The 288358-nt window shown below is 34.4% G+C and overlaps 1 protein-coding gene across 1 annotated transcript; it reads left to right on the forward strand.

Annotated features, from left to right (window-relative positions):
* Positions 1-4531: 4531 nt before the first annotated feature.
* Kctd8 (potassium channel tetramerization domain containing 8) lies at positions 4532-239562 on the forward strand. Its single transcript, XM_026386734.2, has 2 exons — positions 4532-5492; positions 239102-239562. Exons 1-2 carry the CDS (start codon positions 4532-4534, stop codon positions 239560-239562), a joined length of 1422 nt encoding a protein of 473 aa, XP_026242519.1.
* Positions 239563-288358: the final 48796 nt, after the last annotated feature.

Below are 288358 nucleotides of genomic sequence, written 5' to 3' on the forward strand. Positions count from 1 at the left end.
TGGTTTATGTGTTCGATTAAACATCACTGATTGAAAATTGTAGTCTCTGAAATTGGAAAGAATCTCAGTCTTTTTACTTAGAATTACACGAGAGTCTTGGGAATTCTTTATATATATACATATACATATATGTGTGTGTGTGTGTGTGTGTATATATATATATATATACATATATATGTATATATATATGCTTTAAATAAGAAATGTGTATTTCTTTAATAAGAAAAACAAATACTACATAGTTTACTGAAAATTAGAAGTATAGCTGGACTTTGATACAAGCACCCTAAAAAGGGTAATTAAATCACAAGCAAAAGTTTAAAAAATGAACAAAGTTTAAAAACAAAAATCAGAGAAAGGGTAAATTTGATCAATGAAATCATATCAGTATCTAGGATGATAATGTACAACAAAATAGTGTCCACAATGAATATAGAAAGGGAAGGACAGAGTGGTATGAAAACATTCATATTGGTAGATCTGTATTCCCATAGGCCTTGGGGTGAGACATTTAGAAAGAAGGTAGGTGGAGCTACTATAATTAGTTTACTGCTTCTGGATCCCAAATGCATCCCATTGGGATATATCTTCCAATTTATTCCTTAAAAAATGGTTTTAAACAGATGTAATAACTTAAAATAAACTCCATCAAATTTGGATGACCCTGTTACCAGAAGCGTCATCAAAGTAAGGAGCATGTGGTCATTTCCACTCTGCTCAGGAGGAAACTGAGATTCAAAGAGATTAAGTAACTTGCTAAAATCATAAAGCCAGTAAGAGAAAAAGATTTTTAACACAGTTCTATCTGACTCAAAATCCCACTGTTACATTTTGTGTTTTTCCTTTCCTATCAAGGAAGACACAGTTCCTGCCTTTAAATAATTCTGACTAATGAAGAAATATTCAATTTGTTATTTTAAGTTACAAAGGGTTATGCGTTATAATCTGGACCCAATATATTCTTTATGTTTGTTTGCTGTGCTTTTTGAGACAGTTTTGGTTGTGTTCTTTTAAAATGTGCTTGGAATGGGTTCTAATGTAGCTTATAGTCAGAGAAATTTGATGCTTTGCCTTTGCACAGCAAAATCTTCAAGGACCCATACTTGTGATCAAGTAGGTCTTAAGAACGTTAATGGTGTCTGTGGTTTGGAGCAAATTGATTCTGATTGTGGTGTTTGGTGTAGATTGCTTAGTGCACCAAATAGATTGCTCCAATCATGTCTATCTCTTTTTGCTTTCCTTTCTTTTTTAGGTCTGGGTTTATTTGATAAGATTTTGTTCTCACTTGTCTTGATTTTAATTGTGAAGGCAAATTTTACCTTTTCAATCTCAATGTCAGGACACAGGTGATGTACTGACATCTATTCACGGTATGAACACATTTCTAAGCAGTAAGCATTCAACAAGTAAATGGTTGCTACTTCTTAGGTATAAGGCACCATTCTGAGGAAAGAAAAGTGCATCCAGCTTCAAGCCATACTTACAATCTGGTGGGAGATAATTCAGTATGATAAACTTTGTTCATATATAAGCACAGGGTTCTGTGGGAGCAACTTAGGGGGTTCTTCTGCTTTAGATAAAAAAAATGCAAAGATTTCCAGAGGAAGTGATATTTAAACTGTAAGGAAGAGGTAAGCAGTGGACAGAGACCAGGGAACCAGTGGGGAACCAGTGGAAGAAGAGAAGAATTCCTAGCACATAGGTCAGGTAAAGGCATTTTGGACCTGCAATTTATTGGGTTTGGAATTTGGCTGAAAGGTATAGATGTGAGAGGGTGCCAGAGAGTAAGAGGAGTAGCCAAAACAGAAGAGATTAAGGAGAAAACTCAATCAAAGTTGAAGGGATAATTTTGAAAAGCAACATTTCACACAATGTAATGCATTTTGAATCTTAAGATGATTCATTTAGAGCATAAATTTTAGAGGCCACTATAAGCATATTCTATGTAATTGGACCTGCAATTTTTAAAATAGAAATGATAATTTCAGTCTGATAATATTGGACTCTTCATATTCATATATATATGTATTCATATTTATTATATATCTACTTCATTACAATTCTATGGCCTGTACCATACGTATCATTAGGGACATTTACATCATGATAAATGGGCTTCATTAGTAGTGCTTTGAGGCATTATTATTTATTCATCTTTGAAGGTTATAAAGCTTATATTAATTCATTTTTCTAGGAACTATTATTTTAAATCCAAAAAAATGTTTTCCTATTCTTCAAGTGAGATAGAAAATGATCTGTTTTTCCTATTATTTCAATGCTCAATTTTAGCTTTTAAATAAAGAAGGCCTAATCAATTCTACTTTTCTTTTTTAGTTTTCGGTGGACACAACATCTTTTTTTTTTTTAAAGAGTGAGACGGGGGGGGGGAGAGAGAGAGAGAGAGAATTTTAATATTTATTTTCCATTTCTCGGCAGACACAACATCTTTGTTGGTATGTGGTGCTGAGGATGGAACCCGGGCCGCACGCATGCGAGGCGAGCGCGCTACCGCTTGAGCCACATCCCCAGCCCGGACACAACGTCTTTATTTTATTTTTATGTGGTGCTGAGGATGGAACCCAGTGCCCCTCGAATGCCAGACGAGTGGGCTACTGCTTGAGCCACATCTCCAGCCTTTCAATTCTACTTCTTAATTTGATCAGTAAATTTATAAATTTGGGGTAAGGTAGTGGTTTGAGTAAGAGGATTGCATGAACGTGCATAGTGCAAACCCGATTTTATTTCAATCTCAGTTGTTTGGCAAATATATGTGTTCTTTCATTAGTCTGTTAGGCTCTTTCTGCCTCAGGTAATCAAACTTCAAATTTGGTATAGCATTTTCTGTGGACATGGCTTATACGGATTAATTAATTAAATATAGTTTGCAATGCTCCAAAAAATAAAATATTATTCATTTGTGAAAAATTAAAGTTAAAATTGCATCTCAAATCTCTTTCTTTCTTTTGTGAATTTAAAGAGGAAGAATTATATAGGACTTAAAAATATTAAAATCTGGACACAATTCTAACTCTTAATGGAGAGTTCATCTACTATATTTTTATAATACTTTTGGAAACGAATTACACAGTGTCACAACATGCTCTATTCACCTTTGTACTTTTATAAGCCAATGATTCCTTATGTTTCTGGACACAAAACCAATCACATATGATACTGACTTTTCTGTATGTACCTTTGCTATGTTCAAATAAAAATTAAGATGGGCTCAAATTCATTTGTGACAAATTGAGCTTAGAAAGCTACCATTATCTTGCTCTGTGACACTGAAAACAAAACAAAGAGATTAATGAAGAAACTGATCAGGATTAGAAACAAGAAACCAATAGAATAAGTTTGCTCTTTGGCCCAATCCCACTGTCCATAAACATTTGTTAAGCATCTTTCATGAATTGAATGTCATAAAGATGATAGAAGGAAAATTACATTATTACGTATAGTCCTTCACTGTTTGGGAAATTGAATCAGATTCTGAATTTCAAATCCTTAACTAGATATAAAGCATGAAGTTAAATATTAGATTATGAAATGTGACTGTAGTAGAGGTAACAGGCAGTTCGCTCTTCCTTTTTTTAAAAAAAGTATTATAAAGCAACTGTGAGAGATTAAACTGTCCCTCGCCTATAGTCTTTTTGCAGTTGTAAACATCTGTAGTAATTTCAGATTGTGTGCCTGGCGTCTGTGTTATAATCAAAACCTAATCTCTCTTCCCTGCTTCTTAAGGAGACTCTAGGAAACTAGTTTTACTGGGCTAACATGGAGGAGGAAGACAAGGAAGGGTGGATGGGAAAGAGAAAGGAACCGAGAGAAAATAAGGCAGGGACAGATGGAAAGAAGGAATTAAATGAATGAAAGAGAGATGTCCCTTTTCTGGGTTTGTTTTTGGTGGCTCCCTGCCCGCTTTTCCCGTTTGGCTGCCCAGTAGCATCTCCTGCAGGCTCGGCCCTCAGCCCCGCCCCCTAGCGTCGGAGTCCGGTAGCCAGCGGCTGGAGCCTATCTCTTTAAATGACAGCTGTGGCTGGGGTCCCAGTACTGGGCTTGACGTCAGTGCCGCCTCCTGGGCTGCAAGGAGTAGTTAGCGCCGCCGTCCGCGCTCGGGGCTCGCGGCGCGCTTGCAAGCTGCTGGGGCGGCGAGTTTTCTTTGCTCCGGCCCCTCCTCCTGCCCTCCCCGCGGAGAGCGAGCCGCAGCCCCAGAGCCTCTCGCAAGTCTCCCTCACACTTCCCCGCCGTCTCCCCAAAGGAGCGGTTGCTCCTCTTCGCGCCTCCTCCACCGCCGCTCCCGCGGAGCTACTCTCCCGCGCATCGCTTCCCCGATGGAGCTCGGGCGCCGCCGACGCCGCCGCTGCCCCGAGCCCTGAGCCCCGCCACCCGCCGGGAGGAACGCACCGACCCGAGGGTGCAGGGCGCCCAGGCGCACGCAGAGGGCAGGGGGCTGCGAGGCGTGCGGGGCACGGGCTCTGGGAACCACAAAGTGCTGCTCTCTCAGGTCACCTGGCCGCCGGTGGGGGGGACCATGGCTCTGAAGGACACCGGTAGCAGCAGCAGCACCATCCTGCCAATTAGCGAGATGGTCTCCTCGTCCAGCTCACCCGGCGCTTCGGCAGCCGCCGCCCCGGGGCCCTGCGCACCCTCGCCCTTCCCCGAGGTGGTGGAGCTGAACGTGGGCGGCCAGGTCTATGTGACCAAGCACTCCACGCTGCTCAGCGTCCCAGACAGCACTTTGGCCAGTATGTTCTCGCCTTCTAGTCCCCGGGGCGGCGCCCGGCGCCGGGGCGAGCTGCCCAGGGACAGCCGGGCGCGCTTCTTCATCGACCGGGACGGCTTTCTGTTCAGGTACGTGCTGGATTATTTGCGGGACAAGCAGCTGGCGCTGCCCGAGCACTTCCCGGAGAAGGAGCGGCTTCTGCGCGAAGCCGAGTACTTCCAGCTCACCGACCTGGTCAAGCTGCTGTCGCCCAAGGTCACTAAGCAGAACTCGCTCAACGATGAGGGTTGCCAGAGCGACCTGGAGGACAACGTTTCTCAGGGCAGCAGCGATGCGCTGCTGTTGCGAGGGGCCTCAGCCGCCGCGCCCTCGGGCCCAGGAGCGCACGGCGGCGGTAGCGGCGGCGCCGCGCTGGACAAGCGCTCGGGCTTCCTCACACTGGGCTACCGCGGCTCCTACACCACCGTGCGCGACAACCAGGCAGATGCCAAATTCCGGCGTGTGGCACGCATCATGGTGTGCGGGCGTATAGCTTTGGCCAAGGAGGTCTTTGGGGACACGCTCAACGAAAGCCGCGACCCCGATCGGCAGCCTGAGAAGTACACGTCCCGCTTCTACCTCAAGTTTACCTACTTGGAGCAGGCTTTCGATCGCCTGTCCGAGGCCGGCTTCCACATGGTGGCATGTAACTCCTCAGGCACCGCCGCCTTCGTCAACCAATACCGCGATGACAAGATCTGGAGCAGCTACACTGAGTACATCTTCTTCCGTAAGTTCGCGACCTTCCTAATTTATCCGCAGCTCCCTGACCGTGGCAGGTTCTAGCTCAGTTGTAACCCTGTAAGGGTGTCCCCTGCAGAAGTGCCCCAGGAGGGAGCTGGTTAAATAGTGCAAGCAGGTCTTCTTGCAAGCCTCCCTTATGAAGGGAGGACAGTTTACTCTTTCCCTCCTTTCCGATCTCTCTTTCTAGATTAACGTTTTCGCGAATTCAGTAGCACCCAGTCCCTACTTAAGGAAGTCCTCTTCCATAACTTTATTGATCTTGCCCTCTTGCCCCGCCTAGCTTTTGGGTTGTCCTAGACTGAGGACAGTGGAGAGGAGACAGGAATACATGCTGCGCTCACAGGCCTTCCTCCTGTCTGCTTCCGTGGGACTCTTGGCGGGGAGTGGGGGGTCAATTTGTGTGTCTGTAAGTGATGGTCTTCCAGGCGGCGTAATGGCATCTAGGCATTGCTGTACTTCGCCCAGAGTATCTCTCTCCTAGGTGTGGGCCAGCGCAGCGGCGCCAACCGCGGGCGGTTTCGGTAGGGGGCAACCAAGTGATGAATGTGCCTCTAGGATTCCTCAGGGGCCTGGGCGTGGTAGCGGTTGGTGGCAAAGCTTATACTGACCAATGGAAACCCACAATTACCCGAGGCAGTTAGCACCTCAAGTGCAACTCCCCCGTTTTGGACTGGCGAGGGTGAGGGCAATTTTCAGGGTTGGAGATTAGAAAGGGAACATGCCCCTGTGTGTGTGTGTGTGTGTGTGTGTGTGTGTGTGAGAGAGAGAGAGAGAGAGAGAGAGAGAGAGAGAGAGAGAGAGAGAGAGAGAGAGAGAGAGATATGAATGGGGGGGGGGAGAGGGAGATAGATTATGTTTCTTTTTTGCATCCCTTGGGTGCTAAATGGGGTTGAATGCACTTTCCCCAAGTGAACATTGCATGGGTTTTCTGAAATACGAGAAATAGGAACAGGATTTCAGAAAGTATTTGACACATTTCATCCATCCATCTATCTATCTATCTATCTATCTATCTATCTATCTATCTATCTATCTATCATCTATCTTTAGCTATCCATTTAGTAGTGCATTTCTGGTGGGGGCTCAGTGGAGTTCAAGGACTGTTTGTGGGTAGAGTGGGAAGTGTGGCCCCCATAATTCTCAGTGACAGGTGTAAAGTTAGAATGGCAACAACTTGAGGAAAATTTGGATAAATGAAAAGTTAGCTGAGATGGTTTTGCCACTATTTACAAACATTTTTACTTTGGCATGTCACCAAAGAAACTTGCTTGTAGTGTTAGAAAAAGTAGCATTGAAAACTCACAAGGAACATAGATCTGCTTTGTTTATGTTTATTTAGTTTACTAATTCACTCACTATTGGGGAACTGTACAATTTTGTACACTTTGTTTTGATTTGAAAAGTAGAAGAGACTTCTCCTTGAACAAATGCAAGGTTGATTAGAAGGTGGTCATTGTCTGTATATTTTGGTAACCTTGGAGGTAGGAGACAGACACAGCACATTAGCTCTAGAGTTAAATTGTCTTTTAAAATAGTGCTGGATTTCCTGAGGAAACCATGCCAAAGAAGCAAATGAAGTGTCTACTGAAGTGGTAGATCAGAACCCAATTGTCTTGACTATATCAAAGTATTATTTGTTACACAGGAGCAAGATTAATGGTCAGAAAAGCCACATGAAGGAAAGTAGTATTTTTAGAGTCATATAAAATTGGCATCTCTTCAGTATATATTAAATAAAACATTTTAGCATATTTTATTTATCTTTATCAATGAACTTTTTTTAGGTTTTAAATATGTAAAAAATTTCATCAAAGAACTATTTTCAAGCATTTCAGAAGGTGGTGTGAAATGAAATTTTGCCTTTCTTGTGATTAGCGATTTTTGTTAAAATAGATAGATGCATGAGTGTTTTACAGAGTTAAGTTTCTTAAGATTTCTTAAAGATTTTGGTAATCTTTCATAATTTCAGTGAACCCCCTCCCCCCCCCCCAGAAAATTATGGACTTGAGAATGTTCATTACGTTGATCATGAATAGATAATACAGTTGGCCTATAAATTAGGAAAACTTAACTAATAAGATAAATTGATATTTAAAATTCAGGATCTTTAAAAAATCTGGAGCTAGGATTATTACATAAAATAAAATATTCAATATATTGGATGACCTTATATATCTATGAATAACCACTTGCAGAGTACTCACTTTCCTTTTGAGCTCTGAAATTGATTCATAACAGTCCCAGAAATATTAGGAAGCAACCCAGAACTTTTTTTAGGGTTATTCTAACTTTAGGTTGAATTATACAATCCCAGATTAAATATTGTCTCTTGAAGATGCAATTCAGCTATGACTCAATTAAATATAGCTCTCATTTTAAATTTGAATGTAAAATTTATCTTGAGTACTAATATATATATATTTATACATATGTACATGTATATAATATTTTATATAGCTTCCATTATATTGCCACAGATTATACTGAATGGAATTTCTTTTAATATTTATCATGAGAGTATAATTATTGGATGACCTTATATATCTATTTGTGTTTTAGTTGCATAAAAGAATCTTAATGTTTTTATTTTCCCCTTGATACATATTTTTCAAAAATACTTATTTGTTGTATAAAATGTATTTATTTAGTGCATAATACATTATGGAGTTACAAGTTACAAGTGAACTTAGTGGATTATGCTACTCTAAAAATAATAGAATTATAGTTATGCACTTTAATATCAATTTTAGCATTCTGCATCACTCCTGAGTTTCTACAATAGAAGGAAAGAGATTGGCAAATGGTTCAGTAATCCCAGCCATTGCTACTTGCAAATGTGTGATCTTGGTTAACTAACTTACTTGTTTTGTATTTTAGTTCCCTCACATGTATAATGGGACTTATTATAGTACCAATTTTATAAGATTTGAGAAAACAAGAAAAGTGTCTGACCCATATTCAAAGTTGAGCAATGTTAGCTATTCTATCGCAAGTAAAATTCTATAAACCTTATCATTCTTGCCAACATTAAACTTTCATTTTTGGTTTATTCAAAGCATAGTTAATTAAAGTTATTTGTAAAGTTAATCAGAAAGTTTTTTCTCAATTAAATAATAGAGTGCTAAACTTCGAGGAGTTTGAAACAACTAATTAAGTAGCTAACTTCTACCCTGGAACTTGAATTTTTCAGACCAAGTGACCTAGACTTGCCAATCATCCTCCTGTTGGTTTTTCTGGATCACCTCCCAACAGAACACATTTCTGATTCAGAGCCAAGAAGTGTTTTAGCCCTTCCCACTAGAACTTGAAACTTTGACAATATTTTCTGAGAAATACCAAGCTGGATTCACATTTTAAGTGCTTGTATTTAAGTCATTGGGATCTAATGCTCAAGGTTATATACAGCCTATTAAACATTAAATTCCAGGTTTATTTGGCTACATGGACACCTTCATTTATTTTCACTCTTCACTCATTATTTATCAAGTTTTTTTCTAGTATACTACAGCATGTACTAGTATGATAAAATTATTCCTCTATTAGTGAAGATGGATTGCCCTTTTCTTGGGCAAAACAGAGTGGTTTATTGTGCTGTTTTGGAGGGGATGTCTGGTAAGTGTAGTTGTGGCTGTTTTAATTAATAAGAGATAATAAAGATAAAAAGTTATTTTTTACAGTATTGCATAGACAGTATATAGTTATATACTTAAAATGTGATATGTAGCTCACTCATAATTAAATCCAGCATTATGTATTTCTTTGATTTTTCATATTTAGTAATTTTACAGTAAAGGAAGTGCTGATATATTCATGTTCTCTTTTTACTAGTAGTTTATATGTTGAACTCCAAATGTTTGTTGAGCAAAAATACATGTATTCAAGTACCCAATTCCACAGGAGGCTGTGGTATGACACTGGATGCTCTACAGGGCCTTTGAACTTGAATGTCTTATATAGTACTCTCTCTACACATATCTTCTTCTGTAGCTTTTTGTGCTACCCTGATGCAACTTTGTGTGATTAGATAGAATGGCTTTATTTCTAGGATTACAGTCACTCCACCAAGTAAGGTAAGCACTCTCTAAATTGTCAGTGGGATGGAGGAGATCCAGCTGCTGATCTGAATATAGGTTCCCTGTCCCTTGACATACTTCTTATTCTTAGTTTCTGTTAACCACATAAACTTTGTCTTTTAATTGTTTTTTCTTCAGTGCTGGGGATGGAATCCAGTCCCTCACAGATGCTAGTCAAATTCACTACCCTTGAGCTGCAACTCTAGCCCCTGTAAAAGTTTCTAATTACCATAACAATTTAGTGGTGTTTTGTGATTTCAAAAATACAAATATATAAAGTATTTTGTGTCGAATTCATTCATTTATAAATTTACTTATAAATTCATTTATAAATTTGCTTCCTGATGCATTGACTTTTTAGTGTATCCCCTGGTATCCCAGCATTATAATGCTGAGTGAACCCTGGCTGTCCGATCCTTCTTCATGGTGCTTCAGCACTTCTCTATATTTTCACTATTCAGCAGTTATAGATCCTTTATTGATTGTCCTACACATGTAACCACCTGTTTTCATGTTGACCTTCATGCTAGTTTTCTCCCTGAGAGTTTGTGTTACGTCTCAATTTTGTATTATCTGTGGCCAAGTGAAAGAGCTAACATGAATTTACTGACAGTGTTTTCCAACTGAAAAGGTGGATTGAGGAATGAGCTACAGGTGTTCAAGAGTACATTGAGACAGTTGTTTGAGACTTAGTTTCACTTCAGTTTAAAGAACACTTATTAAATAATTTTACCAGGCTATAGAACCTGTAACATGCAACTGTGGACAAGACAGAGACTTTATATTTAAGATAATCACTTTGAGCTTTATGTAATTGTAAATTATATTATAGAGGGGTTATTAGGGGTTATATTATAGAAGGGTTATTAGGGGTTATTTAGTATATTAGCAAGAGGCAGGAGCAATTACATGAGTTGTTACACATCGATATAAATAATGAAAAGAAAATGTTAACTATGAGACAATTAAAAGCCTCTTATAAGCTAAATTGTTAGAAATTGTAAGCATACACTTTTCTTGATATTTAAATTATAGTGGAAGGTATGGTATAAAGGATCAAAATTTAATAGATTGATTTGTTTAGTGGATGCAAGATTTGGATAAATTCTCAGTGCCCCAGTTTCTCCTCTATCATGTTGAGTAATTACTTTTTAAAAAATAATAGAGTATGGAATGATGGTTGCCTCCAGATGTGATCAGGCCCTATTTTGGTATAAATTCAGGAAGGTTTAGGAAGTATCTGTCTATACCGATAGATAATTATTTGCAGGTCAGTTATATCTACATTGCAATTTTAACTCAGTTTTTAAAAGACATATTAAAATACACTTAATAGGTATTACTGTTTAATGATCAACATAACACTATCAGTTTTACCTATATTCATTAACCTTGTGTCAGGGTAGTTAATAAACATAAACTTTGCTGGCCATAACAGCACATTATTTCATGCTATCTAACAGGATGTTTATTAGTTTGATTATTCACTAGTTAAATCTAGTGCAGTGTTTGGTCAGCTTTTACCTTATAATGTTTTTTCCACCATATTGTAACCATTCCCATAAAACTCCATATAGGGGAAAAAAACCCAAGTTAAATATAACAGAAGAATGTATGAAAAATATATGTAATGTTTATTGTGCATTACCAGAATAGAGATTTAACCCAATCAGTTATGTTATTTTCATTTCTCTCACCGGTTATAGTAACAAAAACCCTGACAAGTGATTTCTAATGTATTACTCTTTCTCATCATTTTGCATAATAGTATGTATTTTATAATATCTGCTAAAAGTAGAATAGAGAGATTAGTATTGCCTAACTCTGTTGGTTCTAAGAAGCAAATTCTTAAACACTCTAAATGGTTTAGTTTAATGCTATTCAGTCATGTTCCTTGAAAACTTCAGGCTATAGCTTTGAGATCTTGGGAAAATAATTAAATCTTCCTGAAGGGAAAGTGAGGGAAACAACAGTATTCACCTTATAGATTTGTTATGAAGATTAAATGAAGTAATCCATATAAAACACAGAACCGTATCAGGCACAAATTAAGTGCTCAATAAGTATTAGTAACTGCCAATATTAATTTAAGGGTCCCCAAATACAAAGGTAATCCCTTTCTCTATATTATTAATAATCAGTAACATATTCCTTTTTCTTTTTGAGGAAATTGAGACCAACACTTGTACAAAATTGCGTCAGAAAAGTCTCATTATCATTAGTGAGTTTTTACTTTTTTAAGTTATAGACTTGTTAAATATAACATTAATTGTTACATACTATGAAAAAAAACCCCACCTTTATTCTAATTGGTTTTTTATTATTTAGGGGGAAAATGTACCTTTCCAGATACAGTGCTAGTAATGGTCAATTTGGGCATAATTAATAAGACTACTAGTATTCAATGAAAATTGGCCCAGACCATGGGATATATTCAATCTCTTACTCATATTCCTTATTTATATTTCAGATGGGAGCTTCTAACTCTGATTTTCAGCAGTTTTATGCAAGAGAACAAATTGTCATGGAGCCACGTGAGCTCAAACATTGCTTAGAGTTTGGGCATTTGGCCAAAATTTCAGACTATATTTTAGATTCAAATGCATATCTTTACAAATTTAGGAAAACTGTTAGCTGTCAACTCAATCAGCTTCTATTGAAACTGTTCTTTGAATGTGTTTCTAGTTGCTCAAAGTCCAGGTATTTGAAGAAAGCCGGGAAATGCTGGCAGCTGTTGAGAGGTAATTCTCTAATATTCTGACCTCTTTTCTTCTGGTTGGTGAAGGCTGCATCTAGCATGCCTCTGTGCAGGTGGTGGATAAGAATTCATGCATATAATTCCAAAATGACTTCCAATTTTCTTTTGATGAAAAAAGTTGCTAACGTGGCAGCTTTTTAGTGAATGGTGAGTGGAAGAAGGCATGGTGGGTATGAAATATTGGTATCATCTGTATGGTGGTTTTCGGGATAGGTCCTTCTAATATTGATCCTAATTTAGGAGTGAAATTTTTTGACAGTTGAAATCCTTGGGTTATATTCTTAACCTTCATGGGTACTTAGATTTATCTTATTTTGTGCTGCTTTATTTTTCTGCACTTCAACTCTTCACATAGAAAAGGGTAGAAATTGATCTTCTTTTCCATCATACCTTCATGGAACACCATAAATAATATGTGTTAAGTAATTTATGCTGAATGAAAGTGGAATGTTTTTTCTTGTTTTCCTGTGTCACACTGTCATTTCTTAAAAGGAATGTGTTGAGTATATTACTTTTAACAAAACACTTGTTAAATGGGAAACTTTTTCATGCACTATGTCATTCAATGGCTTTTTAAAAAATTGGAAATACTAAACTATTAAACTGAGAGAAGTTCAAACAAATTTTAAGCTATTGAATCATATCTCTTATTTAGTCTGCTTATATTTATCCATGCATCCATCAACTGAATTATATGCCTGTAGCCTGTTAACTGCTGAAAGTGTGGTAGTAAAGAATAGTGAACTTATTTCCTGCCTTTCATCACCAGGGTCAAGAAATACAGATTTGCAGCCTGTGTGCCCTGCTTGATTTTATATTTAATGTTAGGTGAATGGCACACTGAGCACATGTGCCTTTCATAAACTGAGAGGCTCTGTGTAGTCCCTGCTCATGGCCAAACATTGACTATATCTCTTACCCACTTCTGACCACAAGAGCTTGTGTGTGTGTGTGTGTGTGTGTGTGTGTGTGTGTGTGTTGGGGGGATGGTATGTGTGTGTGTACAGGTATACAAAAATCAGCCTGTCTTGGGAGAGTATCAATATGACTGTGTAGTCACTATTTACAATTTAAAACATTTGAGCAATAGTTGAATAATGACCAATTTATGTTTAAAAACCAGGTACTTCTTGATGTTGATCTTTTGTAAAAATTACTACTTAGAGAAAAATGTAGTCTTTTGAAAGTGACAGTCTTTCTGGTCTGTGTTACACCTGACTTATTTTCTGAGAAAGTTTATCATTTACAGAAATAGAATTCAAGAGTCCGATTTTTGTCATAATTCTTATAGATATTCCATATTCCTGAAGAATAAATTCTTAAGTCAAGTTAAAATGAAGACTTTCATAGTTATCTGTGGCAAGTATCTGATAGTTAAGTTTAAGTTAGAATTTGATATAGTTTTGAGGTATCCTTTCCATTTCAGTCAAGGGGCCTGTAAAGGGTTGATTTAGCAAGCTACATAGACAGTGGTTTAAAGATATGTATTTTCCATATAATAAAAGAAAAGGACCTGTTGACAATTGGTAATATGAAATCAAGCACATATATGCTTGACAGCCTAATGCTGAAGTTGCTATAGTTTAGTACAGGATAATTCCTTTTCTTCTGCTAGACTGATATGTTTCTAAGCATTTTAATAACCATTATGATATTTCAGTTTTTACTTTTTGTACTAACATGTTTGGATCATAAAATAAGCTTAGTTTTTTCAAGATGACTGTTTTATAGCTACTACTATCAAACCATTTGATACTTAGCATTCTTACCGCAGAGTTTAGTAATAATACCCAGTCTTTGATAAACCTAAAAGGAGGAGGGAGATATTTACCCCACAGTTTTAGCAGAATCATCAGACTCTAGGGACCAATGGCAATGTTTTTTTTCATTATATTGTATGTAGTATGTTATGGGTTAAATTGCACTTTCCCCCAAAGACATGGTGAAGCCCTAACCGTAAGCTTTGTACCTCGGAATGTGGCCTTACTTGGAAATGGCATCTTTACTGAGGTAATCAATTAAAATGAGGTCGTTAGAATGGGCTCTAATCCAAAATACTGGTAGACTTACATGAAGGGGAAATTTGAACATAGAGTTAGCCGTTCACATACACAAGAGGAATGCCTACATGTATGTGAGAAAATGAGGGCAGAAGTAGAATAAATGATTTTACATGACAAGCAATGGCAGAACCTGCCAACAAACCACCAAAAGCTAGGATAGAAACTTGGAACAGATTTTCCCTGGTGGCACTGAGGAGGAACCAACCCATTAATACTTCAGTATGAGACTTCAGCAATCAGAACTGTGAGATAGTAAATTTCTGTTGTTTAAGCCACTGACTTTGGGATGCTTTGTTCCAGCAGGTCTGGCAAACTACTATGGCACTTTCAAATCTACCTTATAAAAAATCTGGAAAAATCTGAAAAGTCAATGGTTTTCAAATTCTGTTTTTTTCTGAAGTTAGTTAGAGACAACAAACTCCAGTTCAGCTAATGCATGCTGGAAAGAATTTATTAAGTGTAATAGCTTAGTGCAGACTGGCTGGGAGGGTAGAGCTTCCAGGAATGAATCCCAACCATATCACAGAGTAGGGCTGCTAAGGGAGATGCTTCTTCATAAGGATTTGGGCGGTCAGGAACTTGCCAGGCAGCTTCCAGGGGTTAGTCACACCACCTGGGCTATGACGCATGTCTCGTCAAAACACCATCCTTAGCACACTTTCTTCCTTCTCTTTTGCCTAGACTCACAGGAGTGTCTAGTTGTGGAATATGAGTCACATGTGGAAAGCAAGCCACAGGAGAGTCTAGGAAATATAGTTTAAGGAAAGAAAAAAAAACACCAATAACTCCTCCTTGTGTGTTTTCATAGTTGGTCTGGGTAATCTTATTATTTTATTAATTATTATTTTTAAAGTTTATGTGATTTTCACCACTTCATCCTCTATAGCCATTCTGATGGTTTAACATGAAGCCTTGTATTTATATGTGTGCTGGAAAAATGTGCATTCTGTTTTGTCTTGCATATATTTTTAGTTTGTATATACATTATCTCTCCTATTAAGCATTTACTTTTTTAGATCTCTTCATTTTTTGTATTTCATGTAAACTAAGTGATTGTTCCTAATGGCTGCTTTTTACTTCCCAGCGTGTATTTTATCTAACTCAGATTGCCTTCAATCTGATTATGACTAAGTCCACTGAGACCTGTGTGAAAATTTCCTGAAATATACATCTGGGATGGGAATTGTTGGGCCTCTGTATATATGTTATTTGACATGTATGTCATTTGACTAAATACTGTCAGATTGTTTAGCAAAGGAGTATATCGGTCTACACATCTAGAAACAGCGGAAAATAGGTGAAATTGTAATTGTTGCGAAAATAGGTGAAATTTCACTTGTACTTTAATTTTTATTTTTCTGATTTCTACTGATAGAAATGTAGTTTTTAGTTCTCTAATCTCTGTAAATCACAAGAATCACAAGGTTTTTTTTTGGAAATAATTTGCGTGAGCTGGTCAGAGGGATCCACTATAGTCTATGTTTTTCACCACATTCTGCCCCTTTTGAAATTTCAATCACAGCCACAGCATCATGGACACAAACTTTATGCAAATTATTATTTCCTAAAGTTGCCCTACAAGGGATTCCATGTCTCATCAGCCTGCCTCCATTGTTGGTCCGTATGTGTTACTACATTGTACCAATTTTGAATATGATTCCTTGTGGCATGGTCATTTTTGATTGTTAGTTGCCACCAGTGAGTTCAATAAAAATTATCAAATAAGAGCAGAATGATTTCAATGAAAGTTTTCGATCTGATAATAGGAGAGTGGGAAACACAGTGGCCATGGGTCTGTAGCAGATCTTTGCTGTGAAGGCATAACAAACAGTCCTTCAACTGGCCATAGAATAAATTCCCTGTTAAATCTTTCTCGTGGTGCTTGATTCATCCCTTGAGTAAGACTCTTTTGTATTATCCTTTGCGGTCTTTTCCTTTACCTTCTGAGAGATTCTCTCCTGTTAATTGTCCTCGGAGGCCACCTCTGAGGCCCCAGTGGCTGCCTACCCTCCTGGCTGCCTCGCAGATTTCACAGATCACTTCCTATCTTTGTAGGTCGGGGTTTGTGAATTGCTCTCAGGGTTAAATAGCCTAAGCTTTTCATAGCCAGCCTTACAGTTTATTTGGCAAAATAATTCTCTCAAAAATCATTGCGTGAAAGTGAGAAATTATATCCCATCTATGCATGACATATTAAAATATATAAGTGCAAAAAAAAAAAAAATCATTGCGCACTTCTGGTCAGTTTCATGAGCAAATTAACCAGGATCTTGTGTTAGTAAAGTTTAGGATTAACGAGTATTTTATAGCCTCTGCAAATCACTTATTTCTCCCTCTCTTAATCTAATGGTTTAGGAGGAAGTTTCCAGCTTTGTCAGCAGGGTAGTGGCCTTTGCATGAAAGGGCACCAGACCTGTGTCCTGTTAAAAGGCAGCAGTTTTGTAGTCACTACTTAGATTTTCGGTTGCCTTTTTTTTTTTTTTTTAATGTAACTGAAAACATAATGAAAATAGACACAATGGTTAAAAAAATAATCAACTCCCACATGCTCATCTCCTAAATTCAACAATTATCAAAACTATACTTCATTTCTCTCTTGTTTTTTTTCCTAAAGAATTTTGAAGCAAACAGAAAATATTATGATATGGTTGCCCCTACATACTTCAATATCTAAAAATAAAAATGGATATTTTCTTGCATAAGCATTATTTTGTTTTCAATCCTAGCAAGATAAATCATAATTTCATGGAAATACCTGATGCATAGTTTATAATCTTAAATGCAAGATTATCTCAAAAATATATTATACATATTTCAAAATTCAGGAATAGAGATTTTATTTTTGTGTCTCATTTTTTTCTCAATATAGGATAGTTTTTCCTCTTGTTCTTTGTTTCTCTGTTTTTCTCCACCCCTGACTCCCACCATCCGGCTTTACAGGTAATGATGTCAATTTGTTTTGCTGACCAGATAAGGTTCTTGCAAAAGACCTAATTAATGGCCTATGTTATGGATATGGTTGTTTGCTTTCTTGTGATATCATATAAATTGTTTTTTTCCTGTCCCTATATTTTCTATAACTTGACCTTGACTAGATTCAACTTCTCTCCTCCTTTTTTTTTGTAAGACTATTTATAGGTGATTCTATGTATTCTGTTTTGCAGACAGAGAATGGTTGTCCTGTTTTTAATGACACTTAGGTTGATTAGTAGATGTCAGTCTGATCCCTCCAGTGTAAGTTTGCCTAATAGTTTTATCATTAAATACAGTTTCTTGATTCAAATATTATTTTAGGGCCTGCAAGATTGTAGTTTTCTATTTTTATCATATTTTCCAAATTACTGGTTGGAATTTTTGTAGTGAAGAACTTTCTCTGAAGAACTACTTAAAATATGCTCAACGTAGGAGAGGCAGGGCAAATGCACAAGTCTTTCTTATTGATTTTCAGTTTTCATAGTAGGAGGGCAAACTGATCAGAGCCAGAACTTGATGACAATAGAATCAGAAAATTTTATTTTACAGGATGTAGCTGCTTCATGCTGATATTCATCAAGCCCATCCTCTCTGTGCCTCATTTGCATTTGGGAAAAACGTCTAAAGAGATCATTTTTATTAAAATATCTACAACTGTATTCTTATTTGTACATGTCACTTCTCTGTGAAGAAAATATTATCTAACTCCTCTTATGATATTTCTTTGTATAGAATATGTATATAGTGAACAGGAGACTAGTAATTTTAATTGTATTATATTAAACATTTCTTATTTGTGAATTGTCAATGAAATGAAAGTATAGAAAATAGGGTCTCATTTTGGTTAATGAAAAACACCTGAAAAATATTTATATTGTGGTTGTATATATTTTTAAAGCAGATATACAGAGTCAAGAATAAATGAATATCTGTTAAATTGTTAGATGACTACAGTTATAGTTATGCTTTAGTGCATAAAAATTCAGGCAAGGGTTAAAGAAAATCAGAAGATGTTGATTCCTTTTGCTTCTGCCACTTTCTAGTTATTGATCTGGTGAAAATCACCTTGGGGTTATTTCCCTATCTCCCATTGGAAAAGGATTTAAGCATAAAAATGATGACATTTGTCAAGTTTGTTTAGCATCTCAGTTAAATTGTGCTATAAAATTGAATCAGTAGTAAAATAAATTAATTGCTTTGAGGTAAAATATGAGGAGGGTTGTGGCTAAGGAAGTACATCCTACGTCCTGATATAGGAAAGATGCAAGTGGAAGGTTCTACCCTAGCAACTTGCCAGTGAACAGCTTTCACTTAGCTTTTTTTCTAATTTTTTTTTTTTTTAGTTGTAGGTGGACACAATACCTTTATTTTATTTATTTGCTTTTATTCGGTGCTAGGAAATAAACCCAGTGTCTCACACATTCCAGGCAAGCCTTCTGGTTATAGCACTGAGCTACAACCCCAGCCCCTCACTTAGCTTTTGAATATAAAGTTAAGTCAGTGAATTGGGCGGTAGAGGAAAATTACAGACAATGTAATGCCTGTATGTTGTAATAATCCCCCAAAGTTCATGATGACAGCAATTATTACATGACTTTAAACTCCCCAGAGGAATTCACTATTAAACTTGAAGCAAATGTTTTGGTCAGTCAAGTTAAGGAAGGTTATTTCATTTTAGATCTAGTCTCCTTTTTTTTTAAAAAAATATTTTTTTTAAGTTGTAGATGGACCCAATACCTTTATTTAATTTATTTATTTTTATGTGGTACTGAGGATTGAACCCAGTGCCTCACACATGCTGGACAAGTGCTCTATCACTAAGCCAGAACCCCAGCCTCAGATCTGGTCTCTTTTTGCACCGGCATGAAGTGTTAAATTGTGTCTAACATTCAGTACTATTTCTTGGATGAAGTTGTGAAGAATGGTATATACTAGGCAGGCATTTTAAATGAAATTAAAACTGGTGATTTCTCCAGTAAGGGTGATTTTTAAAATTAGATTTACTTTCCATGCTCAGTAAAGCCTCACACTGTGTTTGGCACCAAATTGTCACTTGGAAAATGATTTTTGGTTTATTTAGGAAAACTGCATGATGGGTAAGTAGAGACATCTTATGTCCAGGTTTAAGGAGGAGGGCTCTGGAGTAACAAGGATGCATATACCCCATATTCCTCTTTAGTTAATAACTGAGTTGACTTTGGGTAAATCATTTATCTTTTAAAAAATCATGGTTTCCTCTTTTGTAGAATTCTTGGAATAATAGTATATATTTCAAAAGGTTGTCTGAGTATTCAGTAATGTCATGCATAAAAAGCCTTATTTACTGAAGTAACTATTTTACTTATTATTTATAAAGAACAATGGGGGATAAGATAAAGAGGAGGATGTAATTGCTTGAACTGAATGAAGAGTTCAGGAAGGCATTAGAGAAAAAAGACATTGCAAATTATTGATGGAACTGTGGACATTCACGTGACAGGAATTGATAACTTTGCTAGTCATACAAACATAGTCTGTTCAAGGAATAGTTTGATTTGGGTGAATATCAAGGAACATTTTGAGGTACAGAAATTAGAAATATAGGCAGACGACACTAGACGTCAGGTAAAGGATTATAAATCATGAATTGATTTGACAAAAATGTGCATTTGGAAAAAACAACTGTGGAAGCAGAGGGACATACAAAATTGGGGAAACTAAATTGGTTTGGTTAGCTGATGGCTATTGGAAAGGTTCAAGGTAGAGTTGAGCCAGTGCACAGCAGTGGCAATGGGAAGCAAAGGATGAATTCTTGCGCTAGAAAGGTGGTATAATCAAGTGAATTGGGAGTAAGGAATTATAGCAGCTGGCAGCTGGCCTGTAATTCATTAATTCACTTTATTAATGGATGTCTTACAAGAAAGAAAAGAAAATGGAGGACATGGTCAAATCTCCATATCAACTTGCTGTCCCAATAAAAGAGAAATGATATTTCTAGTAAGGAGAGACCTTATCTTGTGAAGTTCTTTACCAGATGGCCCTAATTAAAGGGTGACTTACAGTAAATAAGTCACATTCTATGAAGAATTTCTATCTGGTGGATTCCATATATGCCAGTCAGACATTAGCAGTATCAGAAGAGTGGTTGGTTGTGAAAGCCACAGAAGAAAAACATTTAGCATAAATAAGTGTATATTCAAAAGTGGAAATGGTTCAGGGAACTGGTTGCAGATTCAGACTGAAAACATCAATTAGATTTACCAATTAGAAGCTTATTTGTAACTTCAGAGATAATTAAAGAAAATTATAAATTAGTAGTGGTAGCAAAGTGCATAACTGGGAGGTGGTCTCTGGTGTGGATTCAGAAGCAGAGAGGGTGGATAATTGGATTGATCTCACTTGTGGATTCTTAATGTGGATGTTATGAACAGATCAGAGGTAGTTAAGGATACCAATGAGAGTGGTTGATGTGATCAGTTGCTTTCTCTTGGATGAGTGAAGAAATCAATAAAGCGGTGATAGTCTAAGGTACTTGTAGCAATGTCATTTGGGATCTTAGTTAAAATCCAGTATTCCTTACTGAAATGAAGTTTTGGGAATATTCTTTCAGAACCTTTCTGGATTAATATTTAAGAAGCCTAATATAAGTAAGTGGGTTATAAGAAAAATTATGGTCTTTTCATAATATTAAGTAAAAGAAAGGACAGAGATCTGTATATTTAGAATGTTTTTAATTATATTAACAAATAGCTGGTAAATGTACATGCATTGTAAAGACTGGATGGATAGTTTCATCTCTCCTTCGAGTGCCCTGTCTACTGGTCTAAATTGTCATAAAACAAATAATAATAATCTAAATATATACAGACCACTAGTTTCAGGATAATGGATATTTTAATAACTTTTTCTTTCTTTTTTAAAATTTCTTTCCTTCTTTCTTTTTTGTGGTGCTGGGGATCAAGTCCAGGGTCTCAAGTTTACTAGGCAAGCACTCTGCCATTGAACCACAATCCATCCCTAACTTTGATTCTTTTTTTTTAGCAAATATTTAAATTGCAGCTTATATTTCTTTTGTAATTAAAAATTAATTACAATATTTAAAACTGGATAGTAAATGATATATAGATTCATATATAGAACTATAGAAATAGAGATAAAAAATACACACTTCAAGAAAATGTTTAATAGGATAGAAGGGAGAAAGAACATGAAATAATTTTAACTAAAATTAGATCTAGAGGGAAAACTATTTCAAAGAAATACATTGTATTAGCTTTCCATCAGTGTTACAAAATACCTGAGGTAACTAACTTATGAAGAGAAAATTTTATTTTGGTTCATGGTTCCGGTAGTTTTAGTACAAGATCTATTGACCTCCTTTGCTTTGAACGTCTGTTGAGGGTAGCACATGGTAGGAGCATGTGGTGCAGGAAACTTGCATATGATACCAGCCAGATATGCAAAGAGGAAGAGAAATTTTCAAAAAATCCCTTCAAGATCATGTCTCCTGTGACCTAATGAAGTCCCACAGGGCTGTACCTCTTAAAGATTCCATCCCAGTCCAATCATGTCACCTTGAGGACCAAACCTTTAACACGTGAGTCTTTGGGGGACATTCAACATCTAAACTATTGCAATGGAACTAAAGCAGACATTTGTAAAAAAAACCAAATGCCATGTATGTCATCATTTTGCCTAGGGCAGCCCTTGTTCTAAATAACCCAGAGACTGAAAATGCTTAATTTTGTCTGACTTTTTTTTTTTTTAAATCAACTTTTGAAAGTGTCATAAAACAAATAATAATAATCTAAATAGATACAGACCACTTTGTGGAATCACTACAGAGATGTGTAGGAAGTATAGGTCTGAAAAATCTGTGGCCATGAGTCCTATGGTGTTAAGAAAATCCCTGAGATTATTTTAGAGGAATGGCGGATATATGCTGTAAGATTTCTGGGCACCTAGGAATATATCTGTCAAAAGCTCAAAAGCTATCCTGAAAACAAATTGAGTGCAGGAAGCCAGAATATTCTTTGAAAACCGTACACAAAGTCATTTTTTGTTGTTTTTGATGAATTGTCCAAGCCATTGGAACATGTTGAGTTCATAGATGTTTATCAAGTAATCATCAGGCCAGAATCTTTAAAGAGGAATTTCAAAATATGTATATCATAGGCATCATCCTTTCCTTCAGGTAATTTACAATGTAGGTGAAGAGACAAAATAAATGAGGTTTTAATTCTGAAAAAAGATACCAAGGAGAGAGAAGATGGGATGAAAGTGATTAGCATTCATCTCTCCTTTGAGTGCCCTGCCTACTGGTCTACCCAGTCCCACTAGAAATCTGCATGTTGATATGTAAGTGGCATACCTGCTTACTGTGTCCAAGATAAGCTCCAAATTCACAATCTCCTTTCTTTTCTCCTACCCATTCTGTTTTAGTAATGGCCATTTTATGCCTTCTAATATACAAGCCAGAAAGTTAGTAACCTACCTTAACACATTTCTTTATTATTATGTGTTGGAGTTAAAAGGAATTTTAGGTATATTCTAGTTTAGGAGTATTGAATCTGAGATCCAGATTGGGCAAAGTTATGTGTACAATCTGCACATTTTTAGAAGACAATGAGGTCCTTAGTGTTCATAAACTCTTAAAGGGTTCTGTAATCCAAATATCATTGACAACACTACTCATTATCTGGATTAATTTCCCACCTTACCTGTTATTGACCTTGGGGGGGGGGTTCTTGTGCTCTTTATCAAAAGGAGAGAAAAGCACATCTGAGACAGGACCAAGATTCTTCCCACATTTGAGCACAAGGCAGCATGCAGGAGACAGAAATCCCAGACAGACTCAGAACAAAGGACAAAAAGTGTTTAGCTTTTACATCACCTGTAGGACGGGCAGGGACCCAATCTCTTGATGTCATCACAGGCAGAGGGAGTTTTCGTTGCCCCGTTGCTCTTCTTCATCATGCCTCTTAAAGGGATGCATTTCTCATTACATCTGAAGTCTCTACCTTGGGGTGTGATTTTTACTGTGCTAGTAAAGTAAATGTAATTATAGATTACTTTAGTGATTATTCTCTGCATGCATTTGCTTCCTGCCACCTGGAATCCACCCCTTGTCATCTGGGAACAACCCTAATATTATTTTCAGAACAGGACAGACCATTGTCCTTCCTCAGTGGTTTTGACTTTAATGACCTTTCTTGTCTGGCTCTGGCTTCTTGGTATTTCTGCTGACCATGTCTCAGAACTGAGTTGGCTTCCCAACCCCCCATCTCCAGGGATCTTAATTCCATAGCCTTGAAGACTGCTCCACTTTTTAACTTTTAATTTTCTGGTGGGTCTGTTAATAACAGAGATCAGGCCCAGCTTGGCTTCTCAGATGAATGGAGAAACTAAAACCCACAGAAGATAAGTGGTTTTGCCAAGGTTGGATCTCTGCAGAGAACAAGTAGGCTCTGGAAGACTCTTTACTCTCTAAGACATTTAATGATAAAAATCAAATTATTTCCTGTAGAGACCATCATTTATTATCATAAATGAAAGTGTGTTGGTGGTCATGAAAGTCCTAAGGTGTTGTTCTTGCTGTGCCCAAGCACTGGAAAATTCTGTGACAATTTATCCTAAATTTAAAGAAGTTATGCTTACATACTAACATTTTAAGTGCTTTTTCTGATCAAATTTTATATTTATAAAATTTTTGATAGAATGAACTTATTTTTAACTTGTTTTTGCAAATTAATTACCATTATGTTTCATGTTTCTTTTTAACTTGTTTTTGCAAATTAATTACCATTATGTTTCATCTTATTTCGGATTTATGAATCCATTTCCTAGTCCAATACACTACTATCAAAAACAAGGACATGTTGTATAAGATATTTATTTTATTATCTTAATAGTTTTATTTTTCATGTTAATGTCTTTTAACTATCCATAGTAATCTTGTATGCAGTGTTCAAAGATAGGAATCCTGTTTTATTTATTTATTATTTTACTAAATAATGTTGTCCTTTTCTCCTTAATTTATGCCTACTTATTATAGTGATTTGGGAAATTATCTTACTCCTATATTAAGTTCTCTTTTCTGCTTTGAAGAATCTATTTCATTTGTTTAGTTTTTGTTAATGCCATACATCTTTTAATGTTGTGGATTTGTATGTTCCTTCTCAAAATTGATTTCTACTTTGTTGAGTTTTTCATTATTATGAAAGATATTGTACTTCTGATTACATCCTCTAGCTGGCTATTTGGTTATCTCTAATGTAGAAAATGTTCATGATTTTTATAAATTGATCTTATATATGATCAAACTGTTTCCTGAGTTTTAACAATTTGTCTGTTAAGACTATTGTTTTTTTTTCTATTGAAGATCATTATATTATTTACTTGACTGATTTATTCCTTCTTTTCCAATATTTGTACTTCTGTTTCTTTTACTTTTTAAAATAGCACTTTCCAGGCTTCATAGCACTATCCAAAACATGTTGAATGATGCAATTCTTGGGTCTTTTATAATTATGTAATTCTTTTGAAATTTAATGCATAATTTTGGATGAATGTCCATCATGATTTTATTGTAAAGATAATGTGCCTAAAGTTTTCCACTCAATAATGATATTTAAGCATAGTATTTACTTTAGGGAATTAGTCTTTTTTTTTTTTTTAGTTGTTGATGGACCTTTGTCTTATTCATTTATTATATGTGGTGCTGAGAATCAATCTCAGTGCCTTACACAGGCAAGTGCTTTACCATTGAGCCACAGCCACAGCCCTAAGCATGTAGTCTTTAATTATCACAAAGTTTAGGGCATTACTTTGTATTGCTAGTTTTCTAGGGATGGATTTCTCTTTTTAATAACATTTAAGTTTTAAGATATATTCAATCTGCTTTCCTACATCTCTTGAAATAATTGTATGTTTTGTCTTTGTTAGTCTATTGATATGGGGAATTCGTGCTTTTTATTTTTTTGTACTAAGGTAGTCTTGCAATTCCGAAAAAATTCTACTTAATCATATAGAATTTTTCTTTAATATAGTATTACATTTTGCTGAAATTTTGTCTTGGAATTTGCATATATATCCATAATCCAATGAGTCTATAATTTTCTTTTTGTACTCCCTCTATCTAATTTTGGAATTAAGATACACTACTTTCATAGTATGGGCAACTTGTTACTGGTTTTTACTTGAAAGGTAAAAATTATCTGTTCTTTGACAGAATGCATCTAAAAATCAGCAGATTTAGCAGAGCCAGGGAATTCTGGGGAGGAAAAGACTGTCTTTTACATTTCTTTAATACTCATAAATCTGTTCAAGTTTTCTATTTCCTTTCATACCTGTTATATGTTTTCTGTTTTTTTTTCAGCTATATATCTTTTGTCTCAGTGCTAAACTAGGTAGCACATATGTACTCATAGCCATTTTAATCTCTTTTTATGTCTATGTTTACTTCTCTCTCATTTATGGGCTTTTTTATATATATATATGCATAGCCTTTCTTCCCCCTTTACCGCCCTCTTTTTATCTCTCTGTGTTTTCTTTCTTACTCTCAGTTTTGCTCACTTCTTTGAGGTTAATGAGCAAACTCTGGTTTTTGGTTGCAGTCTCTTCATCTATTAATCTCTTTGAGGTTTTAAATTTTGGGGTTTTTATTGATGGGTTTGTTCTCTATTGATTTTTTTTTAGTATCTATTATTTTTTCTCCTTATTTTGCTAGGTTTGCTCGTTTGCTCCTTTCTGGCTCACTAATTTTAATGATTGGCTCATTTTGTCAAGCACTTTTTTTCTTAATAAATTTACTTAAAATGAATTTCCTTTTAAATGGTATCCTTTGACCAAGTTCTCCCCATCCCACAGCCATCATCTCAGTTATATAGGAGGAATAAGATTCAAGTGATCACTTATACACTAAAGTGACTATAGTCAATGATGGTTTTGAAAAATATAGAGAATACACATTATGTTCTCTTACCACAAAAATGATAACTGGTATCATTTAGTTAAAATGTTTGTGAATAAGGCAGATTAGAACATTCCACATTGTACATACACATCAGAACATCATGTTGTACATGATAAAATAATATATGGTATTTTAGAAAGCACTCATGCATTTTAGTATGTATTGCTCAGATTCAATTCTCTTAAGATTTCTCTTTTACTTTTTAGTATGTTATTGAGTAGACTTGCTTGTTTCTTAAACTTTGTTTGTTTTGAGTTGCTCTTTTACTTTTATTGCTTTCAGCTAGATAACTTTGATGTAGTTATGCTGTTATTGCTAAGTATGATCTGGAAAATGATATGGAGAATAACCCTTCCACAATATATCCAGGAAAGGCAATCGCAGGATTGCTCCCTTGGTTATCCTGTGATGGAGCACTGGGCCATTCTCTGCCACAGGATCTTATCTCACAGCACAGTTTTCTCATAGTTTTCATAATGATAGACATATCTGGTTCCTTAGATCTATGGTTTTCTCTATCTTTTGTCCTAAGGATGAATTATTGGGGAATAAACAGCAACTTGTGCAAGTTTTTCACCTTGTCAGGAACAAACAGAAATTACCTAGTATTTTCTATTCAGTGATTCTTTGAACATTCATCAAGTATTGCTTGAGCAATGATGATGTCCAGAATAGTTCTAGATTTTAGGATTAGTTGTAGAAAGATATACACTAAACCCCTGTTTTTATTTGTAAAAAAAATATTTTGTTTCTAACTCAAAAGGAAACATCTCCTTATCTTTATTAAATGCAAAGCAAGCTGATTTGTTAGACCTGGTTTAAATGTCAGCATAGTGTGTTAGAGCTTTTTGTCACTGTGATGAAATACCAGTCAGAAACAGCTGAAAGGAGGAAAAGTTTGTTTGGGCTCTTGGTTTCAGTCCCATGATTGGCTCATTCTAAGCCAGAAATATCAAGGTGGAAAGGAATGGAAGTGTAAAGCCAGGATGGAGAGAGAGGGAGAGAGAGAAGGAGAGGGAGAGAGAGGAAGGAGAGAGAGAGAGAGAGAGAGAGAGAGAGAGAGAGAGAGAGAGAGTGAAAGGGTACCAAGGGTAAGAGATATGAATGTGCCTTAGTATCTGTTTTCTCCAACTAGGCCCCACCTCCTAGTTTCCACTACCTCCCCATAACCTATTCAGCTCTGACTTCTTCAGTGACTTAATCCATTAATTAGGTCAGACCCAGTTACTTCCCCAAAGTCCTACCTTTGAACTTTGTTTCTTTGGTGACCTAGCCTTCAACATCTGAGCCTTTATGAGACATTCCAGATCCAAATAACAAAACAGTTATATGATACGCAGTTTGAAGAGAGAGGGAAGATTGGCTGACTGTGGTGTATTCTTAATTCTTAGTTGTCTTTGTCCTTTCAGATTCAGAAAGAGCAAAAATAGTAAATCACATTTAATTGTGGGAATGATCTGTAGCAAATAAATACTTCCTTCCTTCCACATATCAGAATGTGTAGATTCCCTGGGTGTTTTAGTTTTCTTGGGTTGTCGTCACAAATCACCACAGAATGGGTGACCTTAAACACATAAATTAATTTTGTTACAAATCTGGATGTTAGAAGTCTGAGATGAAGCTATTACCAGGTTGGTTTCCTCTTGGGCCTCTCTTCATGGCTTATGGACACTGTCTTCTGTTGTCTTCATATAGGTTTCCCTTTGTGTATTCTGTCCAAATCTCTACTTACAAGAACACCAGCCATATAGGATTACAGCCTGCCCTAATCACCTCGTTTAACGTCAATTACTTTCTTAAAAAGACCCTATTTCCAAGAAGAGTCACATTATGAGGTACTGATAGCAAGACTTCAACATATAAATTTTTGGGGTAGCGCGCACAATTCGGTCTATAATTCAACTTGTAAGCACAGTGTATTCATTAATGTTAGTATAACAAATGTTCCCAGTAGATAGTCTCTATGATTGGATTAGCAGAAGTGCATGCCATTTCCACGTTTGGAGATGAGTTTTGGGGGTATTTAAAACCATGGGACTAGGTGTTTAGCTTTTCAGAGATAAAATCTGAAACAATTGCTAAGCTTAACATTTTGTGGACAAACTTGATTTATGGAGGGAAAAACCTCACGTATTAAACTGGGTAAGATTTCTTTTGATAGGCAACTGGAAAACAGCATTTAGCTGTTTTTAAGTCTATGAAGAATGTTTTCATTCTTTTGAACTAATTTCTGTCTATAAGTATAGATGTGAATTATTTGATTGACAGAGAAGTGTAAAGAGAATGGCTATTTTCGTTTTATGCGTGTGGAGGTTCATCTAACTACATAGAAAAGCAGGATACTGTAGTGGAAAGAGCCTTGAGAGTATTGGCCTGTGAACAAGAACATTTGCGGAAAACATGCCTGCTGTATGGAGTCAGTAAAGCTAAATTACCAGGCTGTGCTCATGACTGGAAATATTGGGGGAGATGGCAGTAAACCCAGGATAGTCTTTTTTTAAATCCATAGGTAAGTCTTTATTAAAGGCTGACTAACCCAGATTGGTTAACAATGTCTCATTGAACTTGAAAAGCAGATGCCAGTCTTCCTTTAAAATCCATCTAGAACCCATTTGGCTGGGCTACTTGACACTACTTCATTAAGTATAAATTCAAAATGAAATTATGATATCATTTAAATATTGTTCTATCAACACTTGAAGATATGTATATCACATCAAGTCATAATCATAATTCAGAGTTCTCATTAAATACCTGTTCAAAAAATTGAACTTCTCAGAGTGTAACTTCATATAATGGAGGATATTTCATTGATTAGAACATTCTTTTATGTTTTAAGCAGCTCACTTCTGTTCATAGGTAAGTGCTATTCAGAATTCTTATGTTTTTATCACTACATTTTCAAGTAAACGATTTAATGGTACATTTGTTACTTATTTTCTTTCCCCTGCCAAATTTTTACTCTCCATTTGTCTTTAGGATTCTGGGTTCACCTTTAAAGGGAGATGAAGTTCATTGTCTCTTGTGGGCCATTGTCAAGGACTTCTTCCTGCTTAAATGAACAGTGGAATTGGGTCACTTTTTATTAAGCAGACAGACTTAGTAGACATTTTCTGGAATCACAGCTGTGTCAGTTAATGAACTGCACAGACGCTCTTGTTTCACTGACATCTTGACAGTTCATAAAATAATTAACAGCATAACAGTTTTACTAACAGACTATTTTGCATTCAGAATCTTGTCATTACTTCAAAAATTTCCAGAGAGGAAAAGTGTGGAATCTGTTCCCTGTAATGGCTATTAAAGAGACAAATAACGGGGTCAACTTTTAGGTCAGGCTTTCTCAGCCTCCTTGACATTTGGATGCAGTAATTCTTTGCAGCAGGTGGATTAACTCAGGTAGGATGTTTATCTGCATCCTGGGCCTCTACTCAACAGGTGCCAGTAGCACATACTTTCCCCTCTGCAGTTGTAACAATGTACAATGTCTGGAGACTGCCAAATGCATCCTGGGGGACAAAATTTCCCTGGCTGAGAACTGCTTAGATGAGTGTTCCAATGTATCCTGGAAACTGAAGCAGTCAGATTTGTGATTGGTAAAGAGTTTGGGGAAGATCAGTCTCTTTCCTATACAGTAGCAAAAACATCACCAATGACAGCCACCACTTCACTGACGCTCTAAGGCTGAGGAGATGGAAAGTAATATTTGCTTGATATAATCCAACTAGCAGACACTATTGTAGAAATTTTGTGCTATTTTGTTTAATCCTATTAGTCCTATGAAGAGATAGAAGATTGGCATTCTCATTTTACTGCCATGGGAATTGAGGCCAGGATAATTAAGCCAAACATCTGATAGGTGGTATGGTTGGGATTCAGCTAGTGAGTCCTCTTTCCAAGTTCATATACTTTCCATCCTATTCTACTGTACCCTTAAAACACTTTTACCTTCTGAAAATCTTATTATTTCTATCAATGATGTCAAAGCATTGAAAGTTAAATTTTGTTTTTATTTTAATTTTTTGTGATATGTATATGTTGATAAAATCATCAGCCCTTCTTCAAATTTAATAGTTTGTTTTAAAATGTTTGTAAACAGTTAGAGGACAACCTTCAGGAAGGGGTTTCACAAGTTCCTTGCCTTTCTGTTGGAAATTTATTAGTTGGGTTTTATCCTTATGACCAACATGCCTGACCAGAATATCTTAGTAGAGGACAATTTTATTTTGGGTTTATGGTTTTAGAGGTTAAGTGCATAGATGGATGACTACATTACTCTGGACCTGAGATGATACAGAACATCATGGCAGGAAGACAGGGAGAAGACTGTGCTCAGCTCGTGGTACCTGGGAAGGAAGGGGGTGGAAGAGAAGCCAGGGGACAAGATATAATATGTCAGGCTATGACCCCATGACCTCCTTCCTCCAGTGACACCCCACCTGCCTCTACAGTTACTATCCAGTTTTAGACTCATTTAAAATTAGTAATCCACCAAGTGGCATAATCCACTGATTGTGTTACAGCTCTTGTAATCTAATCATATCTCATCTGAACATCCCTCCATTAACACAGCAGCTTTTGAGGGACAATTTACATCCAAACCATAATAAAATTCATTGCCTACCTTTCTTTGATTGTTTTATTTTCCTCTCTCCTGAAAAGCAGTTTATGTTTGTCTGTGGATGAGAGTCATGTTAGTTACTGAAGACGGTTTATACTGTTTTCTTTAAAACTATTTTATTTCAGTACTGTTAGAGCTTCATCTTCTGACTCTTATTTAGTTTTTATGAGAGTCTTATGATCCTTTTCTTCATGTGCCTGTGCACCTCTTTAATAGTACTATCTGAAATACTTTATTAGGAACCATCAGCATATTAGTCAAGGAAAACTTTTGCAGGGTGTTCCTAATCTTTTCTTTGAACATCTGTATTCCTGGAGGAGAAACCTGGAAGAAGATGTAAACTCCCCCTGTGTTTTCAGCTACCAGAGGTATCACCCCATCTTGCCAGGATACACTCAGTTTCCAAAGATTTACCAAACACCTAGCTTTGGGGCGACCCACTGTGGCTTGTTGTTGTTGTTGTTGTTGTGTGTGTGTGTGTGTGATTTAACCTCTATTGGAACACATCTATGCTCATTGTTTTAACCTATTATCTATGTCTGTGTTTGACAGAGTTGAGTACTTGTGACTAAGTGTATAGGTATGGGTTCCAAATCAGAAAATACCTTTTTTCTAAATGTCACCCAATGAAAGAAGAAATTTGCTCATCCTTGTCCTGTTTTTACCAGTGTTCAGATGTATCTCCACCAGTTCAGTTACTGCTCACCTCTTGTCTTTTGTAAGAGTCTGTTTCCTTAGATTTTGAGCCAATTGATTTCCCTGTGTCTTTCACACTCAAGTTGTCAATCTTGTCTACCTTGTTTTCTTTAAAATTGTCATATTTTCTATTTTCACAATGATACTTCAGAGTCTCCATTCTCTTCCTTCACATTTAAATTTTTTTTCTTAGAGTCTATAAAAGAATACAAGTAATTTATCTGAAAAACTTTTCTATAATCTGTTGTTTTTGTAAAAAAAAAAAAAACCAGAACAAAAAACAGTTCAGTGCCTTTTTTCTAAGACTCATTAGTTTGTTTCTCCAACTCCGATTTTTCTGAACCTTCTTGTGTCTTTCTGCCTTTTTTCTCTGCCCTGCTGCATTTTGATTCTGCCTCCAGAAGTATTCTCTCATGAAGGGGTACTATTCAAGAAGATAGTTTGGGAGGTCTTTTTCTAGAAGTTACCAGCATTAAACCGTTCCATCTCCTTCAGCTCTCCCTTCAGGACCCTTGTACTTCTGCTTTGTTAGGATGGGAAACACCCCTGATATCAGTTGCTATTCTTTAATTAGCTCCCAGGACTTTTCAGTGAGCACCTATTGGATTCTTGGGGATTCTTGTGTTCTCAGGTGTTCAGTTGCTCTAATCATTTCCACATATTGATGTTACCAACCCAGTCTTAAAAAGTTGCTAGTGATAATAACTCACCCATATATACTTTGGGTCTTAGTACAATATCTTGCAACCTAGTTTTGATAAATGTTCCTGGATTTTTAGTTTTGCCACCTAGAGTTTCTAAATGTTTTTATTTGGAGATTTGGAAGATTTGAAATTATCGCCATCTTCCCAGAGTTCCTGATTCAACATTTTGATGAGTTAAGTGTATTAGGTATTCTGTGTTGTAATTTTTGAGAAGAAGAATAATAAAACAATTTGAATTTCATTAAATGAAGGCTTATTTGAATTCTAGGAAAGGTATTTGTCATATGAACAACTATGGATAGAAATAGACAGTATTAAAATTATGGTAATGATAACTATTTTTTTTTTCAGTTCTTGGTTGTTATATGTGGGGCAAAGTACTTTGTATGCCTCCTTAATTATCTCTAAGAGACATATAGCATTTGTTTTTACAGTTTTACAGATGAGGCTGAAATGTGAAGGGCATTTTGATTTGGTTGAGGTAAAACAACTACTAATTGGGGGAATTGAAATTCTAACAAAGGCTTGTGTGACTCAAAAGCCATGTCCATCCACAATGTATACTTGCCATTGTTTAGCCAGACCTGTTTTTATACCATTATCTATTCTCCAGTTCCTTTCTCACTGATGTTATCTCCTCTCCAGAGTTTCTAAAAATAACCTCCTTATAGTTTCCAAGCTTCCTGCATACCTTTGACCATTGATCTGACACCTTGATTAATCATAGATTACAAAACAAAAATGTGAAGACCTCTGTAACAAGTTCTAATTGGTCATAAGGATACTCCTAGGGCCAATATTACAATTCGCATTTAATTGACATAGGGAAACATCGAAACTATTCCACCACTGGCTCTTGCCTATCTCTGGACTCACTGCTAATTACTGCCCATTGCAAATGCTTGGTTCTGGCCACATACCTCTATACCCTTTTCATGGTGCTGCCCTTTAATTTCACCCATGTCTCTGCCCAAGTTGCCATTGCCTCTTGTGATATCTTCCTTCCATTGATATCCTTTAAAGCCAAATGTCTAGGTTTCTTCATCTGTGGCTTTCCAATTCCTCCAAAATCTGAGTTGTGATTTGTAGGTTTTAACTATCCTCAAATTCAATTTGTTATATTTTTCAGGGTTTTTAGGTGAGTTGTCTTTGTACCTGTCTGCTCTGCTAGACTCTGGGCTTACTAAAGAGCAGCACAATATCTTACTCATCTTTCTAATCCAGATCTTCCACAGAACCTGGCACATAGTATTTCATTAAATCAGTTTTGTTTGATGAGCCTATTTATTATTATCAATGAGATGACTCTACTGGTTATGACTTGTCTGAGTTTCATGAAAAACAAAGACTGAATAGCTGTATACTAATTTTGTATTTCTATCATTATCTAATAACATATATTCAAAATTATGCTTTAATAAGCATGAATAAACAGGCAGACAGCATTTTGTTTACCTATATTTTCAGAAAAATTAACCTTTTATCTTTCATGGCAGTTCCCTGAGAATTATCTGAGCATGAATAATATTTCTTCATGTAGTTCATCTTGCCCAGCAAAATTAAATATTTTTAATTAACATTTGTAATCAGCTTTTCCTATTCTTGGGTTTAGTGGTTTATATTCATTTAAGCAAATTGAATTTAAAAGAGAAATTAAACACTGCATTTATAAAGCCAAATTTAGATGGATTTTCTTCTTTATCCAGCCTTACATTCTTTAACAACGACAGCAACTTTGGTTCCTATCATTCATTTAATTTTTTCACCAACTTAACAAATCAGACATATATTTAAAGTTAATGAGTGTCATCTCTAGATGGGTTTAGAGTTTGCTCAAATCAGAGATGATGATCCACTCTGGGTAAGACTTTACTTTGATTGTTTTAAATCACAATGAAAGGACATCAAAGGCAGAATAGACAAAATGAAATTATTGTTCATTACTTTTTATTAAATGTGATCCTACACAATATTCAGAAGTTAACTGAACTATCTCTGGTCTTCTGACTAAAGACCTCATGTCATGGTTGTCCCAATGTCTTTGGACTCCAAGTTGGTAGTTATAGACATAATGACTGGTACTGACAAATGAAAGTGTTTTTCCTGGCAAGTAAGTATTTTCTAAGGATTCCTATTTCAAGTGGGAAGGTTTTTGCCACTTTCCTCTAAGACCAGAAGTTATAGGCCTTTAGACTATAGTAAAACACACTTTTTTTTTTCTTTAGCCTTGTTTGAGACACAGAGGAAGAAATTCGTGTCTATTTTAAAATAGAAAAACAGGCACAAAGATAATTTCTAAAAAGCAGGCTTTTCCCAGGAAACATGAGAACAGTCTATGTTGTCCTTCCTTACTTTGATTTCTAATCTTTCGTTTTGAAAAGTGGCACATAGATCTCGGGAAGCCTGTTTAGGACAACAGTTATAGTAGATATAGCTGACCAGGTTCTTGCTGGAGAGACTTGTTTCTGGTCCATGTTAGTGTCTTTTTCAGGCCCCATAGAAGAGATTTTTCTCAAGGATACACCATAGAAAGGTAATATAAGCCCTAGTCATGCATCCTTTCTTCCTTCATTTGTAATCTAACAGGAAAGCCTATTACCAGGAATTATAAAATGTGGCACATTCTCTTGGACCAGTAAGTTTTTAGAAAACATAGTATTATTATTTTATCTTAAAGTCCTTCTCAAAGATAATGTTTTCACAAAACACAACTGTAGTGCTCTCCTAGTGAGTAATAGCCTGAGGGCTATGATTTAGACATAATTAAAAAATATTTCAATACAAATTTAATAATGTTTTATAGTAGTTAACTATTTCAGATCCATTGAATGCATATTACATATACAGTAGATGTTGAACATAAACAGGCACAAAATAATTTCTCAAAAGCAGGCTTTTCCCAGGAAACATGAGAACAGTCTATGTTGTCCTTCCTTTCTTTGATTTCTACTCTTTCGCTTTGAAAAATGGCACATAGATCTTGGGGAAGCTTGAACATCTATTGTGTAAGAAAATGATGATGAATTTTTTTTTTGCAATTGACAAACTCATAGTTCATTGAGAAATATGATTCTTCAAATGGCTGTATTCTAAACTGTAAGTGATGATCTACAAGTGACTGCACTTCTAAGAGTCTTTTTCCCTGTATGATGCTGTTTTTTCTTTCCCACTTCTTTATACATATGCATGGGTGCAGATTACTAGTATCTGTGATATTGCATAGGGAAGCAATTTTGCCTTTCTTTGGGCTCAGTAATTTCAAGAACAGTGGGTGTTTTTTTTTCATTAGTGTAGTAGAGTTATGCAAAATATTGTAGTTTATTTTGACATAATCATACATGCATGGTATATAATTTGCTTCACTTTAGTCCCCAGTATTTCTCTTTTCCTTTCCTTCCTCCCTTCCCACATTTCCCTTCCTCTCTACTGGTATTCTTACTATTCATTCATAGTTTTTTTTTTTTTTTAGAAAAGAGAGAGAGAAGAGAGAGAGTTTTTAATATTTTTATTTTTCAGTTTTTTGGTGGACACAACATCTTTATTTTTATATGGTGCTGAGGATCAAACCCAGCACCCCATGCATGCCAGGTGAGTGCATTACCACTTGAGCCACATCCCCAGCCCTTCATTCATAGTTTTTGATCAGTTTTATTTCACAGTTACTCCCTTTTCTCATTCCTCTCCCCTCCTTCTCCATCCCTTTTCTCTACTCCACTGATCTCCCTTCCATTTTCACTAGATTCCCTCTGGCCCACATGGGGGAAAATGTACCCTCACATATTGTTGGTGGTACTGAAAATTACTATGACCACTTTGAAAAGCAGAATAGAAATTCCTTAAAAGACTAGAAATGGAACCACCATTATGATCCAGATACCCCATGTCTTGGTATTTATTCCTAAAGAAGTAAAATCAGCATATTGTAGTGATACAGGCACATCAGTGTTTATAGCAGAACAATTCACAACAGCCAAGTTATGGAACCAACCCAGGTGCGCAAGATGATTGGATAAAGAAAATATGGTATATATACACAATGGATTTGCCCCACCACAAAAAAGAATGAAATTATGGCATTTCTGAGTAAATTAATGATACTAGAGGACATCACACTAAGTGAAATAAACTAGACTAAGAAAGTCAGGAGTTGAATGTTTTCTTCCATATGCAGAAGCTAGATCAAAATAAGAAAAAATAGGCATAAATTTTAATATCTTTCCTTTTTAATTTTTGTGGGAGACATAAGTTAGAAATATAGGAAAAACAAAGATACCATTCAAGAATTTCAAAACCCTGGGCTGGATGTGGCTCAAGGGGTAGTGCGCTCACCTGGCATGCATGCGGCCCGGGTTCCATCCTCAGCACCACATACAATACAAACAAAGATATTGTGTCTGCCGAAAAATAAAAAATAAATAAATAAATATTAAAAAATATTCTCTCTCTCTCTCTCTCTCTCTTTCTTTTTAAAAAAAAGAATTTCAAAACCCTACCTTCTTAGGCTATTTGCATAGGGATAAGAAGCACTTGAATCCCCAGCAACGTGGTGGTATTGCTGTGATTACAGTTCAGAGCATGGGACTTTGAAGTCATGTAGACAAGGATTCAAATTTTGGCTCCATAATAACTGTGTGACCTTGGACAAATTACTCAACCTCTCTAAGCATATTTCCTCACTTGTGCAATGATGCAGAAATTATTTTGAAGATTAAAACAGATTATAAGTTCATCGTATAGTCTACGAGATAGAGCAAACCCTTGAAATGTATTTATTATCTTGACTACAAGTATGCCCCTGAAGTAGTTTAAAAACATTTCAAATATTCTACAACATAAGTTTAATATAGTACTATTCAGGTGTATCAATTAAAAACATGTCAGCCTAAAAGAGTGAGGTAAAAGTGTTACAAAGGTAACATGGCAGGACATTCAAACTTCAGAAAGAGCAGCCATGAATCTAATCCTCAGCCTTGAGGGGCCAGGTCAGTTTTGTTAGGGTATATCCTTTGAATAGGATTGGGAGGGCTAGAATACACTTATTACTTTGTAGTGAAGAGAATGCCATTCTTAGAGACAGAATACAATTCAAGTTCAGAGCACTTTCTCCCTATTTTACATCCTGGAAGTCAGTGTGGTCATTGGAAGTGTCCATGAGGAAGACAGGAACGGATCAAGGGGAGCAACATTGATTTGTGGAATATTTTAACAGCTTTTTCTTAAAGACCTAATGGGTCTCCTGACTGAGAAGAATATACCTTTCTCATAATGAAAATAATCAGAAGAATCAGAGAAAGAGTCTCTTTCCTTGGTCAGTGCTGAATGAAATCCTTTAAACTATTTGCTCTTTGGTGTTCTTTTTTAAGACTCTACAAAGCTCACTGGACTTGTTTCTTATTGCTATTATAAGCAAATTACTACAAATTTTGTGGTTTCAAACAATGTGAATTTGTTGTCTTAACATTCTAGAGATCAGTAGTCTGAAAGGGGCCTTAGAGCCAAAATCCAGTTGTCTTCAAAACTGTATTCTTTCTTGAGGCTCAAGGAGACCATCTTTCTCCTTGATAGCTTCTGTAGTTTGGCCATGTTCCTTGCCCCTGGGACCCCTTCTGTCTTCAAAACACCAGTGTGTCATTTTCAACTCACTTAATCAATCTCTTTTTCCGATTCTCTTCTCTTTCACTTATTAGGGCTATTGGCATTACAGTGGGCCCTTCTAGGTAATTATTCTCTGTCTCAAGATCTTTAATTTAGTCATATCCATAAAATTTCATTTGTACAAGTCATAGGATCCAGGCATTATGGCTTGGACATTCAGGGGCCATTATTCTGCCTACCACAACCAACTATGTAGTCTTTCTTTGCTTGTGGCAATACTGTTCACGACATAATGGAATTTTTCACACGTACGTACCACACTTTCCAAATTGCTTTCTAAGCACTGATTTTTGAGAAGTGTCATCCTTTAGGCAGGGTTCAGTATATGTACATCAGCTTATCTTTTACATGTTATATTTAGTAGTATGACTCTTAGAGACTGTGTTGAAGTTCAAGCAAACCTCTTGCCCATCATAGATCATAGGGATATAGGTCATATGTTGTAGAGATTTCTATCTAGAGGACTGGGGATTTCTTTTCCAAAATTTACCTTTTAATGTTCCAAGTTTCAGTTACCTAGGAAATTTAATTTCATGGACCTACCCATTCTTTAAGGTTTACTAACTTAGTTAGATATTATTGTAGCATATTTAGAAATTTCTTATATCTTAACAAATTCTATAATCCATTTTTTCATTTAGACGTATTCATGCTTCTTATCGTCAATTTAGGTAAATTATTCAGTGAATTTTTCTTCTGAGGATTTTTACATATTGGTACCATATTTGATGTGGTATAATAGTTTCTTTTAATATTGAATTTATTGTATTAAACAGCAAAATATAAGGACAGAGTAAGCACATTTTGTCTGTGGATGAATTCCAGATAGCATATAAATAATATTTCATTGCCAATATCCATTAATCGAACAAGCCCTGAATTAACAAATAAATTACAAAGGCAAGGATTCATGACCATGAAAGGGTGATGAAGAAAGGGTTCAGAGAAAAGAAAGAAGTCCATTTTGTGTTTTTTATTTTCGTGCAGCCTTTCAAATAATTAAAATTATTATTAGGAAATGCCAGGAAAATAGCTTCATCATATTGAATAATTTAACTAATTGACAGTATGTCTAGAAAAATGATAGCATCAATTTGAAATTTCATTTTAAGTGTCATTGTACTCAGTAATTTATTTTTTACTACATTATTTTTGGAGGCTGTTCTGTCCAATTAAGTAATTTAAAAGTTTTTAATTCTCCCAAATCAATGCTTCAAACACAGTTTGGAGATCTAAGTGTGGTGGCATTAAATCTTAAAAATTCCATTATGTAATAAATAGTATTACATTCCAAAGAAAGACTATCGATGTAGGTGATTGGAGTAGGCACAATAGTGGCCTCTGAAATCTGTCCAGCCTATAATCCCTGACACCTGTGTCTTGGATAAAAAGGATTTTACAGATGTGTTTGAATTAAGTATCTTGAGATAGGGGATAATCTTGCATTATCCAGGAGGGCCCAATGAAATCACAGCAGTCCTTATGAGTGATCAGTCTACCAAGTTTTATTATAAATAAATAGTATTCTAGAAATCCCTTTAATAAAAGGTGTTTTAGTCAGGCTTTCTCCCTCTCTCTCTCTCTCTCTCTCTCTCTCTCTCTCTCTCTCTCTCTCTCTCTTTTTTTGCTGTGACCCCAAAACCTTATAAGAACAATTTAAAGAGGAAAAGTTTAGTTTGAGGATTGGGGTTTCAGTGGCCTCAGTCCACAGATGGTCAGCTCCATTGCTCTGGGCCCAAGGTGAGTCTGGACATCTTGGCAGAAGAGTGTGGTGGAAAAAAGCAGGTCAGGACATGACAGCCAGGAAGAAGAGACTCCCTTCCCACAGACAGAATCTATACCAGAAAGCATGACCCCCAATGACCAACCTCCCCCAGCCGCACCCTACCTTTCTACAGTTTCTACCCAGTTAATCTCTATGGGAGGATTAATTCACTGATTAAATTAAGACTCTCATAACCCAGTCACTTCATCTCTAAGCATTCTTGCATTGTGTCACACATGAGCTTTTGAGGGATATATCTAAACCATAACAGAAGGGTAATTTTCAAAGATGTGTGGCTTTGCTTTAGAAGTTGTATTAACTCTTCTGGGCCTTTATGCAAATGGTAGCATCTCATGGATAGGAATATTTTCCCCATGTTTGAGAGGCTGTATTCAAGCTGGTTAAACTATATTCTAATTACCTATTCTTTCTTTGCTAGCATAATACTTCTACAATTCCTTTGGAGTTCTCTATGATAACTCAAAGAGTGAATGAATGATTTTTGTCTGGAGAGAGAATGGCAGCAGAAAGTAGCTAGTGCAGTGATCTTTCTTGATTAATTCCTGTGTGCCATTATCTATTATTCATCATGGTAATTCTTTAAGGCGAAGTTGGTAGCCTCATTATTCAGCTGAGAAAATTGGGTTTCAGAAATTTATTAATAATCATTTACTCTGGATTATTTCATTTTTTAAAATGCAAATAAGATCTCAATCGATCACATGAATATCACTCCTCAAGTCGTTTTTTTCCCCAAATTGTTGATCCTTTCCAGTTATTACACAGTGATTTTACTCTAAGATTTTAGATTTTATCCCAGCTTCAAGTACCAAAATTTTATATCCTCCTAATCCTCGGTATTGGTTTTCTACGGCTGCCGTCACGCAGTACTACAAAACAGAGTGGCTTAAAACAACAACAAAAAATTATTACTTCACACTTCTGGAGTGTAGAAGTCTAAAATGTAGGTGTCAAAAAGGCTGTGCTTCCACTGAAAGGCTGAGCAGAATCCCTGCTTGCCTCTTAGGTTCTGCTGGTGGCTGTCAGACGTTGGCATTCCTCTCTTGCAGCTGAAGCACTCCAAGGTCTGTTGTGATATGGTATTTCCCTTTCTTACTCCTTTCCTTATAAAGACACCAATAATGTAAGGATAAGGGCCCACTGCACTCTAATTTGATTTCATCTTAATTAATTACATTTAGAGTGACCAGTGACCTCATATCCAAATGAGCTAGCATTCGTAGGCCCTGAGAATAAGCATCTCAAGATATCTTTTCTGAGAGACACAATTCCGCTCATAACACCAGGTATAACACATTTGAAAAAGCATAAGGTCGTTTTTACAAATTGTATGTTTTGGCATTTTGCTGTCAGCTTTATGTTGAAGGATGATACTACTTAGGATTATATGAAAAAAAGCATTACACTTTTTGAAAGTGTTTCTCGAAGTGTCTTCTAAGAATACTTGATGTTTAAAAGAAAAATGGAGTGTGCTATCAAATCATTGTGGACATATTGAGTTATTCTACCTTCTGATGTACCTTCCTGGAGACCTAGTGCTTCAGAGTATTATTAATGTTTCTAAGAAGTTCTGTGTTAATTTTTTTTTAGCCTAACTCAAAGTCTCCAAAGTGTGTTTGATATTGGTAACTGTTTATCAAAGGATACTTGCTGTTTTATAGAACTATCTTGGGAAATGCCAAATGAGGCTCTAACAACATTCATGCAGCTATTCTCTTTCATTAAGAACTTGGGGGAAATTAGTTAACATTTTTCAATGCTTAAATTTTCTCAAGTGTAAAATGAAAATAATAGTTATAGTTATGTTGTTAAAGTGATTGAAACTATTAAATTGATAATTCAAGCAGAATATGACTCATCATTTGACCATAGAAAGAGCTTGATGCATATTTATTATCATTGTGCTTAGTATTATAATCTATTGATATTTGTCACTAACCATTAGGCTCCATCAAAGAAGAGGCCCTACTTGTTAACTTGAATATAATTTCTAGAAAATTTATGGATTAAAGAGTTGATATAGATCATTCTCAAAGTATTTAACTTATTGGTTTTTTTTTTACAGTCTTGTCTCAGCAAATATAAAAACAGGTTTATATCAGAATTAGGGCAATATCCATAATAAGAGAGGGAATTGTGCCATACATTTTAGAAATAGTTTTGTGGAGAAGAGTTAAAATTAAGAAGGTTCCTGATTATGGGTTCCAGCCATTTCATTGTGCCATTAATCAAGCAATGACCCCAGAGCAGTTGAAATGTGTAAATCAACAAAATGGGTATAAAAGACTCAGAATGCTATAGCTTTGCTTATGATTAATATAGACTTTTTATGCTTTACATTCTTTTTATTTTTAATTGTTCTTTATAGTTATGTCTGACAGTAGAATCTATTTTGATATACTTATACAAGCATGGGTCTTATGGATGTACACTATGTTGAGATTCACTGTGGGGTATTCATACATGTACATAGGAAAGTTATGTCAGATTCATTCCACTGTCTTTCTAAATTCTTATCCCTCCTCTCTTCCCTTTATTCCTCTTTATCTAATCCACTGAACTTCTATTTTCCTTCTCTCTTTTGTTGTGGATTAGCCTCCACATATCAAAGAAAACATTCAACATCTGTTTTTCGTGATTGGCCTATTTCATTTAGCATGACAGTCTCCAGTCCCATCTATTCACCAGTAAATGTCATAAAGTCATTCTTCTTTATGGCTGAGTAATATTCCATTGTGTACATATGTCAAAATTTCTTTATTCATTCATCTATTGATCGGCATATAGCTTGGTTCCCTAGCTTAGCTATTGTGAATTGTGATGCTGTGAACATTGATGTGGCTGTGTCAGTGTAGTATGCTGATTTTAACACCTTTGGATATACACCAAGGAGTGGGATAACTGGGTCAAACGGAGTTTCCATTCTGAGTTTTCTGAGGAATTTTCATACTGCTTTACCCCACAAAATTTCTGAGTGTACTCTTTTCCCCTCATCCTTGCCAATATTTTTGTCACTTTTATTCTTGATAGTTGCTATTCTGCCTGGAGTGAGATAAAATCTCAGTGTAGTTTTAACTTGCATTTCTCTAATTGCAAGAGATGTTGAACATTTTTTTAATATATATGTGGACCATTCATATATCTCCTTTTGAGAAATTTCTGGTTGTGGACATATTGATTGGGTTAATTGTTCTTTTGGTGTTAAGCTTTTGGAGTTCTTTATATATCCTGGAAATTAACATGTTATCAGAGGTGTGGGTGGCAAAGATTTTCTCCTATTTTGTAGGCTTTGTCTTCATGCTCTTGATTGTTTCTTTTGCTGTAAAGAAGCTTTTTAGTTTCATACCATCCCATGTTTTTCATCCCCATTAAAAGTTTTTTTTTCTTTTTTGTTATATGTGACAGCAGAGTCTATTTTGACATCTTAGACATACATTGAGTGTATTTTATTCTAATTAGGATTCCAGTATTGTGGTTGTACATGATGTGCAGTTTCACTGTGGTGTATTCATATATGAACATAGGAAAGTTGTGTTGAATTCATTCCACTGTCTTCTTATTCCTGTCCACCTCCCTTCCCTCCATTCCCCTTTGTCTACTCCACTGAACTTCTTCCCCTCCCCTTTTCCTGTGTTACAATGCCATATTTAATATAGATTGCTAAGAATATTTTTTATGTGTGGTTGAAATAACTGGCTCAGTGACCAGGATTGAACTTGTCCTTCACACTGGATAGATGATAGCTCTGGGATTTGACCTTAGAGTTGCCTGACAACTTAGAGTATATGTTCCTCATTCTACTATTCCACTTTAGTTGGTAAAATTTTACTGTAGTTTGTCCTTAAAAATTACTATTTTTATTTTAGCCAAGGGAGGTCCTGAGATATTACTTCGTCATTATTCATTAGTCCCTGACAGCTCTTTTTTTCCCATCACTTTCTCATAATTTTATCTAAAGGGGGTTACCCTGACCCCCACTGTGTCTCTTATGGTTAGAACTGGTCTTCCTGCCCATTCCATGATGCAGATTGTCTTCCCACCAACACTTTATCTGCATGGCAGGCCTGTCTTGAACAAGCCATAGATTATGCTAGGAATTTATTTTTGAATGTTTAAAAATGTCCTTCTCACATTTTTCAACCATTTTACCTAGAAAACTCCTAATACTAAAAGATATGGTGAGAAGTTATGCATTCAAATCTTGGCCAATTCCAATATCTTCCCACTTATTTTTCAACTGTTAGATATATTAAACTCTAGTTACGGGTATGTCATTTAAAAGGATTATTATTATTTGTTTCCATTGATAAATAATTCTAGTTAAAATTGTTAAAAAGTTCATAAGATGTATGGGCAACAATAAAATGCTGTAGAGATTTCCTTTCTGTTTAATAAATACTTAGGGATCATATATGAGTCAAAGTCATAATTTTAAAAACTTTATGATATTTAAAAGTATGGACTTAATATTTAATTGACTGGTATATTAAATCATTCATCCATTTAGTTTTTTTTTTTTACATGCATTGTTTCATTTAATCTTCCATTGGCCACTGGATGAGTTTGTTACCTCAGTATTGCAAAGAATGAAGCCAAGGTTAACTTGTCCTTTATGGTGGATTAGAAGGTAGCACTGGGCTTTGATCCCAAAGTTGAATGACAACTCAGGGTACATGTTCCCCACTCTACTTTTCCTCTTCTGATAAGAATTCAGCAGTCAGAAACAAAGTAGGAAGGCATTCTGTGTGGGGCATGCAGTGAGGGATAGAAAATGAGCAAATGAAAGATCTCAAGTTGTTTGCAGAACTCAAAGGGACCATTCTGATTGTAATGACAGGGCTTAATAGGAGAGGAGTTTAGGAGTCTGTTTTATCCTTGTAATGGACTGGAAAGCTCAGGGTTGTTTCTATAGGTGATAGATTATTGAAGGATTTGATCCAGGGTAATGGAATGTCATGATGAATGTGGTAAAATAGAAAAAAAAAAGTAATGTCATGACTGTATTAGTTTAAGTGAAAAGTAGACTTCGAAGCACACACATACACACACACACAAAATGAATTAAAAGTTTATTATCGTAATGGAGAGGTGTAGGATGGGAACCTAGATTATGTCAATAAAATGGGCAATTTTGAAATCAGTTTCTTTAGAATTTGGTTTGAAATAAAAGAGCTGAGTGCTGCTGAGGGTGCTGCTGCTGCAATGTGTTTTAAATAACTGGGAGAATATTGATTAAAGTAAGGAAAATGTAAAGCAGTAGGTTTTTGCACAAGAAAGTATTAGTACTAAATGTACTTTAGAGAATTGTGAGGTGATAGTTGAACAAATAAACTGAATATATTTAGTGGGCTGTTAGTTGGAACTGAACCCAAGTATTGGCTGATAATTAGAGAGAAAAGTTATATAGTCACCTATAGGCATTTAACATCCAAGATTTTGTGTTCTCATATTTATTTAGTTATGTTTTATTCAAATATTTAAATACCCAACTTGAGCTCTTAAAATTAACTTGAGAACAGAAACATTTGTAAATACAATATGTAAATTTGAAGATAAAAAAAATGTGACAAGAAGCACAGATGGGATCTTCTTCATTGGAATTATGAATACATATTTTTCTAAAAATTTTACTTCAACTTTTTTTCCTTTTTTTTTTTTTGGTCAAGGCTTTTATTTGCATAGGATTTTATGCTCTGAAATCTTTTTCTTAAGACTCGGTATCTTATAAACCATGTTCGACTTAAGGAAAAGCAGAGTCATATTTTTTAATACATAAAATTATGCATTGAGGATGATGGTCTGATCTATATTATTTTTTAATTTTTTTTTTAGTTGTAGATGGACACAATATCTTCATTTATTGATTTTTACCCAGTGCCTCACACTTGCTAGGCAAGCGCTCTCTACCACTGAGCCACAAGCCCAGCCCCCTGGGCTGTATTTCACCCAAAGCCATCCATTGTGTACTCTGGATGCCACAGGGACTTCCACATACTTGTTGCTGTTCTATTCCAAGCTCAGTACTGATACTCAATGTATGTTCACTCTTTTGCTTTTGAATGCTGTGTCAGAGTGGGAAGAGGAAGAGTCTCCAAGGTAGTTTAAAGTAAGCAAAATATATAAATCTAAAGCAAACATAATATATATGTTTTATTCTATTAGTGTTAACTTTACAAAGAAATGAACAATGTAGTTGTTGATCTTGCAGTTAGGCTTTCAAAATATGTCAGTCTTCTAGCATGGTCACCCATGGTCCACTGCCCACTCTGCCCACTAAATATATTCAGTTTACTTGTCCAACTATCACCTCACAGTTCTACTTTTGTTCAATTTCCTAAAACCAAAAATTGGTGAAAGGATGATTCAGTGTCTAAAGAAATGTTTGAGGATGCCCTAAACTTGTTGGGCTTGTTCTCTGAGAAAACAGGGGGGTCAAGACCTTCTCAAACCAATCATGGTAGAAGGATGACTGACCACAAAATTAACAGGGACTACTGTTAAGATACTTAGCAATTGTTATCTTGGAAATTATGGCATTTGTAGGCAAATGAATAGAGTTGGAGAATATCATGCTAAGTGAAGTAAGCCAGTCCCCCCAAAAACAAAGGCTGAATGTTTTCTCTGATTAGTGGATGCTGATCCGTAACTGGGAGGGGGCAAAGGGGAGGGAGCATGGGGCAGGAAAGATGGTGGAATGAGACAGACATCATTACCCTAGGTACATATATGATTTCATGAATGGTGCAACTCTGCATCGTGTATAACCAAAGAATTGAAATGTTGTGCTCTGTTTGTGTACAATGAATTGAAATGCATTCGGAACTAAGTAGAACAAACAAACAAAAAAACAAACAAAAAATCAAAAAAGAGTAGTGAGCGCCTTTTTTTCTTGTTAGGTAGAACTTTTTGAGGGGAGTTCCAGAGAGGAACAGAAGAAAATTAGAGGAGAGACACCAACTATGGCCTTGTTTTCCTCTATTCTTTTCTGATTCTAAAGACTCAGCAGATCAAATCTTTGACCCTTAGTAAGAGACCATTTTGCTAGTGGATTTTTTTTAACCTAAAACCATGTGTGGTGTTATGAATTCATTTTCTATTGTTGTTTTGATTTGAAGGAAGTCTTGTGTGTTTGATCATAAATATTAGATCACAGAAGGTAGAAATCTAGATCTCTATTAAGAAGCCTCGAGAGTTTTAAATTTAGTAATATGAAATTGCACTTTATCTACTTTGAACTGTAAATTTCTTTAAGTTTTTCAAAGTAACTTTCCCTAAGAAACCCAGAATATTTTGCTTCACACATTGCTGAGTGAAGGTGAACTGTGATTATTATGAAACAAGAAAAGCATTTAGCACCTGAACGTCTGACCTAAATTCTTCTCAACATTTCAGGGAACATTCAAAGTGAGATTGCTTGACAAGCTTCATTACTTTTATGTGACTTCAAACATGAAGTTAAATGTAAAATGATAGAATCCTGAATGAATGTAAGTTAGGCGGTTTCTTGAAATGCAAAACATGAGGATTTTAGAAATTGAAAACCCAGCTTCTCTCATTATCCCCCTGGCTATCTGACAAATAGGCCAGCTCTTTTGATTATTCCATTTATTTCCCCTTCTGTTTTCTATCTCCTTAGTTCTGTGTGAAACGTGGATCATACCCAAAGTCAAGCTTATGTTCCAGGAAAGTTTTTATATAGGGTTTATACAGGTTTAGTGTCTCATTGAATAATGATGTATAGACTTTCATATAAAAATACAAAATATCATACTTTGTCCTCTTGGCAAGGTCAGCCTCATGTAGAGATTATTGATGTCACTAGACAAAATTTTCCTCATTGGTATTTTCAAAACTTCCTACATCTGACCTTTATGTACATAGAAACAAGACATGAAAAAAAAAATAAGAATATAAACAGGAATATAGTGTCTAGACTTTAAGTACAGTTGAATATCAGAAATGAAAATATAAACATTTTTCCCCCCTTGGGCTCCTAGGAAATAGTTTCAATATGTGGCATCTCAGAGATAATTTTTTCTTTTCAAAATGCTGATATCTTGTATTGGAATTGAGTCTACATATTTTTTTCAATGTCAATAAAATGATTTCAAATTTAAAGATGGGTCATTTGAACTCTAATATTATGTTAAGACATTCAATCTAAAGCTTGGATTTTCTTTTTTTTCCACCACTTTTTTTCTTTTCTTTTTTCCTTTGGTGCTAAGGATTGAATTCATGGCTTTGCATATAGTAAGCAAAGATTTTTGTTTCTTACAAAATCTACCACAACATCAGGGGCTCTGACAGAAGAGCTCTTGAAAGAAGAATACAAAGTACATTATGAAATACAAAATAAGATACAAAAGTGAATATTTCATATGAGAAAATAAAAGGCAAGAAATTGCTCATTTAAAAAAAAATTAAAGTGTCAGAAATACCACAAAATTCACAAAAGCCGTCTACAGTGTTTTTAAAATTTATTAATGGCCGTACACATCCTTGTTACCTTTTTTGACTACAATTTGGGCTGTGTGTCTTTGTGCCTTTTATGGTCTGAATTGTGAATTGTGTTCCTTTAAGCCCTCATCTCTTGCACCTCAGCATCTGAAATTTTGGAGACAGAGTCTTTAAAGAGATAATAAAATTTGAAAAGTTCTTTAGGTCAGGACCTAATCTAATATGACTGGATTTTTATAAAAAAGGAGAGATTAGGACATATAAGGGGACTCCTGGGATGTGTCCTTCCAGAGGAATGACCGTGTGAGGGCAGACAAAATGGTCAACTGCAAGGTAAAGAGAGGAGCCTCAGAAGACATCAAACCTCCTGACACCTCAGTTCAGAACTGCCAGCCTCCCGTACTTGAGGAGAATAAATTTCTATTGTTTAAGTCCCTCAATCTTTGTAGTTGCTGTTGTTTTACATCATAGCTCTAAAAAGCCAATACAATGCCTCTGCCTTCTACTTATTAAAATGATTTTATATTATTTTCTATAGGAAAAAAAATAGATAACTTAGCCTGTTTTCCTGATAATGGGTTGAAGTATACCTTTATTATGGGGATTCACAAATGTGACTTTACATACATATACGTTGACTTTGCTCTTCCTAGGGCTTTGTGACCATTAAAGGGATTCCGATAAGTTCTTTTTTTGTTTAACTCCCACCCCCAAGTCATATATTTGTGATTGTTCATGCTGCATTGTTGAATATATTCTTGACAATGTGTATCTTCAGGTTTGACAAAATTCTCGTTTTCAGTGTTACACTGAATGTTTGATAAATGGAAGCATTTCCCACAGATTTGCGTCTAGCTCCACTCATTTCCATTCTTGCTTTCCTTCACTGGCCACCTGCTTTTAGTCCTGGGTGTCAAAAGGCATGTTTAAATCATGTCTTTGTATGACAAGGCTAAGATGGTCAGTGGACAGTAGGAATATTCTTGGAAGCCCTTTTTGCACTGGGATGGCTAACCTAAAGGTAGTTATTTAACTTCATTTTCATATGTCCCACTAAAGGTACTTCTAATTCAGCTTCCCCTTAGCCATATTTCTGAAGTGCTCAGACTACTACAGTGCCAGCAGGCAAGAAGTCAGTGTAGAAAAAGACAGCAATTATCATCAATTTTAGTTATAATAGATTTTGCAAATTTTATTAAATATAAGTGTAAATACATTTCTAGGGCTCCTCTTGGGACCTAGGAGGTAGATTTGAAGCTTCATCTTTATTAACTTCAGATAAGTCAGCTTCTAAGACTGGAGAGTTTTGCCTAAATTCACATAGAAGTTAATGGGATAATTTTCCTAGACCTCTTTCTCTAAATATTATTAATGGCATAATAGACCTCTTTCTCTATGTGGCTTTCTTTGTATTATATTTAGAGCATTGGGTTAATGCACTTTTATTCCTTTATTTAAATGCAATATGACAATTTATATCAATTAATGATTAAATATTGATATTCTATTAGAGACACTAATGCAAGACAAAGTAGAGTCTTTGAACATTTGCATTAAAAGATGATTTTTTTACATTGCTTTGTTGAGCTCAGGTCTGGGCTTAAAGAGAAAATAAATATTTGAAAGGCTTAAATTCAGAGATACTAAAATGAAAAAATCAAATAACAGCATGACTAGCATCTAACGTGCTAAGAATGTAACTCCCTGAATTGTCCCTTATTCTAAGGGAATCATTATTGGACTACCTTATGCTTTACCATATATTGTAGTTTGTGGAAATTTATGGCCCTTTATATAAATTTATTTTGGTAGAGCTATGTTGTTCTTGGCAATATAAAAAATTGAACTCATTTAATCAATATCATAATAATGTTGCATTTTCTGGATGGACTAGTAAACACATTTTGAGGTTTAGAGAGATGAAGGAATGAGAATGAGAGGAGAAGACAGAATAAGAAGGTAATTGCTGTAACTTATTTAAGATCTAGTATGTCCTCTGTCCTGTGTTAAATAGCCTACATATATCAACTCCTTTAATTTTAGAGGCATCTATAATATAAGGAGTATGTTCATCTCCATTTATAGATGAGGAGACCAAGACCTAGAGAGGTAAAGAGACTTGTATGAAAACAACCTCCTTAATATCTTTCTAACATCAAAGCCCATGTACTTAAACATTGACTTACACTGTCCTTTGTCTTTGACAATGTGACAGCTAAAAGAAGATGCATGACAGGGAAGTACTTTTTGAAACAAGCTATAATGAAAACTCCAGTCATTCCAGAGAGTTCTAAAGAATTCAGGGTTTCTGATATGCTGATTAGAGGAAAAGTACTGAAAGGAGGACTTGTAAACTCTTGCTTGAAAGGCCTCAGCACCATAAACCATAGCAGTATAGGTTCCCAAAGCCTTTACTTATCATACCAAACTGTATCTTAAGAAACTCAAGATCAAAAAAAAAAGTTATGAAATTTATCCAGTGAACTAAGATAAACTAGCCACATAGTGAATTCCCAGGAGATTGATTAAGCTTGCAGAATTGAAGGTGCTAAAAAAACTGCTTTTGATGTTTTTTTTTTTTTTTTTTTCCTCTCTCCAGTCTGGGCATGGTAACAGCATGCTAGAAAAGATAGAAACTAAGAGACAGCAATATCATAGTTTCGTCCTTACATCAGTGGATGAAATTCTGCACTTCAAAAGATTTTTAAATGTCTAATGTCTGATTCAAATATGCAACAGTTGCTATTGGGTAGGCTACACAGACCATTATTTTCAAATTTTACTTTTTTATTTTTTTTAGGTGCTGGGGATCAAACCCAGGGCCTCTTGCATGGTAGGCAAGTGTTCTATCACTGAGCCACATCCCCAGCCCTTATTTTTAAATTTGAAGAAACTTTAGAGAAACTTCTTATCAGAAATTAGCTATGAGAAAATTTAGCTTGTTTTCTTCTAGTAATAAAATAAATCAGTTTAATTAAATAAGTAAGCAGTGATGTCAGTTATACAATTGGAAAACGTATTATGACTAAGAATCTGAGTTAATGGTAGATTACCTGTTTTCTAACTAGTGTCAAGTTCTCTTTTTATCACAGAAGAAATTTTGACTTAAAGAATGATACAGGGAGGGATATTCAAAGTTGTTTCAGAAAATATGATGAGGGTTGGCTTATCTGGAAAGAAACACATTGTATTCTACTTTAGTCTTTTAGAGCGAATGTTCAGCAGAAGATTTAACCCTTTTTCAGTTAGTGAGAGATGAAAGTATTCCCTCTGAGTTTGAGCCTTCTGTTGTGTATTCCTGGTACCCAACCTTTGCCTCTTACTGTAACTTGACTGTTTTTGTTCATCTTGTGAAGGAGACTGTGTTAACAGACCATATTCTCCCTATTTTACTTTGTAATCAAGTCTTTGAGCCACTTGATCACTGATGTTTTATTAGATGCACTTTGTCCTGTTTGGAGACATTTTTTTTTCCCCTAGTTCTTTAAAGATGACCACCAATATCTTCATTGAAACTTGAAAGTTTCCTTGAAAGTTTGATCAAGTAACTCCCCTACCTTTAAAATAGATGTCGTCCACTTCTGCCTGCTCTAGGATCAATCTTACTTACTCCCTCAGCCATTCCTTGTTCTCCTAGCTCTTTCATCTCTGCATTTCAAGTAAAATTTCCACATCTCAGCAATTTTTAAAAAAATCATTTTCAGCCAAGTGGTCTCTCTGCTGTTATTTCTGTTGCCCCCTTCACTTCTAAGTCCAGTTGTTTGAATTCACTGACCAATTATTTTTAGACCTCTACAGTTTGACTTCTGCCTTTTCACTACTTTATTGAAACCCTTCTCACCTAATGGACAAATGGAATGACTTCTTCTTCTATTTATTGAATGCACAAAGACCTTCTTAGAGGGTTTATCATCAGATCTCTTCTCTCATTTGTTTGTTGACCTAAAATATTAAATCCAGCCTTCTTACCATGGACTCCAGGGCTCTGCATTATTTGTTCTTGGCCTACATTTAGACCTGGACTCATACTTTTCTTCAGAATCAACATGCTGCTGTCAACCTGGATTTTTTTTGTGTTCCAAGAACCACATGAACTCTTTCTTCCATAAATGGAGTGCTCAGCAAATGTTCTTTATCCCACATGGGGCACACTGTACCTGGCTTTCACATGCTTGGCTCATTCTGCAGAATTCAGTTTAAATGACCATCCTGTGTGGAATAGGTCTGCTCTCTTACACTCCAGAGAAATTTACCTAGATGACTAGCTGACTTCTAGAGTCTGTTCTGAACCTTAATTTTGTGAGAGCTCTTAATGGTATGAAATGATGTAATTGAAAGGCTGCTATAATGGCCACCAAGTGAAATACCTTCTATTATCCTCTTCATCAGCTCTGTGTTCCTGAAAGCTGGAATATAGCCAATGCACAGTGAGTACTTAATGAATAAATTAGTTGTTGCTATGTGACTTAGGACAAGTGGCTTTTCTTTGTACTTCATCTTTAGTGTTTTTGGTTCAGTTTTGCTGCTTTTATTTCCGGTGAGAAATCACATAGAGAATTGAATACTTTGGAACCAAAGGTGGCTAAGATTAACAGCGACCCATCAGCTGATTTAGACAACTGGATATCATTTTCTTGCATCCATGATTTAATGGACTGAAACAGTTGCCTTTTAAACTTATTTCCAAGTAACTTTTAGTCAATAGGAAAAAAGGTTAAAAATTTGAATTCTTTAAAGGCACAGAGTTAATAAATTCCAGTTATTTACTTGACATGTGTCATTTTAAAGATTTTCTCATGACTCCTTTATAAAATAAAATACATTTTATGACTTCTTTATAAAACAAAATACATTTCTGACTTTCATTCTCTGAGCCTAAGAATAAATATTTCAATTCTCTGTCAATAATTTTTTTCCCTATGAGAATATGTCTGTGAAATGAGTCCTTTGCATCAAAAAAGAATACCTGTAGCCAGAAGGAAATTGGGGGTCTTTTTTCAAAATGTAGCTTTAATTGTACTTTTTTATGGTGCAACTGCTTTGTAATCACAAAAAATTAGTTGCATTAACTGCATAGTTAGGTACTATAATTTTATTGAAAAGAATTGTTTAAAAATCTTTGTGATGTTTTCTCTGATATTATATACATTTGCCAATATACTAACAACAATAAGTCCCAACTTCTTTATACTCAAGAATGATTTGTAAGAAAAAGGAACAAGATCATTAGGTAAAAAAAGAATAGTTAATATTTTAAAAAGTATTTAAAGAATGTATTTTAGAAAACCACCTTGGTGGCAAGCACTATGGTGGGATCATGTACATCCTCTTTCTTCTCCATTGTCCAATCGCTGCTTTTTCCTGCAGTGTGTGGAAATGGAAACATTCCCGTTCCTGCCTTTCTTGGTGCTAGAGTTTAAGAGCTCACAGCTCTGACTGCTAGAAATAGGAAGAAATTGACTAGGAGTATGCTCAGGAAAGGTTTTGCTTTGTCATTGAAAGTGGAAAGCTAGGGGATGATGCTGTCTCTTCTTCTCTCCTGGAGTACGACTGTCCTGTCTGAAGGCTGAGCAGGTATCTCGAGAACATGGAGGACCTTCATGAAGCAAAAGCCTAAATGTTCACAGCACTATGGCCTGCTATTGTTGAGTCACTGGGCCAAAGCCTGTATGAAAACCTAAATGCTATTTTTGATGTGAGAACATGCTTGTCATCCTTAGGAAGTTCTTCCATTATTTTCAGGTGAATTCATTTTTCTTCACTGAATAAAACAAAAAGGTCATTGTTATTGTTGTAGTTTTTGAGCGTTTGATCTAGTTTAGAGTTGTAATCAAAAGTCTCTAGAGGCAGTGCTTCCTCCATCTTATACCACACATGTAACAGCAGACAGATGTGGAGGTCAAATTATCTAGTCTGGGCTCAACGAGAAGCCAAAACCTGATCTTGAAGAGCCAAATTTAAAACAGAGATAATGGTGACTATTTCATGCCATTTTGTGACGGTAAATTTGGTGCAAAACATTGGCCTTCTTTTGGAATGCTTTCAAAAAGACCAAAGGAGCACTTCCTTCCTCCCTCGTTCCCTTCCTTCTCCCTCCTTCCCTTCCTTCCTTCATTTTCTTCGTTTCTCTCTCCCTGTCTCTTTCTTTCCTTCCCTTCTCTATGGGCATAGTAAGTTCATGCTTTACTACTGAGGTATATACTTAAAGTCTCTACACTTTCTTGAGGCCCACTGTGATTGCTCCTTGGGGTCATGGAATTTGCTAGCTCAAAGAAGACATACGAACAAATCCTACTTTTGTGAATTGTGAACTTGGGCTAGTTGCTTAATCTTTTTGACTAATTTCTTTGTCTATATAGAAGGATGTAGTAGCACTTGCCATGGAGGTGGTGCATATGAAAACTTCTAGTCCTTGCCATGTTATGGGGTAATAAGTAGATGCTATTTTCCTTTTGAATTTGTTTGAGTTTGCTACTCAAAATTATTTCTGTAAGGAATATATCATATTTTGGACCAAATTTGACTTTTGGTACTCTCTAATGACTGAAGAAAAAGTAAACTTCTAACAGCTATGCCTAGTAGATTGGTTGGAAAATATTATCTTTTCTTGAACTCTACACTGCAATTGACCAAAATTATACTACAGAAATTGTCAAATTTGAAGTAATTATATATACAGAGATATATAAACTTAATGCTGCTATATTAAATATCACTTTAATATTATTAATTAATAAGATGCTTGAGATTTTGATTATTGCCATTCAAAAATCTCATTGTGAGTGCATGAAAGTTTTTTTAGAAAAAAGGTCATTTGAATTTTATGACTGGAGTTTTAAAATTAAGTTTAAGATTTATAATGTTAGGAAAGCATAATATTTATAATGTTAATTAGACCTCTTTTTCATGTATTGTTTCAGTGTGACCTTCAAAACAGCTGCTGTTTTGAAAACATATTACATTTACCAAAATTATTGATATAATTTTAATACCCTGATATCTTTGTTTCATCACTTATTTTTAGCCTCACTGGTGCATGAATAGCTGTAATGTATAGTAGAATTTTTTTTCACATTATTTTTTAAAGAAAGAATTATTTTCAAGATGAATCTATATTGTTCTTTTAACCTTCTTTATAGCTTTTGGAAAATGGAATAACCTTTTGTTTTCTCTTTTACCGAAATCTGATCCTATTCTTAAAAATATCTCATTCACCTACTGCCACAGAACTGTGTTTACTACAATAAATGGTTAAATATGGGAGGAGTACAACTCTGCCTTATTGTCACAATATCGTGTCTTTCCTGTATTTTGTGGTGTGACTATTTCCAGCAGGAATTGGGATTCAAGTGTCAGCACTTTTCCTGTCTTAGTGGTGATCAGTATTCTTGCTTTGTAGGCCGGGAAGGAAATGCTTCTTTGTCCATATCTGTTCTGACAATTTGATATATTTAGGTTTATTGCATGAATACCATTTGGTGGTATTTTGGGCATTTAGTAAAAATAGATGTTTTTCAGCTGTACAGAGCTATAGTTTATAATAAAATATATATTTCGGTGTTCAAGGCAGAAATTATGATGAGGCTAGACTGATCTTTGCATGTAAACCAATCTCACCATTTTTATATGTCTCGTCTCCTCATTTAACCTGCAAGACAAGTTGTTTCCTTCTTTTGGGATTATCTCACTTGACTGTTCTTAGTGCTGAGAGTTTTTCATCATGAATGTGATCAAAAAACACTTATGAAACATCTTCTTAAGGGTACTTTATATGAGTGAATCAGATTAATGGGGCCTCTAACCTTTGGATGCTCATGAATATTGGCAGGAGCAACCAAGGTGATTTGAAGCCATTCAAACCTTCTTCAAGCACACCTCAAACATTTAATTGAAGTTTGACTTTGATGTTGTGGTTAACTGACTCAGCGATAGTTAAAACTATGCAAATGAGAACTATAATTCTAAGCCACAAACTCAAATTGTGTCTTATTAATTGTTCTAAAAAATGTGATCAACAATCAGGTCATTTAATATTTTTAATGCCTTATTTTGCATCAGGCCATATATATCACCGTGTAACACTCAAGACACAAGAGGGTGATATTGTATGCTGGCTCAGAGGATTGCTTCTATCATTTCCAGCAAGGCTTCATTTCCTTTCTCAGACACCAAAAGAAGGAAGAGGTTTATTTAAAGCTTTTCGTACAGTAAAAATCTGTAGGCCCAGTTCTATGTTAATGAAATGAGCATAAGTCTAAATAACATGATCTATGCAGGTAGAGGGAACACAAAAAGGGACATAGGACTAAGTTTGTTCTCTGCAAAAGTTTCTGATATTTTCACAATGAGCAAGACACAAGTCTTCTATTTAGGAATGTATTAAGGTTTGGGATAGGCCTTGAAATTTGGATCAAACCTCATGTTTGGTTTTAGCTTCAGGCTTCTGTTTCAGAGGACTGACTTCCTGAACAGTAACTTTTATTTCTGACAACTCAAGTTGAATGGGCTCAAGAGCACTGTTATCATATCTATTCAGTGTCACAGTAACACAAACAAAAAAATGTCTTTGGTGCTGATTCTGAATATTTGAGTATTCATTTTTATTATTTAAAACATTTTAATTGCAATAATACACATAAGGAATTGACCAGGTTAACGCTATTGTAAGTGTGCAGTTACTTCAGTAGTGTTGAGTACATTCATGTTGTTGCACAACCAATTCCCCAACCCCTTTCATCTTGCAAAGTTTAAACATTAAGCAGCTTTCCTACCTTTTATTCCCCATGCATCTTATCCCCTGACAACCATCATTCTACTTTCTGTCCCTAGAAATTCAACTACTCTAGGTACTTGATGTAAGAAGACTCATATAGTATTTGTACCTTTGTAAAATTATAGATCAGATATATTCTTATTTCATTCAGAATAAAGTCTTTAAGTGTCATTTATCATGTAGCAGGAATCAGAGGGTTTTTCCTTTCTTAGGCTGGGTAACCCATTCTATTTGTTTGGTTTATTCATATGCACATGGACACTTGGTTTCTTCCACCTTTTTGCTACTGTGAATATGGCTATTAAAAACTTGGGTATAAAAATATCTCTTAGACATCCTTCTTTTAATTCACTTGGGTTTGTACCCAGAAGTGGAATTGCTGGATCATAGGTATTGTATTTCAGTTTTCTGCGGAAGTGTCAGTTTGTTTTCTATAGTCATTGCACCATTTACATTTCCACCCACAAGTCACAAGGGTTCCAGTGTCTCCACATCCCTCAAAAGTCACCTTTACTTTCTGTTCTTTTTCTTTTTAATAATAAGTATTCTAATTGGTGTGACGTGATATCTCATTGTTTTTTTAATATATGACAATAGTGGAATGCATCACACTCATGATTACCCATATACAGCACAATTTTTCGTAACTCTGTATATAAAGTATGTTCACGCCAAATTCTGCCATTATACACGTACTCTTATTTTTTTGCATTCCAATTCTTAATACACATATATACCACAGTTTTTCATATCTCTGTATATAGGGTTTGTTGACACCAAATTCAAACTTCATACATGTATTTTGTACAATGATGACCATCACATTCCCCCATCCTTGCTATTCCCCTTCCCCCACCCTTTCCCTCCCTCCCCTCTTCCCTATCTAGAAGTAATCTTCTTCCCATGCTCTTCCTCATTGTGTTTTTAATTTGCATTTTCCTTCCTGATTTTGAGAATCTTTTCTTGTGCTTACTAGTTATTCAGATTATTTTCTTTAGATAAATATCTATTCAGTTCTTTGTCCAATATTTAATTAGAATATTATTATTGCTGTTGTCATGTTAATTTGTAGGAATTCTTTTATGCATTCTCAATATTAACTCTTTATCAGATATATGATTTGAAAATATTTCTCCCATTCTGTGGATTATATCTTTGTATGCACAGAAGTTTTTATTTTGATATAATCTAATTTACCTTTTGTGTGTGTGTGTGTGTGTGTGTGTGTGTGTGTGTGTTTGATACCATATTTAGAAAAGTCATTGTTAAATTCAATTTCATGAAGCTTTTCCCATTTTGTAAGTATCTTAAAGTTTTAACTCTTACATTCAGTTCTTCAATCAATTTGGAGTTCATTTTTGTGTGTAATGTAAATTAAATGTCCAGATTCATTCTTTCACATGTGCGTTTGCAGATCTCCCAACACAATTTGTTGAAAGGACTCTTTTCCCCCTTCAATAGTTTTGGCTTCCTTCAAAAATTGTTTCATTATTTATGTGGTGGTTTATTTTTAGTTTCTCTATTCTATTTTCTTGTTCCATTTACCTGTCTTTATGCCAATATTTCATCATTTTCTTTTACCTGTAATGTTGTAATAAATTTTGAAATTGGAAAGTGTTCTTTTTAAAATTTTTTTTGGCTATTCAGAGTCCCATGGGATTACAAATAAATTTAAGGCTGATTTTTTTGTATTTCTGAAGAAAAATGGCAATGAGATTTTGATAGTGATTGCCTTCAATCTTTGGATCCCTGTGGATAGCATTCACAGCTCAACAATAGTAAGTTTCCCAGTCCATGAATGTCAGAAGGTCTTTCCATATATTTGTATCCTCTTTCCTTTCTTTCAACAACGTTCGTAGTTTGTAGTGTGCAACAACTTTGCTTTCCTAGATAAATTTATGTTTACATACTCTATTCTTTCTGATAGTATTAAAAGGGAATTACTCTCTTAATTTACTTCTTAGATCATTAATTTTTAGTGTATGAAGATGCAATTGATTTTTGTTTGTAAATTTGCTGAACTCATTTATTAGTTCTGAAAGGTCTTTATTTTAGATGAATGTGTATTTTAGAAATAGGTAAATATTTTACATTTAACAGAATAAAAAATCTCATGAGATATTAAAATTGAAGTATAAGTATAGATTAGTTCGAGGTAAAATGCTATAGTGATGATTTTATATATACATGGAGTATAACATTCTAATTAAGATCCCATTCTTGTGGTATGGAGTTTCACTTGTGATGTATTCACATACGAAACAGGAAAGTTATGTACAATTCATTCCACAAATTTTTTTCCTATGTATAATGTGTCAAAATACACTCTACTGTCATGTATATCCCCAAACAAACAAAAAATTAAAAAAAAATTTAAATGCTACAGTGATGAATAGTTGTAAATGCTCCCAATTTTAGTAACAAAAATAACAGAGTTCTAAATAAATAAATTTGGAAATGTGCTGAAATGTAATGGTTCTGATAAGAATGATTCCATTAACTAGGCTCAGGAAGATATTATATTATTTTTGAACTTACAGGTATTTATAAAATGTTATTAATAAAAAGCAGAATAATAGTACATGGCTTCATAATTCTATTTTTTAAAAATTAAATTTTTTAAAAAATTAAGACTTTCACTTTGAAAGTCTTCACTTTTTACAAGAAAGAATGAAAAAGAATATTGACTTTTACCTTCAATATTTTACAAGAGAAAAATCTCCAAAATCATGTAAGATATATGATGAATTATTTTCAAAACAGACGTGATAGGTATGCGTTTCAGTCAGCTTTCTGTTGTTGTTGTTGTTGTTGCTGTGACCAAAATACCTGATAAGAACAATTTCAATGAGAAAAGTTTATTTGGGGGAAAGTTTATTTCTCACAGTTTGAGAAATGAGTTCATAGAAGGCTGGCTTTATCTGTCGGGGCTCTCGGTGAGGTAGCACATCATGGTATAAGAATGTAGCAGAGGAAAGTTGTGAACATAGCACCAAGAAGCAGAAAGAAACTCCACTTGCCAGATACTTAGTATATACTCCAAAGGTACACATCTAGCCACACCCTACCTGCCTTTGGTTACCACTCAGTTATTCCCTATCAAGGAATTAATTTATAGATTAGGTTTAGGCTCTCATAACCCAATCATTTCACCTGTAAACCTTCTTGCATTGTCTCAAACATGAGATTTTGGGGGATACCACATATCTAAATTATAACAATATATGAAATTTATAAAAGATTATCATGATAGAGCAAATTGAGATATGCTTTAAAAATCTTGTTTATTCATTGCAAAGTTAGCATCTGTTTAGGATTGAAGGTGTAAAAACGACATTCTTGTATTATATTGGTACCTTTAAAACTTCAACATCAATTTTTTTTTAAAGAGAGAGAGAGAGAGAGAGAGAGAGAGAGAGAGAGAGAGAGAGAGAGAGAAAGAGAATTTTAATATTTATTTTTAAGTTTTCGGCGGACACATCTTTGTTGGTATGTGGTGCTGAGAATCGAACCAGGGCCACACACATGCCAGGCGAGCGCACTACCGCTTGAGCCACATTCCCAGCCCCAACATCAAAATTTTTAACAATCAAATTTTATTAACAAAATTTCATGATAAGGTCTCAGATTTATTTTTGTGTTCCATAGGTTCATTGCATAATTAAAATGTTCACTTGGGTCTAACCTTGGCCATATTGATTTTATCATGTGCTCAGTCAGCATTTGGTCAAAATATATTATTGATTTAGCTTGACCTTCTGTGGATAGGTGTGATTAAATGAGTTTCACGAAAGAATAAAACCTAGAATAGCTTAATTTGATAATGAGGTTGGAAACCATTTAAAAAATGATGATGTTATAGGACAGTTGTGTATATGCATGTAAAGTGTCCCATGATAAAACATAAAAAGGAAAATAAATTTTATTTCCTCTATGGTTTGTCTAGGTCTGATTCAGAGCTCACAATTATTGATGAATTGTACATTCAAGTGCAACAGTTCAGGAAGCAAAGCAAACAGACTTATATCTCTAATTATGCAGATATATGGTTCTGTGTATATTCTATATGTGAGGAAATATGTATCTATGTCATTCACTGTCAACATACAACAGAAATATGAAATATCATAATAGGTTTTATTTAATTGAAAAGGAAACATCTCGCTGTATCAGGGAGATTGTATAATGAACTAATACAAATTTGACTTTAGTAGTTATTTAAAAATGTATATTAGTTCTGTATAATTGCTAGATTATCCTAGTGTGTGTGGTGGTCACACAGTAGAATTGATTTAAATAAAAATTTCAGTAATTGAAAATTAATATAATGTTACCTGGCAACAATATATAATTCTATTATCTAGCTTAATACAGTGTTTCAATCAAATTTAAAAAGTTTGTGTGCTTTGCAGTTTGCCATCTCATAGAAGATATTTTATAATGAAATATGAGGATCATAGAATTTTGATATTTAACTAGTTTATCCAATTGTGAAGTCCAGTCATCCTTTCCTCCCTCTCATTCATGTATGCATGTATGGGTAAGCATGCGCAGACACACATGCACGCCTACAACTGCAAATCACTGCCTGCAGTTTCTGCCTGGATATGGAAGATAGAATTGTGATAAGAGCTCTCTAGGAAGGTAGAGTAAGGAGCGATTTATTTGTCTGATGTTTGGGCTTAATAAAAGCTTGTTAGAAAGAGAAAGAGGAAGGAAAGAATATAGATTATGGCACAAGCAAACCTGCAGATCCTTGAGGTAGCAAATATGCATCTCTTCCATGGATGGCCTTCTGATCATGTGACTTCCTTCAGTGAAACTTTATTATCTATAGAAAATAATAATAATAATAATAATAATAATAATAATAATACCCAGAAGACATCAAGAGCAAAATTCTCTGTGACTTTCTTCCCCTTTCCTCCTATAATAGGACCACCCTTAGCCTTTAGCAGGAGAAACTTGTGCCCTGGGTACCACTTTTGACTGGACCCTTTATTGTCTATATTTTTTGCTTACATGGAAATAATGTAATGTTTAATTCTCCAAACTTGAGGTCTCTAACCTAAAATAAATGCAGGCAAATGAATGTGATAATATGGCTAAGTTTTAAGGAAAATGTTGTTTTTTCCTAAAATACTCTGATTTTAATAGGATTCCACAATATTTAGTGGGACAGATTTTGTTTGGATATAGACCTTGTCTAAGAGGTCTAGGCATATGCTTGTTTAGATCGTAGGATGCCAGGCAGCAAATTGCTGATTTGATGTGCTAAATGGTATGTTCTTTGCTAGAAAGAAGGCACTATTTCATTCTCTCATAACTTATGTTTGGAGAATATTTCTGTCCTCCAGGAGTCTGCTTCATTTAACCTGAGCTTATGTAATAAGCTATTATTTTTTTTAAATTCCTTTTAGCATTTTCTGCTTTGGCTATTCTTTCTTCTCCACTCTTGAACACTTGTCATAGGAAGTTATAGAAAATATTTAAGATGACCAATTAATATAAGCAACCTACCAGATCTCCTTAGTGGAAATTTGAAAAAGAAAAAGAAATTGCACCCAATGCTTTTCTGGTAAAAACGATGTCTATCATGTTATATTTTTCCCAATAATGTTAAATTTGGAGATAACTGTATTATTGATAAGTACATAAAATATCCACTTATAGAATAAGGAGTAAATTTACACATATTTTTATATAAAGAATAAATGTATACACATATTTTCTTTAAAATGAATAAGGTTAATTTTATATAGCTAAAAGTTAAAGAAATGAGAAACGGAATGTTTTGAGAAAATACAAATTATGTCATAATGTTTCAATATCTGATTTATCTATAACTTATCCTGTGATTGTAACTTGGCAATCTCTATTTGTTTAAAAAATAAAATATTAATCATAACAATGGTATCCATTTACTGTTAGGTACTCTATGATGCCCATGACTATTTTACTTTATTTTTTAGCTTTACTTTTTAAAAAACTTTTTACTTTATTTTTTAGCTTTACTTTTTCTACATAATCAAACAAACAAACAAACAAAAAAACAGCTGCCATTAAATGCCCACCCTTCTCTTCACTTTTCTTGGCCTTCAGGCTCTCTGAGACTCTGTAAGTACTGATACACTGGGTCATTTCAGCTTTCACTATACTCACCACCTGTGTCTTGGAATATAAAGAACATTCACATTTATCTTGGTTGTCTTATCTCATATATTTTAAGCAAGTATACTTTTAAAGTAATTTACTGATAAATATGAAAACCTCTTTGGTCAAAATTACTATTATCATCATAATTAACATAAGGTAGTACAAAAAATATGACCTTTGAAATGGCATCAATCAGACTTCATGTCCAATCCTAAAGGAGCCGTTTTTAAATTTTTGTTATTTGTTCTTTTTAGTTAGACATGACAGTAGAATCTATTGTGATATATTGATACACTCATGGAATCTATCTTATTCTAATTAGGATCCCAGTCTTGTGAATATACATGATGTTGAGACTCTCCATGGTGTATTCACATATGCACATAGGAAAGTTATGGCAGATTCAGTTTACTCTTTCCTATTCCTAGCTCCTCTCCCTTCCCTTCATTCCCCTTTGTCTAATCCACTGAACGTCTATTCCTGCTCCACTCCCCATGTTGTGGGATAGCATTCATCTAGCCCAGAGAACATTCAACCTTGCTTATTAACTTTAGGAAATGCCAGTTAATTTCATTAGGCTTCTGTTTCTTCGGTTTTGAAAGGAGTCGAGAGATATTTAACTCATTCATTTACTGGAAAGAAAAAGTAAAAAAAAAAAAAAAGATGTAAAGAGCCTCTGTTAGAGAATCTGGCACATATTAACTGCCCAATTATTAATTACATTTCTTGCTCTTGATTTATCTGTGACCTCCTCTGCAGTCGGCCTGCATGCCTCCCCTTTCCAGTTTGACTGTCCTATCCTCTCTCTGATCACTTCTCTCTCAATTTTTCACTGATCTACACTGTAATTTTGGGCCCCTCTGTGTACAGTGAAAACCTACCATCTGGAAGATCCTAGTTATCCTAGATGAAGGAATGGTGAGCACCTTCCCTGATGACTGGTTTTGAAGGTTGCCCAAACTCAGTGGAGAATATTGGGATCTTCACTTCCCTTGCTTAGGTATCTATCTCAACTACTCTATGGTCTTTCTAAAGAATAATACTTGGGGATAAATAAGCTCAGACTTCTTTAAGCCTGACTTTTCAATGTAATGGATGAGGGATAGGAAAAATAACAAAGTCTAATCTAAAGTTTTATAATGACTTGGGAGTATTGACTGGAAGTCTGAAATGAAAGGAAGAGGAAAATCAGGGAGAAGGAAAAGGAAGTAGGGGCTGGAGAAAATGGAGGAAGTAGGGGAAGCAGGGGAATTAGGAAGAATGAGGTGGGAAGAAAAATTGGGTAAATGATTTTCTTCATTCATTGAGTCAGCACACATTCGTTATCTGTTAAGTGCCAGGAATCGTGTACGTCCTAAGCCATATCCACTGAAGATTAAATAATAAATTTAAATGGCCAAACCCATATAGTATTTATTATAGCTCTAGAATAATGCTTTAAAATATTACGTTTAATTTTTATAACAATCAATCAAGGTAGGTATTCTTTTTTTGGAGGGAGTGGGTTACCAGGAATAGAAATATGGGCCACATAACCACTGAGACAAATCCCAGCCCATTTTATTTTTGGTGGTTGGAATCATAGGCATGTACCATTGCGTCCAGCTCAGGGTAGGTATTCTTATGGTTTCCATTTTACAAATGAAGACACTGAGGAATAAACAGGTTAAATACATAGGGTCAGAGCCGTTGAGTGACAGATTGGAAATTTAATCCTAACAGCTTGGCTCTGATGCCCTTAGTCTTAATCACTACTATGTACTGACTCTTTTTAAGGGTTTTATGGTCCAGGGTCATTGTGAAGGAGGTGGGTAATTGTTAGGCATTTGTTAGGATGAACAGCACAGGAAGCTAAGGGAACAAACAGAAAGGACTCCCCAGGTTCCATGGTGAGGAAGGAAACCAGAGATGGTGAATTTATGTCTACTGTGGTGAAGCGGAGTCAGCCAGGTGTGGGAAGGAGGCAAGGTGTTCACTGGAGGGTGAGCTGTTAGTACTGGTAAAGGTTTTGCATTTGTATTTACTTGTGGTATTTGCAACAGATGAGATTCTATCTTATTGGATGCAAAAGTAACCTTCCATGTTTTACATGAGCTGTTAAAACCGACTACATAGATTTCCAAAACCATTGATTCAGCTGGGATTTTATTATAGTTGTGCTGCAATGAAAGATAATGCAAAGTTATTTCTCTGCACCAAGGATGCAACTTGTAATCATGCCCCAGGTTTTTAAAGGAATTGAAGCAGTGTCTCTGATAGCTGAACTGATTTTCAGAAGCATAAATTTAGACGCAAATATGTGCTTGGAAAGCATCCTAATGTCAGCTTTAAGAACTTTCCTTTGCTGAAAGAGTGAAGAATTTTTATTAACTAGGAACTCACAGGATTTTGAAGTCAGTTTGTGAGTAAAGTGACTAAGGGAAAAACTGCCCCAGGATTTGTTACCATGAAATGAATAATCCTTCACATTCTTTTCTCTCTCATTTTAAGGCCAATTACTGTTCTAATAATTTAAATCTTCTCTCCTATCACCTCATCCATAAAGCTGCCTGGATGGATCCTCCTTGCCCTCAGGTAGATCCTGCTACCTTTCTCCACATTTGCACCCACACCTCGGTACAGCCTAAGCATCCTCCGTGCATCTGCCTTGTTATTCTATAGTTTCTAGTACAACCGTGTGTCTTTTTCTGGATTGTGTGCCCATGGACAGTAGGAACAGTATTATATTCTAACTAATAGACTGCATGGCACAGTAGGCTTATTAAAAGACATATTTCACCAAGACATTTTCTAGTGTGAATAAAGCTATTTCAATTAGAAAAAGCAAATAACACTGCTCCAAAGAAGAACAAAAGTTGTAACACACATACACACACACATGTGTACACTCATACCATTTCATAGTCAGGACTGGCCTCAGATGGGGAATCAGCAGAATACTAACTGTAAGCCTAATGTAAATTATCTGGAGTAGAAATGGACAGAATCCCACTGGAAAACAAGGCTAAATCAGAGAATTTTTAAACTGTCCAAAAAAATTAATTAAAATGAAACAGGGAGGAAAAAAATCTTTTGGATGTCTAGCAGGTGAGATGTATTCATTTCATTTTATTTTCCTAAGAACGTTGAGTTATAGATTCTGCCACCTGTATAACAATATAGAGACTAAGGTACAACATAGTTATAACTCACAGTAATAGTAACTACAGAGAACCGCTCCTGATAACTTGGAATTTATTTTCAAATATATTTTACGTGTATGTTTTAGGATTGGGATCATAGAAGATATAGGTTTGCATTCTGCTTTCTTTGTTTTTGTTTTTTGGAAGGGGACACAATTTCCAATGCTCTCAGTATCCTTTGAAAATATACTTTGGGGGCTGGGGATATGGCTCAAGCGGTAGTGCGCTCACCTGGCATGTGTGGGGCGCTGGGTTTGATCCTCAGCACCACATAAAAATAAAATAAAGATGTTGTGTCCTCCAAAAACTAAAAAATAAATACTAAAAAAATTCACACACTCTCTCTCTTAAAAAAAAAAGAAAATATACTTTTAATGATTACCTATATTCCATTCACTTGTCAATCCTTTCATTCACCAAATCCTTGTGTGCCAAAAGGTATACTCAACCTCAGAAATTGAACAAACAGATAAAGTCCCTGCTATTAGGTAAATTGCTTCAAAGATAGAGCTGATGTGTCTGTGTTACTTATTGGATGTATCAACTTGATAGGCATAAGTAATGTCTGATAGTTAGATAAACAGTGTCTTCAGGTATGCATTAGGAAGGTGTTTTGAATGAAATCAGCATATGGAAAGGTAAAATGAACAGTAGAGGTCATCTTCACCAACCTGAGAAGGTTTCATCCAATCCATTCAGAAACTGAATAAAACAAAATGCCATAGGAAGGGTAGATACACTCTGTGATTGATATGTGACCTTCATCTTCTTGTGCTCATGACATTGGCATTACTGTTTCTTGAGCTGTTAGATTCATATCTGAACTTAAACTGTTGGCCTCCAATTCTCAGACTTTTGGACTGAAAGGTCCCCAACTTGCAGATAGCAGTTCACAGGACTTCTTGGCCTTCATATCATGTGAGCCAATTTCTCATAACAAATCTCTTTCTGTATCTCTCCATAAATCCTATTGAGTCTGTTTCTATGGAGAATCCTGAAGATACAGTGACCAGCGCTGTTAAGTGGCCAACTTTGTATTCATTTCCACCTCCTCTTTTGCCACTTCCCAGAACTACACCTGGAGAAAGCATACTTCCTTTGTACATTATTCCAGAAAGGGTTGGTCATACAATTCAGTTGTGGCCTATGGGATTTAAGTAGAAGCCTGCTGCTGGATTTCTGTGAAGTTTTTGCTCTTTTAAGAAAAGAGATTGATATACTGAGATTCTTGATTATTGTACCCTTATTTCTATTTTGTGTTTATCATCTTTCGATTATGAGAATATAAACACTATTCTAAGGATGTCAGAGCATAAATAAAGAAAAATGCCATGATCCTGGGGCATCACTGAACACTGGAAGTAGAGCAAGCCACTATTTATCAGTTAACTTATCATTGGTGAAATGGACTCTCACTTGCTAAAACTTTCATTGGTCAGATATCCTGTTATTTATAAGTATACACAGTCCTTATGCTACATATTATTTAGCCAACATACTATTTCAATGTCTTTAGGATGCTTTTTTTTCAATTTGTAAATTATGATATAATGAATAATTTCATGTGTAAAATTTTGAGCCCATTTTAATTCTGATGGGATAAATTTCATATATAATTGCTGAATCTAAGGGTATAACTTCTGATGTACTTTGGCTATAGTGCCACCTCAAAAGTTTGAAATATTTTATACTCCTAAATACATGACAGTGTTCTTTTCAAATAGCTGGTACCTCTTAGCTGCATTTTAAACATAGTATTCCTTTAATGATAATGAAGGTAGATTTGAGTTCATAACCTCATCTGCTCTCTATGAGAAAGCAGGATTAAAAGAAATGATGGAGCACTAATGGACACCCAAATACCTTTTTTTAAAAGAATCATTCCCTTGTGTGAATTTTGCAGGTAAAAAGAGAACTTATCCTTGGTATCTGGCAGGAAGAGGAAAAACTACAATGTCAGGAAACATTTATTCTCAATCATCTTGAATTTTCTTCATCACTCTGAAATATCTGAGTATTTTCAAACTCAGAATATGTCAATAATTTGTATAAATTCCAGTAATATTCCAACCAATAGGTTTGATTCTGTTTATTTAAAAGAAAAAAAACCCTGCAAGTTCTCAAAAAAGAAATGCCAGTGAAAGCAATTGTTTTTATCTATTATTATAATTTCTTATTCCTTTTATGAAAAACGTGATTATCAACTAAGTTCAGTGAAACTCAAAAGACCTCACTTAAGTGCTCAGCAATTTGTACACTCCTTCACACAAAAATGTGTGACTCCAGTCAGTAGGTTTGAACGGATTTTTTCTGTAGAATATATTCTCATCTGGTTTGGAACTATGGATCATATATTGAACTAGCAATTGTGCTCAGTGCTCCTAGATAGAGGCCTGAAAACACTATTTTGGAAATTGTTTTGTAGAACTCTAAACACAACCTAATTAGAAGCATAGACATAAACTTGAAGCAGTTCAAATTAATGACTGAAGACTGTGATAGGGAAATTAACCCATTTCCTACAGTGTAGAGTCCTTTTATGATAGCATTTACTATAACATTTTCCCCTTCAGCAGAGACAGGTCTTATTATTCCAGGTCTCTCATATGCTGGTGGGCATTCAGTTCCTACTTGAATGGAGCTGCTGGTGCATAAAACCTGGATCACCAGGTTGCATAAAACTTTGCAAAAGACGGCAAGAAAAACTGAAAAGTGTCTACACCCATGAATTACTGAAGTCCAATCAAATGTAAAACCAAGTTAGAAGCATCCCAGTACAGATGCTGAAGTGAGTCAGAAGGCAAGGTTTCTAGAAAGTGTCTCTTCTCAAGGGTTATGAAAACTTTAACACTTCCTCAAAATATCACCATCACCCTTTTAATTTAATTATAATCTGAGTTGAGGTTGCTTTTCTCTGAGGCAAGGGCTTTTGAAGATACCAGGGGACAAAGACAAATCTAACAGCATTTATCATTTGTTGTCGGTAGTTTACATAACAGCTTTTCTCCTCAAAAACCTCTCCCATTCTGGGTGCCAAAATCCATATTTATCTTTCTACTGCTGTCTAATTCCAACAGTCAGGGGATCCGTGGCTTAGCTCCCCACCCCGCCCTCGCATTTAGAGGGGTTCTTCATGCACTCAGACACAGTCCTACACTTAATCTCACCAAAAAGTATTAGTGTCACTGAGGTGCTGCAGTAATTGGCTGAATTCCTGAGTAGGCTCCTGTGGAATCTGATTTGCCTTTAAGGAAGATATAAACCAGACACTGAAGAATCTGTTCAGGAAGCTTTCTCTGATGCTGTGGAAATCCTGACTTTTATCTTTAATCTCACTGGCTGGACCTGACTGCATATATCAGAGGTCTTCAGCTCAACACCATCAATGATAGTACAGCTGAAAGATTTATTTATTTTTTTCCTGAAGACAAAGATTTTTTTCTTACCTCCTCCTCTTCCTCCTTCTTCTCCTCCTCTCTCTCCCCTTCCTTCCCCTCCTCTTCCCTCTCCCCTTACATCCCCTCCCCTTGCCTCCCCTCCCCCACCCACTCTCCCTTCCCTCCCTCTTTCTCTCTCTTTTTCTTTCTTCTTCTTCCTTCTTTGTCCCTACCATAGTCTAAGATAGCAACTTGCACTGATAGCTTTACAAATTATATCAAATCATGAATATCTGGAAGGGCGATGGTTTCTGTGGTGACATTTGCTATAGTTTATAATACCATAGCTGGAAAGATATGCGCAACAGCATCTGCCTAGATTATCAAGCTGACAGTCAGAAAAGAGAGATGCCTCACTGTAGTTTTCTCAAAAGGTTTTAACTAATGATATATTTAGTTAATGGAGTATAGAATGGTATTAATTCTCATTTCCAGTATTCTGGGGCCAATAAAAAAGTTGAATACTGAGAGAAATTACCTCTTGCTCTCATTTTACTGACATTTCATGTACTTCCTCATTGTCAGTGACTGTCTATCCATATATGGTTCCCTGTACATACACTATACAGTGTAAGCATCAGAGCCTCATATGCTAAACTGAATCCAGTAATGGAAGATGAACCTCAAATAATTCTGCTAGCTTTGGGATTGATTGTTTAGTTCATTGACTGATTCGTGTATTCCATTCAATGAATGATTTATGGAGTTCTTTCTGTGTTTCAGGCTGTGTGCTGGCAGTGCATCAGTAAGCAAAAATAGACTTGATCTCCATACTCCTGGAAATTGTTGTGAAGTAGAGGAGACAGATATTAATCCACTTTCTCATAAATTGCATAAGAGCAACAGAAGAAGAAATGATGCTATATGACTGTATAATGGGAAAATTCACCTAGTCAAAAAGGTCAGAGAGGGCTCTCTTGAGGACTTCATGCTTCAGCTAGTAAATAGGGGTTAACTAGGAGAAAAGAAAGAAGAAGAAGGACAAGTTATGCAAAGGTCCTGTGGCAGTAGGGATCCTAGCAAGTAGGAGGGACTGAAGGAAGACTTATTTAGCTGAATTATAGGGAAAAATTCTTTCATTGTGAGGCTGGAGAAAGTAGCTAACAGGCTCCCATGAAAGGTCTTAATGTATTTTGTCTTTATTATAAGAGCAATGGGAACTTTTAAAGTTTTTTAGTAGGTGATTCAGGGAGAGGACTAGAATACATACAACATGATAAAATTCCTCTTATAAAGAGACTACTCAGGCTGTGAGAATAGAAAAAATTGGTGGGAGAATAGTGTACACCTGCCATCTGCTTCCTAGGATTATACAAATGACAGAGGGTAAGTAAAAGGAAGACTAGACGGCTTAATGAAGTCTCTGGAAGTTGGTGAGAATGTCTGTGATTCCAAATCCTCTACAAGGAACGAGGGGTGCAACACTGATTACAATGCTGGTGGTGCTTTGATGAGCTACATCTTCTTTGCTTCCCTCCTTGTTTTGATGATGTTCCCAAGGTCTATGGTTTTAAGAAGATATAAAAATAAAGGCAAAGACACCTTCTCAGCCTTCTCTTTGCACACAAACATATATAAATGTATACATACAGACAGCTTACATATAATTTGATGTAAATCATGTTATAAATATAATTTTATAGTGAACTTAGTATGTAAGTAAGGTATTTCCCTGTCAAAAAGAGATATAGCAGATCCACACTAATCACTGCATAGTAATATATAGTTAAGGAGAAGCACAATTATTTAATAGTTTCCTCTTTGATGGGCATGTATGCTACTTCTAAGTTGCACCAATTATTTAAGATTGGAAGAAATATTCTTCCACATTTTTTTTTGGTTCTTTTCTGATTATCTCATTAAGATAAATTTCAAGATAAGATTACTGGGTCACTTTGTATACACATTTACATTTTCAACATATTTTTAAATTCTCTGCTCTCCAAGAGTTTGAAACAATTTAATCTTTATCTGTTTGGAAATTATGGCCATTATCCCATATCTTTGCTAAGGCTGGATAGATTCCTTTTATTAAGATTAGTAATTTTTTTGTCTTTCTTTTATGTTAAGGGGTACATTTTTGCTGTTTTCATTTGCTTTTTTTTTCAACTTGTTGTTATTGCTTCTAACATTTCTGTATCACATTTTTGGTTCATTAATTCTAAAATGGTCAATGATTCTGAACTTATTTTTGTAATTAATATAATATCCGTTCTTTGTGCACTTTGAGGTCATCTTTTATATTTATCAAAATAAGAATTTTGATGGAATCATATGCAATTAACATTATAAAGATATTTATATATTTATATTATATTATATATAATACATTCTGCAAAGTTATATTTTTTTAAGATTAAATATTTCACAACTTTTTATTTCAAAAAAATTCATAGACTATTTTTTAAAAAAGTTTTAGGTTTAAAGAAATACTGTGCAGAAAATACAGAGAGATCCCACATAGCCACCACCATCCTGGTATAGTGTTTCTTCTTATTAATATCTTTAATGTATTAACATCTTGCATTAGTGTGATAAATTTATCTATTTATTTATTCATTTGTATCTTGGATACAAGTCTTTTTTATAACATATATGTTTGCAGTTATTTTTCTTCTAGTCTGTGGCTTGTCTTTTCATTCTCTTAACATCTTTTGCAAAGCGGAAGTTGCTAATATTAATGAGGTCTGACACGAGTTTTCTTTCATGGATAGTGCTTTTAGTTTTATATCTAAAAAGCCACTGTCAAATCAAAGGTCATCTAAACTTTCTCCTATCTTTTTGTAACTTTATGATTCTGTGTTTTACATTTAGATTAATAATCCACTTAGTTGATTTATTTTTCTAAGTGGAAAATCTTTGTCTGATTAATGCTTTAGTATGTGAATATCTAGTTATATAAGCACCATGGATGTTTCTTATTCATGAGCAAGGCCTTCAACCATTTCTCTGTTATGGATACAGAGACATAAATGTGGCAATGCATTTAGATATAGATAAGAATGTTTAGCCATTTCTTTCTTTTTTATTATTGGTCGTTCAAAACATTACATAGTTCTTAATACATCATATTTCACAGTTTGATTCAGACTTCAAACTATACTACAGAGCAATAGTAACAAAAACAGCATGGTACTGGTACCAAAACAGGTGGGTGGACCAATGGTACAGAATAGAGGATACAGTAACCAATCCACAAAACTACAACTATCTTATATTTGATAAAGGGGCTAAAAGCATGCAATGGCGGAAGGATAGCATCTTCAACAAATGGTGCTGGGAAAACTGGAAATCCATTTGCATCAAAATGAATCTGAATCCCTATCTCTCACCATCCACAAAAGTTAACTCAAAATGGATCAAGGAGCTTGATATTAAATCAGAGACACGGCATCTGATAGAAGAAAAAGTTGGTTATGATCTACATACTGTGGGATCAGGCTCCAAATTCCTCAATAGGACACCCATAGCGCAAGAGTTAACAACTAGAATCAACAAATGGGACTTACTCAAACTAAAAAGTTTTTTCTCAGCAAAAGAAACAATAAGAGAGATAAACAGGGAGCCTACATCCTGGGAACAAATCTTTACTCCGCACACTTCAGATAGAGCCCTAATAACCAGAATATACAAAGAACTCAAAAAATTAGACAATAAGATAACAAATAACCCAATCAATAAATGGGCCAAGGACCTGAACAGACACTTCTCAGAGGAGGACATACAATCAATCAATAAGTACATGAAAAAATGCTCACCATCACTAGCAGTCAGAGAAATGCAAATCAAAACTACCCTAAGATACCATCTCACTCCAGTAAGATTGGCAGCCATTAGGAAGTCAGACAACAATAAGTGCTGGAGAGGATGCGGGGAAAAGGGCACTCTTGTTCATTGCTGGTGGGACTGCAAATTTGTGCAGCCAATTTGGAAAGCAGTATGGAGATTTCTTGGAAAGCTGGGAATGGATCCACCATTTGACCCAGCTGTTTAGCCATTTCTGAGTTCTCTGCTTGAAAGCCATTAAAGTGGCTTCTATTTAACTAAATGTTTTTAACTCAGGGTGAGATCACAGGCAGCAACACTTCCTTCAAGCTCAATTTTAATAGAATCAGTGTGTTGTTTTGAACACACAAAGGACAATTCATGAATTGGTGTGAAATTATAAGTGTGCCTTGAGGAGAAATTCTGTTTTCTTACATCTCCCTCTGTGCCTTGGTCCTTCCTAAAGCCTCTTGTTTTACTTGAGGCTGTGATCTCTGTTGGCTGGCGCTGTACTTCATTCACTGTTTGATGCTGGAGGGAGAAAATTTTCAGGTAGATGCCCCAGCTCCTGATCCTTGACTTAAGAGACCAGCTCTAGTCCTAGTATTACAATTTACAGGGGTACTTCAAAGTCACTCTTTAAAAATGTCCCCCTTTGACTTTAGAATAAATAACTTGGAAGTATTTCTCTTAAATTGTAAGCTTTGATATGACTTACAATGGAATAAAAAAGACATAGGAGTTTCAGTTCCTTTTAATGCTTCTCTTCTAATAGTTCTGTGACTTGATACCATGGTGACAAGCATCAAGGAAATAGTGAGAATTAATGATGCTTTCAGATGACTTGAAAAAGGAATGTATTTTTAATCCTCCAGCTTCTTGTTTAAATTACCATCTTGCTTGTGAACTTCTTTTTGGCATAAATGAACTGAAAATATCAATTTCAAGAATCATTTTAATCAATATAACAATATGCTCTAATTTTACTGTGTTATTTTAACCTGAATTATATAAAAATACATAAAGCAGATGGATTATAACACATTTGGTATTTAGAGAATTTTGCTTATAATTATTGAGCTAAATCTTAGTTTTTAAATATCCACAACTTAAAAAGTTTTGATCTTGAGTTGGTTAAAGTTTTATAAGGTTTGCTTTTTAAATTGATTTTTAATACAGAAGGAATTAGCCACCTGTATTCTCTTTATAATGTAGTAAAGATACTGTGTAGATTCGTTGACACTGTTTGAAAGATTTCTTTTCCATTATGTTCCTAGTGTAATCACCCTTGCTCTCCATTTCATCTCCATGATTGTTTTTACAATATCATCATCTTGTCCCCATGATAGCCTTTTCCTGAATGCACTGCACTCCCCTCCACACTATCATGTGATCTTACAGAAAAACTGCACAATTCATATCATTGCATTAGATGTTCTGTATTGTGTTGGACAAAGAATATGGGTTTGGCACAAGCAATACTTATTACCTGAGGATTTTGAGTATTCTTTAATCCTTCTAGGATTTAATGTCTTTAAGTATGAAGGAAAGTATTATTGGCAAACTAATGTGAGTTGAAGTTCTGATTAAATGAAAATATTTATTATCTTAGTGCATATCAATGTTTAAACAATAAGGATCAAAATTGTTATCTTTGCATCAAAAATCAACCAAAAATATGGGCTCAGAAAACCTCTCAACATTGACATTGTTTTATCCACATGTGAACAGTGCTTTAGTCAAAGTCCATTCTGAATCTCTCACCCTATCCTTGTCATCTGTTTCTCTCTTCCTTTATTTTATTTTATTTTTTTGGTACCGGGGATTGGGATTGAGCTCAGGGTTGCTTATCCACTGAGCCACATCCTCAGCCTTTTAAAATATTTTATTTAGAGACAGAATCTTGCTAAGTTGCTTAGAGATTTACTACTCTGCTGAGGCTGGCTTTGAACTCATGATCCTACTGCCTCAGTTCCTGAGCCGCTGGGACTTGGCATCTGTTTCTGTACCTCCACCTCTATTTATAATTTCTGCAGCCTAGAATGTTTTCCTCTATCTTCCCATTTATTGAAATGCTACCAATTCTTTAAAGCCAACTAACATGACATTCCTAAATTGCTGATCTAAAATAGCCAGTCTAAAGTGACCTTTGTCTTTCTGAAATTTGTATGGCACAGAGATTTTTTACTTTGTTATGGCATTTACCTAACTGCTTTGAATTGGAGTTAAGTGTGTGAAAATCTTTTCTAGGAGACTACAAGTAGCGAGCCCGGGGCTATAGTCAAGCATGCTTATTGCCCTTAGAACTTAACCTGACACAGAGAAAATTTTCAGTAACCATCTAGTGAATTGACATGTCATTTATCTTTTTAATATTCAAAATGATCCTATTGTTTCAGGAGTCTCTCTCATAGAATAAGGCTTTTCCTCATTAGATTAAAAATTGGCAAAATTTTGGTATAATTTTTTTCTGGTATTGGCTCAAGGGGACTTATTATACCATTTTAACAATGTAAAGTACATTCACTTTGAGCGTTTTAAAATTATAATTTTCTAGAAAGTTAGCTTAAATTGGCTAACAGGAGAAATGTTCTCTACTGTATCAGGGTTTGACAGCTCTGCTTCTTTCTAGAAAGAATCTGAGGCATTGATAGTTATTACTTCATATTTTTTAAATATCTAGTTTATTTCTGACCCACATTTAGCACATAAACTTCCATCGTATTAATGAATGTATGTCCTTTTGTTGATAAGAATGTGTTGAACAATACCTGAAATAATGCATAATATCTCATTACTTATTAGAACTAGGAAAGAATTTTTAATCTGTCTAGTGCATTTTCTATATTTTCCGGCAAGTTTTACCTAAACCATTTCTGACAGAAAGACAACTCTTCTTATTTATCCCAAAGGAAGATGATTTCATAATCTCTCTTATAAAATAAGGATCTTCACCAGTGAGCTTGGTAGATGAATCCTAGAGCTATTGTAGTGACAGATGAATGATATCTGTGAAATACTTGGAATGCTAAGATCAAGGAGGAGACTTCTCACCTCGCTTGAAGTTACCCGTAGGAGAGCAGAAGACATCTGTGAAGGCTTTTAATGATGATCTCAATAAAATTCTGCTCTGAGACAGAGAATGAAAAGATGATAATGAATTTTGATGGAAAAGGAGAGGAAAAGAAAAGTGTTGAGCAAATTGACGAAGAAATGTTGAGAATTAAATGCGAAGTAGTTATGTAGAAAGAAACATACCTGGATGTAAATGAAATATGTAAGGTGCAGAGGGTCTGAAACAGATGGCTCCTCTAGATCCTGTTTTGATTATTTAGTATCTATCTGAAGTTTAAGAAACTATTAGCTGCCCATTTACACTGACTTGCTAATAGAAAAAGTTAAAAACCCTTCAAATCTTAAATGTTTATGGTTACTTTCCTAAAATGATACTACAAATATTACTTCATTTTTTTCACTTTATTTGTTAGCAAGTGAATTAAATGTAGGGATTATCTTTCCCTCTGTTCTCTCCTGGTATTCGGAAGAACAATGAACTCATTCAATCAAGAAAATACTTGGTCTACTTCTCCAGACTTCAGTAGATATAAAGATAATTAACATCCTCAATTAATATAGTTTCCCTTTTCCTTTGGGCAGCTTGAATTCTATTTTTCTTTGTCTGTATCTAAGTTTTCTTTAGGAGTTATGAAAATGTCCATGGAAGATAACTATATCACCCTGAAGGCACAGATGGAAAGAAAACCATATGCAGTAATGTGTGAAGTAGCACAGAGAGAGAAGAGCTTTTCACAATTTATTTTATCTTTTATTTGAGCCAGGAATAAATAAAGCAAATAAAAATGTTGTTGTTTGTCAGATAATTTCAATGGTAGGAGCAAAACAGTGGATAATCTACCCTTTCATTATGTTTCATTTATAATTTATATACTCTCTATATTCTCTTTTATGAATAAAATATTTCATTAAAATGTAAAGAAAAAGAAAAACATTGGAGTGTTGTATAACTGTTAACTTTCATCTAATGAAAAACTGACTGAATTATTGCTAAGCCCTTATGCTTTAGTCTTAAGAAGTGTTTATATGTGTCTCTATGTGTTGTATCCCTATGTAATAATCTGCCTGTGTTTTAATGCTGTCAAAATAATACATTATCTTTTATTTTTAAAAGTCTAGAGTGTATACATATTGCATGTGTGTGTGTTTTAAAACACATAAAAATAGAGTGAAATTATAATTTTGTTAAGCTGTGTTGTCTCAGAAATAGGTAGGGAATGACTACATGCATATTTTTAAGAGTACATCTCTTATCTGATCTTATCATCAATGTTGAATTTAATCAGAGTGGTCTCTGATGCTAAAAATTTTCTATAAACCTGAAGAAAATGTAACTGTCCTACATGGATCTGATATATGCTCTATGTGAGTTAGAGCTCACAAGCAGGAAGATCAATAGAAGAGGGTTAAATAGCTAATGAAATAAACAATATTTACCTAAAATAAGTATCTTTGTTGGGTGTTTTGAATCATATAGTACTTCAATACAAGAGGACATGCATATTAAAAGGAGTTTAGGTATAGATATTGGAACAACAGGGTATGTTGTTCCCTTCTCTATTTTTAAGGTATGCCTAAGTGTAGTCTATAAATAACTGATGGCTTACATGATCAATAAGTTTTATAAACAAAATATCATGTCCATAATTTACCATGTTCCTATGGCAAAAATTATCCTATTATCAGTTTTAATAAAATAATCAACAAGCTCTTAAATTATACTAGTTGATGTTTTTAGGAAAAGACAGTTAGGAGAACTTTAATGCACCAGGGCACAGTTAACACTGTGCACCAACAGCCAGGAGAGGAAATAGATCTTTGCCAGCTCTCCAAAGTCCCCAGTTTCTTTCTCAATCACCATCTGTTCCTCAGCCTCTTAAGGTAATGGTTCATGTTGGTTTTATTGTTACTAATTTATTGTTGTTAATTCCCTTGCTTTGCTTTTTAGTTTATACTCTGAAGTGCTCATCCCTAAACATGTTTATTTCACTATTTTTGAGAAACAGGAAGATATAGTATGCATCCATCTCTGCCTGGCCTCTTTCTCCCAACAGAATATTGTAATATGTGCTGAGTTATGTGTAGCTATACTTTGTTCATTTTCATTGCTTTGTGGTATTAATTCTATGGACATTTCATGATTTTTAAATGCATTTTACAGTTTCTGAGTATGTACAATGTTTCTGGTTTTTACCTTCAGATCTATTGGGTGTATACTTAGGTGGGGAATGCAGTATATGTATCTTCAGCTTTTAATAGATGGTGCCAAACAATTTTACAAAGTGGTTATAGTATCAGTTGCGTGATGTTTTCCCATTGCTTCATCTCCTTGATAACTTTGGTACTTTTCAGGTTTTTAGGACTTTAGCCACTCTGATTGGTGTATTGTGGTATCTTAGAGTAGTTTTAATGTGAATATCTAACTCACGAGGTTGAAGTCTTTTTTGGTCCTGTGTTAAGTGTCTATTTAAGATCTTTTGCCATATATTTCTGTCATGCTTTTTGTTTCCTCTCTATTGATCTGGGTGACCAATGCACACATATGCACATACTCACACACAGAGTATGAAAGCTTTGTGTTAATTGGTTCTGTGTATTTTAGTGGCTTACCTTTTCACTCATTCGATGCTATCTTCTATGAACACAAATTCTCAATTTTTGTTTTTGTTTACTGTCTAATTTGTAAATCCTTCTCTTCATGGTTAGTGCTTATTATGTCCTATTTAGGCAAGGTTTTCCTGCCCTTTTTCATAAGAGTACTTCCATAAACTATATTCTTGAACTTTTAATATCTTGTCTTTTACATTTTAGCTCTAAAAATTTATATGGAATTGATTTTTATGTATCATGATAGATTTCAAGTCTCATTTTTTTGCATGTGGGTATTAAATTGTCTTTGAATTGTTTATTGAAAGAGATTGTCCTTCCCCAAATGCATGAAGGACTAACTTGGTTAAAAATCAGTTGTCCTGATATACATGCATCGGGAAATGGATTTTTCATTTTGTCATATCTGTTCACTCGTCTGTCCTTGGGCCATTGCCACATTGTCTTAAAATTTTATTTTATAACTCCTGATATCCCATAGAGCATGTCTTCCTGCTTTGTTTTTGCTTAGTACAGTTTTGGCTATTCTTGGCTCTTGGCTGTTCACACTTTTATATCACCTTATCAAGTTACACATACATACACAGAGCTGTATTTTTACTTGGATTTCATTCAATCCCTGGAGCAATTTGAGGTAAATCAAAGCCTGAAAATTTTAAAACTTCTAGTCCAAGAACATGATATTTAGTGTTTTTTTGGGGGGGGCTGGGGTTTTTCTTAATTTATCGCAATAATTTTTTTTCCTCCCTGTAGCAAGATCTTGTATACCTTTTATAAATTTTTAATCTTCGTGCTTGATTGGTTTTCTTGCTGTTGTATATGACACATTTTGAAAAATAAAATTGATTTTTCAATTTCATGCTTGTAAGTCTTTCCAAAAATATTTTATATCGGGGTTAGTAATTCTTACTGTGTATCTAAATTCAGTACTCTAACTACATGTTTTGATGTTATCCCCTGTTAATCTATGGATTTTGTTTGCCAGATACTGAAACTGATTTTGGCTAACACTTGCAAAGGAAAAATTTACAAGGAGAATATATGGGAACTCAGAGATAGAGCTTCTGGGGTTTCTGGGGACTGTTTTGAAAACAATTTGGAATTATGGCAGCCCCAAAGCACTGAGTAGCATGAACTCAAGCTTGATAGCAACTGCCTCTGTGAGTCTTATGCTGGTTCAGCTTTCTCATCTGTACATCATTTCCTCACTTGGAGTATTCACAGCAGAGAGCATTTAATTATCCAGACTTAGATTACTTCCTGACTCTTCCTTGGTAAAGAAAGGGAAAATTTGGTCTTTTTTTTTTTTCACTGAAAATCAAGCCCTAAGAATTGGTAGGGAAAAAATATGGCACACATATTTATTGTGTATGTAGGGTGGAGGAGAGTGGTGATCTCCTTTTTTGAGAGGGATCCCACCAAAGAGGGTTGTGTTCACTGTTTGTCCTGGATGGGCTATGGAGGACTGTTCTTGATGATGTTAGGGGACAATGAAACCACAAGGTCTGGCAGGCCTTGTGAAAAAGTGATCTTCCCACCAATAGTACACAGAGATGAGTGTGATTCTTCAAGAGTGGAAGTTTTTAAGAGGAGGAGCTGGATGCTGGAGAAAAAAACCCCAACAATTTATCACCTCTACTTTAGAGGAAGATGACAGATGGCAGCTTGGTTCCCATCTAGTAGTTTAGTTTGAAATACTTGGCTCACTGTCAGCACTGTTATAGGGTTTCTGGATTCAACATATTCTTACCTCAAAAATAAGTATTTACACATTTATATGCCATTGTTATCCCTTATCAATTAAATATATCAATACATGATAATTTATAAGAGAAAGCTTTCATGAAGTAGAAGATTATAAAATTAGGAATTCAAGTCTTTGTATAATTATTTAAAATATTTTTCCATAAAAATCAATATTATTGCCGGGTGTGGTGGCACATGTCTGTAATTCCTAATCCCAGCAGCTCCGCAGGCTGAGTCAGGAGGATTTCGAGTTCAAAGCCAGCCTCAGCAAAGGTGAGGTGCTTTGCAACTCAGTGAGACCCTGTCTGTAAATAAAATACAAAATAGGGCTGGGGGTGTAACTTAGTGGTCAAGTGCCCCTAAGTTCAATTCCCAGTACCAAAAACAAAACAAAACAAAACAAACAAACAAAAAATAAAATCACTATTATTTAGTGAAGTAAGAGTAAACTACCCTATAACTTAACTTCTTCAGGAGTTAAAATGAGGTAAAAATGTTTATATTTTACAGAGCAATAAAATATAGGATTGGTATATTACCCCTTCCATCGTCTCAGGATGGCTCTGATTCCAACTTGTTTTAGTTAGCTTTTTTACTGCTGTGACTGAAGGACCCAAGAAGAACAATTCCAGAGGAGGAAAAGTTTATTTGAGGTCTCACAGTTTCAGAGGTCTTATCCATAGAAGGCCGGCTCCATTCCTTTGGGCTCAAGTGAGGCAGAACCTCAGGGCGGAAGAGTGTGGCTGAGGGAAGCAGCTCACACGTTGATCAGGAAGCAGAGAAAGAGAGACTCTGCTCTTCAGATACAAAATATATCCCCCACAGCCACACCCCCAATGAACCACTTCCTCCAGCTACATCCCACCTGCCTCCAGTTACCACTCAATTAATCCCATCAGGAATCAATTCACTGATTAAGGCCATGACCCAGTCATTTCTCCTCCAAACCTTCTTCATTATCTCACATGTGAGCTTGGGGTATACCTCACATCCAAAGCAAAACAAAACTGTACCACACAAAAAGGAGTAATTTTCTTGCAGGTGCATCCAGTTGCATTCGGCTTATGGAGATAAATTACATTTGAAATAATATTTGTATATGGGCAGGATTCAACTTCACAGTGCCATAGTGGTCTACTGCACTTCAAAGAGACTTCAGAAATCTTTGTTCAATTTCCATCTAAAGAAGTATCTAACAAAGGAATTTGGCCTAGATATTACTGGATTCTAATAGCCCAATATCTATTTGAAAGCTTTCTGGGAAGAGCAACAGTATTCTTTGTGACAACCTTCTCTACTATGGGAAATGCTAAAATCACTTTCTAAATCAATTATTTTTTCTTTAAGAGCCATGAGTCTGCTAAGTAAGCTGCTTTTATTTCTTGATTGTGAATTTTTTCCCTTCTAAAAACAATATATATTCCTTAAAAAAATCATGCAGGAAGTAGAGAATTGTATGAAACAAAAAGTGCAAGCTTACAAATTTCTTATACTTCTAAAGTAATTCTTCCTTTATTGTTTCCAAACACTTGTCTAAGTTCAACCTTTGAGAGCAAGGCAATGTATGTCTACTTTTTCTCCATGTGAGAATTTTGCTGGTGTTCAAAAACAACTCCTATGCCTTCATTGAGTCTGGGTGTGCATTTTCCCCTTTCCCACTGTGCCTTATATTTTAGGTTGTTAAAATAAATGTTTTATGTACAAATGAGACTTATTAAAAGAGAAAGTGGAATTAACATGTAAACATTTTGTATAATTTTTGCAAAATTTGATTTGATACTCTTGAGCTATGATTTAGCTATAATTTCATTTTTACATGAAACCATAATAGGAATGACTGTCAGTAGAATATAGCTGCATGAATGGCTTCTTTTTATTCTTAATTTATATATTTTTAAGTATGGCACTTGGGATTGAACCCAGGGTCTTATGCATTATGCATTCTAGGCAAGTGCTCAAGCACTGAGCCACATCCAGCCCTTTTTATTTTACTTTAAGACATATTCTTGTTACATTGCCCGTGCGGGCATGAACTTAGGATCCTCAGCCTCCTGAGTAGCGGATGCTACAGGTGTGTGCCATCATGTGCAGCATGTGCAGCACAAAATGACCATTTTTTTGAGATATTGATTCAATAGAAAGGAACATTGCTTTGACATTATTTTATCATACAGGTTTCTATTGTAAAACGTTTTCATTTAATGGAACTGTCAAAAGTCTTCTTTTCATAAAATGTACACCAAAGGAAGAATTCTTTTGATTTATAATATAACTGCATTGAAAGATTCTCAAAATGCTTAAGTCAGTACATGCATCACTTTCTTAATGAATACAAGTGTGGTTTCAGGGTCACATGTGTATATGCTTGTTCTGATGTTCCGAATTAATAACAAATATTAGCAAACTCTTCTAAGTAAGGCAGTTTTTTAATGATGTCTTTTTTCTGTATTTTTATCAGAGAATTAAAATTATATATAATGGTGGGACTCATTGTTACATATTAACATATATACACAATAAGACAATATAATTTGCTCAATATCATTCCCCAGTATTTCTTTTTCCCTCTCCTCTTCCCTGCTGCTTTGTTCCTGTCATCTATTCTACTGATATCCCTTAGATTTTTGTTACTTAAGTATTAACACAGTGATAGAATAAAGAACAAAACTGATTTGAGCCCATGGTTGTACCATTAATATGTATTTTTTAATGTTCATCTGACCTGTGTAATCTACAAGACTATAACTATTTAGCATTGTTTTCCTAAATTTTAATGCAAATTAATATCAGTAGATCTATCATTTTAAAAAAACTTGATTGCTTATTAATCTATAGTTTAACTCTAGAAATTACTCACTTCTTTTTTAAGGTACTTTATTATTTGTGATTACGAATAATGTTGCAAAATATTTCTTTACAATAGTATATGGTTGTGTCCATAGTAGATAGTTGAACTTGGTTCAGAATGTGATTTAGAATTTCAAAATTTAGCCAGGCTGGGTGATACATGCCTGTAATCCCAGCAGCTCTGGAGGCTGAGATAGAAGGATTGCGAATTCAGAGCCAACCTCAGCAAAATCGATGTGCTGATCAACTCAGTGAGAACCTGTCTCTAAATAAAATACAGAATAGGGCTGGGAATGTGACTCAGTGGTTAAGTGCCCCTGAGTTCAATCCCAAGTATCCCCCCCAAAAATAAAATTTATTTCTAATGACATCGTGAAATGTCTTTTTTGTACCATGTTTGTTTTGACTGAATAGTTTCCTCATTATCTCCAACAATGAATATCACTTTTTAAAAATTTTTGAATAGTCAAAAAGAGACAACTCATTTTAATTTTCTTTGTTAATGAGGGTATATTTGTGCCCTTTTGAACGTCTTTTTGTGGGAATGTTTGTTGCATATTTTTATTTGATTTATTTACTTTTTATTATTGATTTACTATGATCCTTTTAAAATTATGGTTCTTTTGCCTTGTCTGTTATTTATGATGCAAATATCCCATTCTAGTATGGTATTCTTTGTCTTGAACTTGTTCATGGAGATTTTTTTTCTTTTTTACCAAACACCTTTTCCTATTTCTAATCTGGTACTCTGATAGCTTATAAATGTACAATATAGTTTGGAAGCAGGCATTCCTATGACTAAATTAGATACTATTAATTTCTTTCTCTCTTGTTGATGATATTTATTTTTCTGGATGCAAAAAAAGAAAATAGCAATATAATAAGCTCTAATATGTATTATAGAGGACTTTCTCTGTGTCAGGTGGTTTCCTGAAATCTTTCCATGAACTGCTTCATTTCATCTACAAAATCCAGTGAGGTGTGTTATCTCCAGTTTGGTAGAGTACAAAGATTAAGAAAGTTGCTAGAGGCCACTCATCCAGTAGGTGGTAAACTGGAAATTTTTGAACCGTTTTGAACCTGTTTGATAAACAATAATTTGTTACTTATTAATAAAAATAACTTGAGAAACCTTGAGCAGTGATATTCAAATATCTCTGTTTCTTGCACTCTATAATATTCTGTGGGAAATATAATAGAAATGGAAATGCTTCTTTCCTTTACATGAAATGCAGAACTAAGTAAGCCGTATAGTATTTTGAGAAAACAAAGAAAAGTAAACCAGTAGGTCAAAAATCATGAAAAAAATGTGTGCTTCAGGACTTAAAATATCTTGGTGATAAAATTCATACACTATATAGGTAGAAGGCTTTGATTCTGAAAGTTTTCCTTATTTCCCTGTGAAACATCAAAAAAAAAAACTGTTGAATAAAAGGGGAACTTTGGAGCAAGAGAGAACACAGTAGTATTTCAGATTGGGAAAGAAAGCTCAAGCAAGAAAAAAAAATGTAAAGCAATTCAGTAGAACACAACATTGCACTAGATATCATTTGAAACAATCTCTATATTTTACCAAAGGAGAAAATGAAATTCATAAAGGAAAATTATGTGCAAATTTTACTTGGCTATGATTTGAGACTCTAACTGCAGTTACTAGCTCCAAAATCAGAATCTGTTTTTCTGCTATGTGGCTTTTATACTATATGCTTGATTGAAATAATTTTTAAACTGCTAATTAAGCAGTGACCCTACTGTGACATTTTAAGAAGTATGTTTATGCTGATATTAAATTACAAGAAGCATATTGCTTCTAGAGGGTGAAGCATCCTGACTTTGTTAAGTCCTTCCTCTATAGATTCGGCAGAAGTTTCCAACTCAGTTTCACCTTCTATATTTAGATGCTTTAATGGCATTCAAGGTCACCATAAGAAATATTTCTAGCAGCACCTCTTTCCCCTAACATGTTGTTTTCCATTTCACTGTGAGTAGAGCAAACAAACAAAACAGAAGATATCCAGAGTTTTTAATTAAAGAATATTTATATGTTCAGAGAGGATCTTAATTGTCATGCTGGATATAATTATTAGATAACTTTCTTGCTTCCTTTTATTTTGATGATAACTTAGGGGAGTATTTATTCAAAGTTAAGGTACAATGTATAAAATAAAATTTCTACATATGTGTGCTCACACAGAGAGAGAGAAAAAAAGAGGGAGGGATGGAGGGAGGGGGAGAGAGAGAAAGAGAAGAGAGAGAACTTGAAGTTTTTTTCTTAAGTTTTAGATAGATTTTAGAATGGTGACAATGCATTTAATATTGTCACTCAAGTAATCAGAATTAATGATTCCTTAAGCAAAGTTCCTCATAGACTTTAGCTTAGTGTCTTCTTGTCAGTCTTGGAGGCAAGTCTTCTGCCATTAAATAGTGGAGTTAATTGGCCCCTGCACATTATGAACGAGTTCTTTTTAATTTATTTTGGTACCAGGTATTTAACCCAGGAATGCCTAATCACGGAGCAACACCCCCAGCTTCTTTTTTTTATTTAAATTTTTTTTAAAAAATTTTGATTCAGGGCTCACTAAGTTGCTTAGGGCATTAAATGGCTAAGACTGGCTTTGAACTTGCAATCTCCTGCCTTAGTTTCCTGAGCTACTGGGATTATAGACAGTGCACCACCAGGCATAGCCATTCTGAAGTATTCTTGTGATAGAATACAGAAATACCTTTGATTTGATTTCTTTTAATATTGAGAGTCATTGTATTTCTCTGTCCTAGTAGTTTGGTAATAACACAGGAGAATGGAGAGAGAAGAGGAGAGACCATGGGTGAGGGCAGAGCACAGTCTCTGGGGTCAGATGGCCTGCATTCCACCTCTCTGCCCCCTGTGCTGCCATTGTCAAGTTATTTAACCTCTTTTTTCTAATTTTTTAAAGAGTAACATGATGGCACTATAAGGGATGAAATAGGATTTATGTAATGTAAATGTTGACTAGTTTTGTATCTTTGAAGGGATATTTTGCTTTAAATGCTTTTCTTTGAAATAAATGTCTTTAAAATGGAGTTATTTAAGAAAGAGCATGACCTCTTGCAAAGAGGATCATCTACAAAAGTACTGTCTTTTATAATCTTATAGAATGTTAAAGTTTTCAATAATATTGTTCTTAGCATGGAATCATTTCAGTCTTACAGCCATCTCATGTCATAGGCCTGATGGTCATTAATTTCCTCACATATATGAATCCTTTTATTCCAAGTTATAAAAAGAGCAAATATCTCCAATAAAAATGGAAAATGGAACATATAATGGTAGTGCACTGTTCTTTTCACTTGATGAGGGTACCTGGTAAGAGACAGAGATCTAAGGCTATGTTAACAGGTCTGTAGATGGTATCAATTGTTCTGTTATGTTCGTTAACTCATAATGCTTAGTCTTTGTATTTTTATTTTGCAATGAAAAAAGAAATCTAAAAAGAGATGTCAGTCATTCTCAACTCACAGCAAACTGCTTGGAATATTTAGGAGCTTACTAACTTTTTGGTAAAGCAGATTAAAGATCAAACTTGAGAGAAAAGCAGTGGAAAGAAGGACTTGAAAAGACACACTCAAGCTGTAGTCAAATTCTGAAAATTAGCAAAGACTCAGAGTAAGCCAGGGGTTAAATCAGAAGAATGTATATTACCCAGGTATGGTAGCCAGAGCCAGGATGGGAAGAAATTATGTACGGAATGTCGGATTTCAGGGTTGAGTGTGTTTATTTATGCAATCAGATTCTACATTTAGATTGTGATTCTTTTGCAAGTGATATTTTTTGATAATACTTATACTCATATTTTGTATTTTCTTAAACATTACCAATAAAATATATTGGTTATTGTCTGTCCTCTTTTAATGGGTTTTAAAAATGATCATACTTAAATGTGTCAATAATTTTGTTCATTCATTAAAATTTTACATAACTACTACCATATGGTATGCTAAGATGAATAAATTACATTTTTAGTTTGATATTGATATTAGCAAATAGAGAAGAACTGTGTTAATTTCTCAATTGATCATGTGATTCCCTTAATACGTGGACCAAAAAATTTTCACAAAACACTGTGGACTAAATAATTTTCACTAAAACAATAGATGGTGACTTATTCTGTTTGATACTCTATGCAGAAGTCATGTTCTGACAATCCTGTCTAACCAGAAAATAACTCAGAAATTAATGAGAACAATTTCTTAATGACAATCATGTTGAAAAATTCATATAAAAGTATTGTAAGGCAAAAAAAAAAATAAGAGGGCTCATGTATAATGGCATATTTGGCATGAACATACATTATATACAGAGTTATGAAAATTGTGCTGTGAATGGATAATTATGAATGTAATGCATTCCACTATTGCCATGTATGTAAGAAATAAATAAAAAAAATGTAATGAGATCTGAACTATCCATAACAGCAGAGGATTTTTTAAAAAAATAGATGTAAAATTAGGTTGAATAATTTAGTAGTTTAGTGAAGATCATAAAATATTAACAGCATTAGTCAGAATTCCTAAAACCTAAAACACTGTATTTTGCTTGCTAATTAAAAGGAACCAACTTGCTCAGCTGTCTTCATTTGTCTCACCAAATTCTGAAGGAATGACCTTATCTGCATAGTTTAGTAATCAAAACTTTTAAAGAATATTACAAGAAATGGACATTGGAATATTATTCAGCCTCAAAGAAGAAGGAAATTATGGAATTTCATGTAAATGGGTGGAGCTGGAGAATATTAGGCTAAGTGAAATAAGCCAAATCCTAAAACTAAAGGCTGAATGTTTTCTCTGATAAGCAGATGCTAATCCATAATGGAGGGTTGGAGAATGAAGGAATTTTGGATTGCGCAGAGGGGATTGAGGGGAGGAGGAAGGTGTGGAATAGAAAGAACAGTGGAATGAGGCAGATATTATTACCTTATGTACATGTATGATTACACTCTCAGTGTGACTCTACAACATGTTCAGCCAAAGGAAGGAGAAGTTGTGCTCCATTTGTGTACGATGTGTCAAAATGCATTCTACTGTCATGTATAACTAATTAGAATAAATTTTAAAAATATTAAAAAAAGAGATGGATAAATTATATTTTGGTGTTTCCTTTTTAAAAACAGAGGTAAACATGGCACTATATACTATTGTTTTTGTCCTCTGTAATAATTAGTAATTTTTAAACTAATGCTTTGTTGAAGAAAGGGGTAAACTTTATGTGAAAACAGTTTTCATCTTATCTATCATTTATCAAATTCTTCTAGATTCACTCAAGCATTCATAAGATTTTGTTTGATTTTTCAGTTTTAATACAATATGTAACAAAGTGTTGAGACTATGATAGCCGTTTTATTATTTATTGCCTACTTTGTAATTCTTCAGCTGCTGTCAATTTTTCAACTATCATCAGCTTTTTATAAATAATAACATTTCATGGATATTATTTATTACTTTTTCTGCCATCCAGAACAGAAACACATATTGGCTGTATCAGGCCTACTGTTTGCAAGTTCTTTGCTAAATGTGTCATGAAGTCTTCTTTTATGGAGTTTGTGATATAGATCTTATATTGTTAAAAAGGGCTAAGTAAAACAATATAGCATAGTGCTTATGAGTAATCAAAAAATGATACTAGGATAATTGGATTGCCCATATGAATAAAAAGAAATGAACCAGTCCTTACTTTACACTTCAGGTAAAACTTAATTCCAAATGGATCATAGACGTAAATTTAATACTAAAAGTTTAAATCTCTAAAACAGGTTGGAAAAAAAATTAATGTCATTGGATTTGGCAAAGATTTCTTATAGAATATGAAAATTTTAAAGTATAAGGGAAATGTTGACAAATTTGACTTCATCACAGTCATAAACTTTTACTTTTTTCCTTTTCTCTTTCCTTTTGTTGATTAACTGAATGCCATTCCATTTATTTCCATCATTTCTGTAATAATTGCACCTATTGTGGATATTATTGTGGTTTATGGTCTACAATATACATATACATTTTCATAACTACTTTCAAATAAAGAACACAAATGTGAAATACAAGCCACAATCTTTGAGGAAATATTTATAAAACATCTATCAGACCAGAAATTTTACCAAAATATGTAAAGGGATTACAATTAAATTAAAAAAAATTAAATTGAGCACCAGGCATCAAAAGATTTATACATGTATAAATACATACATGTATTTATATATCCACCTGTATATGCAAATATTATCCATATATTTCAGTATACACACATACATTTATATATGTTTTAAATGCACATGCATGTATATGTTATACATAAATTAGTTATTATGGAAATGAAAACTAAAACCATAATGAAATACTACTACTTATCTACTAGTTTACCCATTGGGATGGCTAAAGTTATCAGGATTAATCATAAAGCATGCAGAAGAATAAAGAACAGCTTTAAATCATACAGTGCTCCCAGCTATATAAAATGATATAACCTCTCAGAACACATATAGTTTTTGTCTTTTAAAGTAAGTATAACCTGATATGCAAATCTAGCATTCATTTCTAGATATTTTCCCAAGAAAAATGAAAGTCTCTGTCCACATAAAGACATGTACACAAATGCTGATAGAAACTTTATTTGTTAGAAATGAGAAACAACCCAAAATTACATTAACTGACAGATGAATGAATAAATTTTATCTATGTATATATTATAGTCAATCACATATATATGTGTGAAATATTGTCAAAATAATGATGAACTATTGATAAACATGACATAGATAAAATCTCAAAATATTTATTTTAACTTCTTTACATTTCTAGAAAATTAAAACTTATTTTTAATGACATATAACATATTTGCATTTTCTAGAGAAAAGTTAAAAAGAAATAGATTTATAAAAGAGTCAAGGAAACTTTTAGTGATGTTGGCTTCATTCATTATCTGATATTGGTGATATCAAAGATGTTAAAATAAGTGGATACAGTAAAAACAGACCAAAAAAGTTGCAAAAAAATTTAAAAAAGCAAATAGAAAAGTACATACATACAGGTTTAATTATAAAGAAAACTGTAGTCCCTCTATTATGATCAAATAATGTTTAATTTCACCATGAAATTAACAGGGATTGATAATTAGGAACTTATTAGCATGTTAAGAGGCACAGTTATTGAGAATAAACAACAATACTTGATGTTTATTCACCTCCCAACAGTGGTTTAAATTGCAGAAAGTAAATTGATACAACTGAGTGGACAAAAAAAGAAAAATCCAAAATATTGATTGTAAATTTCAATATCCCTCTGGCAATAATTTTTAAAACAATTAGATATAAAATTATCAAAACAATTAGATATAAACTCAGGATAATTTTAAAAGATGATCAAGTTATGAAGCAACTTGATTTAATTGACATTTATTGATCAAGAGTTCCATTTAACAGAATCAAACTCCACCCAATAAAAGCATAATGCACTCAAGAGCATATGTATGGTTCACCAAAAGAGAACATATGTTGAATCATAAAGCAAGTCTTACTGGAATTAAAAATATTGGTAGCAAATGACATACAGGATGTGAGTACAGTAGAATTAAATCAAAACAACAGAAAATTGCTTGCATAATCCCTAAATGTTGGGAAATCAAACTATATAATTTAAAATGACCAATTTGTAAAAAGGAGAGATAAATGAAATAACAAAACATCTGAGCTAAATGAATGTTAATGCAAACTTTGTGGAATCAGAAAAACATTTAATATTGAAAGTTTATGGCAAAAAAGGAAGAATATCTAAAATCAATGATACAAGCTTCCCTTTCAGATCTTAGGAAGAAAAAGCAATTTTTTTTTCATTGAATTTTTTTTTTTATTGTTGGTTGTTCAAAACCTTACATAGTTCTTGATGTATCATATTTCACACTTTGATTCCAGTGGGTTATGAACTCCCATTTTAAACTAAGAAAAGCTGAAATATAAAGATAGCATAAAAATAAAATTAAAAATAGAAAAAAATCCATGTAATGAAGCAACTTTATGAAAACTTCCCATAATTTATTTACCTCTAGTTAATCATGGAAAAGGAAGATATATTATTGGTATTAGAAAGGAAAGAAAGAGGGGACTTTACTTAATAACTTCCAGATACTAAAAAAATAAGAAGTAAAAATAATAAGTAATTTTATGTGAATACATTTAACTATTTATTTATTTATTTTTGTTTTTGTTACCAGGGGATTGAATGCAGGGGCTCTTAACCACTGAACCATACCCCCAGACATTATTATTTTTTATTTTATTTTATTTTTTTATTTTCAGACAGGGTCTTACTAAGTTGCTTAGGGCCTTGCCAAGTTGCTGAGGCTGGCCTGGAACTTGCCATCCTCCTGCCTCACCCTCAGCAGTCACTTGGATAGGGGTGCACCACCAAGCCCAGATTAAATTTTAACAATGTAGATAAAAGGATTATATGTTTTAAAAACACAATTTAACATTTTACACTCCAAGAAGAAATAGAAAACCTGAAGCTACTTACATATTAATTTAAATGAATTTTCGCATATAAATTTTGACAAGTTGGAAAACAATCTGTCTGTCCTTTATGATATTAAACTTATACTTTACATGACAGATTTATCCAAGAGAAGTGAATACATGTGGGCATACACATATTTACATATGAATGTTCCTAGGAGAATATTGCAAAGTTGGAAACATTCCTGTGTTAGTCAGTTTTCCATTACCATAATAAATATCTGAGATATTCACCTTAAAGGAGAAAAGGTTTATTTTGACTCAGAGTTTCACAGGTTATAGTTAACTTAAAATTATTTTTTTTAGTTGTAGATAGACACAATTCCTTTATTTTATTTATTTTTATGTGGTGCTGAGGATTGAACCCAGTGCTTCACACATGCTAGGCAAATGCTCTACCACTGAGCCACAGTCCCAGCCCCAATTCACTTTTGCTTGGGCCCATTGCATCTGGGCCTGTAGAGAGATGGCACATCATGACTGAGATGCACATGGAAGAGCAAGCTGCTCACCTCGTAGTGGCAGGGAAACAAAGAAATAGGAAGAGGGGGTATTGGGGTATTCCAAAATTCCCCTCAGAAGCATGGCCCAATAATCAGAATACCTCACACTAGGCCCCATCTCATACAGTTTCTACCTCCTCTCAGGAACACCTTTGGCTGGGGATGAAGCATTTACAACATAGGCTTTTGGGGTAACCTTACCCAAAACATAGCAATTTCAAATGTCCATAAGAAGGAGACATTAATTTTGGCATATTTGTATAGCAGAATATTATTTAATAATTAAAAGTGAGATGATGATACAACGCAACACAAAGTAGACACCAGTGATTTTTAACCTTATAATTCCATTTATATGAAATTATAAACGATACAACATTTCTAGTTCTGGCAGCTCAGTAATTGTCTGAGATCAGAAGTATAGAGATTGTATGTGACATAAAGAAATTTTTGAGTTTTGGACTATTTTCTAATATGGCAGTGGTTTCTAAGGTATGATGTTTGTAAATGCTTATTGAATCGTGCACACTTAAAATTTTATAATGCACCTTTTTTTTTTTTTTAAAGACACGTCTAAACCAGTGTAAGCAAGACTTGGTAAAAGTAGTTGGTATTGTAGAGAGAGAAAGAAAAGGAGATAATGGCTTATAAAATTCTAATATGGTTAGAGTGAGTACCTACTTTTGGAGTGGAAGACAGGTGTTACCCAATAATTACTAAAAATAATGTATACCTTTCCATGCATTCTACTCACCTTGAGATACAGATGGAGAGTAGAAAAGAAGGGGGAGGGTTGAGAAAAATATTAAAACATTCATTTTTTTTTACACTATGCCTGCATAGGCAACGTCAATTAGACATTTTTTTTAATGGTTGTTCGCAACATTACAAAGCTCTAGACATATCATATTTCATACATTAGAATCAAGTGGGTTATGAACTCCCATTTTTACCCCAAATACAGATTGCAGAATCACATCGGTTACACATCCACATTTTTACATACTGCCGTATTAGTGACTGTTACCTTTCCTATCCTGCTACCTTTCCTATCCTCTACTAATGGAGTTCAAGTGTTGACTAATTTGGAACTATAAGTGTTTAAAAAATAATCCATGGCCATTTTCACCTCAGTTGAATAGCTACCCTCTTTACACAGCAGTGTGCTAGGCAGGGAGTTAATATCAAGTTAGTAAAGTCCTTTAATCTCTTTGTCCTATTGTAATATATTGATAGTTTTATTGTATTTTTTGGATTGTGATATTATTAAAATAATAGAATGTTATTTCTTACAACTCCCTCCTCCCTGCAAAGGAAAAAAAATGCATGGGACCTCAGTGTATAAAATTAATGAAAGCAGGCATGGGGGAGAGGGAGGTGAGCCAAAAGCCCTTTAACTCAAAGTTTCACTCACTTCAGAAATCTCCATGGAGATCCAGGGACCTCGTGGTTTAAAATTTAAAATCAATGGCAAAGATAATTCGGTAGCAACATGTATAATTTTTTTTGAAGAAACAACCTAAATGAGATAGAAATCTAACTTGGTTTTAATACCAACTCAATGGGTTTGTTTAGCACCTTTGATGTATAAAAAATTCTTTTAATGATTAAACACTGAACTGATTTGAGTCCTGTGGTGAAAAGGTCAGGTCATCTAACCAATCATGTTATCATCAGAGCATCATTTATTCATGCATTCTGAGACTGTTTTCGAACAGCCAGGAGCTGCTTAAAGTGCTGAAGATAAGACAAAACCCATATGCTTTTTAAGGGTGCATTCTAAACAGAAGATAAAAAAAATATAAACCAATTCAAAATCAATACATAAATAATGTCAGATAATTGTTTTATGTGAGAAAAATGCAGAGTAAGGAAATAATAAATGAGGAGAAATTCTTTTATAGATGGTGATCAGGGAGCTGAGACTCTATCTTTGGAAAGGAATCTGAATGAAATGGAAATATTGAGCAAATCCAAGTTTATCCTAAAAGTATTCCAGGCAGCCAGCACTGAATTCATTGCTGATTGGATAAGGTGTTTAGATACTTGGAACAGAAGTCTGATTGAAGTGGATAGGAGTACAGGAGGAGGAATCAGAACAAGAGTAGGTACTGACAGCTCTTTCAAGGACTGAGGCTGAATTGGGGCAGAAAAATCAATATTTGTTAAATAAATGATGGAAATGATGATCTAGCTTCCCAGATTCATTTTGGGAATTCAATGCCATTTTACATTGATGGCATATCATAGATTAATGATTATAAAATGCTGCTTTTCCAAACAATGAAAACTTTTTAATTCATTTTGCCAAGTATGTGTTCTGCGGAATTGTTACACATAAACAAGATAGTCTTAGAGTGTCACTAAATAATCTGTTGAAGTTGTAAACGCACATATCTCCAGGTGATGTTATGCTGTAATATTATTTCTAGGGTCTGCTACTGCAAATGCTGTTCTAGAGGCTCTAATATTTATATTTATACACAAATAAATACACACATTGACCTTGGCCTCATGATTCACTTATTCCAAGAATAAAGGAAAACAAAAGGGTACAGAAATACAAAGAGCACATGGTATTCGATGGTTATTCTCCCAAATTGGTTTTGGTCTCAATTTTAGTTCTTGTGTAAATCGTGGAACATTGGCTTGGGGTTGAGCAGAAGGGGCTGGGCTCAGGACTTCAGATGATAGGTAGGATTTCAATAGCTGAGAAAGTTTTAGGAAATTGGTATGATATGGAGAAGGAATTTTTAAAAGTGACAGAATTAGAGTCTAGGCAGGGAATTATGAGACATATTCAAGACATGGAAAATTATCTGATTGGATGCATGCACAGCAGAAAGAATAGTAAAGACGAATTAAAATGTATTAAGTGGTTTTTGATCCCTAAAATTGTCTCAGCCAACTTTTTAAGAATCTGTCTCAGATATTATTTTAGTAATGAGGAATTTAAGGTGAAAAAAGGTATATACTTATTAAGTAGAGTATAAATGCAATATTACAAAGCATTTCTTTCTCTACCTCTGAAATACCTTTTCTACTGGACTTTACTGTACCTTAGGTAAACCCAGAATGATTGGGCCCAGATTTTGGTGAGCATTGGGTGCTGGCTTAAAGACTTCAAATTTGTTAAATAATAAATATTTAAGAGTCATATTAAACAATATTGACAGTTTTTTAAATAGGCATTGGTACAGAATTGTGCTTTGCATGATAAATTTGGTGACTGAGTCTAGAAATGATTGGTGTGGAGTAATCAGGATAGAGGATACTAAGACTGAGTCAGATACAATCATGTGGGTGGAAGGTCAAGGGGAGGACAGTTGTACAAATGTGCTGCTCAGCTTTTCCTTCCAGGAGGAGCATGCTGCTCAGCTGTAAGCCTTGAAGTTGGTGGACGAGGTCCAGCTGTTAGTACTTCCAGAATCCTTCAGGATATTTGAACCGAAGCCATGGTCTTTCTTTGGAAGCTTTTTCTACCTATGACATAATGTGTTAGGAGTGCTCTGTAACAGCTATCTCAATGTCTCAGACAAGACTTTTTCTGATCATTATTGTGGTCTTAGTGGCTCCCTGCTACATCGTGTTGCCCTCACCTATGTTCCTATCCTTACACATTTTTCATTCTGTGTCACCTTAAAGGCCTTCCCAGAACTTCGAGATCTTTCCTCCTCCTCTTCCTCCTCCTACTTCTTTTTACAAAGGTGTTTCCTCTTTTATTAAAAAAGAAAAATAAAAGGCAGGGAGGAAGCCTTAGCGGTTGTCTTACATGAATGGAATTCCATGCACAAATATCCATCCTTCCCCTTTCATATACACCTTTTTTTAAGTGTTATGGAAAATTTATGTTCTTTTTTTCTTTTTATTGGTTCTTTTTAGTTATACATGACAGTAGAATATGTTTTGATAAAATTATACAAGCATGTAATATATCTTATTCTAATTAGAACCCCATTGTTTTGGATGTACATGATGGTGGGATTCACTTAGGTACTTTCATATATGTACATAGGAAAATTATGTCAGATTTATTCTGCTGACTTCCCAATTTCTAACTACCTTCCCTTGCCATTATTCTCCTTTGTCTAATCTACTCAACTTCTCTCACCACCGTCCCTCCCCAAACCCTTTATTGTGGTTTTGCTTCCACATATCAGTGAAAATATCTGACCTTGTTTTTTTGGGGATTGGCTTATTCCACTTAGTTTGATAGTCTCCAGATCTATCCATTAACCAGCAAATACCATAAAGTCATTTTATATGGCTGAATAATATCCCATTGTATGTATATACCACAATTTCTTTATCCGTTTATCTGTTGAAGGACATGTAGATTGGCTCTATAGCTTAGCTATTGTGAATTCTGCTGATAATAAACATTGATTTGGTTGCATCAATGTAGTATGCTGATTTTTAATCATTTGGATATATACCAAGGAGTGGGAAAACTGCTTTAAATGGAGGTACAGTTCCTAGTTTTTTAAGGAACCTCCATACTGCTTTCCAGAGTGGTGTGCCAATTTGCAGTCCCACCAACAATGCATGAACAGACCCTTTCCCCCACATCCTTACCAACATCCATTGTTAATGTATTCTTGATAGTTGCCATTCTGACTAGAGTGAGATGAAATTGTAGTACAGTTTTAATTTGCATTTCACTAATTGATAGAGAAGTTGAACATTTTTCAAGGATTTGTTGACCATTCATTTTTCTTCTTTTGAGATGGGTCTGTTCATTTCCTTTGCCCATTTATTGAATGGGTTAATTGGGATCTTTCTGTTGTTAAGCTTTTTGAGTTCTTCATATAGCCTGAAATTAATACCCCATCTATGGTACAGGTGGCAAATACATTTCTCACATTCTGTAGGCTCTCTCTTCATGCTCTTGGTTATTTTGTGTTTGATATCATCACATTTATTGATTTTTTATTTTATTTCTTGTGCTTTAAGAGTCTTGTTAAGGAAATTAATTCCTGAGCCAATATGTGGAAATGTTGGGTCTACATTTTTTGTCTAGTAGATGCAGGGTTTTTGGTCTAATTTCTAGGTCTTTCATCCACTTAGAGTGGTTTCTTGTGCAGGGTGGGAGATAGGGATTAATTTTCATTCTATTATATATGGATTTCCAGTTTGGTTGAAGAAGCTATCTTTTATCCAGCATGTTTTTTGGTGTCTTTGTCTAGTATTAGGTAACCATATTTAAGTGAGTTTGTTTTTGTTTTCTATTCTGCTCCATTGGTCTTGCCTGTTTTGCTGCCAATATCATGCTGTTTTTGTTACAATAGCTCTGTAGTATAATTTAAGGTCTGGTATTGTGATGTCTGCTTTGTTTTTCTTGCTAAGGATTGCTTTGGCTATTCTGGGCCTCTTATTTTTACAATGAGTTTCATGATAGCTTTTATTAATTCTGTGAAGAACATTTAAATTTTGATGGGATTTGCATTGAATCTGTATAGCGCTTTTGATACTATGGCCATTTTGAAAATATTAATTTTGCTTATCCAAGATTGCAGGAGATCTTTCCATCTTCTAAGGTTGTCTTCAATTTCTTTCTTTAGTGTTCTGCAGTTTTCATTGCACAGTTCCTTCTTCTTTTTTTTTTTTTTTTTTTACTCTGTCTGTTATTATGTCCCACAAACTTCATATACTCTCAGTTCTTTCTCAGACATGTTTGTCCTTAGTTTATTAAAGAATGAAAATTGAAAAGTGAAGACATGCTAGTGCTACAGCTAGGTGATGGTGATGATGATGATAATGATGGATAGATAGACTTTAACATCACTTAAACTGTTCTGTAATCTCAGGTAGAAACATAAATTATAAATGTACTATTTTAAGAAATGACAGTGTGTTCAAAAAGGTGGAATTAAAGAAAAAAATGAGAAAAAAAGAGTGGATAGTAAGATTAGGACTGTGTCAGCAGAGAAAAGAGGAATTCAATAAAGTTCAGGGAACCAATACCCTAATGCTGTCAATCAGTCTATCTAGTAGGGTGAACACAGCAAAATGGTCATGTTACCCATTTTTGTTGTTATTTGTTTCTGAAATGTGACTTTGTGATTATGTGTGAACACAAATGGTTCTAAGCAGCAAGGTCCAAGAGATGTCAATAGTCTGCTAAAATGATGGGTCTAACACTCAGTAATGTTAAAAATCCTAAGAAAATATACCACATTCCCTCCGGAGCAATAGATACAGCTTTCCTTATGAGTGTTCTTGGGTAAGAAAATAACATATAAGTTATAGCTGAAAATATTCGAGAAACACAGATGTTCATTATTAGAACAAATACTGTTGGTCATAAGAATAGAACCTGAAGATACACACATACATGCGCACACTTGCATTTGGCTTTGGGAGACTTTATTTTTCTCTATAATTTGCATTAATTTTTCACTCTTATTGCAACAAATGAGACAAAAGACAATATATTCTGTCTTAGTCAGCTTTTTTTTGCTGCTGTGACTAAGGGATCTGACCAGCACAATTTTAGTGAAGAGATTTATTTGAAGGCTTATGGTTTCAGAGGTCTTAGCCCATAGAAGGCCAGCACCATTCCTTGGAGCTTGAGGTGAGGCTGAATATCATAGAAGAAGAGTGTGGCAGAGGAAAGCAGCTCACATGATGATCAAGAAGCAGAGAGAGAGAGTTCTCCATTTATCAGATACACATGAATTTCCCAAAGCCATACCCAAATTCCCACCTATTCCAACCATTACCACTCAGTTACCACTTAGTTACCACTCAGTTAATCCCAATTAACTCATACATTGGGTTAAGGCTATGAACCAATCACCTCTCCTCTAAACCTTCTTGCATTGTCTCACATGTGAGCTTTTGGGGGGATGCCACATCTAAACCACAACAGGTTCTTAAGTTGGTTTTCACTTACATTTTACAATGGAAATTTCAGATTGATGTTACATATTCTGTCTGCATTATTGAAGTTATTTAGTACTGAGTTAAGGGAGAAGTATAGAAATCAAGTTTTGAATAATGCTTTACCTGTCTAATATTTAGACTAATTAACTATGCCATTTTCTTTAATGATTTCACAGCTGACCCACAGTCTTTACCATGCAAAGTTGCATGCTCTTTTTTATGTAATACAATTATTTTAATTATGCTCTTAACTCTACCATCCTATGTTATTTGAAGCTAGACATACTCATTAGGAAGGGATAGTGCATTTCCAAGCAAAATTGGGCTATAATTTCAATACCTGCTGTGTGTATTCAGAGAACAGTTCTCCAACTGTGATATTAATATTACATTATTTATCATGAAGGTAACTTGCCGACTTATTTCAAGGGAAAGGCCAAGATTATGCCCTACAGGGATAATAATGGCATTTTTTTTGTATAAAAGTATTGATCTAGTTATTTCTTTAATGGTACCAGGAGAAACATGTGGCTGCCTGCATTATCATTAGCATGATTCTATTTTGTGCCTGTAATATGAAATCACATTTAAAACTAATTTTTAAATCTTATAGTTTAAAAGTTTTATATAAAGTTGCATTAGTGATCATAAATAATATTGCTGACATATTTTAATCTAATACTATTTTCTTGTTAATTGTACTAAAGGCGTATACAAAAATTATGATACAAAACACCTTACTTGTTAAAGGCTTATTGGGATTTAGTGTTAAATAATCATGTTTAGTTGAAAAGGCTCTGGAGTACTGCATTAAACAACATGGAACTAATAGTAGTAAACACAGATATTTCTCCATGGATCACATATTAAGCATGGAGGTTGGAAGGGCCTCATTGATCAGGAGCTATCTGCTTTTGGTATTTTGTGCATTCTATTGCTAGTGTTTCAATTGCCATTGAAAGCTGAGTCACTTGACAACCACTTTGCTTTGAATAGCCATTGTTGATGCTGCAGAACTGGCTTGCACCATATGTGGTCCACTGCCTGTGTTCCAAACATCACTGGGCTTTGGCGAGAGTAACTTGGATGGCATTTTCATTCATTACATATACCTCATGCTGAGTTTATCATGTTGAATAAGGTGATTTGAAGCTTTAAAATATGTGAGCAATTGCTCATTTCCACAAGTTGGCCTGATATTCACTCTATGAAGTGCTGGAATGACACCTTTTTATACAACATCTTAGCAGCAGTCTCTACTTTGACCTCTTCAAGCAAGAAGTGCTTCTGTTTGATGTTGTAGGTCATAGTATCACCCAAGAGAATGCCTTGGAGAATCTAAATCCTAGGAACTCTAGAGAGTTCTTTGGTACATTGAACATATTTTCTAATTTCTTGTTGAACTCATGAGAGTTTTAGTCCAAGTCCTTACTGCCCTTATCCTCTTCTTCAAAATACATACCTCACTTTTCTTGCTGATGGGCTTATGAAACTAAGGGTACAATCCAAGTTCTTATTACTAAATATGAAAAAGTGTATTGCCTTTAACTAAAGGGATACATATTTTATTAGAAAAAACATATCTATCTATATATGGTAATATGGAAAACTAAGGGTAGCGAGCCTTACCAATTTTTCCATTCTTTCTCTTTTAGCACTTAATTTCATGAAATGATTTTTGTGACTAATGTATGGTACATTAAACATATGTAGTCATTTAGATAGCTGGGACCTCTGGTACATTTTTGTTTCAATTATTCATTTGTTAATATACCTCCAGAATTTACCATTTGATTGCCAGTTCTCTGTTTTACCTTTTTACCTTGTGTAAGTGTAAGTTTTCATGACCAGAGAGTACTTTTAAAACCATTCCCTAAAGGCATTTTATTCAAATCTGCTAAGGACATATTTGAGAAAATTTCTTATTTTCTTTACTATGTTCGAATTTATATGATATATCTATATATCTATATGTAAATATATGATATCATTTTTCTTTTATATTTATTATTTCTAAAAGTAATTTATGTTAAAAATAAAGGATATCGAATGACAAAAATAATTTGTATGATAAATTAAAACCTAAAAGACTGACTTGTTATACTTAGTATTTAATAAAAATATTCTCAAATGAAATACTTGAATATTAGAAGTGATTAAAATACGTCTAGAAATAGAACTAGAAATTATTTCAAGTACCTAAGCTTGAGAAATACACTGAAGTAGTCTAATTATTATATGTCCTGAGGTACAGAAAAGGGAAAATGGTCTCTGGGGTCTTGAGAAAGCATAGAAACAGGGAGAAGAAGATAATGTGAGGGGAAGCTTAAGCTAAAGAACAGTGAGGTGGGCAAAACTCTGATTAGTTTTTTCTCCATTGTGTGCTGCCAATTCAAAGGGGGAGTTCAGAGCAGTGTTTCTCCAACTGTAGCTCCATAGAGTACTGTTTCTCATATTTATGGGAATTGTTATTAAAATTCTCTGCTTCAAATTAAATGATAATCTGTGAAAAATAAACATGCTCTGAGTCAACTGCTTGCTCATTCATTATGTCAGGATACCAGATTACGTGCCTGCATTGCATGTTTTTAGCCTGTATTGGCCCACCACTTTAACTTGGTAGCCAATAAAAATGGAGAGAGGGGCATTTAATGTGCGAAGGACGCATCTGAGCCAAACCCAGTCCTGTAGTTGTAATGAGATTGTGTGTAACTGAAGTTTCCAAGGTAGCTTGAAAACAGAAACATTAAACTAGTTCAATAGTTGACATGTAGACCTACTAAATTTGAAAAAAATAAACTTATAATGCTGAGCTCAGTTAATTTATTTTCAAGTAAAAAGCACTGATTTAGCTCAGTATAACATTTTACATTATATTAATATGAATATTTACATATTTTGTTATTTACAATAAAAGTATATTTAGGTTTTACCTACTTTAATTTTACAGTTGCCAAAACCTTAAAAACTTAATGGTTCTACACTTAATTTTATGTTGAGGACTGTAATTTTATTAATTTATTATTTTAATAATTATTATTAAAATAATTATTTTTAATAATTATTTTTTAATAATTATTTTTAATAATTCATTAATTATATACATTAAAATTCATAGATTTTATAGATTACAGTTTAATAGGTTTAGCAAATGTACACATTCATATAATATGCATTCTTATTAAACTATAGAGTATATCTTCACACAGAAAAATACCATCCTGCCTTTTGCAGTCAATTTTTTACCAGCACTTTTCCTCCAAGGCAGGCACTCTTCTGACTGTGACTGCCATAGGTGAGTTTTGCTGACCTTGAACTTAGAAATGGAATGGCACAGAATGTGCTCTTGTGCATCATCTTTGTGATTCAACAGATTGCTTCACTTTGTTGTGTTATCAGTGCTTCAGTTTCTTCTATTGCTGAAGAGCATTCCATTGTTTGAATATGCCATAATTTGCTTATCCATTGATCTTGAGGTAGACATTCAGGTTACTTTCAAATTTTGTATAGAATAAATATGTTCTTATTTATATTTTGGAGAAATGTCTGTTTTTATTTTTTATTTTTTTGATTGACGTAGAGAATTTCATCAAATAGTTTTATAGGAGTATTAAAAATGTTTTCAAAGTATATCATTTTCACTCTGGTAAAGCAATATAGAAGTTCCCACTTCACATCCTTTACCATTGAGTCAGCCCTGCTAATTTTGGAAAGTACACTTTAACTACAAGTAATTTTTTTTACTGATATTATCAATAATAGTTTTCTTAGAATTAGTGTTATCAAGTTGTATATTTTTCTGTCTACATTTAAACTTTTTGTATTTTTATATTTAATGGTAACTTCATATATATTCTATATATTCAGTTCTTGCTTTTTTATTTACTCTAAAAGTTGCTTTACGTTAATTAGTTAAGTTATAATGTCATTATTGGTATGTTCAGTTGTGTGATGATTCTGATGTCTTTTTTTCTATTTATGCCATTTGACCTATATTTTTCTGTTCCCTAAATTGTGCTATCTCCTGAATAGCTCTCACTATTTTATAAAGTCAACTCTATTTGCTATTTATTTATTTATGATTTTCATGGTAAAATTTACTCTTTTTGATTTACTGCTATATGGGTTTTTAAAAGTATGTAGAATTATGTCTTCTACCATAATCAAGATATAAAATATTCTGTTAATGATTCCTCCTTCATTTAGCCATGGGTAACTATCAATATGTTCTGTATCCTCATGCTTCTGTCTTTTAGTAGCATGTAATGTTTGGTAACCTACATAGCCTTTGGGTGCTGACCTCTTCACTTTGCAGAATGCATTTGAGAGTCATCCGTACATATTGGCGGCTCATTCCTCTTTATTGCTGAGTACTGTTTCATAGTTTGGATATACCAGAGATTGTTTAGAAATTCCTCAGGTAAAGTACAGCAGGATTGTTTCCAGGTTTTGGTAATTATGAATAAATAGACTTATAGGAATTCATGTACACATTTTTTAAGAGCATAAATTTTCATTTCTCTTTGATTAATACCTGTGCTGTAGCCATAATTTCTAGAAGAAAGAATGCATAACATGTAGCTAACTCTCAAGAAATATTTTCATAAGAAATTGCAAGACAACTTCTTAAATTTGACCTTTAATTTATACTATTTTTCTTATTTTTGTTTTTATATTTGAAGTGTTTTGTAGTGAAGGTTTTATTTATTTTTATTTTATTCATTTATTTATTTTTAAATTACAATTATCTTATATTTGACAAAGGTGCCAAAAACATGCATTGGAGAAAATATTGCCTCTTCAAAAAATGATGCTGGGAAAACTGGAAATCCATATGCAACAAAATGAAATTAAATCCCTGTCTCTCACCATGCACATAACTCAAAATAGATCAAGGACTTAGGAATAAAACCAGAGACCCTGCATTTAATAGAAGAAAAAGTAGGCTCTAATCTCCACCATGTGGAATTAGGCCCCAGCTTCCTTAATAAGACTCCTTTGGCACAAGAATTAAAATCAAGAATCAATAAATAGGATGGACTCAAACTAAAAAGTTTCTTCTCAGCAAAAGAAACAATCTGTGAGGTGAATAGAGAGCCTACATCTTGGGAGCAAATCATTACCCCTCACACATCAGATAGAACACTAATCTTTAGGGTATTTAAAGAACTCCAAAAGTGAAACACCAAAGAAACAAATAACCCAGTCACTATGTGGGCCAAGGACCTGAACAGACACTTCTCAGAAGAGGATATATAATCAGTCAACAAATATATGAAAAAATGTTCATCATTGTGCTAGCAATTTGAGAAATGCAAATCAAAACTACTCTAAGATTTCATCTAACTCCAGTCAGAATGGCAGCTATTATGAAGACAAACAACAATAAGTGTTGGAGAGGATGTGGGGAAAAAGGTACACTCATATACTACTGGGGGGACTGCAAATTGGTGCAGCCAATATGGAAAGCAGTGTGGAGATTTCTTGGAAAATTGGGAATGGAACCACTGTTTGACCTAGCTGTCTCCTCGGTCTATACCCGAAGGACTTAAAAACAGCATACTACAGGGACAGAGCCACATCAATGTTTATAGCAGCACAATTCATAATAGTTTTACTTATTTTTAAAACTTTATATGTAATTACATTTTGCAGGCCTTGTAAGGTATTAATTATTATGTGAAATTCCTGATTCTGGGTCTTTGTGAGATTCCATAGAATTAGACCAGAGATTCCAAATTATGCAAATGGGTAAATGACATAAAAGCAAATTTGCTAACTATATTAATATGTAATATATAAAATTTATCATAGCATTAAAATCACAAGGTTTATTACCTGAGATTAGAATTTGAGTTTCATCTTAACTTTTACTATCTGTGTAACCTTGGGCAATTTACATTTTCCCTCTATATTTTAGTTTGCCTTATGCATAAAATGTAATTAAAAATAAAATCTAATCAAAAAAGTTTCCAGAAGATTAAAGAAAAATTTGTCAAGTATTGAAAAAAATAAACACCTTATTCTCTATGTATTAGAAGTTTTTCATACTAGTATAATTCTACTTTTAAATATACATATAAGTATACTAATACATGATTAGCATTAATTATACTTTTAAAATGATATTATGAGACTTTGTAAATAATAAGTATGAATGCTTCTTAACTAGTTATTTCTATATCAATATTTGACAGAGTCTAATAATTTTATGATTTTCATTTGTATAACTGAATGACTTTTAACATTTTCTCTAAGTGTATGCTTTATATATTTTATTGCTGCCATATCAAGTAGTTACATATTTAGTGGCTTAAAAATAAATTTATTACAGGTCCATAGATCAGAAGTCCAGCAAAAATTTCAGAGCTAAAATCAAGCAAGGTATTGGGCAGAGTTGCAATTATTTCTGACTCTAAGGGGAGAGTCCATTTCCTGATCTTTCAGGTTTTTGGCAGAATTAAGGTCCTTGTGGTTGTGGGAACAGGGTCTGCATATTCTTGTTAGTTTTAAACTAAGGGTCATTCTCAGCCTTGAGAGCCTACTGGTATTTCTTAGCTTGTGGCACCTCCCTCAATAGGAATGGTGGTGTGTGTCCTCCTGTCCTCATGACCCGTTCTTCTTCCGACTTCCACTTAAAGGACTCATTTGTTAGATTGGTTTCACCATGGTGATTTAAGATAATTTCCTCTTTTCCAAACCCTTAAACTCAATCACAACTGTAAGGCCCCATGTTGTCATTTAAGATAACACTGTCATAGTATCCAAGATTAGGTCTTAGACATTTTAGGGTGGAGGCATTTTTCTGGCTGCCAGAGTGTGTTTCCCTGGGGAATCTGTTAGTCCAAGAACCACAGATAGAACATAGCACCTTGATGGATTTTGCCTTTTAAAATTCATTATGATTTCAAATGCTGAGGTCCCATGTCTTACATAGGAACCAATACTTTCTGACTCTGTGTTTTATCAAGGTTTGGCTACATGTGATGAAAGGTGGAGACCAAAATGAAGAACTAACCTGAGTCCCAGATTTTGTGCAAGACCTTAAAATGGACTAACAGATTATTAGGTGCTTTCAGTTGGAGGATATGTAATTTTTAGTGTGCACCCAAGAGAGAGAAAAAAATATGTCTTGGGACTGAACTAACAAAATAAAAAGAGGCAATTGTGTGTAAGGGATGCCAAAGAATTTAATTTTTTGGTTTCCTTTTTCCAGCTATTTCCTTTTCCTTCTATAAATTTGGTGAAACTGATCTCTCTCTCTCACACACACACACACACACACACACACACACACACAAATTTATTTTAGCTATTCTAGTTTTCCTAAAGGTTGAAATACTGATACTTTTAAAATTATGTTTTTTTTAATTGCTTGTTTGTTTTGGTTTTGAGTTTTTTTGTTTATTTGTTTGTTTGTTTTGGTACCAGCGATTGAACTCAGGGGCACTTGACTACTGAGCCACATCCACAGTCTTATTTTGTATTTTATTTAGAGCTGAGGTCTCACCAATTTGTTTAGTGTCTCACTTTTGCTGAGACTGGCTTTGAACTCTCATCTTTGTGCTTCAGCCTCCTGAGCCATTGGGATTACAGATGTGTGCCACCACGTCAACTGCATATGCAGTATTGCTGTTAGTATGGTTAGATATTTTGTTGAGGATTCTAAAACTCTAATAATAGTATCCATTTAATTTTTTTTTTGCAATTTTGAGGGAGTCTTCTGCTATATAACCAATGAACATATTTAAATTTCTTCTTATATATGAATCAATAAATGGTATTTCCTCTTCACTCAATAAAGAAAATATGAGTTGTAATTAATATATTTTGAATTTTATGAAAAAGTGCTTTTTGCAGTTTTTTTTTCATATAAAAGGCAACCATAATCACAACTCACAATCTACCCAAGTGGGTAGATTGGGTAGGTATTATTTCCATTTTGGAGATAAGGACATTATCACCCAATATTCAAGCTATAAATTGATGATTCTAAAATGATTTTTCTTCTTGTCTCCGGAACCTCAATTTCCTAGTCATACAAGGTTGTTGGGAAATAGAAAAAAGGTAATTAAAAAAAACCCAGAAATTTTCCTTTTTAACATTTAAGCTATTAATCCTAGCTATTTCTCTTATCTTTTTATTTTCTAACAAGTACATAAGGGGCTTATGGTGAGATATTTTTCAATTACAAGCACAAATTAATTTTTAACCATTTTCTGTGCCAATTCCTTCCTATAAAATTTCAAAATTTATCTAAGTTCAAAAAGTTTCTCAGATTAGCCCTTTCATAGAGCTAATTCACCTGTCAAAATATTTTTTTTCATTGCTGAATTCACAAGCTTTTTAAATGATGTTTCATAAAGTTCTTTATTCAGTGCATAAATTATTAGTTGAAATTGTTAACAGAAATCACATGTGTGTGTGTGTACACACACAAACACACACACACGCACGCACCAGTTTAAATGTCCTGAGAACACACGTCAGAGAAAAAGATATGTGGTGCCACTTACTATCATCCCAAGAATACCCTACCCCATGCTTCCCTTAGAAACTAAGCTGGTTTTCAGATCACCACACTTCCTGGTGATTTCTTCTCTTTTTGCAACTTCAATTACCTTCCAAATTTCTCTCAGGTATATTTCAAATCCATTTTGACATCTTGTTATTCTGGGTTATGGAAATCTTACAACCAGTGCTACCAATTCAGATATTTTTAATGCTAATTTGAAAAAATAACTTCTTTGGTCTTTTAATATGAAAATTATTTATTTAATTATGAAATTTCCTGAAAATTTAAAATAACTATACATAGGAAAATCACATATCATCTCTAATTCCAATAACAAATTTTCTGTTGTTAATATTTTTATTGTGTAGTTTTAGCTCTACTCCCTTTGCCTAACTATTATTTATAAACAAGGATGATGGCTTAAGCTGAGTTAAAATATGTTCTTTTTGCATTAAACAGACTGTGATGATAATTTTAAATCACTGAATAATCTTACACAATAAAATGATATTGATATCATAGTTTATTTTTACTTAACTACTCTGTTTTTATCATAAAACTGCATGTATATCTTGTTAAAATTTTTGATGATATATCCAACATTAATAAGCAGAAATGAAATATTTCTACTATTTGGAAGATAGAAATTTAAATAGCTCAGTTCATTTGTATGATTTTTATAATCTGGGATTCTACAAATATTACATTCAAATTGTGAATAAATTTTACCACATTACTGAAATAGCATCAATGACTATATATATTCAATTAAAATATATAGCGTATATGCCATTTGGAAATTGTTTTACTTTAAAAATAATACAATTGTTTTAATTAAAAATAATTTTGAGCTGGGCATGGTGCTCATGCCTGTAATCCCAGCAACTCACTTAGGAGACTGAAGGAGAAGAATCACAAATTCCAGGCCAACTGTAGCAATTTAGGGAGGAGTCCCTAAGCAATTTAGTGAGCCCCTGCATTAAAATAACAAATAAGAAAAGACTTGGGTAGGGATGTGGTCATGGCTCCATGGTAGAGAGCTTGCCTCATGTGTGAGGCACTGGGTTCGATTCTCAGCACCACATATAAATAAATGAATAAAATAAAGGTCCATCAACAACTAAAAAAAATAAATAAATAAAAAGGAGGGGGGGAGCTGAGTATGGATCTCAGTGTATGCATAGTGCTCCTGAGTTCAATCCAGTACCAAAATCTAGTAAATCATGCTCCTTCCCCATAAGTTTGACTATTTTAAATTACTATTATGATACAGGTAAATTTCACCTTTATCATTTCCCCAGATATTTGTCCATTTGAGCAAGGTTGTTTTATCTTTAGTTTTTCAACTGACACTTTGTAAGTAGCCATACTTTTTCCTGAAGTTCAAACTCTTATTTCAGTTTAGTTTCTTTTTTTTTTTTTTTTTTTTAAGCAAGTGCCTTCAATGACTCCCTGTATATAAAGTGTTGTCAAAGTAAGTATGTCTCCTGACTAGGGGGAAGAATTCTGTATTCTTGAGTTTCTAATTAGGTGGTGCTGAACTTAACCAAATAGTTTTCAATTCTAAGATAATTATCTTTTTTCTAACTTGGCTCATTGACATTTTATTTTATCAGAAATTCTAACATTTAGTTTAGCTATTTTATATTTCTGAGATCAAAACTTGTTAGATATTATTTCTTTTATATTCCATTAAATTTGATTCACTTAACACTTTCAACAATTAATGTTTTCTTCTGTAAGTTTTTAACTACTTTACCTTTAATTTTCTTCAGGGATTCTAAGAGGTTTTAGTTCTTTTATTAAATCAATGGATACTTTCTTTTGCATTCTCTCTAAGATTCTAATTTTTTCTTCGTATTTTTAGTATACTATGACTAATACAGATGTTATATGTTCATTGAAAGTATTAAAAATTCATTAATGACTCATCCTCACTAATAAAAGTGTTAATTTTGTAAGTAATCCTTTCTTAATCTTTAAAATGTCTCCAATGGAGAATATTCTATTCAGGGTTTTCAGGATTTTTTTCTTTTTTTTGTTAAATATTTTATTACAAATAAGTTTCAATCTCCTGGACATTATTGAGTTTTCAGCATACATTGATGCATAGTGTCATAATTTTCAAATATTCTGTTGTATGTAACATTTTAATACTACCTATATTTGTGCTTTCATCTACCTCACTTAAAACATGTTTTGCAAGTCTTAAATCTAGGCTTGACCATTTTCAGAGCTTTTAATTGACCTAAAGCTATATTTTTATGTTGCTGTTTCTTGTCTGATTTCTTTAGATGTCTCTCTTTGATTATAAAGCATTTGAGCAAAGTGGTTAAAATTTCCAAGATACATTTATTTAATGAATTTGTAATTCTTGCCCCTTTCTGTCCCCTTATATTTATAGTTCTCATTTTGATTTTTTATTTCTTTGTCATCAAACTCTCTACATTAGATTATATCCTGGGTGTTGCTCTTTGTTACACAAAAGAATTTTCTTATACCACTATATTGTATGTTCTTCTCAAATCTGTTTTAAATAATTGCATCTTAGGACAACAGGTTATGATTTAAAAATGTTTCCATAAGTTTGCAATCCAATCCCTAACAGACTTTCATTAATATATTTTATTACTTAACCAATATCCTTGTAAGTACATAGTGTGCCCATCTCAGGTTATTTTTTGTAGATTAAATCCTTAGAAATAGTGCTACTGTGTAAAATCGACATGAATACAGTATAAAATAGGTGAGGATTTTGCTTAAATATGTCTAATTTAATTTCTTCCTTTAGCATGTGTGGTTTATAAATGTATCCCATATAATTTCTGCTTTGAAATTTATTGAGGTTCCATAGTGACTTAGTACACCAAAATATGTGTTGCACAATGAAGACAAATGCCATTTGTTCTTTGTTGTATCACAGCAATTAGAAGAGAATTTGGCACGTATCAAATGCCTTTAAAAAATCTTCAATGACTTACAAGAATGAAAAGCATAGTATCTGTCTGTAGGGTGATACATTCAACATACCATAGCTATTAACTCAACCTCATTAATTCTGAGCTTCAGATTCTCTACAAATATCCTGATTTCTATTTTCTTAATTAGCTATAAATTGATTGTGATACCCACAATTGTGTTTAGTTCAATATTTCTTATAGGTTCTTTGGGAAATCTTTGCTCCATATGTTTTGATGATGCCTTTTATACACAGAGGATTTTGAATATTGTATCTTTCTATAATTATTAATCAAGTGGTTGACTCTCTTTTCCTTAATTTCTTAGGCATTTAATTTATATCCATTATCCTTTTGTTTTTGCATTCAGATTTGTCTTTTTGGTCTTTGGCTTTTACCTTTCATTTTAAAACTTTCTTTCCAAAGAGTGCTCCTCTTTATATGTTCCTCTTGTATTATGAATCTCATTCACCCCTATATAACATTAATCTTTAGCTCAGCTGCTATATCATCTTACTTTACTTTCTGATCTGTTGCATATTATTAAATAAAAATGGTCACCTAGGGTTGGGGTGTGTATAGCTTAGTGGTAGAGAACTTTTCTAGCACAGTTGAGGCCCTTGGTGCTGTCCCCAGCACAAGAAAGGATGATAATGAAGATGATGATGATAACTTAATAAGTACCCCAAAACAAAACGAAAAGTATCATATGTTTTCTCTCCTATGTGGAAATTAAATACAGTGAGAAGAACATGGATTCCTAGGGTCTAGGAAGGGATTTGGGGGAAATGGTAGACAAGAGATGGAGGGTATAGAAGATGGATGGATGAACATGATTAACACATGATTTGTGTATGTTTGGAAATATCATACTGAATCCCATAAATATGCACAATTAATGTGTTAATAATTATAATTTTAAAAATTAAAAATAAATAAATGTGTGGAGAAATGAGCTAGTAACAAGATCAGTTGCAAGTAGCAATGAGGATGATCCTGGAGGGACTGTCAATTGAATATTGTTGGTAGACAATTACAAGAGATTTGGCTTTAGTTATATTAACCCTCCTGGTGTTCACCTTTGCTTTTTACTATTAAGACTACTACTGTGGATCATCAGGAATGTGTGAATGATGCTCAATATTGACTGAAGTATGCATTTCTGTTATTAAAATGGTAACCCAAGGTTTTTTTCCAGAATGTTTCCCATGAAAACCTTCCCTTGTGTTGCTGGTGACTTGTTTAAATGCATGGCACTCTCTATATAGTCAGTCATTGTATGTGATTTGGGAATAATGCTGCCCATAGGTAACACATCTTTCCTCTTCCCTATATCAGATTTTCCATCTTCATCCTTAAGATCAATCAAGAGATAGTGTTTTCTAACCTGTAAGGTTGTGTCTGTACATTCTTGAGGTTTTCATTCCATTGTTTCATTACAGTTAAAATGAGTACAATGAAATTAGTTGGTTATTTGGTCATTAAAAAATGACATTGCTGTATATTCATCCTGGACAATTTATGTAAATATTTGTGAATGTGGCATACTGTAATGAATTTATCACGGCAATTGGTCTCAGTGTTGTATATCAAGTGGATCTCAACTGAGGGTGACTTTGCCCCTGATGGACATTTGACAATGTCTAGAGACATTCTTTGGTTGTCAAAGTGGAAAAGTGCTGGAGAATAAATGTCGGGAATATTAGTCAGCATCCTACTGTTCACAGAACCGTGCAACACAACAAAGAATTACCTAGGACTAAGTATCAACATTGAGAATCTCTGGGTCTATTATGTAAACAGAGACTCTTTTTCCAACAGCAATATGAATTTGGAACATTTGTGAAATGTGGTGTCATAAAAATATGGAATTCACATGGTAGCTTAATCTTTTTCTATTTTTTTTTTCTTAAGAGAAATACTAACACTGTGAAAATAAACCTTTCTAATTTTCTTTAAACCTGTGTTACCTATTTTCTTAGTGGGAAAAAGCAAGCAAATAATGAGAAACTCTAAAAGTGTTTTGTAAGAAATAAAATAGAACATAGAGCAAGGTGGCATTACATATGAAGTCCTTCAAGTCAATTAGCATTTATTTATGCACTTACACTACATGATTCTGCTGAGAATGAAAATGTTAACAAAGATTCCCTTCTTTTGTATGAATAGACTAAAATGTGTTGATGGAACTACTATCCAGAAATGGAAGTACTTGATTTAAAATAATCATATTTAAGATATCATATAAAAACCATGTGTGACAGAGAGGGTTGGAAATCCCCACACCGCATTGCTCTCTTCTTCCTTCCAACAGAACAAGAACACTCTCATCTTTTAGAAACATTGAGATTATATAGAGACTATGTTTGAAAAGCAGAGTCAACTGTTAAGAAGACCAGGAGAAATACTGGCTCATCTCTTCGCACTCCTTTCATAATCAAAAACATTAAAATTTAGAGGATGGTTATGTACTCAAGACTGTGAAGTTAGAAAATAATTGAATCATTAGGGAAATCTAGATCTTCCGATTCCTTAGGGTACTTCTTTCAGCATATTGCATTAGCTTTACGTCTTTTACAGAGGTGATGATCTGAAAGAAGTTTGATCTGTGTTTCAGTTGATGTTATTTATTAGTTTTGCCTAGTAATTGTGTTCTAATTTCTTATTATGTGAGTCTTATTTCAGGCTTTTGAAAAAATTGGTTTCAGAAAGATGCAATATTTACATGGACTCCTAAAGAATCACGTATTTCTCTCTCTCTTAAAAGTGTTATTTGTCTTACATATACACAGTACCTCAGTCAAGATATACATACTCAATTAATCGCTGTCATCTCCAAAATCAACAAGGAAGATTTGCAGTGAATTTTCTAGTTAAAAATGGTAATGAGTTTTGTTTGCAGGTTGATTTGAATTCACATTGTGTCACATTCATTATATCAAGTACAATATCCCATTGTTAAGAGCCTACCTGCAATCTGTTTTATCTAAGTCCAAATTATTTTCTCAGTACTTTATATTAGAACAAAGAATATTATATAGGGAAAACTTATTTTTCCAAAAGGGTATCATTTTATAATATTGTGCTGTTAAATTTTGTAGGAGCTAATTTTATTTTTTATCAGCATTGAATGAAAACATTATCAACACTGGGTGTGTCATATATGATTAATATTCTGGCCCTCACCTTTTCTGAGTAGTATTAAGAGGATAGAAAATAAAAAAAAAAATGTATATGGGGCCTGACAATTGGAGCTATTCTTTTCATTAGAATTAGCTATTGCCTAACTGAGAAGAAGCAAATAGCTTCAGAAATACTTTTTTTCATATTTCATTTTTTCATGATATCCCTTTAAGATTTGTGTGAAGCTATTGTGCCTTCTCTGGTTACAGTACATCTAGGACCATACAGCAAATTCCCTATTGATGAATAATGCTTATTGTGCACATTTAATTCATGAAAAGTGAAAGTGTTCCTGCCTTATCATTAAAGCATCCATTTTCCTTAATGGCATGTCAAGAGGATGGGGGAATGGAAAGTGTCACAGGTGCACACCTTCTGTCTAGTCTAGGTGGATGTATTTATACTAAAGTCCCTCCTTCTCTGGTTCAAACAGCAAAGTGATTGAATCTGTGAATCATCATCTTTGGCACCTTGACTTCAACACTGGTATCATAGTCATCGTCATTACAACCAAACCCAGGATGAAACTGAATACCTACATTTACTATCATCTGTACTTGCATATGGTTACCTTATGTAATTTTTACATCAAGCTTTTTGATAGCCATCTTTCATACCTAAATCACAGACATGTCCACTAAAACTCAGAGTGGGTAAGTGATTTCACTCAGATTCACACTTCTGGAAACTGTTAGACTGAATTTATTCCCAGGTCTCTCTAATTTCAGATTCTGGTTTTATCATGTCACTTCATAGCACGCTTAACTACTTACTTTTTATCATATTAGCTACTGCAGAAATGGCCTGCAGCCCCTTTAAAGTAGAAAACATCCTAGGAAACTGATAACATCCATGAATAGCAAAGTTCTGATGAAAATGGCAATAATTTAACTAATCCTAGAGAGATAATCATTCTAAAAACCCGTAGCCTAAGAAAAGAAATTGACAAATTTGAGAACTAAGTAAAGCATAAGAATTCTCTAGTTTCAGTGTTCTGGAGAAGTAAGGACAGTATTGGCCTTTGTTTTCAAGCTAGTCAGTATGCATAGAATTTTATAAGAGAGAAATGTATGGGAGGTGTGATACACATTTGTAAATCTTAAAATAAAATTATAGTGGCATATTACTGATGGCTATAAGACTGATCAGAGGATGCCCCTAACTGCTGAGATGGAGTTATCTAATCTGAAATGCAAGGCTTCAGTTACACTAAAAAATAGAATGATAACAATAATAGCTGATGGGCTTATTACATTTTTATCTGGATTGATGGGAGTCTTTCTATATAAAATATACAGTGGGTATCATGGCCAGATTGTGAGGTATGGACACAGGAGGGTTTATGGTACATTTCTCATGGTATATCTGGGAAATTGTAGTAGGTGGAAGTGTCTATGATCCTAAAGGAAAAGTCAGTGTTACATTCATTGTTTTCTCTTATCAGTTAAAATCTATAAGGTCAATCTTAGAATGGATATTAAAATTTTGTGTTAAAAAGTCTATCCACTTTTTTAACTTGGAGTACTAAAACTAATTTCAATATTCAGTACAAATATATATATATATATATATATATATATATATATATATATATATTTGTTCTAATTCTACATGACAGTAGAATGCATAAATTACATTCAATTGACACATTCTACATAAATAGAGTATAACTTCTCCTTCTGGTTGTACATGATGTAGAGTTACACAGATCATGTAATAATATCCAATCCATTCTACTATAATTCTTACCTCCACACCCGCTCCCCTCTTTTCACTCCCCTCTGTTTAGTCCCAAATACCTCTATTCTTTATCCCACCCCCTTATTGTGAACTATCATCCACATATCAGAGAAACCACTCAGGCTTTGTTTTTTGGGGATTGGCTTATTTTCCTTACCAAATATTTTTCAGTTCCATCCATTTAAAGGCAAATGCTATAATTTCATTCTTCTTTAAGGTTGAGTAATATTCCATTGTGTATATACCACAGTTTCTTTATCCATTCATGTGTTGAAGGATACCTTGATTAGTTCCATAGTTTAGCTATTGTGAATTGAGCTGCTATAAACATTGATGTGATTAAGTCACTGTAGTATGCTGATTTGAAGCCCTTTGGGTGTAAACTTAGGAGTGGGATAACTGGGTCAAATGGTGGTTTCATTCCAAGTTTTCTTAGGCATCTTCATACTGCTTTCCATAGTGATTGCACCAATTTTCAGTCCCACCAGCAGTGTATGATTGTAACTTTTACCCCACATCCTTGCCAATGTTTATTGTTGCTTGTATTCTTGATTATTGCTATTCTGACTGAAGTACCCATAATGTATATTTCCCTTTATGAGTGACAAAAAACCAGTTACTTATTGGTTACTTTTTGTTTGTTTCATTAGACTTTATTCAAGCCTAATGTACAAACAACTAAATATGCCTATATAAGTATACATAGTATTTGTTGAACTTTTATCATGATGTTTTATGAAAAGTTCTTTCTACAGGCAATAGTCCTGATAACTATGTTTGTATTTAAAAATAGGCACATAGACTTGGATCTATGTATAGGCCATCAGTATATTAGTAAAAAATAATGTTAGTACTTGATTTGAAATAGAGACATTAATTCCCTATAAAAGATATAATTCTAAAGGAGTATTATTAAGTTTCCGATGTGCTTTGGAAATACATTTTAAAACTTCCTTAAAGTTACCAATTTGTTTTTGTACTATAAACTGCTCAGAACAGGGTCTGAAAAAAGGCAAGTATTTAGTAAATGAAGAGTCTTTATAATGATTCATTACATTTTCACAACAGCTATGTAAGTTAGAAACTCCTTTTTTTTTTCAGACTCTCCCAATCTAAAGATGGCTATCAATGCATAAAGATGTTGAAGTAACTTACTCAGGATCACTTTGTGGAATATCTGGAAGGAGAATGCACAAAATATATCTTGAGACTAGATATTCTTAATTTTTACCTTCTATAAATTATTTCAGTGAAATAATAATAGTAAGGGTGATAGTGATAATGATCAATAGCTTTGTCTCAGACGTGTGTTCTTTCTAAGACTTATTTCAATATACTGTTAGGGTTTGCTCTTAGTTCCAATATTTACAAAAATCTCCTGCAACCAGAGCTATTGTGAGGAAATTATGCAAACATTCTTTATTATCCCATGTATCATAGCAAAAATTTTTTATTTGCCAGAAAGTGTGAAACAGAGAACTATAATTATAAGGAAATAGAGCTGGTGAGGCTGAAGTTCATGAGTTTAATATTTTCTTAGGAGAAAAAAAATGTATTCTAAGACTAATATGCATAGAAAACCACCATTTCAAAACCTGACTTAATTTTAAGTTGCTTCCAGATGAATTGCCCAAACTGTTAGATCATAGCAAAAATTGTGTTTTCAATATCATTGCATATGGAACTTGAACCTTCTTGCTATAAAAATAAGAAAGTCTTTTAACCCCTGACTTTATACGCTTCACTTGTCTGAACTGCATTTTTATTTTCTCGCAAATTAAAAACCATATCTTTCGGCAAAGAGCCCATTAGAGAGGAACAAATCTTCCTTGAAAGTGTTCTGAAACAAGCTTCGTTTTCATCCCTGTGTAATTTTATTTCCAAACTGAGAGCCAACTGGAGCATGTCAGAAGCAGCTGATGAGTAGATGAAGTAATGACTCCTTACATAACAAGATTAGCTTTCTCATTTGGAAGGAGAAAGGATGCAACACAGGAGCTGGTTAATTTCACTGTCAGAATACCTGTTACTCATGCATGGGGATTTGTGTGGAAAACAGCTTGACTTCAGATGTTCATGTATGGGAGAGACAGGAGTGTGGACCTACATAGTAAATAATAAGAAGAATAAAGACCTAACCAGGCAGACAAATACAGCATAAGGCAGAGGAAGAAAAACACAACTTGATTACATAAGATCAAGGAACAAAAAATGTGAAAATCCAATACTTCTTAGACTTTCAGTGGTTTAAGCAAATGCAATGGAGAGTGGAAACAATTATCTTGGTAATTCAGAGCCCAAACCGGACAAGTAAGTAAAATGTATGTAATTAGAGCAGTTTCCCCCCACCAAATTGCAGGTTTTTATTAATCAAACTGCTGTAGTCAAGTTTCTAAATCCATAAGGGTAAAAGGCACACAGTACAAAATGAAATCTTTAGCTAAAAATTGATCAAGAAAGTATAAAAGCCAAAATAGACACACACCCTCACACACCCCCAACACACACACACACACACACACACACACACACACTTATTATAGCATCAGTGGTGTACACTATTGCTTATGAAGGCAAAAAGTGCCTAAAATATGAAATGATATACATATATTTTTTTAAAAAGACTCATTCAGCATATTCAGCAAAATCTTTTTCAATATAAGATCATTAACAAAACAATCTGCACTCCTAAAATACTATTAAGAACAATTCCCCAAACTAAGGGAAAAAAACTGAGGGAAAAGTTAATCAAACTTTGAAGGAGATTTTTATGGTGAATATTTATTAGTCAAATTTAAGAATGCAAACTAGGTATAATCTATTACATACAGCATTTGTTAGTATTTTATGACTTTGCTGTAATGTTCCAGGAAAACTTGGAAAAAGTGGAAGTGAAATATCCTTCTGAGACTTAAACTGTTAAGTCAACACATAATAAATCAAATTAAAGGCATGCAAATTTCCTTAAAGAGAAAGATTAACTGAATGGTAAACTAAACTTTAACTAAATAGAGTAACATAGCAAAAAGATTCCCGTGATCATAAAAAGTTTGTTGGAAAATGAAATATAGCAAAGAGAAGAGTCTCAGAATTAATAGATGACTGTGTCGATCAAACAATGGTCTAAAGAGAAAAGGTATCTTCTGCAACAAACTTTGAATATCCCTGTCTGATGATAAAGACCAACCCTAACCTAAGTACACAGGGGGCTATCTTATTCTGCTATTAAGTATTTAGTTTCTTTAGCTATTCCTCTTTGTTCTAATTCGTAATAGTTTTGGACCTTCCTCTGGTAAAGATTTACTTCCTATTACAATGCTTTCGGGAATAATAAAGACCACGTGGTGATGATTTTATTCTTGTTGCTGTTGTCTATCAAGAGACCTTCCAGTGTGGGTCTGAGAGCATTCTCTACACAGGCTTCTTTCTTCTTAACCAATCCCTCATATCTTTATAATGTTCTCAGCTCAAACAAACACACAAACAAACAAACAAACACGACATATTCCAGCCTCTCATGAAGAATACTAAGCGTGGGATGACAAAAGTGAAAAGATTATTATATAGTAATGATGATAATAATAATATTATTATTATAACAAAAGCCAAAAATTATTGAAAAGACAAACAAAATTATCTTGGAAATTCAGATGACCCCCTTTATGGCCTGTTACCTTCACCCAAATACAACCTTCAGTGACACAGTAAATCATACAGTCAGCCTTTGGAAAATTGTTGCCATAACGTTGAGGAGGATTTTGAATTTATTAACAAATGATGATCCAGTATGTGCAAGGTTCTTGGTGGAGAGTTATGCATATCACAGCATGGTCCCCAGCTTAATTATTTGCATTGTTAAAAATGGGGATTATAAAGAAAGTGAGAATGTATAAAAATAAATATGGGTATTAATTTGAATATGTTGAGAGAAATCAACAGAGTAGAGTGGGGCGGCAACAAGGTAGGAAGTAGTTACCTAGGAGGGTTGGTGGAAGTAGCTGTGAGAAAATGGTATGTAGCACATAAGCATTGCAAGGAACAGATCCTAGGCCTTTGGAATAGCAAACACATCTGGGAATAGAATGCTCTTTGGTGAGGACTCAGTGTCATATTGTCAGATCTCTACTGTCACTCCAATCTTGTACTTTTGCTTGCCTTCATATTTATTACTTGTTATAAATCAAACAAACCTATCTACATTAGCAAAAAGGAGTTATTGATAGTTTTTTTAAAAAAAATCAGGAATAAACACTGAATTTTTTTCATCTAATATTCTTCCAGTCACCAGATTTATTATGGATTCATTAATGTTTATTTTTCTATTTTCTCACATACAGCCACTGCTTTACTGTTGTGCCTCCCAGTCTTTCCTAAAAATAATTTGAAACCTTTGAAACCTTTCCTGAAAATTATTTCCAGCAGAGTTCTCTCAGGTTGTAATTAAGCTTCCAAAATAAAAATACTTTATGAGGTGAGGGCTATTTTTCAGTGATTCTCTTTGCACCAGCAAAATCTGTGGAGCCCTATTTCACAATATTTACAGGAGAAATGTCCCAATGACTAGACATAGCTGTATATCTGTATTATAACAGGTATTCCTGTAATTTAATGCAGAAATAGAATCTATGGCAAGATTTCTATGAGGAAAATTCTGAAATGTCCTTTTCTAAGTCCCTTTGAAAAATCACTCAGTTAAGAAAGAAAGAAAGAAAGAAAGAAAGAAAGAAAGAAAGAAAGAAAGAAAGAAAGAAAGAAAGAAAGAAAGAAATTCCTTCTAGATGTGGGTTTTTTAAAGTTTTCCACCAATGGGTCATTTTCTTCCTGTGAAATTGTCTGCAAGGAAGGAAAGTTAGTGTTCGAAGGGATGGGAATGACTTGTTCCAGGATGTGAAGCTCCATGGGATGAGGGAATAAAACTGCCTATATCTAGTAGGGCTGCCCCCTGTCTCTTTGGAATACCTTTGGGACAAGGGGAGAGTGTGGAAAATGTGGAATTAGTTGTAGAAATATCTATACTGTTCAGATTCCAAATTCTACACTTTTTTGCATTGTGTAACCCTTTGCCAAGTTACCTAAGACATCCTTTTCTTCTAAGAGGAAGTCCATAATAATTTTTAAACTTGATATGAAAATTCAGCTAGATAACCAATTTCTAGAGCTGCACACAGAATGGATCATTCTGTAGAAGTTTACTCTCTATTATTATTACGGAGTATCTTTTTTTCTGCAACTCTCTCACTGTATTTTTTTTTTAACTCTCTCACTGCATTGATAAATGAGAGCAAGCACTTTCTGGAGAGTTTGACAATTCTTATTTTGCATCTGTTTGGCCACCTGGCCGTACTCCATACTCTTTTTTTTTTATACATTCTTCAGTTTTTCTATCAGTCGCATTTTATTTTTACTTTCTTTCCTGTTTATTTTAAACATTTTGATCAAATTCCAGTTAGTCTCTTGGTAATTTCCCAGTCCCTCCTGGGTGAAACCCCAACTGTGCCTCCTTGCACTCTTTCACATGTTGCGGAAAGATGTGATTAAAATTCACAGTTGTAAGTTTGTGTCGCTCCAAATAAATGACACCTACTCTCACCTGGACCTCAGTCCTTTCTCAATACTTAGTATTATCCAGCTTTTCTCTCTTTTCCTTCATCTGTGGCAGCTTTCCCAAGACTTTCTGAATTCCTTAGGTCAGCTACCACTTGATGCACATTCTCAGCTTATGCTTCACAGAGAGGATAAAAGTGACCAATGGAAACCTTTGCATTATCAATTTCTCCACAGTCATTCTCCCCGCTGTGGGCTCTCTCATCTACATTCTTCCATCTGTGCCAGAATTCTGTTCATTTCCTCTTCTTCAAGGATGTATTTCACAAATTGTCCCCAAGCCCTCACTCTTCTCTACAACTTTCCGTCTCAAAGTTTCTTTCACTTTTAAATTTAATTTTTTCTCTTCTATCTTAAAAGTTAACAGCAATGATAAATAAGTAAAAGTCGAAGTCCCTGGTCACCTACCAGCCTATTTCTCTCTTGTATTTCACAAACATTAAAAAGTTGTGTGTTCACTGTATCTGTTTCTTCATATTTCAGTTATTCCCTAAACTACCGCTCTTTGCCCTTTTCCCCCACAATTTCACTTAACTTGCTATCTCCAAGGTAACCAATGACATTCTTGTTTCTATATCTAGAGCCCTTTACCACCCACATCTCACTTGAAGTCTCCATGGTATTTGATACTATTGATTATTCCTTGTAAAAATTTTATTTTTCAGTTTCATGCTTCAGATAACAACTTGAGCTCAAAAACCTAGCTCACATCTTTCCAGGGTTTTCAAAGAATTATCAAAAATTTCATGAAAATGGAACACCTGACCCCATAACAGTGATAATAAACAAGAAACAGTGTGAGCTATAGCTCAGAAGTCTTATACCAGAGTTGGAACATAGAAAGCAGACTGCATGAGATTGATGGCGAATGTACTTCAGCTATCAAAGGACAAAACACTAGAGATGAATAGAGCTGCCCACAGAAGTCCAAAAATGTTCCAAATTCAGAGTCCCAGATGCAACAACCAATATGAATCATTGAGGTAATTTATAAAATAAAGCCTTTAGAACACCTGAGAGAGATGCATCCTTCCCTATTGTAAACCAAGTAACTAGCAATTAGAGTTTTTGACATCAGCATAAATCCTGAGAGCTCTACCCTAAGGGCTAAACTTGAACTTGGTCAGCCTAGTGGTATCTGTGTAGCTACTCCACTGTTATTAGAGTGTGAAAGCAACTGTAGACCATATATAAATAAGTGAGCATGCTATGTGCCATTAAAATTTTGTATGTATGTAAAACTCCTGTTGGAGATCCACAAAAGGAAAAAAAATTAAAACAGACAGCTTTATCCAAAAGTTAAAGAATTTTTCCACTGCCAAATTAAGAAGTCAGCAAAAGAAAATGTAAGAGATAATTTAATTGCTCTTGTACAGATTTTGGTTTAAAGTCAATCAAATATATTTAATTAAGTTATTATTATTATTATTATTATTATTATTATTTGAGGAGAGTTCTTTTATATTCTGGAAAATTTTTTTCAAGTGAATTTTTGTTCAGGGTACGTAAGGATGAGTATGAAGATAAAGTAGATAACTTTTGAATGGTAAAAATGAACACTGGTATATGGGGAGAAGAGATATCTCAACAACAGTTGTCTAAAAGAAAAATAATCAAGGAAATCTGACAGATTTCAGACAAAATAAAGGCATGAAAATTATATGGAAACTTAAGTGATAAGAAAATGAGATTTTTATTAAGTCTAGTTTAAGTCCTAAAGGAGTTTTGGATGGAGAGTAGACAGACAATGATCTGCCTTATCTGGTATTATGCATATGAGTGGAAAATCCAAGTTATTAAGTGTTGAGCAAGATTAATGAAAAGGACCCAACGAGTAAAACTGAAGAATAGCAAGGTTACAAAGAAAATCTAAAAGCATCCAGAAAGAAATGAAAAAAACATAGTAGTGATATTAATTATGTTGATTTCAAACAATTGTCACTCTGAAACCCATTAAACCTGTCACCACTAACACCTGACCCTACCACAAATATCTAAGTCTGAAGAAGAAATTTTTTATTTGAATCTAGAGTTCTCTATTACACTACATTATCATTGGAATGTGAGAGTGTAGTATGCAGTTTTTTTTTTAAGAAATGGAATAACTCATACTTACCCTGAATTAAAAAATCACTTGAAAAAGTTTTGTGGAAAATAAAAGAATCCTCCTCAATAAATAAAAAATTAAAATTAGACTAAATTAAAAGTTAAAAAAGAGAGACAATCTAGAATACATGAGACAAAGTAAGAAGCTGGAAATGAGTTTCCTATAGCATGATCTCAAGTCACTCACTATAGGTTCAATTCCACATTCTGATTCTGTGTTATGAAGATCTCCATAATCACTAGTTGATATCTTCACAGTGGCTGAATATTTTTAGTATTATGCTATAGAGATAAATAAATTCTTTGTTGGAATTTATATTTACAGAAGAGAATGCGAAAGTCATGTCTTAAAATATAAAACAACAATTTTCCTCAAAAATTATGAGAAATGGAAGAAAAGATGGAAAGAAGCTAAGTCACTATTTTCCTCTTTTTTTAATCTGGGGGAAACAGGTGATATAAAATGTGATGTCTTTGAAAAAAGAAATTTTCATCCATTATATAAAGAAAGAAATGAAAAAATAAATGCAAACCTCTGAAGAAATTAAAATGATTAATACATATTTCGACATCAAGGGAAAATGAGATATAGGCTTTTTGAATTTACTATATTTCTTATCTTTTATAAATGGAGAATAATGGAGATTTAAACCTGATAAATTACATCATAAAATTTTAAATGTAATATTGGAACATTGAACCTTCAGATTTCCTAAAAATTAAAAAGATTAACAGTGGTTGAGTCTGGAAAAGAGGAAGAAGATTTTAAAATATCTTTAATAAGTTTTTTCTACAATGTCCTTGAATTATTTCTATAAAAGCATTTAAATGTGAATTTTAAAATGTAAATCTATCACAATTCCATACAATGGTATGTGTTGCTGCTATTAAAATCATGCACTGATATTGAAATATATCCACATTCTTTTAAATAAAACAAGCATGCTTCAAAATATAGAATATGAATCTTACTGTATAAATACTTACACATATGGATATATTCACTTATATAAACACAGATATATGTACACTAAAATATTGCTAATGACTTCTTATTATCTAGATTTTGCTAAGTAGAGGAAGCAGAATTTTTTTTATTAAATGCACAGTTTACTGTTTGTATTAGATTATAAGGAATATATGTAATTTATATAAATTAATTAAAAGCTCTTATTGTTTGGGTTCTACCACACTGTATTTTCCCATGCTATTTTCCAAACATTCTTTCTAACCATGCTTAGTTTTTCAGCTGTGTTCTGATGACAAATCTCAATCATCAACACCAGAATCCTCTGGATCTCCAGTCTTGTGTATCTGACTCTCATATTGACATCTATTTGCATGTCCTGTGGACAGCTCACACTCACATTTCCAAAACAGAAGTCCTGATTTCTGTCTGTTTCTCCTTACCAACCAACCTGTACGGTTCTTTATCCTTCTTTTCTTTAGGAAGGGGCTCTCCATCCCACTAGGTGCCCAAACTAGATGTTGGGATGATGCCATTAATTTTCTATCTTTGTAACTAACCATATCCAGTTACTCATTAAGTCCTATCCATCTCACCTTCTTTTGTCTCTTGAGTCTATCATTTTTTATCTCTTGTACAGTTCCACTTCAGGCTCAAATGCTTATATTTAACATGATCATTCATCATCTTTCCAGTGCTTAACTTGTTTAGCTGTATGTCTCATGACTCCTTTCCTTGCATAATCTGTTTCATGATAGCAACTTCTCTAACTGTGGCAGGTGCAACTTTCAGGCTTTTGCAAATGTTTTCTGTTAGAATTTCTTTCCACACATCCCTGATGGCCAAATCCTCATTTACTCCTGAAGTCAGAAATTAGCTTTCCTTCCCAGAGCATCCTGTGCCTGATCTGGTCCATGGCTGAGAGCTTTATATTGCTCTCTGTCTCTTACAAGGATATTATATCTTCATTACCTAGACCAGTACCTGATAAACTGCCGAAATTCAACACTTTTATATGAAATGGAATAATGAGTGGTAAGTACCATTTTTCCAGACAGGGTCTGACTTATTTTATGGGTTAAATAGATGGTAGTTCTCGTTAATTTTTTAAATCACTTTACACAGTTCTTCATTTCTAATGATTAATGGGCAAAAGAAAACTTTTTATTGAATATTTTGTGTTTGAGGAAATATTGTTGCAAAGTAACAAACTAGAAAATAGTTTTACTAAAGATCATAGTCCAGGGCCATACGGTCTGCTTTAGCCCACAGGTCACATGAGCACATGACCATTACTTTCACCATAGCCTGCTATAACTCTGTAAAAATATTTCCCATTGTTAATATATTCTCTAAATGTTGTTTATATGCTCTAAGTAATGGTACTTACTTTATCTTTGATGCCACTGATGACCAGCAGTTTTGGGGAAAATAATAGAAATATCATTTTACTTAGTTCAGAGCTCAGGAGAGAATTAGAGATAAATCCAAGTGCACAGTTTGTTTTGAATTCTGCAGGAATGTGCTTTGTTTGAGCACAGCTGAGCACACCATTGCACTGTGTTCCAGGAATGTGACCTACACTCTGGTGCTCTCATTTTATGAGAGATGAATCCTGAAGTGACCTAAAAAATGGGGCGGGGAACAGGCTGTTTGGAAAAATAGTCTGCCAGGACATCAGCTAGTAATGGAGTGATGAGAATGTCACCTGCTTACCAACTGGACACATTGGCAAAAGGTATGGTCCTACTTAGCACTTTTCACTGGAGAGAGACAAAAACCCTGGTCCTAGACAGCTCATTGCCTAGCAATTTTAGGAGACTACCTGTATTAATCAATGAACAAACCTCTTTATCTTCCCACAAAGAGTAAAGTTCCTATAATGGACCCACAGCAAACAAAAGAATCATATAATATATGCATGTGTATGTGTAGAGACATATCTTCATGCATAAAGAGTAAAGAGATTCATATCAAACTTAGATATTAAATGTGGCAGGGGTAGAGGATTAAATAATACTTTCATCCCTGTATCTATGTAAAATTTATACTTTCTAGATGCATCAGTATGCACTTAGAAATTAGTAGGTTTTATACATACAGTCACTGTTCCTTCTCTTTTGCTATTTTTTCATACATGTGTATGATTTTAAGGGGTTCGTTGGAATGTCATTTATGGAAGAATTTGAGGGCCTGTGTTTTTAGGAGCCATGTTAGCAAAAACATTTACCTTGAGGTACCAGCACACCTTGCTGTAGTTTGGGTGAGTATCCCTGAAGGTTCATGTATCCAATCAAGGTTTGATTCCCAGGGTGACAATATCGGAAGGTAGTAGGGCCTTTAAAAGGTGGGGCCTAAAGGGAGGCTGATTGAGGGCATGCCCTTAAAAGATTGCTGGACCCTAGTCTCTCAGTCCCACTCTGATTCCTGCCTCATAATGTAAACAGTTTCCTTCAACACTCACTCTCTGCTATTGCCATCTGTGTCTCCATCAAAGGCACAAAGCAATGGGGCCACTTGATATTGAACTGGTGCCTCAGGAACTGTGAACCAAATAAAACTTTTCTCTTTATACATTACTTCAGGTACTTTGTTACAGTGAAATAAAATTCACTAATACAAGGGTAAATTTAAAATTACATAACAGCAGTACAAAGGAGTTACAAATAAGGGATGTAGAAGCTTGTGAAATACACATATAGAACATATCTGCTTTGGAGAATGGATATTATGATCCATGCTTAATATTCCAGTCAGTGGCAAGGAAATGAGTTTTTCAGGGCAAATATTTGAGCTGAATCCAGAAAAATAGGTGGTTTATGTTTAATGTCTACAACCCCCCACACATGCAAAAATAAAAACAAATGCCTTACAACCTCCACATTTTCAAATAAAAAAGTTGACATTGAAATAGGGTTTATAATTCAAGCATCTCTTTTTTAATATTTTATTTTTTTAATCATAATTGGACACAATACCTTTATTTTGTTTTATTTATTTATTTATTTGTTATGTGGTGCTGAGGATCGAACCCAGGGCCTCACGCATGTGCGAGACGAGCGCTCTGTCTCTGAGCCACAACCTCAACCTCACAAACATCTCTTAATCACATTTACAGTGACTTCTGAACATTAGTAACATCCATACTGTGTTCCTCTGATTTACTAATGAATTGTATCATTATTCTTTATAGAAGTATAATTAATGTTTCCAAAACAGGTTACTTTGACACATTTTTGGAGTAGATAAAATTCCTTCTGTAGTATAGTATATGTTTGTTTATTCTTCCTGAAAGTGATTAACTAACAATATCATTGGGTTAGACAATGGCATTAGACAAGTTTAGGAGGCTGTAGTTTGCTAAAAAACATGTTACAAAATTTGTATTTTAAAAGTTTTAATATTTTAATTATTTAATAAAATCCCCTGTTGCCTTTTTTATTGTAGTACTAAAAATCACCTCATTCTACAATACTTCATTACACTTAGTGTTTCTTGGTTTAGACGTTATATATCAAGGTTGTTTTTACATTCAAAACTAGCTTATTCACGAAATTCCCATTATACAAACAGCATATGTACTATCAATCTACTTTATTAACTACATATAACTAAGTTTAAAATTGACTTCTAAAATGTCACATATTTCAAAATGGTACATATAAACAAAAACAGGTTATATTACTTCTTGGTTGTATATTATTTAATAATAGCAGGCTTTGTGTTTTTAAAGAATATGCGATTTCTTCTCAAGTTTTCTTTCTGAAAGATCACTTCCAAGACTTAGCAGCCTGAAAATAATATGAATCTCATGATAAAACACCTTTAAATATTCAATATTCTGTTAGTCAACTGTTTTTTTTAATGTTTTTGTGCTAACAGATGCAATTATTGGTAATTCTATTTAAAAAATTAAATGTTAGAAATTCAGAAAAAAAGTCTAATGGTACGTATTACATAAAGTTTTGAAAATCTTAATCATTTCCCTTGTATCTCAGCTATAAAATTCCAATAGTATAAGTTGTTGAATATATTATGAGTAAAGAAGAATTAAAAATATATAAAAGATGTATGGTGATGATTTAATATTTATTTCTTCCTTTTGTATTTAAGTTTAGTGTATTAAATATTTTTGTTAATCTACATTTTTTTGTTGTTGGTTAATACATTAATTTGTTTTTAAATTTCTACCTAAGTTTTATTATCTTTAATAGTACTTTGTATAGAAGATGCCATAAACATTAAATGTGTCCATAAATGTAAGCATGTTTACTGACACTTAGTTGTATATTTCTCTTTTGAAGCATTACAACCTTATAAAAATCTCATCCCTATCAAACTAGGACACAGACTGAAATATTGAAATATAAAATTATATAGACCTTGAACACAAAATGTGTTGAATTATACATTGTTTTCCCTTACTTCCTTCTTTTCTATTAACATATGAGAATGCTACCTTATGATTAGTACATACTCTATTATACCGGAAAAATGATATTTAGAAAATCATATTTTCCAAATATGGAACATATCCTACAGTTTTAGGGGCAATGATTTGTCATCATTTAGTCTGTACTGAAGTCTCAGATTTGGAACTTAATCAGCACTCATTGATAGATTATACTACATTAAAGTAATAGTTACAAAATTCTGTTTTTATAACAGCTATGATACATTTATACTTAAATGTTTTCTTTTCATCATGTCCCATTAAAAGTTGAATTTATAAATACATATCACTAACACACACATACACATACGCACACACACACCAGCACCAGAAATTTAAAGATCATTTGGGGCTATTATGAATAACTATATGTCTAAAAATTGGAAAACCTAGAAAAAAATGGACCAATTTCTGAACATATAAAACTGAACTAAATTTAACCACAAACACATAGAAAACCTGAACAAACCAATTACACATTAGGATATTGAATTAGTAATAGTCTCCCAACCAAAAAACGCCTAGGATCAGATGGTTTCTCTACTGAATTTTTCAAAATATTTAAAGATTTAATACCAATTTTCAGGAGAGAGAGAAAAAAATAGAGAAATACTTGCATACTATGGGAAACTTTTATATTTCTATATAAAAGTAACATAACACATGAAAAATTGACAAGTAATATATTTTAGTGCATGGGAGTAAGGCATACTAAGACTGTGCTGTAGTCTTGTTTATAATAAGCTGCTTACAGATGTGATATATTTCTTTGTAATTGTTAAATCTATGTTCTACTTGTGTCTCTGAAATATACACTGAACATCTACACTATGTTCATTTTGTGAATTTTTGAGAAATAATTTTATTTAATTACACAGATTTATTGGGTTTAAGAATATGCATTTTGTTGAAAAAATATGTACATATTGTGGCCTGTTTCATGGTAATTACTACTTTGCTCATCATGTCAGTTGATGTAATGAAAATCACTGGTTGATACAGAGATTGAATTAAAATGTTTTCACTTGAGGTTTTAGACTTAATCATGCAATTAATTGGAAAATAAATTACAATGGGAGAAATCATATTTTATGTTCAATGGTCTTTTTTTTAAATGAAGTTTCACATTTTGTAATTTGACATCATAATGACAGTATGTTGAACTTGAGTAAACATCATTGTTTTTTTTTTTTTTTTTTGAAGACATGTTTATCTAGTGCTGGACTATTTTCTAGAAATGATACCTTTTTTGGGGGCAGGAGTGGATTTAACCCAGAGGCATTCTACCACTGAGCTATAGTATCCATAGCCATTTTTGTTTTAATAACAGGATTTCCTTAAGTTGCCCAGGCTGGCATCAAACTTGCCCTCTTTCTGCCTCAGCCTCATGAGTCACTCAGATTACAGGTGTGAGCCATCATGCTCAGGTAGAGGTTAGAAATGATAAGATTCTTGAAAATAATAATGAATGAGCGAGTATAGGAGGATTTCACAATGTGAGAACGGAAAGAAAACAGACCAGTTTTAGACAATAGATAAACATAAGCTAGCTTAATTCAATTTTGTAAGTTTGATTAATTCTGGGCATTATAAATGAAGAAAGTATGTGATCATTGTTACCAGTACCTGATCACAGAGTTGGAAGTTTCTCCTAATCTGATCTTTCAACTGAGACACACACCGTGTTGAAATTTTTGAATAATTCAGGATTTGGTGATTTTCTCTGTTCTCTCTCTCTCTCTCTCTCTCTCTCTCTCTCTCTCTCTCTCTCTCTCTCTCTCTCTCTCTTTCTCTCTTTATTTCTTTCTTTCTCTTTCTCTCTTTCTTTCTTTCAATAAAATGCTTCTTAATTGATCTTTTCTTGGCTACTATAGTTAAGTAATTCATTACATATTTGGAGACAGCTATCATATCACATTTTTAAGCAATATATTCCTGGTACCTTAAAAATTTCTTCCTGTCTTTTGGTGTCTCCAGACTTCTATGTCATTCTGGTGCTTGACATCTACTGAACATAATCTAATTTAATTAGAGATTTCTTCTTTTTTCCTTTTTTCTCCTCTCATTTTTAAATAATTTATTTAAAAAGAAAAAAAAATAGGTTTCTATTAAAGCCCATTTTCTTTTTTGTTAAGAGAAGACCAGGTTTGTTAATTATGAATCCAACAAAACTGCACATTTCTCAGCTGGGAGGGTCATTGAATATTCTGCACAATATTTTAGCATAAAATATTGATATGTTTTCCAATAATGTGCCTTTACAAGAAGATTGACATTGATGGAACTTTTCCTGTTCCCCCATTCTGTCATTCTTTCTGCAACTCAGAATCAAGAGGTACATCCATCATTATGTGTCAATGAGACATCAATTACTTGCCAAAAATGGCTGACCAGAAAGATGACAGTATATCTCCGATGACATTGTAGAACTGGCAATCCATCTTTACATTGCCTGTTTCCAAATTACTCCTGATGTGAAAGAAAATAATCTTGTTTAAACTACTGTTAGCTTTTATACTTTCAATTGTGTTTTGCTTCTTAACAGCCAACTATCTAATCCACATTTAATAAATATATCACTGGCATTCCAGAGTATTTACTTAGGTTGAATATATTACTTATTGCAGTGTCAGATATTTTTTACAGCTTGGTCTTCTCATTCATGGATACGATGTTTAAAAATCTAAAATATAAGGTATTTCACACCTTCTTACCTGAATGCTTGTTTTCCTATTTTTACTTAATTTTATTTTCATATTAATTTGATTATTTATCTCTTTAAGTTTTAATTATTTTTTTCTTTTTACTGTAAACAATTTATTAGATCAATTTGCTTTTAAGTGCTGCATTATCATGCATTATCATTGTTCAACTAAGTATTGTCTAATTTCCATTATATTAATTAACTAGCAAATGTGTAAAAAATTACATTAATCATGTAGAAATGTTTTACTTTAAAAATTTGTCTAAATACAAGATTTTTTGATATTACAAATTCATTTTTTTATTTAAATAAAATACAATAGGATTACAATGATTGCAAATCCTTGACATTTTTTGAAACTTAATTTATAATGCAGTAAATCGTTTGACATTGTTAAATGTCTAATTCGTGTTGAAAAACCCAGTTTTTCATTTGGGACTAAAGAATCATACATGTACACACATATTTTACATAAATCCTATTAATATATTACTCAAATTGTCTATAGGTGTACTGATTTGTTAAATTGTTTTTGTCTACTTGATTTATTATCAACTTAGAGGAATATAAAATCACCTAGCATATTATATATAGTATATTCTGGGCATTAATCCCGTATATGATGAATAGTTGATTTGGTCTCATTCTGTAGTCTGTCTCTCCAAATGTTGATTGTTTGCTTTGCTTTGCTAAAATTTTAATTTGGTATAATCCTGCTTATCAATCCTTGTTTTTATTTCTTGGACTATTGGAGTCTAATCCAGGAAATCATTGCCTATTTCAAATTCTACAAGTGTTTTCTTCCCCCCCTGTGTTTTCTTTTGGTAACTCCAGTGTTTTCAGTTTCAATTAAAATCTTTGATACATTGTGAGTGATTTTTGTACAAGGGGGGAGACTGGGATCTACTTTCAGTCTTCTACATGTAACTTTCCTGTTTCCTCAGCATACTTTGATGAAGATGCTATATTTTCTCCAGTGTGTTTTTGGTACCACTGTCAAAAAGCAGTTGGCTGAAGATGTGTGGGTTTATTTCTGGTTCTTCTATTCTGCTCTCTCTACAGATCTGTTTTCATGCCAATACCCTGGTGTTTTGTTACTATGACTTTGTAGTACTGTTTTGAGATCAGGCATTGTGATGCCTCCAGGACTATACTTTTTGCTCAAGATTGCTCTGGGCTTGCTTTTGTGCTTCCAGATGGACTTTAAGATTGTTTTTTCTAGTTCTGTCAAGAATGCCATTGGTATTTTGATGGGAATTGGAACTTCTTTCAATTAATTCATTCATTCTCCTTTAAGAAATCTGTCTTTAGGAATATCATCATTTTTTTCCTCTGGCTCTTTTTACCTTTTTTTTAACCGAAACTTCAAATTTAAAACTAGTGTTTTAATCATCTGCATAATTCTCAGTTGTTATATATTCAAATCTGACATTCTTTTGTTCTTTCTCATATCTCTGTCTAGAGTTCAGACGATTCATTCTCTAGAATTTACTATTAGTTTTATTTGTACTTTAAACTCCTTTCCACATTAACCATTTTTTTTTGTTTTTTGCTGTATGATCATTATCTATCTACTTTTTAATATGTTTTGTTCTCACATATATAAAATCTGTTTACTCTTTTGAATTTTTAATAAATATATTTATATCTCCCTAAGTCCTCTTTTGTTATTTAAAAATATATTGTAGTATTGTTTACATGTATCGAATTTGACCAATTTTAGTGTATAGTTCAATAAATTTTGACAAATGTACAAATACAGGTAGCCACTATCACATCAAGATAGAAACGATTCCATCCCCTTGAACATTCCTATGCCATTTGGATTGGCAAAAACAAATAACTGCTGAATGTACTTAAATGTAGAGACCCATTCTCGTTTCATCTTTCCTGGGTGATACTTACCTATACTTTTATTGCTTCAGCCATTAATATAATGGTGGAAATCAATATTATAGGAGCTTAGTTGGAACTGGGAACAACACAGATTAAATGTGATCTAGTTCCAAATATATGAATTTTTTTGTTTTATTCTTCTTAGACTTAAAATAAACAGAAAGACTTTGATAGGGAAAAGGAATTTTTATAAAACTATGAATGTAAATAGTTACTTGGAGATATTTATAGTCAAAATTTAATTGTCTCATATTAAGTAATGTCTCCTTATTCGACACGGTATTGTTAAAATCTCAAGAGATTGCACAGTCCCAGCCAAAGTTTAGTGTTATATAAAGTTTTATCAGTGTAGATTTATATGTATTGCATTATTGTGATTTGTAACCTGAATTTTTATTTATTGTGCAGGTGAGATATTGGAAGACAGTATTTTTTCTGCTAAGTATTTGCTAATTAAAGAACTATTGCTTTCTTTTAGCCTATTTAAGAAAAATTTTAAAACATTTAATCATTCTTGTTGATAAGCCTACTAGCATAGGATTAGTTTGAACTGCACATTTAAAAACATAGCATGAGTTTTATTATTTTTCTAGTTATTGCATATGATAGTATTAGTATGTTCCTTTGGTGCAATGAGATCACAAATTTGATTATTCTTTTCTGCTATCTCTTAATAAAATATTTCTAATAAGTTTTCATTTAAAAGGAGTTTGCAATATAGAGTATAATTTCCTCATACATATATGAATATAATCTTTTTTCTGATAGCATGATTGGAATTAGACCCATTGTGGAAGGCGCTTTACATTTATTGTTATCTGTTATTATTAGCAATAAAAATCATGGTAAGAAAGCTGAAACAGAGCTATGCCTTTGATAAATATCAGACCTTTGGAGAGCTATAATCTAGTCTAATTTACTCATAAGTGGGTGGACTTAATTATAAAACTAAACAATGTGTTACCCTACAGTGCTCTACGTCATGTAGGACAACTCTGAATTTTTATTACATATGAAAAAATAAATAAAAGTCAGATATTTAAATAGATCACCTAAGGCATTAAGTTTTTATACTAAAAAAGAACACACAACAGTTTTCAATCTTACCTTAAATTTTTAGTAAAAATATCTTTGATTTTTATCATGTGAGAATGTTTCAACTTGAAAGAGGACTTGGTGGGCAGCGACATGATTAATTTCCCATTTTTAAGGATAAATAAGTAGGAGTGTTTTATTATTAAATCAAAGCAGAGAAGACCTTTGCCAACATCATTTCCAGTGTTACACAAGAATTTATACAAACATGCGCTCACACACACTTATTATGATGCTTTTTATTTTTGATGGGTTGATATCTGTTTAATTCTCTTTTTCTTACTTTTATGTGGTTTTAAATAAATTTCCACAGGTATGTATTCAATTTTATAATATGGATGATACCTAACTAATGTTCTCTAATGTATTTTAATGTATAGTTTGAACATTATGCAGTGTATACATTATTGAATCATCACATGGTATCCCATAAATATGTGCAATTAAAATGTGTCAATTAAAGCAAAAAACTAGATACTTAAGTAATTTTAGCAATATTTATGTTTATATCCTTGATGCAAGGCAATTTTCAAAGACATTTACTATAATAAATAAGTGAAATTTTATATCAATTAAAAATTTGAAATCAACTATTTTTACAACTAAATTCAACATCAGTATACATGGGATATTGTTTGCAGGAACCACTGTGGACAACAAAATCTGCTGACGTTCAAGCCCTTTATATAAATGGTACAGTATTTGTATATAACTAATCATCCTATATGTTTTAAGTCATGTGTAAATTGCCTATAACACTTAATACGAAGCAAGTGCTTTGTAAATAGTTATTTTGTGTTGTTTATGGAATAACATGAAAAACAGTCTATAAACAGTACAGATGCAATTTATTTGAATGTTTTCAATCTGTGGTTGGTGAATACTCGATGTGGACCCCACAGTTACAGAGGGCCAACTGTGTATGTGTTTGTCATGTTTTCACCTTGGTAGATTACTCATTTATAGGACATAATGACTTTAAAAAGATATGTTCATTTGTTACATTATCTACTATCATTTAATATCTAATTAAATTTTTTGTGTTCTTTTCTGAATGATCCATTGAGGGTTATTCAGAACAGAAATATTGTCACTTACCTTTAAGACAGAAGAGTTTTGTCACTTGGATACAGAACCAGTGGGTGTGAACTCTAGACTGATATCTCTTCTCCATACTTGAAATTTCAGTCATCAAGGGAGTGTGTTTCATGTTGTGAGACTGTCAGGATATGATCAGGGAGCAAATTTAGGTTTGTTCTCCAGGGAGACATTTCCCATTGTTTCTGGAGAGCTGTCAGCTCTTCACCTGAGTTAATTTTAATATATACTTGTACCTGTTGCTGATAAATATATATATATATATAAAATATTTATATATATTTATTTAATATATAATATTTATATATTAAAATATATATTTTTAATATATACTTGTACCTATTGCTGCTAAAACAGACTCCATGGGCAAAGTTAGTGGTCAAAGTTGTAATGGGTTTTTGCACTTACCCCTTTAGTTTATCTTAGTTAATTTTATTTATTTATTTATTTTTATTTAGAGAGGGAGTATGTGTGTGGGGGGGTGAGAGACAAGTCACTACTTTGAAGGAAATTATTAGGAAAATTTAGAGACAGTGTAAGAATGAGAATGCATTCAGGTGGTATACATAATTTAGACATGTCATCTAATTCCAAAACAGAAGATGTCCAGTAGGTCATTTATGGATAACAAATAGTTCTTCAGCCTCAGTAGATCTAGAAAGACTTTTACAGATTTCCATATGAGCACACAGAGAAAAAGAGAAATTTTAGAGCCTAAGTCCTTTTGTTCCTCCTGCATGTGTTATGGTTTATATTTTCATCCTAATCCTCATCATACACCTGTATTCTTGCAAACTTATGAACCTTGCATCAGGTACTGAGAGATAGAGACAGGACAAAGGTTGTTTAGACTCAAGTAATTTAACAGACTAATGGCACGCTTAGAAATAGCTACATCCATTGTAATATGTACAAGAAAGGGTGTTGAAACTACTGTGTGCTTTGAAAGCTACAACTGGCTTCTAATTATAAGAGGTAAAAACATTCCATAGAGAACCACAGATTTTTGTCACATGCATTACTCAGAAGTGTTAGAATTACAACACACAGATGTGTTCCACAGAAGTCTCAAATTTACTGTAGAAAATTGGACATTTCTAGTGTCATATATGTATAACAAGCATTTTCCCTTGGAGTGTACGGAGTTTAAGACATGCCATGTCTCTATTTAGGATCTTGGAAAGACTGACCTGGGCTGAAGTAGATATAGTATTTTATTAGTACAATATTAATAATCACAGTCTTTCTTCAAGATGTTTTTATAATGGCCATATGTGAAAGCCATTATTTTTCAAAAATGTATTAAAGTAAAAGATAATGGTAAATTAGTGTTTGCCTTAAAACCAAGAAATGCACACACACATACACTATATTTCATTCACCCTAAGATGTTATTAACTAATAATTTGCTAGAGGAAAAATACACAATAAGACTATGTTTTATGTATATATATTTAATATCTATTTAAATTTAAATATATGCATCGAATTTTTATGTTAAAAAAGGTGATTTTTTTTGCATGAAAAAATGCAAAATGTAATTTAATTTATAAATTAAAATTTTATAACTATTCTATTTTTATAAGTTTATTAGAATCATTCTTATTCTAGTCTATTTTTACTTAATTAGTTCTATTTACTGGTGTTACCTATTTGTGGAATTCTTTTTCCTTTTTATTGTAAATATTTCTTCAACTTTAGTAGTTTGAGTTGATAACATATTTTATATATGCTAGTGTCTAAATTATTAAATATGTTATTTGGACTTTTGTAATATTAACCCAGTGTTTGGCCCATAGAAATGTTAAGAATATATGGGAAAGTATTCTGCATTTTGTAGCATTTGATATACTCTTTAAACTAGGAAGTGTTGATAATAGGAACTTACTTAAATGTCTTATTAATGTTAAAAAAAAGGTTGAAAGGGTTCATTTTCTGTGATCTATTTGAGTATTTCAGATAATGGTTTATATAACCTGGACTCTGTGATCCTTAGGATAATCTTTGACCTGTCACTCTTTTGAATTTTTTCCAAGATAGTTTATATCCTTTGATTTTAGGTTTTCAATTGGAAAAGTATTCAAATCATTTTTTTTTTTTAGAAAATCACAGAAACTAAAGATTAAAAAAAAAAAAAACTGTGCTCATCCAGCTAGTCAGGTATTTTTACTAGAACTCAGAGAATAAAAACTTTGGTAGAGACCACATGACACTGTTCATCACTGTGTTATTGGAATACAGTAACATATGAAGTTATTAAAAGGATTACATTGCTGTCTGAGATATTATTTTTTAAAATAAAACTGGTATGTAAAGTATAATGTACCATATCTATTTTAAATATAATAGAACAACATTATAAAGCATTGTTGGATCCCCGATCCTGCTCTCAAATGTCTAATTAACCCATGTAATGCTGTTAGGGTGCTGTGAAACTGACATCCTTTGTCCCATTAATTTTATGGGAAAGCCATTTTGAAGGTTAAACACAGGTCTTCTGTTCTGGGGGCTAAATTACCCATAGCCTTTTTTTTTTTTTGGTATGGCTATTATGAATAGAAGAGAATTTGGTGTGGTCAGGATGGAAAGGAAGGGAGAGAAATTAGGCTTAGTTCCAAGATCAGAAAAATGAAGTAAAACTTATCTCTGGCTTGTCCAATGGAGGAAAATTGAAATCCTTTAATGTAGTATGTGTCTGGATTTCAAATAGTACATTCATGATCTCCATTGCACTATGCTACCATTTCTTAAATCACAGAATCTTAGTATTACTTGTTATACAGCTTTAAAAAATATGATAGGATGAGAATTAGAAATATTTAAATGAAGGAAAACCATTATTGCTTATCAGGCAATTAAAAGAAAATGAAAGAATAGTTCAAAGTATCTTGGGACTTAATTTTTTTTAATTTAACTACCAAATACCCAGACTATTTTTACAAAAGGAGAAACAATTAATATTTAATCAATATTTTGTGGCTCATCAGTGTTATTAATCACATCTAGATATGGTTTGAATATGTCCCCCCAAATTCATATGTTGGAAACTTGATCCCCAGTGTTGAGAGATGAGGCCTTCTGGGAAGTGTTTAGGTCATGAAGGCTCCTCTCTCATGAAGGAATTAATGTCAGTCCTTTCCTCGTTCCGCCATGTGAGGATGCTGCAAGAAAGTCCTCAACAGATGCCAGAACCTTGATCTTGGACTTCTAGCCTCTAGTACTAGAGAAATAAATTCCTATTGTCATAATTTTTTCCAGCCTCCACTATTCTGTTACACCATTACAAAAGGGGGCAACATGCAAACTATGTTTGCATTTTGTTTCTGGGAAAAAAATTCCAGACAAAAACAACTTAAAGAAGTAAAGATTTATTTTGGCTCATGATTTCAGAGAATTCAGTCTATGGTCATTTGATCTAATTCCTTTGGGCCTCTGGTAAGGCAGAATATCATGGCAGGGAGCATGCAGTTAAGCAAAGCTGCTATGTCATGGCACATAAGAAGCAGCCCCGGGGGGTGGGGGGAGAAAGAGAGAGAGAATATACAATAGCAAGAAAGGGGCCAGGGGCAAGACATAACCTCCCATGATACACCATATTTCCTCTAACTAGGCCCAACTCCTACAGTTTACACCACTGTTTAATACTCTATTCAATGATGAACTCATCAGTAGATGAACCATTAATTACACCAGAACCCTCATGATCCACTCACTTCCAAAAAGGTTTATCTCTAATCATTGAGGCTTTGGAGACCAGGCCTTCAATGAGCCTCTGGGGGACATTCCAGATGTGAACTAAAAACAAATAAAAATAAGTGACAAGTAATAGTTGTATTAAAATTAAAATAAAAGTTTACTCAGATAAAAAACACATTTACCCGAGTACTTTAAATGTTTTAAGTTTTTGTTGCTGTTGTTTTGTCATTGTCATTATTGTTTGCTGTCCTTTCTTTCTTTTTTTTTTTTTTCCAGAAACTATTAATTAAATAAAGACAATGTTAAAGGACTAGAAACCAGGGCATTCTTGGGTCTCACAAGCTGTTGAATTCAGGTCCAAACCTAAGATTGGCATCCTAGTTCTTTAGGGCATGCTTGATGTCCTCTAGTTTCTCTGGTTTTGATAGCCTTTTATCTCTTTTTACAGTGAACATTTTATTTTGTGTTTTCCCTAAGTTATGTTTTTCAATTCAATTCTCCTCCTTAAGTTTCATCAGTCATGCCTCAGGATTTTCCCAGAGAAAAGTAGGAGGACCTTAACAAATCATCTGTCCTGTATTGGGCTCTGTACAAGATTTGTTTATGAAAGCAAGTCCAGCGTTTTAAAACAGATGCACAAATTGATATTTAGGATGTATTAGAAAATCAAGGATCTTCACTTCTTTTGGTGATGGTGTTTGATGAGAATCCAAGTGAAATCTCAGGGGACAAGTTGCCAAAGTACTCAGAGTTCATCAGGAAATTTTTCAGTATGCATAGGTGCTCTATGTCAAGGTGAGCCAATGCTTTTATAAATTGAAGCCAGATCCTCTCACCTTTGATATGGTGCTGGAGAGTGATAAGAACATGCTTTGAACTTGATGTATCAGAGAAAAACAGGTATTCTCTTAAGAAAACATTTTGTCACATTATAATGAGAAAAACCTAGTTTTGATTTACAAAAGCCTTGGGCAGAATGTGTTCTTATATGCTGATCTTGAGTTTTGATGGCTCTTAGGTGCCAAAGTGCAAATGAGACATAAAATCTCTTAAATTTTTAAGTTTCAGATTGACTTCTCTAATGCCTAAATTACTACCAGACTCCAGCGACCCAGATACACTAAGATGAAGGATGTCCTGGAAGTAATAACGAAATTGTTCATTTTCCTTATGTATGTTTATACAGAACTTGTGTGTATGATATCATTTCTAAGACTTAACAGTACTACAACATGACATCACTTAAAATTTTGTGATTATCAATTTCATTAAACTTTTGCCCAAAATGAGCATTATCCTGTTTTATTCTTTTTTTTTTTTTTTAGTAAAAAGCATGACATTGCATTATTTTAAACATTTTATTATGGGTTAATGTGAAATTTTTGTGTTAATAAAATAAAATATCCAGAAGATGATTGAACATTGAATGAAAAGACTTATATTACACAATGAAATAATTCCCTTTGCACTTCTGATAAAGTATACTTCCTGCTTGTCTTTCCACAGGCTATTTGACAATGTTTTCATCCTGAATTTTCTTCTCTAACTTAAAAGCTGAAAGAATTTTCAAGTCGCTCTGCTCCACCATTTTTAACAACTTGTTCCATCTTCCATTTTTGGTCAGTGTTGAAAGGTTCTTGGGCTTTTTTATTTCTCTCATGTCATCAGACACTTGATTCAAACCCTATCAAGTGACCTACCTCACCACATTTCTGGAAAAAAAAAAGATCAAAGACCGAAAACCTAGAATATGAAGTAATAAATATCATTTGCTTTTTCCTGACATTTTCTTACACGAATTGGATTTCTTTATGCCCTCTGTATGCTGCTTTTACCAATAATACCTTTACTACTTCAAGGCTTGACTGTAAAGCGGTGGACCATTGCTTTCCCAGATTCAACACAAATTAATATGCAGAACTGAGTTCACAGCCTTGGCATCAGTTAAGGTTAATATTGTTCAATAAGTGGGAATAAATTAATTTGGTTTCAAATTTGGGCAAGTTGAACATTTTTTTAAAGTAATTTGAGCTCAGCAGTTTGGCACATTATATATGATAACTCACTCAGACTGAAAGGGAAAAGGTCATCAATTGAGAAAAATTCTTATAAAATACTTTTCAAAAGAAAATGCCATGTTATAAACATGAAAAAAATATCAAATTGAAAATAATTTTTAAGGTGTCATTTTCCATGATAGTCCTAACTTAGGGCTTCCCTCTGTTCAGATTCTGGTTACTTATTATAAACTAGCTAAATATTTATATTTATTTTATTTGGAGCATTTTACCAACTCTCCTAATGATCTACAGTAATTATTTATAAGCCTTTATTAACTGCAGATTATTAATGAGAAACAGAAAAAATGTCTTCCATATTTCTTATGTAAACAAACAACATTAATCAGTTGACCACTTTAGAATTAAAAATTATAATTAAAAAAAAAAAACCTTGGGGGGAAATGACTGTTTTTTCTGAAACAAAATTTAGTCCTCAAGAAATCATATAATGACTAGAAAAATAGAAAATCTTTCAAATTGAGGAATTATTAATGAAAACTTAATATCACTTGATAATTCCTGGACTTATATCACTTAATATACCTAACTCTAATGACTAGTCACTAAAGGAAAAAAACACATTACCACTACTGGTATTTATTTTTACTTTTAATTGACATATAATATTTCTATTTATTTATGGATACAATATTATAATTCCATACACATATGTAATATATAATGATCAAATCAGGGTAATTAATATTTCCATCTTCTCTTCTAGTATCATTTCTATGTGCTGAGAACCTTCAAACTCTTAACCACTTGTTAATTTGAAATATATAAATAATTACTTAGAGTATGTTATACTATTGTGCTTTATTACACTAGAAATGCTCTCCCCCAAGTTTGTTTTGGTACACATTGTCCATCTTTTATAATCCCTATCATTCACTTCCTAGCCTCTAATGGCCTCTAATCTCTATATCTCTATATAATTAATTAATATTAATCTCTATATTTACGTCATGAACTTTTTTAGCTTTAACAAATGAGCAAGAAAGTGTTTTTGCTCTTTTCTTCTTGGCTTATTTCACTTAAGGTAATGTCCTTCAGTTCCATACATGTTTCTTGGAATGACAGGATTTTGTGCTTTTTTATGGCTGAATAATATTTCCTCATATATATTCAGTACATGTATTTAATCAATTCATCCATCAATGGACAGTTTCACTGATTCCATATCTTTGCCATTGTGAACAGTGTTTTAATAAACATGATCCTGCAGGTGTCTCTTTGAAATAATGATTTCATTTCCTTTAGTTATATAACCAGGATGTACATTGCTGAATCATACAGTGGTTCTATTTTCAGTTTTCTGAGAAACTTCCAAACTGTAGTGCATAATGCCTATACTAATTTACATTCCCAGCAACAATGATTGAGCTCCTCTTTCTCCATATATTGCTAGCACTTGTTATTTCTAGACTTTTTAACAATAGCCATTCTAATTATGGTAAGATGCTATTGCTTATGGTTTGCGTTTGTGTTTTCCTGGTGAGTAGGGATATTGAGCATATATTTTCATATGTTTGTTGGCTACTTGTTTATCATCTTTCAGAAATGTCTATTCAGATCATTTGCCTATTTTTAATAGAATTATCTGTGTTTTATGTTGTTGTTGCTGCTGCTGCTATTGAGTTGTTTGACTGACTTACATATTCTGGTTATTATTCCCTGCCGGATGAATAGTTTACAAATATCTCCTCATTCTGTAGGTTGTCTCTTAACTCTGTGGTTTCCTTCCTGGCAGAAACTTCTGAGTTTCATAAAATTCCATTTGCCTGGGTTTTCTTTCATTGCTTTGAGATATTATCAAAAATATTCTTTGTTTATCCAAACCTTGAAGTGTTTTTTCCCTGTTTTCTTCAAATTGGATTCCAAACCAACCTGTCCTACCAAAGCAACACTCCCCCCCCCCCCAAAAAAAAAACAACTTAGAAGAAAGCCTTTTATTAGGATAGGCCTTTTACCAGGAATGGCTATTATTATAATTTGGATCTGGAATGTCACCCAAAGGCTCATTTATTAAAGGCTTGCTCCTGACGGTAGCAGTGTTCAGAGGTGGGATGGAGGGCAAGTGATTGATCATCAGTCACGAGTTCGACCTCATCTGTGTATTAAACCATTGGTGGATTCATAAGAAAAAAAAAGCTGTCAATTAAGAATATCCAGCAAAAATATCTTTAGAAATGAAGACGTGAAGACTCAAATAAGTGAAAACCAAGGTTATTTAGCAGTATTAGACTATAGTCCTATAGAAGAACTGCTTAAAGGAGTTGGACTTCTGAAGTGAAAGAATAATAACCAAGAGTCCCTGCGGTAGATGAGCTTCTTTTTCTTGGAATTTTTACCACATAAACATTCACCAAACACTTGGGAAATATTAAACTCTAACAGAAACTTCCAACTCTGTGACTGAAGCCTGTAGGAAAGTTTGTGAACATGACCGAGATATAATTAAATAATCAATTTTAAAGCAGAGAAGCATTATTAGATGTGTGAACATAACCTTTAATTTCTCTATTTCAATGAACTTGTACAAGTTTGTGTGGTTTAAATACATAGAATATTTAAGCATGAATAAATAGTCTTTGTATTTGTCATTCATTGATGATGCCAGGTTATTATAGTAAGTTAATCTGTGCTCATTTAGTAAATGACATCACCATCTACCACATCACTTTCCTTCAGCTAATCAATAAGTCTCTACCAATCCTGAATCTGCATCCAAATATACTCTTTCCCTTGTCTATCACATTGCCTCCTGTTTGACCCTTCTGTCTTCACCCTTTCCTCTGTGCCATTCATTCTCTCTCTGTGATGAAAGTTATCTTAAAACACAGATGAGGGCTGGGGATGTGGCTCAGCGGTAGTGCGCTCGCCTGGCATGCATGTGGCCCAGGTTTGATCCTCAGCACCACATACAAACAAAGATGTTGTGTCCGCCGAAAACTAAAAAATAAATATTAAAAAAAATTCTCTCTCTCTCTCCCTCTCTCACTCTCTCTTTAAAAAAAAAAAACAGATGAGATAATGTGACTTCTCTACTTAAAATGCTCTAGTGGTTTCCTATTCGAATAGTGAATAATCCAAGCTTCTTAACTTTACATGAAAAATTCTAAAGGATTCTGTCACTGGTCTTTTTCTCTGATATTGCCTCTCCTCCTTCCTATACACGCTTGACTACATTGAATTTTTAATCTGTTAGGAGACTTTGCATTTGTTACAAGTGGGAAACAAGGTGTTAGTTTTGGAGATGATAAAAAGTAGTCAAGTATGGATGCATTTTGAAGGTGGAGGCAGTAACAATTCCTGACGGATGTATTTTGATGGAGAAGATCCACAGACCTAGTTGCCATCAATTAAATAGAGATTAAGTTCAGGATAGATTTGGAAATAAAGACCAGGAATTTGGTTTTGGAGATGTTGATTATGAGATGTTTAAAGGGTGAATATAGGAGTCTGGCACTGAGAAGTCTGAGTTTAGGTATAATTCTTCAAGTTTATTGGAATATAGTTGTCATTTGAAATCATCAAACTTCCTACATATACCAATGGAGTAAATTTGTACAAAAATGAAAAGAGTTCAAGAATGGAGATAGTGAGCACTAGAATACAAAGATGATTTGGAAAAAGAGAAGGGACTTTCAAGGAGACTGAGAAGAAATGACCACTGAGATAGGAGGAAAGCCAGGAAAGGGTGCTGTTCACAAAGTCTAGTGGAAAGCATGAAATGGGAAATGGTGTTGGTGTCAGATTATACTAACTGGTTAATCAAGGTGATGACTGAGAATTGACCACTGGCTCTGATAATAAGAAGGCCTCTGATGCCCTTTTGGAAGAATGGTCAAGGGGAAAGTTTAAATGGGATTAAGGGAAAATGGAATGCTGGATGTGGTGATGTGCATCTGTAATTCTAGACTCTGAAAAGGCTAATGAGGTAGAGGAATCCCAAGTTCATGCTCAGCCTGGGCGACTTAGTGACACCTTGTCTAAAAATACAAACTAAAGCACTGGAGTTGTAGCTCAGTGGTAGAATGCCTGGGGTTTACTCACCAGTACTATGGGGTGGGGTGGGGTGGGGTGGGGGAGAAAGAGAGAGGACAGGGATTAAGAAGAGAGGAGATGGGGACAGCAAATATATACTCGACTCTCAATGTATTTTGTTGCACAGATAACAAAATGATGTGGGTTTTGCCTGGAGCAGTAAATGAGGCCAAGTTACATGTTGTTTACTTTGTTTTGTACTCGATGGAAGAAATTTTATCATGTTTGCATTGCTTGTATGTTGGAAATGTACCTGTAAAAATCAAAGAGTTGGTGATTTTGAAGAGATAACAAATGTTTCGTCAATCTGGCTTTGTGTGAAAGAATAGGATTTTTTTTGTGTGTATGTGCAAATAGTTCTTCCTATATTTCTTTCAAAGTCTGAACAGGTTAAAGAAAAATAATCACTACTAATCACTTAGATTTTATAGACTCCCTGGAAATCAGGTATTCATACTTTTAAAAAAATCTATTTAATGTGATAAAAATATTTCTCACTTCACTTTAGATAAATAGCTTCTACATCCTTGAGTCTATCGTGATTGATTTGCATATTTGTTATAAAATCAAAATTGAAGGCAATACGGTGAATAACGTTGAAAAATTGTTAATAATTTTGTGTTTATGTAACTTAGAAGCAGAGACATAAAGGAAAGACCACATTTTTTTTTAAATTTATCTGAGCTCCAATGCTTAACTTCTCACTTTGCTAAAAAGAAAATTAAAAAATAAAACGGGCAGAAGGAATATGCATATATTTTTCTGACAAAAAGCAAATTTTGACTGCTTTTTGGCAGATGAAAAGTACAAATCTGGTTTTATATGCTTCAAACTATTCCAACTGGAAAGCTCCAAAAACCATAAGCTATTTATTTTTTAAAATAATATGATTGAAAGTCACTATGGAATTCTAATGCCAATAGCAGTAACTGTTTTATTCAAGTAGTTTCAATATGTGGTATGTGATCCTAATTGAATTGTTTACATTTTGCTAATTCTGTTGAAAACTATAATTTCTCTTTGATTCCAGATGGATTCATATCTTCAACATACAAGGCAGAACAATTCCAAACATGCATGAAATTTATTGAAATCTCAGATACTTTGATGAATGCATAGGTGTTAGAAGAATCCAGCTATGCTATGAACAGACATAGCAGTTATAATCAAGTCAGATTTTCTTCATTGTCTTGAAACAATTTTTTTTAATTAATTTTGGGATATTTATCATCATGCCATTCATCCACACAGGCCATGCTTTGGGGGATGAAATGAAGTCAGAATTAGAAATAATATTTCAAGTGTTCTAGAGCTTTTCCTTCATTACATAGATAGGGAACACAAGCTCCCAATGCTAAGATCCTCTGGTTCTAATCCTTCTATGTTAAAAGATCACTCCTATTATTGATAGTGTTTAATACAAATGCTGTGCTATTAAAATTGTCCAGTCTTACTGCAAGGTTCTTTATAACTACTCTCAATCTTTTCTCTGCTGATACATTCTAAAGACTAATTTCCACCAGGATTGCTGGGCTAATTAAATGATAGTGGAAAAGCGGTTTCCATCATTATGGTTGGGACAGGAATACTAAATCACCAGAAATACAAATTGGGAACTCTGTCTTAATATCATTAGGCAGGAGGCCCAGGGAAATCTCTTATCAGTCAAACCCCAGTGTTTAATGAGTGTACACATTAGTTTGTAGTGTCCAGGAGAAGTTGCTGGAAGCAAGTATCTCTATTATTTGAGCCATTCATAGTTTAATATGTGCACAGGAGAAAGCAGGACATAGATTCCTTCTAAAATCTAAATAGGAAGATGCGTTCACTTTATGAAATGGAAGCCATTGTCATGAAAAAAATGAGCTATAAATTTCACTCTGTTGCAATTAGTAAGTGAAATTCAGTAACCAGCAATTGAATGTGATCAGTATTACTTAATTCAGGTGAAGATAACTGAAGATAGTTTCATAGATTGAATTTAGCAGAATTTTGAAGGGAGTGTGGCATATGATATATTAGAAATAACACAAGACTTGTCCCCATTGTGCTGATTTACACCAGTCTGCATTAAGCTGTGCCACTTCAGGCAAATTACTTTGCTTTCCTTGACCTCAATTTATTCATTTTTAAAGTCACATAGCTGTATTAGGTAATTTTGAATCTCATATTTCTGAAATTCTATCATGCCTATAAAATTACGGTTTTCTTAAATTTGCACAATTTACTCAGTTTTAAAATCAGATAGCTGGATTGGGTAATTTTGAATCTCATAGCTCTGAAACTTTGTGATTCTTATTAAAATGACTTTTACTTTGGGAGAGGGAAAAAATATCTACTCTCATCTAACTCTACATATGATGTCTCACTTTCCATGTTACTCCCAATGAAACATTGCCTGCATCCTCCCTTATTTCCATTGAAACACATTCTGAAATGCTGTACATAAACTACAGGAACCCAAGTAGGCAACCAAGGATACCATCTCAGTAGCAGATGGCAAAAAATTTCATCTAGATTTGACAGGTGCTTTGGGGTCACAGGGTTTATATAGCACACAGAAACTTTCAGAGAGTCCAAAAAGAAAACCATGGCTATGATACTGGCTGGCCAGGAGGAGAGCAGCATAGCACAAAATATGTCTGTCCCCTGTCTATGATTTTATTCCTATAATAGCCTCCCTGACCTAGGGTAGCTGTGAAGGATGGCATAAAATGGAGACATTGAATCCTTTTTCACTACGGAGCCTCTCATTTGTTTTCTTGATCTTTAGAAGTGAGATTGTTAATTGCCATCACTGAAGTTCAAGTACCTGGATGCCCTAAATCTGAGGAGAAAATGTGCTCTTGACAGTGCTAGAAAGGCTGAATAGAGAGAGAGGAAAATAACTTCAATTGCTTTTGAACTTGAATCTGCAAAGTGAATTGCACAGTGGTCCCTTCTTGTTTTGTGAAACTTCTAGAGCTGTCTTATGTGATTGGATTGGAGAAGAAAAATCAAATGATTGTCTCTGACTAATATAGGCCTCATAGAGATCTACTTTGGCTCTGTGAAATCTCTTGATTTCACATAAAGGGTGGATAAATCTTTTTCTCCAGAAGTTTCTCTCAGTAGAAATTCTCTGGAGTAGGAATTAGTCAGGTTTAATTGCACCTTCTCCAAGATGGCTGAAAATTTCTGAGACCATTATCAGTCCCAGGTTAAAGCAGAAACTAAGGATTTAGGTTACAAGTTGGCCATTGAAAACCAGGGGAAAATAGTAAATATTTTTGTTTTGTTGGTTTTTAAGTCATTAATGTCTTCATGAATGATACTGGGATTAAAAAAAAGTCACACTTAATCTTATTTGCTCAAATAAATATTTTAAGAAGGGATGTAAGCCAAAATATCAGAGCTAAGAGAAGTGTGTGTGTGTGTTGTGTGATATGAGCCAATAAAAGATAAATTTTTTTATTCAGTTTATGTTATATATCTTGCACTATAATGATCCTGCACCCTGCATATGAATTTACTTATATTATCCTTTCAGTAATCTTTTATAGTAGGCAGAATTTTTGACCTTATGGGCTTTTGCTTCATGGTGTTCTGATCAGGAATATGTTGTATTACATGGCAAAATGGACATCCTAGATGTAATTAAAGTTAGTAATAAATTGACTAACTGGCCCATTATAATCACAAGACACCTCCAAAGCAGATTTTTCTTCCAGCTAAGGGCAAAAGAGGAAGTCAATTTGAAGCATAAAAAGAACTCCAAACACCATTTGAAGATGGAGGGGACCCCATGGAAAGAGGGAAAATAACTGAATTCTGTCAATATCCTGAATGGACTTCAAAGCAGATCCCACCTGACCCTGCTTCATGCCTCCAGTATGGAACACAGCATTACTAACACCTTGACTTCTTCCATATGAGATCTTATACCAAGAACATCATTGAGCCATACAGTGCTTTGTGAACTTCTGACCCATGAAAACTGTGAAATTACAAATGAATATTAGTTTAAGTGCCAAGTTTGTGGCAACTTGTAATGACAAAAATAGCAAAGGAATACACTTTGATGTAGATGTTATCCTCATTTTACAGATAAGTTTAAAACTTAAAGGTGTGGACTTTATCCTAGGTCACATAGGTGATGTGGGTAATGGGGAATAACATCTAAGAATATTTTCCCCCAGAGACCATTTTTTCCCCACTATTCAGTGTCCTCCCGACAGACTTTGAGAGAAGAGACTCCCAAAGGTAAGATTAAAAGGATAAAAATAGATCACAGAAAGCCTGCAATGAGCTACAGAATGTCAAAAGAAAAATGTTGGAGAAAGCATGCAGTAGGTTTTAGTAGTCTGTGGAATCTGTTCTCTCCTCAGCCAAGGAAAGGCCATTCAGTGGTCAACTCTGTTGAGAAGTCGGAAAGAATGAAAACAGATATGGGATATTGGATTGGCTATAAAATAGGTCACTGATATTCTTCTTATTTCTGATTTCAGAAACTTTCTTCCAACTTGAATACTGTTGAGCCATATGAGTGTGATACATTTTCCAAATCCAACAGAATTTTAAAGTTTGGCTTACTTTTCAGGATGAGATCAAAGAACCAATGACTATTGATTGCTTCTTCGAGTTTTGAAATTATTTACTCATCATCTCTAAAAATACAATGCCCCCTTCATTTTTACCTATTGCTCTATTAATCAGTATCACAACACAGAATTGTGTTGGTGAGATATTTGTCATATACCTGACAAGGTCAAGTTAGAGGAGGAAAGTTCTATTTTGGTTCACAATTTCAGAGGTTTCAGCCCATGCTTAGCTGGCTCCTGGACCCATTCTGAGGCACAGCATCATGGCAGAGAGGGTATGGTGGAGCAAATTTCCTTACTTCATGGAGGTTACGGAAGCAAAGATATAAAGAGAGGGAGATGGGTGATTGGAGGAGAGAGAAAGAGAGAGGGAATGACCTTCCAGGGCACAACTCCAGTGGCCTACTTCTTCCAACTAGACCCTTCCTCCTAGTTTCCACCACCATCCAATAATGCCATCAAATTATGAATCTATCAATGGATTAATCCACCAATGAGGTTAGAGCCCATGAGCTAATTGCCTTCCTGAAGTCCCTCCTCTGAACACTGTTGCACTGATGATCAAACCTTGAACACATGAGCCTTTTAGGTATATTCCAGATCCAAACAAAAGAACAGAAAGAAGGTGGGATTAGAAAAATATAATTTGGGAGAGAAAGGAATCCTTACTTTAACCTTTCATGGGGGAGAATGATTTGATTACATCATACAACATTATTAATGAATGATTCATGTTGATAGATGTAGTTATTATAAATGTGGATTTTCCCCCCCTAAGATCTCAGCTACTACCATCCTCAATGGACTTGAACTAGTTTATGTTTCTGTGTTAAAAACACTGATTAAAATCAACGAAGTAATAAGAAACAGAGGAGATAATGTTTTCAGAAACCAAGGCAATAGTAAACTATCATAATTGATCATATGCCTAGCTTTGAGCTGAGACAAAAACAAAACACATAAAGAATGCTTTAGCCCTCTGTGTAAACTTATTGACAGTAAACTCCTTTATGAAACAAAAAAAAACTTACCTTATATAGTGGTATAGTGAGAACCTGCATTGAGTCAGGAACCTCTTAGTCCAAAGTCCTTTCTGTTCCACAACTTGCTAGATGGATGACCCTAAAACTCTTTATTGTTACAATGCTCTTTATCATTTCTACATGTAGGATTGAAGAAAGGGTTTATAAAAAGAAACAGTGGCCTGGTGCAGTGGTGCACCTGTAATCCCAGGGGCTCGGGAGGCTGAGGCATAAAGATCACGAGTTCAAAGCCAGCCTCAGCAAAAGCGAGGCACTAAGCAACTTAATGAGACCCTGTCTCTAAATAAAATACAAAATAGGGCTGGGGATGTGGCTCAGTGATTGAATGTCCCTGAGTTCATTTAATCCCCAGTACAAAAAAAAAAAAAAAAAAAAGAAACAATAGATGTGACATGTGAAGGACAGTTCATGGAAGTAAGTGCTCTCTAATGTTCATTACTAATTATTAATTCAATATTAGAAGGAAAACTCATGCATGATTTTTCTTTGGATTATTCATAACCTAGAAAAGTTATTTGTTCTGTAGTTCTTGCTTAGTAAGCTTTTAGAATGAATGTGCAAATAAGCAATTTACTCTGTGGATTTGTTTTCTGAGGTATACAAATAGGTATTTCTTGAAAAAGAATCCCATGACCTACAAATATGAATTATAGGATTAAGAGAAGTTAAGCAATTTCCCTGCTGTTAAATTCTTTATATGCTCATGTACTAACTTAGATTGGAATTTTCATATAAAACTTTTTCTTTTTTTTATTCTTTTAGAATTCAGCATAACCTATGTTTCCCCAAACATTTCTAAGTTTTAATTCTTTGAGGTATACACTTCAGGAAGTGTTGGTCTATCATGTTTTCCAGAATGAATACCAATAACATTGGACATCTTCAATTATTTAATAATCTCCAGGTATTGTTCTAATTACTTGTACTAACTCATTTAATATTCAGAGCAATCTAAATAGGATTTTTAAAAAATTTTCCATTACTGCCAGGTTCAGTGGAACAAGCTTTAATCTTAGTGGCTAGGAGACTGAGGCAGGAGGATCACAAGTTCAAAGCCAGCTTCAGCAACTTAATATGACCCTGTCTCAAAGGATAATATAAAAAGGACTGGGGAGGTAACTCAGCGGTTAAGCATCCCTGGATTCTATTCCAGGTAAAAATAAATAAATAAAAATAATAATAATATAGGGGCTGGGGATGTGGCTCAAGCAGTAGCGCGCTCACCTGGCATGCGTGCGGCCCGGGTTCGATTCTCAGCACCACATACAAACAAAGATGTTGTGTCCGCCAATAACTAAAAAATAAATATTAAAATTCTTTCTCTCTCTCCCTCTCTCACTCTCTCTTTAAAAATAATAATAATAATAATATAAATAAAAGTGCCATTTGATCTCACAAAATAATAGAATTCAAATTAACTTAAGTTTGGTCTCTTGATTTTTATAATTATTGTGCCTTATTATTTATTTTGAATCTACTATTTAAACCAAGGAATGTTTATTATCATAGAGAACAAGTTCAAATATTGTGTCCTAAGCAAATTTAAACGAATCTGAATCCTCAGGAAATTATTTTCAGAGAGACACATACAACTAAATCCACATGGGTCAGAGGCCAAATGTATAACTGAGAATTCTATGAATTAATTTCCATGTCAAATACTACATTTATTAAAAAATGTAGCATAAATATGCTAATTATAAGCTTGCACATAATTACTAAAACTTGGTACTTAGAACTTATTTGAACAGAAGGGATATTTTATCATGAAAATGGGTTAGAATTACACATGCATGAGGTTAATAAAAGTATTACCTTTGTATAGTTGTATTATTATTTTTTTAATTTAATACAATGCACATACCTTATTACCTGAACCAGAGCATGGGCTTCCACTGCACCTTTAGTATGCCATTGCCCTGGGGTAATGGGCATAACCAACCTGAAATATTTTTGGCTCTCATGGAATAAGAAACCATATTTTAGGCAAATTCCCTTGCATTTCAATGCACACCTTTCACCAATAGTTCCTTATGTTACACTGTTTGTTTAAATAATATCTTAGTGTCCTGCTTTTCTGCTGAAAGCTTTTTGTGGCAGCATCCTTCCTATCTTCCCACCATTCTCTTCACACTACCTACCTGCCTTCACCCAGCCTGTCATTCAGACCTGCATGAGTGCTGCCTGTCACATGGATGTGCAGCATGGAATAGTTGCTACCCTTTGGATTCAGCGTGACCTACCACGATGCAAAAGAAATAAAGAACTGACAAAGAACATCACAAAGAAACTTTTAGACTTGAAGACAGTATTTTGTATGTTGAAAACCATCATCTTTCAACCAGTTTATACAAATGGACTTGAAGTCTCCATGTGTCTCACTGGTGCAGCTTATAGGTGACTATAGAAATTCCTGAGGATTTTTCTTTTCTTCTTTTTTTTTTTTTTTGGTGGTGCTGGGGATTGAACCCAGGGCCTTGTATGTGCAAGGCAAGCCCTCTACCAACTGAGCTATATCCCCAGCTCTCCCGAGGATTTTGATCTCTTTTGCTTTCATGTTTTTATGAGTGTTGGGGATACTTTATTGCTGTTTTATTTCTCACATTCAAAGAAAGGGCACTAGAAAAGAAGAAAGGAAGGAGGGAAGAAAGAAAAACAGATGGGAAGGGAAGAAAGAAGATGGAGAGAGAATGTTCCTCCCCCATAGAGAAAGGTTACCTAAAGTTTAATAGCCAACACAAGGAAAGCTTATATTCACATCCTATCGTGGGTAATATTGAGAGCCAGTATTTATTGTCCTGTTGTCTCCAGCTATACCAACACTTTCATCTTCCAAATAATCTCCATCTCATTTCCCTTATTTTTTCAGCATACTTTCCCCCATCTTTTCAAGGAATAACATAGTCTTGATCTTTCCAGTACAGTTTTATTGTTTGAAAAAACTCTTTCAACATTAACCTTCATTACTTGCTATCATCAGGTTATATTTTCTTAAGGATTCATTTTACCCCTGAAAAGCCATTCTGGGTAATACAAATGTCTTTTCAACTTTGTAAATATGTAGAGCACCTTAATCAGCATGAAGGGTAAAGAATCATTAGTAGACTGCCATGGGCTTATCTCCAGATAGGATAAGCTCCATTCAGAAGAATAGAAGTTTTATTTTTTTTTCTTTATAGCAAGTTACCTGGCCAAACTAATCCTAATTTGAGACTATTTTATAAAGTCAATAAGTTTATTAAGGATATATTTCCTATTTCAGACTTGAAACCCTCACCACAAATAATACAACAAATTTTCAGTGAAATTCCTGACACTTGTCCAGGACTAAATGTACAAATATTAACATATTGTAATGAAGATCAGATACTCAAAGCCAGTTTAGTTTGACATGCAATATGGTGGAAACAGTGCAAGTGATCAGAAGAAAGCTCCAAGAAATAACATATGACCTCAGTTTAATCTGATGGTTAGGATTACATTGACACAGATAAGCTCCAGATTTTATTAGTACAGAGAAAAGCTAGAAGTCTTTAGATGGCGATTATGGAGATAAAAAATTGCAAAAATATTTAATTTGTTGATTGCTTTGAAAAAGAAAAGGATGTGTAGCTGTCTCTGAAATATGCATGACATCATTCAAAGAAGGACATCATGTTCTTTTGAAGGCTAGAAAGTGAAGTCTTCATAAATTTCTCCAAGAAGGAAAACAAGGATTTAAAAGTATTCTTCAAGTTTATGGGATATCTGTCTAACAAAATAGCTGAGGTTCTCTGACTTTATAAGGAAAAGAGGTATATTTGACTCACTCTCTGGAGTTAAAGTATACAGGGAGAGGTGGCACCAATAGGTCAAGTAGGAAATTATAATCCTTTTCAATTTGGAAAACTCAACTTTTGAAGTTTTCTTTTTTCTTCTGTTGAACATTTACTTGATTTCAAACAGTAAGATCTTTTCCCAAGAAATAGTTTTTAGATGACAATTTATGCTTCTCTCCTCAGTTTTTGGAATGACTTTTAATAAACCTAACTATGAGAATCCAACTCAACATCTTCTCATATTCACAAGATAATTATAAATTATGTTGACATTACAGTATTTTTTGATTATTTGCATTTTTATCTTTTCACAAACATCTAGATTATTTGCTTAACTAATAATATTGTGTTTGCCTTCTCTCATTTTTCTTTTGCTTTTAAAAATGATATTTCATAAAATACATACTGCCCTAAAAACTTCTTTAATTTTCAGTGGGTAAATTAAGAAATGACCATCTATAAATGATACTGGCACTTCAACTTATGAGGTGTTTCTTTTTTTATTTTTTTTTCTTTTGATTTCAGGAAAGGTGACTCCTTTTCCTGAAATCTTCATCTCCTCTCTTCCCTTGGTTTCATGAGAGGACTGAAAGACATTTCCAACCTTTCACCAGACTTCTAATTTGTATTGCAAACCTCTGCATTCATTCAGTCATGAAAAATTCATTAAGATTTTACAACGCTAACATTAAAAATGTCTTACTTGTTTTCTCATAGAAAATATTTATGTAGCATTCTGTTAATATACATTTGGCAAATGTATACATATGCTTTTTTGGCTGTAAATTTGCTACCAAGAGAACAAGCTTTTAAATTCAAATGGATAGTCAGCCCTCTTTCAATATACTTATTTTTTTAACCTGTATAAAGGTAGCATGGAGAAAACAATGAATTATGTATGCCACATGGAAAGAATGTCATCTTTTGAATATTTATGAATGTTTGATTTTCTTTCTTAAATTGGGAAATATTTCTTTTTTAGGGAATATGCAACTAAAGAAATGACCTGTCATATAACATTCAAAATTCTTTAAGTAGACTTGTGAATAACCTATTATTCTTTCAATTTTTCAGTTTTGTTGTTAGCTGTTTAACTGTTCAAGTCAAATAAGAAGTTGTGTGGTTCTTAATATGTGATGTAACTCATAAATGAAGAGGGATAATCTTCTACAAAGGAGCTATTTCTACTCTTCTTTGGGAATACCAAAAACTCTGGCCCTACTAAATGCTCAGTAGAGAAAACAAATTTGTGCTTTTGTATTTGAAGAATTTTTATTCGTCTGGTTTTATGGCATAGCAGTAATTACCGGGTTTTTGTAGTTTAAATGATTGATGTATGTTTGTGAGTAAAGATGTTACTTCTTACATTCACAATTGTGTCCCTAATCCTGGGAAGCATGCCTGATACATGATTGACATTTAAAAAAATGCATGTTGCTAAGTTTTGAGAGGTTTCTTTTGAAGATCCTATAAATGATTCTGTGTATGTATGCTTTTATGAGTTAAACCATATGAAAAGTGACAAAATGTGACAGATACTATCAAAATGGGCAGTTACTTGTGGCTCAGCCTCCATGTATATCCATGTTAGTAATATCATGGGTATTCACTGATGGGCCATTACTATGTGCTGGCACTTAGTATATGTCTTCTCGTTTCATGCTGACAACTCCCTCAGCTGTAGATGCTCTTGTCATCTTCATTTGATGGAGGAATTAACACAGCTGCAAACTCAGTAAACTGTGGCATTGAGATTTGTACTTTTTTTAAAAATAGTTTTATTTATTTTTTTAATATTTATTTTTTAGTTTTTTTAGGTGGACACAATATCTTTATTTTATTTTTTATGTGGTATTAAGGATCGAACCCAGCGCCCCATGCATGCCAGGCAAGTGCGCTATTGCTTGAGCCACATCCCCAGCCCGAGGTTTGTACTTTAAGTCTGTGTTTGTAGTCTGACGACTCTTAATCATTATGCTTTTCTGTCGCCTACTATTAAAACAATTATTAGCAAATAATTGTCTGATATACTCAATGTATCACTATCATGATTGATTACCATTCATTATCTTGAGTATTACGTCTAGAGGATTTGTATTCCATGTAAATATTGATGGAGGATGAACCTTAAATGGAAGTATTTTGAAGTGCAATATCTTTTCTGACAGGCAATGATAATTGTAATAAATTAAGAACTAATTAATAATATAAGCATAACCATGTCATTGATTTACTTGGAATTAGTTATGACTTATTTATGTATTTTTTTCCTCTTGAGTTCATGATTGTATGTGATATGTAGACAGAGTAGACAGTGTACACATTCATTTTTCTTCCTACTGACTTAGTAACAATCTCTGTAGTTAACACATAAGATAACTATTTTTATACCATCAAAGTGTAAAGTAAAAGTAGGAGTGAAATAACAAAAAATTGTGAGGAGGCACATTGGGAAAAAGGAATGTTATTATAAGAATAAGTAGATTTCAAAGACCCTGTTTTCTTTACTTAAAGATACTATAAATTTGAAAAGAAAATTTTAATTGTTTTGACACAAAAAAATCATATGCGATGAATAACCCTTAATAATGTATATATAAACATATGATATCAGGGACAGGAAAGAGCTTCCTTTGAAATGTCTCAGGTTTGTTGTAGGGGAATGAGAACAGCTACATCTGGGTGTTGGAAGCAGTTGAATGTTGGAAGCAAGTGTGCTAATAATAAATACCTCTATGTCCTACCTTGATGGCAGACTCAACTTCATGTGCCATTTGAAGGCTGTTAACTAAAAATGTGCTTTAAGACATCCCTAGGCTTAATACAAGTTTTCCATATTTTTGAATCATATTTCCCAGAATGGGTATTGCTCTACCTCCTCTGCCCTCTTCTTTCCTTTCCTTTTTTCCTCTTCTTTTTCTTTCTTTTTTTTCTATTGTTACTGATTTCTGCTTTTCAAATATCCAGGTTAAATAATACATTTTATGTCAATCTACCTATACACAATAAAAACACAGTGTTTATATCTAGGCTTAAGAGGCCTATGCCAGAGTAAACAATTAAGAAATAACCAATTATAGGGCTGTAATATCAGTACTTTCTGCCAGAGGCCACCGTGTTTAGTATTGATTCAATGTCAGCACAACATTGGTGTTCCATTTATTCTTTTTGAAAGAATCCAGAGATATGGTTGTGTTTTGTATTAAAACTATTATTTGCAAAGTAAAACAGCTCCATCCCCTTATCTACCTAAATTTTAACATAGAAATCCAGTTTTAGTGAAAGAGAGATGGTTTTCAACTTACTGTTATGTCTCAACTATGACAAAATAAAGATTATCAAAATATAGCACTAAAGAGAAAAAAAATACCATATGCTCTCCACTGCTGCATTGGCAGAAGAAAAATGTATCAGAGTGAAATTTAGAATTGTCATGAGCAGAGTGAAAGCAGTTAACAAAAAGCCTCACACAGCAAGCAGCCCCCAGCCCTATGCTGATCTTTATTGTGGTAATTTAACATATGTCTAATTTCATAACACCAGATATTTCACTTTACCCAAGTTTTCATACAAATTACAACATCAGAATGTCTCACTTTGAAGTTTGAAAGACACCCTAGAGAGTACTGAATGATCATTTTTGAACAAGCTGTTACCCTTTCAACGGGCAGTGTAGTTCTAGGCCATGTTGTATCATTCTGCCATTATACAGCTACCCTTAGTGACAGTTAATCCCGCTTGATTAATAGTTTTTTTAAACCCAAGGGAGAAAAATATGACTATTTTGAAAACTATTTTTAGAACCATAAATGTTGTTACATCTACCTTAAGACATTGCTCAAAAGGTAATTCAAATAAAATTTAATGAACACTTTCTAGAAGTTTTCTCATTAAAGGCACAAAACACATTCTTTCTTTTTTATTGCTATTATTAAAGAAATAAATAACTTTTCGTTTGCCCCGAGGCACAAGTAATTTACTATGAGAGGAGTCTATTTTCTCTTAAGTAAAATAGATCTTTATACATTTTTCATGTGAATTCTACCTGTTCCTGCCTTTATAGAGGTTTTGCTCAGGCAATTATTTCCTCCTCCTCCTCCTCCTCCTCCTCCTCCTCCTCCTCCTCCTCCTCCTCCTCCTCCTCCTCCTCCTCCTCCTCCTCTTCTTCATCTTCTTCTTTGTAGATGGACACAATCCTGCATTTTATTTATTTATTTTGGTGTGGTGCTGAGGATTCAGTTCAGTGCTCACATGTGCTAGGCAAGCGCTCCACCACCGAGCTACAACTCTAGCCCCTTCTCTTCCTTCATTATCATCAACTGTCCCTTCTCTCCCGGACTATTGCCATTGAGAAAAAGAGAAATGATGTGAGAGAGAAAGAACACATTTCTCTTACAGAGATGGCTCTATTTGTTTTTCTTTAGCAAGTATTTTGAAGTTTCTGTTTTCTAATCTTCTGCTTACTTTTGAGCCCACTCTATTCAAGCTTTCTTTTCATCACTCCAGTCTACCTTTTCTCCCAAAACTCTTCTTCTTCCTGTGTTTTCCCCCAAATCCATGAACATCGTCATATCACTAAAGCAATAGGAATTCTATTAGCTCTACCTTCAAAACTGATCGGAAAACTTACCACTTCCAACTCCCACAACCAAGAGCACAGTGTAAATCTCTTTCTTCTCTTTCATTCTTTAATCCAGTAGCTTTCAGTCTTCCAGCTTCAGTGAACTCTTATCACATACCAACCAGACCCATCCTTTTTAAAGCAAGACACATAGCATGTCAAGCACTTGCACTTAACCTTCCTGTAATTTCCATCTCACTTAGAATTTAACCCTAAATTTCAACTTGGCCCTTAGTATCCAGGCTCTAGCCAGCTCTCATGTTTTATTTCCCATCACTGGTCTCCCCACTCACTTCATGCCAGTACATTGGCCTTCTGTTTATTTGAAAATTCTAAACACAATAGCATTTGAGAAGGTGGTGGGCTTCTTGAGCTGGATGCTCCCCTTGCAGATATTGGTGTGGCCTACTTCATTTTGTTCATGACTTTCCTGAAATAGCACCTCAAAGAACATCTGCTGACGATGATGTCTTAAATTCTCATTCTAGCCCCTTATCCTGCTGTATTTTTTCAGAGCACTCATCCATATGTGATATGGATGAGTATATCATTTGTATATCATTTATATTTATATTCCTTTGTATATTGTTTTATTGTTTTTGAATATAAGTCCCAGGAGGACACTTTTCTCCCTTTTGCTCAAAACTGAATCTTCTGTGCCTAGAACATAGTAAGTACTTAATTCACACAGGCTGGGTGAATTGTGGTTACCATGGCCATATTCCCCCTACTTTCCCATCCCAGAATATTTTCTAGAAAATATTCAAGATACTGTTTGATGTTACCGTACTTACTTTTATATGAACTATTTCCCTTATCACTTTAATAACTCTTTTACACTTTAACATAAAATGTTTATTTCTATTCCATGTTATCATTTTATTTACTACCAAGTGAGCCCTCTTAGAGTTTCCAACTCTAGTAATTCGTTGTTTTCACTTTCTGCCTGCCTTCCTAACACCTAAATAACTTGTGGAAAGCCAAGGTATATGTAGAAATAGTCTTCCTGTCAAATTTAAATGAGTAGTGTAGAGTTGAGCATATAATCATATTTGTGAAGTGTTCGATTTATAATTGACATATTTAAGGATGTTCCTTGGGTAAGAGGAATCATGAAAATCCCAATACACCTAGAAGAGCATATCCATAAAGTATAATTTGCCTTTTCACTATTTTTTGCTCACAGCAAAATTTTCTTGCATTCATGGGTTTAGATATATTGCAAAAGGATGATAAAATTAAGGCAGCTTCTATGGAAATAAAACATCATGTATAGGAAAAGAATTGCTAATAGAACTGCAGCCAAATTTTAGTCTTATATTTGACTTTGAAATAACTATTTGGCCATACAGATGATAAGAAATTAGAATGGGTTGGCAAGGGAAAATACATTTTCCTCTATCAAGGTGTTTAATTAGACTTACTTTTTAGGATGGTTTAGGTATTCGGATGTAGGAAGACAAAGTACATAAATCTTATAATTTCTTCTTAAACTCTTGATTTCTATGACCATTTATACTTGTAGAAGATTTATTGCTAGAGCCAAAGTGTTAGTGTAGCAGGTTTATGCTTTATTTATAGTCTGTACCTGCTGATGATATTCGAAGGCTACCATATTCTTCATGGTGCTGAAAAGAAACACGCAGATGTTCACAACTAGGGGAATGTAGCTGAATGGTAGAATTCTTACCTCACATGTGTAAGGCTCTGGGTTCTGTCCCCAGTATTGTAACAAAAAAGGGGGTGGGGGGAGACATGTAATTACCAATTCTCTTGACTTGCAGGTGGAAGATTGTGCATTATTACTCTTGAAAAGAAAAAAGAAAAAACAAAACAAAAACAAAGACACCTCACATAAATAGACAAAACCAAGCCAAAAATTTGCCTTTGAGAAAACGAATTCCTGAAAAAACTGCTTCAGACTCAGAACAGAGTCTTTAGCTGAATGTTTAAATGCTTTTTTTCACCTGGCAAATTTGAGAAGCTGCTTTAGCTGCTTTGTCTTGTAAAATATTTCCTAACTTAATTCATTCATTGTGGAAAGATATATTTAGAAATTATTTGCTCTAAATGATACAACAAATCTGTCAATGCTTACTCTGTGTCAAGCACTTCACATCAGTTTTACAAAGTAAGTGTTGTTATTAGTACTCTTTTACAGATTTAAAAAAAAAATAAGTAAAACTGGCAAACCAAGGGGTTAAGTAACTTGCTTGAGAGCACACAGTTTTTAAGTGGTGTTATCAGATCAGAACCCAAGCATGTTAGCTCCAGAGCCCATGTGTTAAACTGCTTGCCTCATATGTCAATGCAGAAAGCGAATATGTTCCTTATTCTTTATTTGTAGTAAAGGAAGTAGAGCTAATAATGGAAAGTGGTGGGACATTATTATCTAAGGAAATGTATAAATATACTATCTGAGTTTTGAGGAAAACAGTGTTGTTCAGGTTGCCTAAAGCTTGGGGTATTTAATACTAACAAATATGTGATATTAAGGGAATGAAATCATCTTCATTTTTAAATATGAAAATAAGTACAGAACCAGAAAGTATGTGCCCTCAACAAATATTACATCTCAGCTACAGAAAAGTGAAATCTAATTCTCTGCCTGGATACATGAATTTATTAACCCCCTTCTGGTACTCTTGAAAAAATATCCTTATTGCTTTATAACCCACATATTATAAAATTCACCCATTAAAGAGCACATTTCATGTTGTTTCTTTGTTTCTTTTTCCTTTTTGTCTTTTTCTTTTTTAGCCTATGGTCATAGCTGTGCAACCATTCCACAATCTAAGCTTAGAACATTTCATTGCTTATAAAATAATCCCGGTACCCATTAACCATTACCGCAACCCTCTTTTCCAGCTCCATGTAACTATTAATTTACTTCATGTAATCTATTGCTTGTACATTTCATATAAAAGGTATTCAATAATGTTGGTCTTTTGTGAAAGGCTTTTTCAGGTACCCTTTTCAGATCCATCCAGCTGTAGCATGTACTTTGTTTCTTTTTGTTACATAATAGCATTTCACTATATGTGATCCATTTTGTTTATTCATTCATCAGTTGATGGACACAGGTCAATTTCATTTGTTGGCAATTATGAATAATGCTTCTATGAACATTTGTATACACATTTTCATGTGTTTATACTCGCATTTCTTTTGAGCATATACCCAAGATTGGAATTGCTGGATCATTTGGTAGATCTATGTTTAACAATTTGAGAAAATGTCAAGCTGTTTTTCAAAGTGACTGAACCATTTTATATTCCCACCAGTGATGAATGAAGAGTTCCACTTTCTGCATATCTTGGGCAACACTTGTACTTCTCTGACTTTTTGGTTAAAGCCACTGGAGTGAGGGTGCAGTGGTGTAAATTGTCATTTTGATTTTTATTTCCCTAATGACTAATAATTTTGAGCATCTCGTCATATACACTTTCATGTTCTTTAGAGAAATGTCTATTTAGATTATTTGATCATTTTATAATTAGATTGTCTTTTTACTGTTGCGTTACAGAAGCTCTTTATGTATCTGAATAGAAGTCCTATATCAGGTATATATATATATGATTTGCAAATATTTTCTCCTGTTCTGACAGTAATGTTCTGCTTGCAGTGGGGGTACATTTTGTCCTTGATTCACATCTGCTTTTCTATCTGCCTTCTCCCAACAACTTTTTACTTCTTGTATATGTCAATTTCTGCTTACTCTTGACTTTAATTAATAACCTATGCTTCCTCATATGCTTCCTCATGGCTCCTTACTTTATAGTCACTGTTCTTATTTTTCTCTGTGTTTTCAACTTTTGATTCTCATCAAACTCTGAATTTTCTTGATCTCCAGTTTAAGAGTTTCTAAGATTGCCAGCCTCTGTCTAGTTGCCTCTTCATGGTCCAATCACCTATAGCTAAAATGATTCTTTGGCTTGGGTGAAAGGTCTAGCTTAGACTGAGACCCTAGATGAAACACTAGGAAGGATAGTTTTTAGAAAAGGGAATGGTGGGCAATGCAGACTCCTACAGGTTAATAATAAGGAGCATAAAGAAGTAAGGAATGATAAAGGCAGAAAAAAATGAATGTCAGGCATCACTGATTTTTTTTTATTTTACTACACTGACATGGGGACTTTAGAATACTTTGCATACATCCACTTCCAAAACTCAAACTGAGAAGATTATTTCAAACTAAATTATAGAGTTATGGTCTTTGCTTGATTCAGTTATGGTGCAGTTTAAGTCTTGCTTGCATTTGACATTTATAATATAGAATTGTAAGATTACTTTAATATAGATAGTGCACAAATAAAGATACATTTTTTAAAATTTACTTAATGCTCAGTATTTTGATTTTCAACACAAATCCTTATATTATGAATATTCAGGAATTTCTTAAAAATTGAAACATCAAAATGAATTTGTATTAATGAATCATGAGTTACCTATCCTCCGAATTTCTCATTTCTCTAAGTACAGGAACTTTCTTACTCATTTTTTGTTATACCATTAGTTTCCTAAAACATCTCTCACTGCACAAGAAGCAACCTAACATATAGTATGTTTAATTGAAAGGTTAAAAGGACTTAGTGAGATTTAATTAATTTAGGAAACCACAGTTTGGTCAAGTTATTAACATGGTATCAGCCTGTCTAGGTACCTGTCTTTTGTAAAAGAGGAACTTAGGTCAATGGATCAAGATGTTTGTATTTTGATTGTGGGATGCATATGCTTTTTTATTTCTGTTGAGGTAGAAGAAAGCAGGGAGTTTATCCATTACAACTCATTTTACAAATTGGATTACAACTTCCTTGAATCCTTATTCTTCTATACACAGAAAGAGCAGCTGGTATTGAGGACTTCAGTGTGCTTGTTAAGAAGTAGAATAAAAACCCTGCTAGAAACCAAGAGATATCTAACTAGAAGCTATTATAGCCACAAATACAACCTATATTAAGGTCAAAGTCTCAGTAGGGACATGAGAAAAATAATTAGAGAGGAAAACATTGTCACTATAGCAGCTTGGGGGAATATTTTTCTATGTGTATTTCAATTAACTCTTCAATTAGATATGCATGGCCTCAAGCCAGTTCTCCAGGGACATTCCTCACCTTGGGCAAGGCCCTCAGGCCTTGAGAGAATATTTCAGTTTTTAAATAAGACCTCAAAAAGACCATGGTTAATGTTTTTGATGAATTTATCCAAAGTGACTTTTTAAATTATTTTAATTTTTTAACATTTTAAATTTTGCACAGGTTTTAATCTTCTCTGCTGCCAATCAAAAAAAAATTTCTGGGTCATACTTTTTAATTTATGTTAACTTTTAATTAATGTTTAAATTGAATACATAAAACCGATGGATTTTTGCAAACTGAAAACTCTTATATAGTCATAACCAAGATTTAGGAACAGATGTTAACAGCACCTGAAGGCCCTTCTTTTGCTCTCTTCCTACTCAAATTTTTCCCTAAGGTAACCACTATTCAAATATTTGATAACCATAGATTTTGTTTTACAGTTTATGTAGGAGAGATCATACATTTCCTTCTTGTATAAAAACCTCTTTACCTAACATTATGTTTTTGATATCCATATGTATCATTTCATGAATTTTTGGGTGACTCACTCATTCCTACATAATATTCTATGGTATGAATATGTCACAATATATTTATTTATGCATTCTACTGTAGGCAATTGATTTCAAGCTTAGAACAACAAATTGTGTTGACGTACACATTCCAGTACCCCTTTTTGTGAATGCACTCTGTGTTAGGAGTATGCAATTTCAATTGTTTCCTGTAACTTAGCGTTAAAACAATACAAGTCTAATATTCCAGCACTTCTGCAGTACAGATGTCTAAAATAGGTCTCTGTGCTGTTTCTTCTTAATGCTCTTGACCTTTCTGTCCTCTAAAGGCTGCCTGCATTGTTTGGCCCAAGGCCTTTTCTCACGTCATCTTGACTTCTGTTTCCATCTTCACATCTCCTCTCTAACAGTCCCTTCTGCTTGTCTCTTATGAATGTTTTTGTAATTATATTGGATTATCCAGGATAAGCACCCCTTCTCAAGATGTTTCATATAATCGCATCAGCTAAATCTCCTTTATCAGGTAAGGTAATATATTCATGAGTTCTGGGCATTCAGGAGTGAATGTATTTGGCTGCTACTAGTCTACCTATCACACAGACAATACCAGATGTTCAGCTTTACTATACCATATACTGCCAAGCAGTTTTCCAAGGATGTTTCTTGACCTTGTATTCCCACCCACAGTTTATGAGCGTATGAACCTTCCTTCTTCCACATCCTCATCAATTGATAGGTAGACTAATGAAGTAATTCACCTTTCATATATTTTATAAATATATTTCAAAATATATTTAAATATTTTCTTACTTAAAGGATCTATTCAAATCACTTGCCGTTTTTCTGTAGGCTTTTTGCATTTTTATTGATTTTTAGAAATAACTTTTTATACATCTAAATACATAAAATGTCTTTATATGTTTATTATTTTTGTATTAAAGATTATCCATAGGTATCACCTAAGTTCTCAACTCTTACAAAATAGGAATTCAGGTCAATGGGTCAAGACTTCTGTCCTAACAGTGGGATGCTTATTTTTCCTGTTTCAAGCTGAAACTGGTTCCTTGGGCAATGACTCCTGGCAGAAACAAGTATAATACTTTAGGAGGAGGTGAGGTTCCCACTCACAAATTATAAAATAATTACATAAGGGTAATCTGCATAGATAAATATGAATTCATTACATTTATGCCTCCAACCATGATAGATGAAATGGTACCAGACTTTTCCTTATATTGTAATTAAATACAAAAGTATGAAATATTTAGAACTGCTATCTTCATAGAACCCAAGACCATCGAGTCAGATGAAATACATGAAATCAACCTCATATTAATGCAGGCTCTTTTAATAACAGGTCTTTCTTTACCATAGGACAGAGAAGGAATTCCCGAATTGAAAGGTGATTTTTCTGGAACTGAGAAGGTATAGACCAAAATTAAAAACTATTAAAGTAGCTGAAATTTGCATAAATTAACTGGAAAAGGAAACTCTGCAAGAGGAATTAGATGTTTGCTCTGGTTTCAGAGATCCTTGGCCCAAGACTGGCCTGTGTCTTTATGGGTGAGGCTGTATAATCCTCAAGAGAGACTAGCTGCTGCTGATCTGAGAATGAGAAGGTGCTATCAGAGCAGTGCACAGACATCTTGACCCTAATATCACATTTTCCTGTAAGGGACCTGCTTTTGATCTTTGCCCTGAAGCTATTACTTACTTTGAAAATATTTTGCTGAGGGACATTGAGAATGAGAGGCAGTTTCATATTTGATTTAGCAATTTCTAATGTGGAAATGTCTTCATATTCTGACTAAATAAAGAGCTGAACAGTTCATCATTTTGTTCATTTTTCTCTCAATGCTTAATCATACCTGCCTAAAAGAAACCAGTTAGTGCTTTCAACATTTTGCACAAAAATCTTCTTGGCAGACTCTTTAGGTATATTTCCTAACTTCTATATCACAGCAGGTGACAGTATTGCCCCATCTTTAAGCACTATATAATATTTTCTTTCTGTATCGCCTCCCTAATATTTCTTCACTTTCCTTCCACTCTGCACTTACAGTTTTCTCAAAGTTTTCTAGCATCTGTATACTATCAATGCCCATATTTTAGGGTTTTGTTATAATACAAACCTCCTTCTTATAGGATCAATTTCTGTTTGATTACTTATTGCTATGGTACAAAAACTCCGAAACTCAATGACAAAATCCAAAAACAATCATTTATTATCTCATCCATCAATGGTGTGATCAAGTAGTTATTCCATTGGCCTCACTTGGGTTCTCTCAAGATGCTGTAATCAGAGGCAAATAGGGCTAACCAGGCACCAATGACTCCACATGTGATTGGGATATTGGAAAGGACCAACAGAGAAAGTCTACTATCTCTCTGTATGTATTTTGGCTCACCATGAGCAAGAATGTAAGACAAGTGGAAGCTGTGAGCCCTCTTAAAAGCCAGGACAAGAAATAATATGCTACCACTTCTGCTATGTCTTACTTGCCAAACTCAGCCCAGATGTAGGCAAGAGGACACAGACTCCACCATCATTGGGGGTAAATGGCCACTTTAATCCATCAGACCCAAATTCTTTAAAAATCACAATTTATTAAAGCTAGGGAGAAAAATATTAAAAACTCGAATAGCCAATATGAACTACAAAATTGAATTTGGAATAAAAACTTAACCATAAAAAAAGACTCCACACCTGGATCATTTTACCAATAGATTTTATCAAGCAAGAAATAAAGAACAGGAAACAAACCAGTAGGTTTTAATTCTTTGGGAAGACTAATGGACTATACCCACTCCAGAGAGTTTAAATAAGAACAAAGGGAAAAAGTCATTAATTCTAAAATATGGGTCTATTAAAAATAAAAACACATTAGAATAGAACTTTTCATTCTCATTTAAGGAAAAAAAAACTGTTAATAATTTTAAGACATTAAACAGAATCAATATACTGAAAACTACCCTCAAAAACATAACAATACCCTGAGGGGGATTTACATGTTAAGATATTATAAACCTTCAAATTATCACTCTCTATAATATGTGAATTCTTACACCACATACGGAAATTGTCTCTTTTGAATTTCTAAGACTTGTATGTAAGTTGGAATAAAACTTTTTTTTTTATGGAAAAGAAAACCAAAAAATGTTTCAAGTGTCTTTAGATGTAAAAATATTCAACAAATATCAGCAACACTTATCCAGATTATACTGAAAAAACATTGAGACTAGGTAGAATTTGTTTCAGGAAAGGAAGGATATTTTAGCTTTAGAAAAATCTATTATTGAAATTATCTATAGTAAATAATAAAAGGGAAAAAACTGTTTAACACTTGGAAAAAGCATTTGGAAAGTTCTATGTTTAATCATGATCTAAAAAGGACAAAGTAGAAATGAAAATCTCTTGAATTCAATAAAAAAATCTTCTAAAACTTCAATGTAATCCTTAATGAAGAAATTTTAGACATTTCATTTAAAAAGGAACAACATAAGGAAAACTACTGTCACCAAAATGGATGTCTTTCATAATTCTTAACAATAAATAATTAAAATATAACTAAATAGTATTTTTAATAACAATTAAAACAAGTTACCTAAGAATAAATCTAACAAATGTCATGTAGAACTTTCATGGGATGAATATAAAATCTCAAGAGAAGACATAAAATTTCCTTAAATAGATTCACCATATTTATGTTTGAAAAACCCAGTAAAGTAAAGACATCAGTTTTCCCCATACATTATTTTATATATTCAAATTATTCCCAACCAACCAGTTGGTCCTTATTTGTTGAAAGTTTTCAAATGATCCTAAAATTACAAGAAAAGCTGATGTGATGAAAATAGTCAAGTCTCAATGTTTTCATAGATATAAGAAAATTCACCCTTTTAAATGATAAGAGATACTAAAAATACTTGGCAATTAAAATACCTTGATATGTGTAAAAAGAGAAATATCTTAGTGGAAATGAAAGTTCCTCAAAATAGCCTAACAGGTAAGAACAGTAAGCATTGCAGGTGGTCTTACAATGTAGTGGAACAAAGGATTGACTTTTCTATAAATGAAACTAGTAAAATCTGCTGTTCATATGGGAAAAAAATCTGAAGAAGAAATCACAAAGAAATATCCTTATGATCATGAATTAAAGAATTTCTTAAATAAGAATTTTAAAATACAGGCAAGAAAGAAAAGAATGAGGAATGATACATTTGCATACATTAGACTAAAGAAATATCACTCAAAATTATATAAAACATCCTCAGAAAATGAAAAGCCAGACTTTTCATTGGAGAAATTGTTTGCACCCTCTATAAATCAAATGGTATTTACTTCTCATAATATATAAAGAAACGTCTGCAAACCAGTAAAAAAAATGTGCAGACATACAAATAGTAGTGAACTAGTAACCCAGTAAACCAAGAGTTCATCCACAATTCAACAATAGAAGAGACCTGACTGTTTAATAGATTCATAAAATGGTAAAATATGTAAAATTTACTCATAATCGGGTGAAAGCAAAGTTGAACCTCGAGAGACAGTTGTCAGCTTTGTGGACGAAATATGTGAACTTTAGAGCCAGGCTACCTGGGTTCAGATTCCAGTTCTTCCACTGCCAACCTGAGTTACCTGACCCTGAAAAGGTATTTTACATCTTTGAGTCTCTGTTGCATCGGCTGTGAAGTGGAGATGCAAATAATACGTTTTGCATATGATGTAATTTAAAAATAACTCTTTAGAATAACTACTTAGAATCATGTTTGACATAATAAGCACTCCATAAGCCTAGGCAATTACTATTAGAACAATATTGGAGTTTCACTGAACTCTCATCAAACAGGCAAAATTCATTCCGTCAGGTAACACCATGTGTGTGACAAGATATGAGATAATGAACAAATATATTTCTGGTGAAAACATAACATCTAATTTGAAAAGCAACTTGGTGATAAGTGAAGATACATAGATTGTAAATACTCAGTATTTCCACTTCTAAGAATCTAAGAAAAAAATTTCACCCTTGTGCATATATATTCTTACACATATCCATTTTGTAGAAGTATACAAAGTTTTCTATAAATAGAGATCTTAAAAAATACACTCAATATCTAATAAAAATTAAAAACTGGCTGCAAAATATTGTGTACAAGAATAACACTTTGTGTAATTTCATAAACAAAATGTTAATTCACATGGTTTATATATATATGTACATGTAGGTTAATCATATATGCAATCATAAGAATGATAGACACTGTTAGTCAGCTTCTTGTCACTGTCACCAACATACCTTACAAGAGCAACTTTGAAGAGGAAAAAATTATTTCACATTCATGGTTTCAGGGTCAGCAGACTCCATCATTCTGGGTCCAAGGTGGAACATTATGGGGAAAGTGCATGGTGGAAAAATGCTGCTCAGATCTTGGCAGCCAGGAAGGAGAGAGAGAGAGAGAGAGAGAGAGAGAGAGAGAGAGAGAGAGAGAGAGAGAGAGAGAGAGAGAGAATATGAGAAATCAGACACAAAATATAACCCCCAAGGGCAAGTCCCTACTTTCTCCAGCCATGCCTTACCTACCCATAGTTATCACCCAGTAATCCTCTGAAATTATTGATCCATCAAATGGATTACCACTGATCAGCCCATAGCTCTCATAATTCCAATTTCACCTCTGAACATTCTTGCATTGACTAACTTGAGCTTTTTTAGAGACACTTCATACCTAAACCTTAATGGACACCAAATTCAGAATAGTAGTACCTCTGGAAAGGATGAAGGTAAAAAGGTCTTAGAATCAGATAGGAAATGTGGCTTTGGCTTTGTCTATAATATTTTACATTATAAAAGAAAGAAGAGAAGAGCAGGAAGCAGAGATGGGGAGGGAGGAGGATAGAAAGAATATGGAGAAGAACAGAGAGAGAGGGAAAAGGAGAGAGAGTATGTGAGAACATGAACACAATTTTTCATGTCTATATAGGTACTGTATGATTTGGAAGAATTCATAAACTATAATATATGGGCCAAATTGTGTCCCCTACCTGTTTGTTTAAATAAAGCTGTATTGGAATAATACCATGCTCATTGGTTTGTTTGTCATTTATGACTGATTTTGCATTTTAATGGCAGAATTGATTGATGATAATAAAAAAATATTGTCTAAAACTTCTAAAATATCTCTTATATGACTTTTCAGAGAAAAATAGTGCCAGTACTTGGTATAGAGTACAAATTGCACTTTCCCCTTGTATTAAAAGTATTCTGTAATTTTATAACTGTGTATTAGAATGCACTGATTTATCAAAGGAATTGATTTTTGAGTGATTTTATTCAAAGGCCTTGCTAATGGTAACTTGTTAACTTCAATTTCTTTCAAAAGTGAAAGACAGAAAAAGCTATATTTAATCCTGAGGAAACAAATTCATTAACCCATATGTCATTGTTCACAAGAAATAATGAGAACATAGGCTTCTTACAGTATAATCCATGCCCCAGATAAATTAATGAAAGTCCTACTTTTATCACTGCAACTCTTACTCCCCAGAATCAACAAACATCTTGATTTACTCTACACCTCCTTTTGCACTCTAGTATTTGGAAGGCATATTAGGTGATATTTATGGTGGGTTATATTTTCATAATATATAACCCACCATAAATAATAGTATGTATTTAGCTGGCACTTGAATAAGAGGGAGAACAGTGAATTAATGTTAGGCTAATTAGGTCCTCAATGTAATAGCTAAAATATTTTTTGTTTTTATTTTCTTTACCCCAAAGCATTCTGAGTCCTAGAGGCACTTTGCTCCATGTAGTTTTGATGTGGTTAGGCTGATGGTCAGCTTGGTAATCATTCACACATGGACTCAAAGTCCCTCCTGAGTCACCATCCCAAAGAATGTTGGATGGACAGTCTTTGGAGGTTTTGTAAAAGAGGAATGGATGATAGCTGTCATGACACTTGCTTCCATTACACTGGAGAAAATTTGGTCCTATGACCACACCTAACTGCAAGTCCATTTGTGAAATGGGAATAGGCTGACCAGCCATAGGCATGGCGACTGGGAGAGGAAGCACACCCAGATAAAGAGAAGATGTTATGGGCAGAAAATGTAGTGTTTTAAAAGACTTGGAAGAAAAGTATATCAAGTTAGTAGGTTTTCCTTTTTTTGTTGTTTTTGAGGTGTGTGGGGGGGTAATATGCAGAAGTAAGGAATACAAGCATGGATGTTTATACACGAATACATCAAACTCAATAATAAGCAAGTCCCCTATCATTGAAGCTGAAAGAAAAAAATGGGGGATCTGATTAAATTTAAATTTTATATAAATCTTGACTAACTTTGAGTAAAAGTATTTCCTCAGCAATAACTTTATTTGCTAAATCTAGTAAAGCTACATAATGTGAAATTATTTCATGCCAAGCTAAAATGCTTGCACTCTGGTGGATCAGAGGGAATCATTAAAGCTTTTGAGTAGCACGTACAAAACTTATAGGAATGTTTTTAAAAGGCACAGTGACAGTACAATGTGGTACAGATTGGAAAAGGATAAAACTAGAGGCAAAAAAAAAAAGAGACAACAAAAGAAATACTGTATCTCTTCAAGATTCCAAGTTTGATTCTTTCAGAGATATAACTGGGAGTGAGATTCTGAGTCATATGGTAGTTATGTATTGGGGGGAACTCTTAAGTTCATTGCAACAGGATTCACAACAACCAAGATATGGAAGCATCATAAATTTGATGGATGACTAGATGAAGAAAATGTGATATAAATACATCATATATATGAAATCTATGTAATATAAATATAAATGTATATAATGGAATCTTATTTAGACTTCATGGATGAAACTGGAGGACAAATTAAGATAAATGAATTAATCCTACCTAAAGAAGGACAGATGTTACATGATTCTTCTGAGGTATATAAAATAGTCAAACTCATGGAAACAGTAGAATGATGGTCACAAAGGGATGAAGGGAGTGGAAAACAGGGAGTTGCCTTTCCATGCGTATATAGTTTTAATTCTACAAGATAAATAATTTCTAGAGATCTGCTCTGCCACATTGTGCTTAGAGTTAACAATATTGTGCTCTTTAAACTTGTGAAGAGAGCTTTCATACTGTGTTCTTTTTTAAAAAATTTATATATAACAGTGGAATGCATTAAAATTCTTATTACATATATAAAACACATTTTTTCATCTCTCTGGTTGTATACATAGTATATTCACACCAATTCATGTCTTCATACATGTGCATTGGATAATGATGATCTTCACATTCATCACACACATATATATACACGGACTGTTGCAATAACTCCATAAAGAGATTTTAGGGAAAAAATTGACTAGTGGCAAAAGAAAAAAAATGGAAAAAAGAAATCAGGCAGTAATTAGAAATGGGAACAAATACAAGTACATGATAAGATGGGTGTGGGGAAGTCTGGATCACTAAAAGTGGAACTAGAACATTGTTTTTCAGTCTGGAATCACTGACACCATAAGCAGAGAAAAGAAATGCAGAAATAAAAAACTCAGTTTAGGAAGGTGAGAGGCAGAGGCATAAGATGATAATTTTGGACACTCTGATTTCATTGATTGATAGCTGCTCAGGTGGGGATGATGAATAGTTGGCAGATATTATGTTCTGTTTGAAATTCCTGTTAGATATATGGACATGGGTATCAATTGGACACGGTCACTTAAAACTACAAAGTAAGGGAGACATCGAATTAAAAAGGGGTGGGACTTTGCCACAGTTCTGTAGAATGTCATTACTTATAGGTGGACAGAGCAAAAGTATCCTCCTATTTAAAACGGAACAGCAGAGAGTAGAAGGAGAAACTGCAGCAGTAGATGGCAGAGAAGCCAGTGATGTGGTCCATGTCTCAAAGGCCATGGGGAAGTATAGTTAGTGACTGAGGAACAGCCACTGGGTTTGGCAGGAGTCTTTGCAGTTTATTTTAGCAAGGCTATTTCCAAGGAAAGGGATGAGGTAGAGGTGGAGGTTCGAGAAGAAAGATGATTTTCAATAAATGTGAAACAAAGAGATGAATACATCAAGGATCAACCCAGACACTTAAACAGGAAAAATGGGAAAGTGAAAAAAGGTCATGATGGGGAATCTAAACCAAGGGAGGATTTTTAATTTTCAGAATAGGAAGAAATTACATGTGCTGCTTTTGGAGGAAGCATGTTTATAGATGAAGATCCAGGAGAAATTAGCTATGACCAATGGAGTATGGTCCCTGAAGAAGTGGAAAACAGTGAGTTGAGAACCATATATGAAAAGATGAACTGGAAACTAGAAGGCTTCATCCTAAGAGATGGAGAGAAACATGGGATGAGAAGCAGATAAGTTCAATAGTCTGGAAGGTTGTGGTGCAAACCCAATGACTGTTCAAATTCCTTTTCATGTAAGCAATAAACACATTTGTCAGAAAAGAAAAGCACTTGAGATTGGTTTATTCTGAGGATTATGGTAAGGGTTTGTTTGGGGTTTCTAAATAGTTTGAACCAATAGAATGATAAGATGGAATGTTAAGAAGAATGGCCCATGGAACAGAAATAAGTGTATTGTCCAGATGTCATTATGTATTAGAATCTGCTATAACTCCAGCTCAGGATTTGGGAGCCAGTCATCATCTTCTTGTTTCAAATCCCACCCTTACCCAGTAGGGGATTGTGTGTTTGGCTTGTTCATTTTAGTGTTTACCACTTGTATTTAAAGAAACTATGCAAATTTAAAGTACTTGAAGCATGACGCAGATACAGATGAGATATATTGCTGTGAATCCCTTAAGTGTTCAAGATTTCCTGATCTATCTGGAGGCATCTGAGTTTTAGAAAACCAATTTCAGAATGTTTCATAGTAGTCAGCAAATTTTCCTGCAATCAGTCTTCTACTTGATTTATTGCTTGATAAGAAAAAAATACTAATTAAGTTGAAGTTACTGTTGGCATATGGTTATTGGGATATTGACATTTTAACACTGATTAGAATATACACTTAATAGCATTTTCTTGATAGTCTCTTTTTTTCATTTTACTGCATTATGAAAAGAATCTTATGTTTCCCTTTTTTCAAGACTTATTTTTACAATTTTTTTTACCTAAATAACACCTAAAAGTTTACATACCATTGATACTTGTATAAAAGTCACAATACATATAGGGACCTATGTTTATTAATTTGGACACTATATACATTGTTTATCAAATGTAAGTTTTTTTTCTGTTAGATTACTTTCTGAAGTTTTCCATAGATGGTACATTTTGCTAGCCTCCTATGAGTATGATGTGTCCTGCATATTTTTTCAGGTGTCCTGTTGTTAATATTTTATGTATCTTAAAGCTTGCTGAGGAATAATATATTCATTCTCAGCCTCCCTATTCCTTTGTCTATTCCAGAAAAAAACTGGCTTTAATTTCCTATTTTCACTGTCTTATCTGCCATCTTCCTTTTGGGTTGCCCTTATATCAGTGAAAGTGTGTATGGTTTTGTCTGTTTTTGTTTTTTTTCATATTTAAAAAATAGCTAAAGGAAACAGAAAACGATTAAATATGTTTATCTTAATATAAAAAACTGAAAAAAGTATTTACTAATTTTTTTCTGCATTCAGATTTCAGTATTAAAAGATAAAAGATAAAAAATCAGACTATACATATCATTTAGATATGGAGATTAAGCCTAAGAAAAAGGCAAGTAGAAACATGAAGAGTGAAAAAGAATATGTCCACTTTGGTTAGGCTAATGTCTCCTGGTAATAGTGAGTTTTTTTTTAAATAAAGTATGCAAGTGATATTCATCTTGGTATCTTGCCAAGATCATAAAGTATACAGTTCTTAAGTATTTTTTTAATTAGTTCTTGAACCTAGACTATTGGGATCTGAACCCAATTCTGCTATTTATTAAGCTGTAGAACCTATAGAAATTACTTAATTGCTATAATTTCCTCATTTTATGCAATGGAGATATTCATAGAGGACTTTGTGATAACTAAATGAGTGGGTATATGTGTGTGTGCTTTTGTCCCTTGGTGTCCTCAAGAGATTGACACCAAACTTCTAGGATGCTCTCAAGTCCCTTTATAAAATGTAATAATGTTTGCATAAAACCTATGCACATCCTTCTGTTTAATAAAATCATCTCTAGATTATTTTTAATATCTAAAAAAATGCAAATACTACATAATTAGCTATAATACTGTGTTGATTAGGGAATATGACAAGATTTTAAAAAGTCTGTACGTGTTCACTATAGACACACTTCCTCTTCCCTCCATATTTTCAATTAGATGAATTTTGTGGGTACATGACCCATGGACACAGAGGGACAACTAAATCAAGACTTAATTTATGTGTATATAATTGAAGACATTGTATGTATATAGTTAGAGGACTGTGTAGCCCAAAGTATGTACTCAACAAATGTTGCATTTTAGTTATTTTACTTTTGACCTTATAATCCTCCAGGGAAAATAGCTCCTATTTTCTTTTAGACTTGTGATAACATTCACAAGGCATTTTCAGCCACTTTGTAGTCCTATATTCTTTTAAACTTTTTTTAATTGTACCAGTGTTATAAACATGATTTATATTGTTTTCTTTTTCTTGGATTAAAAAAAGAAAATCCTTGCAAAACACATAAATAATGCTTGCAAACCAACCTAGCACACAATAACTGAAATATGGATTAGGTATTAAATATTTAGCAAAAATAGGGGCAGTGCAACATTGACCTTTTAAAACAAGGGTGGAAAGAGTTGGTATAGAGGGGTCTATGTGAATAAGAAAGGATGGGTTCTGGTCTCCCCTATTGTGGTCTAAGACCATGGAAAAGTGAATAAAGAATGGGACCTGGTTGCATTTCTTTTGCTAAGTGCCTTCTGAAAAATTAGATAAGATAATAAAAAGTCCTGCTTATAGACAGTTGAGCACTAGTCACTGGTATTTGTAGATTCTGCACATCTCCACATACATGTTTTGACCATGGCCATTTGATCTTTAGAATTGTAGGTTTCAGTCTTAGAAACATTTAAAAAGCTATTGTAGGGATTAGTCCATCTCTGAGCTCCTGAGGTTACTTGATTCTTGGCACCGTTCTTGAAAGGATGACAAAATCATTTATGAACAAAAACAAGGGTAAAATTCTGCTGATAACAATTATTTTTGAGTAGAATTAGAGGCATGCATTAAGAGCACACCAGGGACAGTGCATGGGAGTACTGAAAATGTGTGTGGTGCTGCACAATAGGTCACTGGACACCACTCCAAAACTTTTGTCTCCACCGAGTGTGTCAATAGGGAAGGAAAGTAACATCTAGAAAATGAAGCAGATATGAGCCATAGAGTCTACAGATGTCCTAAGAACCAGTAATGTAAACCTTATCAGATCACTGTTTTGATAGAGGATCCCTATCCACGGCTGCCAAAAGTTACATCTCAATTTCAGGAAATAACGGTGAGCATCTTTAGCAGTTTTACACATGGATTCAAACAGGCTTCCAAGCAAACCTGCCTTCCATAAAGGAGACTGGCAGAGGGGTTCTGATAGATGGCATTATGCAAAGTTCTAATGATTTCTGCAGGAGTTTGTATTAGGTTGCATCTCCAGTTTCTTTATTTCTTAATCCATATGGGAAGGTAATTGGCATGAAATACAGCAGACAATATACCAAATCCTGAAGTGAGCTATGCCTGAGGCTAAGAGAAATTGATTATTAAGGTTAGAAGCCAAAACATTTTGAAAAATTGGAAGTAGAGTCTGAGAGATGAAGGTGCAAGCTAACCAAAAGAATCAGGTACACATATCACTGAGGGAGGGAGAAGCTCACAGTAAAAGTGAGACAAAAGGATGGTAGAGGTGAACAGCGAGTGAAAAATGATGACTGTCACTCAAATTATAATTGACAAAGTTATATTCCCCTTGATACCTAAAGTATCAAATATACACAAATTTCTTTTTTTTTCTTTTTGTCATAACAGACTACAGAGTCATGTTCTGAACAACTTAATAAATTTTCACTACACCATACAATATAAGGAACTATATATTAGACAATGAATTCTTACATAGCACATTCTTATGAATAATTTTTAACACTTATTTGATGCTCACTCTGTGTTTTGGACGTCCTTGTTCTACTTAACTTCACCTGCATAATGGAAATGGAAATGCAAGATCTATGCTATTGTTTTTTTTTTTTTAAATTTTTTACTATTTATTTTTTTAGTTCTCGGCGGACACAACATCTTTGTTTGTATGTGGTGCTGAGGATTGAACCCGGGCCGCACGCATGCCAGGCGAGCACGCTACCGCTTGAGCCATATCCCCAGCCCTATGCTATTGTTGATTTTATGTCACTACTGAGAAAATAAAGGAAGACAGAGGTTAAGTATCTTGCCTGGATGCACAATAAGTGTTCAAGTTAGAATTTGAGACAAACAGACGTTATCTTCTTAGCTCCAAAATTACTTACTTGAGAGAGTATGATGAAACTCTGGAGTCTACAACAAGATCAATGTCTCCTTTGAAATTTTACACTCAGGATAGATTGAACATCTTAGATTTGAAATGCACTTTGGATGTTACCAATGGATGGGACCTCATGTAATCCTGCCCTGGTGTGAAAGAACAGGCCAGATAGTAGTAACCATATTCATACAGATGTTCAGGTTGTTTAAGTATACCCATGCATACAATTAGAAAATTATGGAACCTAGATATTCTGTTTGTTTTTCCTTCAGATCAATATGCGTCTACTATTATTTTTCCTTGCATCTTATGATAATCTTTTATAAATAAAAGCTATTAAATAGAAGATACTGTTTAATAAGCAATATTCATTTTGGGAATAATTTATAATTCTATAAAATTCATTGAAGTATACTAATGGCTAAAATGACTACCATATGTGTGAATTATATAGATTTCAAAAGTGAGATAATTGTGTGAATAGTAAAGAAATAACTTCATTGTACCACAGGAAAAAATTTTTTAAGGTTGATAAAATAAAAGAAATTTTTGTTCTTAACTAACAGAAAATAAAAATACTAAAATCTAATGCAGAAATCAATTTCTTATTCCAGTGGAAAATTTTTTGGAAATACACTAGAATCCTGCATTTTGAGACCCATAAAATCTATTTTTGTCAGTACTTCTGCATATATTCACATGTTAATCGTTGAATGACTATAATTTTTCATTAATTTTCATTCATTCTTTTATTCATTAATTCAACAAATAATTATTATAACTTTACTGAATGTCGTTTTAAATAGTAAGTAGATAGCAAAATTATACATCTCTACTATCATGAAACTCCAATTTGGATAGAAATAATCATCAACCAAGTAATCCCATCAATAAATGAAACATCATATCTAGAATAATACCATGAGTAATTTATATCTGATATATAATTCATATCAACTGTAGTGTCATTTTATATGAGAGACATAGCTGAAGCTGTGAGAACATATGGCATCATTCCTGTCCTAAACTGGAGGGAAGTTCAAGCTGAAATAAGAACAATCGCAAGGAGCAATTAAGTAGGATAGTATTGGGGAGAACATTTCAAGTAGAGGAAACAGCATATGCAAAGGCCCTGTTGAAGTAGGGTTAATATTGGCATAGAGGAACTGGAGAAGAAAAGGGTTGGGAGGATCATAGTAAATAAATAAGTACAAAATAAATCCTGAGTGGGAGAAAAGGCTAGAGATCCTGGCAGAGATTTTAGACTTTATCCCAGGATCAATGGAGGATATTGGAAGGTTTCTGGTTCAGTTTGTTTTTGTTGATTTCTTACTGGTTTTAGTAGATTACTTGGGGAGGGAGCGAGGACAGGAGTAGATATGAGTGCTGTGTTCATGTGAGTAAAAACTGAGATTTGGACCTCAGCTGTTTCACTGGTTTCTGTTCAATCCTTCAGCAATGCTTCTCTCCTCCAACACCTGAGGTTAATTTAATGAGTCATCTTGCACTGTTTGTGCTGTACATGCTCAAACAATGTGGGCAGATTAGAGTTCTTACAAATGTGCTCATGCTCAGGGGTAGAGAATCAGGAGAGGATTTCTTATAGCTTTCATTCCTCAACCTAGTTGTGGCTGGGTTTCTTTCCAGAGTAGAGTTTTTGTAAAGCTCATTCCTCCCTTTCAAGTTGAAAACCAGTTGAAATGAGGTGTGAGTTAGATAAATGGAGATCAAAACTTTAGCTTCATTATTGGCACATGCAAGTTGGAGAATATGGCAAACATCTAGGTCACAATTGATCTTCCTAATCCTGTTTCCTGAAAGAATAATCATATTCATGCAGAACTACAAACCCCATCCCACCCACTTCCTCTTCCCATTAGAAACCTGTCCTAATAAGTTCCACCTACAGAAAAGCAGGAACTACTGTATGTCTTGTAAAGAAATGGGAAAAAAACAGGGAAGAGAAGCTGGAGAAAGACTATCCAGATGTTATTCCCCTTCTGGGAGAGGAGTAATGATGTATGAAAAAGAAGGATAAAAGTTCTTCCCATGTTGTTCTGCTTAGAGGTTCAGAAGAAATTATTTCCACACTGCAGAAATAAGGGGTGTGTAGTGAATAAATGCCCCCTCTGTATATTTCCAGCATATTTTCATTTTTTCTGTCTTATTTTGTTTCTTCAATATCTTCTAGAAAGTCTAGTCTCTTTCTCTCCATGCAGACACACTCATGTGTAGTTATGTGTACATTTCAGGCAAATATAACAAAATAACCCAAGTGGAGAAGAATTACAGAGATAGGTAGGTAGGTAGGTAGATAATTAGTTTAGGAGAGAGAGAGAGAGAGAGAGAAAGAGAGAGAGAGAGAGAGAGAGAGAGAGAGAGAGAGAGAGAGAGAGAGAGAAGGATCTTCCAAAATGCTTGGTTATATAGGTAAGAATCAAAGGTAATCTAAATTACTAAAAGACATAAAAGTGATGGGAAGAAATAAATACTTCTTCGAAACTGAACTGATCTTAAAATTAATGTTCTTGCCCACAGTGAACCCCTCATGCATGTGTCTCTTCATGCTTCTCATTTGAGTACTTGCTGCAGCCTCTGTGCTCCAGGTGGCCAGAAGCCATGGAACCATCTTACCTGTGTCTGACCCTTGTAGACTCCAGGAGGTGACTTTTTGTACTGCATCAACCATACATCTTTGTCCTGTAGCTTCTAGTAGGGTCCAGACAGTGGTCCTGTAGCATCCACCAAAGGATGATAAACTCAGTGTATTTATTTCTTAGCTTCTTTGCTCATGACCCCAATTAGACAATGGCTAAGTTCTGGGACCTGTGGCTGGAGCCCTGCTGGGCAGCCATATAATTGAGGCATGCATGATATTATTTCTCTATTAAAATGTGTACATTAAAAAAAACTTGGCCATAAATATTAGAATTAAGTAACATTATTGGAGACTGAAAGCTATTTTGTCTATCCTCTCTCTCTGTATCTCTCTCTCCTTCTCTGATTGAGAGACTGTAGGTAACTGAAACCATGGGGATCCCAACCATGGATGAGGAGGTACTACTGTCATACAAAAAATGATCACAGAAACACATCAGGTAGCGTGCAAAGTTATTTATAGATACTATCACAATGTACAAAATTTTCATACATGAGAAATAATCTCCCATGCGTTGAGAGAGATCCTAACTTTAATAACATCCAAAAAGTATCACAACATATAACTTTAAATCTCAATCTTGCTATTTCTTTGCTGGATGACCTTGGACTGGCTAGTCAATCCTTCTGTCCTGAGTTTTTCCTGCACAAAGGATTTTGAGTGTTAAGTGAGATAGTCTATAAATGCCTAACACGTTGTATGCACTCACTTTTCTATGATATTCATATGCACCTTGGTTTGGCTTTCCATATTTTCAATTACCTGCCATCAACCAGGATCTAAAACATTAAAAGGAAAATTCCAAAATAAACAATTCATAGATTTTTAAATTTTGAGTACTGTTCTGAGTAGCATGACCAAGTAGTGTTCACTGGTGATGAGATTCTCTCTGTATCCAGCACATCCATGCTGTATTTGCTACCCACACTAGCCATTCAGACATTGTTACAGTTTTCAGATCCCCTGTCATGGTAATTATGGCCTCAGTGCATGATAGTGGTGATGCTTGCAATTCAGATGTGCCCAAAATAAGACACAAAGTACTTCCTTTAAGTGAAAAGGTGAAAATTCTTGACTTAAGAAAGAAAATATATTGTATGTCGAGATTAAGATATACAGTAAAATTTATTAATCCCTTACTGTGCCTAATGGTAAAATTAAACTTCATCATAGGCATGTGTGTGTGTAGAAAAAAACAATATATACAGGGCTTGGTGGTATTCTCTACAGCTTCAGGCATCCACAGTTGGTCTAGGAACATATTTCCTGTGGATAAGGGAGGACTAAGTCCATGTTGTTTTGTTGCTTTTATCTAATGATTTAATGATCTTGACTTAAGTTGCACAACACACTTCACCTTCTGTCTAATGACTTTTCATGTGTTCTATTATTCTTTACACCATGGCTCCAGCTAAGTTTATCTGCCAATCCTATCAATTAGAACAGGGCATAAGTCCATGTTTTCTAGCACATTACTTAAAAGAACCTTTTTTTTTTTTTCCCCCCTGTAGGAAAGTAATAGTTTCCATAGGGAAGTCTTCACTCTTGCTCAGTTCACATGGGAATGTCAAGGCCTGAGGGCAGGAACCTTATCTGTGGCCTTCTCTGCTGTTACACAGCAGGGCCTGGCATATCATGATCTCTTACTTGTTCAGTAACTGAAAGGAGCAGCTAAGGTGGGCAAAATGGAGTGATCTTCTGTTCTGCTCTCTAGCTGAGAGTCAAGGCAGAACACACAAGGCAGGAGACACAAGGTACCCTGCTGTCTGCCCTTGGCTGATACTGAACTTCTTTCTGATTGTTTTCTCTGTCCGGTGACACTTATTAATACGACCAGAGAGAAAACAGCTACCTTTCATTCTAAAACACCTTCAAATCTCTCTTTTGATATCCATCTGCCAGAGGACACCTACGGGGCTATCCTTGCTGTCATCTTTAGAACTGTCATTTTCAAAATGCACAGAGTTCAGTTTTTACTACTTGATACATCCTAAGGTATTTTCCTTTACTCTCAAAGTGTAGATTGGAGCCTCCTGTTGTCTTTGCATCCTACCTCATATGTGCCCATGTCCAAACCCTGATTGTCCTTGATTTTAAATATCTACATTCTGTATTCTAGAAACACCTTTAGAGTAGAAAATGTGTCAGAGATAACATTGTTTCTCAATGGGCCAGCATCACTGTCGGAATGCATTTAACCAAATGTTTATAAGAAAATAACTCATGGGTTATTCTGAGAACTTAATAAATATTATATCCAAGAGGCTAAGCCAGACATGTGGTTTATTTTCCAATATTGATAGTATTATAAACTTCATATTATTGAAGAGAAAACTGAGGCACAGGAGAGGTTAAGCAATTTTCCCAAGGTCATGTGGTGAGTAGGAAATAATATATGTGTGAATAGGAAGTATTTGAAATCACCACATGTACAGACTGCTCTTTTACTGAAGTACTCTACATTGTGCTTGTGTCAATAATACATAGCTTTAGAAAAATCCCATCTCTTAGGGAAAAAAAAAACAGACAAAATTCTCAGAGACTGCATATCATATGCTTTTCCTTTTTCAAATAATAAGCATTGTTGTTGTAAATTGTATTCTTAATCCAATTCATGGTAACCTTTGATAGTCCTGGCCAAGATTCAGAATTTATAAACAAAAATAAAACAGAAAAAGCAACATTGTATATCTGACAGCTCCATATGACAGCAACCTGGATTCTATTCTTTGGTTCATTGTCTAAACCTTGGGGCAACTGAATTTGCTGCATTAAAGCAAGTTTAATCTTAATGAAATCGGGGATTGACAGATTCACATGCTGTACAGATTGCTGAAGTGGTAAACAAACCCAGTGGAACTAGACCATCACACAGCACTGAGATGAATTAGGAAGCTACTTGAAACAGAACAAATTATATTTGTGATGATTAAATTCAAGAAACACTCTGAATTGAAATGAGAGATACAAATGGTGAAAGAATTGATCTTTGATAAAAATTTTTGAGGCTTGGAAAGATTCTGAATAGGCAGAAAACACTTAGGCAAATCAAAAAGCTCATAAAATAAAAAACCCAGATCAGAATGTTGTAAAGATAGTCACTCAAGAAATAGTAAAGAAAGCACACATTCTTTTTGAGTCTCTGGAAAGAATCACCATAAGGTGAACATCTAAACTGTAGCTCAAATTATAGAAATTGACAAAACTAAAAAAAAAATAAAAATAAAAAGCAAAACCAAATGAAAGCATTAGTAGTTTAATATTTTTAATTTTAAGTTTGAATTTATAGTTTTTGAATAATGCATTGTATGAGATAAAAGGTGCTATAAAATTTAAAAGGTGCTAACTAATACTATAAATTTTGTAACAAAGAACCAGTTTTCTAGATATTCTTCTAATTTCCTACTCCCAACTTTAACTCCTAAGAGGCAACCGCCTTCTACTTATTCTGTTGTTTATTTGGTCATTTTGTTTCATGTTTCTACAAAATGAGCATTTAATACCATTTTATTTACATATTTCATAAAAAATAATCACATCATAATATAATGGATCTATGTCAACTTAAGAAATAAAATAAACTAGCTGCTGTTGGATTTTTCCTTTCTCAAAGGAAAGCACCTTCCTGATTTTATGATTTTTAATAAGCTAGCATTGTCTTAAAAATTCTTTATCATTTTGTCATTTCAGAAGCTAAAACTAAAGCAAAGTTGATTCTTCCATTATGGAAATGTAAATACTACTGAATTCCTTTCTTTTGTACCTCCAGTGGAATATAAGGGCCCAGTTCATTCTCTAGTTTTTTTTTTTTTTGGTGTGTGTGTGTGTGTGTGTGTGTGTGTGTGTGTGTGTGTGTGTTGGGGATTGAACCCAGAGCCTTGTGCATGCCAGGCAAACACTCTAACAACTGAGCTACATCCTCAGCTCCTAGTTTTACAGTTACTTTGAAAATTGAGGGGTGCTGAAGACCCCCACAGCCCCATTTGTCAGTCAGCCTCCATAGAATGGTTAGGTATACTGGGTGTGCAGTGTCTCAGGGTGACCTGAGAGAAAGTCTGGGGCTGCAGGGTCAGTTTGAATATATACTCTGCCACTGGGTATTTTGACAGTTCCTTTACCCACTTAATTCCCTAATAAAGGTGTGATATTTTTGTCTCTGATAAGAATAATAATATCTTGAACAATTAAGCATTAAGAGAGAAATGTAGAAATATTTGAGCAATATGAATTTTTTTGGTATAAAAATTACCATTTCTGAAAATGCTGTTTGTGTATCACTTAAGACTCACCAGAGTGAGTGAAAAAAACTAAAAAGGTCTCACTTCACAGCAATGGAAATAGGATTTCTATGGTGGGAACCTGGAAGTTTGTATATAAACTAGCACCCCTATGGAAGAAACAATTCTAATGTAGGAATAAAAGCTTGGGAAATGGTATCCAATTGACAATAGCATCCAATTTTAAGGTGTTTACTCCATTATGAAAACACTCAGAGATACTGGAAGGGTTTTTATTTCAGTTCTTGATTTGGGGAATGACCACTATTTCATTTTCTGGAGTCACTGCATAGAATCAACTTGAACTAATAACAGCTGGTTTTTCCATAAGAAAGAGAGACAAAGCTGGGCACTGTGGGCTGAGGCAGGGAGGCACTAAGCAACTCAGTAAGACTCTGTCTCTAAATAAAATACAAAATAGGGCTGGGGATGTGGCTCAGTGGTTGAGTGCCCCTGAGTTCAATCCCCCTGTACTGGGGGGGGGGGCAGAGAGAGAGAGAGAAATATTCTTGGGAAATTTCATCATAAATCATAAAATGTTGAAATTAAAATATTACCACAGTTAATTTTTTGTGGTATGTCTTTTGATATGAGAAAAGCATCAAAATTATTTCACAAATAGAATGCAAATTTAGATTTTCCAGGGTTTATAACACAATTCTAAAAATGCTTAACACTACATATTCAAAGATAACATTCTATTTTGATAAATGTATCAAGGACATAACTCACTGTTATTGTATAAGAAAATAAGATAAAGGCCATTATAGGTACCATCTCAAATAAACTAAAAATCAAGATTGAGCCTCGACCAACTCAGTATTGGTAAATGTCACAGGTGATTTTATACAAGTTTTATTATAAATAAATCCCTGCTCAGAGTTGAATGCTTTACATTGACATCTCCAGGCTTTACAGTGCTTGCTAATTATAGTGTTCTGAATTGATTTTCCATAAATACCCACTTAATGTGTTATAGCATTGATTGGAGTAATTATAGAAAGACCTGAAAATCAGAGATAGGCCAGTGTAGGGTGGAATGGAGTGAGATATATGATCTTTCCCTGGCCTAAATATGAAACAATCACGTGGCAGCTGGAGAATAACTGGAATTATTGAATAGCAACCCTTTCTTGGCGCAGGTGTATGGAATCCAAAATAATCACCTAAATATGCATAACTGAGTTTGTCATTACCACTTACTATCTCTGCTGCCCAGTGGAGGAATACTAAACAAACACAGAGAATTTAGGACCAAATTTATAAATTTGCAAGTAAAATCAATTTTTTTTCAGGATATTTGCTTGGAACTCTCTAGCACAGATGACCAGATGGGCTCAGAAATCATATTCTTTTCCTTCCATTATGCTTGAGAGTCTGTATATTCCCAATTGGCAGCTGTTTAAATCTAATAAGATTTCTAAATTCTGATGACAAGCTTTGAATATTAAGAGATCTTAATGGCAAAGTTGAACTAAAAGTTTGGCTCAAGAATTTGTAAGGTTGTTGGTTCTAAATTTTGAGGTGCAAGCTGAGACACCCGACCATCTTCTATTTTGCTGTAGGTTTCACTTCTACACAGAGAAAAGAACATTTTTGAGAAATATTTCAGAAAGAGTTAACTTGTAATATCCAGAGGTACCTTACAAATTATACTTCTTGTAACTCAAGTGTATAAGCCAGGTGATGGGAGATGATAAAATCATTAATAGGTCCTATCATTCACTTGGCAATTTCTATACGATTCAAAATAATGTTAGTTATCTTTTTTTCTTCATAATTACTAGTCCAAGTACTTTTAATTGTATCATCTCATCTGCTCTAAATTAGTAAATTTATTTTTTTATCAATAATTTAACTTATATAGACTGTTTAGCTCTGAGTAAAGTCCTCATGGGCAGAACAAAATGCCCTTTGTCTTTTTTGATAGATTATAGCAAATGATATTAACCTGTGTATACCTTAAATTATAATATTAAACAGTTATATATATTGTCATGTAATGGAAATAATTTTAAACATTTTATATACAACTCATTTGATAGATAATAATGCAGTGTCATAAATACAGATATTACCAGTTTTTCAGATGTAAAAATTAAATAACAAAATAGTTGTTCAACTTGCCCTACCGCAGAACTATGAAATGGCAAGAGTGGGATTTTAAACCTAGGAAGTCTGGCGTCAGAGTCTGTGTATTTTAAATCTAAAGAAATGACTAGATGTTAGAGAAGTTTTGTGATTTTTTGAATAGCTTTCCTACTTTATAGAATGTAAAAGGAGCAATCATTATTTATTTATTGGGGACCTATGAAATATTGAGATGATTGATATGATACAAGTAATAGATGTGTGGGACAAATATCTTGTCCTAGGAGATTACATCTGAAAGAAGGAAGCAAAAAATAACCAAGCTAAGTGCTCAACTAAGTGGTGATGGGGGAACAGTGGGGTGAACTTGGTGCTTTGGGTTGGTTGGCCAGGAAGAGCTGAAAAAGAGAAAAATTCAGACCTATGAAGGGCACCAAAAAGCTGTAGACAAAGGAAAAGCAAGTGGAATCACTGGAAGAGGAGAGAGTTAGTGTTTTAGGAACAAATAGGAAGTCATAGTGTTCACATAAAATGAATGAGAAGGATGGTCATGATCTAATTGCATCACCCAAAAATCCATCATTTGAAGCCCTTGCCACTGGTACATCAGAAGGTGACTATATTTGGAGGTAAGACCTTTAAAGAGGTAGTTAAAATAAAATGAAGGTCATATGGGGGACCTTAATCCCATATGGCATTTATGCTTATAAGAAAAGAAAATTAGGCACAGAGAGAAGACCATAAGAAGGTACATTGAAAAGATGGCCAACTGTATGCCCAGGGGAGAGGCCTCAAAAGAGGTCAACCAAAATTTCTCTGAATCAAATTTGGATGAAGAGACAGACATGCTCAGAGACAAGATGGTAGGTAGACAGGGTGAAGTTCATGTGAAATGGAGCAGAGGGTAGGGTTATGCTGTCCCAAGTCAAGGAACATCTGGGGCTAGCACAAGCTGGAAGAGGCAAGAAGAAAACACTTCCTCTGCAGTTTTCAAAAGGAACGTGGGCCTGCTGACACCTCCATCTTGGACTCATAGCACCAGAAATGTGCCAAAGTAAATTTCTGGTGCTTGTTAGGAAAGCCATTCATATAAGGAAGAGGGTATGAGATTCAGTTGTAGTTGGAGATGGGACCAGATCATGACTGTGATGAGAAAGGAGTTTGAATTTCCTCTTAAGGACAATAAGAAGCCAAAAAAAAAAATGGATATTAAACAGGATAGTAGTATTGTATGGTTTGTTCTTTAAGAGGTCCAGTGATTGCTTTGTAAAGAACAGTCTTTAGCTATACAAGGTGACAGGAGGAATGTGAGATATATCAGACCATATGAATGTCTGAGTATATAAGAGATGTAGATGTTTGAAATATGTTTTAAGAATAAAAGTGACAGAACTTAGAATGTTACCTGAGAAAGTGTTTGGTGGCAAGATAGACTGTATTTTAAGAGTGAAGTAAAGGAATAAACTCTGACTTCTAAACTTTCTGGTTTAGTATGTTCACACCCAAATTATACTAATATTATTTTTATGAGCTTCAAAATTATGCTTCTCCACAAATAATGAGAATGCTTACACATATTCAAAGGAACTACTTACTAAGCATCTTTTCTTACACAGTAGGCTTGACCAAATGTGAAGACATGTATTTTGTAATCAGTGATTAAATGTTTGATATATGGATCTATAGTTGTGGATAGAAAAAAAAATAAGGTGTGTCTCTTTGGGATTGTTCTACCCAACCATAACCAAAAGCTACATGTACAATTTTACTAATGTTTTTAGATGGAATCAGGGATTGGTAAACTGTAAACCACTATCTGTTTTTGTAAATAAAGTTTCCTCAGAACACAGCTATGCACATTCATTCACATGTGGTCTGTAACTGCTTTTACCTTAAAATGGCAGAGTGGCCCACAATATCAAAAACATCCACTCTCAGGTCCTTTACTTAAAGAATTGTAGACTCATGTGTCTAAATAATATTAGAAATATAATTAATGTCTCCAAGTTATTCCTGGAGAAGTCTCCATATGGAAGTATGTTCACCAATAATCTGGGTTCACATCAGCCACTGCTCATGTAAAGACTAATGTTTTTTAAAACTTCTGAGGCACCAGAGGAAAAAAATCAGCAGAAAATAAAGTGATTAAATCCAGAGGCAGTGTGTTAGTCTCTAAGGGCTGTTGTAACAATATACCACATATAAGATGCCTTAGAACAATATAGATTTGTTGTTTTACAGTTCTCAAGATAAAACCTCAAAATTAGGGTTAACAGGGTCATGTTCCCTCTGAAACCTAAAGAAGAAGGTTGCTTTCTTGCCTCTTACAGCTTTTGTGGGTCCAGGGTATTCCTTGGCTTGTGGCAGCATAAACTCTCCTCTCTGCTCCATGTTCACATGACCTTCTCTCTGCATATTGTCACATGTCTTCCCCTATACACATCTGTGTCTTTGTCTAGATTCCTGCTTTTTATAATGACAACAGTCGTATTGCATTAGGTCCAAATCTGAAAACTTCATCTTTATTTTATTATTACTGTAAAAGACCCTGTTTCCAAATAAGTTTACATTCTCAGGTCTTAGTGGTTAACACTTCATTATATCTTTTTGGAAAAAAAAATCATATAATCAAAAATAGTTAGAGAAGTCAGTAATCATACACATTCTAAGGTTATCATGTATTTGCAGCAAGAACCATTTATGAATCTCAAGTAAACTTCAAGAATATTTCTCTTTGGAAATAGTCACTGAGTTCATTTCCTTCTCCATCCAAATAGTAATCTTAGTAGTGTAAAAGATGGAAAAATTTTGGATTCTTTACTCATAAAAATCATTAACTGCATAACAAATTCAAAATGAAATCCAGCATTACCACAAAGGATGCAAAGGATATTGTTGCTAAAATAAGTTGAATAAAATAATATTGTCTAAAAAGTAAAAAGAGAAATAAAAAAAAATTATACATACTTAATAAAGTTTGTGAGAACATAATAATCGATATAAAAAAAAGTGTTACAAAGGTTGAAGGGGGACAGAGCTTATCTAATTAAGATAGTACGGAAACATGGCATTAAAGTGATTTGGTAGAGAGTGCCAAATGCCCACCACTAGTGATGTAGAGTGGTTGTCTAGGGGTGGTGGTTCAGTGATGGCCACATTTCTCTTGCCCCCTTGAAATTATGGGGAGCTGCATGACTAATTCTCATCCATGGAATATAGGCAGAAGCAATGTTTGTGATTTCTTTGGCTAAAGGGATTAAGAAGCCAAATCCTATTTTTGCTGCCTCTCCCTCATCTGCTGGCTAGATGTGGATGTCCAGGTTGACTTTGGCAGAAAAGTCAAAGATAGATAGTAGTCTCGAAGGACTTTGTGAAGCAGACCACCACACACTCACCACCTCACCACCCACTGCAGATCAAGAACACATGCATTGAGCTATCATGTGGACAAGACATCAAGTTTCAGGTTATTAAGACATTGAAACTTTAATGTTTGCATATTTTATAGGTTAATGTTATCCTAACAAGCACAGGTGAATATCATGAAAACTTCAAGGCCAGTGGCAGAATAAGGAACTTCCTGGTAAAGACTGAAAATAGGAATAAGCCACAGAAGTGACAAAAGATGTAAGAGGATAAATTTGCTGGAGCACCTCTACTGATGTATAATTAGAAATAAACCTAAAGAACTAATTAGGGCTTGGTCATAATGAAAACTTTTGAATGGTGGAATAGGTATTCATATTTAATTCATAATATACTAAAGAGCTGTTGAAGAACTATGAGCATGGTTTTATAAATTCAAAAGCACTTATAGAATGATTTTTTTCATATTCACTTAAGTATACAATGCCTTTTTTAATTATTGTTTTTTTTTAGTTATAGGTAGACAGAATACTTTTACTTTATATATTTTTATGTGGTGCTGAGGATTGAACCCAGTGCCTCATATGTGCTAGGTGTGTGCTCTACCACTGATCTACAACCCCAGCCCTACAAGGCCTTTTTGAATAAAAGATTATAGCAACTTCAAGTAATTAATATAGCAGTAGCATATAGGAAGCCTTGGATTGAGGACAGAAAGGAAGCATGACACTCACCAAATAGGATATTGGAATATTTTAGTCAATTGGGACCCTACAAACTGTAGTAATAAATATTTCAGACTTACAAGCCATAGTGTGAGTTGCAGCTATTAAAATCTGACAGTGTAGAATAAAAACAGTCATAGGGCACAGTGCTGTGTTTTAGTAAAACTCTATTTATAAAAATAGTTGTATAGCCAATGAGTTGGCCAGGATGGGCCAGATCATTGGAACTCAGAAGGAAGAATAACAAAAATAAAACTATGGAGATGAGGGGTTTGAAGGACAAAGAAGGAAAGTAATGTGACACATATTTCAAAGTCATTCTAATAGAACTCAATGCACTAGGATAGCACTTCCCACGTTGTCTAATAATCCATACAACATTTTCTTTTTCCACTGCAGTAGGAGAGTTCTGTGAAGTAAAGGCTGAAATCCATTCACCTTTTTATTATGAACATTTTGCTGATATGTGGAAGTAAGTCAGAGGGAGGGAGAGAAGTTCAGAAGGTTATTCAAAGGGGAATGAAAGGAAAGGAGGGTGATAGAAATAGGAAAGACAGAAGAATAAACTTAACATAATTTTCCTATGTACACATAAGAAAATACCAAAGTGAATCCCACTATCATGCCCACCTAGAAGAATGGGGTCCTAATTAGAATAAGATATATTCCATGCTTGTATAATTTTATCAAAATTGATTCTGCTGTCATGTACAACTAATAAGAATTCCCCCCAAAAAATAATATATCAAGTTCTCAGTGAAATGTTTTTAAGTTAATTGGATCAATTTTGACAGAATATGAAAAGTGCATTAATCAGTTTTCTTGTTACTGTGACAAACTATTGAAAAAATCAACTTACAGAGAGGAAGTTTATTTTAGCTCATGGAGGTATCAGTCTGTTGTTGCTTGCTCTCATTGCTTTGGGACTGTGGCAAGGAAACACATCATGACTGAGATCATGCAGTGGAGCCTAGCTTTACATGTTTTGGAAGACAGAAATTAAATAGAGAAGAAAGGAATTGGGGTCCCAATATTTCCTTCCAAGGCATGACCTCAATGACCTAATTTCCTGCCACCAGGCCCTACTTCTTAAAGTTCCACCAGCTCTCAACAGTGCCAGAGGTAGGGGACCAAACTTTATTTTTTCCCAAATACATGGCCTTTGGTGGATTGTTTCAAATTTAGACCTTATGATAAACTGGGAAAAAGCAAAGATCCAAGGAGCTTCAAAGTGTTTATTAGTCATGGGTGACTGATAAATAGCCATGCCATTATAAGAAATGTTCATGGATTTGAACAACTTATTTAAGTCTTCTGTACCTGAATGTCCCAAAGTGATGTTAAAAACAGGAGGCATAAAATGAGACATTTGTTTTTCCTTTACCTCCACCCCAAATCTGATCATCTAATGATCTCCATCTTTCTCTAATTTTTTTAACATTTATCTGATCACTAGAAACAGAAATCCTATGAGCCATTCTTTTCTCTAAAAATACAATTTAGAGACATTCAGACATTCCTGTGGGTCCTACTTTCAAATTTTAGTTTCAGATCAATTTATTTATTTCCACCATAATTTTTCATTCAGAGTATTGAAAAATACCCTTGATTCCAATATCAATACCCAAATTACATTCTCTATCTCATTAATTCACTTTTTTTCTAGTCAAAAATATTCTATTATATTCTTTTGAATTTAGAATAAATCTCTGTCCCATATCATAACCCACAAGGACTTTCATAATTTGTTTTTTACCCACATCTCTAACCTAGTATAAAGACGACTCTTAAGGTTACCCCAAATTAGCCAGTTATTGTTGCTGTCATTTCCTAAAAATTCTCAAGATGTTTTGGCTGCAGGTATTTAAGTTTGTCCCTCTTTCTGCCTGGCTCTCTCTCACTCTTTTTGATTGTTCTGTAGGAGTAGTACCTGTGTGCTAGATCTGATGAGCAGGCAGAGGGGCTGCCTATGCTCTCCCATCAGCTCCCACACTTACATATGGACTCATCCCTGCAATATATTCCTTATTCTCTGATCTCATAGTAATCCTGCTTCTCTTAGTGAATCCTCACATAGGTTTTAGTGAAAATACCAGTTCATAAAGAAATTTCTCCGCTGACCCTCATCCTAAATTGATCCTTTCCATTACATGTATCCCTTATTATACCTATCACAGACATGGCTATTGTTAAATAATTTTCTTGCCCTATGCTTCACGCTAAAAGGCAGTAACTTGTCTTTGAGACATACAGACAGACAGACAGACACACACACACACACACACACACACACACACACACACACACACCATGTGGGAAGAGCAAGAAAAAGCAAATAGAGCACTGGAGAAGAAAAGACATCTTTCCATCTCTTCTGCAATGATCCAGCTCCACCCTCCACTGCCAAAGCTTAACCCAGTACTCACTGAATAGGAAACAGCATCCAGACAGATTCCAGTCTACTGTAGCAAGGAAGGTAGTGAAGGGTGAATTTGCAGCTGAGAGACTTTAAATAAACTGATGACTTTTGGATTTTAGCTGCATTATAAGGACATTCTGGTTCCTGCTGATTGAATGTCCTGTCTTTATACTGTCTAACCCTTGAAATTCAGCAGTGGTGATGATATACATTGTTAGCTCATGTTGGATCAGGAATTTATTCTGATTTGCAACTGATGTGGTGCTGGTTAGGCCTACAATCAATCATATGGCTCCCAAAATATACCAAGAGAAAATCCAGGACCTTGGGGGCCCAGGATGATAATGGCACCATGGTTAAAGGAAAACAAACCCTTCAATTGGAAGTTCTTAGACACTGTGGAGACAGATGCAGAACTTACCTTAAATATTCTCTGTTCATCTTTAGTTTATTTTCTTCAGAGTCCAGAACAATGGACCTTTCACTCCCAATACACCTAAACCTTACACCTTTCGCCCCAGCTTCACAAAACTGCTGTTCTTCTCCTCAGACAGAATTTACTCCTTTTCAAAATTAAGAAACCCAAAAGAACTTAGTGTGACAAGGTACATCCCTTTTTGAAGGATAAATATAGAGAGGTCAAAAGGAAAAATGCTCCTATGTGGGAAGCAAAAGCAAGATATCTACTACTTCATTTGGATGGCCACATCTTTTATTAAAGCAGTATGGACTAGGGCAGTGAATGAAGCTTGGGGCAGGACTGAGAGAGAGCACAGTGTTAGTTTCACCACACCCTTCCCTAGTCCAACCTGGATGAACCCTTTTCAACACTTCCTATGGATCTCTCCTCTTGAAGAGTCATCAACCCTGTTTCATTGCTACTACATCCTAGTTTTCAGATAATATTAAATGGGTTAGTCACCTGCCCTGTTATAGGAAAAAAATAAATTAAATTTCATTTTGACTCTTAAAATCTGCACTCTATTAGGGAATATCTACCTCTCTATCCCCATCTCGAAAGAAACCCCAAACAACCCTTTCTTTCTGTTGACCCCTGCAAGGTATTAACTCTTTGAAAGACTACTACCTCTTTGGGATTAAGCGACATGAAGGAGGGCCTCTGTCTGCCCTTCAGATTCCTTTAACTTCTCTGACCTTACTATCCAGATCACCACCACCACTCCTATATGAAATGCCAAGCTGGTTTTTTAATCTTGTCAGGGATACCATTGACTGAATTTATGAGAGCATTCAATTTCTTAATACCAGTCTTGCTAGGATGGCAAATTGTTTGGATTCATCATACTGATGTCTCTGTCTCTTTCTCCACCAGCAGTTCATATGCAGGCATTCCCCTGAACTGTGTAATATTTGGTGTGGACTCTATTATATTTACCAAACCTTACAGGGACTACCCAAACTCACAAGAAAAACCATTGTTCTGCTCAGAGTATCAGATACAATAGACAACTGATATTTTCTTTTCCTCTCCCTTTCTGCATTCTAAAATTGCCATGTAATAAGTTATTTAGGATTTATCCTTTAGCTCAGATACATATTGGATAAATTTCTAACCTTATTTTCAATTCAAAAGTAACGTCTGAGGTACAACATCAAAATAGGCAGTAAAATCAATAAAGTCATTCATGATAAAGTTTTGTATATCAGACATTGTAATGTTTGGATCCACATGTGTGAAAATCTTGTTCTTCCTTTTAACATGAGTGCAGAAACCAGATGTTATGACTTTTTATACTTCTGATATCATGTTGTACTGGTAAGTTTGCATAAACACTCAAGTACGGCTTTTCACTTGCTGAAATTAAAAAGATCATATTTTTATATTAATAAATTTTGCATTGTTGTGGTCTAGAATCAAGGCACCATGCTACCTCTGACTCTAGGTAAACATCTTCCTTGTTTCTTCTTCAGTTCTAGTGGAGACCATCAGTCCTTGGAATTCTTTGACTTACATCTTTATGACCTGAGTCTTTGCCTCTGTCTTCATGTGGCACATATCCTTCTAGATATATGCCCAAATTTCCCTCATCCTATAAGGAGAGTGCTCATTGGGTTAGGAGTCACCCCAATTTGATACAATTATATCTTTACTTGTTCACACTGGCAAGGATCCTATTCCCAAATAAGGTCACATTCACTGGAATAGAAGATTAGGACTTGAACATATTTGGGGGAAGGGGCAATTATACTATTTAACCCACACTATTGAGCAATCAAGAATCAGAATTTGTAATTTGTTCTTTGCCTCTGAATATAGTCATCTCTATTTGTTTAAAATGATAAAAATTATATTTGCAACATTTAAAATTTTTCCAGATAAATTAATTTCTAGAACCATGGATTGGCTTAAAGATCAGAAATAAATTTGAAGTAATAATAGTTTAGTATTATTGTTCAAGGGTATTTTAAGATTTGGTTCCTTTTTAATGCGTTTTGTAGTAACAAAAGGGACCATGATTTAGGATCTCAGGAAAGGTATGGTGCGTGGGGCCAAGAAAAGGATGGAGCCAGGTTCTACAAGGTGTGACATGTATACCACAGGGCTTTGAGCAGAAAGGGAACGGCTTCTTTAGGAACACTTTGGAAATCACAAATCCAGTGATAAGAGTTATGGCCATAGAAATATGATTACAGTTTCATGAAGTTGAGAAAGATTTTGGAGTCACCTTTTAGCTCAGAATCTCACTTTACCCTGCTTCTTAAATTTGTATCACTGGGTTGTCCTGACCAAGAAAGAGTATGTAAGGATTAAGGAAGGCAAGCTGGGAAAGCCTCTTGGCAACACCAATCACATGCAAATATTATACTCCTCATTTATTTTATCTTATTTTATTTACTTTCTGACTTGTATGTGAGGTGCTAGTATTTCTTTGTTTCTTCCATAAATTTTCCTCTTCTACCCAGTGAAGTTTTCCACAGACCCATTTTACAATTCCTGCTCTTCCCTGGTGAAATCCCTAACTTGGGATCAGGAATTCTTATTTTTGTGGTCTGTCATTCCAATAGACTTTCTTTTTCTCCCATGAGTTTTAGTTGAACAAATGAAAGCCTTGGTAAGAGGTATTTGTTTCACTCTGTGTCTAAGGATCACTCTTGACTCTACCTTCAGTTATTAAATTCTCTCTCACTGATACAGATTTAAAGGTCGGTTTTAATATATATACGAATATATTTTATATATTTTACATGTTTCATATGGATATATATATATATATATATATATATATGTAAATCTTAATTGACAGTGCTTTTACTTATCTATGAGATGCAGTGGAACATATCAATGCATGTATACATGGCACAATGCTCAGGGTGATGGCCATATCCATCCTCTCAGACATTATTATTTTTTTGGTGTTAGAAACACTCAGAATTTTCCTCCTATAGTTCTTTGGGAATATCCAATTAATTGTTGTCAACCTCAGTTGTCCTCATGTGCTATAGAGCATTAGAAGTTATTCCTCCTACTCAGCTGCACCTCTGTGTCTGTTAAACATCCTCTCTCCCCCACATCCTTCCCAGACTCTGATAACTACTATTCTACTCTCTACTTCTATAAGATCAACATTTTTTTTATTTCAAAATTATATATGTGCGTTTGTGTGTGTGAGATAGATACATAGCATGATAAAGAGCAATATATACAAGTAAATGTTTCCCACTTTTAAAAACATGCATTATTTGCCATTTTGTACCTAACTCATTTCATTTAACATAATTTCCTTTAGCTTTTTTTTTTAATTAATTGCCTGCCATGCTGAAGAGAGACATATGTGCCTTTTTGCTCACTTCAGTGCATTGAAAGGAACAAGGAGCATTTGTTTCTAGATGACTAGAAAGATCCTTTGGGCTTCAGATCACAAAAGGTGACTCTGCATTGACAGAAAGATGTTAATAGCTTCCACAATTTGTCAAGCCACTTGTGTATATTGTTATTTATCATGCTGTCTTTCTCCCTCACACACATAAATGCACAGATACTCGAAATTTTGAAACAAAGAAAAAGAGCCGGGACAAAATGAGGTTGTTTCTTTGGTAGAAGCCAGTGGTAATATCAGTGTGTGCTGGTCTTGTAGCACACAGATTTTGTTTCCTAATAGAGGAGTAGGATTTCACCCTCTCTCATTTTGAAGTGAAAAAAAAAACACAATTTCCGTGTGTATGGTTTTCATATTCCCACATCCCTATCCACCACCTGTTATCCCACCTTCTGTTCATTTATAAATATGAGACTATGTCCATTAATTGTGATAACAAGAACTTCCACTTTATATGTTAAAGTATTGGATTATTAGTGCCTCCTACTTTATCAAATCAGAAAAATGAAAGCTTAATTGATCTTATTTCTGTCATTGTTTCTTTTTTTTAATCCCAGCAAAGCCTTATAATAATGTCACTGAGATTTAACATATTTACTTACTATATGAAGTGGTAAGAGATGAGAAACAAACATTGAGACATAGGTATTTGTGTCTAATTTTGACAAAACACATGACAGCAATCAACATAAAGGAGGAAAGATTTATTTAGGCTCACAGTTTCAGTAGGTTCAGGTCACTTGGCTCATTGTTTTGGGGTCTGGGGTGAGGCAGAACGTCATATTGTGGAGCAGGTGGTGGAGCAGAGCTCCTATCCAGGAAGCAGGGGGATGGGTGCTGAACAAAATATAACCGTCAAAATTTTGCCCCAGTCATCTCTTTCCTCCAAGTAGGCCACAACTCCTAATGTTTCCACCAGTTTCCAATACAACAGCCTATAAAGGTATGACTTCATCAATGAATTAATGCATTGATATAGTTAGAGCCCTCATGATCCAATCACCTCTCTAAAACCCTACCTCTGAGTATTACTGCATTGGAGACCAATCCTTCAACATATGAGGTTTTGAGGGACATATCACATTCAAAACATACCACCACTATGGCTATGAATTTAAAAGGCACCTTAGCTAATAGGAATGAGAAAACTAATTTGAGAAATTATAAAAGGTATATACTGATTATCTCTACAATATAGCGAACTCTGTATCATCATAAGCTTTAGTTTGGAATTGTCACTCAGAAAAATTTAGCACCAGATATCCTTTTCACAGATACTGATTTCCTGTTCTGCACTATTTTCTTTCATATGGAGTCTTTGTATGAAAATTGAAAGTTGTTTGGCTTCAGTGAAGGTTGGCAGTTTCCTCTTTGTGCACTTCACCATATTATTAGCCTTCAGGTATTTTTTTTAAGCTTCTAATAAGACACAACACCACACAGGAGACCTGTTTTCTGGTCTTATAATTTAAGATGTGTCAGTTAGGGCAGACCCTGCTCTTTTCTCCTGTGTGGATTCTTTCCTTTCAGGAGAACTAGGCAGGTTAATACTGCTCCACCAGTTTCCAAAAGCCCTATTGTATTGTATGATTTGAGTTCATTAAATCTCTCTAAAAGGTTATTGAGGTGTTACATATTACACAGATAACCGGATCTCCAAACAGACCTTAGCTAAAATTCAGGATCAATGAACATCGCTTTTTCTGTGATACCTCTAAAGAGTTCTGAATTAAGGATTTACCTATGTGACGGACTGCATAATTAAATATTATAATTATAATATAGGAATGTGAAATATATAAGCCCTCTGATAAAATATGACAGATGTGTTTCCCTACCAAAAATTATAAACCATTTCAAAGAATGTTATTAGGATAAATTAAGAATTTATCACCTTATATGCATTTTATTTAAAACTGTCTCCTTAACTATAATTTTTTTAATTAAAACATTCTTCAAGTAAGAAGTATTTTTCCCTGGGGGTTATGCTATTATTCGACCAAAATTCTAGAGAACAAGGGATCTCTGAAATAAAAGGGTTTATTGAGCTATTATATTTGATAGCCAAGAAAAAAGAAAGGACCAGATCCTGAGATAATTTCCCACCACTATCAGCATCACGGCTGGGTGACACTCAGGAAACATCCTCCAGACCAAAGCTAAGAGAGTTTTTATAAACTGGTACAGGAAAGCATCACAGCCTACCTTGGCTATAGATAAGAGGAGAAGAACCAGATGGGGGCCCGGAGGGCAGGGTTGGAGCTGGTGGAGAGCAGGGCTTTCCAGAAGAAGGAACAACTGTTGTTTCTGGATTGGTTGTTGGTTATGAGTCCAAAAGATTGCTTTTAATTGTTAGAGTAGGTAACTTGAGACTAGAGGGGGATGGAGGGAGGGAAAATAGGGCCTGCTCCATCTTGAATGACAAAAGGTCACCCCAACTTCAGGATAAAGGACCTTGTTCAGAAACCTGCTTCCTTCAAAGTCAGATTCTACATTCCTAATCTGCTTAACAGACTTCCAGCTTCCAATGAGCAGAGCACTGAGGCTGTCATTTGTGGAACCCCATTCATTGTCATTTCCATCACAACTTTAAACCCCAGTGGGTTTGCTTTAGACATAAATGTAAACTTTCAACACAGGGAAACCAGCGTGGGCACAATAAGCCAGGCACAAAAACCACAGTAACTACCCCAAATACATAATATATGAGGAGAGAGATTTCCAGATCAAATACAAAATGTCTACCACATGCGAAACCCCAGGCCTTTCCTCTCTTGGAGCCACCCTTCTGCATCTGATTCTATTACTTCCATCTCTCTAAATAAACACTTTTTTTTTTCTAATTGTGTTTCTCCACTGAAATATTTCTTTTCCAGAGGTAACATAAATAGGGCACATTGGCCCTGGGGTTACAATGGGCAGATTTCAACATAAACAGTCTTTGGATTGGTCTTGCCTATAACTGTTAAATAATTTTCCTTATTACCCCCCTCTTCATCCTCTGGCCTGTCATTAAATTTGTCACATAGAATTTTATTCTTATACCAAGGCTTTGTTATTTTGTAATAAATAAAATTGTTTGCTGTAGGTTTAGATTTATACTGGTAAAACACAAAGCTATATATCAGTGCTCTTATTGCTATATACAAATTATTTGTATGTATGGTTTCCTTTTCAAGAAGAATGAAGAAGACTTTTGATATAGAGAAGATTACATTTTTTGTATTCTCAAGACATTAACTGAAGCAGAAAGAGAGGAGAGACAAAGGAAAAGAAACAGGAGCCAAGGAATTTGCTGGTGTACGGAGGGAGAGTACAATGGCTTCCTCTGTACTTTCTGCTTCCTTGGCTAGGCTATGAATTAAATTGACATGAAACAGATTAACCGGAAAAACTCAATTTTACTTACACATACTCAGGAGTCCCACAAAATATGAGACCTAGCATAGGACCTGATGGTCAAAGCTTATATGATATCCTTACCTACAAAAAGGAATAGAAGTTTGGGGATTTGGGGCATTGACGAATCCAAACTTCTGGAGGTCTAGGAGACAACAAATGATAACACTTGTCTGATGGTAGCTCTTTTCCTGGTAAAAACACCTTGGCTAATGAAAATTTCCTGTAAAGATATAAATTTTCTTTACAAAATAGAAGTTTCTTGCCGCAGTCTGGCTGGGCACAAACTTACGAGCCACTCAAACAGGAACAAACTTTATTTTTGAAACTCCCACCAATGCCTTGTATGCTCCCGGGAAATATGCCGACCCACACACGTGGCGTTCTCCTGGACACACACACCAACAGAAAATCCCTCCTCCGGAATTCCCTCCTAATGCACTTCCCCAACCAATGGGAACTCTCCAGGAGTCCCATAGCAGGCCAAGGTGGACAGCAGGTGTCTAATATCCATTTGAATGCAGATCTTAACATAATCATATCATCTCAATGGCTTGCTGACATCACCTTTCAACCAAAAATGCCATGCATCATTACTACTTGGCTATGGCTCTTAGCATCTCCCCCTTTCAGTTTAATTAAGCAACGAGCAATGTGGCTTAGGGACTGTGCCTGTTAGGTTGTCCAATTCAACATATGGTCCTTACCAGTCATCAGATCAGCTGACCTCTAGGCATCAGCCTCCTGTCTTAGGTTGGTACCACTGCAATTGGATCATATCTGTCACTGACTACCAGTCCAGCATACAACCATACTTGTGGATAGGCCTATGCACCAGTGGGGGGGTGAGGTTCATTGCCTCACCTCTGTTGGCCCCCAATTTTGGCCTTGGTGCCAGTGGGAGGGTGAGGTTCTTTGCCTCACCTCTGTTGGCCCCAAAATTTGGCCTTGGTGCCAGTGGGCAGGTGAGGTTCTTTGCCTCACCTCTGTTGGCCCCCAAATTTTAGACCATCACTAGCAGAAGGGAGGAGGATACAGAAATGCCACAACACCAAGCCAATTGACAGCTCCTTTGGAAAAATTGTATCACAGGTGACACCATCAGCAAAGATACGCCAGCAATACCACAATTCGCTGCACCAACAGATAGTTCACAATGCATACAAGTTATACATAGTCCAGGCAAATTCTGCAATTAGTTCAAAGCGGAGGAATCTATCAATATGTCCATTTCCTCCCAAAGTAAATCGACTCCTTGATTGAGCATTACTTGTTGAGTTATTATTCATTGATGCATCAGTTTATACAGTTTGTTGTGATAACTATCTAAGAAGCTGTAGTTTGGTTTCATTTTTGTCTTCACCGGCACTGGGATGAAAATAGGAATTCTGACAATGATGCTAAAAAAAATCATGTAACATTCCAACAGGTACTAAGAAAACAATTTTCTGAACAATTTACATTATCCTGAACAGAATTATTAAATATAATGAAAAGGAAAGGTGAAAGTAAACAAACAGATCTGTACCTCCTTATTTGTACGCATATTAAAAAAATCCTCAACAGCTGTTTACCCAATTTAAATTAAACCATTAAAATCACGTGAATAATAAAAAAAATTCGGATCCATTTTTTCATGAGCGCTCCTCATCTATGATATATGGACATACGCACATACAGACATACAACACAAAACAGAAGTGTGCACACAAACATACAACACGTAAGACAATAGTAAAGGCCTTGTAGCTTTACACAGGTGAAATCTACATTGCAATGTTTAAAAACTCCACAGTCAAAAAATAAAACTGATCAGAAAAACATTAACCTAAGTTTGTATGAGCTCAAAAAATAAAATAGAACTTTATGATATGGGAAAAGGCAATAATAAAATAGATATTGAAAAAAGCATTCTGGTTAATCACTGTTGCAGATGTAAGAATAGCCAAGCTGGAGATCTGGATATCAGCTGTTATGGATTTGAGTCAAATCATCTTCTTTTTGGTCTGTAGAAATCACTTTGGTTAGTCTCTCTGGAATCCAAATCGGCTGTTGTTCTCCCTGTGGAAACACACAAACAGACCCCCGACTCCAGACAATCACTGGGTCAGAACCTTTCCATTGTCCTGTTAGAATATCCTTCCAAAGTACCTTAGGCTTATGTACATTTTTTGGATACATATGTCTTTCCGCAGCACTAAGTCCTGATGAATCCAAATTTAAAAAGTTTAGAGTAAAAAGGGTTATTTTAAGTTTATCTTTGGGGGATATATACCCCTTTCCAATTCCCTCTTTTTGCTTTAATAAGTACATTTTAATAGTTTGATGAGCTTTTTCAACTATGCCTTGTCCCTGTGGATTGTATGGAATTCCTGTTATGTGAATAATGCCAAATGATGAGCAAAATTGTTTAAAAGAGATGGAAGTATAACCAGGACCATTATCTGTTTTTAACTGTTTTGGAATGCCCACAGTGGCAAAATTTTGTAAGCAATGAGCTATAATATCTTTAGTTTTCTCTCCGGCATGAAGGGAGCCCATCAAAAATCTGGAAGAATTATCAACTGTAACATGCAAATATTTTAATTTTCCAAATTCTGGCAAGTGTGTGATGTCCATCTACCAAATATGGTTAGGTATCAATCCTCTGGGATTGACTCCAAGATTAACTTGTGGTAAAAAGGTCCCACAATTTTGACATTGTTTTATTATATGTCTGGCTTGTTCCTTAGTTATTTTAAAACGCTTTTGTAAAGTATTAGCATTGACATGGAACCTTTTATGAAAATTTATAGCTTCTTCTATTGTGGAAAAAATGTGTATGTCATGTGTAGATTTATCTGCTAATTCATTGCCCAAACTAAGGGCTCCAGGCAATCCTGTATGTGCCCTGATATGTCCTATAAAGAATGGATCTTTTCTGTCCCAGATTAGACTTTGTATAGTGGAAAACAAAGAGAAAACAGTAGAGGAAGGGGAAATTCTACCAGTATCTTCAAGGGATACTATAGCATTAACTACATACTATCAGAAAATAAATTAAATACAGAATCTTTAAACATCACAAAATCTTGTAATACTGCATTAAGCTCTACCTTTTCAGCTGATTGTTTGGGTACTAAAAATGTAAAAGTTTGATCAGGGGTAACTACTGCTGCTGTACCATTATTTGTCCCATCAGTGAATATATTAGGAACATTCATGATAGGTTTTTTTTTTTTTTGTCGTTTTTGGAAAAACTACAGGATGGGAAGACCAAAAAGACAACAAAGGATTAGATGGTAAGTGATTATCAAATGAAACATTAGATTTACACATGATTATTGCCCAAGTATTTAACTCATTAGCTAACTCATCAACTTGATCCATAGTATATGGAGTAATAATTTTATTGGGAGAAATCTCAAACATTCCCTTTGCTGCTCTTATTCCTTTGAGTATTAATTCTCCTACAGCCTCAGGATATCTAGTAAGAATAGTATTAGGAGAATAAGATAAATGTATCCACAATAATGGACCTTCTTGCCAAAATACCCCTGTAGGAATATTTTTTGTTGATAGTACAATAAATAATAAAGGCAAACTTATATCAATTCTATCCAAATGCATATTTTCCCTATATATTTCAATAATTTTTAATGCCTTTCTTGCTTCAGGCATTAACATGTGGGGTGAATTTGGATCTGATGGACCCTTTAGGATATCAAATAAAGGTCCCAATTCTCCTGTTGGTATGCCTATATAAGGCCTTATCCAATTTATGTCTCCCAATAACTTTTGAAAGTCGTTAAGTGATTTGAGTTGATCTACTCCTATTTGAATTTTTGGTAGATGGACCATGGTTGAGGATAATAAAACTGCTAAATAATTAATTGGAAAATTTAATTGTACTTTATCTATTGCTATCTCTAGATTATAATTTTTTAATAAGTTTGTAAGTGTGGCATAACATTCCAGCAATGTGTTTTTAACTTTATGTGCCAATAATACATCATCCATATAGTGAAATATTTGTAGTTCAGGATTTTGATTTCTAAGTGGCTGGATTGCTTTGTTAACATAAATTTGACACATAGTTGGACTATTAGCCATCCTTTGAGGGAGTACTTTCCATTCATATCTCTGATCAGGACCTTCATGATTCAGTGCAGGGATAGTAAATGCAAAACGTGGACTATAGTCAGGATGAATTGGAAGTGAAAAAAAAAACAATCTTTAATATCTATAGCTAAAACATACCAGGTTTTTTGCAAAGCAGACAATTGGGGAATCCCTGATTGAGCAGGTCCCATAATAACCATCTCATTATTAATGGCTCTTAAATCTTGCAATAATCTCCATTTACCAGATTTCTTTTTAATGACAAAAATGGGAGTATTATGGGGAGATATGGGGGGTTGTATATGTCCCTCCGCTAATTGGTGTTTGACCAGGTCATGGGCTATTTGTATCTTTTCTTTTTTCAGGGGCCACTGAGGAACCCATACTAGTCTTTCTGATTTCCAAGTAATTTTTATTGTCTCAGTGGCCCTTTCTGAAAACCCAATCCATGTCTATTTATTCCTTGATCTATTTGAATTGATGCTGTTATACCTTGTTCTTGTTCTCTTAATCTTTTTTCTTTCCTAAAGACTTTTCTAGCCTTAGTAGTGGGCGCATTAGGATTGATGTTATTTGTTAATGTCAAACCTAATTGATCTAGGACATCTCGTCCCCATAAATTTATAGGAAGATGATCCAATACATATGGCTGTATAGTTCCTTCACATCCTTCAGGATCCTTCCAATCTAATACCATTGCACTTCTATGGGGATTAGTTGACACTCCTAGGCCTTGAAGCGTTTGAGTGGCTTCTTTCAATGGCCAATGTTTTGGCCATTCTTGACGAGATATGATGCTAAGGTCAGCTCCTGTGTCCAGTAGCCCATTAAATTCATGTCCTTGAATATTTAGTTTTAGCATTGAGCCAGAATCTAAATTTAAAGACAGCATAGCCCAATCCACACCTGTGGAGCCTAATCCCCTGGAACCTCTTTCTACAGTACGACTGGAAAATTTATCATGCAGGCTGGGTATTATTAATAACTGTGCTATTCTATCTCCTGATGAAATTACTGATATACCTCTTGGAGAACTAGCTATAATTTTTATTTCACCTTCATAATCGGGATCAATTACCCCAGGACTTATCATAAGTCATTTTAGTGTAGAAGAACTGTGTCCCAATAATAAGCCTACTGTTCCTTGGGGAAGAGGTCCTTTTACTCCTGTGGGAATGATTTGAACTCCCATCTCTGGAGTTAGTGCTGCTCTGGCAGAGGCGCAGATATCCAACCCTGCACTCCCTCGGGTTTGTCTGATGAGGGATTTAATGGACAATGTGTCCTGGGCACTACCCTGATGGTGTTGCTTGGTTCCTCCATTGCCCCGTATATTTGTGGTTGTGGGCCCCGGAGCATTGGGCCCCCCCAGTCCATTTTTTGGCAATGGAGCCTGATGCCTTTCTCCACAATATTGTGGGTAAGCACTTGGTCCTTGTCTATTTTTTTGATAACAGATTACCCTCTATGGTGGTTTGAGAACGGCATTCATTAGCCCAATGTCTCCCTCTACGGCATCATGGGCAAATACCCGGTATTCTATTCCTTTGATACCTAGCTTTGTTAAACCCTCCTCTTATGGGACAACTCCTTTTAAAATGTCCTGTTTGTTCACAATTGTAGCATGTTTTTGGCCTGGCATCTAAAGCCTGTTGTACTGTAGCTGCTAAGACTTGCCCTTGTTCATTAATGTCTCTACAAAATTTAATATATGTGTTTAAATCTTCATGTCTCCATGGTCTAATGACCTCTCTGCAGTAATGATTTGCTTGGTCATAAGCCAGTTGTTTTATTAATGGCATTGCTTGTTCTGTATCTCCAAAAATTATGGCAGATGTTTGAATAAGCCTATCTACAAATTCAGCGTAAGGTTCATTAGTTCCTTGTATTATCTTAGATAATTGTCCTTATAAATCTCCATGCCCCTGTAAAGTTTTCCGTGCCCTAACCACATCTACAGCAATTTGTGCGTATAAGCCAGGATCATATTCAATTTGTTGCCGTTGACCCTCATAAGTTCCTTTTCCTAACAACATATCTAGATTTCTTTGAGGGTAACCAGCTGCTGCATTTCGCCTAGCTGTCTCCTTGCAAAATTCCTCATTGGCAACCTTCCATAACAAATATTGTCCTCCATTTAGCACAGATGGACACATATTAGCCCAATCTGCTGGCATCATGTCCAAGTTGGTAATGGATTCAACCATGCTTACTGTGAAGGTGCTTGTGGACCATAGGTTTTTACAGCCTCCTTTAACTGCTTTACTGTTTTGAAATCTAAAGCATGGTGAATTTGTTGCCCTCCTGCCTGCTCAAGTACAGGGCATGCAAATCTTTGAGGTCCTGCCTCAGGATTCCGTCTATCAACTACGGGAGTTGAGGGCCACTCAGCTGTCTCTATAGATGGAGCTGTTGGTTGAATTATGTCCTCTAGTGATAGAATGGAGTTTGTAGCAGCCTCCTGTTGGAGTTTCCTGCCTGATAGCTGTTTGTCCTTTAAGCTTTCTTCCTTTAAATTTTCTTCCTCTATCTGACTATTTCGAGAGACCTTCCCTTTTGCTTGACCTAACATGTTTTCTAGCATAGTCTGGACCTTTAACAATTTACTTAACAGTTTTTCGGTTTGTTTTTTATTAATTTCTAATCTACTATAAAGATAACGCAACCCAACAAGATAACATAAAACAAAACCGAAACAGAATGAAACAAAAATGGAACAAAAAATCGTTGTATCAATTTTCTCTTTCTCAGGGCCTAACAACTTCAAACCTTGAGTCACCCATTTTTCCCAGTTTGCCTGAGAAAGTTCTAGGGATAGGCAGCTTGAAACAAATACAAAATAAATCAAAACAAGAACACATTGTTTTTTGAAATGGTCACCCATTCTCTTGCCTTCCCTCAGGGGCAAGCAATTTTACTTACCTCTGAGCTTCAGGCGTTCCCCGCACTGGGCACCAATTGCCGCAGTCTGGCTGGGCACAAAATCCTGAGCCACTCAAACAGGAACAAACTTTATTTTTGAAACTCCCACCAATGCCCTGTATGCTCCCAGGAAATATGCCGACCCACACACGCGGCATTCTCCCAGACACACACATCAACAAGAAATCCCTCCTCTGGAATTCCCTCCTACTGCACTTCCCCAACCAATGGGAACTCTCCAGGAGTCCCATAGCAGGCCAAGGTGGACATCAGGGGTCTAATATCCATTTGAATGCAGATCTTAACATAATCATATCATCTCAATGGCTTGCTGGCATCACCTTTCAACCAAAAATGCCATGCATCATTGCTACTTGGCTGTGGCTCTTAGCAGTTTCTCAAAGCAACTACTATGTCTCAGACTTTTCATAATAACCCACTTTAATACTCGATACACCAAAGAGGGACATTTGGGGGTGACATATTTTCACCTCTGTTTGAGGGTGGTATGTCCTGAGCCCCAACACAAAGATTAAATTTATTCATAAACAATCAGGAAATGAGCATTGGTGCTCAGAGTTCACTTAGAAATTTGAGGTATAAAGAGATAAAAGACAATTCCACAAATGACAGTTTCCTGAGAGGATTTCTAATCTCAACATGGAGATAAAATTAATATGGAGATAAAACTGATACACATTTAAAATAAATGAACTGTACAAATTTAGTGAAAAATAATCATGATGAATTGGGTAGTTCATATTATACTGCACAATGAGTTTAAAGGAATAGAAAATAATGAACTTCATTTATGAAAATCAGCTGTATATAGTAACCAGTGGAAAACACACTGAAATTGGAATTAGAAATTATGAGTTCTAGTGCTAATTCTGCTACTTACTCCCTATAAGAAAAATTGCCTTATCTTTCTTTTAGTTTCTGGACCTATAAGATGGGCTAGTTAGAGGACTTTGGTTTTACAGAAGTAAAACCTACTACATATTCTAAAGTATAAATCTTGCTAAGAGTATATCACTGACATAGTACTGTAGATAATATTTAAGGATCCCTGGCTTTCAGGAAACTAAGGGAATTCCCCAGGGTCAAAAAAAGAGGGAAGCCAGGCACAGTGGCACATGCCTATACTCCCTGTGGCTTGTGAGGCTGAGACAGGAGGATTTCGAGTTTAAAGCTAGCCTCAGCAAATAGCGAGGCGCAAAGCAACTCAGTGAGACCCTGTCTCTAAATAAAATAAAAAATAGTGCTGAGGATGTGGCTCAGTGGTAGAGTGTCTCTGAGTTCAATCCTGGGTATTACCCCCACAAAAAAAAAAAAAAAACAAAAAAAGGGAAGAAGATGACACTGGGAAATGGTAAAGAGAATTTGAATAGTGCTTACCAGCAGGTGTGTAGCCACAGCCTGTAAGGAGCAAACACTAATAAGAGTTAAGACAACTAGGATCAGGTAAGAAGCTAAATCTGTACTACCATAAGAAGGATCAATTTGAGATTTTGCACTCCTCTAAGTCTTATGAATTTGATGGCAACCTCTTTGTAAGGAAGAAGTCTATGTTTAAGCGATAAATATCACACATATTAATCTAAACCAAATATGGGCTCACAATACTATTAATAATTTTAAAAACCAACTTATAAGTAAATGAGACATCAATAAGATTAATAATAAAATCCAACATATAAATTCGTATTTATAAGTTATGGAATTTAGAACATTATTATGTAAAAGACTTGGTTGGCTCACTGGTTGGCAGGAGAGACAAGGCAGTAAAAAAGAGAGAACTATATTAGGATGAACTGGCTCATTGGGAAATGGCCAAATTAACGTCCTCACGACCATCATAGTTATAATCACAGGCAAAAAGCACTTACAGGAAATTTAAAGTGGTGTAGTTTTAGCCAGAGACAGGTGGACAATGAAGTTATCATTAATCCTGCAACGGTCCATTTTCTTTGATATACATTCTGATGTTATTTGGGGTACATGAGAAAGACAAAAGATGTAAATTGTCAATAGCTATTTCAGATACAAATGAAATGAGAGCTCAAGAAAGTGAAAATGGAGCCAGGAAATTGAGCGATAGTGCAGTTTTAGGAAATAAAGAGGTAGAAAATATGAAAGAGTTTAAGAGACATTGAAGAGGACAAGGAGTTCAATGAATAGGGAGGTTATTATGTTAAATGAGATCAGCCACGCACAGAAAAAAAGAAACACTACATGATCTCACCCATATGTGTGATCTAAAAAAGTTGATGGTGGTTACAAGAGGCTGGGATAGTAATAGGGAGAGGATTGGGTGTTTCAGTAAACTATTTTGCATCTATGGCCAAAATGACCTGACCAGAACAATTTTAGAAGAGGACAAATTTATTTGAGTCTCACAGTTTCAGAGGTCTCCATTCATCTACAGCCAACTCCATTGCTCTGAGCCCAAGGTGTGGTAGAGCATCATGGCAGAAGAGTGAGGTAGAGGAAAGAGGCTCAGGACGTGGTCACCAAGAAGTAAAGAGAAAGACAGAGTTCCCCTCACCAAGGACAAAAATATATACCCTAAGGACACACTCCCAGTGACCCATCTCTTCAGTCACACCCTACCTGTCTACAGTCTCTACTCAGTTAATCCCTATTAGGGGTTAATGCACTGATTAAGTCTCTCATAACCCAATCATTTCACCTCTACACATTTTTTTCTTTGTCTCACACAAGAGCCTTTGGAGGACCCTCATATCTAAACCATAACAATGGATAAAAGTTGATCAATGCATATTAAGCTGTAGCTATATATAAGAAATAAGTTCTGTTGTTCTATTTCCTATCAAGTGACCAATAATAAACATACTATGTATTTCAAAAAAGCTAGAAGAGAGGATTTTGAATATTATCACCACAAAGTAATGATAAATGTTTGAGAAGACAAATATGTTTGCTCTTCTTTGAATGTTATACAATGTATACATCCTTGAAACAGATGACACCCAATAGATATTGCAATTTTTATTTTTTCATAAATAGTGGCTTGTTTGTTGAGATGAGGTCTCATTATGTTAACATGAATATATAAATAAAAATTAAATTGGAAGTAAGATCTTCAAAAAATGTTCTATCTGTGGAAAAGTAGAAGAAAGACCATATTTGAAAGAATTAATGAAAATTATTTTTAAGTAGGCCAAACTGATTAAATTCACCAACCCAAAGTTTACAATTTATATAATGTATAAATTATGTAATATTATTATATAATAATAAAGCATAATGAATAAAAAATGGGAAGCAAATATACTGTAAAAAATAAGAAATTAAAAAACAAAAAGAGAAACAAAGGAGAAGCAAAGAGGAAGAGAATATACCTGTGTGCATGTGTACATGCTCATGAGAGAAAGTGGGCTGGGAAGGAGAATGAAAGTACCCTTAACACAGACATATAAGAGATAAGGTCCAGCAAACTGAACAATCCAGGATAAGTGTTTGAGGCATTGTGTGTCATGCAGAATTGCTCTCTCATTTTTATTTAAAACTGTAAAATATAAAAAGCATTCTTAGCTCAAGTGTCATGGGAAACAAAAGCAAGGTCACTTAAATGACAACAGACTTCTATAACAGCTAGATGTTAGAAATCATTAAACAAATACCTTTAAATTACAATGAAAAAGTTTAATCCACTTGCAATTATGTTCTCAGCAAAATTATCTTTTAAGAGGAAGAACAAACTAAAAAATTGATAAACCGATACAAAATTACCTATGAAAACATCCTTGAAAATCATCTACAAAAAATTGTTTTACAAGGAAACACTATTACTCTAGAAAGGCCCCAAAGCATAGAAAAAATGTATATATAAATTGACATATTGTTCATATGTAATAATAGTTATAATATCTAAATTGTAGAATTAGAAAGCAAATAAACAAAACAGAAGTTGATACTGAGCAACAACAGCATTTAAGTAGAGAGAGTGGTGGCCAGAGTTCCAATATTCTTAGTGCCTTGTATTGTTTAAGAGGTTGTCCAAAATGCTAATTAACTTTAGTCTTGGCATCTAAAGATGTTAATATCCATTGTATTTTTTCTTAACCATTACAAGAATGAAAGGAGAATTTATCATCTCAAATTAAAGGAAATATATGACACAAGAATAAAAATTTAATTGAAATATTTAATCAATTAGAAAAGCAAAAGAAAAGTGACAAAAGGAAAAATTAAAAAACAAAATGCTATTAACCCACTTATTTCAGTAATTACAATAAATGTAAAGGACAGAAATTCACAGCTAAAAATCACAGATTTTCACATGAGATTTAAATCACTGAAAATGTAACTAAACACTTAATATTTTAAAACTGATAACCAAACAGTTTTTAAATAGACATGTCTAAAACCTAAGGGAATACAAGTTGTGGGCTTTTATTATTGTTAGTTATTGTTCATTTGTTGAGATGAAGTCTCAATATGTTGACCAGGTTGGTCTCAAACTCCTGGGCTCAAGCAATTCTTTCACCTGTTGGCACTATAGAAATAAGCCACTGCGCTTAGTTGGAAATATATATTTTGGAAGTAAAACAATGGAAAACAAGTTACTAGGCTGTGTCTAGTAAAAACAATTAAAATTATCTATTTTACTTTTAAATAATCATACATTCACATTTGGTTGTACAAAAATATGGTGAGGTCCTATATACTATTTAACCCTATTTTTTCAACTCTTGTTTAATTAAACTACAAAATCACAACAGGGAAATTAACATTGGTACAACCTACTTACCTTATTCAGATTTCACCAGTTTTATATATCCTCACTTTTGTGTATTTATTTCAGTCTACTTTTATCATGTCTAATTTGTATAACCACTACTACTGCCAAGATAGAGAATTGTTCTATTACCAAAGATATTTCTTGTGCTATATTTTGATAGTCACATTCCACTCCTTATCCCTGTCTCCTGGCAACAACATGTCTATTCTTCGTGCATAAAATTGCCATTTCAAAAAAATCATATCAACAGAATGACAAATGAATTTTTAAGGTAAGAAATTTATAAAAAGTGGTACATTATACAACTATAAAGATTGTATTTTCTGGGAAGATATAAATATTATAAACTACATAGTAATAAAGAACAAGAAAAATACAAAAAAATAATAAAAAAATAGTACAAAATACATAAATACATATGGAAAATTTTATAGATTAATAATGTTGGGATATTTTTATTTCCTTATTTATTATTTAAAAGGCAAAAGGCCAAAAAAGTGTAAATAAAGATAAACCATGTAAACATAACCCAAGAAAATGATAGGTATTCTCTTATAAAATTGAATTATCTCTACCCATGATATACTCTAAAAAATTCTTGCATGTGTGTATGGGAACTTTAGTCAGAATGTTCACAGTAGCACTGTTAATAATATTTAAAAACTAGATATTTTTCCAGTGCCCACCAACAGGAGAGTAGTTAAGGTATTTTCATACAATGGCACAAGTATGAAGCTCTGAAAATGAGTGAATTACACCTAATAACTAGATGAATCTTAGAAATACTTACACTGAATAGAAAAAAATTAAAATGTATGATGGCATTTTCATAAAACTCAAATAGGAAGACCCATGCCAGATATTATATATGTGTATGTGTGTTCATGAATACTAAAACAATTTTAATGCAAGGGAAATTACTTGAAAAATTAAGGGTAATAGCTAACTTTCTGGATACACAGAGGTATGACAGCAGAGAGAAGCCACAGATGTTTGAAAGGTACTGGTAAAGTTTTGCTTCTTAAGATTGATGGTGTGATTATCAATATTTGCTATATCATGTTTTGTTGAATAACATGTTACAATTGGTAACATTGTGTGAAATAGTATATAATAAAAATTTTAAAAATCAGTAAAATGAGCCTAGTAATATTTGCCTCATTTTAATAGTATTGTAAGGATGATTTAAGAATAAACAGAGCTAGTGAAAGGGGAAGTGCACTGTCAAATACAGTGCTACATACAAATGTTAGACAGTTGTGATAAGCACATTGCGCCTCTGGAAGACTGATGAACTTCATCTCTTTGGGAATTCTCTGAGTCAAATTTTGTCTTATCTGATTATTAAGATGCACAGTAGATACATATTTTCAAGGCACACAAAAATAATGAAATAATAATAAGATAACCACTTGTTTTTTTATAACAAAACTGTATTTTTTTCTTATTTTCTAATCCCTTACATTTTAACCATTGATAAGACTTTTCCTTGGTTATTGTATTAAAATAAAATTTCCAGATTGTTTTATCACTGCTTTAAAAATGCTGTGGCTGATAGAAGGTAAATATGTAAGAAAAAGGAAAATACTTTAGCTTTTTTTTTTTCATTGCCACAGATACAGTCCAAATTTTAGATAATTGGGAAGTTTCATTTGAATAATTAGCTAATTTCTCAAACTCTCAGAAGATTCGAGTTCACTGGGGACATTTTTAAGTTTCATAGACAGGAAGAAAACATTTCTGGGAAAGAAAATAATGAAAAGCTCAGATGATGATTTGATAAACTGTTGAAATATTTACACAATCCCTAGAAAAAGTAAATATCACACATTCAAATAGGGAGATCTCAAGCTGAGTTCAGAGAGGTTAATTTGCCTTCTGGTGACTCTGTTATAGCTCTGCTTTTTATATACCAATCCTCAACTCTAGAACATTCAGTGGCTTCCAACTCATGGAGTCATTTAGTCAGAAGTATGTAATCACCATTAGTTTTCATAATGTAGCTTTTCTTTAGCCATCCAATATTCAACTCTAAGTCTAACACACAATGAATTGAGTAATCACAGGTGAAACAAGAAACCCAGGGCAATGCCTAGCAAACAAGCAGCTTCAACAAGTGCTGATGTATGTATATGTATATGTATATGTATATGCCTGTGCCTTTATCTATCAATATCTACATCTGCATATCCATGTCTATGGTGTATCTGTTTTCATCTATATCTATGAAGAGAGGAACAAAGAACCTAAATTATACATGTAGAAGAAGTGGGAGAAAGGAAAACTTTTTTTTTTTTAAGTCTATAAAATAAAGTGTTTACTTAGCTTGGAGAGTGAACTCAAAGAGAAGGAAATCATATTTGAACTTGGCATTCCCTAGTGGGTATCTTGCCTTTGAACAGAAATACTGAATCTCATATTCTTTTATTAAGTGTGCAAGCCCATCACATCTCTTTTCTCTATTCCTCATTGCAAGAGAAGCCATTCTAAAGCAAACCCTGCTGTGTATGCATAATAAAAAGCTTTCAGAAAACACCATTTTAACAGATCATTAAATATTATTGCTTGTGAGGAGGTAAAAATCTGAGATTCCAGATCAAGCACATTTTTAATTTTTTTGTTTTAATTTTTCTATTAGGATACTTAAACAGGAAGTGCATGCCATGTATAAAATAGCAAACCCTCAAATAAAATCCACATGCAAATTAAATGTTTCTTAATAAACAAGCAAATGAATAAAATCTTTAAACATTGCCCTAGGCATTTATATCATGTTTTCAAGATGTACCTTAAACTGGTATATAATCTGTCCTGCCTTGATTCCAGTCACCAAATCAGAGCAATAAGCACTGTAAAATAAACACATTCTCCCTTGTTTCTAACTTGTCATCTGAGGATGCAGCCTTTGATTTACTCAGTTGTTGCAGTTTTGATAAGTAAGAATAGATTCCAGTTGAGTTTCATGAGGACAAATGAATTAAAGGGCAGGGCAATATATCTGCCAGAAGTCGAGAGGCACAGGACAAGATCATTTGCTTTTCAGATGGAATATTTGCATACGTTATACTTAGCTGCTTCTTTGGTGTTATTTTGCGGTTTTTGATAAAATTTGCATTCTATCTTGTGGCCTGATAGGATGATCCTAATTAGGGAAGTTTTCATTTCATCGAAGTAGTGATAAGAGGTAGAGGTGAAGCTTCAAAAGCCGCTCATTAAGATGCATTCTGGTGGTGCTGCAGTTCTGTGAAGGTCCCCGTGGCCATGCTGCCAGATAATTACTTCCTCTGTTATTTGGTCCTTCACGGTGCCAGGATACTCAGGGGCAAATATGAGAGATGACACCAATTGGTATTGACTCAGTAAAACTGTTGTAAAAATAATTACTAATGGTGCCTTTGGTTAAACACTGAATGCAATTACTATATTACAATTATGATAATGATCAGAGATGATGTTTCAACAGATGAAAGAAAAGTAGAGAATTCCTGGGGAAATTTCTAAGAAAGCTAAAGGCTGTGTTCACCTTTTATATCAAAAAAAAAAAAAAAAAAAAAAAAAGGAAAACTCTGTGCTGGACACAGGACTTCTTAGACTCTGACAATCTCTTGGGATTCCTTCAGAATTTGTCTCAAGTTCCAGAATTTTTTTAGTCCCCAAATGGGTCACATGTCATCTTCTCAACCTGGTTTCTTCTGGACTTCTGATTATTGTCCCTGTTTACTCTGCTGGGTTTATACTGCTAGCAACTCTGTGGCAAGCCATCCCCCATGCTTGTAACACCTAATAAAACTCCTCAGGCAGAGCAATTCCATCTTTCAGCATTATCCCAGGCTTCCTGTAGGGAAAACAGTAGTGCCTTTCTGTTACAAAGGAGCCTTGTCATATTGTGTTTAGTGTTTGTGTAGCAGTTGACTAAGGCGTCATATGCTAGCAGGGTTCTTAAGAAGTTACTATGTCTAAACATATTAACTTGATTTGTTGACAGACACACACACTTGGTTAAAAAAAACAATTTTGTATTCCAGAGATAGAGGAAAAATGTGAAGGATGTTGGGGGGATATTTTTTCAATAATTCATTCATTCATTTCTTTATTCAATAAATATTATTAAATACCTATAATATGTCAGGTACACAGGATATAGCAGGTGCCGACATTTACATTCTAATGGGGTAAATGCTGAAATACACCAGAAACATAAAAAGTAAATTCCATCATACATTAGAGGAATCAGAAAAAGAAGAAGCAGGAGGAAAGAAAAAGAGGTGGGTTTTGATTTAAAATAGAGCATCAGGGTAGAACTCATAGAGAAGATGATATTTATCAAACACAGGAAAAAATGATATATCATTCACATCATCCTTGGCCATTTGAAGTTCCCTTGAAGATTTATATTGTTATTTAATTTTAGATACATATTGAATATATAATGTAAGGCACAATACTTTGGAGAACACAACGTTTAAATCTCCATTTTACAGATTCAGGAGTACAAAATACAAAGAATTCAAATCACTTGTGCCAGGTCACACAGCTAGGGAGCCACAGCACAAATGTCAGGATTAGGCCATTGACATATCCATTTTTCAGGTTTCTCATTTGATCCTTGAGCACAAATATACTCTCTCACAAATTTGTAAGGTTCTTAAAAGAACCTGATGCACAGTAGAAAGTAATTTGAAATATTATTACTGTTATTGTTATTATCTAAATTTTAAAATAATACCACAAGCTTACCACTTACCTTACCTGCCTAGAATGTTTCATGCAATCCTCCCCTTCACAGAGGAGAACACCCTGATTTGAGGGATATATTTTAATATTTTATATAGATGTTTTATATAAATATTTTAATTTATAGATATTTTAATTTATATATGATCTCCTCCAGCCAAGAAGTGTCTAAGACCTGAGCCTGAACTCAGACCTCTGTGTCTCTCAGCAATATTCCAGATGGGATTTCTTCTCAATTAGCAGAGACTCATAGGAATTGAAATGAGATGATCTGGGTGAGGCCTTTGGATCCCATCATGTGTAATAGTCACGAGGTCTAACCTAGACTACCTGTTGCAGCATTCCAGGTGGTGGAAGGAATGCTCTTCTTCCCACTCTGCAATCCATAGGTGTTTCTAGACAGAGGCAGTTATAACCTGGACATGCAATGCCCAATAGTTTCATCTTTATTGACAGCAGCAGTGAACATTGGGTTCACATGCTGCAGAGGTTTAAGTCAAGGAGATAGTGTCCAAGCCTTGCTTGTAGAAAATGCTGGCCCAAATCCTCTAAATCTTTCTGATGGGATATTTGCATTTTTCAGAATTTAAAGGAATCATTTGGTTCCCTTGGTAATTGTTTCCTCTGTTATAAGACAAGTGAATTAGGACACAAATTTGTGGTGTTCCTTTGCAAAGTCACTAGTTAGACTGAAGGCAGGTTTCTTGCAATGTCTCTCTACCTGTATTTTTGATCACCATATATTGTAAACGCATTGATTGCAATTATTTGTTTAAACGAAGTAATGTAAGGAAAGCTCCCCATCATGCTTCCTGTACCAGACTCTTTTCCCTGTGAAACATGATTATCAGATTGGTATATGTTCTTGTGTTCTTCTAGCTTTTCATGATCTATTCCTTGGGAATCTGCTTGTCTATAGAAAAGATGAATTTTGCTTTGCTCTTTTATTACATGAGCTTTAGAGGGATTAGGCCCCTACAGAAAGAGATCTATAATTGTACAAGTCTACCTGTGATATGGTATGTTTAATTTTAGTGTGCTGTAATAGCAAAATCATTTCTCCCTCATAGAAAATCTCAGGTCTTCTAATGCTTTTATCACTAGCAAATGTGACATTTTGAATTCCATCAGACTGACTGCTTTGTTTGTCTCTCAACTGGGTCAGAATACATTATATTCCTGGAGTTATTTCCTTAGTTTGTTGCAAGTTTTTAATGTTGCAATGATATCTTTTCCAATAGAAATTTTCTACTTTTATAAATAGAAATGATTCATCTTTATAACTGCTATATTTTTTACTCCAACTAAATAACATAAAATTATTTTCAAATAACTATCTTTTCTTTTGTTTATGTTTATATTTGACTCTCTAATTGACCTACAATATATTTTATATATTTTTATATGTGGGATGAAGTGAAAATGAACGTATAAATTTCCCAAATGCATAGCCAGTTGCTTAACACAGCTCAATGAATAGTGTGTTTTCCAATCAAACTGAAACCTCCATAGATACATGGTTTGGTCTTTGCACTCTTCACTCCATTCCACCATAATTTTTCACATTGCTGCAATCATATTAAAGTTTTAACATATGATTTTGTAGCTAAGAAGGCAAATCTCACATAATTATTTACTGTTTCAAAATATTGTAGCTCAATTTTAATATGTTTCCTTTCCCAATTTATTTTGGACTAGTCTGTCAAGATCAGTTTGTTAGGTTAGTGGATAGAATCAGTTTGTTGAGATTTGTATTAGTCTTGCATTGTGTTCATACATTTATCTGGGATATAACCACTTCCTTACAATGTTATTCTAGAAGGTAACATACTACGTCTCACTATTTATTTAGTACCTCCAGAGGTGTCAATAAAGTCCAGCAGTCCCCAAATTTCAATTTTTTTGTCTACCTCTTGTTAAGTTTATACAAAGTTATTTTGAAATTTGTTTTGTTTCTCTGTGCATGATGAATGTGCTCTGCTTTAAAAAAATCAGTTTTGTTAAAGTATAGGAAACATGTTGATTTATATATTAATCATGTGTCCAGTCTTCTTAGAAAACTCTATGGATTTTTAGTTTTTCTATGTAGAACATCATATTACTTGAAAATTGTGATGGTTTTCTTTGTTTTTAACCAATATTCTTGCTTATTTTTCTTTACGTTTTGTTATTTTATTGATTGTATCGTTCTATACAACATTGAAGAATGACAAAAATAGCTGTTGTTTTGGGTTTGTTTCTAACTTCAATTAAAATACTTTTGATACTTTACAATCAAATTAAAAATGTTTTTCTTCCTCTTAATATTAGTTTGCTGTTTTTTTAGATTTAAAACAAGTATGAGAATTGAAGTCTACAGAATTTTCTTACACATTAAGAATATAATAATAAAATACAATAAAGCTTTTAAAATAAAATAACTATAACAAATAGCACAAAATATAAAAATGCACGTGGAGAACTTTAAAGATTAAAAACATGATGGAGTATTTTTATTTCCTCCTTTAATTATGCACAAATCAAATAGGAAAAAAATAGTAGAAAATTAGAAAAATAGTAGAAAACTAGGAAAATGACATGATATTTTCTTACAAAATTAATTTTTTTTTTACTCATGATGTATGCCACAAAATTCTCACATGTGCATACAGGAACTTCAGCCAGAATGTTCATAGCAGCACTGTTCATGGTAGAAAAAACTAAGCTGTCTTTGTGCTCAACAATGAGCCATACCTCCAACCCAAATATCATATATTTAATGGTGGTGAAACATCTTTCATTTTAGAAGATAAATATTATTGACTCATATATGATACATTATTCTTTTGACACATTGTTGAATTCAATTGTGTATTTTTATATAAGATTTTTACACCTAGGCTCAGAAAGTAGATGGACCCACAGAATTATTTTTGTATGTGTATTTTGGCTTCGTAATATCAGAGTTAGGGTTTTTCACACTTAAAGAACTGTTTAGGACAGTCAGTTTCCTTTATTTTCTACTTTTTTGGAGATGCTTGTGTAGCACAGATTTTATATTTTCTTTCTAAATTTGTATCTATAAAGCTGTTTACATATATTTCCTTTTTAGGATTAGATCTCAGAATTATTTCTTATTTCTTGTAGCTATAATAATTTCTTCATGCTTCATATTTTTAGTGAGCCAAATTTGATAATTTGTACATTCTAGAAAGTTACTAATTTGAAGTTTATTGGTGTTAAATTACTAACATTTTAAAGACTTTGTGTGTCTTATTTATTCACTTTTCTCAGTCTCAATGATCTTTTCTCTCTTTTTATCAGATATATTGCCAAATTGTCTATTGTTTTCAATAGTCAATTTTTCGTTTCATTTATTTTCTCCATAACTTTTCCATCTCTGTTATTCTCTGCTTTTTTTCTACATTAAGCTCCTATTTTATATTATTTTGCTCTAATCCAGTTCATTGAGTTGAAGACTTGGTTCATTTATTTTATTCCTTTTCACTTTTGATTAAATATATTTAAGACTACAAATTTTCTTTCTTTAAGACTATAATTTCTTTCACTTCGTGTATGTACTAAGACTTTGGAATGCAGTGGCCTCATTTATCTCCATTATTTTTAATGAATTGGTTGGATTATTTGGTTGACACAATTTGCATGGCCCAGTGCCAAATGAAAACACAGGATCTCTTGATCAAAAGGCAGGAAAAAAGAGCGGCTGATAGTATTAAAAAATAAAGCTTTTCCCTTTCTTCTGTGGTCTATATCCACTTGTCCAAGTGGTTTTCTGTTTCTGTGTATGCATGTATGTGTGATTGTGTTAAATAGTATTTTCTTATTTGTCCATTTATTATTGCTCTAAATAAAGAAAAGCATTAATTTTAAATGGTTAGTATGAGTTTTAATGTTTATCTTTATATTTTGTGATGTCAATTTTGAATGCAAATATAAGAGCATTAAACTCATATATAGAATCCCCAAATTTACATAATCGCTATTCCATTGCATATTTCTTGCCAGAAGAGTGAAACACTAAAAACAAGCAATATGTTTATTCCACTTATTAATATGTGTGCATTCTACTGTCTCCCTTAGGTTTACTGACGAGTACAGAAAGACTGAAAGAAAAAGTACTATGTGTTTCTCTTTTTCTTTCTATATCATCATTTTCAGCATAGTGATGAATAAAAAGGTATATGGCAATATCCTTTGGTCATTTGTGTTCTTAGTATTTTGCTGCTCTGTTTCTGCATCCAACTCAGTTCCTGTTAGAAGAGACAATATAGCCTCTGGGGCTGTCAGTGCCCCAACCTCCCTTTCTGCTTCTTTGGTGTTAATGTAACCTGCTTACTTTATCCAAGTTCTGAGTGTGTGTGTTTTACTGTTCACTTGCTTTGTTCTATTTTCCCCCTTGGTTCTAACCAGGATCTGTATTCTCTTTCTGAACAAGAAAGCATCTTTAGTATGCTATTTCTTTCTCTTAGCCCTCTCTCTCACTTGCTATATTGTAACCATCTGGGTTCTAGGTTCCAGATTGCTAGTAATCTTTTAATATCACGACTTCATGATTTATCTTTTTTCCAGTTTTCCCCTTATGTTCTCTGTCTTCTTTCTTAAATTTAAGGATCAATTTATTTTCTGAGATTCTGATAATTGTATGTCCAAATGTATGTCTGAGATTTGGACAAGTGTATGTACCTGAATCTGCACTTGATGTGCTGAACTCTCCAAATACAATAGGTTTACAGCAGATGAACTCATCCTTTTTGTCCCCTTTCTTTCTTTCTCATTAACCTAGTTTTCTTCCAATATCTACAATTTCAATATGTCATTGTCTCCCAGTTTACTATGAAGGCCAGAGATGAGCATTATCACTGATTTCTCCCTCTCCCTGCAGGTTCCTCCTCTGTCCTCACAATGAGACATCACTAAATCCTGTCGGCTTTTACACTAAAGTTCTCTCAAATTTTTACTCTGCTCCATTAACACCACAGTAACACCTACATTTACTTTAAAGTGGCATCATCTGGCACCTAGAAAGCAATGAGGCAGCTGTTCCTTTCCTACCCAAGTCGGATGATCACTAGAGAATGCAAATCTAATCCAATTTCCTACTCCTTCCTGCTTAAATTGGATGTTTTCTCCCTTTGCTTTCTTCTTCTCCCTTTCCTATTTATCTCCTCCCTGTCCCATTTTTTTTTTTTTTGTTAAGAAGGGGCACTGGGAACTGAACCCAAGACACTTACCACTCAGCTACATCTCCAGCCTTTTTTATTTTTCATTTCAAGACAGGGTCTCACTAATTTGCTTAGGGGCTCACCAAGTTGCTGAGGCTGGCTTTGAACTTGAGATCCTCCTGCCTCAGCCTCCTGAGTCACTGGGCTCCGATAACATTTATAAAAGGTTTTGCAACAGACTTAAAAATACAAAAGAAATTCCCCACCATCTTGTTTCAATCTCCTTCTTTTTTTCCTATGCCTTCCATACCATATCATGCCAAAGGAAATGCATATTTTGCAGTTTCTATAAAGTTGAAAGCTTGAAACCATATTCCCTGGTGATATTCTATAAATACGTACTACCAATAAAAGTGGAATGGATTTAATTAATTTTTCCTTAATTACTTTGAGTTATCTATAGAAAGCACTGTGTGCCAACAGGTAATATTTTTAATGAAACTTGTATTACCACAAATTGGATTATAAAATAATCTTTTTATAATTAATAAGATAAAGAGTAGAGCAATTGGACACATAGTATTAAAGATTTTAATTATAAAATTTTAGTTGCATCTTTTTTAATCAGAAAGGACCAACTGACAGAAAACAAATTAAAAACAAACATGAACTATTTTCATGTGCTCTTTGATCTATAAAATCAGAATCTTTTCTGTCTTTCCTTTGACCATTAGCCTGGACCTTGAAATTTTGTTGGGGAAGAGTTTATAGCACTTTAAAGGCAGACACTGTTGCTGACCATATAAATAAAGGAGTGTGAGCCCCTTAATCATTAATTTGACAGATATTTTTGATTCCTCTGTAATGCCAATATACTGATATAATTACATTTAAATCAATTATATTGTAAATCACAATTCCCAATTAGTTAATAATCTCTATATTTAGTTTTTGTAATTGAATAATTATACAATTCCCGTTTATTATTATGAGAATTTTCTTCTTAAAGAAATGAATATATTTGAATTTTTTCCTTCAAATAGCTCATAATTTTGTTAAGTAGTTTTTGGAAAGTTAACTGTAAGTGGACATCTCTGATCACTTTCACTGAACTATATGAAGTCAAAGCAAACTATGCATTTCTGTGGTTTTTGTGCTGTCAGCAATTCATGGAAAGTTATTCAATACATGTCATGTCAAGAACATACTCTGTTACTAATGCTTCATGTATTTTTAAAGAAATCTATCTCCAAGTTTTTAATGAATAATTACTCACACAACTATTAATTAAGTACATTTTCCCAAAAGTATCATCCATGCAAATTCTTCCCTGACATAATATTTTGGTTGATCCACTAAGAGGTTGTACCAATACATCTTTTTAGCTTGCAATAGTTTCATAGGCAGCATTTCAGAATCTTCTACTTTTAATTTATAAGGCTTTAATATCAAAAAAGAAAAATGATGTTCTATCTGCTGTTGAAATTCTGGGTTTAGACTAAAGCATGCTCTGAGGTGACATGCAAAGTTCAGGGTAGCTCTGCAGTGGCAGGATCTACTCATTATTTAATTAAGCCCTGAAAGCCCTTGGCAGAAACTTGTGGCCTATGTCAGAACCTTTTCTAATCAGGAGGAGCACATCATGGAAAGGTTAAGTCTTACAGGTGTTTTACTGTACAAATATAACTTTGATAGTTTTTAAAATATAGTGTCTGACATGCCCCAAATCCTAAGATACTTCCTTTCTCCTTGCTGTTCCTTCTCTGCTCTATGATGTCCCTTCAACATCTTGTCTATTGTATTAATTTCACTCTATAAAATTACAGTATACAATATTCCTTTAAACCATAGTTTTCACTTACGTTGAGTCTATTTAATTAATATCAAATAGTCTTTTATTATTGGTCTGAATTTGCAAAAATGTGTATATCAATGGATATCCAACTTAAGCAATTATTTTGAAATGGGAAAACCTTAAATTTGATAAATAGAAATTGCTTGGTTAAATAGCACGGTCCCAGTTAGTAAGGTTCACAACAAACAGAGAAACTGTAGTCCACATCTTCATATGTACGTTTTAAATTTATTTTCTGTCACAATGGCTAGTCATGATATCAAATAATATTATGTCAAAAATGACCTAAATTAATACTAACACTCAGGTATAGTTCCACACTTTTATTTCAAATTTTTTACAGATCTGCATCTTGATTTCATCTTCTCAGAGCATGAAATTTATAAGAAACAATAGCTCTAATTTAAGATTTCAAGGAAACTGGTTTCAACACCAATTTCAGGAGTTTTGAGGCAGTTTATCTCCAGAACTTATTCAGTATAAGCTCTGGAGTCAAACAGATTTATGGCTGGATATTGCCTCTTCCACTTCCAAATATGACCTGTCAAGTTTCATAACCTAAGTCTCAATTCCCTTATGTGGAAAATAGGCATAATAAGCACCTACTTTATTAGGTGATTGTGAGGTGTAAATGAGATGCCTCATGTAGTGCATGCGGCAGGTGCCTGGTTGATTGTGAGTGGTCTAGAAGATGCAAGGCCCTGGTACAGTCCCCAGCCTCAGAGAATGTATGTGTACACATGCTGTCTCCTGACTCCATCAGTAAGTTTCTATCTCTCAGCTCATTTTGTTCTACATAAAGTGGCTATTCAGAAAAAGGTGACAATAGATGTTGCTATGGAATTGTGTGAGACACTTATTTCACTACAAAGAATATTGATTTCTATATTTAACCCCACTTTTCATATTGAAGTAAAATATAGATAGATAGATACATAGATAGTGTGTGTGTGTTTATGTGTGTGTGTGTGTGTGTGTGTGCATATGTGTGTGTTTGTGTTTAACTTGATTGAAATAGATCTTTTTCCCAGGACACAGAATGGATTAGGAGCTCAGCTGAGAACAATAATTGTAATAATAGTAATAATAATGATAGAGCCAATAATACCCATCTTGGCCACAATAGATGAGGTACGTGACTTCAATAGTAGTACAACAGTTTGGATTCTTTGAATTGTAGGTTGACTCTCATAATAACTTTCTCAGAAATACACGTTGATTTATTATTTTTCTCTGCCTTACTCCAAATTTCCCCAAATTTTCTGAGATATACCTTAAAATGTGCATAAAAAGTTAAGTTTACACATTAGAAGAAGTGTTATAAGTTTTCCTATAACACATACAGCCAATACTTCCATCAACCTGCTTTAGGAAGAGAAGTTTCAGCTGTGTTTCAAAGTTAATTGCATCTAATGCAATACTTAGTTTTTTAAAGAAATTTTCCTCATAAGATTTATATATATTTTTGGTCTAACACTACTTGTCAAACCAGCACAGAGGAATTAGTGATCTAGACACCCATTCACTGCTAGGATGTCCTCTCTTTCTCCTCTCCTGTCTTTGAGACTGGGGGACTCAGTCACATGCAGGCACATCTTTTTTGGAAAGGGATGAAACAACCTTCTCTTTCTTCCCCCCTCAAAGAGAATTCATTGTATCCCAGATATTTGCTATTAGTGCACCATCCAGATTATTTGCCTGCCAAGCCCTGTTCTTGCCATAGATTATGGGGCTGGCTTGGTAAGATATTGTAATGGCCAGTCTAGGTTATAAATCTGGAGTCTGCTGAATACATTAAGTACATAGTGGCATTGAGTAAGTCCCTAGACACACATACACACAGAACCAATAACAGTTTGCTCCATGTATGCAAGTATAGTTAAAAACTGAAACCAAACTATCATTCACATAGTGAATGCAAATACTTGTGGTATTTAGGATAATATTAATTCCTCCAGTTAGGTTTGGACAGAGGATGGAAGCAATACAAAATGAGTTTGGGAGTTAAAGCTGAGACTAGGCCATGGGAAGTGTTGTCTGTGGAGCTAAGAGATTTGGATGCTTGTGAAAGGTGTTAACATCTTAGAACAGGTATTATATTAAGAGCCATATTTCATTGGTGTGGAGCTGGGATCTTGATCTGAGCATTGATAATAAGACATAGAGTCTAGAGAAGAAAGCATTTCTTGGAATTCTTGCCATAGATTCAGTTAGTAAAGGCTCATAAGCATGAGGATGAAGTGATAGAGGCACATCAAAGTTTACTCAGTAGGATCAGGTGGCTGATCACCTAGGAAGGGAAACAGTCCAGGGGTAGGAGTTGGAAGAGTGAAGATGAGTCACAAATTGTAAATCTGGGTGATTAAGAAGAATTGGATGCCTTTATTTAAAAAAAGAAAAGAAAAACAGAAATCACAGGAAGGATAATAAGTTTAGAGGGAAAAGAAATAATGAGATTATGTTTTGACATATAGTTTTTGAAGGTTAGAAGGCAATGAAGTCAGGGGGCTGGAACCTCAAGGAGTGATCAGGTGCTAGTGATGTGTGTGTGAATCAGCTAAAGACAAGGGCCTTGTGTGTGTGTGTGTGTGTGTGTGTGTGTGTGTGTGTGTGTGTAAGAATGAGGAAGCAGGTGGTAATGTTTGTATTTTCAGAAAGAGGAAGAAAATAATGTATTGTGGGAACAGAGATGGTATAAGGAGACTGTGAACCTCATTCAAATGTGGCTCATCTGTGTAACTGGGAGGAATTAGAATATGTGATAATCTTTTTCAAAATAATAAGGACTATTAGTTAAAAGAGGGGAAAATTCATTCTATGTTGCTCCAAAAGATAGAAACAGGACCCATGGATGCCATTATTTGAGGAGAAAAATTATAACTAGAGAAATGTTCTAAAATTAGGGATACTCCCAAAGAAAAGTGATTTGCAATACACTATTCTGAGCTTATTATTACTAAGGAGCTTGCACAGAAACAGGATGACAGCCTGACAGAATCTGCAAGACATTTTATTTTAATAAAGAAATTAAAATCCTGTATTCAGATTCAGTATAATCTTGTCATTAAGGATTATATCATCTTCACTTATATAAGAGAACTTAGCATCTAAAAGAGCCAGATGTTAGACTAAATGGACTTATATTAATTTTTAGTGGCTTCTGTAACTAACAAAAACTTAGTGGCTTAAGAAAAACAGAAATTGCTGGGTATGGTGGCACATGTCTATAGTTCTAGTAACTCGGGAGGCCAAGGCAGGAGGATCACAATTTTAAAGCCAGCTTTTGCAACTTAACAAGGCCCAAAGCAACTTAGCAAGACTCTGTCTCAAAATAAAAAAAAAAATTAAAATAAAAAAGGCCTGGGGAATTATCTCAGTGGTCAAGTACCCTAGTTTCAATCCCTAGTACCAAAAGGAAAAAAAGAGAGAGAGAGAGAGAGAGAGAGAGAGAGAGAGAGAGAGAGAGAGAGAGAGAAAGCAGAAAGTTATTCTCTCATAGCATTAGAGACTTGAAGCCTGAAATCAGTTTCACTAGGCTGAAATCAAGAAGTCAGCAAGGTTGTGCTACCTCCCGTTGTTCCTGGGCAACATTTCATATAGTGTTTGCTTGTTCCAAGTTCTGGTGTCTGCCTTGATCTTACTTTGTAGCCACATTCCTCCAACCTCTGCCTTTGTGGTCACATCACTTTTCTTTTTCTCCACCTTTTCTGTGTCTCTCAGGTTCCCCTCTATTTTTATCTTATAAAGGTACCTGCAGTTAAATTTAAGACCCAACCAGATAATCCACAATAATACATTTACAATCTTAAAATCTTTACTTATACCTGCAAAGATGTTTGCCACGTAAAGTGACATTTATGGGTATTAGGACCTACAGTCTTTTCTAGGGCCTCTTATAACCAAAGTTCTTCACATATCCTGACATGAAACCCCACTCTAGGAGGAAGATGCCCATATTTTTATTCATTCTTAAGCAAAATAATTGCATGTTAGAACCTCACCTCTAGTTCAGGTTTACTATTTTCAAAGATAGGGCAACAATTTTTTTTCTTTTTTTTTTTTTTTTAGTGTACCACAAAGTGAAATTAAGCTCTGCTATGCACATATATGCTTCCATTTTCCATTCATTGTAGTGATTCTTCACCCTGCCTCCTCTGTAACAGGCACTTCATACATCTCAAAGTGAAAAGAGGAGGTACTCACATTAAATAGTACAGCAGCTCACAAAAAGTCACATCTCACAGAACATTATGGGAAATACTTGAAAATGTTTATTGGCAGGCAGACACTCCAGAGTTGAAAAGATCTGACAAAATTCCTGGGAACTATGGCTTTCTGCCCGTGATTGCTTCTGCTCTTGGTACACAAGCGTTAGCTTCTTTTGTTGTTGTTGTTTTATTTTTATCCTTGTCTCCTCACAAACTCTGCTTCCACTGTTAAAACCAACAAAGTTTTGTCTGGAGCTTCAGGCAGCTGTTTAGTACTGTATAACAAACAACCATGATTTACGACCAGCATATGTTTTATGTTCATATAAATTTGTTACGCACAGCACATCATAAGTGCACCCCCAGCCTATATTTACAGAGTGCCTTTTCCCCCTCCCAGTGCCATCAGATGTGGTATAAAAACAACATCTCATTAATCCTTGCCAAGCACCTTGTAGATGTTATGATCCAAGTTTTATAGATGTGGAACAAGAGGCATACACAGGTTTCTATTCACAAATTTGGAAAACAGATAAATCATTCTCTTATATACTCTGTGCCTGTGAAAAGGAGGTCATGAGAAGGTGGCCTCCTGGGCATGAGAAGAGAGCTGTGACATCAGTAATAAGGACTGGTGGATTCAGACTTGGGAACCTAGGACAAGCAGGGGGGTTGTTTCTTAATTGCAGGATCCCCAAAGGGCCTTCATTTATGTGTTTGAAGCATAAGAAGGGTGACTATAGCATAGACTCCCAGCTCTATGCAACATGGAGATAAATTTTAAATGAAGAACTCTTGCACGATGGCTATAACAGTCTTCCAAGAGGACCCCTGATATCTTTTGTACTGGTCATGTTTAGGTGCAAGTATCAGGTAAAATCATGTAAATAATGTAGAATCCACTTGCAGAGCAAAGGAAATCATTTTTATCCATTATAGATGGTTCTGGAGTACTGTGTGTTTCTCCTTAATACGTAGAAGGGATAATGCAGGGACCTTCCCAAGGGATTGGCATTTTTAATAACTAAAGAGCCTATGAAGTCTGTCTTGTGGTTCACTGCTGAAGGTTTGTCTTGTTCTACTTCCTGGCTTTTTGTTTGTTTTTGTTATACCACTTAAGCTTAGTTATACTTGAGTTTATTTAGAATACAACAATTTCCTATGTGATTAGATATGGTTTTATAAATATTACTAATTTTATTTAATTCAGTTTGATGGTCACTGAATTTTCATGGGTCATGGGTGGTAGATACTTCAGGAAATACAAAAATAAAAGAGAAAGAACCTCTGCCTCATGAGGTACTGTAGTACGTGTGTGTGTGTGTGTGTGTGTGTGTGTGTTATTTTGTGAGGCAAAACAAGGATGGCAGTTAAAATGTACAGAAATAGCTATTATTTAAGACGAAATTTGTGCAGTACTTGGAGATAGATTCAAACAAACTACTATGGATTGTTAAGGGAATAAAAAAAAAATCACAAGAAATCACATCCATATGGGAGAATGGAAGGTTTTATGCTGAAAGCAACATTTAGAACAGGCTTTGAATCTTTGGGAGAAAGACAACAAGATTACTTTTGGAATTTCCTGGAATATATGTTCCAATAAGCAAATATATTTACTCTCACATTTTTTCCCTAATGCTATGTTACATTTGCTTACTCACGTTGTTAGTGTTATTTATTCAGTGATAAAACACACCAGCCTTCTGAACGCCCTTGGTGAAACAAACAGGAAATACAGTCTCTGCTCTCAACAAAATTATAACATTTGGAGGGAAATAGTACAACAAAAATGTGACCTTGGAACCCATTTTTGTGTGAGGAAGTGGGCGCATTCTTACTATTTGTTATTGTTGAGTTCTTGAATGTTTCCAAAGGTTCCGGTACTAAAGATCTGCTTTCAGCCTGTGGCACTACTAGAAGGTGGTGGAGCTTGTAAGAATCGAGGTCTTTTGGAGGAAGTTAGGTCTTTAGGGGGCCTGTTCTTAAGGAGATATTGGGGTCCCAGTCTCTTCTTGTCTTTCTCTTTTGCTTTATGGCTGCCTTGAGGTGAGCAGCTTTGCTTCACCATACTCTCCCCACCATGATGTTCTACCTCAACAAAAGCCCAAAAGCAGTGGGGGAAACTAACATGGACAGAAACCTCTGGATCTATGAGGCAAACAAATTTTTTCTTCTTATAGTGTTCATTTCAGGTATTTTGTCAGAGCAATAAAAAACCCACCTAAAACACTACTCTATGGTCAGTTTCAAGAATATTAAGTAACACAAAACATGGTGAATACAAAATACCAAATGGATAATATAGTTAAATCCATTACTATAGAAATTCAGGAGTAATTTTTTAATAATATTAACTTAATAAAAATATGAATATTTAATTAATTTAATTACCACAGTAAGTAGTTTAATTACCACAGTAAGCTGGGTATGGAAGCACACACCTGTAATCCCAGTGGCTCAAGAAGCTGAGACAAGAGGTTTGCAAGTTCAAAGCCAGCTTCAGCAACTTAGCAAGACTCTGTCTCAAAATAAAAAATAAAAAGGGCTGATGGGGCTGGGTTGTGGCTCAGTAGTAGAGTGCTTGCCTAGTGTGGGCGAGGCACTGGGTTGGATCCTTGACACCACATAAAAATAAAAATAAAGGTACTTTGCCTACAACTATATATATATATATATATATATATATATATATATATATATATATATATATATATATATATTTAAAGGGCTGGGGATGTGGGTCAATGGTTAAGAATGGTTAAGCGCCCCTGGGTTCAATCCCCAGTACCAAAATAAAAAAAAATAAAAAAGAAAGAAAAGACAATACAATAAAAAGGCAGTTTCAGCCTTCTTTGGGGAGTTTATAATTTAGGACTAGGAAACATACTATAAATAAATAAATTCCCAGAAAAATTAACAAGTATAGGGATAATTAGAAGAACAGGCTGATAAGGGTCACATACTGATAAAAAGAGGAGTACCATAACATGTTTTCCTTTTAATTTCACTTTTTTTATTACCCTCAACTCCTAAAAGTGGCTAAGTAATGCTAGTGAAGATAATAGAATTCATAAATATATGAATTCATTTTTTTCTCTCATAGAAATTAATTTTTATTCATTTGAATAGCTTTTTTTCCCAAGATGAACACACCTCCTGTATGGCCTCTAAGTTTCAATTTTCTGTAGAAATTCTACTGATGAATTAAGAATGACTCCATTCCTTAGCTCATGCCAGTCACATTCTACACCTTCCTACCTCCTGCCTGTCTATTGATTTATGTTTTTGTTTCATCTGCACTTCTGCAGCGGACCAGCCTTAACCACTGGATATCAGGGACTGTGGTTGTGGTGGAGGTATGCACACGTGTGTCCCCCTTCTTGTAACTAACATGAAACTTTGTATATCACAGGTGCTCAATAAATGTTTGTGAAAAAAATGGAGTTTTTTTCTTTTTGATTCAACTGCTTAATACTTAGAAGCATGTGGTGCTAATATTTAAGATGGATTGGTTCATTCTATTCAAGTACCACATAACCATTCACACACCATTGAGTTTAGTACTATTAAAGGGCAATTTCCCTTCTGGGAATTATGCCCATTGCAGACAAATTTTACATACCGAGTCTTTTCTATCATCACTAGGCAGGTAAAGAGATTAAAATAAAGGGTTTTTTCAAGTGTGCAGTTGTACACAAACTTCATTTGGAAATGCTTCTGTATTCTAAGGAAAAATATAGAGCTACTCTTATTGCACATGCCCACATCCAGAACTACCCAGGAATCATGTGGCGATTTAAAGACAAAAATATTGACATTCAATTTCTATACCAAATTATCTACCTGAATGAATGGGCAAAACTACCTCTTTCTTCCTTTTTGTTTCAGTATAACTGAGTTTGATTCTGGCTCAGGCAATCCAACTAATGTTAACTGGTCATTTAACATTCATAGCACTTGGTCCTTGTTTAATATTTTGATATTAGCCCCAAGTTCTCATCTGTTATAAATTTCTACAATTCTAAATGTTAAAATGAATAGGAAGGGATTTTTCAAACTATAAAATTTTAATTAAATATTAAACATTAAAGATTTTAAAACTTGCCATGGATAGAAATTAGATATTAGAACAGGGAAGTAAATTTTATTTCCACAAAAGTGTTCCACAGAGTTTTAGGGTTCAAAGACAACTTTCTGTAAGTTCATCAAGATGTAGTTCTAGGAGATACTATCAACTTACATCTGTTTAATGCATCTATTCTTAGTGTTTAAATCATCAACAGCCAGAATGAAGCCTAAAGATACATAGTGCATTCTGTCTGATTCACACCCCAATTCAACAATTTACTAGATTAGTTTTCTGTAGCAAGTGACTTGTATTCCTTCAGACTCAGTTTCCTTATGTTTAAGCTTCAAAGAATCATGGCAAGGATTAAATGAGTTAATACACATAAAGTATTTTGATTCAGGCTGGCATGTGTAAATAGTCAGAAATGTTAATTTTATTATTCAACATAAATATCTTCCAAGGTATTCCCACACCGTTAAAAATACCATAAAATTAGTATTAGGTATGTCGGGTGTGCACATACATAATTCTTTAATAAGTTTTTTTTTAACAATTAATCAAGGAGCAGCACAACCTAGGTTGGTGGCCTGCTGGTCTGTTGGGTCAGTAAGCCTGTGCTTCCCAATGGAAAATGATCTGTGGTTTTGCAGTAGAGCTGTCCAATATGCTTTCACAGTAAATGAAAAAATGAAAAGTTGAGTAATGGCCCCAATGTTTGAAAGTGTCTAAAGTGTAACTATGTATGGAATTGAATGCTTTTAAAAATTCACTCCTTTTCAAACAAATCTCAGGTACAGATTTGCTTATTTGCTGATTTCTTATTGCATTAATTTGCTTATTTGCTGATTTCTTGTTGCATTAATACTTAGTAACGAGTTGTTATGTGATGGAAGAAAGCCCAGCTGACAAGACCTCCAGAGCACATTTACCTTTTCCCTTTTATGCCAGGTCTGATTAATGCTCTATCTCACTGGACTAAATGCTTTGGGGGAAGATCATTCAAATATATACTCAATTCTCTTATTAGTTTAAGAGATGCAGGATTTATAATAGTCATGCTGTTCCCACATAGTGATATTTAAATTATCGTTTGTGTGCTGCTTAAGGCATTTCAATTGGTTTTGGACTACTGAATGGAATGATATAAAATTAAAGTTTGAAATTACCCCTAGAAGCCTACAATTAGCAGGCATCCACAAGAGAACTAGGCAACAAGAGTAAATCATTATTTTCCATGAATAAATTTACTTTTCTTAATTTCATGCCATTAAAGCACATAAATAAGTTAAATACCTTCGTCCCAATTTGTATCTACCATCTTATCAATGATGATTTAGAACATGATTAACCAACTTGAATTTTTTAAAAGTGCTGGCATAAATCAAAAGAAGGCTGTTGGTCATCCTTAATGATTTTTACAGAGAATTGCCCACATTATTCTATATAATGAAAATGTGGACAAAATCAAAGTAACATTTTCCCTTAGATCACATAATACAAACTTCTTTATCTATTTGGTATGATTGGTAATCCTTTTTGCCTAAAGCTTGCTTACAAATTTATGATAATTTTAGGTTCCCACCATCTTTTCCTTATAGATCTTAAAGTCTCCAGAGAGAAGTATGATATTCTAAAATATCCTATACAGTTAAGTTGTTATCATAAAATATTATGAAGTCGACTCTATGTTTGAGCATGCTCTGATCCATCTTATTTGTGGAAGGAATAAAGAGACAGAGGTGATGAAGAGGGGTAAAGAAAACAGAAAGAATTGGAATAAATAAATAAAAAGCTTCATGTGAGAAATTCAGTTAGGACTCATTTGATGGGAAATGCATCTTAGCTCATCTTTACGGAAAATTCCAGGGATCCTTGGCCACATGTATCCAGTCTTTTTCTCTGTACCTAATTGTCCTCACCTACATAGAGTTAGAATAAGCCTGTGAGCTTCATCAAAACAGAGAGCTCATCTTATCTATCTTTGTGTCCTTTGATCTTAGCACAATGCCTGGCACATAGTGGGTACTCACCCTCAAACTGTTGGCTGATCTTGTGATGTCTTCTTCAAGGAAGTCTTCTTTGGTCTTCCATCTTGCAGTACAAGAGCAAGTATCTATATTTGTATGTGTTGAGGGGTGGTTATTTTCATTAATAAATTATAATACCATCAGCATAATAGTAACACACTTAGCTAGCACAGAGACTTTATCCTCACTGGCATAAGTTGTTAACAATTATTTCTCCCAGTGAACAGAAACAGAATGAAGCATTCACTTTGGCAGTATCTGACATCCTCTCTCTGTACTGTCTTCCATTTCCATGTTATTACTTTTCTGCCTGAGCGTCTCTATCTAATGCTCTATCCCCCTGCTTATTAAGAGGAAATTATTTTTCTCCTCATTAATTGATCCTTAAATGTAAATTGGCTTGCACAGGTATTTGCAGTTTAATCCTTTAGTCTTTATAAGGAATGAAAATCTTATATTCCTCTAATAGAGATTTTTGGTTAAGGAAATGCAAAAGATTGACAGAAAGACTAAAAAGATACTTTATATTTGGTGTTGTTTAGGGTGATGAGTTTTGTGCTTGCATGAATCACATTTATCATAAAGATAATTAAGCAAATATTGTGTCTTCCCTACCATCTCAATCTCCATAAACACTATCTAGAACCCCTTCAGCACACTGAAATAAAGTCTCCAGGCATGGGCATGAACATTGAGTAGGTTCCGTTGCTATACCTATTTGTACTCTCTCTGTTGAGAATAATTGTACAAGATTCTGTTTTTATGGAATATTATATAGTCTCAAAATTGTCTTGAGTAAAATAGTACTAACGTGCAGAGGAGAGAAAAGTATTTTAATCGAGGTCACAAGGCTAGTATTTGCGAAACAACCAGAAATTGAATCCAGCTCAGTGGGATTTCAAACTCATTTTTTTCCCCCAGTACAACTGTCATCAAAATACAGTATCACTAAAAATCAGAGCCTTACAGTAACACCCTTCTAATCAATGGAGATGATGGCTGATGGCCGGAGTGGCTTTATCAGTCAGGGACCCAGGAAGAAAAAAGGAAATACCTAACAGGGTAATAATTTAAGAGAACTTAATAGCAGTGGTTTACCAGAGTGTGAACAATTCCCTGGTCTTAATAATGACCTACAAGCCTGAAGTGTGAGCCTTAATGGAATTTGAGAAGAAGGGTGAAGAGGAGGAAAGGGGAGGAAGAGAAAGCAGAGGATAATTGAGAGCTACTTGATAGATCTGGACTTCTTGTACTAGCAACACAACTATAATACAGCAATCCCAGGAGTGGGGTGGGGTGAGGGCATTGTCTGGCTAATCTTGCCATTGGCCAAATCCACCTAGAAACCAGAAGGCCAAGAGCCTAACAAATACCATGTCCATCAGCCCCTCAGGACACAGGAGGGTGGACAGGGACCTTGGTCAGTCCAGAATTGTTAACAATGTACCTTTCTACTCCTTTCCTCAGCTTCAATGTCCCATCCTCCCTGATAGAAGAAATGAAATAAAAATTGGAGAGATTCAAGAAACAACAAAAATCCAACAATAAATTAAAAAAATCCATAGCTCCAAATCTATAAAAAAATGTCTTAGTGTACTTTCTTCCTAAGAAGTCTTAAAAATTAGCATTTATTCTAGTTTTACTGGATGGCAGATGAAGTAAGTTTGAAATATTGGTTAAGACCTTTCTCATTTGCTTTGAGGTGGTTTCAGAAAGTCTTTTGGTAGGGTGTCCAGTTAATTGAGATACTGCTTACACAAAGAAAACTCCCATTTTTTTAAAATATGGAATTCCATCATTGTTGACAAGCAAATACAGTCTTCTAACCAGCTCCACAATCAAGATATGGAATCTCACTGCAAGAAGTTCTCAAGCTTTTTTGAAAACTTTAGTCCCACTTAACTCTTGTTGGTTCTCCTTTTACTCTTATTTATTTATGTATTTATTTATCTTTAAATGTGGGTCTGACTACATTTCCCAGGTTGATTTTGAACATCTTGAGTTCAAGCAATCCTTCTGCCTCACCCTCCCCAGGAGTTGGGACTGCAGGCATATGCTGCTGCAACTGGCTTTGTTTCTTCTGTTTTGAATAAGAAAATTTGTGATGGCAACCAGCCGCATGATGTACATACTACAAGTTTTCATGAAATATATCTGTTCATTTGTCTCATCGCTCTTATGAGTAAACTACCAATGTTGCTTGTTAACTCATGTGATATGTATTTGATTGAACAATCGTCCGTAACTAGCTGCACACTGAAATCACCTGTAGCCACCAAATGACCCAATGTCCAGGTGGCTCCTCATGACATCAGGCATTCTGGATTGATTCCAGAGAATGATAAGCTAAGGCTTTCTAAATTATTCTACTTTTCAGTCAAGGTTGAGACCCCAAGAATTAGAAGAAATTTTCTCAATTCTGGATGCAAAGTAAAATACCCCGAATAATGTTTAAAGAACATTGATGTCTTCCCCCAGGCCCACTTACATAGCATGTTCATAAAAGTTGACTTAGAGAAAGGATAATCTGGACCCCTAAGATCTCTGAATAATTGGGCTCCATTTAATCAAGGTTTTATTATTGTTTGGGGTATGTGATAGTGCTCAATAAATGCTAGATGGATGTCCTAATCCCACAGTGGAGTCAAGGAAAATAAAATATGCTCCCTCTTGGAAATAAACTCTTGGCATATTTGAAATAATTATTTTGGCAAGCTAACATTTTCTGAAAACTGTCCTCTAGGTAATTTATTTCAAATGCTAAGTCTCATATTTTGGGAAAATACTATATTTCAACTATATACTTTCACCATAATATTAGGCCCATATATATATTATAGCACTTTCATAATTCTCTCTGAGAAAATAGACAGGAAACAAGATTAAGAGACTGAAGGTAAGATTTAAATCAGCCTACCACCTGAAGTATAAATGATGCTATTACACCTCTGAGCTGAGAGAATACCTCTACTTTGTAAAGTAGAGCAATGGTACTTTCCTGTTTTATAATAGCAAACTGTATGCACCAAGGACACCACCTGTACAGTGTCCTGATCAGAAACGAACCAAGTGTCTAATGAAACAAATATAAAACTAGCATGATACTTACATATGATATTTTTTTTCAGATCTCAGGATCTTCTAACTAAAATAACAAAAGTCTTTTTTACAGCATAAAGCTACTGATGATTTATCACGGCACAAAGGCTTATTAAGCAAACCTCACAAATTTTATTATTATGAAATATTAACAAACATGATACATGTTTCAATGTATACTTAAAGCTGCAAGGTTTGGGGTATATAATATCTCAAAGGCTGGCTACTACAACAAATAGCATTCTTTATATGATCAGTGTTCTTCATTTAAAATAGAAAATACAGTGCTTATTTAATTTGACCTTCCAATTTATTCAGTTTTTCTGATCCATTTTTTTTTCCTTTTTAGGACCACCTCAGAAAATAGTGTCACCTAAACAAGAACACGAAGACAGAAAACACGACAAAGTGACAGATAAAGGAAGTGAAAGTGGGACTTCCTGTAATGAGCTCTCTACTTCCAGCTGTGACAGCCACTCAGAGGCCAGCACTCCCCAGGACAACCCGCCCAATGCCCAGCAGGCTACAGCTCACCAACCTAACACCTTAACATTGGATCGTCCCTCCAAAAAAGCCCCTGTGCAATGGATGCCCCCACCTGATAAACGCAGAAACAGTGAACTCTTTCAGACACTCATCAGCAAGTCCCGAGAAACAAATCTTTCCAAAAAGAAAGTCTGTGAGAAGCTAAGTGTGGAAGAAGAAATGAAAAAGTGTATTCAAGATTTTAAAAAAATCCACATTCCAGATTATTTCCCAGAGCGCAAACGCCAATGGCAATCTGAACTCTTGCAGAAGTATGGGTTATAGTGATGATCACATCCCTTGGGTATTTCGATGACATTTGATGTTTACTAGTGTCGCCACCTGACTGATGGTCAGTGTGATTCTTGCTGCTCTTCCTTATTGTGAACAGTGGATGTGGGACAGTATTTTTTTTTCCTTTTTTTCTTTTTCTGGTGGTTGTTACTTTTAGAAACCATTCAAAAAATGAATCCAATAAAAGTTGCGTCAAAATGGTGTATCTATCAGATTCAAATCGTGTTGCAAGAATGAAAGTAAAATGTGCATGATCAAGAAGCTTAGAATCTTGATTTTTGAACTGTGGTCAACTGGACATGCTTGTCATTTTGTAACTTACCAAAAACAAATCATCATATCACACCAACTGAAATGACAATATGGATGAAGCAACATCAATTAAAATTTCAGAGGATGGTTTTAATATCCAAATCTAAAACTGTTTAAATGTCAGTGCAATAAAACAAGTATTATTTTTTTGCATGAGCACAATGTTACAAATACATTACAAGAAATAGGGAAGATCTGTGTGTTGCTTGGAAAGAAAAAAAATTATAAAATATTAAGCAAAAAAAAAAAAAGTTTCAGGCAAAGCCTATAAATGTAAGCTGTCTAGGAGATTGAGTTTTCTTTGTTCTGGATATGTGTTTTTGTTTTTTTTTTAATGTGTATGTGTATGGTATTTCTGTATGTTAAGATGGTGTAAATATGCCTTATACTATTGTGTTACTACATTGACATTCATCTATTAATGCTAGTCATGATGATTTCTGTGAAACGAGTATTTTACATCAGGCTGTAAAAATCGGTATAATGATGGTCTGAAAGATCCTATTATCATGTTATTCAAAATAATTGAGGGAAATGGTAAAGAGCTTTATGTATTTATTAAAAAAAGGAAAATGTATTAGAATTCCTTGATTTCTATTGTCTCTTCTTTTAAAAATATTCAATTGTTTTATTGTCTTCAACTTTTCTTTAAAACCCCATGTTGAATGGTCTGCTCAGACTTAATGTTGACAATTGTAAACATAATTCAAAATGAAGCTAGAGTTTAGATTCAGATAGGTTTGGTATTGATTAATAAATCCTTAGCCATGACAGAAAAAGACCTAATCTGAGAATACACTAAAATTTTATTTTTGCTGACAACCAGATTGGAAAACTCTCCAAAAAAAGGATGTTACCTCCTACAAATCAGAAGACAAAATGTCAATAGTATAGTAAAAGGTCAGCCTTTTATGAAAAGTGATTTCTTCCCCATTGATACAAGCTTTCTTATCATAAGCCACACAACTTTGCCTCACTGTGTCTTAGAAATGTATAATATCATGAAATTTTGCTAAAGAATAAGTCAAGAGAGGTAAGAATACTTTCAAGAATTATAGAACTCAATCTCTTCTGTGGTTAGCTAAAATGAAAATTTGAGCAATACATGTGGTATCATTACTTTTAGCATGACAGAATGAGATAAGCATTATCAACTCAAAGTTTTAAAAATATCTGCATTCATTTTTGGTTGTATCTGAGATTTCTCATAGTGCCATTATATAATATCACCTACAATCGGCTATTGAAGAAAACTAAGAGATATAATTTATTGTGAATTATCTATCAGGCTTTAAAAAATACGCACTCATGTTCATGTGATCTGGGGAGGTTATGAGGCCCAGCATGGTTTGATACAGCTACAACACAGGTGAGTAGATAGAGCCAAATTTCAAATCCCATGTCTATCACTAATTCTCTATGTGATTTAAGTGATAAGGGAATAATAAAGGAATAATAACATCATAAAGAAGATTTAAATGATGTAATTGAAATAAAGCATAACTACCCTTCATGGATCTGGGAAGAAACCGGGAGCTAGTGGTTTTACAGAATCCAGGAACTAGCATCTTCCAATGGGGAATTTAGAATACAGAGGGACAAGCAGTCTAGTAAGAACTATAGCCCCTAAGGAGTCACAGTCACTTGCAAAGCAAAAGAAAAAGGGGAAATTACCCTAGCTTACCCTATATTTAATTTCCCATGGGTACCTTTGATATTCCCAATTAAAAAGAAAGTGTTGGCAAAGAAACAATGTAATTGTACACATGATCCCTTTTTGATACAAAGCCCCACAGCTAAGGGCAGAGAATCAATTTGAAAGGTACTCTTGCACTCTGGTCTTTTTTTTTCCTATACAAATGTTCAAGTAGAATAGCAATGCAAAGAATTATGTAACTCATCACTATTTCAGATCTTCTAAAAGAAGTGCTGCCTGTGAATTTGTCTTTATAGTCCTTGACAGATTTGAATAAAGGTTCTGATCCATGGGATGGAGATGTAATCATATTAGTTCTAATTTGTTAAGCACTTATTATACTCCAAATATTTGATGTAGAGGTCAACAACCTATTCAAGAAATACAAATTACTAGCTATTGCCCTTCAGAAAAAAACTTTCAGTGTGAATCTTTTAAAACATTTTATTATCACCAGACTAGAACCTGGCTTGCCTCAAGGGGATAAAAGGGAATAAAAAGAAGCATCTAGAACAGGGACTCTTTCTTGAAGGAAAAAGTAACACAAAAAAATTAAAGGTAAGTTTGGCTATAGTTGCTATGTAACACTTTCTTCCCAAAGAGGTGAGCTCTAATAATCACTAAAAGTCAGAAGCCTGGAAACAGGCTCCGAAGTTTAGTATTTAGTCTCCTCTACATGGTTTACCTTCTGTTAGGTACACAGTAGGCACTCAACTTATGACCTAATATATTTCTCTTACTAGTAATTATCTCCACTTCCCTTTACCTGACATAGCAGAGCAGGTATTATCTAAACATAATACTCTATTTTTGAGAAGAAAATCCAAGCACTGTATACCAAATTATGGATGCTCAATAAAATAGCACCATATCAGTTAACCTTTGTATTCACAAAATTTAGTAACTTTGGATAGCAGTCATTTATCAACTTACAGTTCTATGGATTGGCAAGCTGGCCTAAGATCAGCTGGGCTGTTCTCCCAATGATCTTTGTATAAACTGACTTGGACAATGAACTTGTATTTGTCAGTGACTGAACAATCTGTAATGGCCTCACTTTATGTTGGCCACTGATGGCCTTTATTGATTCAGTGTGCCTGAGTCCTCCACGTGTCCTCTTTAGTAGTCCAGCTCAGGTTTAGACATATGCTACCACCTGTTCCAAGAGTGTGAGTCCAGAAGTTGTGTGGCCTGAGGGGACAAGGCTTCAACCACATGCAATATTACTTCCCCTATATTCTTTTGGGCAAAGCAAGTCATCTTTAAGGGGTTGGGACATATGCTCTTTCTCTTAATGGGAAAAGCACCAAAGAACTTGAAACAAATTGTACTCTACCATACATTCAACTCATCATTTCCAGGTTCACATCTAGAATTGAGTTCTTTGCACACCAGTTACTAATGATATGTACTCATACCCTTACATCATCACCAGCCACTACACCCCATAGACCAAAAACATAAATTTTCAATCCAAAAATTTATAAGTTTACTCATACTTCATACTTCAACTGAAATGATACCTATTCTTAGAAGCTTTCCTTGATCCCTCAGGATAAAATTATTAATTATTCCACTCTTAGATATCTCAAATTACTTTAAAAATATCCTTGCTGTACCTGTCATTTATATTTTGCAATGAATGAGCATAATAATTACATTTTTTCCATTAGATTTAAACATGTCTCATAGACATGTAGACCTTACTTTTATTCAAACAGGAAGAAACAGTTTATGGCACACAGCAGGTATCAGTCATCTTGGCAAATGAATAAATACCATTTTTAGTGCAAAAATCTCATTATTAGTCCTTGATAAATTCCTATCTCCTATCCTGGCTAAAAGCCATTTTACTATGTTTTCAGTCCAAATCCCACTTATAGATTTTTGCATTGCTAATATCTCCTGGAGAGATTATTTAGAGGACTATTTTAAAACATATTTCATAGTTTATTTCAATTTTGATGAATGTAATTTTGGCTTCTAGAGATACAGTGACCAAGCCTGGACATTATTTCTTTTCTCCCACAGTGTGAACCTTTTTTGTTGGTATATAGTAAACATAACTTCTGATGTGGTGTACTAGTGTTTTTTAGTTTAGACTAGCTTTCTAGTTTGGATCAAACAAATATCACCAAAAAATTGTTATGCTCACTTAGAAAAAGAATGTGAGTTGGAAAATTTTCTTATAAAACTCTTAAATATCAAATCTTTTTTCTTCAAATGTATACTTTCCATTTCATAGTCCTAAAAAGAGTCAACTTGAAGCATAACAGAACACTAAAAGAATCTCACAACTGCAGGATTGAAAGATTCTTAAAACTCATACACATTTTTATAGAAATTAATTCAAAATGATCTATAACTATCCCTAGGGTACCTACTGTGATTGAGGGTTATTAAATACATCAAAGATACAAAAATAATAAAATTCCCAAGAACTTATAGAGTGCATTTTGATAAGATATATACACAATGCTTAAAGTACAGCGATGTTTGGGTATCATAAAAGCATAAATGTTGTTACACAGATTTAGAAGAAATGAAAGCTTTATGGTGGAAGTGAAATGTGAGCTGGGTCTTGTCAGAAAGGGGATGAGGATTTTAAAAAGGGGTACAAAGAAAGGGATAAATCTGTAAGTTAAAAAATGTAAGAAAACAAAGTTATTCTAGAAAAATTTTCACAAAAATATTACTGAGTGTTTTCATATACCAAATATGCATATATCATCCTTATGTTGAAGAATATATTAATGAAGACTATTTTAGTATTAGTCTTCATATTCAAGATTATATCTTATGAGTAAATTCTTTTTATACTTACCCAGCGTCTTTTGTCCAGGCTCCAAATGCAGCAGCAGGGTGCCAAAGTAGAAGCAAATTGAGTATTCTTTAGAATGTTTTTAAAAAGACTAAATGGAAGCTGATTAGTTCAAAATGATGACTAGATGCAAGTGAACTGGAACTTAGACTTGGAAATATTTTGGGAGGCAGGAGTATTTTAACACTGATATTGTTTTGAGATTTCAATGCAAGGTGATAATAAAGGCAAATTAACTGGTAGTTTTATTGGCATTTTAGTATAATCTACATTTGTTACCTGCATGTAGGGCCGATTGGTCCCATCACCCGTTCCTCATACACATAGTTTAATGCAGAAGACAGATAAGAAAACTGGTGATTTCAGAGAGTTGAACAAGCACCAATGAGCAGCACATGAGAGAAATACCCTGAATGTTACTGAAAGTTCAGATCTTATCATTTTCCACTGCAGCTACAATAATAAAGAGTATACTGGTCTCTATAACTAATCTTTTCCTTCTGGCCCATTCTTCCTGCTGCTAGAGAGGTGATCTTCCTTCAATACACATTTTTCATATTACTTTCTTGTTGATTAAAACTTTACATCTCATTGCCTACTAGAGAAAAAATTTACAAACTACTTCATATAACTAATAAAGCCCTCCACTTCTGTCTCCTCTCTTTAATCTTACCACTGTTTACTCATACAAAAGCACACACACCACATATAAAAACACACTTCAAATACACCCTTATTCCTTCCCCTCCCACTCCCAGCTATTTATAACTTCTTGTCATCCCCAAGTAGAATTCAATAATTCTTTCTTTAGTTCACCAATATGTTTACTATGACAAGTACATAATTTGTTACCTTGTCTTTATGTCCTTCCTCTACCTCTTTTTTCCTAAAAATGAGGACGGTCAGCATAGTCCTCCTGTTCTATTTAGTGACAAAAACAAAGAGAATGGGGGTGAAAGGAAGAGCACACATTTCCTTTCTACCATATCTTTTCTCTTTCTCACCTGCACCTGCAAGGCAGAATGTGTAATAGAAACAGAATATTGCCATTTTGCAAACTCTAATGAAGTAATAGTTCTAAACAAATGCTGTTCATAACAGCTTAAATTATTACATGAAGGGAAAATGGAAAACTTCATAATGAATATGTCAGGCTTCTAGTAACTGATCCTGCCATTGAACTTAACATCATGCATGGGAAGGCAATCAGATATTAGTGATTACTGATGCAAAGCTATAGCCAGCACAGTACCACCTGTGATGTATTCTTGTCAAAAACAGTAGAGCTAAAACTTACAGGTCTCTAGGTATTGCTGAAAATTTTCTGGAAAAACAAGGACAAAGAAACCTTATAAATAAAAACAAAACAATGCAGCCAGTAATAACAAGAAAGATAGAGATTCTACGTGACAAATTGTCTGAATTCTTCAACAATAACATGGCAAGGGAAAACAATGAGGAATGAGGATTATTAGTCAGCTTTTCATTGCTGTGACAAAATAACTGAATAAAAACAACCTAAAGGAAATAAAGATGTAGGTTTGCCTCATGATTTCAGAAGTTTCAGCCCATTACCAGTTGACTCCATTGTTTCTGGGCTCATGGTAAGGAATAAATAGATAATACATCATAAATAGAAGTCTGTGTTGGAGGAAAGTTGTTCACCTTATGATAGTTGAGAAGAGGAAGAGAGGAGGCTGGGAATGAGATATAGTTTCTAGGGCAAGCCCCTAAGAACCCACTAGACCTTACTTCCTACAGTTTTCACCACCTCCCCAAAACCCAATGAGCAATAAATACATCAATGGATTAATTTACTGATGAGATTAGGACCCTCATGATTCTATCACATCCAGAAGCCCCACTGTGAATATTGGCTGCATTGGAGGTCAAGCATTCAACCTGTGAGCTTGTGGGGGATATTCAGAATCTAAACCATAACAAGGACCTATATTCAAAAGATATATTCTACACATGCTAAATGGGAAACTATCTGGATGCCAAATCCTGCCAAACCAACTGTAAATTCCTCATCAGCAGCACCAACATCATTGCCATTAGCATCACCATTGAGGAATTCATCCATCTTAGGATGAAAGTTTAATGAAAACAACTTATTTTTATAATGATATTATGGATATTTTGAAAAAAACATGTCTCTATGTTTTAGAGGTTGTTTTAGTCAGATTTTTGTGCTGCTGTGACTAAAAGACCTGACAAGAACAGTTTTAGAGAGGAAAAGTTTATTTAAGAGCTCACGGTTTCAATGGAGTCAGTCCATAGACAGCAGGCGCCATTCTTCAGGATTTCAGGTAAAGTAGAACATCATGGCAGAAGAGTGTGTTGGAGGAAAGTGGCTCATGGCATTGCAATCAGGAAGCAGAGAGATACCCCACTTTCCAGGTACAGAATATATACCCCCAGGGCATACCCCCAATGACCCACCACCTCTAGCTACATTCTACCATCTTCAGTTACCACTCAGTTAATCCTTCTCAGGGGATTATTAATTCATTAATTGGGTTAAGGCTGCTATACACCTCTAAGCCTTCTTGCGTTGTCTCACACATGAGCTTTTGGGGAACATCTCACCATAACACAGGTATTCTTCAAATTACTAACTAAACCATAACAGAGGTATTCTTCAAAGTATTAACAGATAAAGCATAAATATATAAAAATTTACCCTTAAAATAACATGGGGAAAGAGCAGTATATTTAATCAGATGAAGCAAGGGTTGGCTATGTTGATAATTATTACAGAAAGTGACTGGCTACTCATAGTTTCTTTCTACTATTGCACATATTTGAAGATACCCATGATTTTAGAATATTTTTTAAAGGACGTTGAGGAGTAGGAGAATGTTGAGTCAAAAACATCATAGGAGTTTTGGACAAAGTTGAGTAACTAAACATAATATTTATGAGATTGGTAAAGAAGAATTCTATTAATAACACTAAAGTATCTCATTATGTGACTTTCTGAAGCAGTACTAGATTCATGGGGTAGGGGGTTAGGGCAGAATGGGGGTACTTAAAATGCTCATAAATAATTTTCACTGTGTTAATTTTTTATCCATCAGAGAAATGTAATGAAATTCAAAGAGGCAAGAAAATTAAGAAATTTTGTGAGGGCATTAGTTAAATGATGACCTTGAAAAACATAACCCAGTTTTGTAAAGTAAAGTGAAGATAGAAGGTAATAGACTAGGGGTTAGAGGAATGGAGTGGATACTATCCTGAAAATCTCATAAAATCAAAATAGGTTCTTAAATGCAGGGTCTGGACATGAAATCTGGATGGAATGTTGTTGTGGTCAGATAAAGAGATTTTTTAATTGGGGGTTTTACTAAAGGAATCCAGAAAAGCTAACGTCACATGACTCTACTTATTGCTGTTTTCTTGGCTAAGTTTTGACCACTCTCACTGACACATGGAAAGATAAATTACTCCAATGGCTCCCTGACAGCTATTGCTATATTCTCTCAAACAAATTAGCCTGTATCAGACAGGTGACTCTTCAAAAACTCTGTTTTCACAGTAGTCTGTCTCACTCAAGGCTCTCTGGTGGCTTTGTCCCTACTTCCAGATCTTATCCAACAGATATAAAAAGATTCTCAGTCCATCATTCATTGTCCTCTCCCAACAGTCCAAAGCCTGCCCATTTTACCTTTCCAGTTCCAATCCCCATCAGCCTCAGTTCCAGTCAGACACATTCTCCTCTCATTTCTTCTGCTATGTTATTTTCTTCCCCCCAAATTTGGAAATCCATTTCCCACCTCATGTTATTGTATAGGAAATCAACAATCCCATGAAAACTTAGATAAATTCAGCATAGCATGAATGTTATGCATGGGTACTGCATAGTGGATCTAGGTCTCCTCTACAGTAGCTACATGCAGCACAGACAATAATAGTACCTGTCCTCAGGATTACTGGGAGCATTAAAACATGTAAGACATGTTAAGTAAAAATGGTTTGGAATATACTCTCATACCAGGCTGCAGCAGACCAGAATAAAAGGTCACATGCAATCATACATACTAAAGGTCAAATCGAACCTAAATTGTTATCTAATCTGAGAAATCATGATTAGAGAGGAAAAATGTCAAATTTCTGGGACAGATCAGTTTCTATTGTCATAGTAATGAAGCTTCCTCCTCTTTAATCCTTGTACAAAGGAAATGATCTGGAATAACCTGATGCTAATTTGTCAGCTATTTTCCTATTATTTTGTTTCCCTATACCTGCCTTACAAGGAAAATGTAATGACCAATGTACTTTTTATTTTTATTTCTGCTTTTGTCAAATATTCTCCGTTTATAAAAACAATACCTTCTGCTTGGCTCTTTAAAACACTCATTTGTTTTATGGAATGGAGTGTTACCAAATTCCAAAATAAAAAGTAAGGCCAATTAAGATATTTAAACTAAATTGTTGTTTGTCTTTCAACAGGCACTTGCAACAAACTGTCATTACCCTCAAATATTTTCAACTACATATGAAAAGTCCTCCTTGCCATGATATTTCTTCATTTGATTTCCTTTAGCAGAGATACAGAATTTTTCTATCTCAAAATATTTTCAAATGGTGCCTGGGTTTTTTTCTTATTAAAAAATAGATCTGACATGAACTATCCTTGCAATTTATTATGTTTAAGTAGGATTTTGATTCATTTCTTAATAAGTACCTATGATTAATCAGATAGCTAATATTTACATTAAATAAAATTAACAAATATGTAGATGAAAGAATGAATGAATGATTAAGCAAAATAGCATAAATTTGTAAAGCAAAGTTTCAGGAGAAATGAATTGTCTCAAATCCCCAGGTTATTTTACAGCAGAATGCAAATTTTTCATTCAAATCTCAACCTTGGAACTTCTGAGTTATGGCCTTCAATTAACTATCATCACCTTTCAGCTTCAGAAAACCAAAATATGTATTTCTCCTCATTATACCTGACCCTTGTTTGTTAGTAAGGTTAGTCTGCTCTACAAAAGTTGAAGAAAATATGCAATCTTAGGAAGTTTTCAAAAATGTAACTGAGTTTTATAGAGTTCTTCTATGGAAATTTTGAAAAGTAAAATATGTTAGATTTTTGTCACTAAGAAAAATAATTTAAAGGACCAAAAGTTTATTTTGGTGTTCATTTCCAAGATTTCTGGCAATGGTCACTTTGTCCCATTGATAAGGGCATGTGATGAGGCAGAACATTATGAGATGGAGACCCTATGGAACAACGCTGCTCACTTCATGCCAGCCTGGAAGTGCAGAGAGGGAATATGTAAGGAAGAGGACAAAGATATATATCCTCAAGGACATGACCAACTTTGTCCAATTAGACCCCACTCCTGTAGCTTCCATCATCTCCCAATAGTTAATTCTATCAACTTCCAATTGTCTGTTCAGCTATGAAGCCAGCAATGTATTAATCCATCTGTAATGAGGCAGCCCTTGTGATCCAATCACTTTCCCAAATTCCCACCTTTGAACATCGATGCATTGGAGAAGGAGTCTTTGGCCCATGAGCTTTATGGGAACAGTCCAGATTGAAACCATCACACTAACACAAATCAATGTTAACACTTTAGATACTTACTTATGTAGATATTCCACCTGACAATCTAACATTCTAACTTATCCATACAATGTAGTACAAATTGAATTACAAGAAAACAAATATATTTAGAAATTCTGCTAAATATTTTCCTGGGGGTATTGCTGCCCATAATGTAATATTTTCCCTCAATGTTTGTTTAATATTCATATGTCATTGATTACTATTTTGAATGTACATAAAATTGGCATCCAACGTGAATCTCTTTTCTCTGTCTTACTTATTGAATAAATATTACCACTGGTTTTGAGACATAATACATTATGTGCGAGGGTACCATTCATGTGTCATTAATGTATTAACAAAAGTCACAAGTATCTACAGACCAGCTGGACGTGGTGGTACATACCTGTGATCCCAGTGGCTCCAGAGGCTAAGGCAGGAGAATCGAGAGTTTAAATCCAGCCTCAGCAACAGTGAGGTGCTAAGCAACTCAATAAGACCCTGTCTCTAAATAAAATACGAAATAGGGGTGGGGATGTAGTTCAGTGGTTGAGTGCCCCTGAGTTCAATCCCCAATACCCAAAACAAAATAAAACAACAACAAAAAAAACAAGTACACAACCATCCCCAGTTATTAAGAACATTTTTCTCATTCTGTAAAGAGAATAAGTACCTTTAACAATCATGCCTACTAATCTGTTTTATCTCTGGCCAGCCCCTGGCTGTCAATAATCTACTTTTGTTCTCCATGTATTTCTTATTGTTGACATTTCATACATACACAATCATGAAATACGTGGCCTTCTGTGTGGAGCTTCCTTCATCTAGCACAATGTTTGCAAGGCATATCCATGTTGTATTAAGACTCAGTACCTCCGTTTTCAATTTTAATTCTTATTTTTGCCATCAATAAGGAATTTCCTTATTTTTAAAAATATCCAAATCCTGGTGTTGTCTAGAAAAATTGAATGAGTTTATTTTTGTTGCAACATGAAACTGCCAAAACCTGATCGCTAACATTTGGACAATGTTTCAAATGTTTGGACATTGTTAATGTTTTACATCTCCACATTTATGTTAAAAAATCACAATAAGTTAAAATAGAAAAATTGCCAAGGTATATCTTCTTTCTAAATACTGTTTTTCTGCTCACAGTCACATATCTAAATATTTAGATACTTTGTAACCCACAGAGAAGAAAAATATCTAATGTTTAGAACTACCAGTAACAGAAATACTGTTTGTTTGCAAAATGAAAGGGAGCTAACCGGGAGAGCTTAGGATTTTCTTGGTCCTTCCTGGAAATGTTTATGGCTCTCTATAAACATTCCAGGTGCTTAAGCATAAGTCTTCTGGATAGACTGCCAGAAACATTTGAATTTCTTAAAGTCTTCTATGAGGATTTCATTCCCCAATTTTTATGTGTTGGCAGATGAGACTTCAGAAAACATCTTAAATGCTGACAGAACATAGCCCTGCCATAGCCTAAGCTCTCAATGTATCTTTCAAACTTTTGGGTTTATATCGTCATCCTTTCTTATCTGCCGTTCCACTTCCAATAGCTTTAGTTACCCTCAGTCAACCACAGGCAGAAAATGTTAAATGGAACATCTCAGAATCAAACAATTCAAAGGTTTTAAATTGCATGCCATTCTGAGTGGCTTGATGAAATCTCCCATCATCCCACTCCATCCCACCCACATCATGAATTAGTCCCTTGTCTAGTGAATCCGCACTGAATACACCACAGCCATCTTGATTATCAGATTAACTGCCACAGTTTTGAAATGTTTGTGTTCAATTTACCTTTATTTTACCCATACAGTTATATTTGTAGGGTTTGGTTCCAGAATCTCCCCCATCAGATACACAAATCTGTGAGTGCTCAAATTCCTTATATGAAATTGTGTATACTTGCATATAACCTAAGCACATGTGCTTGTATAGTTTGTTATCTCTAAATTACTCATAATACCTAATACAATAAAGTTTATGTAAATCATTATTACTGGGTATTTTTAAGGGAATAATGTTAAGAAAATGAAGTTTGCACATATTCAATACAGACATAATCACCATAAGTCTAACTACAGTTTCAATCACTGCTAAGTTGAATTCATGTTTATAGAACTTGCAGATATAAAAGGCTGACTGTAATGACCCCAAAGTGCAAGAGTAATGATGCTGGCAGTTTAAGAAAAGTCACACGGTTAGTCATTTAAGTGAAAAAATAAAATTTCTCGACTTAAAGAAAGAAAAAATTCAATATTGTTTGCTGAGATCTACTGTAAGAACAAATTGTTTACCTATGAAATTTTAAACAAGGAAAAAGCAATTCATTCTAGTGAATTTACATCTCAAACTGAAAAAGTTATATCCACAGTGAGTGATAAAGTGCTTAGTTAAAATGAAAAAGGCATTACATTTATGGATGGAAAACAACTGGAATATGTGTTCTGATTGATGGCAATGTATAAAAGACTTTATATAGGGTTCAGAATATCCACGGTTTCCTGCATCCACTAGAAGCCTTGGACTACATGCACTGCAGATAATGGAGCCTACAATATGTATTTTAGAGTTCAGTAGTTGAGGCCAATGATGCACATAACATGGTCTGATAAGTGTCATATAATATTCCCAAGGAGAATGGGAGTATACTCTACTCCATGTGCTTACCTCAGCATAACATATGTCACTCACATAACTAAAAATTGTTTTCAGTTTTGGAATCATTTTAAAGTACATATGAGGAAGAGAGAATTTTATTTATTTATGCCCAATCAATGTTTTTGAAATTGATATAATTTCCATTTTTGTCCCCACAAAACCCCACCCCCCTGCCCCTGACCAGAGATTGAAATTAGGGGCACTCAACCACTGAGTCACATTCCCAGTCCAATTTTGTATTTTTATTTAGAGACACGGTCTCACTGAGTTGTTCAGAGCCTTGCTGTTGCTGAGGGTGGCTTTGACTTGAGATTCTCCTGCCTCAGCCTCCCAAGCCTCTGGGATTACAGGCATGAGCCACCATGCCCATCTGTTTGTCCTTTTCTGAGGAATAGTTTTCATACAAATCAAATCACATATTTCTAGGCACAGAAAATCTGTGCTCACATGACAGAGTCATATAAAATTTTCCAGGGTCAAGTCATTCCCTTCATTGCCTCAGAAGCCCCAATTCAAACTTACTATACTTTGACTTCCATGGAAAAGAGACAACATAATAATCATTTTCCTCTTGAGTTATCTATTTGCTCTTTGATTTTATCCAATCTGTGTTCATATTGAAATAGTTTGATGGATTTATGTACCATGCAAAATCAGACCACAATGGAATAACACAAATCAAAGAATATGTGATAGCTTGAAAGTTGCATTTCACATAACTGAAAATGTTAGCAGATTTGATCTAATGATAAGAAAAACACTGATTGCTGTATGTAGAATTTCTTTCTTGGACAAATATTGGTAGTAATCAGCAAAATAAAGTAAAAAAAAAGTATAGTTTTCATAGGTGCCTTCATTGTTCTAGAATTTTCTGCTTTCAACACATCAGAATAATCACTTCTCTCAAGGCCTAGAAATCAGAAGCCTGTGTGATAAAGGCCGAGCCCAGGGCTGCTACACTAAGTAATAAAGCCAATCACTTCAAAATAGTAGATAGCTTGGTCTTGATTCAATCAGGCTGCAGCAAAAATTTTGCTATTTACAATAGTCACCTTTTTCAAAACCCTTGTCAGTAGAGGAGTTTTCTTTAGCTTTGAAATTTCTATTAAGAGAAACAAAATCACTAGTGTCCAGTGGAAGTGCATTTTCAAAGTGGGTGACAGCTTGGCTCACCTTAAACAGGACATGCTCACTTCTGCACAGACTGACTTGCTGCCAGACAGAGCAAGATCTTTCTAGAACTTTTCTTGAAAACAGTCTTTTTCACTTTGACACCACAGTAATAATCCTAAATCCAACAAAATCATTAATATACTTGAAAGCTGCCTTCTCACTTCCTGCTCATTATTTCAACAACCTCAGACTTTTTCCTGTTGAACTAGAGGGAGTACAAATGCAGGATAAAACAGCTTTCTTGGACATGTGAATTACTCATAAATAGCTTTACCAATGTCTTAGCACAAAATTCAGAATCTACCTGTACACAAACCGCACTTAATTAAATTGATTCAATCTCAGGCCAGACTCTTCCAAATAATAAATAATCTTCACTGAAAATTTTATTTCTTGTCACCTGGGGACATGAAGAAAATGAAGTGTGCCATAAATGCGTTATTTGGTACTCAGCAAACTTGCTTTTAACAATCATCACTATAGTCCTGAGTAACTAATATTTATCATCTCAAAGAAATGTGTAGGCCATTGTTCCTAGAATTGCAAAGAATTAGCTAAAGTACTATTAAATCATTTAATACTAAATGTTTAGCTGGAACCCCTTAAAAATGTTGGTTTGCTTTAAAGCCGAACTTCCAAGATTCCTGAATTTGTGAGTGGAAACATATAGTAGGAGAGCAGACAGGAACTGCTTCAAATTAGGATGAAATTTGCATTCACAGGTGCTGTTGTCAATGTCTGGACACTGAAACAGTTACTGAGTATAGCCCAGTAAGGACATGTCTGAAATTTTTATTGAAAATGTTTAGTTTCCTATGCTGCTACCATGTCCTCTTTCACTATATCCATCACCATGTCTATATTTTTTATCTGCAAAATAGTATGCTTTGTATGTTAAATAGTTAATCTATAGAGTACATGAATATGGAAAATACCCCATAGGTTGATATGATGTGCTTGTCCTATTGTTTTTCAATGTATCTGCTTTTTTACTTATGCAAACAAAAACGGTAGATGAAACCCTAGCTAGAAAATAATTATGTTTCATTCATATTTTTATCAACTATTTTATTAGTATATCTCTTCATTCATTGATGGGTTTTATTAGTTAATTTTGTTTGTTTGTGTCTACCAAATTAGACATTGATACTATAGTCATGGATAAGAAAGACACAGCAGACTCACACAGTTTATCGTTAGTAAATTCTTCTGGGCAGAAATGAAGGTAATAAAATAGAAGCACATATGCCTCAGGAGCTTGGTGGACCTCAAATACTCAGGGATAAAATGGGAAGGTCTCCCAGAAGACAACTGGCCCCACATCAAAAGAATTACTAGGAATATTTTAGATAAGGAATGACTTACTGCTGTTGTTGAGGAATTGATATTTTTGAAGTTGAGAGGCTTGTATGAATGAAATACTGAAAGAAATCCAGAAGACAGAATGCAGAGTGATGGGGCTAAAGTCGTCAGTGGAGACCAGAACATGGAGGATCTTTTTGTCAGGTCAAAGACCATAGATTTTTTCTTTATTTTGAAACAATGGGAAGCAGTGAAAGTTGAGAAACTTGAGAGTGTATGAACAAAAAGTTCTTAGACTATCAATTTGGTAGCAGAAGAATGTACGAGTTTATGTCTGACCAGTAGGAATTCTATCATAGAAACCCTGGGGAGCAATTATGTACTTGAACAGGGCCATAAATTCTGAGTATGGAAGAATGTGATATAATTGAAAAGATCTAGAGCTATTAAGAACATATTCTCTTATTAGAATATTGCCACATATCTGATACAAATGGCTCTGGTGGCAGAACCATCATAAGTAACTTTGTATTGCAAATTAGAATGTAAGTACAGACAGCAGTGGATGTGATTGGAATCCCCCAGCAAGTCATTTACACTCTCGAATTAGTTCTTTCTATAGGCTTGGTAAATAATACATACATAGAATATTTTATAAATGAAGATGTCATTGGTATTAGCAGAAAGTAAATCCAAGTTGATTAGTAGCAATAATTACGCACTTGAAGGAAGACAAAAAAAGTGAAGTGTGTAGAAGAGGAATAAACTATTATTTAAGAGATGTTTGTGAAAAGGAAGTTTAATGCTCCATTGCACATAATAAACAAGATTGTGTTGACAATTTCACCTGTTTAGCACATAAAACATTTGTAGGAGTCCCGTTATCCTGTACAAAACCAGTATGGAGTATGGCTTTGCAAACTTTAATACCAATTCCTCTATCTGGTATTATGAGAGTGACAGCATTTCTTTCCCATCCTGTGCATACCACTAAAAATCTGACTCAATATTGACCAGTTACTATATCTGTAACATATATATCATTTATAATGCATATCTTCAAAACCAGAATAGTCCATACCCATGGTTCAAGTGTCCTAAAGTTAGTGTCTATATTTATCAAGCCTTTATTTATTGGAATATATTTGATAACAGCAAAAAATATTACAAAAACTTGTGAATTATGACTACAATATCCTGGCTTGAGTTCATGTTTTCTGAGTTTCTAATTTAAAATAATCTAAATTATTAAGAATTGATTTTTGAGTCATTTTAGTTCAATCACTCTTTGCTGGGAAGAGTAATTATAAAAGGCCACATACAAATATGACCTATTATTTTCCTATTATTTTGAAAAGATGTGGTCACTGTCTTGTTTCCCTAGATTCCACTAACTAATCTATTGTATGAATTTCAAATGTAGCAATGTTTAGAAATCAGACACTGGCTTGCTCATAGAAAGCATTTTCTCATTTTGCTTGCAGAAAAACAGCCTTCTTTCTGGAGGGAGCCTGTGTGTGTGTTTGGCTCATACCGCACACACTAAAGGCAGATATGACTTTGATCCTGAAAACATGCCAGTCGGTGTCACTAGAGGGAGTTGTAATGGGGTTTCTCTGAGTTTGCTTTTCTTTCCCTGATTTTGCTGTGTTATTCATGGTCACCTTTTGTCCATCTGGCAATACTTATTTTTTCTTCCTTTTTATTCTTAGCGTCCTATACATGTGATCTCAACCAAGTCTGGCAATGTTTGTCTCACATCCTCAAGTGCAAAAATTAACAAATGGAAGCTGTTTGGGAGAATCTTACTTGTTTCCTGATGATGTTGATATCACTGACAAGCTGCTGGGATAGCAGTGTCTTGGAACCTGCTCTCTTTTGTGCTAATTTGACTTGTACTTTAGTGTGATTTCTGGTGTGACTCGCAGATAACTGTAGCTATCAAATTCCCATAGAACTTCAAATAACCATAATTGTTTACATACCTTAGATAAACTAAATCTTGCTACTTAAATGATAGTACTCAGACAAATGGGAAGAATGATGTGATATATGTCAAGTAATTATTTCCTTATCCTATATCCTTCCAGAATTTGAGGTATTGACTAGCTGAGCTAAAGAAATGATTAATTTGTTATATTTCTGTCTTTATATTAATCAAATAGTTACCATAAAATCATTATAGACTTATTATATATTTATTTTTCTCTTTGCAATTAGCACACAACAAAACGGGCCTCTTCAAGCTGAGAAGAATAAAAGTACTTTTTTGGTTTTGTATAGCATAATTTGAGGGGCATATGAAAGACTTCATTTCTACCATAGTCAGTCATCACCTATTCTGGTAAGTGCCTGGAACTCAACCACTGGAAATTAATTTCCATTCCCATTAACAATATTAGTTCTTCTTTCTCTTTAAACATGTAAATAATCTCAAGTTAATAAAGAAAATTCAATTGTTTTGCAGTGAGGTGTGACTGGCCTGGGTCAATTTTCCTTCTCTGAAGAAGGGGGCAGGTGGAGTGTTGGAAACTTGTGTTTGGGTGGTTGAAGGTCAAAGAGGAGTTGTCCTTATCACACACTTCATCCATTCCCCAGTGTTTCCTAGGGCCAGTCTGATTTCAACTTTCTGTCACCTTTCCATAAAACAAGTGACTATCTCTTGGACCCAGTGACAGTCATTTAGGTCTGCACTCAAGTTGAAAAAAGAAAATACCAGTAAAGAAGGTTGCCCTAAGCCATTTTTCAGTTTTTTCAGTCTTCTTGTATTATCTCCAGTCCACCCAGTGAAGATTTAATGACTTCTTTTGTTAACCTATCATCTAAAAATTGAGTACCATCATGTTCTGTATTGTCCTTGTTTCACTTCAGAGCATATTTATAGGTTGGATCATTGTGCCAGAGGGTCCTCAAATAATCTACTGGACAGGCTGAGAAGGCTTCTTGGACATTTGCCATGAGACAGTGTTGCCTTCAACTAGGAATACCTGAACTCAGCAAACTGATCCTAGGAGTCCAAGGGACTATAAAGCCTAAGTTATCCCATTGCCAGGAAACAGTTATACCATTTCTAATAGAGGGGAAAAGAACTGAAGAAAGCATAACATTTCTCCAATGTTTCCATCCCTCACCGACAAGAACAAATCTTGTTGACTTGAAACTCTGCAATATCTCTGTTAACTAATAGAAGTTTCCCACTTCTTCATGCACCATGTGATAAAGGAAAAAATGTAACTAGACATTACATTGTTATTTTTGGAAATAAGAGAAGGAAGAAAGTCACTGAAAAGGAAAGAACAGTGATTAGGGCAAGGCCTTTGGCATTGCATGTGGTAGGTCTGCTTGGGCTAATGGAATTACTTCAAAGCAAACTCCCTGGTGTAGGTGTGAAAAGCTAGCAGGTAATAGTTAATCATTACTTATCATTATCACATATAGACAGCCAAAGTGTCTGTTAAAACTGTTGTCTGTGGCTTGGATAATTGAATTTTCCTTTCAGGCAATCATTGCCTTCTTAGGATAAGTCTTCCCTGATGGGGAGGGGGGGATTCCTAAAATAATTATTGTGCACTAAGTATATTTATTACTCATTTCTTTTAATACTGCTATTGGTTTTCCATTCAATATTATCTCCCAAAGAAATTACTTGTCACTCTATTTAAGAAATTCACATGATTTCTTTGTGTCTCTACAGTATCAACAGTTTCATTTCTATGGAGTTAAGCATTAGTATTTTTGTCCCAAAATGTATCACTGAGGACATTTATCATCACATATAAGGTAAGCCACTTGCCCTTATTTTGAAAATCTATAAAGTGATCTTCCAGTTTTGTACATTGTGGGAAAATTTAAGTCCAAATGATCACAGATGTAGCATTACCACTAACTATCAGAAATTAGCTTGAGTTTAGAAGATGCCTGTGGATAAGTGAATTTAAGTAGGAAGTCCAAGAAGCATTGATTGAGTGCTACTCTGCATGTGTGTTTTTGGAGTTTTCATAAATCTACTTAAACATTTCATAATTCATAATATATACACTTATGCTTTTCAAAAACTTTTTTTCTTTTTAGTTGTAAATGGACAAAATATCTTTATTTTATTTGTTTGCTTGTTTTTTTTTTTTTTCTATTTTTATGTGGTGCTGGGGATCAAACCCAGTGCCTCATGCATGCTGTGCAAGCACTCTACCACTGAGCCACAAGCCTGGCCCTAGGCTTTATTCTTATTAAATTGAAAATGCACATATACATTTGTTTTTGTTTAGCATTTTAAAAGAAAACGGTTCCATATCAATAAAATTGTTCTTTTTAATTTTTAAAATTTGTTCTAATTAGTTATACATGACAATAAAATGCATTTTGATATTGTACACAAATGGATCGCAACTTTTCATTCCTCTGGCTGTATATGGTGCAGAGTCCCACCAGTAGTGTAATCATAAATGTTTATAGGGTAATAATGTTTGTCTCATTCTATTGTCCTTCCCATCCCCACAGACCCAGCCCTCTCTTCACTCCCCTCTGCACAATCCAATATTTCTTCATTCTTCCCTATCTCTGTCCCTACTATGGATCAGCATCCACTTATCAGAGATAACATTGACCTTTGTTTTTTTGGGATTGACTTATTTCACTTAGCATAATATTCTCTACTTCCATCCATTTACCTGCAATACCATAATTTCATTCTTCTTTAAGGCTGAATAATATTTCATTGTGTATATGTACCACATTTTCTTCATCCATTTATCTTGTTGAAGGGCATCTAGGTTGGTTCCACAGTTTAGCTATTGTGAATTGAGGTGCTATAAACATGATAGCTACGATGTGGCTATGTCACTATAGTATGCTGATTTTAAGTTATTTGGGTATAGGCCAAGGAGTAGGATAGCTGGGTCAAATGATGATCCCATTCCCAGTTTTCTAAGGAATCTCCATACTGCTTTCCGAAGTGGTTGCACAAACTTGAAGTCCCACCAGAAATGTATGAGTGTTCCGTTTCCCACATATCCTTGCCAACACTTATTATTGCTTGTATTCTTGATAATTGCCATTCTGACTGGGGTGAGATGAAATCTTAGAGTAGTTTTGGTTTGCATTTCTCTAATTGCTAGTGATGATTAACAGTTTTTCATATGTTTGTTTATCAATTATATTTCTTCTTCTGTGAAGTATCTTTATCTGGTTTTCTTAATGACTGAATCATACTTTATTGATGAACATTAAGCTTGATTTTAGTTTTGCTGTTACATGAAATATCCTTGAATGTATACAGTGATAGTCTCAAATTTTATTTCTTTGGCAAAATTTCTGGGAGGTGGGATTCCTTGCCAAAGAGTACATGTGATTGCAACTTTAAAATACCAGTAATGTAAAATATCATAATAAATTAATTCCCATAGAAGTTACTATTGTGTTTAATAGTGTCTGTTTCTAACTGCTCATCAATATATGATGTTGCTAATCTTTTAAGTTTTGTTTCTAATGGGATGGTAAATATATCCAATCACATTTTAATTTGCATGCTTTTTATTAATTTAAAATTATCCTTAAGACAGCACGTCTCAGCACAAATATTTCCATTTTCCTGCTTTTCCCCACCCACCAGGCCATCAGAGATGTTCTCTCTGGCTCAGCATCATTTCTTCAATATTTTAGTAGTGTATAACTGAGTAAGCCTTTATGATCATTGACCTGATATGCAAAGGAAGAAATAATGCATTTACATAGTGACATGTTAATTTTATTCTGCTCATCATATTTACAAAGAGGTGATAGGGTCAGGGAAGGTGTTTACTTTGTTTTGTTCTCATAAATCCCAGAGTCTAAAGCATAATTCTATGTACATTATTTCTATGAAACAAAATGCCTGTTTACCTCACTAACTTAGGCATCATTATTTTTATCCAAACCATTCTGCTGTTCCTATTTAAGGGACATAGGGCCCTAAATGATTAATAAAATATAATTTCCAAGGTGTATTTGTTATGTAGATGTGTCTGAAGAACACATACACATGATAGTATTAATATAAATGTTCAGCATGATTTGTGTTATGTAAAATTACATGCAAATTTTTCAATTTTGTTGCAATTATTCATATATTGAATATTTATATGTGTGTATATGTTCAGTGATATATTCATTGTTGTTTTAATAGCATTACTCATTTTAGATAGTAATTTCATTTCACCTCCAGTATTTATATGCAAATATATTAAATGTAGACAACCACATTATATATTACTAATACTCTCTACTTAATTTTATTTTAATCTTTCTTCTGTGCTCTGCATCTCAGAGTCAATAACTCTTTCCTTCCACATCACATACCTTGTCAACTTTTTCATGTCTGAATAATTTTAAATAAAATTCTATTTATGATCACACACTTGGTTTCATAACCCTTATTGACACAAGGATTATTCAAGTTTATTTTGTATACACAAATTTTAAAAAATCTTTTGAATGACTGCTCATGAAAATCAGCATTATGCCTGTATTTTAATATTTTTTAAAAATTGTTTAACTAAGAGCTGGGGTTGTGACTCAGTGGTAGAGCACTTGCCTAGCACATGTGAGACTCTGGGTTTAATCCTCAGCACCACATATAAATAAAAAGGAAAGAAAGAATGAAAGAGGAAGGAAGGAAGGAAGGAAGGAAGGAAGGAAGGAAGGAAGGAAGGAAGGAAGGAATGAATGCAGGCATTGCACCCATATACAACTTAAAAATAGAAAAATATACTTAAAAAATTTGCTTAACTAAATATCCTAAGATTGTTGGTACTCTTTCCTCTTTTTGACCACACCTGGTACATTTTAATTTTTAGTGATGTCTTTTTAGACTGGGAATTTAGAAAAGGTAAATTTCTTGAGACGAACCAAAGTTGTGCCCATGAATGACAGCAAGCCACCACCAGGATCCATCAGGATTTGGAATGAAGGCTGATGCTGGTGTTGGCTAATGACATAGCACCCCTGGTTGCCTATATGCAAATGTACAGTTACAGCCTTGTCTAATATGTGAAAAAAAAATCTAGTCAAAACAGCGAGCTTTTTACACACACAATGCTAAATGTCCTCCTTAATAACAAGTTATCCCTAAACTGTTTCCATTCTATTTTCCCTCCATTGGAAGTGCACATATTCTAAGTTACCAAGATTCATCAAGCAGACCTAAATTATCCTTACTACTAAAAGATTTACCCATTAGTGACTAATGCCAAAACTGCGTATTCAACAATATAAAAATTTTGGAAAAGGACTCCTACTGGGAGCTGTTATCCTTGAAGTCTTTCTAGAAAGTCTGAATTATGTAGTATGAAACCCAGGGCCTTGTGCATGCTAGGCAACCTTCTTACTGCTGAGCTATAGCCCCTACATTCCCAGCCCATCATATGTGAGTTTTAAAAGAAAAAAAAGTATATAATTCATCTTTGAGAAGAATATCTTTAATTTCTTAAAGCAGATAAACACAGCTTTTCTCTACCCTTGGTCTTAGATTTCTTATTCCGATTTTCCATTCTATACTGACTTTCCTTTTTTATGTTAAGGAAGTTTCATTTTCCATGCAAATGTGCCTAAAGCTTTGCTTTTATATCATGTGTGAGATAGAAATAAAAAGTTTCACTTTAATCAAGCAGAATTTGAATTTATTTTTTAAAAAGATCTAGAGGTTTTTCATCTTTTGTAAGTTCCGTTGTTGAAATTTCTGATGTCTCTTTTGCTATTACCATGTAATTTTGCGTCATTTCAAGAGAGTCTATTTTTTTCAGGGGATGCTCTTTTCTTTTTAATTGTATATATAGTCTTTAACTTTGTATGGACAAGTTCAATGTTTTTCCACTTTTTGTAAGCATCAAAGTTGGTCCTGCACTCAGTGGTGGAATGTTACATCAGAGAACTGTATGATCCAAATCCAGATTCTGGAACATGTTTCAAAAACAAATTATAATAAGTAATTTGCAAACATTGATCCAGTACTTATATTATCAACCACACAAATTAGTTCTTTTCAGTTCCTCTTTGTTCACTCACTACCTAAATTGCAGCTTTCCACATGTTTCCTTAGCACTCTGTTCTGCACAATGGTTTCCCTGTTCTCTAAATGGACATGACTCTCATCATTCAGCTAACACGTGTCCTATTATGTGTATCTGCCTACTACCAGTACCTTGGTATGCATTGCACAAGTGGTTATCTATTGCATGATATGAGATTGCTCCCATATACCTTGCAGGCTGCTGCCACCAGACCCCTTGTTTGCTCTGCTACTATGGGCAACTCCAACAGGATGCAGCAGCCTTTCTATCTTTACCAATCTTGATAAGAATTTCCATATGTCTCTACATTTAAGCATGCCACCAAAACTCTTCCCCAATCCTTCACATCACTTTTCCAAGAGTTCTCTCCTTGTCTTCTACTTCAATGAAGGCAAAAAGGGAGTGTGGCTTCTACAGCTTAATATTCAGGCAAAGAAAGTAGTCTTGATCTCTTCTTCTTTTGAGCATCCCAAATATTTATGAGTGATTCTCTTCAGGTTCTCTCATACACTTTTGGAAATAAAGGATAGAGAATTAGCTGTTTCACAAGATTCTCCATGACCTAAATTTCTTATAGTCCTGTGTTTAGGTTAACTTTTCAACAGGGCTAAAGAGGAGGTGATTGTCCTATCCCACAGCATCTCAGAAAGCTCTGTAGTGGTCTGAATGTAGGAATATTTGGATCCCTTTATCATCCAGTTTCAGCCTTCACTGAAATTTTGGTATTAAAGGGAATTTCCACTTAAATCCTCGTACACAAAGAACAATCATTTCCATTTACTTTCATAAACCTTTGTTACATAAGCATAACACTCCTCATAACTTTATAAATTAAACCTCACTGTGATGGCTATATTTCCCAGATATGCATTCAAAGAGCATTTATATTTTAATATTGATAAGGCAGGTGTTTTGGATTGACTTCTGTTCCCTCCAATTGAGAATGAATATAGACACCCAAGGGTTCTAAGAAGACTAATATTCTACCATGAATGATGCTGGGAATATAGGCTTAGTCTTCTTACAGGTTAGATGTTTTTTTGAACTCATCTGGTTCCTATTGAGCACAACAGAGCTAGCAATAACACTTAGTAACCATGAATATTCATAAGAGATTGATTTTTTTTAAATTTTAAAATTTATTTTCTTTCTTTCTATTTTCTTTTCTGGTCATAGGGATTGTACCCAGGGACACTTAACCACTGAGCCACATCCCCAACTCCTTTTATTTTCTATTTTGAGACAGGGTCTTGCTAAACTGCTTATGGCTTTACTAAGTCACTGTGACTGGCTTTTTGAACTTGCCAACATCCTGCCTCAGCCTCTTGAGATGCTGGGATTACAAGCATACACCAGGGTGCTTGGCTAGGTATTTCTTGATATAAACAACATTTCATTCTTAGCAAAGGGTTTCATTCTTTATTACTTCATAGACACTGATTTCTCTTTTATTCCTTCCTTTTTTCCTTCCTTCTTCTTCCTTCCTTTGTATAAAACTAGCTCCCTTGCTTTGCAGAAAAACTGGTACCAGAGATGTAAGGAGCCCTTCTGTGGTTTTCATTTTGTTATTACATGGTTCATGGAACAGAGAAAAGAGAAATTTAAAAGTAAAAAAAATTTAGAAGATTTTTCTCCCAAGGTACTTAACTGAAGGATGGATTCTAAAAGAAAGCTGAGAGAAAAACATTTCCGGTAAATTTATTTGTTACTCATATTAGTAGCTGGGGAATCTACTTGATATATTTTCCAAAATGTGTTCTCCACTCATGGCATTCTGAACATTGCAGATTTAGTAACATTTCTACCCACCTATTACAATTTTGCATTCTGAGGAAATGAATTATAAAATCCAGCACAAAAAAAAAATCACCATTTAAGGTCCAAGAGGGGCAGCAACACAACATTGCAATCAGACTACAGCAAACATAAAAAGGGCATGTTATCATTTTATATTATAGGGTGGCAGGCAGAAACAAAATAGTGAAAGGGAAAGTTAGATTATGTACACACAGATATAAACAGACAAAAGCAGTTGAGAAAAAGAAGAACAATGGAGAAATTGCATCAGGGAAAACACAAAGAAAAGGATAAATTCAGGAGAATAAAGGTCAACTCTCTGCATAAAGAATGACTTATCAACAAGACAAAAGATGGCCAATGTTGGCAAGGATGTGAAGAAAAGGAACCCTTGCACACTGTTGCTGGGAATATCAATTGGTACAGTCTTTGTGGAAAGAAGTAGAGATTTTTCCAAACATAATCATAGAAGTATCTTTTGAGAAAGAAATCTTGCTCTTGGTACATAACCAAAGAAGATGAAATTGGAATGTCAAAGGGCATCTGCACTCTTATGGTTATTGAGGTCCTAAAACCATTCATTAGTTTCTGGACACTTGGAAACTAATGCTTCTTAGCTACTAATAGTACTATAATAACCATAGGAGTACAGATGTCTCTATACACAATATACCTGTATACACATACACACATATATGATATATGTATGTTTGTGTGTACACACACTTATATATTATTTTTGAGTCAGTTCTCCCTGTGTAAACTCTACAGTCTGACCTCAAACTCAAAATTCTGCCTCAGCCTTCAGAGTAGCTAGGATTACAGATGTACAACACTAGGACCAGCTTTCAAATAGCACAGTTTATGAAGAAAATAATTTTGTTTTGTCATTAATAATTTTCCCAGTATTTCCTTTATGTATATATTTGTGTGTAGTCATATAAATGCATATATAGATGTATATCTATATGTATATGTAGCATGTATATCTATAGGTTCAAAGCTACTGCCACTAGCAATGTTGTATATCTTTATATTTGAAGAAAATGATTGTTAGATTGGCATGCTCACAGGAAGTTAGCATGAAAAAAGTTTGAGAATTTATTATTTATTTTAATTCCACAATTCAGCTTTGAAAAGAGAGACATGCCTGTCTTTAAATGATTAATCAAGTTTTCCCAATAGAGTGACACCTCTACTATTAAAATTAAAACTTGTTCTATCAAGGAACTGCTGTCTGTAACATCTGAGATATTAATAGCCAAATGCAAAAGGAAATCAGGAAAGCAAATATCCCACAGGAGAAATAGAAACAATTTATTTCTGTGAATGTAGCTGTGATCTAGAGCTTAAAAATTATTTCACAAATATAATATAAAACATCTAGGTAATGATGGAAACAAAGTAAGTTTCAATGGTCAGAGAAAGTCTTGCAAAGGTTTTGTCACTAGTTGTAGAATGCATTTAAGGCTTTTTTTTTTTTTGGTTGTTATGTAATTAACACATGATAATGACTTAAGATCAATGTGATTAATGGGCCATTCTGTCTGCAAATTTGCTTTCTGAACAGCAGGAGGAAATACTAAGCTCAGTAATATAATAATAATTAGAGCAAGAACAATCACTGTATAAAGCATGAAAGAAAAATCTGTCAAAATAGCTCTAGAGCAAGTCCACAGCAGCCAATTCTCTTTCTGGATGTTTCCTCTGACAAGACACAAGGGAGAAGAGTTTTGCCTGCACTCACTGGATATTTTTTTTTTTTTAACAAAAGTGCTTCCAAAATCACTGATTTGTAACATGTGCCTAGAGCTGAGCCCCTAGGAGCACTTCTAAAGAACAACATATCATTTTCGTTTTTGTATAATCTGTTTATTTATTATGGGATTTACATAATGTACCCATCCCTTATTCTCAAGGCAGATTTAAAAAGCAAACAAGCAAAAGCCACTATAAAGAATTGCTGTAATTCTACCTAAGTAGTGAAAATTGTAAGGAAGCTAAATAGACAAACACAAAATCCTGTACTCTGTAGGAAAAACAGCCCTAGTAAAACCAGATGAGCTCCTTCTGGAGATCTAGTGCCAGGAGATGATACCTGTGGAATCGGGTTGTGTCTGCCATCAGGGTTGGTGAACAAAGGGGATCTGAATTTAAATTCTCTTGCCAGACACCTTTGAATTATGCTAAGATAAAAAGGACTGCTTGTCCTGAGGGGTTGTCTTTTCTCTGTCTGCCACAAGAACCTGCTGTCACAACCTGGCCACAGAGCAGCCTGTTCTCAGAGGTCCAGGGGACATAGCTTTCATGGCTCCCCATGGTACAAAGCACCATGAAAGCAGGTGTGCTTTCTTCATTGTTCTGTCTTCCCTCAGATAGTTCACGGAAGGAATGTATGCCTGTAGGTTCAGCTTTAGATCACAGAGGCCCACACTAACTTCTCCAGATAGCTCCTGTCTCCAAGTGTTTGACTGAGTCAATAAGGACTTTCAAAATATTATAGATACAAAGAAAATTAAGGACATAAAATACTAATTTAAGTTACTTATACTATTCTTTTATAAACTCTTGAAAAAACGAGGCTCTCCTAAGTAAAGAAAGCAGCTCAGAAGAGCAGCCTTCTGGGTTTCCCCATTATTGTGCTACCTCCTTCTGGACCTCTGGAAGGCTTGCCTACATCCTAGATCAAAGAGGATCAAGAACGGAGAGAGAACAGGAGTCACTAGGTCCAAGTCCCTGGACTGGTTCTGAAATCAGGGCCTAGATGCAGCCTACCAATGCCTACAGATCGGATCATGTCCCTTTACTGTCAAATTCATGTGCTGAAGTCCTCAGTCCTACTCCTTCAGGAGGTAATGTGTTTGGACCCATGGCCTATAAAGAGGTAATTAAGTTAACAGGAGGTCATTAGTGTGGATCCTAATCCATACGACTGGTGTCCATATAAGAAGAGGAAATTAGGAGAGAAAGACGGAGGGAAGCACCAGTGAAATTACATAGAAAGAAAGGCCTTCCACAAAACAGGAAAGAGGCCTCAGAGGAGATCAGTTCTGCCAAAACTTCCATCTTGGACTTCCAGCCTACAGAAGGGCGAGAAAATAAAACCCTGTTGTTGAAAGCACCCAGTCTGTGGCAATTTGTTATGGTCGCCCTAGTGGATGACAAACACAGCTTGTAATGACGGGTTCCATGTGCAAACCATGCATCTGCCATAGTTCACAACTGTGCTTAACACACCTCATCAGGATGAATCTTCATTCATCTGGGCTCTAAATGGGAAAATATTTGTAAAAGGGCTGAATGTTCCACTGAGTGAGTTAAGAAAAAAAAAAATCATGCCGAAAGAGGAAACCTTGATTTTGGAGCACAGGAACACATGGATTTGGGCTTTAGGTATGACTACATGCTTGCCTATGTGTTTGGGTCTATATCTTGGGCAAAATGGGCTAGGTTTTAGTATTGCCAAAATGAAACACAGACAAGCCGAGTGAAGGAAAATACAGTGGGAAGCCATGTGGTATTTGCTACAGATTCATGGTGAGTTCATGCTTCCTGAGAGTTCCATTATATTCTATGACCAGAAAAATAACCTTCAGGTTGGGAAGTAGTTTAGTGCTCTTTCCCCTCTTACTGTTGCCTGACTCTGCCAGTGCTGTGTTGTACTTAGCCAGTACTTTTCTTTGATGACATCTATTTCTGCTCTCCTCTATACATGCTTATTAGTTGTTTTGGGGAGTTCTCTGTCCTAAAACTATTTGGGAGTGACTCATAGTATGAATCACTAATGAAGATGGAGGAGGCACCAGTTATGAGCACTTCTTCCTCTTCTGTTCTTTATCCTGCCACCTCCACAAAATTCTGAGTTGAAGAACTTGCATTGGGAACATCTGGCATAGCACTTGCTTTATGACATTGACTGGGTCACAAAGTTTGAAAGCATTCTTTTCTTATTTCCTAGAACATAGATGAGTGGACAGATTTTGAATTCAGATACACCCAGCTCTTATTTCAGTTTTGCATCTTTCTAACTGACTTTGAGCACATGATATAACTTTCTGAACTTCATTTTCCTTATCTAAAAAACATACTTCGTGATTTTGCTCTAAGGGTAAATAGGATGATAAACATAAAATGTGTAGTACAGTTGTGAGCACATAGGTAGAAAGGCAAAGCTCAAGATTTTAGTTGTTATAATGCATATGATGAAGACAATTAAAAGTTGTTATTACTCTGAATTTATGAATATAAATTGAAGCACAGGTAGGCGACATAGTTTTTTCCCCATTCCCCCTCCCTTTTTTCCCCCTCTTCACTCCCTCTTTTCTCTATGGTCTACTGTAATGATCTTCCTTTTGCTCCTTTGTTTATTTATTTTTGATTGGTACTTTCTATAGATCTATAAAGGAGATACTCTCTTTGGTGCATTTATGTATGTATAACATGACTCTGTTAGGTTCATTCTGCATTTCTTTCCCTTTTCCATCTTTCCTCCCTCCCTCTCATTCGTTTCCCACTCCACTGAACTTCCCTATATCTTTATGATATCTAACCCCCTCCTCCACGACCTTCTTTTCCTTATTTCCTTATGTTGCTTTAGCAAATATTTGACCCTTGATTTTCTGTCTAGCTTATTTCACTTAACATGATATTCTCTCTTTCCATCCATTTATAAGCAAAGGCCAATATTTCGTTCTTCATTATGGCTGAGTAAAAGTCCATTGTGTATATATACCACATTTTCTTAAATTTTAGGGGAGTCTTTTAGATATAGTATCATGTCATCAGTAAACAATAATGGTGTGTCTTCTTTTTTTCTTATTTGTATTTATTTAATGTCTTTCTCTTACCTGATTGCTCTTCCTACAGTTTCACATACTATATTGAATAGAAATAGTGGGAGTGAACATCCTTGACTTCTTCCTGATTTTAGAGGAAAAGCTTTTAGCTTTTTTTCCCACTCAGTATGTTTTTGGCTTTGGGTTTGTCATATAATATTGTAACATTATAATGTTACCTTTATAATGTTGAAGTAAGTTCCTTCTATCTCTAATTTCTCTGAATTTTTTTTAACATGAATGGTTGCTATATTTATCAAAGGCCTTTTTCTGTATTGATTGAGATTGTCATGTAGTTCTTGTTCTTAATTCTGTTTACCTGGTGAATTACAATTATTGATTTGTGTGTCTTGATCCAACCTTTCATCCCTGGGATGCTGTGTACTTGATCATGGTTATTATCTTCTTAATGTTTTCCAATGTGGTTTGTTAACATTTTATTCAGGATTTTTGCATCTATGTTTATTAGGGAGATTGGACTGTAATTTTCTTTCCTTGGTGTGTCTTTGGTTTTGTCATAAGAGTTATAATGGCTTCATAGAATATATTTGTGACTATTCTCTTCTTTCCAAATGTACGGAATAATTTGAGAAAGATTGGTGTTAGTTTGTTGTTTTTAATGGTCTGGTATGTCCTGGGCTTTTATTGCAAGTGACTTTTGATAGCTGTTTCCATTTCATTATATGATATTTTGGTCTGTTTGTTTATCTGTCTATATCTTCCTGGTTCAATTTGAACACGTCATATACGTATAGAAATTTATAAGTGTCTTCTAGGTTTTTGTACTTTATTGGACTATAATTTTCAAAATAGTTTCCAGTGATCCTCTATAATTCAGAAGTGTTTGTGGTAATGCATTATTTTTCTTCTCTATTTTACTTTATTTGGATCTTCTCTCTTTTTCTTTTGGTTAGTTTGGCAAAAGGTTTATCAATCTTATTTATCTTTTCTGAAGAACCAACTCTTTGTTGCATTGATCCTGTGTATTTTTTATTATCAATTCGTTAATTCTGGTTTTTATTTTTATTATTTACTATCTCCTGCTGATTTTTAGTTTGTTATTATTTTTCTAAGGCCAGGAGATGAAATACAAGCTTTATAACTTGGACTCTTTCTATCTTTTTAATGTTGGCACTCAATGCAATAACTTTTCCTCTTAGCACTACTTTTATACTGTCCCAGTGATTTTGATATGTTGTATCTCTGGTCTCATTTGTTTCTAAGAAATTCTTTATTTCTTCTTTCATCTCTTCTTTGGTCTATTCTTCATTTAAAAGAGCATTGTTTAATCTTCATGTATTTGTGGGCTTCTATTATTTTTCTTGCTGTTGGTTTGTAGTTTTATTCCATTATGATCTGATAAGATGCATAGGAGAATCTCTTTTTATATTTTCTAAGACTTACACTGTGACTTAGAATATAGTTTATTTTGAAAAAGATTCCATGAGCTACTGCAAAGCAGGTAAATTCATCTGTTTTATGGTGAAATATTTTGGAGATGTCTATTAGGTGCATTTGATTTATAGTATTATTTTTTTTTTATTTTTTTTTATAAAGCCTATTTATTTATTTATTTTTTTTAATTTTTTTTTTTTTTTTTTTTTTTAGTTCTCGGCAGACACAACATCTTTGTTGGTATGTGGTGCTGAGGATCGAACCCGGGCCGCACGCATGCCAGGCGAGCGCGCTACCGCTGAGCCACATCTCCAGCCCTGATTTATAGTATTATTTAGGTTGGATATATCTTTATTGATTTCATGCTTTGATGACTTGTCTATTGGTGACAGGGGTATGTTGGAGTCACGCAGTATCATTATATTGGAGTTTATCTGGGATTTAATGTCAAGGAGTACTTTTTTAAAAGTGTAATTGGGTGTGATGATATTTGGGGCATATACACTTATTATCATTATTGGATTATTCCCCTTACCAGCATGTAATGGCCTTCTTGTGACATAATGTTCTGAAGGTCACACAAACTAAATCTGAATTATTAGGACCTTTGCTATACTGCATCTTCTCTGATGGTATTCAGAACCTCCACTCTGTAGTAGGATGATGCCACGTCTGGAATTTCAAGATAAATAATGATATGAACCTATAAACTAAAGGAATATGTAACTCCTGCTTAACCCATTAATCCTTTGGCCACTGTTGTTGAGACACATATTATGCTTTCATTACTGCTACAAATGTTAGCATTTTAAGAAGGATATAGAATCATATTTTATTGTATATTACTTATTTATTTTTGCTTTTACAAGATGGTATGTCCTAAGACATCACATGAATTTGCTCTAGGCTAACAATATATTAAATTGTGTTAGAATTTCTTTTGAGCTTTCACAGTCTCATAGCAATATTTCTTTTATTTTTACAAAATGTCTTACTTATCTGATTTCTTCATGGATGAATTTGGTTGTACAAGCCAACACTATGTAGAATTATTAAATATTCTCTTTAGAAAAGTCAAATAGCTACATGAATAGGGAAAAATGAATATTTTATATTTTAAATATCAAAAACCAAAATATCTAACAATATTATAACTAATGAATTAAAGGAAGGCAGCTGAGAGTTAATACCACAATTCTGCCATTGTCTCCCCACAAAAGAAATTGAAGTGGTCTCAGCACATGGGATAATGAAAAATAAAGCAATTGCTTCACTCTCAAGGCACAGTGAGTTAAGAGGAGCCTTGACCCAAAGTTAGAAAAATTTTTTCTTTATTGTTTTATTTTTTCTTCTTTAACAAGATATATAAGAAATATAACTTTGTACACAATCATATTAATTTTACAATCTGGAATTTAAGGAGAATTATTTTGTGTGGAATAACACCTCTAGTACCATTTTGATACTGCACAATACTGTTCAGTAGCAAATTCGGGGACATATAAATAGAAAAATGTTAAGTTCAGAACTACATATAACTAGATAAGTTAGCAAAAAATTACTGTTCTTTAGTTATATTAATGATAAAGGAAAACCTTTGGGAAAATATTACTCATAAATAATTTAGACAGTGTGTCTTCATGAATAAGGTAATCCTCCCTCCTACTCTTTTAGTTGTCTGCACCCAATTATGGTCCAAAAACATTAAAGGAAAAATTCCAGAAATAAATCACTCTTAAGTGCCAAATTGTCCATCAATCTGAGCAGTATGATGAAATCTCAAGTCATTCCACTCCATCCCAGCCAAAACATGAATCATCCCTTTGTCCAGAGTACCCACACTGTGTCCACTACTTGTCTGTCATTTAGTATGATTATCAAATTGACGATCTATTATCAAATTGCAATCCTGTTTTACTTAGTAACACCTCGAAAGTACAAAAGTTGCAATGCTGAAAATTTGTTACTGTACATTGTTATAAGCATTCTAGTTTGTGAGTAGTTACTATATATCAGTCTAATGTATAAATTAAACTTTATCATAGGTGCTAATGTATGGGAAAAAACATAATATATACAGGTTTTAATACTATTCATAGTTTTAGGCACCCTCTGAAGGTTTGGTAACATATCCCCACAGTTAAAGGGAGGCTGATCTATTACTCCTCTGGATTTTGGTTTATTTGTTTGCCTTTTCTCATTTAAGAAAGCATTTTGAAGTGAGGCACTGTGGAGCATTCCTATAATTCCAGCAACTCCAGAGACTACTGCAGGAGGATCGTAAGTTCAAGGCCAGCCTCAGCAATTTAGCAAGGCCCTAAGCAACTTAGTGAGAACTTGTCGCAAAATAAAAATTGTAAAAAGTGGCTTGGGATGTGCTCAGAGATAAAGTATCACTTAATTAAATCTCCATTGTGAAAAGAAACAAAGAATATTGAAGTGAAAGTATATGAATATAACATTTTAAAATAAAGATGATAACAAAATGTTGAGACTTACTTAAATGTCAATGCAGAGTCAAATTCTAGTGCTTTATTATTGGCAATAATGAATTTGCAAGTCTCCATGATAGAACATGCCTTACCAGTATGTACAGGCCCACTGGAAAATACAAAGCATTTGAATGTAAAAATGTAAAAATATATAACCTCTTGGTGCTCTGAAAGATATCTGAATGGGAAACAGTGCAGAAACTAAGGTGGGTGATCTTTAGTCCTAAGGTACTCAGAGAAGAAAACGAAACAAAACAAACAAACAAAAACACAAAGCATCAATTAGAAATGTGGGATACCAGGTAGAATGGGGTATCAGAACATCTTCCAGGAAAAGAAAGATAAGACAGAGCATCATGATACACTTTGGGCTCTCCAAATAGTTCATAATGCGAGATACCTCTTCTGAGGTATCTTTCCTACATGAGTAGGAAAATAACATAAGAGATAAAATTGAGTTAGTTCATTACAGCTGGGAGAAAAGTCTTCATGAATTTCTAATGTTTCACCTTGTGCAATGTCATTGAAATATATCATTGCAGATTATCATTTCAAGAATGATATTAATAGACCAAGAACAGAGATAAGTTTTATTTAGTGCCTAATATAATAAACATAATATCTGTCCCTCCTTGGCAAAGATCCTGTGGATACGCTTGCAGTTCATTATAAAAGACTGAATTTCTCTACTCTTGAAGTTCTCACAAGCTCAATGTATGTGCAACAAACACTGGGGCCCATCGCAATATTGGTTCCCTAGGTCCTGGGGAATAAGGTGAATCATTATAACCATGCAACTTATACTATTTGCTGTGCCACATCAAATAAAATCTTTTGTCTCGTGTTTTCTCTAACATCAGTGAAACTGTAGCATCAAACTTTTAACTTGTAAGTAGGATAAAATCTCAGATGCTCTAAAGTTCTCTTTTAATTTTTTTAATTGATCCATATCAATTATACATAATAGTGGGATTGGTTGTGACATATCTGTGACATATCTTGCACATAATAAAACTTGCTCAATTTCATTCCTCCATACTGCCCCATTCCCTCCTCTCCTCCCTCCTCTGTCCCTCTCTATGCTACTGTTCTTCTCTCTGTATTTATGAGATCCATTTTCTCTCTAGCTTCCACATACCTTCACCATTCTTGATAAATACTTGACCTTGAATTTATTTGTCTGTTCAACTACAATTTTTAAATGGTCTTTATATTTTAAACCTTGTGGATAAAACATTGAAAGGAAAAAAAAACAAGGAAAAATGACATCACTCTCATGAAAATTACACTCTTGCATCATCAGATTATATATAGTATGCAATCAGACTTACAGTTTGAGCCCCAGCATAGCTGGGACATTACCTTATATATGCTTTGTTAGTTTCTTTTACACGTTAGCCCCCATGTCTCCCATGTATGGTAACATACAATTTGATTAGGTATCCTAGGCTATACAGAGTTGTAGAAAAGTTGTGACAATTATGCTTGCCCATATAGATACTGACTATGTCACATTGTATTGTCCTTTTTCTTGGGAGATTCCTTTATTCTAGGAGGGCTATTACCACATGTTAAGAGTATCAAGGTTATAGTATGGAGGCAGTGGTTTGCAATTGGACATAGAACCCTTAGAGAAGACCTGAAAGAAAAAACTTTAGAAAGTCATTTCATAGTTTCTTATAAAACTAAACATATGATTTGTCATATAGTAAAAAATTAGACTCCCAATGAGTCGAGAACTTATGTCTGTTCAAAAGTCTACAAGTTAATATTTACAATAGTTTTATTTGTATTTACCAAAACTTAGAAGCAAACAAGATGTCCTCAAATAGGTGAATGAATGAACTCCAGTATACCTATGCAATGGATTTTCAGACAATAAAAAAGAAATGAGCTATCAAGCCATGAAAAGATAGGAAGGAAAGAAGTAGAGTACAGGTTATTTTTAAGGCATTTAACTATTCTGCATGATAATGCAATGATGGTTATGTATCATTATGTGTTTTTCAAAACCCATAATCTTACATCACAAAGAGTGAATCCTCATGTAAATACATAAGCAAAGGACTTTAGTTAATAATATGATATCAATGTTGATTTATCAGTAGTAAAAAACACACTGTACTAATGCAAAATGTTAATCACAGGGGCAAGTTGAGATCAGAGTGATTGAGGAGGTACACAGAGAAATCTATGTACACTCCACTCTATTTTTATGTAAACCTAAAGCTTCTCTAAAATTATAAAGCTCATTAAAGTCTTTTTAATTTTCAAGGAAAAATCCATTTGGATAATAGATTTCTAGTCAGTGAGAAAAGTAAGGGCCAAGAGCTGGAAGCAGGAACATGTTAATAGGACTAGAGTGAGGAGAACAATGTGACTGGATCAAGAACAGGAGGGAAAGACTAGAAGCAAATGAGAGAAGAGCAATAACACTGTTGCCCTGTACTGATTAGTATAGAGAACATGGCTTTTTTTGAGTTGGAGTCAGTTAAAACCAGGGTCTGAATATTTGTGTCCCACTAAATTCACTTGAAATTTGTCAAAACCCAATCTTTAATGTGATAGTATTTACAGGTGGGCTTCTGTGAGGTGAATCAGTCACGAGGAATTAATTAGCTTTTGAAAGAGGCCACAGAGAGCTAGCTAGCCCCCTCTGCTATGTGAGAATACAGGGAGCAGGTGCCACCATGAGGGAGTTTCTTGCCAGATACTAAATGTACCATCCCCTTGGTTTTGCACTACCCAGACTCTAGAACTGTGAGAATAAATTTCTGTAATTGATAAGCCACTGAGTTTATGGTATTTTCATAGATCATCCTGAAGAGACCAAGACAGGTGGGGAATCATTTAAGGGTTTTAGCCAAAGAGTGACATAATCTGGGTTAAATGTCAGGTGGACCGCTTTGGCTTCAGTGCCGAACATATCATAGGACAGGACAATGGTAGATGCAGGAAGGCTAGTTAAACATCTACTGACATGATCCTAGAAATGATGGTTATATATACATTTGGACTAAAATTTTCTAGTTGAGTAACTGTAATGATAGATTGAAACTTCACAGAGCTCGTGATGGCAAGAGGAGGAATTGTGTTTTGATTATGCTGACCTTGAGATACCTAGCGGACATCAGGGAAGAATATGGAATTGACACTGGCATATTCAATTCTAGGTAGAATTCTGGCAATAGATAAAAATCTGGTGGCTCTCAGAATAGTAAAGTCCTGACACTAAAAGAATATAAGTAGGGAAGAGATTTGTGGACTGAATTCTGGCATATTGAGGTCAAGTAGAAGAAAAGAAAGCAACAAAAGCCACTGAAAGAAGGAACTACTGAGTTAGTAAAATCATAAGTACCTTAAAATCAAACAAATAAATAATTTCAAAGAGGATAAATAATTGGATATTCACTGAAATGCTGCTTATGGGACAAGATTATAGAGTATTAGTTATTGATTTTAATTTTTCATAGAAATCATCAATGACCTCATAGATTGATGGTTTTTTAGATGTCTTAGAAAATCTAAATTGTATTTAAGGAAGAATTACAGTTGAGAAAAATAAAGATAACAACATATATCATATTCAAAAGGAATATTGCTAAGATGCAGTAGATAGAGATGGAATTTAGATGTAATATAATTTGGGGTTAAAATAAAGTTTTGTCTTTGTGTGTGTGTGTGTGTGTGTGTGTGTGTATGTATGTATGTACGTGAATGTGTGTGTTTGTTTTAGTTTGGAGAAAAGAAAAAAGACTAAAGTGAAGTTGTTGAATAGATTGATGAGAAAAGTTAGCATGGAGGATGTCTTCTTCAAAAACATTCAACTGACTATAGGAATATAGAATGCAAAGAATTTGATTTACTTGCTTGTAGTTTTTTTTTTCAGATACCTTGAAGACAGGAGAGAATGACATAGATGTTGAATGAAGACGCGAGAGACTGATTACAGGAATGATCCATATATTAAGCAGTAAATAAGAAATTAAGCATATTTCAGTGAGGAAAGAAAGAGAAATGTAGAAATAACTTTTCAGTCTTGGTGAAGTTAAGACATTTTAGTGTGCCAAAGATAAAATTCTAAAAAAAAAAGGACTGATATAAATTGTAATGACACATTTTATAAAATAAAATATGTTTAGGGGAAGACTTACAGTCTTTGGTGCTGCCAAAGTCTAAGATAAGCTATGTGGCAACTGACTGAAGTGGGATGAAGGACAGGTATTTCTGATCTGGCACATAAAGAGCTTGGAAGTCACCACTGTGCCTTAGCAACAAGTGAGAAGAGGAATTAATTAAAATCCACAACTCTTTCATCGTTCAGAGAATTGAATTCCCAGGGAAAACCACCGCCCCCAAAACTGGAAAGACAGCACATACAGAGAATCACAATGTGCTGAGTTGGAGATATGCTAGCAGAAACCTCTGTGGGAGCCAATACAGGGAGGAAAACCTGAACTGCAATTCATAAATTGTTGGAAGCTTTGTGAGGACAAGTTTGAGAGTTAAGAACTCCAGAGTGAGGGGCTTTCTTCAGTGGTATAGTGTGAATTTTACCTCTATTATCTTCCCGCAGTGAGGGGAGTAAACTAACCAGAGCTTCCTGTTCTCCAGCAGGCCTGCCCTCAGGCAGAGGAGAACTGTTTTACCAGTGCCTAATCTATTGGGGTTATATCATAGCTAAATTGATCTTGGGGAATGGAAATACACAATTCTGTCCCCCTCTAGCCCTTTCTCTTGCCAAAAAGGCAGTGGACTGAGACACATTTGCAAGGCTCACAGTCCAGGGTCAATAGTTCTCCAAAAACTGATACTAATTTTGGAATTATACATTGCTACCTTTTTCACTATGCCTTACCATTACAATACTAAAGGTCTATTTATTGCAGTTTCTTTGGTCAGTTTGTCAGTCAGCTTTTTGTCACTATAAAAAATACCTGAGAAAATTAACTTAGAGGAAACAAGACTTATTTTGCTTTATAGTTTCAGAGGTTCCAGTTCATGGTCAGCATTCCATTGCTTTGAACCTCAGGTGGGAGATAGGGTCATGACAGAAGGTATTATGGAGCAATGGAGTAATGGTGCTCACCTCTCCACAGCCAGGAAGCACAGTAAGAGACAAAGTTAAAAACCAGGGATAAAATATGCATTTCTAAAGCACAACTCTGTTTACCCATGGTTCCAACTAGGTCTCACTTCAACCTTTCCACTTCTTTCCAATAGTGTCACCAGCTGGGCATGACCTTTCTACAAATGAACTTTGGAGGGACCTTCTAGATCCAAATTCTAACATCAATAGATCGTGTCCAACTTTCAACAAAAATACAAAATACTGAGAAGCACAAAACACAATTTGAGGAGAAAGAGAAAGCATGAAAAACAGATTGAAATATGGCAAGGATGTTGGAATGATCATAAAAGAAACCTAAAGCAACCATGATTATCATGCTAAGCACTCCAATGGATAATACAACATGCAAGAAGAGGGAGCTATATAAACCAAGAGATGGAAATCCAGAGAAAGAATAAAAAGAGATGCTATAATTAATTAATTAATTAATTAAATACTGTAACAGGGTGTCTTTGATGGACTCACACTGAGAGAAGAATCTCTGACCTTGAGAATATGTCAATAGAAACTTCCAAATTGAAAAAAAAGAGAATATGTAAAAAATGGATTAAAACATTCAACAACTGTGGGACAACTACAAAAGGCAGAACCTCATGTGTAATGTAAATATCAGAAAGAAAGTAGATAAGGGAACAGAAGAAATTTTTGATTGAGACCTTCCCCAACTGTATGGTGGACACCAAGCCACAGATCCAGGAAATGCAGAGAACATAAAGAATATCATCCAAAAACAAACAAATATCCACAAACAACTTCACCTGGGCATACCACATATTCCAAGTGCAGAAAATATAAGCTGGAGAACACAGTTTGAAGTAAGCCAGAGAAAAATGTTTCTTTACTTACAGTGGAATAAGATAAGAAAATTATAAGTGATTTCTTGCCGCAACCCGGCTGCACGAGCCGCCACAACCGGCTAGACACAGAAACAGGAACCGCTCAAGCGGGAAGCAAAGCTTTATTTTAAAAAAGCCGCCAGCATCCCGTGTGCGTCCTGCTAGCAAGCCGGTCAACCCACGTGTGTCACCGGAACCGGGTGCCCGGACCTCCCCCCGGAAGTTCCCGCCTACTATCCTTCCCCAACCAATGGGAACTCTCCCATTACATGAGTGACATGAGTAACCTGAGTCCCGTAACAGGCCTAGGTAAACAGCAGGAGTCCAATTTTCATATGAATGTAAAACTTAACATAATCATAATCTCAATGGCTAGCTGGCTGTCACCTAAACCAAAGGTACCATGTATCAATATTTTTGCTGTGGCTCCTAGCAATTTCTCTCCATGAACCATGCAAATAAGAAAAGAATGGAATATAATATTTAAGGAGAGAGAGAAAAACACCCAACTTACTATTCTGTACCTTATAAAATTGCCCTTCAAAAGTGAAAAAAAGATAAAAACGTTCGCAGAGAAACAAAAATGAGGGTATTTGTTACCTGTAGACCTGTCTTGCAAGATACACCAAGAAGTTTTTATGAGAAAGAAAATGATACAGGTCTGAAGCTCAGAAACATAAATAAAGCAAAAGGGTTAGAGAAGGCATAAGTGAAACCAAAGTTACAACTTTTCTTTTTATTTTTCTTAATTGAACTAATAGATACCAATTCATTCAAAATACCAGTTTTGAGCTATTTTATTCAAACACAACTTTTCAACAACAGATTATCTCAGGATAAGAATTTGTTCACAATAATATCTTTGGTTAATATAGTTCACATGCAAATAAAATAAATTATGGAATGATAAAAGGGAAGACGAGTGATTAGGGATATTTCATTGCTCTAAAGTACTTGCACTGCCCATGAAAGTGAGCTATCATTACATGAAGGTAGATTTGGGTTAATTTTAATTTTTTTTTCAGACTCTAGAGAAAACACTGAAAAAAATAGAAGTGAACAATAATTTATATGTTAAGAACTGATGGGCCTGAATATTAGAAGTGTCATCCACATGAATATTGAAATTGTCAAGAGCAAAGAGAAACATTATGCTGGGAAAATAGCCTTGAGCCTAAAGTTTAAATATTCAACAAATGAGAGAAAATAATCTTAAATCTCTTAAGAGTTACAAGAAAAAAGTGTAGTAGTTGGTATGGCATGATAACATAGGATTCAAATCTAGGACATTTAAGGAAGGAGGGAGAAATTATAAACCTCAGGCAGCTTGTAAAGATGCATATAGTTTATCTTGAAGGTAATAAAAAGTGATTCAGCATATTATGTACATGTGTGTATAAATTTCTTAGATAATATGCACAATTATATTATTTTTATTAATTTTGAAGACAACATATATATTTATAACTTTCAGCAGAATTTTTTTTCTCTTATAACAGACAATGGCTAAGAGAATCATTGACAACAGTGAAGACTGGGTTGGTGGTTATGCTGGAAGAGCCCTGTTTAAAGGGTTTGGGAAAATTTGGAACAGCAAGGCAAGAATGGATGCCCATTAGGGAGGCTGAGGAAGAAAAAACAGTGAGGGATAAAAAATAGGGTAAGTCTGAGGGGTCTCCTCCTCAGCAACCACAACCACACTCCTCAAACACCTTCTTCCATCAAGCATTTTTCTCCCTTGAAATCCAATGGTGGAAAAAGATGGCGGATTAGATAAAGGAAGCATGTTCCAGCATCTCTTCAGCACCAGACTTACAAAGAGGGAAGATGCCCCTCACTGAAACTTAATAGTAAACTGCAACAAACAAACAAACAAAGAAAAAACACATAGCTATAGAAAGTCAGTAACTTAAGCACAAAAAATTATACCTTAAAGAGCAGAATACAAGAGTCACTAATATGGCATTATGTAAAAATGTGGAAGTGTAACCGATGTGATTCTGCAACATGTATTTGGGGTAAAAATGGGAGTTCATAACCCACTTGAATCAAATGTATGAAAGATGATATGTCATGAGCTTTGTAATGTTTTGAACAACCAAAAAAAAAATTAAAAATAAATAAATAAATAAATAAATAACTTAAAAAAAAAAAAAAAGATGTGCAGGCTTTGACCACCTATTGGTAGTCAGCAGAGGATCCAGGAACCAGACAAAATAGACACTTGGCCAACAGATAAAGAAACTGAAAAAGTAAAGAAAAGTTGACCTGGGGAAATCTGTGGTCTACAAAGAAAGGCATATTTTAGTGGATACAGAGTTGGGGTAGGGTAAGCATCTCAATGAAAACAAACCCAAAGCAGTCTGCAGGCATTAAAGCTTTCCACAAGTTCAGTGCAGAAAGCTCTCTGTGGGCAGTTTGTAAAGCCCTCTGTGAGTGCAGAGCATGCTGGTAGGTGAAGAAAATGCTCCTGGACACTGAAATCCTCCCTGCACAGCTTGTGCAGCTGAGAACAGAGACAAGGGATTGGGGACTCCTAAAGGAAGTTACCAGCAGGTGATGCAAAAATTCCCAGAGATTGCCTGAACCTAAGAAAATTGTACCTGGACATTCAGTCTGTGGATCCCAAGGGTGAAACTCACAAGAGCTAATGTGAGGGTGCTCACTGTGGCCACACTAGTCCATCTGGACTCCAGGGAAGACAGCCAGTAATTCACATCCATAGTGCTGAAGGTGAAGCCTGTGGAGGCGTATACCCTAAAAGTGGATTTTTTCCAGAAGTCCCAGAGATGGAGAAGTCCAGCAGAGATCAGCAGCTTCACATCAATGTGGGGCATGATCCACATATCAAATACATGTGTCCTACTGTGTGTAATTATCTTATTTGCTCTGGGACTTCTGTTTTTGATATCTGGGTAGATACCAAGGGATGGGAGTTGAGGTACCTCCTTGAGTTCTGGTTGTTGGTTTGGAGTTTTTGCCTCCTCAATTCTTTGAGCTTGATGTCAAGGCTTGAGTGGGGCTGGACATGTATGAGGCAAGATTCACTGTTGGTTGGTTGAGTTGTATTTCTCAGCCGGAAGATCTCTACTCTGATGTTGAAATGTTCCAGACTCTTTCCATCTGCTCTTAGAGAAATGGAGGGGGGAGCAGGAATAGCACTAATATCAGCAACAGATGTAAAGTCTTAATAAAAATGTCCACTGTCTACTTCAATATCTGTAATGCCAATTGCTAATTGCCACCTATATAAATGATATGGTTAGCTTTTAACAACAGTACCAACAATTTAAAAAGTGAACTAGATCAGGCATTTGACAGCTAATGTCTACTATGTCGTCTACTGTATTAATAATTACAACAACGTAAATGGTGTACGAACTACAAAAAACATAGTTTTTATTATTTAGTGGGATTATAGTTTCTTAAACAACAGAATATAGGGTAAAATAAGGTAAGAGAAAGTTTGAAGTATTTGAAAAAGTGTTCAGATGATAAGAAGGAGATAGGTAGCAGATATCAGCTATAAAAAATATTAACTGAAGGTATTTTTAAAAAGGAAGAAAGGAGGAGTAAATAGGAAGTTTTGGCGGTTACTATGGGAAGAGAGTGAATAAGGGGAGATAGGAGGGTTCAGAATATAGGTATGAGTGAACCAGCAAATTTAAGATTAAAACAACTCAAACTCTCATATAATTGTACCCCATCTAGTCTGATGAAGGTTCAATAATAAACACATGCAGGAGAGACCTATTAATGTGTAAATGAAGTTATAAGAACAAATATATACACACATGTACACACATGTGTGTATAATACATATATGCACATACTTTTTTTCAAATCTATTCACAAAGTGAGAGCATATACAACCACACACACACACACACACACACACACACACTCTCACATACGCACAAAATCATTCATAATGAGAAAAAAGTAAAGAATAATACAATACAATTAAATTGTTTGAAAAATGGGAAACAAAGTTAAAATTTAAAGAGTAAAATAAATGGAACTAGAAAAGAAAAAAGAAGAAAAAAATGGAAAAAAGAAAAAGAAAAAAAAAGCTTAATGAGAGATAGAGGGCCTTTTCAAATTTGTGGCAGGGATTGATTTTCAGTCTTTATATTTATTTTTGGCTCTGTATTTTTGGACATTTTCCTTATGTTCCTTCACTTAGCTGCCAACCAGGTACATAGTAGCTCTCAGCTTCCAATTTCCCACTATTGGGTGGGGTAGACTGGGGAGTGCTGACCAATTGTCTAATACTGTAGCAGAAGTAATGCAGAGTTCTAAACTGGAATTTCCAGTGGGCTTTGGAGTTCTGTTCGTGGGTATTTGAGATTTGGATCATATCCCCTAGTGTGGAGCTGCTAGACAAGAACCACATGATCATCTGAATAGATGCAGAAAAGACTTTTGATAAAGTTCATGTTAAAATAGCTGGAGAAGTTAGGGGCAAAAGGTACTTATTTCAAAATCTTAAAGGCTATTTATGGCAAACCCAAAGTCAACATCATACTAAATGGAGAAAACCTGAAAGCTTTTACGGTAAAATTAGGACCAAGACAAGAATGTTCATTCTCACCACTCTTATTCCATACAGTCCTCAAAAAACTAGCCAGAGTAATCTGGCAAAAGAAGGAAATTAAAGGGAAACAAATAGGGAAAAAAGATGTCAAATGAGCTCTGTGTGCTGATGACATGATTTTATACCTAGAAGACACAAAAACACCTCCAGAAGACTTCGGAGCTGACAACTGAGTTCAGCAAAGTAGCAGGACACAAGATCAACACTCATAAATCAATATCATTCTTATATTCCAACAGTGATTCAGTCAAAGAAGAAATTAGGAAAACCATTCCATTAAATATCTTCAAAAAACAAAATAAAATAAAATACTTGGAAACTAATCTAATCAAGGAGATTAAAGGGCTTTAAAATGAAAATTATAAAACTCTGAAGAAAGAAATTGAAGAAGACCTCAGAAGATGGAAAGATATCCTATCTTTTTGGATAGTCAGAATTAACATTGTCAAAATGACCATACTTCCAAAGGCAACATACAGTTTCACTGCAATGCCCACTCAAATGCAATAACATTATTCATAGAATTGGAAAATACAATTCTTAAGTTCATTTGGAAAAATTAAAAAAAAAAAACAAGAATAGCTAAAGGAATACTGAGCAAGAAAATTTATATAGTATATAATATATATATATATATATATATATATATATATATAGTATAATTTCAGATCAGGTATTTTGATGCCTCCTACTTACAGGAGCTATAGTAACAAAAACAGTATTGGTATTGGCATCAAAATAAACAAGAAGACTAATGGAACAGAGTAGAAGACACAGAGACAAATCTTCCAGTCATCTGATACTTGACAAAGGTGCCAAAATATGTATGTTGGACAAAAGACAGCCTTCTAACAAAAGGTTCTGGGAAAATTGGAGCTACATGTAGCAAAATGAAACCAGATCCCTATCTTTTACAATGCACAAAAGTCATGTAAAAATGGATCAAAGTACTAGGAATTAGACCAGAAACTTTGCAACTGCTAGAAGAAAACATTGGGTCAACATCCATCAATCATATTGGTGTTGGCACCAACTTCCTTAACGAGATCTCCAAAGCACAAGAAATAAAACCAAAAATAAATAAACAGAATGTCCTCAAATTAAAAGACTCCTGTCTCAATACAAAAGAATAAAATGGTAAAGTGAGTTCAATCCTCAATAACAAAAAACAAACATACAAACAAACAAATAAATAATAAATAAAAATAGAGGAAAGAGGAGGTATGGTATTTATTGTTTGTATGATGGAGGTAATCTATAAGGGATTTTTTAAAAATGAAGCTGCATTGCATTTTTAGTGTGTGCTCTAAAGCAATTAAAGAGAGATAAAGTTTATGTTGCCAAAGCAAATGTGTTTGTGTCTATAAATTTCTTAAACTGATAATGTTTAACTTCTACAGATTTTCTGTTAAGCCCAAAGACTAAGCCTATGTATTTTCACAATTTTCATAGAAATTGTTTTTCTTATAATACATAATGCTTAAACTTCTTATTTTTATGCAAGGCACTCATAGGGTAATAATTCTCTACTGACTAGACAATAACTCTTGCCCTACTTTTTTCATGCATCCAGAAAGTTGGATTTTCTCATGCAACCAGAAAGACATGATTTGAAACTCTAAAGTATTGATAGAAAAGTTATTACATTATCTTTATTCTGTCAAAACAACATATACTCACCAAACTTATGGATCAATCTATTGTAAATTGTAATATTTTTCAATTATAATCACACTTCTAGAAAAAAATGTTGGCATATGTCATGCTTCATGAAATGGCCATGTTTTAATAATACTTATCTTTAAAGTTATGCACTATCTATTATGAGAAAGGAATTTTTATCTACTAAAGTTTTGAATACATATAGACTAAACTTTAAAGTTAACAGAAAAATCTTTGTTAACTAAAAATTTCCTATGTAATTGTAATATCTGTATTAATGACATCAACATAATTTTAAAAGTTGTCACTTAGAAATTGTCTAAAAGAAGTTACTTGTTTCATGGTAATTGAAAATATTTGAGGGAAAACTACTAACTCATTTAGAATTTGTAAGAAAACTAGTTTATTTTGAAGCAAAGGCATTAATTTATCCCTTCATTAAATAATTAATTTATCCATTTTTTTGAGAGCGGGGAACCAGGGCTTGAACTCAGGGGCATTCAACTACCAAGCCGCATCCTTAGCCTTATTTTGTATTTTATTTAGAGACAGGGTCTCACTGACTTGATTAGCTCTTTGCTTTGACTGAGGCTCGATTCGAATTCACAATCCTCTTGTCTCAGCCTCCTGACCTGATGGGATTATAGGTGTGCACCACTGTGCCAGGCTTCATCTATCCATCCTTTAATTTATTCATCACATATTTGGGTGACATCTTCATACTACACATTTGTTTTGTGAATACTATCTTTTGAAAATTGGACTTGGAGTCTGACAAACATTTATTGAGTTGGGGTCATAAATGTGAAATATTTTACAATACTAAGAAACACTTCAGATAAGGAAGAATTATCCCAGTGAAAATGTAAATCATTCCTACACCAAGAAACCTATGTGTACACTAAGAATAAAAACACATGGTGCACAGTGGTGCATGCCTGAAATTCCAGAAACTCTGGAGCCTAAGGCAAGAGAATCACAGGTTCCAGGGTGGCCTTGACAACCTAGCAAGACTTTCAGCAACTGGATGAGATGCTGTCTCAAAATTAAAAAAAAAAAAAAAAAAAGATTTAAGCAACTATGGTTCCTTTGTATCCTGGCTCACCTCTGCCTTCAGGGTCCTCTCCTTGAAACCACTAGTTTTGGATTCTTTCTTCTCTTCTCAGTTGGCCAATGGCTGAGGAGCAGCAGGTCAGCAGCCCTTCAGGAAAGATGGCAGGCAAGGAAAGATCAGTAAGTATCAGGGAGGAGAAATGAAAGGAAGTAAGCATGAACAAAGGATTTAGAGATGGACGACATGCAGAGTTGGAGGAAAAACTGAGATTATGGCAGTAATCCAGTTGACAAATGATGAGGCCTTATCTAAAGCAACTGCAAGGAAGAAAGAGTGAAAGTAAAATCAGGATATATTTTTCTTGCCTTTAGCTATGTGCCAATGTAAGATGAATCCTGGTGCGAAAGCAATGCTTTTTCAAGGGCAGTAGCCACCCCCACCCTCCAGAATACATGCCTTACCATTCGTCATCTGAAATACCTCTAACAACAGATGAGTAAACTCATTACATCAGAACAGACTAGAATAGAAATCTGTTGACTTGGATGAAGACAGTATATCAATGAATCTAGTTGAAATAGGAAATATTGTGTCAATGAAGATAGGGAAGCATCCCCTGATCATAGTCTGATGCAAAATCAGGACAGGATAAAAGGGGGAGGACTGGACAATGTTTGCACTTCTGTGATTTTAAGGGTGAGATCAGCAAAGGACAAACTACTAGTTTGAACAAATAAAAGAGCCAATCTCACTCAGTGAGCCTTAACTGCCTATTATGTACTTGCAGTGACTCCAATCAAGGTGTAAGTATTTTGGTGTCCCCCCCCCCACCAGAGTCAATTTCACATAAAGCAAAATAAAATCCACAGTGAAGGATTTTTGTTTTCACTGAATAAAGAATAAGATAGTTTGGGGATGATATTTAGCTGAATCACTGGAATTGTATGGGATCTAAATTTTTGAGAACTTCTTGATATATGCAAAACTATTGAATGCATATTTGACTTGATAATCAGAAGAGTAAATAAATTAACAATAATCATATGAGTAAATAAATTAAGGATCCATATTGCAACACCTAATCTGCTCCCATGTTGTAGGGAATGGAAATAAACCTGAAGGGCACATTGCAGGTGAATTAGCTGTATAAATGCAATTACATTTAGATGTGTCAAATACATAATTAAATAAAAGTTATTAATATCAGAATATTTCTGGAGAGTATATTTTGATAATGGAAAAGACCAGGGATTAGTTGGCCAATTTGTTTTCTGAGATAGTAGAATAAAAAGCAAGAAAGAATGGAATTCTGAAATCAGCTTTCACCTTATACCTAGTATATTACTTATGAGAGAAAAAATGCTAAATTATCGAATAAGTCATTGATAGTTAGCTCTGTCTTAGATTTA

This window comes from Urocitellus parryii, chromosome 10 (assembly GCF_045843805.1).
Source record: "Urocitellus parryii isolate mUroPar1 chromosome 10, mUroPar1.hap1, whole genome shotgun sequence".
NCBI classification, from domain to species: Eukaryota; Metazoa; Chordata; class Mammalia; order Rodentia; family Sciuridae; genus Urocitellus; species Urocitellus parryii.

What these genes read in the sequence shown, in the direction of transcription:
- Kctd8 (XM_026386734.2), top strand. Translation starts at nt 4,532, where the DNA reads ATGGCTCTGAAGGACACCGGTAGCAGCAGCAGCACCATCCTGCCAATT. An exon ending in CACTGAGTACATCTTCTTCC is followed by an intron (nt 5,493 to 239,101) that starts GTAAGTTCGCGA and finishes TTTCCTTTTTAG; the next exon opens with GACCACCTCAGAAAATAGTG.